Here is a 221909-nt window from a genome sequence, read left to right on the forward strand (position 1 = left end):
ATGAAATAAAAAAACTAAAGAAAATCTGTAGAATATTCAAGACTCCGACCTTTAGTGGATGGTAATGTCGCAATCAACTGATTGACCGATGGCTCATTATTGCCATTGTTGAACTGAGTAAAATCCTTTGCTGAGATCAACAATGGCAATAATGATCTAGCATAAGAAATACACAGCATGTTAGTTACAGAATATACCAAATATATTATAAAAAAGCAATTTGAAACTAAATGTGAAACAAACCTTGAATAACAGTGTATCTGCCCTATAATTTCTACAAAGAGCTGTAAAATATATGACCTGTTGAGGAACATTTTCAGGTCACCTGGAAGAGCAAATATACAGTTCACAGTTATAAGTGTGGTATTGAAGAGGAGAAGCTTAAACAAATACATAATTAAGCAAAAAATACAAATTAAATTAAAGATGAAAGATTTCAATGTCAATGCAATTTATCAGAATGAAAAAGAGAATACATCATTCTTCATCTGGTAGGATAAAACAGGTTAATTTGTCCAGTTTTCTTAATTTAGGGTTTTGCTGCCCAAGGCTTGATAGAAACATAATAAATGCTGAGGAATGATCAGTATGCTCAGTTCTAAATCCCAAAATTGAACAATTGTATATACAATATTCATAATTCATGATTTTCAGTTTTCAAAAAAGAAAGTTTTTTTTTCGACAAGACCCACGTTTATTCTGAGGTCAATTGGATAATTTTATTTAGCATCTTTTGCAGATGTTTCACCTTCATGATTCTTCTTCACACCTACCCAATACATTTCAAATTTCATCTTTCTCAAATAGAATGATCCCTTTGGCAGACCATTTCAATTTTACTCAAATGACCCCAAATACCGACGTGCTGCTTACTGTTGAAGATCCATTTCTTAGTAACTATGGCTTCAGAGATTATAGGCTGCACCATGGACAGAGTTGAATCAATAGTATTGATCAACAGCTCCCATTCCAGACCTGTTATGGTCCAATAATCCAAAAGGTAGAGGTACATTATTAGTTCATTTTGTTTTCAGCCGTATGTTATAAAATCAGATTCTTTTGTCACACGCCGTTCACATTCTCAAAATAAAACACAATAGATGTTTCAGTCAAAACAATCAATGAAATCTGCTTTGGCTGAGAGTCTGTTCTACTTTTGAATCACTGGTCATTACTACACTGTAGCTTCCACCATTTTCCAGACTTTAATAGGCCAATGGAGTTTTAGATTCACAATACAGGTAGACCGCATTGATTTTAGGTGTCTGGTATAGTGCAAGGCCAGCTCCGTTCTTCTCATCAGTCTTAAAGAGCACCTCAGAACTGAGCACAACTGACTGATACGGTACAGACTACTGTTTACAGAGTTCCTGAGGTCATGGTCATATGGAGTTCAGTGCCAGATAGTGATAGATGATCAGTACTACTTTGGTCTGGTGAATATCTATGATCTAACACAAACAGTCGTCTGTATAAATAGAGAAAAACAAATCATTTCACCAGGCACTTTTGTTTTGAATCATTGGTTCAGATCACGTATGCATTGCAGTACATCACATTATTCCAAACGGTCCGATTGAATTTCAAAGGTCTTCTGTCACTGCATTCACGTCATACTGCACAATATTGTCTAAATACTAAATTCTCTCATGGCCTTCTGATAACTATATGGCATTCACTAGTCAATAGTGAATGAGCGAATGACTCCGAGGTTCTGAACATAGTAATTTCATGAGTACCCAAAGTGCTACAAACAGCTACAAACAAAACAAATATAATACTAAATTATGTAGCAGCACGAAAACACTAATCATCTCAATCTATATAGGCAATTTTAAAAAGACGTGTTTTCAACAACTTCTTAAAACTGTCTAATGTGGGAGCATTTCTAACAGTAACAGGAAGTGCATTGAATAACCTAGGTGAGGCAACAGAGAAAGATCTCTCCCTGGTGGATTTTAATCTACGAGGCTGCCTAAGAGTAAAAGAATCAGCAGAAGTTAATGAGCAGGGACAGATATAAAAAGGAGCTATTCCACGCACAGCTTTTTAAGTAAAAAAAAAAGTGAGAAGCCAGTGCTATAAAGGATGTCTGTGATATGCTGACAAGATGGAGTATAAGTAAGAACATATGCTTCTGAATTCTTGATATACTGTAATGTAGCCATTTGATACAATTAGCAGATAGACCAACAAATAATGCAATACATTTATCAATCCTGGAAGTAACAATTGTGTGAATAAGCCTTGCAGCATCAGGCAGTGTGCGAGGAAAGGTCTAATTCAGGCAATGTTTCTAAGGTGATGGAATGCAGATTTTGTGTGAATCTAATGTCAGATGGGCATAGAAAAATCACACTAAGGAAACGATCATGAGTTGGTGGAACTATGGTATTACAGTATTGTCCATAATTAAAACTGTTACCTGTATAAATAGCCTCTGGTGTGGCAATGAGGAAAAATACTCTGTTTCTGAACCGTTCAATTTTAAAAAATGATGGGTCATCCATATTTTTATTTCCTGCACACTATCAGAAATAATTTTGAAGTAACATTGATATAGGTCTTAGAGCTGATATAGATCTGAGTATCATTAACATAAAAGTGGTTCTCCCAAGTCATAGTTCCTAACAGATCCCTGAGGAACACCATGACAGATCTGTCCAAGGTCCGATTTGTTGTTTCCCAACACAACAAACTGGGAACAATCAGTAAGGTAGGATTTCAACATACTATTGAAAATTTGAATATCAGAGAAATTTGTTATTTGATGCATCTAACTTATCACATCCAGGCTTTTTAAGGAAAAGTGTAGTAGCTGCAACCTTAAGGGCTTCTGGAACAATACCATTAGTAGGGAGGTGTTAACAATGAATGAGGGGACTTAAGACACTCGTTATGAACTATTGTTGGGATATATCCCTATAGGGTCAAGAGTAGTTGTGTTCATCACCATCACTAATTTCAAAATGAAATCAATAGTAGCTGTAACTGTAAATTAATAATAACTACATATTAATTTGGTAGAAAGTAAAAATTTTCTACGAGGAATAAAAAATGCCAATTTATGAGAGAATTGATACAAATTTAGTGACATAGGATTTACCCTGCTCATTTCAGGTTGGCACTAGACCAAATATTGCATTTTAATCATTATCTCAGGTAATTTGTCACAGTTAAATAAACATTTAAATAGATTAAATATTGCTATATCAAATATTTGCTGCTGACAATTTTTTTCACCCATAATAACATTTGGTAGAACTTGAGGGTGAATAAACTATGACTGAATTTTCTTTATTTTTGTTTTTGGCAACCTAACTCTTTAGTCAATGATTTGATTAAACGATGTTTATAGATTGCTAGACGTATTTATTACATTTTGTATCCAACCTGCTGGGTTTATCACTAGTCCAACTATAATCATAAATGAAGCAATCAAGCTAGAATAGACCTTAGTCAGGTTAAATAACGGCATGTCAATATTACTTGAATAAATATGTCTCTGAAAAACTTGAGGGGAATACAATTGAGGTATACTTTGGACATTACATTCTAATAGCATGCACTGTATGATGAAGGTCTGTATAAATACTAGTTTCAAATGCAAAAGTTTCAAAACGTTTTATGGAGTTTTTGTCCACTGAAAGTTTACATGTTACAGTTCATTTATTAATTCCTATACAGTTGATCTTGACCCATCTAATATGGTGAACACACAGATAAGGTTGTTCAGGTGTCTGATGATGATTTGGTGCACATTTTGAGTGATCATATGTAATGCACTTGATTTAACTTGTCAGCTCTTTAGTATAGAGATGGGTCAAGTAAGGGACATGTACAAATGTCCAGTTTTAGGGCTATTAGATTTGGGCTGATTTTCTGTGTCAGTTTACCAAGCCTTAATGTCCATCTGTTAACAGTCAACACAGATCCATGCTTGGATGCCAAACTTATGCCATAAAGCAGCCAAAAAAGTGAGTAACCACTTTGTCGTTAAATGCAATGCAATGACATCATCTGCACTCACTGTTGCTTATTAAAGCTGTAGGGGTTTGCTGAATTTTGGGGTTTGCTTATTTGTTGAATATTAAATATTGTTTGTCTGTTCTGCAGATGTTACAGTGGAGTGGAAATTGTAGTTAAATATATTTGCCCCATTAAATAAACTCTGTAATTACTCAGTCAATGAATGTTTAAGACTTTTCAGGACAGAGCTCACAATGCAGTTAGTAGCACATCCAGGACGTATATGATAATTTTCACATGTGATAATTAATTAATTAATTTTATAGCACTAACTGATTCTGTAAGTTATGTTGTATTTTCTATCCCAGTAGAGAAAGTTATTTACTTTCTTTATTCACATTTATGTAATCTTTTAAAACGTTTTTTATGCTTAAATTTCTTTCACACACCTAAGAGCCCATAGATAATAAGTGATATTTGCAATAGGACATATTCATAGAAATCAAACACTGAATACATTAAAGGTAGGATATTTCAGATTAGATCATAAAATAATTACACATGAAGAATTCTGCTTATTGGAACTGTCAAAGTGATTTAGGTGATTTACTGACTAGCCAATTGTGGTGAATATTTCTGCATGACGGCCGCAGAATATTTCCACAATATAAGTCAACCAGTGTCTTTTATGCCAGTTTCCTGTACCTTGTAACATTCTGTTCTCTCTATTCTCATATAAACAATTTCAGATCAAATCACTTTTTTTATGTCCATTTAATTACAAATCTGGTAAACTTGTCATGTAATGAGAGAATAATGTACATTCAGCTGGTGATTATTATAAAATAACCCACTGGGCCTTCAGCATTATACGAGACTGATCACTCTGTCAGGTTTATTTGGAGCTAATGACATGCTGAACTTTATCCCTTTATTTTTCAAAAGTCATTTAAACTTGAAATACACATACTGTAAATCTTGTCCACAAGAAGTGAATAAATAAGGTAGTTTATGATCTTTAATGCAGGATAAAACTTCTATAATTGACACAGTATTAGAATACAGTTTAGTGGATGGCCAAGAGTATGGGGATCTAGATTTCAATGGGAACATTAAGACTAATACTCTTAATGTATCAGATCGATGGAGAATCATGCAAAAACAGACATGCTGTGTCAGACATGATCAGATATTCAGCCAACCTAATGTTTTAGATGTGTGCTTTCTGCATACCTATCACTGCTTATCAGTAACAACTGTGAGATATATTATACTGACCATTTTGAGGGATGTAAACAATAACAATCTAACACAACGGTCCTAATGCATTTCCAGTTTTACACATTTAATTTCCATAACTTCTGAGAATCCCCTAAGCTCCAAGTGAGTCCTGCCCGGGTAACACTCACGTTAAATGACATGAACTATATAAAAATCATTCTCACATTTTAAATTATATTTATGCAGATATTTTTATGATTGGATTTTCTCTCTGGCAAAAGATGAATTAGACAATGTTGTCATTGAGTAAACTTTCATGCACATTGTGGTTGAAGTAGAGTGTAATGTTTTGGCAAGACATGATGCTAAACCAATTAGTCATGTTTTAATGATGTGTCGATCTGAGTTACAAGTAAATAGGGACATTTAAACTACACAACCAGTCACTATGTACAATGCCAATGACAACATTATCAAAATGTGACTTAGTCATTTCCTTTTACTGGTCCTGTATCTGTACAGAGCAGGAGATTATGTTGTTCATAACAGCAGCTTCAAAGAGAAGCATCTGTTAAATCTTACTGAAGTTGCTGTGCTCAAGCCCAGATGGTGGCTTGTCACCTTGGCAAAGCAGATGACCCACCCTCGTACGAAATCATCTAGGTGTTCATACCCCTCTTTATACACATTTACATTTTCATAACTCCAGGAGTCCAGGAAAGGATTATTAGGATGTTGATATCTCATTGCTGTCTGACAGAGATCAAACAGCTTAGCCTCTTTTTAATTATCTAACATTTTTCAAATCAAAATCTATAATTCATATCCTTTTCTCCTCTATTTTATTATCATTATAATGACATATGCTGACCTGATCATTGGTTTTGTAACAAACTTAAAAACACTGTCTCCATCTCAGCCTGTGTATGTAGAGGGTTAATAAAATAATAATAGAGGTGAGCTCCAAATGCATAATCGAGCATTGACATTGTTTTAACATAAATATCAACTAGAATAGCATACATTTATGTTCGTACTGTATTTGAATAATTATACCAATACTTTATAGTATCACACCCTACATAGCGAGCAAACAATATTTCTGGGTAAATAACAGGGAGTGAGAAGCAGACGGAGGCGGAGTGGGAGTTATTGCCACTCCAGGCAGCTGTGCAGCTTGTCTCCTCTTCCTCCGAGCAGTTCTACCCAGAGTCAGAAGTTTATGAAAACAGTGTATATTTCCCTCCATTGTCAAAATCTAACACCCGCGAAAACACAGATCGGTGTTTTACCGCATTGTTATTCAGATTAGCTCGCGCACTCTCCTATATTAAGTACAGGATTGTTCTCAGTTTAAAGCACATCTTACTGAATGTCTGAATGTCTAGTTTGGTGGTTATTGTGACCAGTGATTCTATAGTCTGCATTAAACAGACAAATAATCAGCAATTACCTTGTACTTAGCCCTACACTTTAAAAAAGGTATTGTGACAATATAGGGTATTTTAGCATCCATTTGAAGCCCTATATTTCAGTTTCAGACCCTGCAGCAGCAGGCCCCTCATCATGGCCAGGTGAAAGCAGTGACAGTGAGACAAGGTGAGCTTTTGGTGGAACTGCCTGTTTTAACACTTAGTAATTAGTAATTAAGTGTTAAGAGGAAATAAGCAAAATGGGTACATTGTTATTGTCCACATTTAAACTTTAAAGGGATAGTTCAACCTAAAATGAACATTCTGTCATAACTTACTCTCCCTCAAGTTGTTCCAAACCTGTATGATTTCCTTTCTTCTGCTAAACACAAAAGAAGATATTTTAAAGAAGGTTGGTAATTAAATAGTTGCTTGTCCCCTATGACTTCCATAGTACTATTTTTTTTCCTACTATGGAAGTTAATGGGGTCCATCAGTCGTTTGGTTACCGACTTATTAAAGTTCAGACCAAAGTTTTTTCTCATTTGGTATGGTCATTGTTCAGAACTGCTTTACAGTATATTTGATTTAGTCCATGTATGGATCTGCTAGACCTTTTGTCATCTCAGTAAGTAGTAGTACTTTTGAAAATAAAACAACAATATATTTATCAGAGTGTGGCTTATTTTGTTTACATTTTAAGTGTTTTTATGATAAAAATGCAATACCCCACCCATTGGTATCACTATGTTATTTGGTACGGGGGCACAGCAACATGGTTCGTACCCAGGGCCCAAAATTTGGTGCTACGCCCCTGGTTAGGGCTCTTACAGTGTAATACAATACGTTAAAAAAAATATGCTTACCTTGCAAAATTTTACCAAGAAGGGCTGACATGGAAGGGGTGATTTCTTTGTGTCTGACATATGTTAGAAGAAGGATTGTAACAAGTGCTGTTGATTGACACTCTGACATCTAGTGAATTTTTTTGGCATAACATACATCAACCAGATGGTAGAGATGGCTCAGTCAGCTTGAGTCAAGTTAGGTACTCCTCATAATAAAATATAGTGTCTCAAAATGTGCTCAACCATTTGGTCGAGCAGGCAGTTAAAGGGTTTTATGAAGGCAGGTTCTCTGGAAGTTGCATTATCTGTAGATCACATCCTCTGAAGGATGCATATAGGGACAGTGCATTCCAAACGGGATATATTGTCCTCTAAAGGGCCCTTCGGAATGTGAAGCAAGGGCAGATCTAGACAATGGAGCAGAGGTGGGCCTGGAGTGTGGAGCAATGGTGGGCCTGGTCTGTGGAGCAGAGATGGAGATGGACAATAGTGCAATTGCAGACAACCACTAGGGGGGAGCCAGAGGAGCAGGTGACCAAAGCGGAGCAGATGACCACCACAGGTCAGGAGGCCATGGCTCAGCAGAGACATGGACAGACCACCTGACCATGACAAAACTGGCAGACTAACCTTAAACAGTCTCAGTTGCAGTAACAGACAGGCAGAGAGTTCAGAGACGGCATCTTTATCTGTGGCAGGACGGGCAGAGGGTTTAGTGGGGGCCTCCTAGTTAATGACAGAGCAGATTTGGAGTTCAGAGACTGCCTCTTTAGCCATGACAAGACTATCAGGGGGTTAACATGTGACCACTGTGGTAAAAACAGGACAGGTAGGAAACTCAAAGGTTGGTGCCAACACAGGACTGAGCTCTATGGCTTGATCGGGCTCTGGAGTGAATAAAAGGACTTGAGCAGCCTCTAGAGTGGATTCATAGATTGGAGGGTAGTTTGCAGCCCATACAGCTGAATAGGCTCTGACTTGGTAGACATGACGTGCACTGGCTGTGGCTTGATTGACGTGACAAGAACAGGCTGTATCTTGGTAGGCATGGCATGAACAGGTTCTGGCTTGGAAGGCATGACGTGAGCGGACTCTGTAGTATCTGGCATAGTAGTTGAAGCCAGTGGCTTGGTGGTCATAGTGTGAATAAATCATGATATGATTATTTTGGCTTGGAAAAGCCCTGGCGTGGCAGCCATGACGTGATGTGAATTTGGCATGGCAGACATGATGGCTGAGAGCTGAGGGCATGCTAGATACTGGGAACTGCTGGGTTCCTCGTCCACAGCCCTTACCGAAAACGAGGAACCACCCACCAGAAGGGCATGGTCTGTGTATTCTGCCAGGGACCAGTGTATCTTTTCTTTCTGGAAGCCGTAAGCACATGGGTTCAGTTAATCCATTATGGAGAATATTTTTTAGAGAATTGTTATTAAATTCCACCAATTCAAATAGTCAATAGAAGTCCTGGACATGGCTGCATTTACACTACAAGTCTTAAAGGGATAGTTTACCAAAAAAAAAAAAAAAAAAAGACCATGATTTACTCACCCTCAGTGCAACCTAGGCATATGTGAGGGGGGACTTTTTTTTTTTCATGTGGTGATTTGAAACCCTTTGCACATTTAGAGAGGAAAAGAGAGCACGCTCTGTGATTCACTCACGCGGTTTGTGAAATTATGTGTCATGGAAAGTTTACAAATAACTAAAATACTGATGAAAAATGTACCTCACCTTCAGCATTCGAATTATTTTACCCACGCCAGACAGAGATTGAGATGGCGTCATGCCAAACCTCTCACAGCAGGCACATTGTCAGCTAGAGATCAGTTCATAGAGACCGCCAATCAAACCTCCCCATTATATTTGGCTTTAATGCTTTTTATTTTGTGCTGGCATTGCCTAACCCAACCTCAATCATGGCCCCGTCTTCATATGCAGCCCAATTTCAGTATGAGCCATGCAATTTTTCCTGGGTTGATGCCTCTCCCCATAAACCAATTAAGCGTGAAACCTCTTCCTTAAATTGTTAGAGGTATATTAGAATTATATCAACGATATAGCTGAATCTTTGAGGCACTTTGGTGCCAAGCTGAGAAGACCACTAGCTTCAGTTGGTACATGTGCACAGAGTTGGTCATATCTTTTTTTATTAATTTGTTACGCATGCAATCACTCACAAAATAACAGCTCATAATATCACTAGTTAATTCATAAGAATTGGCATTTGCTGTAGAGATGGAGGTCAGTGTTGTTAAATAACCAAATGGCAGGTCTAACTGTTGACCTTAATATGCTCCACTGCTTCAATTAAATTTATCCTATATGGTTGATGTGAATCTATTTAGTAGTTTTCAGGTATCTAATCAACAGACTTGATACAAGCCTTTATGATATACACATTTTTTTCCCTTTATCTACTCGCCTAAAATTTACTTTTAAAAGGCTTAGGATAAAGCTTAGGTTTAGCAGTGAAAATGTTTATTGCAAAAACTTGTTGAACCTAATCACAGAAATATTTTATTATTATATTCTAGTATCTGGCTCGTAAAATTCAGGATTACAGAAATTGTTGTAAATAATAAAGATAAGTTAATAAATTGTAGTAATGAATAAAATATAGAGACAAAAATTCCAATAGACAGAATTTGTGGGCCCTATTTTAACAATGTAAGCACCTAGTCTAAAGTGCATGGCGCAGGTGCACTCAGAGCGTGTCCAAATTCACTTTTGCTACTTTAACGATGGAAAAAACGGTTGGACGCATTCATTGATAAGTCTGTTTGTGGTGGCTCTTGATGCCTTGACCCCATCCTCAGTCCATTCCTTGTGAAGTTCACTCAAATTCTTAAATTGATTTTGCTTGACAGTCCTCATAAGGCTGCGGTTCTCTTGGTTGGTCTTTTTCTTCCACACTTTTTCCTTCCACTCAACTTTCTGTTAACATATTTGGATACAGCACTCTGTGAACAGCCAGTTTCTTTGGCAATGAATGTTTGTGTCTTACCCTCCTTGTGAAGGGTGTCAGTGCTTGTCTTTGGACAACTGTCAGATCAGAAGTCTTCTCCATGATTGTGTAGCCTAGTGAACCAAACTGAGAGACCATTTTGAAGACTCAGGAATCCTTTGCAGTTGTTTTGAGTTGATTGGCAGATTGCATGTCACCATATTCTAATTTGTTAAAATGTAAGCCAAAATCATCACAATTAAAAGAACCAAAGACTTAAACTTCAGTCTGTGTGCATTGAATTTATTTAATATACGAGTTTCACAATTTGAGTTGAATTACTGAAATAAATAAAGAACTTTTTCACAAGATTGTAATATATGTATTTGTATTGTATTGTATTGTATGTTGGTTCAGTGATGTTATTAATAACATGAGTTTAGATGCTACCATTTTAGGTTAATGTCCCCCACCCCCCAGTATTAATGTGTACATGCACCAAAATTTATTTTGAAGAAAACACAATACAAGGAATACAGTCTATGACTAAGAATGAGAATAATAATTATTACCAGTTTTCTCAATAGATTGTTTTGAGCAACTAAATCAACTAAGTCTAAAATTATAGAAAAAATTATGTTCAGACAGCTGTTACTAACAGTAATATTATGTACATTAATAATCCCAAGGGAGAGCTACCACAGAACTCATGTGTCTCTCTGCCTTCCTTGAAAACCAATTTTCAGCTCATTTCACTGCACTGACAAGAGAGTGCTGACGCTAAACTTTCATTTAGTCTCATCTCACAGACTCTTACCAGTCACCACTATCCACATCAGTTCCTTTCAGGCTGTGAATGATCTTGCACTGTTTTGTGTTTTGGTCCCATTGTTTATATATTCTATTCTATTCTATTCTATTCTATTCTATTCTATTCTATTCTATTCTATTCTATACTTCCATGGTAAACCAATACCAATGGTGCCCCCTATTGCTGAAAGTATAAGTACAAAAATAAACACGATCCCAGAATGGTAACAAAACATAATTATAAACAACCTAGATGATCAGTAGCACAGTTGTAAATTAAATTAAAATCGCTTGTACTAAATAACGCAGCGTGATTAAATATAGCAATAACCTCAGCTCAAAAACAAATGCAAACAGTGCATAATAATAATAATAATAATAATAATAATAATAATAATAACAACAACAACATACTTTGTGCTTAACTGTTTACCTTCTGGTGGTGATGTTTTCGATGTCCAGTAGTCCGGAGCTCAAAACCACACTGCACGTAGCCTGTAGTGCCCAGAGCACGATTCAACGCTGTGTCCATCCCCACGCGCGCTCTGACGCTTAAAAGCGCATCACCACTCCAGTCTCAATTCTCAGTTCTGCTTCTCTAGTGCTTGTGCGTTGTTCACTGACAGCGTTGTTCCGCTGAAGAGTGTGGAACCGACACCGACAGCTTCGCTTCGCACGGGAAACTTACTGAAACTATAAATTATGACACGCAGTAGGCTATGCCGGAGTTCGCGTTAAGAATAAATGGAAATCATTTGTAAACAATAATTCAGTTGGAAATTTAAGCAGTCGAAAGACTCCTTATGCCTGTCCGTGGAGGAACAGGCGAACAAGGAGGTGTTCGTTTTTTACCTGGGAACAGGTAATTGGCTACTACTACTGGGAAATTGGGTTAAAAAAAAAGGTAAGAAAGATTGTATTATTGTACAATTTTATGTTTGGCTACAATAGGTACTCTGTGTATTATTTGTTAAGATATTAAAAAAGGGTTAATGGCACAATGTGCAGTGTTGAGGCACAAATTACTGAGATACAGTACATAATAGCAGTTAAGGCATTTTACTATTAATAGACAACCTCTAGCCGCAGTTACGCGATTTAATATCTAAACATACTTTACTGAGAAATGTACATTCTCTGTGAGATGTAATATGAATTATGATTTTTCTGATACAAGCCTTTATATATATTTATAGGTATGTTTACATATTTTTATATGCATGTGTGTATTTATTATACATATTAACATCTGTGAGATTAGATGTTGTGTATTTATTTGTTAATAAAATCATATGTGATCATTTTATTAACCAATTTTTTTTTTCAAAATAATAATAATAATAATAATTTTGTATCACAAATGAACTCAGTACATCTTCATAGACACTCAAATAATTCAGATTACATTAAACCAGAGTCAAAGTCATCTAAGATGCATTTATTTGGCATGTCTACGCTATTATCATTTTTGAGTGATTAAGAAGGCAAACATGATTGCACAGTGTAGATAACTGCAAGCCACTTTATGAAAAGTAGGCTAATGGGGTGTTTTTTGTTTTGTCATTAATCATTTGCATACAGTATGCACAAATAACTACGCATCTGGAAGTGGGTGAGTTCAGTAGATAAACAGAATTGTTTAGTAGCAGTTGCAAGCGAGAGAGGTTGAAAGGAAAATAAGTAAAGACAATAAGAGAAAGAGAAGGCTTGATATTGACTGAGGAGAACAGTAGGTATAAAGCCCATCTCTCAACTCTATTCTATTATCCTCAGATCTGAAATGAATGAAACACAGGACCTGAACATTACACTTGTGGATGATGGTAACTGGACTTTTGTCAATGGCTCCAATGAATTCTTCTTACCTCAGAACAATGTGACATACGTTGGATATTACCTGCATCAGCCATCTGTAGCAGCGGTATTCATAGTTTCCTACCTGCTCATATTCCTGGTCTGCATGGTTGGAAATGGAGTAGTGTGTTTCATTGTGTTACGGAGCAAAAACATGCGCACCGTCACCAACCTTTTCATCCTCAACCTCGCCATCAGTGACCTTCTTGTTGGGATTTTCTGCATGCCTACAACTCTTCTTGACAACATTATTACAGGTCAGTGCAATGCCAGGAACCATATGTAATTATTTACATCATCTTTAATGTTACTTGTTCTAGCTAAGGTTTGTTTTTCACATTTTCTTGCATGCTTGAATTTTCAACTGACATTTAAAGTTCTCCTTAGGGCTGTGGCGACCAGAGAAGGCATCTATAATTGCCTGAAGTTAAGTCAACACTGAGTTCATGCTTTATCTGACAGTAGAGGATGCTGTTCACCTTTAGAATGGCATGGCTTAAAGATAGGAGCAATATGAAAAGCTAAGCATGGCGAGTCAATCCAGACTATAAAAATATTTTTGGTGCCATCAATTATGTGACCGTTTTCTGAAATATGCAATATGCTCTTAAATTTGACTCACATTTAATGATAGCCATAAGACTGATATAAATTATGCATGGTGTTATAAACAAGAGATATACAGATAAACTGGCTTCTTAATATGCAGTAGTCTGCTTATTCCGAACAGATTGTGGCATTTCTTTAATTCTGTCGACATGTATATCTTGCAGACGTGTTTATGGCTGGCACTGAGATAGATAGTCGGAGTGTAAATCTAAAACAAAATGGCATGGCATCTTGATTATGAGACCGTTGTTAGTTATACAAGATATATCCCTGCAAATGGCACATTTCTATCGTGAGTATGAATGTAACCTTAACAAGTTAATTAGCAGCTAATTGATAATACAAAATTATAAATTACATCCTAAAGTATACTCCTCTCATCGACTGTCACTACACTTTTTTTAAATATTACTTTCATGTGCAGTATGTATGAGTTTGAATGTACATGAATTTATTTAAGGTCACAAAATACTAAATAAAACACAAAATGAAAGGATCCCAAAGGTCATATACATGATGATACATGTAAAAACACATCTGCTATCTTTTCACTCACTTTCAAAAGTGTTGTCTACAAGAACTATAAAAATTTACAATGTATGTCTCATATTTATGCCATTGTGCATCCTGCAATTTTATGATAAACTATTTGTACTTGATGGATCATGGCTGGAGGCAGACATTGACAAACTCATACAAATCCTTTATTTATTAGAATTTTCATGTTACTGTCCGAACCAGATAATACAAGAGAAACTAAAAGAATTCTATGAAAGCACAGTCTTTGATTGGAACTCTCTGCTGAGTGCTATAGGATGTGTGTGTTTCCATAGACACAAAGTCATTGGCAAAATTAGAGTTCACACAACTTTAATGGCCTATAACAAGACAGATTAGAGTCACAACAATGGGTGCACTCAGTAGGGAGTAGTGTATATTGGTGGCTCCAATCATTGACAGAATCCAGAACATACAATTGCCTATGCTCTGTAAAATTGAAATACCAAAATTTACTGTAGCTTTTTACCTCGGTTTATATCAGAACTGTATTTACTATCCGGTTGTAGTAACACACTGTTAGGAAGATGCCTAGGATTGATCATTCGTATGGATGACAGTATGTAAGAAACAAATCATTTAAAGCTTCTCAAAATCAGTTTGGTTTTCATTGCCAGTCTTTTTACATTTTACATTTTTACAATGCCAGTTTCTTATTATATTTATTATTTTTTTGAGCCATGGTATGGATATGATTATTTTCAGTGACTATGGGCTATTGCAACTCAATTGAAAATTGGGCTATTGAAATAATTACTGGTTTTTTCTGTAACATATCTGTGTGAGATGGTTATTTACAGCGTGTGTCTTGTTGGTTGCTTTTAAGATGTTGAAAATAATGTCATACCTCAAGGCAGAGCATTTTAGATACCTGTTTACTTTGTAATAGATGCCTCTCCCAAGTGTAGACTGATAGTAATTCAATGTAAGGAACATTTTATGCACTTCCCATGGAATTAATCAGAGACTGAATTGAGTGAATTTAAGTGATTGTGAATATTTGTGTGAATAAGTCCTAGTAGGATGAAATGAAATATTTTAATTCTATCCAAAGTTCTGCATTCTTATTAAATGTTTAATTATTCAGAAACCATTTATTTGTTACAACTAAAGTGTTATTACTGTTTGTAAATTAATTAACACATGTCATGTTAAAGACCTTTTTTGATATTAATTAAACCCCTTGAAGAGATTGTTTTCACAGTTAATGGGTAAAAACAGCATTATTTATTTATTTATTTATTTATTTATTGTCTGTGAGAAAGCACTCATTAAGGTCAGTATTCAAATAAGTGTTTAAATAAGGTTGTTGAAAACATTTTATATTAGACATCCAAGGCCCGGAGGAAGCACCAGTCTGTCTTTTGTACCTCGGCTTCCTAATGGTTATTTATTTATTTAACAGGGGCAATACACTAGGCATTTGGGTGTATGCATTTGTATAAGAAAAATATTTACTTTCTAAACTTTAATCTCTAGCTTCAACTAACTGTCTTTTGTACATACACAAGAGAGTGGCATCCAGCAGATGACATACTGTAGGGTAATTTTCATTTTTTGATGAAATTTCCCTTTAAAGCTGCAGTAGGGAACTTGTGACGCTCTAGCGGTTAATAAACAGAACTGCTTACGTCTTGCGGAAGAACATCTTAGCCGGAACTACTTCTCTCTGTTTATGTCTATGAAGAATCACAAAGGTACTGGGTTACTCCGCCGCGGTACCCCCGAAGCAATCTAAAATAGTCCGAATATAAACACTTATTATAGGTGCACCCTAGTGATTCAGGACAAGCCAAAAACACGGTTTGGAAAATGGATTCATGGTGTACTCGCTTATTATATACATTTTTCTACATTTTGAACACAAACAAAGTAACGGACTGCAGCTCTGATTGGTTATTTTTTACCGGGAGCGATGGAGTTTCTGCAAATGGCAATAGGACCACTGGGAGGAGCCAGAGGAGATTGATTTTTTCACAGATTATCTGTCTCATATTCTACTGTCAGGACATAATGACAGGTTTAATAAATATGTAAAAAAATATTTTTTTACAAAAGTTCCCTACAGCACCTTTAAGTTGGACTATACATTTCAAAGTATATAATTTGTAAAAGTATGATAAGAGTTTTGACCTCATGTAGATGACCTCAAAGCTAACAGACTTGGACTAAAAGCTCAAAAACTAAATTTTTGAATTCATGAGCAGTTAAAAATGTCCATCGAATGTCAGTTCCTCTTCAAGCAGTCACTTTAGACATTACATCGAAATATGCATATTTGAGGGCAGCATGCATCCACTCATTCAGATTTTTACTTCGGAGCCGAACAGTTGCTGCTATATGTGCTACTCGTTTTCTCCAATCACCTCTCTTTTCTGGTAATTTCATGATTAATGGCTGCAAATCCCCTCTTGGCGCTTTGGTATAATAATAGCAGTTTCCCTAAAAGAGCTACACGGATGAACTTGTCTTTTTAAAAATGTCTCTTCTTCCATGCATTTCTGGATGCGGTTGTTTCCTGACACCATCTGATGGACATGATTGATGTTTAATATGTCTGGTCTTTAAGCATGCTAAGGCTCCATTCATGAATGGTGCATGCCCTCATTATTAGCTGCTTCCCAGCCTTGGACTTCTGGAGGGTTCGCCCACATCTCCCATCCAAGGCCTGTAAGATGATGTCAGCTTTGGCTACTAAGGCTTACAGTGTTGCTGGACAGGTGGCCACCACCTTGCATGCCATCCCATCGTGCAAGTCCACCAGGCCAAAGCACTAAAGGAGGGTAGTTCTGAGCTTGGGTTGATGCAGGAACTGTGCAAGGTGACTGACTTCGATCTACAGGTGATTAAATTCATGGTGCGGTCCCTCGCCCAGACCTTGGTGGTCCAGGAATGCCATCTCTGGCTCAACCTTTCTGAGATGAGGGATGCCAACAAGGCTTGCTTTCTTGATGTCCCCATCTCACAGGTTGGCCTCTTCGGTGACATTGTCGAGGAATTTACCCAGCAGTTCTTGAGGCCATAAAACACATCTTGCTCTGGCATGATACTTCAGACACCAAGCAGCTGTGGTGTGACTGGTGTGCTTCTCGTCGAGAAGACCCCCCAAGATGCACGATCGGTGTTGTGCTTTCTTCTCTGCAAAAGAGAATGGAGCGGAGGCTGTCCCCCTCCACCTTGAAAGTGTATGTGGCAGCTATCACAGCACATCACAATGCAGTGGAGGGCCTATCTCTTAAAACAGTGCTCCCAACGTGCTCACTTCAATCAAGAGGGTGGGGGATCTGCAGGGATTTTTCAGTTTGCGAAATATACCTTGAATTGAGACTGGCTGACTCTAAAGTTATCCTGAGACCCTGGCCTGGATGTGTGCCCAAAGTTCCCTGCAAGCACTGACCTTGGAGGAGGCAGACACAGCACTTATGCTGCTACTGTATGTCTTGTTCGTTCCCTCAGTGTTTATGTTGACCACACTCTGAGCTTTAGCAGTTCTTTGTCTGCTTGTCTACAAACAGATGTTGGCCCACTGGTTAATATATACCATCACCTTGGTGTACCAACCACAAGGTAAGCTGTGCCCTCTAGGAATGAGGACTCACTCCTTTCAGAATGTGGCCTCCTCCTGGGCGCTGGTGCTATAGTTCTGCCCTGTTAGTCAATCCATATGTGTATATGTTTAGATTAGATTAGATTCAACTTTATTGTCACTGCACATGTAGGTACAAGGCAACGAAATGCAGTTAGCATCTAACCAGAAGTGCAATAAGCAGTAAGTACAGAATAAAGGTCTATAATAGGTACAATAACTATACAGGTAAGAATTATGGACTTAATTTACAGATATTAAATACTATAAGCATGATATACAGATAGGTGTACTATGAACATACTATACAGATGGGCTATGTAAAAGTGTATGTACACTATAGGCAGAACTATGAACATAATTTACAGTATTGCAATGGACAGTAAAGTGCATAGAAAAAATATTTCAATGTGCAAATGGATTATACAGTGTTCCTGGATGAACAGGCAGTAGTGCAAGTAATAACAAGTTACTTTTTGCTTGTTGTGAGTAAATAAATAAATCTGAGTGTTGAAGAGGGGGAGGAGTCTATGTGTGGTGTTGAGGGGTGTCAGAGGGCAGAGTTCAGCAAGGAGACAGCTTTAGGGAAAAAGCTGTTCCTGAATCTTGTGGTCCTTGTCCGGAGGCTCCTGAAACGCCTCCCGGAGGGGAGGAGGTTAAACAGTTTGTGGTCAGGGTGAGAGGAGTCCTTGAGAATGCTGCGAGCTCGACGTAGACAGGGTTTCCTCTGGATGTCCTCAAGAGCAGGAAGTGGTATCCCTGTGATTCGTTGGGCAGTTTTCACCACCCTCTGCAGTGCCTTGCAGTCAGCCACTGAGCAGTTCCCATACCAGACTGTGATGCAACTGGTCAGGATGCTCTCAATCGCACACCGGTAAAAGTTCACCAGGATGGTTGAAGACAGCTGGTTCTTCTTCAGTGTCCTGAGGAAGAAAAGGCGCTGGTGAGCCTTTTTGACCAGGCTGGAGGTGTTTGTGGCCCAGGACAGTTCCTCCGAGATGGTGGTTCCCAGGAACTTGAAGCTGGAGACACGTTCAACAACCATCCCGTTAATGTGGATGGGGTCATGCGTGCTTCCTTTCTTCTTCCTGAAGTCCACAATGAGCTCCTTGGTCTTATTGGTGTTAAGGAGCAGGTTATTGTCAGCGCACCATGTGGCCAGGTGCTGTACCTCTTCCCTGTAGGCAGACTCATCGTTGTCACTGATGAGGCCAATCACCGTGGTGTCATCTGCAAACTTAATGATGGAGTTGGATCCATGCACAGGCTTGCAGTCGTGGGTGTAAAGGGAGTAGAGGAATGGGCTCAGCACACAGCCCTGTGGTACGCCAGTGTTAAGTGTGATGGTGGTGGAGTGGGTGTGGCCTGACCGAACATGCTGAGGCCTGTTGGTCAGAAAGTCCATAATCCAGTTGCAGAGGGAGGTGTTAATGTCCAGGTCTCCAAGTTTTGTGGTCAGCTTGGAGGGAATGACGGTGTTAAATGCTGAACTGAAGTCAACAAACAACATCCAACATATGTGTTGTTATGGTCAAGGTGTGTGAGTGCAGAGTGCAGCACTGTGCATACTGCATCCTCTGTGCTCCTATTTCTGCGGTAGGCAAATTGGTGTGGGTCCATTGTGGGTGGGAGGCAGTCTTTGAGATGTGCTAGGACCAGTCGCTCGAAGCACTTCATAATGATGGGTGTGTGTGCTACGGGGCGATAGTCATTGAGGTACGTTGGGGAGGAGTGTTTTGGTACTGGCACAATGGATGTGGACTTAAAACATGTAGGCACAGTTGCTTGGGTGAGGGACAGGTTAAAAATGTCTGTGAAGACCCCTGCAAGCTGCTCTGCACATGCCCTAAGCACACGTCGTGGAATGCCATCAGGGCCAGCAGCCTTGCGTGCGTTGATCCGGCTCAGTGCAGTGTGGACATCTGTGGAGGTGAGTTTGAGAGGTTGGTGGTCTGAAGAGGCTGAGATTTTGGTGGCCGTCTCAGTGCTGTCGCTGTTGAAGCGAGCATAAAAGTAATTTAGCTCGTTAAGGAAGGAGACGACCGTGACTGTTGGTGTGGAGTTGCTTGACTTGTAGTCACTGATGATCTGGATGCCCTGCCACATGCATCGGGGGTCAGAGTTGGAAAAGTGTTCCTCTACCTTCAGCTTGTAGCAGTACTTGGCCTTTTTGATGCCCCTTTTCAGGTTAGCCCTGGATTTACTGTAGGCCTGAACGTCGTCTGAACTGAAGGCGGTGTTGCGGGCTTTCAGCAGAAGTCGCACCTCCTTGTTCATCCATGGCTTCTGATTAGGGTATGTTGTTATCTGTTTTTCCTGTTGTTACACTGTCAATGGTGGAGTTGATGTGATCCAGTACAGAGGAGGTGTAGATATCAATGTCTGTGTGAGAAAAACAGGCAGCCTGTGAAGCAAACATACTCCAGTCAGTGTGTTGAAACCTGTCTTGAAGTAAAGAGTCAGCTCCAGTTGGCCACACTTTGATGGTCCTCACTGATGGCTTCACACGGTTGATGAGGGTTGAATACTTAGGGGTGAGAAACAAAGAAAGGTGATCAGACTGTCCGAGGTGGGGGAGGGGGCTCGCGATGTAAGCTCCATTAATGTTTGTATAAACATGATCCAAAGTTTTGTCTCCCCTGGTGTGGCAGGAAACATGCTGGTGAAATTTGGGGAGTACTGTTTTTAATTTGCAGTAATTAAAATCACCCGCAACAATAAAAGCAGCCTCCGGGTGAGCAGTCTGTTGTTTACTAATGGCTGCATGAAGTTCGTTCAAAGCAAGCTTGGCATTAGCATCCGGTGGAATATAGACTGCGGTTATTATGGTGGAAGTGAACTCCTGTGGCAGATAAAAAGGTCTACATTTAACCATGAGAAACTCTAGGTTAGCTGAGCAGTGTCTCCCAACAATGACAGTGTTCGTACACCAAGCTTTGTTGACATAAATGCACAATCCACCACCTCTTGTCTTGCCGGAGTCATCTGCCGTTCTATCTGCCCTGAGCGTGTAGCGTCCTGCTAGCTCAATAGCATTGGTGGGTACGTCGCTGTGTAGCCATGTTTCTGTGCAAACCATGACATTGCAGTCCAGAAGTCTCTTACTGTGGGTGATGCGGAGTCGTAACTCATCCATTTTGTTCACCAGTGACCGCACATTAGCGAGGAAAATGCTGGGTAAAGAGAGCCGGAGCGGTGTTAGCTTTAGCTTAGCTCTTAGACCTCCGCGCTTCCCCTGCCTTTGTTTACGATCTCGACGCCGCCTGCGAGCACTTCCGCCCGGCCGGCTAGAGTGCGAAGCCTCGGGTGTTCTAGTGATCTCAGGGATGAGTCGAAGATTGGTGATAAAACTGCTGGTAAAGTCCTCATCGATATCCAAAAGCTCCTGTCGGGTGTATGATGTTAAAGCAAAGCTGTTCAGTACGAACAGACCCGAGATGAGCAGGAATAAAACTGCAAAATTGCAAAAACTGGAGAGACGCTGAGCCTCGCGATGTGTTCACGCCGCCATCTTGGTCTATTATGTTACCTCCCTTCTGGCAGGATGTGGACTCCATAGCATCCTTCTCCACTCTAAATTAGGCTTGCTTCCCCAGTTTAAGTGAACTTGTAGTGGTTGTACCATCATCAACAGCACGAAGCACTCTTTCCCACTGTGAGTACAATAACGAACTCAAGGTTAAGGAATAGCAGCTGCAACCCTGCGCTGAGTACTGCTCATTCTGTCCCTGTCCGGTACGAAAGACTTGTAATGAGATGCTGCGTAGGTTACGATGTGAGGTGCCAGTTGTTAATTGGCATGCTTGAGCCTGCCAGCATTCGCATCACCAAAACTTGTGACATAGCTCAGTGTTTGTGGCACTTTTAATAGGGACACCATAATTCAGTATTAACGTAACATCGAAAGTGACTGACTGAAGGGGAATATCTCAGTTATGAACAGGTTTAGGTAAAGTTATTTTTTAAAGTAATGCATTACAATACTGCGTTACTCCCTAAAAAAGTAACTTATTAAGTTTCTTAGTTACTTTTTATGGAAAGTAATGCATTACGTTACTTTTGCGTTACTTTTTAAATATAAGCAGGGCTTGATTGTTTTCAATATAAGAAGTTATATTTATAGCAAATGTAAAAGCCCTTTAACACCAAAAAGTGTTATGAATAAATCTCAGGCTAAAGGAAAAGTAAATTTGTGTCTGTACAGTAGAACACAGAAGAAGAAGGTTCAACCCTCTTCAGCAATAAACAAACAAAAAACAATGAAGCACAATTGTTAGTTCATCTAAAGTCAATTTTGATTATTGGTATGGTTTAACTGGATCATCAAAGGTCAGCAGCAAAAACATTGGTTAATAAAATGGGTACATTAGATGCATTAGTAGATACATTTGAGTTATTTAACATATTTAATTGCAGGTTTGCGACTGTTTTATTTAATTTTGATGAAATCTGTTTTTTTTTTTTTTTTTTTTTTTGCCAGTGGGTTGAATTAAATCACATTCACATTTAGTCTAGAACTACATCATGTTCACACAGTGCACAACTGGCATTACTTTTTTGAAAACAACAAAATAACTTTACTAGTTACTTGAAAAAAGTAATCTGATTACATAACTCGCGTTACTTGTAATGTGTTACCCCAAACACTGGTTATGAATATAACCCTCTTTCCATGAAGGAGAGAACTGACACATTGTGTCTCGTGATTGGCATGCAGTCTCGGCTCCTAAGCACACATACCTGAATAAGTGGATGCATGCCACCCTCTTATATACCTGTGTGTATGGGGGAGTTACTCCTCACCCCACAGCGTAAGATTGTTAAGCCTTTCCCTAAGCCAGTTTACCTCCTCCAATCATACACAAAATACATTAAATCCCACCAGATGGTAAGTGACATAGCAACTGATCCACATACTATATACAAAGATTACACTTAGCATTGATTACACTTCAGCGACTTTTTGATTGGGTCTTAAAGGCAAAACTGAACTGCCATTCGGTATCATTAACCATAGTTTCCAGGAAAAAGTTAATTATAATCCTCAAAAGTCCATTTAAGTTTTAATTTTGTTAACTTGCAAAATACCATCCACTGGACATTAATTTTATCACATCAGCTGGTCAGGTGACTCAGTGTAAAATGCATGTCACTTGACATTCAACATAATGAACTACATCACTGTGAAATGCTAAGAAATTTCATATTTCATGGGACATCTTATAATTTAACAGACATTAATGTAATCTAATTAATGTGCATCTGCCTGTATAATTTAGCCAGAATCAACTGTCTTCTCCCCAGGTTGGCCATTTGGAAGCATGGTCTGCAAAATGAGTGGTATGGTCCAGGGCATATCAGTCTCAGCCTCCGTTTTCACCTTGGTTGCCATAGCTGTTGACAGGTAATGTCGTATTATCATCTTATCCCTCAACTCAGGAATTAAAGGGGTCATATGATGAAAGTTCAAATGTTCCTTTCTTTTTGCAGTGTTACAAGCTCTTGGTGCATAAAGAAGATCTGTAAAGTTGCAAAGACTAACGTTTCAAATCCAAAGAGATAATCTTTATCAAACAATTACTCTATTACTCTGCCACACCCCCACATGTCTACATCACTATGTGGAAATATTTGCATAATGCCATCCAAATGTTCACGCAAAGAAAGAAGGCGTGGTTTCAGTAACTGCAGTTAGTGTTGAAGGAGCTTTGTCATGGAGATGCTGTGTATATATATAGGCAAAAGCCCTTTATTTGGCCTAAGGAATCGTTAAGATTACTTAGAACAGAACAGCAGTGCATTTTATAGACAGACGTTTCGTGAACCTAGCAGAGGAGGTAATTCTGACTTTGCTATGACAATCTGGCACTTCTGAGTCAGCTACTGTATGTTTTGTTATTAGTTTAAATATTTGCTATTGGCTGTTCAAATGCGGAGTTTTGCGCATGAGAGAGAGAGAGACACTCATCTGTCTTAACCATCCATGGCTTGTGTACTACAAACAAATACAAGCTTCATCACTGTGTCTGTCACACCACTCTTCTCCTTCCGGGGCTCGAACTGATGGTAAAACTAAGCACATTATTAACTGTCTTTACATTTATTTTGAAAGATGAAGCTCGTGATTATGGAAAGACGCATAACATTTCTGACGAGTGCTTGCTATGTTTGGCCAATCACAATGTACTGGGTCAGTTTGCCATTCAGAGCAGACTGCGCTTGTTTATAGAAAACTATGCATTTGAAAGAGGCGGGGCATAGAGGACCTACTATGATGTACATTATTTGAAAAATAATGTGTTTTTTGAACATTAAAGCATGTCAACATATTCTGTTACACCAAAATACACAAAATAATGATCTTTAAAAAAACATTATATGGACTCTTTAATAAAAAAAGACCATATGACTGGCAATAGCAAATTCAAAAATAGTTTAGTACCATTTACACTTGAAATTTTTAATAAATGGTTATCAGCCTTTGTGACTCGAATGCCTCTCGTTATCTAACACAATGTTCCAGGTCCACCATATAAAGTTTATTTCTGGTATTTCCATGACCTTGGCCTTTCTGAAAGACAAGATCAATCTATTGAATATTTGATAGAAAATCTTTGTACTTTAAATTTGGGACATTTTACTTAGTATTTAAATTATTGTTGCACCGATCAAAGCTGATTCAGAATTCAGAATTTCTTTTTTTCTTTTTTTTGTAGCAAATTGGCTGATTGTTATACTGATATTGATTTTTAAACAAATGTATATATATTTAAAGGGCGGGTTTTAGTGAAGCACAGTGGAGCTTCTGGCCCTACAGTAGAAACGCAACTTTGAAGGTCTTCCTTCAAAACCGCCAGTAAAAGAGTCGCCAATAACGTGCGTCATCACTATGACACGGCATTAGATCTGACTTTTGTTCACACCATAGACAGTAAAAGAAATGGACACAGCAACCCCATTGGATTCAACGGAGACAAGTGAAGTCAATTAGAAGCACGTACTTCCTGGGGGTCGGCAATGTTGGGAAAGTTCACTTTCTACATGAACTAGTTCAAAGTTCAATTCACAAATATTAAAATGAACTAGTTCAGTTCATAGTTCAAACTACAAAATTTTGAACTAAGTTCACTAAGTTCCAAAAATAAACTAGTTCATAGTTCATTTTTTCCATATGTTGCTGCGAGCTATTATTTTTAAAAATGATTGCCACAGCCCATATAGAATCACAGACAGCAATTATTTGATCAGTTTTAACAATGAAGCTATGCGTCAGATTTCATCTTCATATCCAATTTTGAATCCTTATCCAACCAGGGTTTACATTAGCATAGAGGGGACAGCATTTCCCCATTGTTACTTTAATGCTTTGTCTCCCGTTCTCACCGACCTTGTCATAAACATCATACAATTATTTTAAATGATCTTACGCCTTCTTGCTACATGCTGCTGTTGATTCCATGCTTTTTTTTTTTCTTTTTTTTTGATGACGTGTCACGCATGCGGCGGACGGTGGTGCGACACTGGTGGTGTTGCCAGATTGGGTGTTTTTCCGCCACATATTAAGACCCGTTTACAGTGTGTTTTAGCCAGGTTTTCGCCTGGAAGGCTCTATATAAATCTGGCGCCCTATTGAACCAGAATGAACGAGTTGACAGTAACGTTCATCAGGCATTAATACAGCACGTTCAGTTCACGTTCGTCCAAAATATGAACGTGTTCAGGCACAACACTGGAATAATTTTGTCCCGTTATTTTATGGGCTCTCTATGGGCTTCTCCCTTGGCTTCATGCCTCCTAATCCCCCCGATTGCCTCATAGACAGTAAAAGATTCCCTGCGAGCTTCTCCTCCTGTCCATATGGTAATTTCTCTACTGTGCGACAGAGAATCGCAGGTTATGACACAATCGTTAGCCTATTTTTTTTACAAAAACTGCTTCTACGGGGCCACAACGTGAGATACAAGGCCTTTTATACATGTTCATGTTTCTTTAGAAATAATGAATGGACAAATGTAGTCTTTAAACACCTCAGATGTAAAGTTATTCACTGTCAAAATGACGCCAAAATGAATGGGAGTCAATGGAAAGAAGAAAATAACAGCCGTTATTTGAATGAATACATGACACACTGATAAACTCATACTATTTTCTTTTCGGGCTTCCTGCAGATTACCTTAATAATCATAATAAGCACGCACACTGTTTTTGCCGTGACTTTGACTGGCACTCAGCTTCACGTTTTTAATGCAGTGTGTTTTTGAACAGTTACTTTTAAAATAGCCTGTCTCAAGCTGCAGCAATATTTCATTCATTTTTATGCTGTGTTGCTATTGTGTCCACTCTTCTACTTGATTGTCGCGCTTCTTGGGGATGTCGTGGCCTAGTGGTTAGAGAGTTTGACTCCTAATCCTAAGGTTGTGGGTTTGAGTCTCGGGCCGGCAATACCAGGACTTAGGCCCTGGTATATTGCCTGCCCATGAGCAAGGCACTGAAGTCCCAACTGCTCCCCTGGTGCTGCAGCAAAAAATGGCTGCCCACTGCTCCAGGTGTGTGTGGATGGGTTAAATGCAGAGCACAAATGGTGTGTAAAACTTTTGGACGTATTTGAAAGATTCTATGCCGCAAACTTTAAATATTTCACATACTTTAGAAAATCCAGTATTTAGTTAATCCTGATAAGCACTGCTCGTCACAGTTGTAAACTTGACGGCTTTCTATTTTCGTGAGGGGTTTGGCGCCACAATATCTTTGTTTCCAGGTGGACACTTAAAGAATGCGACACACACAATTCTCACGGAAATCCTGTAGAATTCAACCAATCCAATAATGACTTTCAACGTTCCTGAAGTGTTTCCACTTTTGTGTCCCATATGCATCAGACATTTAGCCAACAGTCCGTGAGCGTGAAGTCTGAGGCTGAGACTACACACAGGCTAATCATGAACAATCATATTTACATTAACAGTCATCGCTGTCACTTCAGAAAACATGTGCACAACCATACTATGTATTATATGTAGCTGTTGTTGTAAAGCTTAAATATGACAGTTAATTTGAAATAACCCAATAAATTAATTAAATAATTCTTACTGTTTGGGATTTAAGAAAAGTCTGGAGCTGTCCTAAATTTAAGAAGTTATATATTATGATTCTTTTCAAAGATTCTTTTCAATAATTTTTATTCTTCTTAGGTTTTGTCTTAAGAACAATCTTAAAAAAAGATAAGAATATTTTTAAGATGAATTGTTGGGAATACAACATATTCATAACGTTTTTCTAAAGTTAAAAAATTTGAAGAAAACGGCAGTTAAGAAGAAATGTATTCTTAAGAATGTTTTATGAATCCAGCCCCTGCTCTTAGACAGCTGGACTTCCATACCCACCTGATGTTATCGTATATCAACATGGCATTGGGCCTTTGGGGGGAAGCAGTGAGATGAAAACAAACACTGTTAGATTGGGTGTGTGTGTTATATATCCTTGTAGTGCATCTGCTCCTGCTTAATACTACCAGATGGTGAATCAGGGTGTTATACTAACCATGATCTTCAATTACATTTTTACACATGAAATCACAATGAATGACATGTTAAGTAGTCAGCTGATGTCAAGTTTTTTACGCTCACTTTCGGTCTCGTAGGTTTTCTGTATGTGCAATTCAATCACTACAGCATAGGAAGTATCTGTAACTTGTATTTTGTTATGGCTATTAATATAGTGTGGATATCTATTCATAGACATTAAGGCATTATAACAACTTCATAGTACACTACAGGGATGTATTGGCTATAAATTGTCTCTATGTGTATGTGCCCAGAAGTGCATTTCACAGCGAAATCTCCAAAACACAACGGAATTGGTTCTATGCCGGCAAACAAATGTGTCAAAGTTTTTGCTACTTTTGACTCATGAGCTCCTCTTTAATAAAAACGATGCTATGTCTTTTTAAGTGATGTATGTGTTGAATGTGTTGAAGGAATTTTTGTTCTAATTATCTTAAAATTTGAATTTTAAATCCAAATATCGATATCTGATATATTTTTTAAACCCTTGAAGTTTCTATGGTGCACTAAATTATATATCAGCCCATGTCACGGTGCAGTTTCAAGTGTTATTTACATTTGTAACAGAAAAGAGTCGAACCAGACAAATTAAAGAGTCTATCAAAGCTGTGTTTGGAACACGAGCCGAATTCCTCAGGAAGTCATAAAACAATCTGTGCCACAAGACCCAAGCAAGATGACCAACCAACTTGTTAACACAACAGCTTTCAACATTAACACCACTAGAACAATTATTTACAATTTCAATTCGAAGAAGAGAAATTTGGTGTCAAACGTGTTGTTCGTAATAGAAATGCAACCCTGGACATAACATGTAAACCCATGAGAGTTAAACACTTCCATTGACTTCCCCTCACCTAGCAGAACCAGACTGAAATTCCTAAGGGGGGGGGGGGGACTTGTAATCTGGTCTTAACCGAACATCCCTATGTCAGATAATGACAAAGAAACTGTCTTATGTACTATATATGGACCAAAATTAACTCCAAAATGACTTCTAAATGAATATCATTCCATCGCTTAACTCCATATTTATTTATATGTAACCCACACATTCGACTATCATGTTATAATCACTGATTGTGCATGTCTTTTGATAACTATAGGATACATAGTCATGTCTAGTATTGATATAATCGAATCTGCTTGCTTGAATTAATTCAGACAATCATTTATTTGTCAAATATATCCTAACCTGGTTATAGGAATCATGTCCAAAATTAGACCCTGCAAGAGTGGGAAAATTCGGACCACATGCTTGGTAAGATAAACATATGATTTATGATACCTCCGAGCCAAGACGATATCTGATTGGTCAAGACAACATTTGAGGTGTGGCCAACAGGCCAGTTTAAATACTTAGAACACCATAAAATCTTGGCTTTTAGTCTCTAGCTGTGCTTCTGCTATTAGCCATGTCTGCTTTTAGTTGTTAGCTTTGCTTCTGCTACTAGTCATGCCTGCTCTTAGCTTTTAGCTTGTAGCTTTGCTACCTAGCTTTAGCTTTTAGCCATGCTGTTAGTCTTCACTGTTCTTTGAGCACGGTTCCAGCGTGCTTCAGTCTGCACGCCTGCTGCTACTTAGCCACGATGAGAAGGAACACAACCTAGTCTCGTCAAACTTTATTTCTTTTCTTTTCCGTTTGAGAGTTTCGTGTTCTGAGTTAAGTTTTGTAACGTCGAGCCTCTGACGCCTGACCTCAGGCGCCTGTTCAACTTCTACCAGACACACAACTTCATCTTCAGCCAACGTCCAACCATGGGCTTCCCAAGACGTCACTTCAGCGACTACTGAACTTCCAGCCAATCAGCGCCAACAAAGGGACACATTCAGGCAATGTAACCTCCAGACTGTGACCTTTACTGGTGTAACTAATATAATTTTAACCTCACTGAGGAACTCAATGCGAGGGCTAATTACGTGATTGATGGTTGTTCATGTCTATGCAATTTCACGTATTGCTGTAAACTTGGGATTCCATATTTCCATCCTCTTAAACTCATCTTTCCCTAAAATTCGATCTTCCTGCAACTTGTGTGAATGTTTGTGTGCGTGCGTTTATGTGTTAGATTCGTTTATATGTCTTAGATTTATCTAATAAAGCCTTATTCATATTGAAAAGAGAAGTATCTTGTGTTTTGTGCTTACAAGTTAATGTCTTAAACTGCCGATCTTGTTACTGTGCTAATTGATAGTGTTTTAACTATAGTTTGGATATTAATATCCAGCAGAGATTTGTAGTTAAACCGCTCGTTAAGTGAATTGCAGGGCATCTCAGTGATCAGCCGTGAAACAGTGATTCTGTTCAAATTCCCTTTAAATTATTAAATGATTCCCTTTGAGCTAAATTGACCTGTTTCCGTTACACATTAAAGGTAGATAGCCAGCCTTGTTGACATATAGGCTATGTAAACTAATTATGCCCACCAATGTCTGGTTGGCCACATAAAATTGAAAATGGCACACATTGTGTAACAGTTGTGGTGAAGTAAGGCGCACAGGATCAACTTTTTGACGTGATCGACCTGTTCGAGTTCGAGTTCGAGTTTGAATCTGATTTTTGCAGACTCACTCTTCTCCCTTTTACCATCACATATGATGTTAGAAAGAAATTTACTTTCAATGAAGAAAATATCTTAAAAGTGGAAATAATGTACATAATGAGTGTTTAATAATGAAGTATATTGGGTCTACAAAATATACAGTCTACAAAAATTTTGTAAAATGTCCAAAATGTGAATTTTGTAAGAACATTACCACTGGTATAAAGTCCTTATTAGCTTTAAGGTGTTTAATTGTGTTGCGGCTTGTTTCTGTTGTGGAGATTTTGTTGTGTTGTGCACTACTGGGCCACCTTTCTATCTCAGACATATTTATTACTGTGACGAGTTGGGCGGAGCCGAGAGCCGTGGGAACGGGGTGAGGCCAGTGGAGCGATTGGAAATGAGTGACACCTGCTCGACCCACTGGTCTCGAGTCCCACGTAGGAGGTGGAAGGATATAAAACAGGAGTGATTACAGTGAAGGATGAGAGAGGACCAGGCCTCTCTCGTTTTGCGTTTAGTGTGTTTTGTGTTTATTTTGATTATTAAACTTCATTTTGATTGTCTGCCAGTTCCCGCCTCCTTCTTCCCGATGATTATGAAGGTTTTATTGTTACATTGGTGCCGAAGCTTGGGAGAAGGAGGGACACGCTGCTGAAGATCCCTCGCTGCTGTGGTAAATCCGCTTTGCTATTGAGCAGGCGAGGAAGTGTGCCGCCATGGGCTGGAATGAGTTGCCGGGGACAGGTGAGCTCACTGCCGGCCGCCCGTGATGTGGAGGGGCAGCTGCAATCCGTAAGGGAGCGGAGGAGTCTGCGAGGGGGCCGGAGGGGTCTTCGCCAGGGGGCCGGAGCCTGCTGCCTCCATGAAGGATTACGGAGGAGCAGGGAACGGGGGACTCCTGCCGGCTGCCCAAAACCGGAGGAGCCGTCTCCATCCACCGGGCGGCGGAGGAGTGTCGTGCCATCCACCGAGGGGTGTCCAGTGCCACGGCCAGGCACCACAGAGGAGATCATCCAGCTGGTGGAGGGCCGAGCGGCAGTGCGTCTGGGAACGGGAAACTCTCCTCTCTCCCCTCTGTCGCTCCTCATCCTTCCATCTCCTTTTCTCTAGCCTCGTCAGTCCTACCCCCAGGTTCCCGCAGGTCACCGTGAGTGGTCCCCTCGGAGGGAGGGGGGTGGAGTAAAGCGCTGTCTCGTGGGTACCCCACGGCCTGTGAGGGACTATGTGACGAGTGGGGCGGGGCAGAGAGCTGTGGGAACGAGGTGAGGCCGGTGGAGTGATTGGAAATGAGCGACACCTGCTCGACCCACCGTCTCGAGTCCCACGGAGGAGGTGGAAGGATATAAAAAAGGAGCGACGACAGTGAAGGACGAGAGAGGACCAGGCCCGGGTTTTAGTTGTGTTAGCAGTTGTCCGTGAGGGTCTGCCACGGTGTTTTGTGTTTATTTTGATTATTAAACTTCATTTTGATTGTCTGCCGGTTCCCGCCTCCTTCTTCCCGATGATTATGAAGGTTTTATTGTTACAATTACTAACTGGTGTATATAATCAGTCATAAGGCAACCATTCTAGTCTGGTTTCATTTCCAACTTTTTTATTATTCGGACCTATGAAATGTAAAATTAACTGTAAGTCATCAGGAAACCTCAAAAATTTTTGTTTTACATGAAATTCAAGGCCAATTTGCATCACATGTAAAATGAAACTGTCCGAATCATGCATTAATTTATTTAAATGTTATAAAATTTGATTATTCATAACAAATCTGTTTTTTAACCAAACAGCACAAAATGCAGTCCTCTTGGAGTGTGTATGCGCACTATAAATCAGGGTGCATTATGGATATGAGTATGTAAGGATACTTAGTGGTTCAGGCTGTGGAATTGCTGGAGGACTAAAAAAAATGTTAACAGCAGGATGATACAAAACTGTACATTTGTTGTCTATTACCACCCACTGCAACTTATAACAACGAGGGATATAAGGGCAGTTAGAATAGCAAAATATGTCAGAGAGCGTTGCTATTGTGTGACTTATTGTATTGCAATAGGCAGCACTTCAATGCTAATGATGAATTGAGACTAGTTAGAACATAATTTATAACTGATATGGCTTAATAATAGTATTTCATTATGGTTACATTTGAATGGTTGAAGGATGTTTAATTAGTTGAATAGATGAAGGATGTTAAAACACAGTTTAATATACCCAACATAAAAAATGTTACCTAAGAGAGAGAGAGAGAGTGAGTGAGATAGAGAGTCAGAGAGAGCCCAGAAGAGGGTCCCATTAAAGAAAGAGAGATTGCCAGCCAAGAAAAGAGACAGAACAACAGTTACAATCTTCTTTTATCCCTTCCTTTACCATGTGACTAAAAACCAAATACAAGACATTCAAACTGAGCGATCAGCAAGTTACAGCTTTCCCCACCATGAAAAAGGTGGCCTGACATATATACATGATGGCCTACAGGGCTTGATCACAATCAGCACTTCTGTGCCTTCAGGAATTCCAAATGGCCTTTTTTTACTGAAGATAGTTTTGGGACAACAAATCAGAAGTCTTTGACCATTTTCAACCCTACAAGTACAGTTCAGTATACTGTATAGAGAAAGAAAGTGTCCACTAAAAATGCTAACAATAGGGAGCGCTTTCAGAAACAGCTTGCCCAAATACATTCTGAATGGCATAGAAAATGAATTATTGAATGCAACAGGTTTGTGAAGGGGAATGTATTATATGCTGCACATAAGGTATTCATTGAAAGTATTCCCACATATTGCTAGATGTGTTGAAAAGTGAACACTATGTGCTTACTTTTTATTTGCAGTGTCATTTGATTTGTATATTATCTAGCATTTATTTAAATAGGTTGGAAATATACAAGGGTACACAGAGGGCATTAAACTTTACATTGCACATAGATTTTTTTTAATTTGTTGTCTATTTTACAAATAATAACCATGAACTACAATCACAAGTTGCATAAAGCCTCATTTGTGCACCTCGAAGATTGCTGTAAATTTTCAGTTTTTTTTTTTAAATGCTGTCACTTTCAAGTGTGGTTTAAGCTTTTGTACATAAAGCTTCCACATCAATTACTCTACCCTGTTATATATATATTGATCTTTCAGTTTTGCAACAATAGATCTGTTCATTTTATGGAAGCACATTTTTATAGTGCAGTTTTCAATGAAGAAGGTCTCCTCTTCAAAGCATCACATTAGTATTTGTCCTTTGTTTGAAACGGCTTTAAGCTCTTTTTTTTATTTATTTATTCATTTATTTATTGTTGTGGTTACATCAGTTGTATTTGAGGACTATTAAGACTACAGGTTAAGCAAATATACTTTTTAGGGTGCCTGTTTCCACCACAGATTTTCTTTTAAAAGAAAACAATTATATCTTTACATCTCACAGTTCTGACTTTTCTCTGCTTATTCTGAGTTTATTTCACTTTTAAGGCCACTTCATTTGATTGATGAAAGGATCTGTCTGTATCACAAATAAGGTCAAAACTGTGAGATGTAAACTCAACTCTGAGAAAAAGTCAGAACCGCAGGTATGAAAACACTGTATTCAGAAACTGGCTTCCATAATGTTACTTAATATTGGGGCTGAGACAACTATAAATGGGTTATTGTAGCCAATCATACTAACAATGTAGAGTACAAACTGGGCTCTAGAAACCTTTTTCAGATCAAAATTACTTAAAAAGTACTAACAAGACATGTTGAGTTGACAGAACAGGGAATCTTTTGATATGCTGTCCCTCTTCATTCCAGATTTACTTTAATGAAGAAACACTGAAAACCCCTCAGTCCTTATTGTTTAGTGTGACTGCATGATAAGATGAAACATTGTGAGGAAACACTTGTTTTTTTTTATTATTATAAAACACTTCAAAATCACTACAAAGGTACCTCATGTTTGTTACATATCTGACACAACTGTTTCTCCAAAGAGCTGTTAAATGTTTAAACTTTTTGTCGTTGTCTTTTGCAGATTCAGATGTATCGTGTATCCCTTCAAACAAAAGCTGACAATATCAACAGCCACTTTCATTATTGTGATAATCTGGGTCCTGGCATTGTCCATCATGTGCCCCTCTGGCGTCATGCTTCAGGTGACTAAAGAGCAAACCATTCGCGTGTTCCTGGGAGATGGCAACCGAACGAGCCCATTCTACTGGTGCAGGGAAAACTGGCCTAACCAGGAGATGAGGAAGATCTACACCACCGTCCTGTTTGCCAACATTTACCTGGCTCCTCTGTCTCTCATAGTAATCATGTACGCAAGGATTGGGATCACTCTGTTTAAAACAGCCATGCCGGCAGGGGCCAAACCTGGCCATGATAACCGTCACTCAGTGTCGAAGAAAAAACAAAGAGTGATCAAAATGCTCCTCATCGTGGCTTTGCTCTTCATCTTGTCCTGGTTGCCTCTGTGGACACTAATGATGCTAACAGACTATGTTAAACTTACCGAACATCAGTACAGGCTTATTAACATCTACATTTACCCTTTTGCCCACTGGCTAGCCTTCTTCAACAGCAGTGTCAACCCAATAATCTACGGGTTCTTCAATGAGAACTTTCGGCGTGGGTTTCAGGCCGTGTTTAAGTTTGGCATGTGTCCTGTTGGCGGTCAGCATCGGACCTATTCTCATAGGGTGCAGGGCAATTCTGTGCAACCGGTGAACCCGCAACCCTCCACAGAGCCCATCTCTCTTAACAGTCTGGAGAACAACAGTTCGAGGAGGATGAACCACGTCAACGAGCAAGACTTAGTGATGGAAGATTTAGAGAAAGTGTCTGAATGTAGTATGGAAGGAGCTTCTCTTTAAAGGGCTTAATAGAGAGGAATGGTATGATAGCAGACTCATTATGTATCAAATTACAGACGATTATTTACTTACATTTTAAAAATGAGACTGTTAACATTATACATTTGTGTGTAAAATGGATTTAACTCATGTTTATTTTGAACAGACATCTGCTGCTGGGATGAATGTACTTGCTGACGCTGTCAGACACGATTGGGCAATTCTGACAATTTAACAACTGTAGTCTTGTAAATTTAACAATCTGTAAAGATAAGTTCAGTTGAAAAAAAATCCGTAAAATTATTGTAAATATATGTATATACACAGGAACATCTGGAGTTTTATGATACGTAGTTAGATGTATAAATTTTTATATGCACATGAAAGTATCAGAACTGCCATAATCCAAAATCATTCATTGTTTCTGGATTAAAGTCTGGGATTTTAGGCACAGCACTTACATCTTAATATTAACATTAAACATTCATACCTCATTTGTGACAGATCCGTGGAAAGGCTGGGATATATTTCAGTGGGAGGGTTTAATGGGACCATAATTGTTATCTTGTACCCAAACAGGGTAAAATGAGCCATGAAAGAGATTAGTCTGATTGTCTGCTGTTGGCGCAAATAGCAGAAAGTAAGTCATAGTTACTCACACTGGCCTTTCTGCCCTGTTGACTGACAGAGCTCTCAGATGAATAGTTTGACATATGAGACAGAGGTAGGCTTTGTATGGATTTGATATGGATTTCAGGAATATTTGATGCACGAGTCTGGATGTAGCACTGTGATTCACTTGCCAAAAGCTGATTTGTTCTTCAGGCATGCTTTCTCTTTAGGGTTGTCTGTGCCAAAAACATTGTCATTGTCACCTTATAGGTTTCCTGCCAGGTAGTTTTTAACTGCCCCATCCTTTAGCCTGCATTATTTTGTGACAGATTCACAAAATGGTTTTAAGTGACTGTTAAAGTTAGCCTGCAGTCACTTTAAAGAGGTCATGTCATGCCTTCTTAAATTATTTGATACTGCTCTCTGAGTTCCACTTACAATGTTATGAAGTTTTTACATAAAAAAAGAAAAAAAAAGTACTTGGCTATTTCCTGTCCTGTTTTGACCCCCTCATCAGAAGGCTCTGTTTGAATAGGTTTGGGCTGGTTGTAGACTCAGAAGTAAACACCCACAGCTATGATTGGTTAACAGTTGTGTATGTTTGACAGCTTACATCCTTCAGAGATGGACACTGCTGTGATTCAAGTTCAAAATGCATAAATACTATCAAACCATCTGTAATAACAGACAAAGCAACAGTGACCACATTATAAAACCAGTTACACTTGTGTGGTCCGACATTACTGTGTTTGGCACTGCATCGTCTTTTAGTTTCAGTCTTTCAGAAAATCCTGCATCAAACTGTGCTTTGTTTGTAAATGAATCCATGGTTAAATGAAGTGAACAAAGGACCATGTTCTTACTGACGTGGTCTGGATCTTCATTAAAAATATCATCAATTCTTTCTTAATGTTGGAATCAGTAGGAAGGCAATGCAAAGATTTTACACGACTTGGCACAGCACAGAGGTCTTGTTGACTTTGGAGCCATCTTTATCGTTTGATTTCTGTGTAGGCTAGTGTTGGCCTCTCTCGTCATTTAAATGTGCTTGAATTGGTGGGTTGGGCAAAACAGGCGCTGCAGTAGAAGCATGCATTGATCTTCTTTTGCAGAGGCAGTGTTTAACCATACTATAGTTCATAAATTGGCACATTCCACAAGTTTTAATTTTGGCAGATTGGTTTCAATATAAGCTGTTTTTAGACTAACGAGAAATTTCTAAAACTTACAGGATGTTTTTAATAGTACAATGACCTCTTATATGTGAAAATATCAAGGGAATTTCTCAGTTCATGACCCCTTTAAACTTAAGCATTAACTCTTTGGTGAGATCTTTCAGGTGGGTCAGCACAAGGTTTGGGAATGATTGTGTCTGTATGTCCTATTTTGTACTTTTTACTCCGTGTGATTCAGCTGAACATTTGTTGGTGTATTCATCAGTCTGAAATCAGAAAGTTCAGTTTCAATAAATCTTTTTGTTTACTTATTTATTTATTTTTATTATGATATATATATATTTTTAAATATCAAAAATCTTTTCAAACTGGTAAGCTGGTTCTGAAAGATTTAGTAAGCTCACTTTTTGCATCTATACATTACTGTATGTTACATTATTTATGTAACCTCATACATTTCTTTCCGTTTGTTTTTTAGTTTCATGAATGAATGTCTTACATTCACTGTGAATGTAAGTAGAAATGTTTTCTTTTCTCTCCCCAAACAGAGCAAACCATTTCCATGTACCAGAATATTTTAATTCAAACTGTGTGACAGGAGTTTGTTGGATTACATATTTGACCAGTGAAGATGGAAAACCAACATGCACAAGATTTTTTCTGTAGATTAATTCTATCAGCAATCAGAGCTGTGTTTTTGTGATTATCATAGCAGATGGGAGATGAGTAAGTTAATTCTTCCCTCTTCTTGACAGCAGACACTTCGTAAACCAGTGCAATCTAAACATGATTAAGCCAGCAGCACACTGACATCACTGTAAAGTAAGACTGACAATTGGCCAGGAGAAAATGTGTTAGAAACAGACAGAAGAAGAAGAAGAAGAAAAAAGCCTTTGATTACAAGGTGACTCTGACTTTATGGAAGTTCCAGGTGTGTCAAACCTTATTGTAGGATTTGTCAAGGACACAGTTTGTGGAGAAATATTTATTTTTATATATCTCTGTTTACTGAACATGAACAGTATATACTGTGGAATTGTTCATTTCTATAGTTCTAATGATGTATTAGCAAAAGCAATGCTATAAACCTTGTCAATATTTATGGCTTTGTGAATCTTGTTGTATTAGTGTTGACTACATGCTAACAGAGTACAGTTGTTTTTCTTTTAGAAACACCTTGCAACAAGAATAAATCAATCTGTGATCTGGATTATTTTATTTTTCTTCAAACTGCCTGGATATGGACTAAAAATGGTCCGTCCTTCAGAGTGCAGTTTATATTGTGGAGATACAGTGCCATCCTGCTTTAGTGTAGATTAATAAAGAAGCTACTGTAACTCAATTGCCTTTTTTTACACCATTGCTTCAGACACACCTTCATTGGTGCATTGTGTAAATACTGTAATGTATTTTATGCTTTTTGGGTCTGAGTCTATGGCGCGACACCAGATTATGTCACTGTTTCCTTTTGCCTGAATGGAAAAAAAATGATGCAATTTATTCTTATAGGTGCAAGAGAACTGCCACAAGCCTCCAGACTTTTTATGTCTTGTATACAGTATACATCATTACAATGAAAAGTGAGATCTGTCTGTTTAAATGGCCATGTGATTCATCATGGATCTATTCACACTGAACTTTCAGCTGTCTTTTCTGCTTTAATCAGTGAGGGAGTGTAAATCTGCTTTGGGTATTGTAATCAGGCACTGTCTGGCCCTGGGCCTGGCTCCAGCAGTACCTCTGACGTTGTTGGAAATAGGACAGTTCTGGCAATGATTCAACCTGCTGCGCTGGGGCGGATGATGATTTCATTTGGGTCAGTGCTGGGGAACTATTTAAATGTGATGTGTTAGTGATGTAGACGTGATGTGGTCACAACTCCGAGTACCACTGAGGCAAGACATTTGTCACAATCTGGTCACTCACCTTATCTCCATGTGTAAACTTTTTCATCATGCGCTAGACTCATAAAAGCTGTTAGCCAAAAATATGGCACTGTTAAAATGGACATCAATCATACAAACATTTGATTGTGGCAAAGATTTAAAACTGAGGAAAGTGAATAAATAAATTGAAATGACTGTGCTTATATAGTTATGTTTGTTTCCAGTGATCATTGTCATTTGTCAGAGTCCAAAGTTTGTGAGTTTCAGAATGATGTAATAATAATATAATGTGCTCAGGGTAATAAATCATTGTGAAAGGGCTTGAATACAAGTCTATTCTTCTTTTGCCTCTGTGTGTTGAGTATCAATGATGTGATGCTTTTTTATTTTCATTATGAACATGTTTTTAATTTCAAAAATTGTGCATTTTGGGAGCATAAAGTATAAATTTCAAGTTGATAGAACTGTTCTAATATAGCAGGAAAAAAGTCTCATTAAAAAGATGGACAAGAAAAACAAGCTGTTTGGCACAATCTTTCATTTCACTGCTTAAAAAAATCTGTCTTTCATTTCACCACTTAGAAGTGTTAAAATGTGAATAAATATAAATATGAACCTTTTCTCATCCAAATCAATCAAGTGGTAATCAGAAACATGCAGGGAATGAAAAATAGTTAAAAAGAAAATGATAGAGAAGATCAACAAGGAAATGTGATATTTTTTTATGAGGTAAAGTTAGTTGTCATTTCATGGGATCCATCCATCCATCTTTGCATCCTCCAAACTATCTAATGTAAGGTCATGTCATGGTTCGACTTCTCATATTTTAATTTATTAATCAATAATTCATCATTTTTGAAAATAATGAGTTATTTATTCACACACGTTCACTTACCCTAAACTTACCCCTCACACAAAACTTTCTGCATTTTTAGATTAAAAAAAATAAATAAATAAATAAACTGATTTATAAGCTTTTTCCCATGGGAACCAAAAAATTACTGGTATTATTATCCATTCTTTCCCATCATGTAGGGAATGCAGACACACACACATTTAAAGCTAACTAAAGGTGTACACATACTTGAGTATTTACAGCTAGTAGTGCTGTCAATTGATCAATTGTGATCGCATCCAAACTAAAGGTTTGTTTTTATTTCTCTGTACTGTGTATATTTATTATGTATATATAAGAATATGTTATATTTATATATAATATAAATTATATATATACAGAGGAGATCGAAATTAGAGAACAATCTATAAATACTTGATTTGTTTCTTGATTTGATCTTCATCACTCAAAATTTGAAGGAATATTAGCTGTGTAGGTATACCACTGTTCTACTAACATGTTTGACCAACCAATGCATTTCAACAAAAAACTTTATTTTGTGGAAAACACGAAAATTAGAGAACAGTAACCACTGTAGCATGAAAGAAGATTACAGCTAAAATCTTGGAGGATTACAGATGTCAGAATTTAGTGGGAAGTGTAAAGGGCGCTTGCTTTGAATAACATCTGTGGATGCAAGACATCACTATACAGTAGTTTCTCAGATCCTGGTCCACTCTTTCACAGTTCGGTAACTATAGTGGGTTTCTTAACCATAGCTTTCAGTTGTGTTTAGATCAGGACTCTGGCCCGGTCATTTTTATTATTTCAATCTTCTTAGCTTCAAGGAACTATTGCTTAACCTGTTTTGCAGTGTGAGTGGGAGTATTACCTTACATGAAAATTGCTGACTGACTGGGAGTAGCTTGCAGGGAAGGAACTGCACGTTGCTGCAGGAAGTCCTTCTGATAAACATTTGCATTCACCCTGCCATGTATCTGTATAAGAAGCTTAACTTCTGCTGCAGAAAACATCCCCAAACCATGACACTTTCTCCTCCACCTTTCACTGACTTTTACATATTGGGCTTTAGTCTTTCCCCAGTTTGACACTGAACATTGTCCCATCAGACTTGAATGAATTAGTGTTATTGTAAACTTGTAGTATTCTCCCCAATAACCCCTGAAATGCCCTTAATGTAACTGTCTGAATAAACATTAGAATTTATTATATGGTTCAAAGTAAATTAATGATTTTGGATTATCAGAGGAGCTTGCGTAATGTAAAGTGCGGCAGAGGAGGAGGTCAAGTTCTCATCTACTTTCTCACACACCTGATAAAGTTATTGCATTGGACACTTTGACCTTTTTAACTTTCATTGTCTGGGCAGTGAAACTTTTTATAACAGTTCGAACATTCTAAATATATTTTAAAATTATGTTCCACAGAACACTTTTTTTTTTTTGGTGCAATTTCCTAAAAGACGAAAAATTCCTTATTAAAGCGATTTCTGAGAGGCTAGCAGTAGCAAGATATAGCTTTGAAAGCATAAGGTTGCACCTTCCCTGCAGATCTCTTTCCAAAGCACCGCCTCCTCCAAAACACATGAATGCACTGAGGAGACTAGAGGCTAACCAGCAGCACAATGAGAGATGGTGTTGGTGGACAGTTGAATGCAACGCTCTCAGAATACCTCAAGTCATTCATCTGTGATAAAACATTATAGTTCAAAGAACATAATATTACAATAATAACACCTTCTACTCCTGCTTGTTCTGCAAAGTGTAATGGAACAAGCTGATGCCGTATCATGTCTTCGTGAACAGGGTGCATTGAGGTATGCAAATACAGTACATGCATTGACAGGAAGATCTCGGACAGAGGGATATGACTGGAAGAACATTTTATGGTACTACGTCTTCTATAGATGATATAAATTCATATCAATACATTTAGACCACTTAACTTAGTGATTGTTATTTGGATGTGAATGTACTTTCAACCAGCATAACAAAAAATGTTTTTATACCAAATCACCTGACCTACACTGTCTTTAACTGAAAATAAATAACAAAAAGTGGAAATATGTCTCTGAAGACAATAAATAAATAAATAAAAAGTGTGCCTATATAAAGCTAATCATGAATTAAAGGTATGACAAACTGTATCTAAACCAGTCCTTCCTCCATCATTGATAAATTACAGTGTGCCAGAGTTTGTCTAAAAGGCAATTATTTCACAGGGAGCTGCTGCTCATGTTTAAAAATGAATAATATGAAATATGGATGATCCATAGAGGATTGTCGTAGTAGTTACCGATCTAAGATGTGGCCATCATTCAGTAGAAGCTACAAGGAAAACTTGTTTTGAGTGATCTGTTTCTCTATGTTCTAACAGGTTGTTTACAATCATTAAAACGTTCAGGTAAAGGCCAGTGTCTTAGAGTCTTAGAAACTGACTTTAGGAACAATAGACTGTATTGGTTGCGACAAAGGTTGACAAAACTTCACACTAAGCTAATTAAACACTTACATGGTTTGTATACTGTACACACAATGCAAATTTAGGAAATTAGTCATAATGAGGCTATCATTGAAGAGGACAATTTAATAACTACAAAGAGAATTAGGCTGTCCACACTTTGATTATGCTAGTGTTTTTACACACTTAATTCTGTTTTCTATACAGCTTGAATAAAGGCTTTTGCTGTTTTCCATGAAGGCTGAACTGTAATGCCAGACTATGCAAACACGCATCATGTTGCAAGCACTTTAGTACACAAGTTCATTAGCAAACCAATGTAATATTTTTATCTAATAGCTTTAGCAAAACGGTGTCAGTCTTTGAACATTCTGATTTCAGAACGTATGTCCCACTAATTTTAACCCACAAAGGCCAATGCTGCTTTGTTCAATTTGCTTCTAATAATGCTTTAATTTGTTTTATATTAACCTCTCACTCACTATGAGATTAGAGCAAATCTGACAGAGGTTCATTTGACAGCTCTTATATAATGATCTGAGACTTACAGCAGTTGTTTCTCTCATAAATTAGATTTTTTTCATGAATCAATTCATACTGAACTGGAGAAGTAAATTAAGGCACTTGTGTGGTGATATTTTCCTCCTCCTCTTTAGCTCACTGTTGCAAATGTTCAATTATATTTGACTGAATCTGACTCAACAATATAACAATATAAATAAGTAGAACTGAATTATGAAGAACTCTGAAGCCTGTGAATTCAAGGAGAATCCAAGTTGTCAGTTAAGTATGTCGTAGATGGGGGATGGGGGTCTTAGACAACCTAGCTTCTGTCCCAGATGCCATGTCCGTTTGAAGCCTAATGAGCCATATGCTTGAAGAATACAAACAAACCATCAGAGTAGCTCAGGCTAACCTGGAAATATTGCATGCAGCTCACTAATTATAGGAAACTCTCAGTATATTGATACAGACAATATCCCAGTGAAAACAAAATTTGAACAGATAAAGTGCACAGCATCATTTGTGAACTACTGCTTATGTGAACTAACATTTTACCCTAAATAATTTTGATGTGGAATATATCCCAAATTATTTGTGCAATGGATACCTGAAATTAAGCTGTTTGTTCAAAAGAGGAATACAATTGTAAAGGTTGCACTTTATTTTACAGTACGTGTACTAACATGTAGTGTACTTACAGCGTATATATCTAAGAAAGTTCTGGGTAATACAAGGTAACTACATGAGGTAGGGTTAGGTTTAGGTGTAGGTTCAGGGTTAGTACCTAGTTATTACATAGTTATTGTAATTACTATAATAAGTACATAGTATGTACATGAGGAACAGGACTGTAAAATAAAGTGCTACCATTGTAAACTATCTTTCCTAAGCAGGAATCTGTTTACAAGCACCTCTAACATCATTTTATTTAAAAAATAAATTTGGAAATAGAAATGCAATTTGACTTAATTCTGCTGTGGTTTAGCCTGAAACTATTTTTGCTGGTGCAAGAAAAGCATTATTTACGTAAGCATTAAAGTAACAATCAATATTCTGTCTACAATGTGACTTAATTATTTTTTTATCTACTTTTCTTTACACAGGTATTGACAGTAATTCTTACACTCTGCCAACTATTACCTTACAGTAACAACAGAATCAGTAAACACAACAAAATCTAGAGCTCCAAGCGTAGAAGTCTTCAGTGATATTCTGATACTGTCATTATTTTGACTGTATGGGTATCAGTCTCTTGAGATCACCCTGCTTCCTCTTACTTAAAAAGCAAAAAAAACATGAGGAGTTTACCTCCACTTCAGTTAGGGAGAGTCAAAACTTGGTAGAGATAAGCAACTCACTGAAATGTATCAGAAACCTGCAGCCTCCTGCTGCTTTTAATCTTAAACACAAAGAAACCAGCACTCTTGATGGGGAGACAGAAAGACACTTCAATGACTCCTTCACAAGTAACGACAGAGACGAAACCTTTGTTAACCAGATCCCATAAGGTCCTGAACACTTGGCTTTTACAAAAATGACACACACTTCCATAGAAACTGATGGCTGAAAATTCAATTTCTGTGTGGTATACAGTATATACTGTACACAGTAGCATCATGTCAGCCCTCAAGTGCTAGAAGAAACCAGAAAAGATGGATTTAAAAAAAAATGTGACCGTCTTGACAGTCAAAGAGCTTGAAAGCAAGAATTATGTGGTAATTTTAATTAAATCAAATTGAAACTTTCTTGAAATCACAGTAACAACATCCCTTTTCAGAATTTTCTTTTCAGAAACCAGGAACATGATTTTCCTTTTAAAAACCTTCCAAAGATCTATTCTGCTCTGTCAGTTTCATTGTTGTCATTATTCTGGATCTCCATAATTTCCTTGGAATTGTATCTTCAAGAAGACGAAGGATCTGTCCGTGCATGTAACCATAAACTTGCAATAGGGACTGCAGGATATCAGAAAAACAGAAGTCAATCTAAGAAGCCCCAAAGGCTTGAAGAGAAGCAGTCCCATAATAACTGTAATCATGAGCCCAAATTCAGACAGTTCCTCTATTACAGTATACTGGTTCACAATGGTCATGACATTACAGATGCAGTATAAGGCAATCACAAAACTCAATAAAAAAAAATATATAGACAAAATCAGTGTCACAATTTATTTTTAAATGGTTGCAGGTCAGGAACATGCTCTTTCCTGGTCATCATAACAACAAATACCATCCAAGCATGACCAGAGGGTGAATTTATAACAAACTATAAATACACATAAGCAATAGTTTTCCAGGAGGAGAATAAAAAGGCTTTGTCAAAAGTGTTACATTTACAAGACAATTGGCAAACTATTTTACATCAGAAAGACCTACAAAGATCTATTTTGCATCTAAGATGTCCCTTGCAATATGAGCACAGAATATAATACAGCAAGGATCAGAATAAACACCTTTACAGTATCTCACTATAAGCCTGCAAATCTTTCAAACTGGTTAGATTCTGAGACTCACTCTGTGCTGCAGTCAGACCATCAGGCCACATTGATCAATCCAATAGTGAAATGGAAATTTCTTCACAAACACTCTGAAACTGGAAGGGTGTCATTTACTATCCACATACTGTGGACCAGTCAGCTTGTTTTGCTTGACAAAGTGCATGACTTCTGATTGCAGTCAAAACAGGTAGGCTTTAAAAAAAAAGTAGAGATTAAAAAAAAAAAAAAATCCCTGAAAATGAAAGATATCAAGGTGCAAGGTTTAAGGTGGGCCATGATAAATGAGACCTGAGCTTTCCATTTCAGTGGTGGCAGTTGATTAAACCTATTTTGTGGAATCTGCTTTTGGTCATTCATCCCTGTCTGTGATCTGTCTAGTGCTGCCTTACAAATTAAACAGAGCCCAAAGTACTCCAATAGACACCATATAGTGAAAAAATGTTGGGAAAGTGGTTAATCCTTAAAAATCATTTTCTACCTGAAAACCCTTAAAATTGCTTTCTTGATGTAATCTAACATATTGTAGTATGGTTGATTCAGTTGTTTTAACCAATATTTTTGATTCAAATATATTATCACAACATGAAAAGCATTTTCAGATTAATGGACAGAACATTTTCGGCATGCGGTGTAAACTCATTTGTTTTACATCATTGTTAAACTTTGATGAAAGCTAAATGCATTATTTATTTTACAGAATAAAACAAGAGTAATTCAAGCCATGTGTGGAAAGGAAAGGTTTAATTTATTTTTAGCATATCAGGCATATTAACTCTGGTTAAATGCTACCAAATTGGTTCGACAACAGATCAACACATCTGAGATGAAAACGTTCCAATACTTCACCCCATTTTAATTAAGTTGATCACAAAAAGTGTTTCATGATCACATTCATTAATTTTGTAGTGAAAAACATGTAAGCTCATATTGTATTTGCATTTGTCATCCAGTTTTCTTCCAAACAATAAACCAGTCTCATTAAAACTTCTGACCAATCAAATGCTGTCTAGAATCCAAAGATGAGATCGGTAGCTTGTTCACAGTTTAGTAGATCCTGTACAGTGAATGGTTTGAAGTGCAAAATGTACTGTAGTTGATAGGGAATGATTTTATAATTGAAACTGTTGTTGAAAGCTCAGCTAGATTAATAATACCGTATCTGATGCTCTGCATGGGAACTGGGGCCTAATCACAGGCAACCCATAAAAGTTAAGGCCCAATCCCAATTCTATTTTATACCCCTTCCCCTTGTCCCTTAAAACAGAGTGTCAAGGGGTAGGGGAGAAAATATTCCCCTGAGTATTGGGATACCACTACCATGACGTCACACGTCATCAGCATTCGTAGTCTAGCTTACAATACACACATATACAGGTGTGCTGGTGTGCATTAAAGCCTTTAATTATCGTTCTGTGTTAATGAGCTGCTTACTGACACACACACACATATCGTAAATCGTGAAGCTCACACATCCAAGAGAAAAAATAAACTTGTCAAAGCTGCCCCACAACTTTTATTAAATACAGTTTAAATACTGAATCGCTACATTATATTTTCAAGCAACGAGAGGATACAATCGCTGTTTTTAAGTAAATTCACTCTAAAAGGATAAACGCACAGACGCGAATACATGCAACTTCCATTTCTCTCTCTCTCTCTCTCTCCCTCTCTCTCTCTCGAATAGGAAATATTTGAGAAAATGGTTTAGCGATTTCTAATTATTGGGGGGGGATTAATCAATGTCTACGGCAGTTATCGCACTGATCAGACATGCTGTGGCACTATCATGCAGTTTGTAATGACATGACGTTAGCAAATATTAGCGATTTTTTTGCAAATAATTCTTTGAGTAACATGACCATGAACTCACAATTGAATGTAACATAAAACAAATGATTACTTTTCGTTAAAATCTTTATTTATGCAAAAAAAAAGCATGTTTCCAAGATAATTCATACCCCTTCATTTGAAGTGTGGTCCCGAAAAATCTTTGTTTGAAGGGCTATCTGGCCCTTCCCCTTACCCCTACTCCTCCAACCAAAAGAGAATCGAGACACCCCTCCTCCTCTACGTGAATGCGCGAAACGGAGGGGTGGGAGAAAGGGGAAGTGCTAAGGGGTAGAATTGGGATTAGGCCTTAGTGTCAGATCATATGTCACCATTCCCATCTTTGAATTGAGAGATCTGAACCAGCATGCTCTGTGGCTAAATTACCCAGAGGGGTGTTGCACTCCTGCCTGTCTTAAAAATAATTCAAACCTATGCCCTCTCAACTGCTAAAAAAACTTAACTTACTTACTGCATGGATAAATACATTTATTAATCTGTGTTAATTTCTGCACCAGTGTGCCTAACAAGAAATAGTTCTTGAATTAAATGGAAGTGTTTGAATTGTCACTGTGATTTATTGGTGAGACTACAAAGCTCTAATTAAGAAATACATTTGAGAACTTATTCTAAATGTTGGCACTTAACTTTCATTCTCTATGTCTGTTTTGGAGCTTTTGATGTTCTGGGGAAATCATTAAGTAGCAGCTCCCTTCTCACACACACCTGATCCATTTATACTGTACATATTGAGAAGCCAGACCGCTGTCAGGATTGGACCTGTTTTTTCATGTGTTTTTTGGTCTGTTACCTGTCCTTATTTAGTTTGATTATAATTAATTCCCTGCACCTGTCTGTTCTTTGTTAACCTACCTTTTTAAGCCCATGTCATTTCTGTTCAGTTTTGTCGAGTCTACCAGTTCCATACATGTATCTTCCTCCTGTTCTCCCTGTTGGATTTACTCCCGTGTTGGATTAATAAAGACTATTTTGATTATCCTCGGCTCCGTGTTCCTTCTGGCAGAGTAGCGTGACAACCACTAGATTGCACCCTGGACATAAAGGGCACCCCTGGCGCATGTCTCTGGACATAAATGGCAAAATTTCTGTCATCTTTTAATGATGTCTCATTCACTCATGTATGCTCTTGTGGCCATCATCTAAAATCTATAAATAAGCAGAGAATATTATAAAAAAACAGTAGTTGTGTATTTTGTTGCTGTTACACATTTAATAGTTGGCGGCAAAATGTGGCAAAATTGTAACACTCGTCTCCAAAGACAAATATGTAGAAAGGTCGAACGCAAATGGAGACGGGACAGGCTAAGTGTCTCCCTCCGCATGTTCAAAGACTCACTTACAGCATACCAGAACACTGCTAAATCAGCTAAAGCCGCATGCTTCTCAAACTTAATTGAATCGAATCACTCTAACCCTAAGGTCTTGTTTTCTGTCATTCATTCTGTTTTAAACCCATCTGCTAAATTGTCTGTTGCCTCAGATGCTCTATGTGAAGACTTCCAGAGATTTTTTTATTAACAAAATCACTACATTAAGGACCAGTATCTGCCCTAAATTAACTCTCCCCCATATTATGCCGCGTACCTCCTGTGTTTGGGAGGCTTTTGTTCCCATTAACCTCCTGACACTGAAGGATGTGAGCGCCAAGCTCAAACCTTCATTTTGCCCAAATGATATCATTCACCCGAGATTTTTTAAATTAATCACAAACACGGTGGGTCCAGGTATGGTATCCCTTATTAACCAGTGTCTAAGCACTGGCTCTGTTCCGGCCAATCTTAAAGTGGCTACGGTCACTCCTTTGCTCAAGAAGCCTTCACTGGTTCCTTCTGTTTTAAAAATTACCGGCCCATCTCTGTCCTACCTTTAATGTCCATGTTATTAGAGAAAATTGTGTTGGATAAGTTCCAACACTTTTTGTCAAATAACTGTATATGATGTCTTTCAATCTGGGTTTAGGACTGCCCACAGCACTGAGTCCGCTCTCCTGTGAGTGCTAAACGACATTTATCTCTCCACTGACTGTGGAGACACTGTGGTTCTAGTTCTCCTAGATCTGTCGGCGGCTTTTGACACCGTTGACCACCCTATTCTGTTAGCTAGACCGGAGATGTGGGTGGGCATAAAAGGCTCTGTCCTGTCATGGTTCCAGTCTTATCTTACTGACAGATAGTTTTTAGTAAAGATGGGAAACTTTTCCAGCTCCATGGCACCCCTGAGATGTGGTCTTCCACAGGGCTCTATTTTGGCTCCCTCTCTATTTTCTCTTTACATGCTAGCGCTGGGCACAATTTTTAGGAAACACTGTGTATCTTTTCACTTTTATGCAGACGACACCCAAATTTACATTCCAATCAAGTGCAATAATCCTGCAGCATTAAACTCTCTTCATCTATGCTTGGAGAAGGTGAAGACATGGCTTATGGGATTATTTTCCCGCCAAATGTATTGCAGTCACAGATCGAAAAATAATGAGCATAAATAAAATATTTTAAAACACGTGTAAAATAATAACGCACAAAACCGAAAAACAAATGCAATTTTTTAAAATAACAAACATCGCAGTCATGGATTACACAAATCTGAAACATGAATTCAACATTTTCCAAATCGCAAACAAAATCAGGTTTCCTGCTCATATATTATTTTTTTTGTGTGCTTGTGTTCTTTCCCCCTTTGCTCTTGTTTCCATGTTCTGTGCTTGCGTTTCTAAAAGTTGCAGTTTGAGTTTCATGTAAACCAGGGGAGGCTTCAGCGTCACCATTGGCCGCAAGTTCTAGATTGACAACTGCACCTCTAGCCAATCAGTTCAAGGGGGATTTGACGTCACTCCAATGCGACTCATGGCTGATGTGGCAGCATAGACAGTAAAAGAAATGGACACAGCGACCCCATTGGAACTCAACTGAGACAATTGAAGCCCATTTTTAGCGTTTTTTAGCACTTCCGTTTCTGACGCGCAGACTCAAACGAAGCTTGACGACGTCAGCAACCTGTCTGACAGATGTGAATGTTCTAGTAGCTGTGCATGAAAACTGCCATCGTTAATCTTGCAGAGACGGTGAGCTTGAGAGGGGAGTTCTTTGGCGTGAGTGAGCAGGAGTAAGTATTCTGATTAATTATTTTGTATAGTATTTTAAAATGTAACGCCAGTACGCCATATTAAGTTAATTGGCTGCAAGCTTCTCCTCCTGTCTGTACGGTAATGCGACAGAGAGTCGAGTGGTTGTGACGCAATCGTTAGCCTATTTTTTACAAAAACTGTTTATACGGTGCCATAATGTAACATAGAAGGTAATGGAGCCATTTATACATTGTCGTGTATCTTTAGAAATAAATAATGGACAAACGGAGTCTTTAAACGCCTCAAATGTAAAGTTATTCGCTGTCAAAGTGACGCCAAAATGAATGGGAGTCAATGGGAATGCTAACGCAAGTGAAGTTCTGCTACAAGATGGCAGCACGCAGCCGACTTATCCATCTCATTCTTCACACAGCAGCCACGAGTCGCATTGGAGTGACGTCAAATCCCCCTTGAACTGATTGGCTGGATGCGCAGCTGTCAATCTAGAACTTGCGGCCAATGTTGACGCTGAAGCCTCCCTGATTTACATGAAACTCAAACTGCAACTTTTAGAAACGCAAGCACAGAACGTGGAAACAAGAGCAAAGGGGAAAAGACCACAAGCACACAAAAAAATAACATATGAGCAGGAAACCTGATTTTGTTTGCGATTTGGAAAATGTTGAATTCACGTTTCAGATTTGTGTAATCCATGACTGCACTTTTGTAATTTTAAAAAATTGCATTTGTTTTTCGGTTTTGTGCATTATTATTTTACACATGTTTTTAAATATTTTATTTATGCACATTATTTTTCGATCTGTGACTGCAATACATTTGGCGGGAAAATAATCCCATAATGGCTAGCTCAAAATTTCCTATCCCTTAATGATGATAAGACCGAGGTCATTGTTTACAGCCCAAGTGAAAGGTCCCAGTGCACATGCCCAGACTTGGGGAGTCTATCTCCCTTTAAATCTACAGGAGTGCGGAACTTAGGTGTTCTTGTTGACCAGTCTTTAAAGTTTGATAAACACATCTCATCTGTAGTCAGTTCTGGTTTTCTACCAACTTCGCTTACTATCTAAAATCAAAGGCTTTCTCACTCCATTAACTCTGGAAATGGCGGTTCATGCTTTCATCACGTGTCGACTGGATTATTGCAACTCACTATATTGGGGTATATCAGATTCTCAAATCTCCCGTCTTCAGTTAGTCCAAAATGCTGCGGCCAGACTCATCCATAATTGTCGCAAATATGATCATATCTCTCCCATCCTCAGATCTTTACATTGGTTACCAGTCCGGCAGAGAATAGATTTCAAAATTCTTTTCTTTGTCTTCAAATCTTTACACAACCTAGCACCAGTTTATCTCTCTGAACTTATTCATCCGTACATTCCGTCCAGAAGTCTCAGATCCCACGACCAGGCGCTGCTGGTAGTCCCTCGTGTCAGACTTAAGCGTAGAGGGGAGCGTGCTTTTGCGGTGGCAGGGCCTTGTCTGTGGAACACCATGCCTCTAGAGATCAGAACTGCTCCCAACCTCTCTGTTTTTAAGTCTCTGATCAAAACGTATCTATTCTCGTTAGCATATTGATTACTTATCTTAGACTGTTTTTTATTATTTTACATTTGCTTCTTGATTTTATAATTAATCTTAGCTTAGTTGTTCTCTATGTGCTTATGTGTGATTTGCACTTTGGTCTGTCTAGCGGCTGTTTAAATGTGCTATATAAATAAATGAACTTGAACTTGAACTAGTTGCTATGCTTACTGTAGATTAATGCAAAAACTGCAATTAATGAGTTGTGGGAAATAAGTTAAAGGGTAACTTCACCCAATAATCAAAATGATGTCATTAATAGCTCACCCTCATGTCATTCCAAACTCGTGAGACCTCCATTCAACTTCGGAATACAGTTTAAGATATTTAAAAGAGAGCTCTCAGTTCCTCAATTGAAGCTGTGTGAACGGTATACTGTCCATGCCCAGAAAGGTAAGATAAACATCATCAAAGTAGTCCATGTGACATCAGAGGGTCAGTTAGAATTTTTTAAAGCGTTGAAAATACATTCTGATACAAAAATAACAAAAACTACGACTTTATTCAGCATTGTTTTCTCTTCCGGTCTGTTGTGAGATTTCAAAACACAAGCCATTTAGTGATATCTGGTTCGCAAACTAATCATTCGATGTAACCGGATGTTCTTGAACCAGTTCACCAAATAGAACGGAATCGTTTAAAACGGTTTGCGTCTCCAATAAGCTTTAATCCACAAATGACTTAAGCTGTCAAATTTTTTATGTGGCTGACACTCCCTCTCAGTTAAAACAAACCAATATCCCGGAGTAATTCATTTACTCAAACAGTACACTGACTGAACTGCTGTGAAGAGAGAACTGAAGATGAACACTGAGCCAAGCCAGATAATGAACGAAAGATTGACTCGTTCTCGTTCTCTTCATTTGCGAACCGGATATCACTAAATGGCATATGTTTTGAAATCTCACAACAGACCGGAAGAGAAGACAATGCTAAATAAAGTCGTAGTTTTTGTTGTTTTTGTATCAAAATGTATTTTTGATGCTTCAAAATATTCTAACTGACCCTCTGATGTCACATGGACTACTTTTGCCGCGTTTCCACCGAAATTGCCCGGGACATTTGTACCAGGAACTTTTTTTCCCAGGAACTTTTTCCCCCCAGACCTGTTGCTTTCTGCGTTTCCACCGCGGTGTAAAGTACCGGGAAGATTAGGCAAATAGACTGGTGCTGTAGGTCTGCGCGTGTTTCTCAATACAAAGTACGCTGATTTCGGATGTGCATGCTCGGTAGTTCAGACTTTGCACATTCGACTCGGGAGTGTGATGTCCGCGGCGACACGAATCCGGTAAATCTGCAAACAGCAGCGTGATAACTTCAGTCAGCGGACCATGGCTACTGTAATTTTTCTCTCTGTATATTTGCAATAAAATGAAATAGGATATCAAATACACTGCCTCCTTTCATTTTAATTTAAACATAACAGCTGCAGAAATGAACTTAGTTCAGGGATATGTGTATATGTATACAGCCATTACAATGAAACAAAATATTATATAAATTTGCCTTTTTTTATTTTCATTTTAACGCATAGATAAGTTGAATTCAGACCAAAGATAACCTGTTAGATTTACCCAAAATGAATTATATTTTATGTTCAACCACTAAAGAGAAATCAGAGCCAGCGGCACATATCAGAAGGTCTAGACGAGGTGAGGCTACTTCTCGGCGGATACATGAGGACTGAGCTCCTGCTGATCGCGTGGTGGTCACCGTCTCCGAGATCGGCGAAACATTTTTAAATAGGCGCTATCTTTATAAATAAACCACAGATTTGAGTTTTAAAAAACTACATTCTTATGATCCGAGTAAATGGTGGTTGAACTCAACCAATGCTGCGTGAACTCAACCAATCAACATGTTTAACGCCCAAGTCCTGCCCCCGAAAGTTCCGGAACTTTGAAAAAGTACCAACTCGCCAGCAGGGACTTTCTGAGGGGCATTTTTTTTACCCAGAACTTTATTTAGTTCCTGGTTCCTGCGGTGAAAACACACCGAGTACCAGGCCAAAGTCCCTAGTTCTTGGGTAAAGTTCCTGTGGTGAAAACGTGGCTTTTGATGATGTTTTTCTTACCTTTCTGGACATGGACAGTATACTGTACACACAGTTTCAATGGAGGGACTGAGAGCTCTCGGACTAAATCTAAAATATCTTAAACTGTGCTCCGAAGATGAATGGAGGTCTCACCGGTTTGGCACAACATGAGGGTTATTAATGACATAATTTTGATTATTGGGTGAACTAACACTTTAATGTAAGACACAAAAATGGCTATTTTTGCAAATAACTTTTTGAAAATCGTGATCTTGGTATCCATGGATTTCTTGGGTCATGCCAAATCTGTGGATGTCGATTTTTGTAATTTTGAAGCTCAGTCTTTGCCAGGTTGAAATGAGCTCTGTGCAGCTACCCTTGGATCATCTTGCTTGAAATGAAAGATAGAGCCATGTGTCATCAGCATAGCAATGGTAGGAGAACCCATGTGCCTGTATGGTGGAACCCAGTGAGGTTGTTTATATGGAGAAGAGGAGGGGTCCAAGAACTGATCCCTGAGGAACCCCAGTGACAAGTTGATGTGCTTTGGATACCTTCCGTCCCCAAGCCACCTTGAAAGGTAAGGAATCAGTAAGATAAGATTCAAACCAGTGAAGTGGAATCCCTGTGATGCCCAGTAATGAGAGGGAAGACAGAAGGATCTGATAATTTGGAATCCGCTTTTGCGATATGAAAGCGTTTTTTCAAAAATCGCTTAGTGCACTTGAAAGGTCAGTTCTAGCAAGTGCTGCAAAAAGAACAAGATCTAGTATTAAAACAGTTTAACTAGACTATACACAATCATCTGACCGTTTATGCTATTTGCCACCTGTGTGTATGCCTATTAAAAGCTGTTTTATGTTTGATAGGCTTTTGATACTCAAAAATGATTAATGCTTTTGGAGTCACTTCTCCCGTTTGTTATACAACAAATATACATATAGCCTACTAAACATGTAATATATAATAATAATGCAGCGTTTATGCTTAAATTGTATTTGCATAGTTTGTGAATCAGACCAACTGTTATGAAATATTTTATTTATTTTTAGCAAAAAATAATGTAACAAATGTTCTGTTGTCATAAAAATCTAATCAAAACAATTTTCTTTTGAAAGATATGCTCTTGTCCAAGTCCATTTTAGGTTGTAGCAGATGGGCACTCCATCACAGCAATTCACATCGTCCATTTATAAATTAAGGTACCCATAACCTTGTACGCTCTAGTAAAGGTGGTAACAACATGTCCTTGTGCTCAACAACTACACAACCTCAGATGGGGGAAGCAAAGATTGACACTTTAAGCAGGGCTCTTGGGACGCACAGTGGAAAAACAAACAGGGACTAAAATTAAATTAAGCCAACTCCAGTCTTACATTTCTAAATTCAAAGTTTACCTTTTTTGGGGATTTGTGGAACAAATAATGAATAAATTGCTTCATTTTTCTTTCTTTTTTAAACCCTCTCCGAGTTATGGGCCCTTACAGTGCAGGTGATTAAATGAAAGATGGAAAGAGAGCAGAATAATTGTAGTAAAACTGACACTGTTTTTACTCATTTCACATGCAAAGACATTAGCCAATAAAAACAGCATTTATCCACCTTTTTCCTCAAAGCGAGAGGACAGAATGTGCCACAACTTGGTTGTTAAATGCACACAAAAGAGATGAAGTGACACATCACTACTCCAGACTGAAGGGAATCCAAACGAGGCATGCAAACTAAAAAACTGATGGAGACAAGATAGAAACAAGTGGAACATAAACAAATATATAAAACAAAGCAAATCAGGTTAATTAACAAAACACACTTGAACAATGACATCAGCTCAGTTACCATGATAACTAAGGATTGGAAGGAACTAGAACACAATGAAAAGTGAACAGAAACAAACTAGAAGTCAATGAAAATAAAACTAGAAAAACTTGACAGAATATCCATTAAATTACAACCAACAAAAAACAGAACATTCATAATGGCTGTCTGGAGAGGTGGTGGGAGAGGAAGGCTGGATGGCTTTAACAAGACCGAAGAAAAACTAAATACATTTTGGCAAGATCAGGGAACACAGAACATTTTTCTCTTCACACGCACTAAAACAGTCCAATAAGTTTAGACGATACTCTAGTCAGTGGCGGGAGGGGCTTGCATCCATGCCCTTATATTCCACAAAGACGGCGATGGATGGTGACACTGGCTCACATCCCTAGTCAAACTCAATAAAGTATTTCGGCTCCGTAGCAATGGTTTGCGCCTTCCTACTTGGGCACAGGCTCATGAGTCATAGGAGTCAGAAGCTTCTTGTCTGCAGGGGGTCTCTGACGTGAAATTTATCGATCAGGGTGGTGAAGGGCTGTGCTCGGGGGCAGGAAACACAACATTTGCAAGGTAAGGCTGGATGGTGTGAATTTGGATCCACTCACCCACAGTGTGAAGCTGATGTAGTCCTTAAGGGTCACCCTGGGGCATGTCAAAGTGAATTTTGTCTTCCAGTTCACACCGAAATTCCTCCATCAGATAGATGTCATCATAGCTGGAATGGTGGCACGTGTTGAGGAACTCCTCCACGTAGTCTTCCAGACTTCTGAAAAATGGCTGAAGCTCCTTTTAACAAACTGTTGCCCCGTTTAATGGATGCAATTTACATTCATATTGAAGTTTCCAGAAGTCCACTGAAGTTCCAAAAGTCTTTAATAGTCCACACTGACTGGAATTATCATGGTCTAATCACTTATTGTGTATGTCTTTTTTCATAACTATTGAATAGTTTAAGGGTTAATATTTATGTTGGGTATTTATTAAAAATAAAAATCATGCTTTAATGTTTCTATCAATCAATGCTTTGTAAAATGTATCATATTATTGTTAAAGAAATTATGTCCAAAATTATACTCTGCAAGCAAAAATTCAGACCAAATGACTGATAAGATAACATTTGATTTATTAATTGGGAGGAGAAATAAACAAGACCCCGAGCAAAGACAATATCTAATTGGTTAAGACACCATTGTAGAGGTGTCCCACAGCCCAGTTTAAATACTCGCAACACCATCAAATTTTGCTTTTAGTTAACACTTTCAGCCATGCTTTTTGACATTACTTTCTGTGTTCTTTGAGTGCTATTCCAGTGTGCTTTGGCTTGCATGCCCGCTGCGACTTAGCCACAATGAGAAGAAACGCCACCTAGTCTCAAACTTTACTTTTATTCTTTTACTTTAGTTTCTTTTCTTTTCCATTGAGAGTTTTGTGTTTTGAGTTAAGTTTTGTAATGCTTCCGAGTCCAACCTTGAGGGCCGCCTAAAACAACAACCAGCCCACAACTCTGCATCTTCAGACAACTCCCGACCACGGGCTTCCGAAGATTTCACTTCAATGACTACTGAACTTCCAGCCAATCAGTAATCTAGAGAAACCCCCTTTTCTACAACAACAGAGGGAACCCCCTTTACACAGGCAACACAAGTAATTTACCTCCAGACTAAGAGCTGAACTGGTGCATCTAATATAATTTGAACCTCATTGAGGAACTCTGTGTGAGGGTCAATTAAGTGATTGATGGTTGTTCATGTCTATGCAATTTCCCACATTGCTATACACTTGGGATTTCATGTTTTCATTCTCTTTAACTCATTTTTTCCTTACTTTCTATCATTTTGCAATTTGTTTGAATGCATGTGTTTTTGTTAAATTACTTCTCACTGTTGACTTCCAATACTGCCTTAAAAAAAAACGAATCCATGTTAGGACATTCACACATTCTCCTGAGCTGAGTGCCACAGTGCCATATTAAAAAGGGTGTAGAAATCAGCTATGACAGCAGCAGAAGATAGCAGAACGGAAACAGGATGTGACATCTTGGTGACAGTAGCTGCTGCATAAGCTCTTGCCAAGCAATCAAGAGTTGCAAGAGAGCGTTTTTGCTTCTTTGAACATTTTCCTTTCTCATTCTTTGAGACTTGTATTTCTTTGTCCACAATACACACAACTACACAAAGGATTTTTCTCTTTGACAGGCACAGCCTCACAATTTCACACATACCCAAAAAGGGATAGAAGAATCACAGATCAAAGATGGAGGGAGAGAGGTGGGGGGGGGGGGGGGGCAGAGATAGTGAAAAGGAGAGGATGCCAGGTATTTCAGTTGCATGTGGCATTTATGACAGTTCTGTCTGTTCTTTCTGACAGGAAGTGTACTCCTACAGGCATCTGAGACAAATCTTTTAAATCTATTCTGGCCTCCCCTGTCAATGTTCCAGTTTACCTGAGTTTTAAGTATTTACTGTAGATTTCTGCATTTTACCTTTTTTCAATATAGCTGGGGAAAAATGCGTCCTAGACACTAAAACTAGTTGTTTTCTGCATTAATTACTTAGGGGACAGACATGCATTCATATTCCTTCTGTAATATGGGATTTTATAAAAATGTATATAATAATAAAAGAGTCAAAATAGCAACAGTGAGGGCAGTTTACTAAATGAGGAAACACTTTTAGGACATCCTTTTCATTCACAAATCTAGGTATAAAAACATACTATTAAACTAACCTATTAAACCCTAAACATTTGTAACACTTAAGATGCATGGCTATATTGGCTATATGGCTATATTGATCCACCAGTTAGACCATCTTCACCAAACCAGCATAATCAGAATCAGAATCAGAATCAGAATGAGCTTTATTGCCAGGTATGTTTACACATACGAGGAATTTGTTTTCGTGACAGAATAAGGATTTATACTGATTTTAGTCCCTAATCTTCCACTAAACCTAAACCTCACATAAATCTTTCTGCAGTTTAGAGGTTCATTTAGACTTTTAGTATGTTTATTAAGGCGTTTTAACTTGGGGGCTGTTGTCAGGTCTCCACAGTGGATTTCAGGTTGAACTATTATTGTGGGGACATTTTGTCATAGACATAGTGCACATACAGTATACACAGCATACAAACTTTCTAGGCTGGATATTTGGAATTAAATACTACAGTAGCTTACTATGCTGAGCTGTATACAGTATTTTTTAAAAAATTGTAAATAGAAATAACAATGAATGCAAAACAAAACGTTTCAAACCAGAGTACAATATAAGCACATTTTTGCGATTTGACCTCCCTGCATTTGTCACAATCTATAATAAATAGTTATTTACTGTAGCCGTTGTAATCCAAAATGTCTTTTAAAAATAACTTTGGCACTCCAATAAAACAGTGAGTTAAGCAAGAGGATAAAAAACCTTGGCTGATGTTACGCTTATTACACTGGAAATAGGAAATCAGTTACAGCACATTGCATAGGTCCTGTTAAGATGTTTCAGGGATCCAATAACAAATGGTCTACCATGAACGATCGTTTCCCTTTGGTATTAAAGTGTGTTTCAAATTGGTCTTGTGTTACCATATCTTTTTGGATTTATTCAAGACGCTCTCCTCTTATTTTGTCACATAGAATTTTCAAAACTCACAAGTTTTAAAGTGGTTTTACATAGTTTGTGCCTATTCAAGGACGGTTCATCAGGTAAGTCTATTAAGATTAGTCAATGACTTCAAAGCAGCAGAACTCTTACGACGCATGTAGTGATGTGATAATGGTTAATACTTCTATATTCTATATAAGCAAATCATCAACTCAGGAAACATGGTGACAACCCCAACAAAGAACACAATAAGCACTCATGGGCTTGGAGAGCAGGGCAACCTCAATCCTCCATGCTCTTTCTGCTATTTTTTACTAGAATCTAGCAAACATGCACCAATCAGGATGTGGACAGTGCATTCAGGTGGATGAGCACAGCTGATCATCATTAGCCTATCAAGCACAGACACACAGATAGAGAGGGAAAGAGAGAGAGAGAGAGAGCAAAAATAAAAATACCAACAACACTTTGTATCAATAATAGAGACAACAATAATATGCCAATAGATTCATATAATATTATGTGAATAAATGTATTTTGTTGCTTGTCTGGGAACTTGTCTCTTTCTATATAATTTGATCAACCTCCATTGTGCACTCACTCTGTTATTTACCAACAGCAATACACTGTTGCCCATTCTTGCATCACCAAACTTATGTACATTGTAATATTGATTTTGTAGCACCACAGTGGAAAAAAGAAACAGCACCAACTGTCCAGAATCGACACAACTTCCCAAAGAGAACCATGTTGGAAGAGTTTTCATTATATCCCATATTCTGATCAAATTCAATACTCTGCATAAAAAGCGCTGCACTTGAGAAGAACCAGATAAATAAATTAATTCATTCATTCATATATAATGCAGTATATGTATGTGTCATCTAATGTAGATTACATATGTGGCATAAGAATGAGTGAAAACACCTGTCACATGACAACTTTATATTACAGTTTCATTCAGAGATCCCCATGTCAATCCATTGTTCTCAATTCTCTCAGAACTCCTGTTTTTCTATGCAGTAATACCAAAATCTAGTTTTTATTCACAGTATGTATGTACAGTATATGTACTTAGTTTCAGATTACTTTCCATTACAGATGTGAGCACACTGGCAGAGCCTTTCATCTCATTTTCTTCAAGAAACTTCAACAGTTGGGACAGGGTGCAACAGAGCAGAGCCTTCTGAATTTGTCATGGAGTGTTTGTCTCTGGATGTTTAATTGGTGACCGTTCGGATCTAAAAGTACATGTTTATTGCATTCAAAAGAGCAGATTGAATTGAATCAATATTGATGGAAATGTGTTTTAAACTTGATAATAATATACAGAGAATAAAATGATTCAGGATCAAGTGACTGCCTCATTTTCTGTGTTTCACTTTTACTCCCCTGGTACTTATATAACACATCACACCCTGATTTTACGTTGTCTTTGGCTACGGCACTGGGATTCCATGCATTAAAATTACAAAAAGAAGCTGTTGAGAATTCAAGATTAAATTAAATTAAAAGAGACTGAAATGAAAAAAGGGAAAATGAGAAAGTGAATTTCATATTTGCTTCCATGTCTCCACTGATTTTTAGATGCATTTATTACTGCTGTACTGATTTAGTGCTGTCAAAATACAAAGCAGTAGACCTGTTTTTGATGAGCTGTACAGTTTGCCTTTCAGACATAACTTTGTGTTAAGGTTAATTTGTTAAATGCAAATTCTCTAGTTTTCTGATGTTGGATCAATATTTCCACTTAATATTTTTGCACGTATAGTATAAGCCATCCAAAGGCTTTTCTGCTTTTATATCAATGTACTCTCGTCTCATAAGGTGACATTTAGTCCAATCCGGCCGGTGACCTAAAAATGAGTTTCACAATTGGATTTAAATAATAATAATAACAAAAAAGGATTCTTCTATACACTATTAATAAAGGTGTGCAGAAGTAAAACTTTGCTCAAGTATCTGTGCTTATCTCTCAACTGCAGACACTCGACTCAGCATTCTGTCACCCTCGCTGAAGAACCATTATTAAATGAACTACAGCAGAAAGCACAACTGAATGAAATGCAGGTCCTGGTCAGTGAAGAAACTAGGATGCACAGAACGGCAAAGAGATTTGCATGCATTTGAAGAGCTATTTCATGTTCAAAACACATGTACACATAGGTATTTTACCTCGTTGTGAGAACACAGGAGAGCTTTTATAACAAAATCATCATGGACAGATTGTGTTTACCTTTTTATTGTAAGAGAACCCTACTCTACATAATTGATTACTGCAGAATATGAAATGAAAGATGGTTAGAAAACCAGAAACCCACCGAGTAACCCAGGTAAACTCAAATTTCGTAGCTTTTAAATCACTTAAACGTGTATTATATAGAGACAAGGAGAAGGACTGGTGACAATAATTCAATAATTTGCCAATAAAATATAGTGTACTGGAGAGATGCAAAAGAAGCCATTCAGGTTAGTTCTAACTTTGACCCCAGTATCAATACACAAACTTTTCACAAGTTTAGATTTTACTAGGCAATCGTGCTCACATTGTGAACACCCATCATTACAGAGATAATACAAACTTTGATTTAGTTTCCTGAGATGAGGGCTTTGCAGGAATCAGCCCAACACAAGAGGTGTTTATACATTAATTTTACTGAAAGTGATTGTTTCGAATCAGCAGCCTTGTGTAGGATGTTGGTGAATAATAGAAAAATCACTGAAAATATGTTTCACAACTATAGGCTAAAACATTTCTAGCAAGATATCATGTAAACATATTTGCCACTTCTTCAGCAGATAAAACATCAGTATGTGTTCTCAGAGCTCAGCAGGATATTGGATTCAGGGCTAAAGATAAAACATGGTGCTGTTAGTTTTTAATTTTGGGTGGGACAAATCTTGTCTTGCCAATTTTCCTCTATCTGAGCACAGCTATATTTCCAGGCAGCAGGTTAATAATACCTTACTGGTTAAGAAATGAATATATATACTTATACTGTGTCTGCTTGTGTTTTCACACATTCATAGAGAGAAGGCGCTACATTATGAAGCTAATACTGACAACACTTCTTATTAAGAGATATTTCATGCTGCAATTGACCAGAATCAGAATCAGAATGAGCTTTATTGCCAGGTATGTTTACACATATGAGGAATTTGTTTTCGTGACAGAGGCTCTGCAGTGCAACATAATGACAGCGACAGAACAAAAAACACATAATTAAAGAATAAAAAATACAAATAAGTAGGTAAGGAATGACAATATACAAATTGACATTTGTATGGCAGGTATATTACAAAAAGAAGTTATGTATGTAAAGTTATATTATCTGCAAAATTTAAGTGTACACTAAGTATGTGTGTTAGATAAATAAGTGTAAGCGTATATAAATATAATGTAGTGTGTTCCACAGTTATTATCAAGTGTTCATTAGATAAGTACAGTTCTTGAATAGAAGGGAGGGTTGGACCAATGATTCGCTCAGCAGTCTGGACTACCCTCTGTAGTCTTCTGAGGTCAGATTTAGAAGCTGAGCAACAGCAAACAGTTACTGTCATGGTTCATGAATGCATTATTCCTGCTCGTCTCATGTTGATGTTGTTATGCTGATTGTTTGATGTGGGCATACCGCTGACCATCAGTGTTTAGCTGCAGCTGCATGTCATTACCACAGCCTACTTAATGCCCTGCATTTTGTCTCTTGTTTGTCAGATTGTTGTTTCAGGTCCTCCGTGCTGCTTGTCTGTCTCCCTCCTGTTCAGCGGTTCAGTCTTGTGGTTTTGTTCCGGTTCCGTGTTTCGCTGTGGATTACATCATCATCTGGATCTTTCATCCTCCTTTACCAGCACACTCAATTTACAATCTCACCCTTCCTGTGCTGTCCATCGATGTCCCCGCGGCACCCGCCGTCAGCTGAAGCCTTACATATTATTTTCTGTCAATAAATTGTTACTTGCATTTTGCTTCCTGTCATCCATTCTTGACAGAACGATCTGACCAACAAGATGGAAGCAGCGAGTAACCCCTCTTCATCGCTGGAGGAATTTCTTAGCACCAGCATCTGTCGAATGGATTCCCAAGAGAAGAATCTCAACGACACTGGTCGTGCCTTACAGGCTTTGAGACATGAGACAGGTTTCCGATCGGGGCGTCGCTGGGTGGCCAGAAAGCTTGCGGACCTGCTACAGGGAGAGAGATCGGATTCTGACTTTTCCATCGAGTTCAGAACATTAGAGGCAGAGAAAACAAGAAAGTGCAGTGGGACATGTTCCTGCATAGGTTGGCTGACCGCTTCCAGAGAGAGATCTACACCCTGGATCTTCTGACATCTCTCAATGGACTTTCTGAGTTGGCTCTGAGAGTAGATGCGCGACTGTCCCAAGTAGAGTAGACGGACCCTACCCAGTCATATTCTTAGAGGAACTGCTGGTCCACAAATCAGCGGGGGAGATGCAGTCAGTACCATCTACGATCACGAGCCCATGCAGGTAGGGTGAGCTCCGGTTTCCCGGAAGAAGGAAAGGTGGCGATCCCAGAGCCTTTGCCTCTACTGCGGTGGAGCAGGCCCTTATGCTTACAACTGTCCGGTAAAAGGCCAAGCCCGATAGTAAGTATGAGGCTACTATTGGCCAGGATCTCCACTGAGAAGACCTCATCCACATCTATGCTCCTCCCGGTAAGACTGAGATGGTCAGCACACACCCACGACTGGCAAGCATTTCTGGACCCCGGGGCTGAAGGTAATTTCATGGACAATGCACTGCCGCACAAACTTCAGATTCCCCTCAAACCACTCACACACAGGATCACTGTACATGCCCTCAAAGGCCAAGAACTTCCTACCATTTCACTCACCACTGGAGAAATTAACCTCATCATGTCAGACAACCACTCTGAGATCATCTCCTTTTATATATTAGACTCACCTCTTGCAGCCACAGGTCTTGGACACCCCTGGCCCCTATATTTCTGATTCTATAGCTATAGGGTTCATCTGCCCTTCCTCTTCTCCAGCGGGGATGGGGTTCTTTTTGTGGGGAAGAAGGATGGATCTCTGCGACCTTTTTCGTATTGATTACCGGGGAATGAACCGCATCATGGTAAAGAATATTTATCCTTTACTGTTGATGTCTTCAGCTTTCAAGAGGTTGCAGGGAGTGTAAATCTTCACGAAATTGGATTTACTTAATGCTTATCATTTGGTCCGCATTAGGGAGGGGGCTCTATGGAAGACCGCTTTTAACACCCCCAGGGGGCACTTTGAATACTTGGTCATGCCTTTAGGTTTGTCCAACTCCCCAGCGGTCTTCCAGGCATTTGTCAACGATGTGCTGCAAGATATGGTCGATCAGTTCATATATGTTAACCTGGACATATTGATTTTTTCCCCTTCTCTCCAGGAACACGTGGAGCATGTCCGACGAGCGCTTCAGAGGTTGCTAGAGAATGGGGTTTTTGTCAAGGTGGAGAAATGCATTTTTTATGCACAGTCTGTTCCTTTTCTGGGTTACATCGTTTCGACTTAGGGAATGCATATGGATCCTGAGAAGGTTAAGGCTGTGGTAGATTGGCCAAGTCCAGATTCTTGTAAGGCCCTACAGAGGTTTCTGGGGTTCACTAACTTCTACCGGCATTTTATTTGCAACTTCAACCAAACAAGCCTCACCTCTTACCACCTTGACATCCATTTTGACCGTGGTCCAAATTACCCTCAGCCAAGGAGACAGCCTTGACCATCGTAGATCACGTCTTTCGCTTACATGGCCTTCCGACAGACGTGGTTTCCAACAGGGGACCCCAGTTTGCGTCCAAATTTTGACAAGAATTTTGTAGATTGCTGAGAGCAACTGTCAATCTGTCCTCGGGGTTTCATCCCCAGAGAAATGGTCAAACCGAGAGAGCCAACCAATATTTGGAAAGGGTGTTGCGATGTTTGGTCTCCAAGAATCCTGCCTCATGGAGCCAACAACGGTCAATGGTGGAGTATGCTCACAATACGTTAGCAGTGTCATTGATGGGCCTATATCCATTCGAGTGTAGTTTAGAATACCAGCCACCAATTTTTCCCAGTCTGGAATCCGAAGTTGCGGTCACCTCCATTCTCGCCTTTGTCCAGAGGTGTCACCGCACATGGACTGGAGCCCGCAAGACTCTACTCCAAGTGGGGGCATGCAAAAGGCTAAAGCCGATTGGAAACAGGCTAAAGCCGATCGCCACCAATCTAAACCTCCCATTTACGTCGTTGGTCAAAAAGTGTGGCTTTCTACCAAGAACATTCCTCTCCGCTTCCAATAAGCTTGCTCCCAAATTCATTGGCCCGTTCACTGTCACCAAGATCATTAGACCGGTGGCAGTCCACCTTTATCTTCCTCCAGCATACAGGAGAATTCATCCCCCATTTCATGTATCAACGATAAAGCCTGTGTTTCGTTCTCTTATTAATCCGCCTGCCCCAGTTTTGTTGCTGTCTCATGTCAGATGATCGTGTTTGATTACATGTGTTATTATCTGTTGTTTCTTTTTTTTTTCACTTGTGTTTTTTTGGGAAATTCTGTGCAGAAGATGTGTACTAGTGCCTTCTACCATATAATAATGAAAACAAGGATTCTATGAGTATATATCAAATGTATATAGAATTTTTGTAAGTACAAGTCAAGTATACTTAAATGTAATTTTAAGTATATTTCTGTAATGTAAATAAAATCAAATAAAATACATTTTGCAAAAACAATGATTTAGAGGTTGCTTTTGTACAAGTGGATTCTGCAGTATTTTACTCATACAGATTTTATTTAGAATATTTGTGACAAGTGGCGCAGGTGTCGCTCATTATCATTTACTGCACCAGCCTCGCTCTGCTTCCATGGCTCTCTGCCCCTCCGCACTCATCACAATGTCTGTTCATGAAAATGTGTGATCTTAGTGATCTTTAAATACCATTCAGAAAATAACGAATGTCCTGATGTTTGGTACATTAGTCTGAATGGGTCTTTAAAGAAATTAGAGCCTTTCATATACTGCAACAATTTTGAGTCTGCAGGTATGGTGAGTTTGAAACTGAATAGGCAGCCTAGATTATACTTTTATGTGAACATCATATACAGCACCAGGGAAGCACTCTCAAGCAATTTAATGTTGAAAATGTTTGGCCTAATAGAAATGATTGGCTTCAACTGAGTGTTACTATGTTAGCATCCACTGTGACAGAACAAAGAAAATTTCAATCAAGAGCAATTTCATTGCATTTAGTGTTGTATCAATTTTGTCAGCTATTTTTAAACTTAGTCTTAATCTTGTGTCAGATGTAACTTTTAGTTTTTATCATATTTAGTCAATGTCTCCTATTTTAGTTGAAGTAAACTTTTAGACTAAATGTCTGAGCATTTTAGTCAGTGGAAACTTAAACATTTTCATCTTACTGTATAATGTTAAAAAATATTTTAAAAAAATATAATTTTGCTTGATTTTAATGGCAGATTGCATAAGTAAAAAGCTGGGAAGAGTACGTATGTGTTTAACAGAAAAGCTCTGTTTGGGGGACTTGATATCTGGTAAAGTTTTAGTTTTTTTAACTACGTTTTAGTCTCATCTTTTTTTTCAACAATATTGCATGTTGATATAGTGTCATCGTTTTATGACCTTATTACTGTCAAATAAAAAAAAAAAACCTTGTTGATGAACATTTCTCATCACAGATTTCATTAATGTATTAACGCTAGCAAGGGTGCAAACCAAAAAAATTTTTGATTACATTACATTTGATTTTAGGATTAATATAATAACTTTATTTAGGATTTATTAAACATTGACCAACATTATTTTCAAGGATTTAAAACGGATTTTTTATTTTTATTTTTTACTGTTAAGAGTCTTGTAAGGGCTTAGTAGTGAAAAGGGGAAATATAAGTTCAACTTTAATGAAAAAATAAATAAATAAAAATAAAGCAAACCTAAAATATTACACTTAAGAGACAGTGTGGTATTTATTAATTTCTTTATTGCTATGTGCTCCCCAATACAACAAACAGCCTCAGTAGTGTACACTTCCATTACAACTAACAAAAGTACAAACTAAAACAAAAAGCAATGACTGTAAGCAGTTAGCAACAGAAAGTGTCTACGTATGCCAGAACAACAATTAACTCTTAAACAAATATGGAATAGTATGGATAAATACACTTTTATCCTTTATGTTGGGTGTCAGTCTGTGGCTTAGGGATTGTCAATTTAACTATCTCGCATTCTTTGGGTCTCCGAAAGCTTGTCGATTATATTTGCAACAATTTTTTTATTTAGCAGAAAGTGAACAAAGATTAAAATAATAATAATAATTTTGTGATTCACACAATGTTCACCTTAGCTTTCATCATCGAATGAATGATGTCCAAAGATAACTGCTACTGATCTGTATGCAGATATGACTTTTGTGTAATCCAGAGGATCTAAATCCACTATAATTTTGTCTCTTTTTTTTCAGTTAAAGCTACGAATTAACTGTAATAGCAGTTTTGTGCATGACTGGGGGATTTGCGGGTAAAGGACAAAATGAATCACTGTAAATGACAGCTTTGTTTCAGATTTTCTATACAATATTTCTATTCTAAAATGGCTGTGAAACAGCTTTCCCTTATTATAACATCTCAAAAACTGAGCATGTGTCTCATTTGAACTAAAAAGGCAGTTAAAGCAACAACAATAAGGTTATCCATACGTCTACTTTTGTTTCTGTGTTTACTTTTGAGAGCTACATTTACTACTTGATGGGAGTCCGTATTTATGGTCTGAAGTGACAGATAATGTGTCACATAAAACATGATGTTGAACTTTAAATCTTAATAAATACTCTAAAGTTCTCAATGGTATTTACAATCACTTTACAGTGGCACACAGGTGAACGTGTGTGTGCTGTTATGAACTCCACTGATAGACTAACTGGTTTCCTTGGGATTGCAGTCAGATGCATCGTGGTTGAGATATAATCCTTGATTATAAAAATAAATAGCTTGCCTTTCCCTCAAGTGAGATATCTTGTGCAGTGTCTCACAGTATAAGATCTCCAGAAAGTCCAGCTTTACTCCCCCAAATTCCAGCTCAAATTTCCAATTCATCTCACAATATATAAGATGGGTCTCCTACATCATGTTGAAGCTGCTTGGCATGATATTAACGTTCAGTGTGATCATAGGCTAGACAAACTTCTGTCTGCAAAAGTAAACTCGTAACACAGAAAAAAAGGGAAATCTAAGAGGCAAGTCTCAAAGAGAATCATGGGGAGATGAGGAGGAAAACAAAAAAACAGTCTCACAGTCTTTGAGAATTAATTTGGTCGATGACTTGCTGATTCATGAATGAAATACTTTTGGAATGAAAAGTAAATCTTGTTTGTTTCTGGGGCTCACACTTGTTTGGAATGTATATTCTTCAGTGCTGAACTCATGGCTGATAGCACATGATAGCACCTTATTATTATGGTGTTCTTAATATAAAAAGCACCAATAATGCTCCTGAATGTCTTATTCTCATTTTGTATAAAATAATACTGACATTTCCCATATACAGTATTTACAGGAACGTTCATAAATATGAATTGGCCAAACCTGGTAAAAATAAGACTTTAAAGATCGTGAAGTTGGATACAACTACAAGCGTTTCTTCATGAGCACCACTGGAGTCTCTTCGTGTACGCGCACCAAACCCCCATGGACCAGACTGCTGAGAGGATCATCAGAAGAACTTCCTTTGGCATGTTCCCCATCACAACAATGTGTGACTGACAAGTGTGTTTTAAACAACAAATACTGCTGGCGGGGGAATTGAGAACATTTGAAAGTGAACCAGCACTTTACTCTCTCTTGCTTGAGGAGGATGTGAAGGGAAAGATGAATGTTAAAGGTCTATGTCTACAACAAACTAATAAGAGGAAGAAAGAGACAAACTAGCCTTCATCTCTCCACCTCGGATGGTGCTGTCGGCCACTGACTCTCTTGGAAACTTTCCAGCTGCCATGATGCATCTTTAACCTTGTTCCACGAGCTATGAATCGTCATTGCAGGCAGATTCCTCGCACCGGGTTTGAGGCGCTTTTGAGTCTTGCTGTTCTCGGTATTGAGTTTGCGAGGCGGGGGAGAGGCGGTCTGCTTGGCAATTTGTCTTTGTGACGAGGATCCCCGCTGGTGCTGCTGCTGCTGAGGGACTTTCAGAGATCCGTTTACAGAGGCTGAGAGTGTCTCCAGAAGTTGGGAGGCTGAACTGAAGCGAAGTTCCTCCTCCGTCTTAGCAGCTTCGTGCAGAAGAGGAACAAAAGTGCCAGTTCGCTTACTGCAGGATTCGCAGCAGAGCTTGCTGTAACCTGGTATCGAGCAATAACGAGCCAGAACCTCCATCTGACAGAAAATGGACCTGTCTCCTCCGCAAGGCTCATCTGTCAGAGAAACAGAAGGCTTTTTTTACATTTTATTTCTCACACTTTTCCACATTTCAGATTTCTTGAATACTCAGGGTCTTTATGTCACCAATATTACCAAACACTGAAGAAACAATGTCCCTTTACATGCAGTAAAATAGGCTGTCCATGCACAACTATGACAGCATTTCACTTAATAATTTGGACCACAATGTGAGGTCACCCATTAGTTCTCCTTCATGCCATTCCAAATTAATATGACTTTCTCTCTTTTGTGTAACACAAAAGAAACATTTTCAACATTATCCTGGTCGATCTTTATATTACATCTGACATCACACTCCTCAGATGCCAAAAGCAAAACAAATGATGCTAATTTACACCCATGGTATGGTCTATCTCCATTTGGCTACCTCAAAATCCAATTTGGCCAGACAGTTCAACTTTTCTGAATCTCCTTTTGTTTTTGTTTTTTTGTAAAATATGCTGTTTTTATACAGTACATAATCTTTTTTAAAAGTTCTGTATTTGATTATCAAACAAAGAGTGCAGAATTGTAAATATTTCTGAAGCATTTCTTCATACATAGTAATATATTTCTTCATACATGGTTCTTCATATATATATATATATATATATATATATATATATATATATATATATATATATATATATATATATATATATATATATATAGTTCGACCCTATTGAACACCATTGTGTGTGTGTGAATGTTGTGCACACAACACCGTTCTTGTGATTTGTGCGTGAATATACTGAATTAAAAAACAACCAGCATTTACAGCAGTGATTTATTTATTGCTAAAAGCAACAAATGCAGAATAAACTGTAAGCTGTCAGGCAATCAATCACACAGTGTGACTAAACTTGTATTAGTATTCATAGATCCTGACCAGCTGTGTGACTATGAGAAAAGATTACCTTAAAATGTACATCTGAATGCAGTATTCCCTATTGTTTGCTTACCAGTTATTATCCCTTTTGACTACAGGTTTGGAGCGAAATGAGGGTGAGTAAATGTTGACAGAATTTTGGGGTAGACTATCCCTTTATTCTCCAGAATTACTGATAAATCAGTGGAGTAAACACTGTAGATTACATTGTGACACTTATGTGTGGCTCACTCGGATTTGGATCATTTCCTGATCCCCTCAGCTTTACTTTATTATTCTACTCTGCTTTCACTGTACCATTCAATACAAAAGAAAAAGCCCACAATAAATGCAAAAGTCTTGGGGTCTTTCAGTTAATGCAAGTCATAAAAATAGCCATTCCAGTTCAAGCTGGTTTAAGACGGTTGTCACCAGATGAACCACAATTTAGTTTTTTTCTTTTCCTATTGAAAAAATGCAAAATGCCTTGCTTTATACTGTACACAGCTGAAAAGTTAAGCAGTGTGCCATTTGTAAAGGGTTGGTGTTTTGTTAATCTTCCACTTCCACCAGATGCGGGTAAAGCTATTAAAAAGGAATTAGAGCAAGCATCATGCAAGCAGATATAAAGAAAGTGCTGTTCATAGTGATGTCTGCTGTGTTCTAACATACGATTTTTTTCTGAGCTGTAGGCACTACGCATCATGGCAGTAAAACATGTTGCATTAATCTCCAATGTTGGGGGTCATGAGTTACAAAGTAACAGATTACAGTAACTATATTACTTTTTTGGGTAACGAAGTAAAGTAACTCATTACACTAATAATATTGGTAACTTCAGTACTTTACTAGAATGTAGGAACGCGCTTTCCTGCGTTACACATGCCGTGTTTTTCTGTGTGTAAAGTTCTGGGCCGGGTTTCCCGATAACAATTGATCTTAGCCCTTAACCCTCAAAGACTGAGACAGCCGCCCGCGGCTCATTTGGAATATCTCATTTGGATATTCAGAGGCGCCGTAGTGTACTTGATTACGTCATGGCATTTTCACAACATTGATTCATCAGAAGAAACCAATGCTTTCATTCCTCTGAGCCAAACAGAAATGATTGTAGACACTTAGTCCCACCCCCGTGCCCAGATTGGTGCAAACTGTCCCATATTAAACCAATAAGTAGTCTTTTGAACTACCGCTTAACATATTGCTTTGGAAAATGAATGAAAACAAAGTGAAAGTAAAGTCTGTTGTGAACGCTTGAATACAAACACACAATAACACATTTGCATGAGAAAACTCTCAGAAAAAGCACAAAAAACACTCGACAGAGTACTTCAACGTAAAACAAATTAAAAACAAGGATGAAACAGTGGTAAATATCTGATAAAATTTATGTCTTGGGTCGCTAGGCGATGTCCCGGTAAAATTTCTGACACAGATTACAGCCAACGGATCGATCATTCATATTATGTCTATTACGTATACTAAGTAAATCATTATATAATTATATAGTTCATAAAGATAGTTGCACTATTTCTTTTTCTGTTGCACTCTTTTTCTGTTTAATATTTCTCACTCATTTTGTGTGTAGTTTTTGAATCATTTGCACTGTTTTTGCACTGTATGCTATATGCTGCATAGTTTGTGTTCATTGTTCATACTCAGATTTAAAATATATTTCTCAGAAGAAGAAAAAAGATGCAATTTATCTTTAAAAGAAAATCTAAATGAATGTTTTAAGCATTAATTTGATGCCCAGAAAAATGTAAAAACACAACAGAATTTCTGAGGGGAAAAAACATTTCATAAGGCTATTTTAAGAAGAAAAAAAATAAAATAAATGAAGGGTTCTTATGCATTTAAATAATTACTACTAAATGCTAAAAAATAAAACATATAGTGAAGAAAAAATAAAACATTTCATAGGGCCCTAAATGTCATTTTTGTTAAACTTTTAATAAATTGCTGTGAAAATGTGTAAGTGTTATGATTTAAATTAATTAGACATGCTTTTTGATGAATACATTTAAATTTAACCATTAAAGACGAGTTGAGAAAAAATAAAACAGAAAAAACTGAATCCAGAATTTATTTTTACGGAAAACGGTATTTGGAAAAAATTAAACGGATTTTATAGGGCCCTAAAAAAAGTAAAGTAATAAGTAGTGAAGTTACTTTCAAAATGCATTAACTAGTAAAGTAATCTCATTACAATTTACAGAAGTAACTAGTAACTAATTACATTTTTTGAGTAACTACCCCAACACTGTTAATAAGATAAATGTAAAATTTCTTGCTTATGAGATTCAGAAAAGCAACTGGTTTTGGGAAGATATTTTGAAAGAGAGTACATTATTCATGAATCAGAAACACTGCAAAAAACATGTTAATTTCCAGCTTGTAGGCATTATGTGATCTAATTAATAGCTTTCTCATACATGATGTGTGACTAAATAAAAACTCTCCACTGAGACAGGGTAAAACCTTCTCCAGAGAACAGTTGAGAAGTTCACAGACCACGAAAGCATTCTGGGAAACTGACTGTGGTCAAGAGCACCATGAATAATGTCATCAATGCAGATGCATTTGTGCACTTTACTATATTTTTAATTATCTTATTTTCTTTTTTAATGAACAACATGCACAGATCATACATTCAAGACTTTATAAAATCTCTTGAGTGCAGATTGTTGTCCCAATGTTGCTTTCTGTTCAAACCAATTCTTTGCTTTGGCTTTCATAATTTGCAATGGTGTATCTGCGTTATCTTACCATGGCAGGGTCCTGGCCTGCAGGTCTTTTGTAACTCAGGCTTCTCACCGGTGCATTGATCTCCACTGCGACATGTGACCAGACGTTGAGACACACCCTCTCCACAGGACACTGAGCACTGAGAGATAAGAAAGAAGTTGAGTCTACAAACTACAGAAAAAAAACATATGGCTTCTAACATCCAACACTGTGTCATACACTAGCACAAAGCAATTTGTTTATCCAGTACACAATCACAGTCAAACAGAAGATATTTGATGTTTACTGTAATTATGAGGAGCAGATTAAGACCAATGAGATTTCAAAGTAATTGGGGCTACAGAGAGTGACACTGCAGAAACAGAAACCATTTTATGAAGTTATTTTGCATCAGAGTCTGATAGCTTCTCCCTGTCCCTTATGTAAGAAAAGCTGCAACAATTAAGCACATGAAGTTTCAAACAAACATTTCTTTGAAGTGCACTTTGTCTTTTTGGAATTTTCAGTGTGAACACTATTTATACTACAAACTGGACATAAGGCACATACCAATTTGCATACTCATGCATTCTGTCCAGTTTGTGCGTTTACAGACGGCCAAATCAATGACTCATTGTTCACTGTCAGAGCTTGGTGTTGAATCAATACCACACAGACTGGTTCAATAGAGGATTACACTGACCTGCAGCGCACTTGCTTGAGCTCGATATCTCTGTATAATATTTAACATCTTCAGAAGTCTTCTGGCAATGAAACACTCAAAGCCTGGATTTTAGCTTCAAATTCTGACACAGCTAGATAATGAGGTTACTGTCATGACTCTCTTGGTGAATCAGAATCATTGACTTAAAATCAATGAAACTGTCAGGCCTTGCTTGGACATTGTCAGTGCAAGAGAATGCTTCTAATTTCAAGGTAAAAAGTACCAATTAATTTGTTTATTTTCTAGGCACTCCAAAAAAAAAAAAAAAAAAAAAAAAAAAAACTATAACAACAAAACAAGCAAACAAACAAAATCTTAGGATGTGTTAAACACAATCTTCAGATGAGATTTTTTTAGTTTCACAATGATTTTAAGCCCAATTACACTGAAAATTGCTTGCAGATAGTATCAGAATATAATTGAACCAATCTTCTCACTTTCCCAAATGCTACTCTCAAAAAGCTTGTCAGCTTTTGTATTCATAGCAACAAAACATCGTGTGACCTGAGAAAAAACATACCTCTGACCAGGCCCCGGTTCTCCATTGGGCAGGGCAGGGCACTCCGTTACATGGCCTCCTGATCTCAGGCTTTTCCCCGCTGCAGTACTTGCTGTGGATGGAGCGGTTTGTGCCTTCATGAAGGAACTGGACACAGCGCACGGTGCGGATTTGGTATCCCAAGCTCCCACAGGTTTTAGTACAATGTTCCCACTCTTCTGTGATCCATCTGTCAGAAGACAAATGAATCTGAATCTGCTATCTAAGATTTGATATATTGAATAGTTTTTTTTTCATATCCAAACCTCTACTTAGATTCATAGGAGGAAAACATCTTATACCACACATTTAAAGGGATAGTTCAAGGTAAAATTCAAATTATGTCATCATTTACGCACTCTCAAGTTGTTTCCAACCTGTATGCATTTGTAACAACTTGAGGGTGAGTAATAAATGACAGAATCCTTTTTAGGTCAATTGTCACTTTAAGCTTATCATTAGACAAATCATTATGACCAACTAATGCATTTATTCTTTTTGATTATTTTATTTAATTAATCTAGGCCTATTCTCTTCACAGTGATAATCTCTTTTTTTACAATACGAAAATTATAAACCATGTATTTGTAAAGTAATATATTATTACATGTGCTGACTACATTCAAAATGTTAATCATTCTGATTCTGAAATAAATTCTCTACAGTGTTCAATTATCCTTATCTGTTTGACTAGTGTTACCATTCACAGGTCGGTCCCATTTTTCAAGACTATAAAACTGCACACCACATTTCCTGCTTAAACAGCAGGAGATTCCATTCATTATTCCTTGACAGAGCAGCTGCTAACAAATCTGTGTAGGATAAAATGAATCTGGTCTGTTTAGCACTCAGAATGTGATCAGAGAATGTAAACGCTTGGCATGGTGAACTAAAAGTGGGATGCATCTGTTTACAAGCATTTTTTTAAATATCTTTTGCCTTCCATAGAATAGGAATAGCAGTCATGAAGGTTTGCAATGACCGTAAAAGATTCCATAACTCAAAATTGATTTTGGATTTGCTGCATTGAACACTTTCAGTTGGCTCAATTCAATTATGTGAAATGAAGGTCTTTTTAACATTGGCACTGCAGTTGAACTGAATTTGTCATTAATGTGGGGCATCAGCAGAGGCATCATCGACCTGTGTGAACAGGCATACAGTAATTAAACAGTGCAGCCTGTACTATTGCTCTTATGTAATTCACCTTGAACATACACTGGCATCTGCTTAAATATAACAGTTGATTTAAAATATTAAAATTAAGTTACATTAATCATAAAAATATTTTTTTTATGGCTTAATGCAAAATACTGCTCTTCTCGCTAGTATCCATTTGGTTTTAACTGTTACAAGCAGCATGCTTGATTGCAGTGAAGTGCTTAATACAATAAACAGCCACATGACATGGTCAGGAAGTCAATGCGTTACAAGCAGGTTAATGCCTTTTTTGGGTAAATAAATATGTGAGGAAGTCTACGGGTCATTCTTTAAAAGATGTGATTAGAAACTAAAGAACATGTGGCATGTACGTACCCTGGAAAGCGTCTCATTTTCCTGGATTAATTAACCATACTGGAGTGTTTAGTTTGGATTTAGGGTGCTTTTTGAAAAGCCTGGTTGTCTGCTGAATATAGTGGCTTAAATAGAAATATAACTGATAAGATGAAGTGAAGACTGTGCAGCCTTAAGAAAATTCTGTCATGTCCTCACCTTCCCATCTTCTGAAACCATTATGACATTCTATCTGTCATGGTGCACAAAAATATATTATTTTTTTTATATATATATAACAGGATGTCCATTCTGCACTTTTTCATACAGGTTTGGAACAACATGAGGGTGAGTAAATGATGAAGGATCTTTCATTTCTTTAAGTGAATTAACCATTTTTGCCTGTTGAAGACAATGCTGGGCAGAAATAGGTTTTCTTCCAAGCTTGTTAATAAAACAAGCCACCAAAACCTAAGCAGCAGAGTGAGGAGAATGTTGACTATGATACCAAGCTGTAGGCTGACCTGCAGAATAGATACAATCCCCAATGTTCATTAATTTTTTAGTTTTAGTTTTAATAGTAGTACATTTAATATTTAATAATAGTACATTTTACCATATTGAATTATTTTCCACAGATTTTCTGGCAAAAACAAAAAACAAAAACATATTAATAGGGAGGCGAGGGAAACTAAAATGTCCACCACCTGCAGAGTCTAAATTAAAACTAGGACAAGTGAATGCAGAGGGAATGGGAAAAGGGAAATGCAGGAAGAACTGCAGGCACAATCTCATCCTCTGCAGATGGGAAGGAGGAGGAGCCCTAGTGACAGATGGGAAGACAGAGGAAATATCAGAATTGAAATGGGAAGGAGTCACAGCAGCTGGCTCTCCAGCAACAGTTCAGTTTGAGGAAAATGAAATGATTTTGCAACAGATCCTGCAGTTAACCATTAACATTTATATATTTTTCATTTTTACCCCCCAAAAATATTCATTTGTGCACCTTTTCAAATCCTATTTATGATTTTTAGAAATATCGCTCTCACTTTCAAAAGTGTTAAGAGATATAATGAATAATAACGCCTCAATCTGCACAGAGTTTTCATTCCTGGGCCACATTAAAAGTATAATCTATGAGAAAGTCTAAAGCATAATCAAAATGATGTGACTTTCCTCTCAGCAGGAAATATGCAATGTGATGTGGGAGAGTAAACAACTGACTATCACATGTCAGAGGCTCTAATTCTAATCCCATTAAGTGTCCTTATTCTGCAGAGCTCTACAGTGCTAGTCACTCTGATGCTAGTTTATCAAAGGAAGTGATTACTCATTTGAAACATCTACAACAATATGTTCGTTCCTTTAGCATATCTAGCAGTCTCAAATATATGATTTATAAAGCTCAGCCAGCTGTTAATAGGTGGTGGCATCCACTTTATTCCCTCTTAATGAAAAGCTCCAGACACAGAGACTTGCACTCCAATAGAGAGTGAGTATATCTTGATAAAAACATATTTGCAGGAGATTAACTCCAATTTATGAGTAGACCTAGTGTCAGGGTCCTGTCACTTCAGTCTAGTTTATTTGTGGATTTGTGACACAGCCCTGAAACTCCTGTCATGTCTTGTTTTCGTGGGAGCGGGGGGCTTTGAGTGTGTTTGGTCTGAGCCTATGGCTTGTGCTCATTTTAATTTTTTTTTTCATTTGCAATTTTTCCATCCCTTCACCTAAAATAACATGACACCTATTCTACTCTCACAGACACTGTTTATACCCTTGACTGCTCAAGTGCTTAATTTAGATCTTATAAAGTGCATTTATAACAGTTGAGGAAATATGAAGATGAACCTAATTAATTTATTCATATCCATGCCTTTTGTGACATTACTACCAGCATATCTGCAAAACCTCAACTGTCCCAATCTCTTTTTAAAACAATGTGATGCCCAACACAACAAAAAGTGGATAGACTGCAAAATTCAGTGCAATATAAATGGCTATAAACAATACAAAAGCTCCCTTCAGTTTGAGTGTAATTCGTCTGGAAGACTAAACTAAGGTAACAATGTAATTTCCATTTACAAACACTTCACAGAAAGATTTTTCAAGCAGTGATATGACTATTAAACAGCTGGATCTTTTGTGAAAACAATAAGCCTATGAACAGCAGAAAGCGGAGAGCATTTAATCTTCTATGAAAGATGTGGCTATGGCTCATAAAAGCAGAATAACTGCTTGAGACAACACAAAAAAAAATTCAATGTGTTTTCTATTTCTTTTCTGAAATATGAGTACTGAGAAACTCTCAACACTATCAGGTGGAGAGGTAGTGGGATTGTGGTGTTGTGATAAAAATATAAAGGATTCACAACCTACAGTACTGTGCATATTTAAATAAAAAAGATGTGTTGAGATGATGTGCGCTCAGTGACTTGTGTAGGTTGATGCAGAAGGGTCTTAATAACTCTTATACAGTATATACATTCCATGTGTTAATCATAAAAGCCAGCCATGGACACATGTTGGATAAAAACAAAACAAAAACAACTACAATTATATTTTCTGGTTTTCTTTCAGAAAGATTGAAAGAAAGTCGTGAGGCTGTGGCTGAAGATTTCTTCTTTGCCTCTGACAAGAGAGATGAATGAAGCAAGAATACCCAAAGGTATAAAGCAATGAAAATCCAGCTCAGAGCTCTCACGGCTAGAATGGTGAAGCATGAGTGCTTATACATTATTTAGTGATGTTTAGATTGAGTTAAATGTGATGAAATAGGAAATCAGATTCTGTACCATGACAACCTATTCTACCTTCCATTTCAGTGAAAAAGACTTCAGTTATTGTGTGCTGTTAGAAACTGTTTCAATTTGACTTACTCTGGTTTTGTACAGTCCTGTAAGTTACACATTCGTCGAATAGGTTTGGGTTTCTTGGTGATGTCACAGTAGCCTTTGTGCACCATTTTGTTGTCACCTTTTTTACGACACCCATATTTGGTGTACTGGAATCCTAAAGATGAAATAAAACAAAAGAGCAAAAAGAACCATGATGCATAATGTTAATAGACTGGGCTGCCAGAATAAAAAAATCCACCCCAAGAAACTCATTAGACCCAGATGTTGTTTCTTGGGTGTCGCAATTATTATGTTAAAATTGTTAAATGTTAAAATTGTGACACTGTATACAGTAACATTGAACATTTGAATTATTGGACAATTGAATGCAATTGATACACTGATCAAATTGATTGTATTTATTGTTGCAAAATGTAAACTATATTATTGGCCAATAATAATCTGCTAAATGTGACAATGAGGCATGAAGATTTTAAGATATTATAAATATTAACATCATGATTTTCTGTAAAGCTGCATTGAAACAATGTGTACAATGAAAAGTTCAGTTCAAATAAATGTACATATTTGAGTAACCTAGAAGAGCTAAGAGATTGTTAGAGTTGAACGTTACCTCCAGCACAAGGTCTTGAACATTGGGACCAGCTCTTGAGTGCCCATTCATATGTGTCCTCCTGAATGACATTATTGTTGTTAAGGGGCACTGAATCTTCGTGGATGATGTATTTGTACATTAGTGTGGACCTCGTCTCGTTGTCTTTAGGTATAATCTAATGGAGATGAAAAACAATAGGACAAAAGTTTCAGAAATAAAGTGATATTTACAGGCATTTGATTATGTACGCAGGGATTTAGCATTTGTTCATGCATATGTAAGAGGATGCAAATTTATGTGTTGCCCTCTGTGTGAGATGACTCAGACGAGGATTTGTTTAATTAGGTTCGAAAATGAAACGAGCATGACAAGCCTAACTGCACACGCTTGTGGAGTCGTCTCAAGGACGACTAATTTTGCTTTAGTTTGTTACTGCTGTTGTAACTTACAATTTCATGCGAACTTCAGATATTCATATTCTAATAGTCATTCGTATTTCCCTAATACTTTAACCTGATATAAAATCAATATGCAAGTCAGAGATTAGCATTCAGAAGCCAGCACATGCAATTATAAACTTATTCGAAGCAATTTTTGCATTTTATGATGGTGTGAAAAAGATGGTAAACCCATTAAAATGATAAAATTCCTGCATTAATTTTGCATAAATTTGAGGTAACTAGTAGGTAGAGTGTAACTGAACACATGCTGTATCAGGCAGTGTATTTGGTGTACCGAATACAGTCTCATTTGTCATTGTAAATTGAAACAGCATTCATTTGAAAGACGCACTGGTCAGAAACAAATTTGTGTGTGTTTTAAGGTCACAAAGTCATTATTAAAAACACTGGCCTGTATAAATTAAAGACATTCAACACTGTTTTTGCCTTTGCCTAGGTTGTTAATTTCTCTGTAAGCAAGGCTTGAAACACATCTAAAGATCTCCTTGCATATTCTAAACTGGCTGATGTCAGTGTTCATGAATTCACCTTGCAGGGAACACAAATTATTTTCAGCAGAACCAAATGCTACATTCAAAAAATGACATCTGGTTAGAAATTTTTGTTTGTTTGTTTATTTTCAGTCTGAGAACCAGGATGGCTTGTGGCCATTAAAGAATTGATGAATTGTGGACTATAGTAATGTATTGTACAGGAAAATGTCAATGTGTCTATCCATGAGATTATGCTTTATGGAAAGTAGGTCATACCACACAAAAAGATCTTAAACAAGGGAATATTCAAGTGGAATTGCAAAGCTTAAGTAGAAGAACTGTTGTGCTTTGACAGGTCAAAGCCTTCAACTTAATCTAACTGAGTTGTTGTGGCATTTCATGCGAGACAGCTACAGTCAGTTATAAGATTGGCTTGAAGCAAGACTGTAAAAATGAAAATAACATCCTATTTCTAAATCCTAAAAAGTACATCATTGCTTTGTTTTGTTTTGTGTGTGTGTGTGTGTGTGTGTGTGTGTATTTCTGCAATGCTATATAAAATAACTACCAATCATATATTATTGTACATTCATATATCAAATTCAGACCAGTGGACATTACATCACCATTTAAAGTTTATCACAGACTTAGGACCTCTACAAAATATGTCATGATTAAGCTTGATTAAGAAAACTCTTTTCTCTGACCACTCTTCATAGCAAGCAATTTATAAAAGAAATGTATTTAATATCTCATTTGTTTCTCCTAGACTGATTGTGATTAAATGGAGAAATCTTGCATAAATCACCTGGCCTATGCTATTTACATTATTGTCTTAGCATATTATATTTATACATTTAATGTATACATTTTATCAGTTTAGCATTCCCTGGCAGTCGAACCGGTGACATTGACATTACTTGTGCCATGTTGTAGTGTCTTATCTGCAGGAATGATGACAGGTTGCATGATATCAATACAGTTCTGGGTAAAATTCAAGTTTGACTGTGCAACATGAACTGTCACGCATGTCAGATATTCATCAAATCTGTACACCTAAGCATGCTCATGCGCTAATATTGGAAAAGAAAGAAAGAAAAACAGTCACATTAGTAAAAAAAAAAAAAGCTAAATATTTATGATGCATATCCTTTTGACACTCTAGTATAACATCTTTAATATAAACATATACTGTATCATCAATTGATTCCTCTATGGGGGTAGAAATGTTGCAGATATAATAGATCCACAAATGTACAGAGATTTATAAAAAATGAAACATGTTGACAAAAAAATTTAATTAGATCCACAACTAAACCTCAGAGTTTTACACACATTAATTAAATTCACAAATAAATAAAATGGTTTGCAAATAAACATATTCACAAGTAAATTTTTACCTGCCATTTATGACTTGTGAATCGCGTTCTGTACATATGTAGATCACTGCACACATTTGTGGATCACTCGCTTTGCATTTGAAACAGTTCTAGCATCAAGAAGCTGAAAATCAACTGAATTTATGGACTCAGTCTATTGTCACGGTCTCCTCAAGCCAATCGTAGCATGTTCTCACTATAAATAATCACGTTTTGTTTAACATATAGGGTGGTCTCTTAATTAAGTTCTCAAATATATTCTTAAGAACATCTTATTTTTTTTCGTAAAAGAAGAAAATACCAGCCATTATCTGAATGAATACATGACGCACTGATAAACTCACAGTATTGTCTTTTTGCACTTCCTGCAGATTACCTTAATAATCATAATAAGCACACAACATTTTTTCATCATGACTTTGAATGGCGCCTAGCCTAACGTTTTTAATGCGGTGTGTTTTTGAACAGTTACTTTTAAAATAGCCTGTCTCAAGCTTCAGCGATATGTTTAATTCATTTTTGTGCTGTGTTTTTGCACTCTCATCTGAGTGAACGCTTCCGGTATGTGAGTCCACGCTTCTATAGCAAATGCGTCCCGCACATTCATATGCGCGGAATACTACCAAAGATTATTTCGTATTTATAAGCTAAAATTAAAAGCGTTCAATTAAAGCTCCCTATCTGACTAATTTTAGAGTTGCTGCTGAGTTTTGAAGTCAGTAAAAAGTAGCGTCACATATAGGCTTCTCATAACTGATCATGTTTACATTAACAGTCATCGCTGTCCCTTCAGAAAACTTGTGCACATCGCTAGTCCTACTATGTATTATATGTAACTGTTGTTATAATAAATAAAATGTAAAAAAATAATTTGAAATAACCCAATAAATTATTCTTACTGTTTGGGATTTAAGACAAGTCTGGGGCTGTCCTAAAATTAAAAAGCTATTTACAATGATTTCTTTAAGAAAATTATTTTCAAGAATTTGAATTTTTCTTAGGTTTTGTCTCAAGAACAATCTTAAGAAAAAAGATAAGAATATTTGGGAATACAAAATGTTATTTTTTATTTTTTCTAAAGTTAAGAAATAAGAAGAAAATGGCAGTTAAGAAGAAATTTCTGGTGTGCATGTAAACAATATGACTGAAAATCATGTCATCTTAGAGGGTGAATTACAATAGTGACAAAAAAAAAGTGTTGATGATTTCCATCGCCAAATGTAGGCGTGGCCAGTGATGCAAAAGGTTTAACTTTATGCAAAAGATTTAACTTTATGCAAACTAGCACATTCAGAGTAAGTTTGATTCATGTATTTGTACTGACTCACCTTGATATAATTTTCAACAGCAAGAAAATCGAATAGACCCTTTTCACATGATGTGTTTTAACAGCCACCAGCATTGTAAATCCTCCAAGGTTTTTGTATTTGCATTTTTTAAAAGATGTATGTACATTCATAACATAAATATATTTTGTATTACATTACCTTCGCATCAAAAAAAAAAAAAAAAGATAATGCTAACGCGAGACTGACGTTATCAGTCTCTCTCTATGTTTCATGAGTACACTATCGTGTGGTTTTTCTTTTGCTGTTTGAGCAAATGGGGATGAAAAATATATATTTGTGGTAGTCCCCCATTCACTGCTATAGAAGTTTACCAAACTAAGATGGCGTCTGCTTCTGAGAAACCCGGAAATGTGAAAAGGGTCCATGAGACCCCATTAAAGTCATTAAGTCTGAATGGGTCATTAGTGCTTCTTGTTATGTGGCTCTATATGTGGTATACTTGATTATAAATGGTCAATTGCAGCAATCTTATATGAACACCTCTTACAGATGTCAAAGACTGCAAATAGCAGCTTTTTTTTCTTCAGTCAGAAATGTCCAAGAGGGAAGTCTGCTGCTTTGAGTTTGATTGTGATGAACATGGAGGGAAAAATTACAGACATCAGCAGTGACTTTGGTGTATGGTGTATGCTGAGGCATGATGTGCAACACCGTACAGTATCCTGTACTGTTTGCGGGGGAGGTGTAAGGCTCTTTGCATAGCTTCATTTTTATATTTGCCAAGGCAAGTCATGATAACTGAGCCTTGCATTTTCATTAACATACTTATTCAAATGATGGACTGCTCAGCATAATCCAGAATAATTCCATAATTCCTTTTTAGCAATCAAAGAATGAAGACTGAATGTTTTAATACCAAAAGGAGAATGAAAAGCAACTATAGAAAAAAATGTAATAACATAAAGGTTGCTATGGCCAACCAAGCAATTTCCATCCCACTTAGTTCTAACGCAATTAATGTAATCAAAGGGAATATATATATGCTGCTGCACAACTGGCCTTTGACAAAGGAGTAAATCTATTTAATTTGATTCATGTTTTCATGTTGCACCCTAAATGCATATATATATATATATATATATATATATATATATATATATATATATATATATATATATATATATATATATATATATATATATATATATAATGTGAACGGAGGGAAGGTACATCTATTATTTCAAGGATATCTATAAACAACATCTAATAATATATTTTTTTATAATATTATATTTTCATGTTATGAAGAAAAACAACAAATGGCTTATAATAAAATAACATTATTTAACATTTAACTGTTAGACTAATTTGTCTAAATAGATACTAAAAAGTCAAAAAAACTCCCAATTTAGCAAATCGAGCAAACTAATTAGGAAATCGAGGGAACGCAATATTAATGGTGTGCACATTTTAGTACATTGAGGGAACGAATTAGTAAATCGTGTGCACAATTTAGCCTAATATTTTTTCCTGAATGTCATGTGCGGGGCTCTGTATAAGATTACTTTCTGTACATTTATTAAATCACTAGTGTTAATAATTTAAGTAATTCAATATCAACTTGAAGTGAATTCCAGATGACTGCAAAGGTATTTCAAATGTTAAAACGGGAAGTGAGATTCAACATCAAATATCCATTATAAGCTTAAATATAAGCCAATAAAATTAAAACTATTGGCCAATAATCAATATGGTGCCTTTATATCAAGGGTTGCTAATACTTAAATATATCACATGATCACATATCTCATTTAAGGCTACAGTTAGATTAGAGAAAGTTTTATTTACCAGAACAACAATTGCATCATGTAGTGGACCATCAGTGTGAAGAGTCTCGACATCATCTTCAATTAGGTAGTCCCACTCCACTCCCATCTCGATAAAGCACTGAGATATCGCATCTTCTCCCTTGCCATTGAGAATGTAATGCCCTGTTGCCTGGTTCTTGACAGCTGCAATTAGGGATTAATTACAACTCTTCAACAGTTCAGGAATAAGTTAACAGAATGATCTGAATCATCTTGTTCAATTAAGTCATCATATCAGCCACTGAATTAGACAATTAACTTTCAAAACAATGAGTGTTTTATTGAGCAGTTTCAATTTCTGAAAGCTTTACTGAATTATTCAGAAACATGATGTATATGCTTACAGTATATGCTGTTTAACAATATGGCAAGTGTATGGAGGAGGACAGTTTGACAATTTGACTGACATATTGCAAAAAATAAGTAGTGACACATTCTGGCTCAGAGCATGAGAGAAATTAAGTGGTCATTCGCTTGAATGTAAATGGTGATTACAAGAACAGCTGCGCAGAGTCGCAGATGTCAAGACAATCACCATTTCTGCAAGTCATCAAATGTCACTTGCAATTGTGCAAAAATAGATTAGGTTTCCAGAATACTAATTATGAAGAATATTGTCGCAATTTTTTTTTTATAATAATGAACATTAAGTGTTAGGCCAGATTTGATGCATGAAATCAAAGTTGACCTTTGATTTCCTACATGTTTAGCATGATGAGTTTGTGTTTATTGCCAACATATCTACTATATCTTAACCTTAAAAGGCTAATTCACCCAAGAATGAGAATTTCCTCTGTGGTACAAAAAAGAGAGAGAGTGAGAGAGAAAAAAAACAGTTCTGCATTACAAGCCATATCAGATTCTTATTATGGAACTCACATGTAAAATACATTACTTGAATCTAATTATAGTGTTGCTATGGTGTTTAGACCTGCGAAGGAATCTAATTATCGCAATCAGTTAAGTTAAATATATAGATAACTGCAATTTGCATGAATAAACTATAAAAAAAACCAAAGGAAAGTATTATTGAAACAGAATTACCTTTGGAAGACCTCTTGAAAGGTTAACTTGGGCAGTAAAGTCACTGTGAACATCTTATCTAACTTATTAAAAAAAGGTTAGGTTTAAAAGCTTAACTACAGAGGAGTAATATTCAAACTCCTGTATTCACAGAAAAGCACTTATAAAAAGGGGAATATTGTTGGAATAAAAGCATCTGGTTCGATTATGTGCATTAAAAAGTGATCATTTCTGTCTGTACTGAGTTTTCAAAATTAATAGAATGAAGACAATGGTCCAAAAAGGTTCATGTTTTGTTCTACAACATTATGTATGTTTCCTGTTTGAGCTATTTCATGTTGTGGAACAAAATGTGAAACACGATTCATTCCTAAATCAGCTATTCTAAAAATCCACCGTCAATTCCAAAATGAGCCCACGGCTTGAAAAGGCTTTCAGGTTTTAGGACAGTGGTTCACAATGCCACGGACAAATTGTGGTAGACCGCGGTTGTCTCTAAAATCTGTGAGTCTAATTCCGTCTAATGCACTTCCAGTCAAATGCACAAGCTCTTTTATATGAATACATTGATATGATGGTGTGTATTGGGTTGATATGGATTCACTGAGCATAGTTACCCAGAACAGGCACAGAATACATGAGCATGCATTTGATCTTCTTGCTGTTAAGCTTGAGATAGACAAGGACAGATATCACTTACCAAGAATTTGAGGAGAAGCCTCATGTTCTTGTATGATCACATGTCTAGCCCCAGGAGGAATGAGAAACATCTTTAGGTAACCTTTGCAATGGCGAAAAAGGGCAAAGGGAGAGACAGCAGAAGCAATTAGTTAGCTAAGAAGTTCTACTACGGCTTGATCTTTGCAGAGGTGGGCATCACTAGAAGGCATTTCTACAGGAGTACATTACTAAAGCTTTCAGATTTGAACAGTTGGAATACTGTAACTGTCCATCAAGCAGGGTCATGACAAGCCTATGGGACAAACCTCAAATCATGACAGAAGGTTCCTCATCCATTCATTTCATATATTCACACCCATGCGAATAGATGACAAATCCTTCAGAAGCTCCAATAACAATGTCCAGCGAAAAGTCAAGACCATGGACGATTGTTATGTAAAACTAATTGAGAAGGATGCTGAATGGAGGAGCTTTGAGTCAGCAACACATCACACAAGAACACAAAAACACCACTGATGCCTTCTCTACCGATGCCCGTTCCTCCGCAAAGTGTGATACCACTCACCCATCACATTTCTAGAATCCTCTGTTTCATTCAGAAACACATTGCGAGCTCCTTTCGGCAGCATGAAGGCTCCTCTTGTTTTCCCTTTAGGATAAGAAGGGTTCGTTACGTCATTTTGCCCAACACTCATTGTCATTGACATGTTAAATGTCTCTAAGCTAGGCATCTCTAGCAGCATGACGCCTGTCTGAGACACACGTGTGATGTGAAATGGTGGCCAGGAGTCGAATCGTTACAATGGAGGATCGAGCCACTTAAGGTAACGTCTGCTGGGACGCTTTATCATCGATTAATGTGGACAGGAAGGCATCGGCAGAAAATAAGCAGGAATAGAAAATGGGTTGTGAAAGGGAGATTAAAGAAGATGGACAGGAATACTGTGGGATGTTGGTGGGGAAGGAACGCTGTGTGTGTGTGAGGGAGAGAGACAAAGAGAGCATATTTATTTACTAATCCTATGAGATTTATGCTATTTATGCTATTGCTTTCATGCTATTTCCATATTTTTATATATTTATTATATTACAATGAAATATGGCCATTTTTTGACGAAGCTCTTCAGGACCTTTTTATTTAGAGAGATAGGTGACCAAAAATGAAAATCATTTAATGTCATTCCAAACCTTTTTGGAACCAAAAAAAAGGAGACATTCTGAAGAATGCAACAGACATATGCAAGCAGGTTTGGAATGACTTGAAGGTGTGTAAATTATTTACATTTTTAGATTAACTTCGGTTTGTTGTAAGGATTGTTTTCATTGGGCATTTAATCAAGCTGAGTTTGTACCACACATCAATTTTATGCCAAACCTTTAAGGAAGATTCTGAGTTAAATTTAACTTGATCTTATCTGTGGAATGCTGTCTGTCACAAGAGAAAATAATTATAATCTGTTCCTTTTTTTTAATACAAAAACAAAGGAAAACACTTGCACAGTAATGTACTTACATTTAAAATCTATAATGTGCAACACCACAAAAAATATTTAAAATCTAAAATATTATATCATTAAAATTAAAGTCACAGAATATATATACTGTATAATAGCATGAAACTACTATCATAGAACTTTTTCTGTGCTTCAAAGGTTGGAACAGTCAAATTTCACATCTACACAACAATATTAGTTCAAGGAAGAAACTGACCATAAAACGTGGTTATACATGGAATAAATTTCACACAGGAATTGTGTTGATAATGCAGAATCAAAGGTTGCCACCTCAAAAGGATGATTTAAACAGAACAATTTTAATGAATAATTCAAGTGCTTCAAGAAAAGTATGACCTTCGCATTTCTGCTTCTAAGCTATTCAATACCTTTACCCCTTGGGCAACCATTGTAAGTGCATTACTGCAAATTAGATTTTCCTTGAGTTTTCTAATCAAAGCCAGGGAATCAAAGTTATTTTCTGTTGTAACCATTAGCATTCTTCAAATGCTTCATTTAGATAAACTGCTGAATATTGCTTAAAAGCTACAAGCTAGAGTCAATGCAAAACACAGCAGTACTACAGCAGAGAAGTGTAGAATTAGACAATATAAGATACTTGCAGGTTGTGTTTTCCAACACAGGGATTTCTTTTTGGGATCTCTTGCTTAACTTTTTTCCTGTTAAAAAAGTGATTGATTGAAAAACAAGATAGAGTTAGAGAAAGGTCAAAATGCTGATTTAGTTCATGCAAACAACGTGTTAAATGTAGTAATGATATTAAGAAAGTACAGTGTAAGGAATTGTCATTAAAATTTGTGATATAAAGCATCACAAATTGTGTACAATCATCCATTATGACATACCGTATGACAAAGTCAGGAAACATCATGCAATTTCTGGTTAGAGCCAGAATGAAACATTCATTCATTGTCACAAGCAAATATAACACGTGACACCATGCTAATTAAAAGGTTTGCACATTATTTATAACACACGTGGAATCACATCTGAAAAGCCAGACTTATTATTATGTACATCAACTCAATTATGCCACATGCCATGTCTTAAAAATGCAACAAAACCAACACTGACACACAAACACAAATCCTTATTCCTAGACACAATTGTCCTGCCATCTGTGCAAGTGCTGTGCTTCATTATGCATTAGCATTAGTGTGTGTTAATGTAATTGTACAGGCTTGTATGCCACCTTGTTAATAAACAGCAGGCCATATGGACATATTTTGAGGATCTGTTGTGACTGTATGTCTATGTAAAAGTCAAATTAGGCAGTTCTGTAAATAACTGCAATGAAACAATGATACTTTATCCTAAGATCATGATTTGCATATTTATGCTACAATTATTTGATTCCTCAGTGGTGTTATGTATTTTTGGGTTCAGAAGAGGCATAGCTCTGAAGAACTGCATGTAGTATAGTTCCCAACTTTGCATCAAAAACAGCTACTGTATATGCTGCTCTTCCAGGGTCATTATAAAGATGTCAGCCCTATGCCCTTTGTGCATTGGGTTCCTCTCTAAACATGAGTGTAATACACCATTAAGTTAAACGAATAGGATTAATAGAGGGAAATTATTCCCTTTAATATATTTTCCATTTGGTTGTATTCTTACTGTATATGCTATTAAAACTACTACATGGATCATCAGCTAATTTAAAAAGGAAAAATTGGGGACAAAATAGCAAGAGGACTCGTGGGATACATATAAAAAATAATAATAAAATAAAAATAAAACTATAAAAGCCACCAGTGGCCCAAACATTCTGAACAAATGGGGAAGTGTTTAACTTTTCTAGTGACTGATCAGGCCAATACACAACCATTGCTTTAAGACAAGTTATCTTTATCAACATACATGCAAGTTGGAAGAACAAGCAAGAAAATGTTGATATGCATTGTGACAATATTGTGACAGGTTTTGTGCGGTTTCATGCAGGTATAAAGAAACAATTTCAGGAGTACTATAATTGTGCTGCAGGGATGGGCAGAGAAGCCATTATCAGTAAAAAAATAATAATCTTTAAGAAAAAAAGCCAGTACAGTCATATAACTCATTACACAGCTTCTGTTATGATTGCTAATGTTATTTGACAAGAAAGCATTTTAAAATCTTACATGTTAAGTATCTTAAATCAATTAAAATATACACAACAATCATTCTGGAAACAAGATGAACACTTTAACGCATATCTTCTATTTATACTGAAATCCTCTGGTTTAAATTGACAGTAAATCAGGTTGATAATTGGGCTGCAAGACGAGTTGCATATAAGTTGCATATAAGAATAATCTGAAAAGAGAGAGAGAGAGAGAGAGAGAGAGAGAGAGAGAGAGAGAGAGAGAGAGAGCGCAGTGGTGTGATATGAGAGATGTGAAAGAAACGCTGGCCTCAAATACACAGATGAGCAGTGTTATTCGCCGTTGCTAATGACGATGGTTGTTATCGGGCAATAACACACCATGGAATGCCGTGACTGGCCAATCAGAATTTATTCTTCCAGAGAGTCATGTATTAAATGTCTTTACTGTCACTTTTGCTCAATTTAATACATCCTCACAGAATAAACGCATTCCTTGTATATATTGATTTATTATTCTTTTTATTACTATATTTACGTCATTAAAGTGAGAATCAAAGAACAAGTGTGTCTGCAAGTTTTAATTGGTCATCTGAATGCATGATCAAATTATGATTCTACAGTCCCTGCAGACAAGGAAATATTTGTAACTGGAATTTGTGGCGCTTTAATTGAATACCTGTTTCCAGACACAGTGACAATGTGCCTAAACATCCTGAAATTATAATACTATAATTACAAATGTATTTTAAAAATGCTATCACAGTGGGGGAATCTATTTTTAGGCTAAATGCGGTCTGGTGCAAACCTCAAGCTCCCACTAGGGCTACACAACTAGCAAATATAATAAAACAAATAAACTGATGGTTGCTTAAGGAAACCAATTAGATGAAAACCATGCTTTCATCCCTGACTGCTGTTTGCTGAATAATAATGAAATCTATTGTGATTCCCTGGGTACAAAATGTCCTTTTTATTATGTTGTTTACTTCATATTGAATTTACTGCCAATGGTTCTTGCTTCTATGTCATTGTCACAAAGCGTCAATGACAGAGATCAGCTGATCTGCACTTAGCATGATAGGGTGAATGCCTGAATAATGGAAACCAGAACATATAATAGGAGTGAGAACAAAACCTAGATCCTCTCCTGCATGTCTTTGAAAACTCAGGAACAGAATTTAAAGAGAGACTATACGCAGTGTGTATGCAAAGTAGAAAGTCAAGATGGAACGGTAATGTGAGTCCTGAGGTAACTTTTGGAGTTCCTAAACACAATAAAATATATTTATTGTCTCTGTGCTTACAGGTGATCCTCCCTCGTCAAGTATCCCAGTGGTTCTTTGCTTGCCATTTCAATACATCAGTTTTGTGAAAACTGCATTTAATAGCATGTATATATTTGGCTTTCAGAATATAAGGGAAGTTGTGGCCTAGTGGTTAGAGAGTTTGACTCCTAACCCTAAGGTTGTGTGTTCGAGTCTCGGGCCAGCAATACCACGCCTGAGGTGCCCTTGAGCAAGGCACCGAACCCCCAACTGCTCCCTGGGCGACGCAGCATAAATGCTCTGGCTGTGTGTGTTCACAGTGTGTGCGTGTGTGCACTTTGGATGGGTTAAATGCAGAGCACGAATTCTGAGTATGGGTCACAATACTTGGCTGTAAGTCACTATAATCATATTGATTATGAACAGATCCTGTGCTATCTATGAAACATAATGGGCCCTACAATACACCCGGCGCAAGGCGCAGCGCAAGTGTGTTTGCTAGTTTCAGTCCGGAAGAAACTAATCAGAAAATATTTTGGATTTACATTTATATTTATTGCTCACCACTTATGATTGGATCTCCAATATGGATGTTAACAACAGACTAGTCTCGTGTAGCCAGACCTTCAGACTGACAGCAGAGGGAAGTTGTAAACACGACTGCTTTCTTCTAACATGAGGGGGTATCGATTCCATGCGGAACGTTAGCCAGCTTCATTCATACTTATTCAGGTTAGCAATGAATATATGCTATAAATGGAATATGCTACCTGCTAAGCTAAACAAAAGTACATTTATGACATCAGCTTTTCTATTTGTTAAGGTTCTTTACAACAGAAGTGAAGTATAGTGACAAATGATTGGAGTTCTCCAGATGTACGCAAAAACTCTAATTTGGCTGAATAGACTAAATGTAGATTGAGTGGGTATAATGGACATTTGAGTGTGGTAATTTATGTATAATATACAAAGGACAAGAATTGTACAGATGTTCTTTATTTGTGAATGTGTTTATCAAATAAATCTCTAAAACAGCTCCTTCAATCTGTGGTGTCAGAGTAGGAGTATCATGATAAAAATCAAAGTTCTAAATACAGAATCTGTATTTAACTGGTAGAAGATGTAGAGCAACGGGCCTAAAATATAGGACAAGTAGGGGCCTTGAGAGCCGCATGTAAAATGACACAACCCAATGTGTCGTACTACACTCAAAATTTCCTGAATGAACCACAACAATGAGAGACAGAGTAATAAATAAATTTAAAAACAAAGTGTGTGTGTCTCTCTGAAACATAAATGTATTATTAATATGATACAACCTCATATACTGTGACTTCCTTAAATACAGTACTATTACATTTTAAATCTCTGAATATCTATTATGAATGTGACTGAATTCCAGCTACATGTTCCTTTGATCTCTGTTGCTGTAAAACTTCTCTGATCTCAATCCCTGCAAATAAATGCACCAAGTATTTCCCGGATCAAATCCAAACCCTATCCTTAAGGATTTCATCACCTTTCCCAATCCTAACCTAATTTCATCTCCATTCTCTTTTTTTTAGCAAACTGCTTTTTTAGTTCTTCTAGCCATAATGCTAACTTTTGCCTGTGTACTATTTCATGCGATTAAGAAAATACATACATACCCACATAAAGTCTATGAAATATGCCAAAAGTCCTTTCATTTACATATAAGCTCATACAGTGTTGGACACAGTTTACAACTTTTAAATACATTTTGAAACAAAAGAGGTTTAAGGTATGAGTACTTAAAGTAGACTTGTGCTAACAAATAATTAAAGCATTTTCACATATCCTAGAATACTAAAATAATAATGCTTTTAATAAATCACACATCCTTAAAACTCTTAAAGACATCTGGAGTTTCTGAGATGCCATATCTAATATAATAAATCGTATATAAATAATAAATGTGTGAACATTTCAGCATTATCACTTTGCTCATTATTTCCCCCAAAGTAAAGTGAACTCCAGAAGTGTCCTGAGCCTAGAAGACTCTAAAACCTAATGACAGGTCTGCAGTATAGAATGAAGAACTGTCTGATGGACCAGGAAAGAGGAAAGTATCTTACCGGCTTTCTTGGGCACACGAGTGAAGGTTCCTTTCACAGTTCGGCAATGGGAGTTGTCACCCCCACACACACCACACTTATCCTCCACCTTACTGGAGCCAATTTCCCTGTCACAGCCCACTTTCTGAAGGTAAGGGAGAAAGGGAGAGGGGGGAAGGGGAATATGCAAGACACACTGAGAAAAGAGCCAAGAAGTACCATCAAAAATACTTCAAACGTTCATCTTTGAATATGTCTGCATCTGATATTATGAAACTATAGCTAATTTTAATAGTTTTTGAAGTATCTCCCATGTTGCTATTTTGGCCACTGAAGCATTATCAATATATAAGTGTCACCAAGAAGCAATTGTTTTTCTTTTTATTTAAATGTACAAAATGACATTTACAAATATGAGACACACTGCAGCAGTTTGCTAAACAAAACTTTTAATAGAAAGATAATAGATATTTGAAAATAAATCCTAAAGCGTCGGTGCACTAGCTGACACACTATCAATCATTTCCTCCCCAAAGCTAATCACTATTCAATGTCCATCCTATCTACAAAAATCAATGTACTTCTATCAGCCCCATCCAGAGAGATCCATTCTTCAAACAACAGTCAGTGTGAAGTAGCACTCATCCTGTACACAGTACTTTGTCAGATGCAGTTGCTCAGCGACAATCCACAGAGGCAACTCACAAATAACCGAAAATAACAAGGATGTACAGTGTGACAGATTTGCCTGAACTTGCAATTAAAATTAAAATTAAAAAAATTAAAATTTTTGCCTCTTCAGAAGTGTGTGAACATTTCTAAAATGGTCTTGCTTGGATTTTTGTGAACACACTGTGAGTACAGTGAGTCAGATGTGTACTTTAAGGTCAGACTAGGTAATGCCCCTCTACACTGCATGCTGGTGTATTTTACACCACAATTAGGCACAAAACTAAGCCTATCAGTACGCAGGGAAGATATTTTGTTTGCCCTGGGAGCATCTACTAAGTGCATCTGTCTAAGAAATGAATTCCTAAAAGCAAAGCCATAGCAACCAGATAAACTGACACTGATAAACCAACATTCAGAATTCAGACAAATCTGGAAATTATTTCTGTGCTGGTGGGGAAAATGGCCAGCCAATGGACTTAAAGATAAATATGTGTTGATGTGTATTTACTTTCATGGCAGCAGATCTTTCAAAGATATTTTTGTTTTAATCAGGTGGTTATGAGAATGTGAAGTTTTGTTGCACATCATTCTATTATTGAGTTCTTAATGAGAAAAATCCTAGTCATGCTAATATTAGTTTGTGCTAATACATTTTAATCAGTTCTACAGTAATATATGGAATGGAAAACATACAACTCGTAAATATTACCTGAAATACATTATGAAATTCAAATGCTTACCAAACAATCTCCACGCACACAGATGCTATACGGGTCTTTGTAAGAGCACCTTGTCCCATCATGCACCAGCTGTTTCATGTAAGCCACGTCACCTGTTTCTTTTGACTGGCAATAAAGATGACATCTTTTGTTGGCTGAAAATATAGAAAGACATGAAGAAATATTATTTAATAAGAAACACCACAAATTACAGCTGGACTCAGTTACAGTATGTGCCTTTTTTCTCCAGTAGCTTTATTCAAAGTGAGTTAGTGATAACATTCAACCAATAAAACTGGTATATAAACAAGCAGTAACACTTTAGATTAGGAAACACTATTCACTACTAACTATATGCTTATTAACATGCATATTACTAGAATATTAATGCTTTATTCTCCATGACCATATTCTAGATCCTTTAACCCTACTCCACACCCAAACTACATAACACATAACTACTATGACAAACTTACTATCAATATGCAGTTTATTGGAGTTTATTGAGGGGAAAACTCTTAGTTAATATGTGCTCAGCAATCTAAAGGGTCATAAACCCAAAAATAGCACTATAATATAATACTCAAGTAAATTTAAAATGAATGTGCTTTTGTAGGACTTAATCTCTAAGTTTTGAACTAATTAATTATTCATATGCATTAAAAATGACTTTAATGTAACCTTTGCAACACAGTTCTGACATCTGCCACCCGATTAAACTCTTGAACTTATTATAATAACTTTAAATGGTTTATATTACCATTAGAATAATTCCCTAAAATGTTTAGCATATGCTAATTAGGTTTCACATTGCAGCTACAGGAGTTGCTTCTCATGGGATCAAAGTAAAGAGAAAAATAGCACAAATGTTTAAAAGGAGAGTTTATGCAAAAATCTAAATTCTGGCATTATTTACACACCCTTATATTTATCCAGACCTTTTATGTTCCAGAGAAGAAAAATGAATACAATTTTGAAATGAAATGAGGGAGATTAAATGATGAAAGTATTTTCAGCACATAGCAATGGAATGCATTAAAATTAACATATAATGTGTGAATATTAACGTGCTAATGTAGACTACATTAGGAGACCTTGTGGAAGTGTTTGATCAAGTAGCTTAATAAATACTTATGAAGCATACCTACCCATTTTTATTCTGCGATAACAACCGGCTGGATGTACATTATCTCGCTTATAACAGGGCTACTTGCCACATAAGTATATAATTAGATACTAATTATTGATTTGAGTTGAAATATTTGAACGGAAAGCTTCTGTGAACACTGCAGTTGCGAGCAAGTGGCAAATTCAAACTAGATGGGATACGGTGCAGTCAAACCACTTATTACACAACATTTGATCACATAAATAATTAAGGTAATAAAAAACATTTAAGATGAAAATGTTTTAAAACCTTACCAGTGTAAGTTATCTCTTAATCCATTACAGTGTACAAAACAATCATAGCAAAATGACAAACACAACAACCTAGGAACTATCTGTTACAATATAAACATATTTCCTCAAATGACACTGCCTTAAAATCTGACAAACTCACCATCTGGGTGTTCGTAGGGAAGCCAGTGGTGTTTGGCATTCTGGTGTTCAAAGCGGGAATTGCGAAGTTGACATTGCTGAGCTCTGAAGTCCTCAAAGTGTTTGGGGCAATCATCTATGTTACACAGCTGGTACTCATAGTTGACCCCTGGACAGTCCTGACCTCCATTAGATGGACTAAGAGTTCAAACAAACATCCAAAAATTATTATTATTATTTTTCAATCTTGTATATTATCTATAAGTGTGAGCAGCTGCACAACTCAAATGCTGTTTAACGGGTCCTTAACAAACACTCCTCACAACTAGCACACTAATGCACTGGTATATATAAAAACGCTAAATTCCTAGCTCTCTTGCTTCCTTCATTTTCAAAGCATGCATGCTAATTAAGAAGCAACCATTCATTTGCTCAGCACAACAAAGCAATAAAATAAAAACACTGTCCATCTCGAAAATACAATTACACTTAAGATGGCAAAGATGGTAGCTACTCCAATTAAAAACACCCTGTGCAGATGTTTCTCAATAAAAGATATCTATGGATGTATACAGATAATCAGATGGTTTCATTCCTTTAATGAAATCTCTCTCATTATGAGAAAAATGAGCAGGCCCAATGCAGAGGTTTATGGTTTAAATATTATAGTTATCGGAATAATACTTATATAAAGCACAAATTGTCCTTCATATAACAAAAATGCAGAGATTGTGATTGACCTTTTGTATTATAGGCTAGAGTCAATAGCTATGTTTTCATCCAAAGATGCGAATGAAACTTATGCACAAAACAGGAATATCACAAAAAACATTTGCGAATAAAGCACCGTTTCCATCCAATGAGTCAAAGAGAACAAAATCGTCATGTCCTTATAAATTGCCACTAATATCTCTAAGAAAACAAGGAGAAGCCACTGAATATAATAATTTTCATATGTATTAATTTTCTTGGGCTTCAGAGAGAACAGACGTAAAACAATAAATGCAATCATTGCTTTTAGAGGTGGATGCTGCTGTTTTGTCATGTAAGACAGCAATTATTAAGAAATACTTAACAGACTTTCCTCAGGCATTTCAGAATGTTAAAAACAACATATACAGTCGATTCTGTGAACAAGATTGGTCCACTGGTTAGTCAAGTTATCCTGTCTCATAGCGCAAAGTCACAAGACTTTTTCCATACACATGGTGGAATTTATTCAGTAAATGTGTTTCCATCGTAGTTTTTGCACATTTTTTATTATTGGATAAAAGGTTTATCCTAATCAGTTGTGCGCATAAGTTTTTATGCGCATGTTTAGAATTTATGTGCATCTGGTTATTTTCATCCAGCGGTTTTTTATGTGATATCCAAAAATCCAAAAATTGGTGGATGGAAACATAGCTGATCCTGTTCAACCCTGCTGCCTGTATGCTTTATTTCTAGACAGTTATTTTAATTTAATCAAAACTGCAACCCTTCATATGATGACTGAATCTGATTATGGAAAGTACACTAGGGTGCCAGTGATCTTCATGAACATCTGACTGTGAGTACAGTAGATAGCATACACAGGGTTGTTGCACTGGCGGGTTCTGAAGCGGACACCCGTCCCACAGGAGCGAGAGCAGGAGCCATACTTGCTCCAGGCACTCCAGGCTCCATCTTGCTTCACTTGGTTGGCATTCTTCCACATGCAGTGACCTTTATAGCACCACTACAAGGGGAAGGAGTAAGACAGAATCAAATTGGGCATAACAGGACAAAAACGGTCCAGCAAAATGACACAAAATTACCTTTCCAGGTGCACATTCAGTCCCATCCAGTGGAGGCCCTTTTTTGGTCTTGCAGAAGTAGGGATTATCTGGATGACTGCACCACAGCTGCTTGCATGGATCAAATGTACGAAACTGAACAGAGACAAAAGTACCCATGGTTGGATGCTTGGCATTTTAAGAGAGAGAATTAAATGGCAAGACAAATATAGAACATTTTTGAATTTTCTTGGTTGAGCTACAATTCCACAAGAGATAAGCCCTGACAATCCTTTTGCTCTTAGGAACGTGCTTGAACTGAGATTCAATATATATATAAAAAATAAATAAAAAACAACTGAATTGATTTTGCCTCTTGAGGCTGCCAGTGACACTCTGGAGCTACTGCTAGGCACCAAGGAAATTAATCTGAGAACGGAAAAGAGACAAAAAAAAGCAATTTTTTCAGAAACCTCTGTTTACTGCAAATGACACATAAAAAATGCTCCTATTGCGATTGTGTCATCTGAGTCGAGTGAGATTACAAAACAAAACAAAATTTCAAAGATGTCCAGCCTGAAGGAACAAACAAATACACATTGAAATATACACTAACCATAAGTCACTGCGCACCACCTGACACTGTCTACACCAGACATGACCACTGTCGCATTGTGACGCAACAGCTTGAGGCGGTCTACACTGGAAAGCAAACTTTGCAAATCCATTTGTGATTTAGTCAAAAGACAGTATCAATAATTGTCACAGTGTGCCGCTCATGTCCAGTGTATATGGTTTAAGTATTTTGAACACAATAAATCAATTAAAGAGGATTCGAGGTTCAACACGATTATTTGTTGGTATAAAGCACATGAGAAAGAGAACATTACAGCTAGATTTTTATGACCATCGGTTACGATTAACTTAAATGTAAGGGCAACTGTAAAACAGTTAAACATCACTAAATGTAGGGGGTTGGATTATGAAAAATAAATGTGAATCGGAATGCAGCTAAAGTTAATATATTTTCAGAAATTACAACATTGTCCATTGGAGGCTGATACACACAGCTGGACTTCTGTTTACTACTTCTTTTCGTTGAACACAGCAGGAGTTTGCAGCACACACATTGCAATATGAACGACTGAAACGATTGAAAAAGAAAAAATACACAGAAATGTAAACTAATTATTAAAATAGCAGTCTGGAATACAAGACTGGGAGAGGGAACTAATAGCTGACAGCTGAAATACTAGGTATATCTCTGAGCTCTGTGCTTCATCAAAATAGTGCAGCTTATTTACAATGCCGTGTGGAGTAGGAAGGCTCAGACATACGGTTAATAAATTGACAGATGTGCCCAAGGGAGAAATGGCATATGTTGTAGGCATAAATAGGAAAGACTGTTTCTGTAAAATGGACTTTCATTTAAAGTCCCTAACAAGACCCCTGGCAAGCAGCCGGACTAAAGGATCTCAGTTGTCTTTAGCTCTGTCACTGGCTCAGGGCTTTATATCTTTTATGCACTGCACTCTGGGAGAGGACCAACAGGTTCAGACAGTTTCAGTTTCTTCTATTATGTTATTAAAGCTGGCATGAACTGCAAGTCATCCTATTCTCTAAATGCAAGTTAATGATTTGTTCTTGTGAATAATTCTTAAAAAAAACGTGTAATTCTAAATCATAATGTCATAACTCCAGTGAAATTACAGGCTTTTTTACTGTTAACGAACTTCTCAAATCATTTTTCCATAATCATAATAAGATGTATGTTAAAATACAGAAAAAAAATAGTTCTGTTTAATCACAACTTTAATGCATACAAATTAACAATATAGTTATAAATTAGTAATGAATTAGTAATTTTTCATCTCCATGTTGATCCAAACATGTCTGTCTTTCTTTTGTGGCTATTGTGTGATTTTCAATTAACAGAAACATAGTTTTTATGATTTTATAGCTTTTCATGATATAATTTTTTACATCCTTTACATTCGTCCAAGCTTGCAAATGCACATTAAAACACACACACACACACACTCACACACAAAAAATTCTGAATGTGATTATGAATGCATTTGTTTGTTTAGTGCTCTAATAAAAGTAAGTCAAACAGGTTTGAAACAACATGAAGGTGAAGAAAGAAACTGACAAAATTCTATGCATGTGCCAAAGGTAGCTCCTTGTTCGTAACAGATATGCTTATAACTACAAGTGCTCATTTTGTTAGCCATTTTTTATTTATTCTTAGTCTTAGTCTTTTAAATTAGTCTTAATCTTAGTCCTGGTTACAAGTGTACCTTTGTTAGTTAATATCATATTAAGTCAACCTTGTCTCGTGTTTGTTTAGTCAATATTTACTCTACTAAATGTCTGAGCATTTTAGTCTAGTTTTAGACAATTATATCTTATTGTCACATTTTTGTCAGGCTTTATAATAGTAATTAATTAGCGGTGACCCCGAATAGTCAACAAATCGATGCTCTGATTCAAGGAGCCTGATTCGACTACCGATCTAACAGTCGAATATTCGCGGGTGTTATTGATTATGGCATTTTGACTATATGGGGGAGCTCAAATGTCTGATTTCACATAGAACTACCAGTTTTCTCGCAATAAGTCAATATACAGCCTATTATGATAAAGCTGTAAGAATTTAAAAAAGAAAGAAGCTTCAAATTAATATTTTAAAGTGGGTGAATAAATCAAACCACCCCTTTAGATTTAGGTTTCATTTTCCATAATCCGTGATCGACAGAGGAGCATCTTGGAGGCAGGGATTAAAACTTAAGACTCAAACTGACACAGGCAGAGTCTTTTTCGAACAGGGAGGGTACAAGTGATTTCAAAATATTTCAGCCTGTGTATATACATCATGGATATATTATTTACCTGATATAAGATACATTTGGTTTATATATGGCAAGTGCTTCATTGTAGTACTAAGGTGATATATAAAAAAAGAAAAAAAAAGTAAACCTTAACCAAGCTAACCAAATCTCTTCAGTGCACAGCGCAAGCAGGTCAAACTACGATACAGAATATTAATAACTATGACTGGGACTGTTATATACATACTATTATAATGAGAAGACAATTATAATAACGTGTTTCTGCACATTGTTTCGCGAAGAAAAAAGGAGTTTGTGTTCAGAGCCCCGCAGATATGTTTATGTGCATTTGGGCCCTTTTTGCAAATAGCCTATAAGTCTTAATATTAACGTTATGATGAATAAATAACGAATGGTATTCTATATGAAAAACTTGCTATCAAATGTGTCACTCTACTGGTCATCTTCAGCACGCGCAGCTCAACACAGAGATGCAGAACATTAACTGCTAAGGTTTCAGGCTAACGTTATAATGAGAGCACTATTGTAAAAAAATAAATAAAAAAATTCATTGTTATGGTTTCGCCAACATTAAGTGTTAGCTATCAGTTAATCAAAACATAAAACATTATTTACCCAGTTTATATCTGCAAGGTGTTCGTTAAACGAACATTTTCCCTGTGTGTTAACATCAGTAATGTCAAATGTGTAAAAAAAAAAAAAAAAAAAAAAAAAAAAAAAAAAATTAACATCATAGTCAAATGTCTGACTTGACTCTTTGTTAATGTATTTTGCCCTGCCCCCAAACATATGATTCAACTATCATTCGAATATCGGCAAGATTTGAAAATTCCAATTCAACTATGAAAATCCTTAGTCGGGGACAGCCCTATAATTAATATAATTTTTTTTTAGAGAATTTTGAGACATTTATTTGTACATGTTATTTATTACAATACATTTTTTACAACATTTTAACCATAAAATACCTAATAATAATTGTAATATTTGCAAATTTCAGTAATGTTTCTCTACTTAAACAACAGCGGTGGAGTAAGTGCATTTATTCAGCAACCACAATAGCAAACAAAATAGCCGAAATCTAATGACAAAACACTGACTGGCTGCATGGTACTTTCATTTAAGCTGAAGATCTCAGATGGAGATCACCAAACTTCAGCAGTGTTTTCAGATCATCATCAGTGCTTCCGCAGTGAAGAACGAGAACATATGCATGGGTTGCCAGGTTGCAAAAAAATAAGCAAGAAAATGTATCCTTTTAACAGAGAAGCTCTGATTTGCGGATTTGAACTCTTGACTTCTGGCAACTGCATACTGAAAATGTAAAACATTTGGTAAAGTTAGTCTTGTCAATATTGTCAATGATACTGCACGTTGATAAAGTCACAGTCATCATTTTCTGACCTTATTGTCATCTCATCATCATCTCATCTTAGTCATGGGAAAAAGCTTGTCAACGTAAATTTTTTATCATACTTTGTGTTAATGAAATTAACACTAATAACTACACTGTCATGAAATAAATGATGAAAAAGATGAAAAAGTACCTCCTCAGAGAGATAATTAAAATGTCACTGAAGGGAGAGGCAACAGATAGTTCCTTACAAATATTATGTTTACAAGCCCATTACAAACTAATTGTTTCTATCGACACTGACAACCACGTTTTTCATGTCTTTGAAACACCGGGTTTAAAGCATGGTTAGTGGGTCATAGAACACTTCATGGGGATGTGAGTTTTTGCTGGGCTGTGGTGCACAGCTTGGCACAGATTGCTTAGGCATGACAGAGAGGCTGAGAGGAAGGATCACAGCATGCTGTTCTTGTTTACTAGAGTTACAACCTTTGATGACAGAACGCCAAACATCTTGCCATCTGCTGGTTCTCGGTGTCAGGCCATAAACCTGGTGTGAAGCTTTTTTCTTTGACGCTGTACATGTGATTGGGATTTGCAGCAACTATTCATTTCACACTTGAAACTGTTTAGAGCAGAGGGTTTGGGGGGTTAACAGCACATTAAAGAACAAATTCAGCTGTTATGAAGTAATTCAAAGGCCTGAAACTAATATTGAAATATTATAAAAGACACATTCATAAATTAAATTTGGCATAGAAATATTTTACAAATATCTGAAGCACTTCCTTGGACGGAGACCTCGACGAAGCATTTGTTCAAACACAAAAATACTAAAAGATTGGACTGTGGGTGACTGACATTAATCAGATCTGTCAAGGGAGAATAAAGCTATACTCACTGAAGTACAGATTTTGTATCCAACTCCAAAATCGAAGCGACACTGCTCATCCATGGAGTAATTGATGCCAGGAAGTTCAGGGAGCTGCGGCCAGTCATGTTTGAAGGGATCGTCCAGCAGGCAGTCATATGAACTGTGAAAAACAGCTGTTTAACTAAAACCAATTCATGTTTAATTTATTGTTTAATGTTTAATCAAGTAAATGTTTAATTTAATGTTTAATGGATGGCCCTATAAACTTTGTAAGCCACTTCTTAAGCTTAGCAGCGAAGGGTAAGCCTAAAGTGGACAGTACGGTGTAATGAAAAAGCAACTCATACTTTCTAGATGATTCAGATGATTCATATCATTAAAGTAAGCCAATACCGAACCCTCAAAGAACTGAATTAATCATCTTTCCTTAATATCCATGCAATAGATAATTTACATTAAATCTTTTAAATCCTGAAGTGCTGGGAGAAGCCAGAACATGCAAAGAAAGTGCTTTCAAATTTTTTAAACCACAAAGAGATTTTGAACTTATTAAGTCCCTTCAGAGATTTCCTTCTGCCACTGGCTAATTTAAGCTGAGGCCAGTGATGAGCTCAAGGATTTCCAGGAAAAGTCGACCCTTTTATTATCAGAAATAAATCGGTATCTTCAGCAGCACTGCTCTATGAGCACTGTTCAGGTTACAGGTGATGCAAGAGTTGAGATCTGAGTAAAAAACAGGAACACATATAGAATGTACTGGTAAATGCAGATGCACACCCCATTTTCTGAAAATGGATCGATTTGCTTTGTGGGAATGGAAAAATCATTCATTCCACACTGCTCAAAAGCTACAGAGAATAGTGACCACTTCAAACTCAATATACAATGCTGAAAAAGCTTTTTCTGTGCTAGAGAGCTACTCAATCATTTCTGTTGGCTGCAGTAAATTGCCAAGATTAATGGATAATTTGCATCCTATCAGCACTTGGCCAAGGTGGGATTAACCCTGAACATGGAACATATATGGCTGCATTTACAATTGGCATTAATATGCCGTGATTACCGTGATCATCTGCTTGATCGGATCATCAGTCAATCAGAACACGTCTACACTTGACAACATCGACTGACTTTTCTATCTGGATAACCGATCAGATCTGTCATTTCCACTCAATATTTAAATAAGTCTGCAGGGAATGGCCCAGTGCAAAGTCAACCTAAAGTGGTAGGTTTTCTTTTGAAAACCATTTTCAATCGGGGGACATTTAACAAATTAAAGATAAGTGTAGGAGTCTAATTAGCGTTCCACATGGGTGTTCTCTGTCTTTTTTTCTGACAGTTGACAGTGTTTTGCATGACGTCCACCTGCGAATGCAGACATGATGGCTGGATTGTGTTCACATTACACTGAGATCCGATCACAATGCGTCCTCGACTACCTTTTAGACCAGGACCCGGACACAGGTCGCACGTTAATGCCAAGTGTAAACGCAGCCTAAATAAATGTGAAAATCCTTAAAGGAGGGTACAATGGTGTTTTGTGTATTCAGAGTTGGTCACAGTGTTAAAGAGATGGATTCTCATGCTAAACATGGCCAAAGTAAAAAAAAAATAATCTTGAAAATATTACTTCCAGGTTGGTTTCGGCTGTTTTTTTTTTCGATTGTGGATCTAATGACGTAGACGAGAGTGGAACTCCTTATATGAGCATTACTCTCAGAAAAGCGCGCATTTTGACCAGAGGAGAGTGAGACTGCGCACATCAACGCGCTTCATCGGGAAATCGTCGGCAGCGTTGCATAGGATTTGTTTGAGAATGTCTCCAAATTAGTGTGTTTTTGGATGTGAGGGAAAGTTTACCGTGTTCAGCTTCCAAAAAAACCCAGCGTTACATGAACAGTGGATGCAGTTTGTTTTTCCGGGGCAACAACGGAGTGTAGCAAGTGCGTTTGTGTGTTCTCGTCATTTAAGTGACGGCACGCCTCCAGGAGCTCGGCTTTTTCTGGAGAGAATCGCAAAGCTGTATTTTTCTTTTATAAATATGATAAAACTAAAGACTTTTTGGAGATATGAGAAGGATGCAGTACTACTCTATAGGTACTCAAGATTAACATGAGATTAGGTGAAACTGTGTATGTTATGTACCCTTTAAGTGGCACTAGATATCTTCTGAACTGATTGAGTGAATCAATGAGGGTTAAAACGAATAAATTACCTCAAATTGAGAGGTTTATCAGAGAAACCCTTTACCTTCAGACCAATGGTATACAATCCTGGTACTGGGGACCCACCACTTTACATATTTTGCATTTCTCCCTTATTTAACACACCTGATTCAGATCGCCTGCTCATTAGGTGACAGCTGAATGAACTCAGCAGAGCATGTCAGGTAAGTCACAAATACAAAATGTCCTGAGTAGTGGGTCCCCAGGACCAGGACTGAAACCACTACTTTAGACTAGAATATAACATGCATACTGTAGGTGTCTTAGTCTCCTGACTGATAACACCATCTCATTAATTACCTTTTTTTTTTTTTTTTTTTTGATAATCTTTCTTAAAGGGTTAGTTGACCTAAACATTAAAATTCTGATTCTGATTCATAAGTTTTGTCCATATTATCAGGGGTGCACATGAGAGGTGAGCATGTGCGACCAAAAAAATAATAATAATTGCACTGTATAAATAAGTTGTTACTGTTAAAGTACAATGACCCTTTTATATCAACTAACTGAAATAACGTATAAGAGTTATATTCAAACTGAAAGCATATATATAGGCTTCTTTTACGCTCTTCACCTGGCAGTGCATATAGGTGGCCAACCAGAATGCCTACTACTGCCGTGTGTAGGCTACCGCTGCCGGAAGCCCATGGCATAAACTGCAAGTCAGTTGCATGTTAAAGTCAGTCAAGAAACTGCATTAATTTCTAAGTTAAAGCTGCAGTCGGTAACTTTTGGCGCTAAAATAGGCATACCTGTGAAGAGACACATTTTCACTTAAAATATGCACATAACTTCAAGGCCTTCTAGTTCCTAGAGGAAACCAAGAGAGGCATGAAAAGAGAGAAGTGTGAACTCACTGAATGTATCTCTTCAGCTCTTGCCCACTGCACATCGACCAGTGGTAGCGGTGGAAGGCTGCTTGCACCAGAGGGGCCATGACACTTCCCATGGCTGTCTCGTCACCGCAGCGGTTGCCCTGACCGTCATGCTCCATTCCCAGTCTACAGACAAGGCATGATTATGGTAAGCAGGAACATCAGAGTGCAGCAATGGCCAGAAGTAACATTTTCTACTCCAATTACCATAGCTAAATCTGCATAAGGGACGCACCTCCGACACCTCCCTAAAACTAAAATCTCACTTCTCATGTATATTAATCCTCAATGAATAAGCCTACAAAAAATTCTGATAAACAAACAAATATACTTACATATACACATACATACACATTTACACTACTGCTCAAAAGTCAGTAAGATTTTTTGCATGTTTTTGAAAGAAGTCACTTATGTTCACCAAGGCTATATTTATATTTAGTTTTCTATTTTCTAGCAGATTTTTTTAGCAGCCATTACTCCGGTCTTCAGTGTCCAACAATCCTTCAAAAAATTATTCTAATGTGCTACTTAATACTGTTTGTGGAAACCAGTTCAAAAGAACAGCATTTTTTAAATAGAAATATAGTGGAATATTATAAATACCTTTACTATCACTGATAATTGAATGCATCCTTTCTAAAAGTATTCATGCCTTTCAAATCTTACAGACCTCAACCTTTTGAACGGTAATGTATGGCACTCTGTATGTTGAAACATTTTTTGCATATCTGACAATGAAGTATTGCTAATTTAATGAGAAAATATATTCTTAAATCACAAATGTCAAACAGATGGAGAAGTCTGCATGGGGACTGGTATGAAAACAGAAAGGACAGAGGCTTAAGGTGGAATCAATTTTATGTGGCTGCCAACCAGAAAATCTCAGAGGCCCTGACATCTCGCATTAAATTAAATAAAATGTTATTTCAGTCTGTGATAATGCCAAACTGAATCAAGGACTATCAGTAGGAAAGTGGTTTGATGCAGCAGACTCAGAGTAATGAAAGTTTACCATTCTTTGTCATGTGCTCAATGAAAACTGGATAAAAGCATTTGAAAGAAAGAGATAAACAGATAGAGACAGAGATCTTTGAAATGGTAAAGTCCTGGACAATGGTTTCAAAATGGAGAAGAAGATAAGGAGGTTGACTCCATGACTAATCTCTGTGTAGGTGGTGAGTTTTTCTGAAACCCTTTTGAATGTTAGATGCCTACAGACTTTAAGCAACTGTTGTCAAAAGAGGAATTGAAACCCACAAAAGGGATCTTACAAGACCAAGGACTCTTAAACATGAGCTCAAAAATGAACACCAGGGATGTTTTGAACAACATGTTGATTAAGGAAGATGATAAAGTATTATCTATCAAATATCCTGACATAAGCATGTTCACTTGTATGAGACATTGACATTTTTGTGTCCAAAGTGTTACTCTGAAAACATGCATGTGCTCTAAATCAGTATCAAAATGATATATATATATATTTTTAATTAATTAAAATGAGAAACCACAAATAAAACACCAAATGTAGTGACAAAACACTTGACAAAACCTAACACCAATCTGAAATGGCTGAAAAGCACATCTTTGCGTTTAAAAACCTACACATGTCCTGTCTCATGGGCTACAACAAAGGCAGAAGAGAAGCCGTCTTCATGATTGAGGGTGCAGCTGCGGACAGGGTGGCACATCCCGGTGACAGGGGCATATCCTGAGAGTGAGTGAGTGACAGAGACAGACAGAGAGGATGAAAGAGTTACTAGGGTTTATTAATTCTGTCATAACTTGCCCATTGAGACAACATTCTGACAGCTTACTGCTTGGTGTAATTGTCATACTTTGAGCAGAGCGATGCTGACAACCCTGCAAAGGATTGTCCATCAGAATCAATCAAATAGGATTCTCTTTTTTGCTTTCTTTCACTTGCTTTAGTCTGTTCTCTAGAGTCATGGCATGTATTAGCCCTGCAAAGTCTGTGTGTGTGTGTGTGTGTGTAGCTGAAAATGTTTATGATTATCAATAATTGTGTGGAGGTGTTTTCCCTTTTCGATGAAACCAATAAACTGAAATATAAATATAAAATGAAAATGGAAATGGAAATTATTTAAAATGATTTAAAATCGAAATTTGTATTAGTATTACTGTCTTTACTGCCATTTTAAATGTCTTATTGCACATTTAGCATTTTTATTGTGTATGTACAATGCAAGACAGGGAACATATCAACATCGTAAAGCACACCACACTCACACTGACATACAAAAAAAGCTTTGATATTTTTTACTTTTTATTGTAATTAAATTTAATGGACAGCACTAAAATATTAACTATTTTGAGGAGGATACCATACATATCTCGTCTTTCTATTTAGTTTTCTTTTAAGTATTTAAAAGCAAACTTTGAAATATTCTCACAAAATCTAAGAAATACATTTCTTTCATTTATGTGTGTAAATGTGATATTTGCCCACCAAAATTACCACGTTCAGACAGAAAACAGGGGATTCAATTTATTCTTAAAATTGGGTATTTTCTAAAACTATGGGATAATTTTTTTTTTTTTTTTTCAGTTAAAGCTTTTTGTAAAAATCCACCTAAAATGTAGAGTTAAAGTCACAGCAGTAAAAACTGTGTTCAATGGTTCCAGGGTAAGAAGAAAAAAATTAAACTTCTTCTCTAAAATTGTCTTGTGGAGACCAACATGCTTAAGAATTCTGTAAATGAATGTTCTTATACTTTTCCCCCCAAATAATAATAATAATAATAATAATAATAATAATAATAATAATAATAATAATATTTGGATCAATTTAATCTTTGAATTCAATTATTAAATTTCTTAAAATACCTTTAGTACCTCCCAAACATTTAAATGGTACTGTAAATATAATAATACTCCCCATTATAAACAAAATATTAATCAACTTTAATATTCAGTGAAGATGATTAGACTACATTTTCTTTGATGGGGTGGTAAGGGACCTGGATAATGAGTCTAGAGGGGTGCTGGTCCCAAAAAGGTTGAGAACCTCAGCTATGTTTTGATCATGCTAATAATTTAGAGGCCTTAGCAATGTGCTTGAAACAGGATTATTAGCAGGTGAGTTAACCAGATGGAGTCTTTCATGCAAAGATATCTGTGTTTGCCAAAACAATATCACTTTCCATCTGTCATTACAGCACATTTCATTGTGTTGGACAAAAACAGACATTTTGTTTTAGTGTTATACAATAAGTGTGCAATTGATCTAACATACTGACAATCTGGCATGCAGTCAAGAACTGTAATTCACAGACGAGAGTCAATCAAGCATACACTTTAAATATATCAAATTCAGATAAAATGCAAATGAGTGACTTGAAAAGAAAAGTTCTCAGTTTTTAAAATGATATATTTTTTTTCCATGTTAAAATGGCATTTGTTGTACAAAGTGATGTGGATAATTGCGCTGGTTTTCACGTGTCTGTGTGGAGGGGGCGTACTGTCACATAAATATTAACATGAAACGCAATAACATTCACCATATTATATATTCCTCAAAAAAGTAAACACTGATGCTCTATGAATTTTGCTTTATTCATCAAAGCATTCCGATCAGTCAAACACAGAAATACTGGCTGAATTAAAGGCTTGAGTTCGTAACCTGTCCAACCAATCCACTTAGTAATGCAAATGGCACACAAATTATTTCACTGTTAAAGGAATAGCTCACTTACAAATGAAAACTTTGCCGTCATTTACTCACCCTTCTGTTGTTCCAAACTTGTACAACTTTATTCTGTGGAACATATTCTTCAGAACACTGAGAAAATACCCCACAATGTTTAATGTTCCACAGAAGAAAAAAAAATTCAAACCTGAAGTTCATTTTTGGATAAACTAACCCTAAAAGTCAAAATGATAAGTCATTATAATTCAAAGTTGGCAGCATTGATTGGATGCAAACAAAAATTCAGTGCTGTTTTCAGCGTAAAACTGTACATTGTGAATGATATCAGACAGGATGGACTTTGGCTGTGTTTGTACGCACCATGCACCGCTAAGAATGAAACAATCCTTTGATGCTAGCCTACAAAACTGTGACAGATGCTCGACTGAAGATCTCAGCTCTGAAGCTTCATTCATATCTGGTGTCAAAAAGCCAATATAGCACACTGGCTCTGAACAGCTCAGCCACTGAATGTGTTGCAGATAATTGAAGAGGCTAAAGTGCTCTTCATGGAAGTTTAACGGGGGCCATGAGTACAGATAGTGGCATGATAAGGGAAATGTCATAGTAGCAGTGACAGCATAAACACTTCATGCTGAGATCAGTGCTCTCCTCAGGAAAAGAGCGAGTTCTCCTGTCAGGTTGAATAGATGTTAAATGTGCACTGTGAACTTTGTGAGTGCTGAAGGAAATATGCTCTGAGAGGACTGCTGCTTCAGCAGCTGCCTTGAGCCTTGGACAACAAAATCCCTTTTTCCTACGTGCTTATGTAAGTGTGCTTTCATGTCTCTCTGCTTATCCTTTTCTAATGCTGTGAACCTCTTTACACATCCACAATCTGTCTAAAGCAGAGCTTGTACACCAACCAGCGTTCTGTCAGGTTGGTATTTCAGAGAGCACTGATGAGGTGCTGAAAGAATCCTGTGGAAATTGTGAGGGAGTAATAGCGAGAGAGAGAGAGAAAGACTGACCTTTTTCACAGAATGAACATATCTAAGATTTTCGATTTTGTGTGTGGAAATTATATTGGACAGAGCAAGTTTAAAATTCAGAGGCATGTCAAAAACCAAAAGGTCAAACCTTGCATGCCGGTGGGGCCGAAACCTTGCCGGGTCAAGAAGATGGCGTGGTCGTGATGCTCCGAGTGCTCTGTATCCTCTTTCTGTTGGATGACTGCCCAGCGGCACACATTTTCTAGGCTTCGCGAAGGGTTGCCACCCTCAATGAGACTGATGGACTAAGGAAAAGTTTAATTAGGGGACACTTTAAGCATTCATTAATCTATAAAACACCTTAAAATTACTCACATCGATCACTGGGAGTCTGTTTGTGTAATGTTTCTTTAGATAAACTCTTGTTTGCTAATAGTCAAGAGAGCTGAAACTCAATATTTTGCGTTTGTAAATAACAGTACAATAAACTAAAATGCAATTTTACGGGTTGATGATTTTTCCCTACACTTCAGCTATTAATCACATTATGTATGAATGTCTATCGCAGAGAACAAACTATGTTGCATTTATTTGGGCATTACAACACAGACATGAAATGAATTCTTTTGTATTATGAGTTTAGAAAATATGTATGTAGTTTTACTTTCAAATGCGAATGGAGAGAAGTTTTGATCCACTCATAATTGGACTAATATACAGCAAGTGGCCAGACTGCAGACAGTTGTTGTGCTCTTCCTCAAGCTAATTATTCCACATTTTTCAACTGTGGTGGCAACTGACCTGTGATGAAATTCGGGTGTGCTTTATGTCACATTAGCTCTAGTGGAAAGAAATTGTCCCATGTAACCTATTTAAGACTCTGGGCAAATTCTTTCCAGCAGTAATTTTTTGTATTAATTTATATTAAATTTTTTGGGTGACTACAGATGTTTTAAAAACAATTGGCGTGCTAGTAGACAACCTACAGTATATAACTGTCAAGTGTCGGCACTTCATTTCCATTTCTAAATGTTTACCTAGAAATGCACCTGGCAACATTTCAGGGTTATTATTCTTAACTATAGCCCAAAGTATGTACACATACACTAGAGTATACTTACAGTCAAACATGCCACCTTTCAAAAGTATACTTCATTTAATAGCATATACATAAAAAAACGAAGTATACTTTAGGCTTAAAACGTAAAAACATTGCTGCTACTTGAAATAGATAAATACAAAGAGAAAAAATATATATATAGCATCTTAATGACACTAAAACAACAGTGCAACATTAGTGACGGTGGATGAAATACAGGTAATTACCACAATCTACAAATAGGTTCGTACAGGAGATTTTATAAATATATATGTAACTACACTTAAGTGATCTCATTTAAACAAAAAAAAAAAAAACATATTGTAAAAGTTGCAGAGTATATTAATATGCAAGAGTATAAATTGTTATAAGTGCGACAGTCAATGGATTAACATGGGGTCAAAGAGAGTGCGGGAAATGGTCATGAAAAAAATAACAGTTTTATAAAGTCATTAAAAATATTTTTAGATTCATTTTGATAGAACTGTTTAATAGTAATTTACCTTAGCATATCCAAGCATGATCATCCTCACAAGCACAACATTAATGTGCACTCCTAATGATTCATCATGGTAGATCTCATTCACCTGCAAAAACATGATAAAACATTTTGTATCAGCTAAACTCCACATAATAAAACAACAAAACACTGATCCTGGCATAAAGGAGGAAAAAGGAAATAAGCTGCGTCATCCTCCACCTAGTTATCTATGACAGCAACTGATTTTATCAACTCCAGGGACTGCAGAAAACAAACAATGCGGCTTCATGCAACAGCATCGAGATAAAGAGAGCAGGAGGAAATGGGATCTCAGACCTGTAAGAGTGGCTTTCTGAGGCATAGAAGGTGTTTTTAGACAGGTCTTGGGGCTACGGCTGGCATGGAAAAGCCTATGAAAGGTTGGTAAATGAAAGGGGTCCAGTGTTGAGCTGGTCATACAGAGGCCTTTTAAAAAGTCAGATGTTTTTCCTTTCCCACCTAGTTAAGAGGCTGCTGTGTGGGGTGCTGCATTCACACTGAGGCACACTTTTTTTCTGGTTGAATATAGGGTGCAGTGCCGTACCCAGTGACTACATCATGGGATACAGGATACAGATGCTTCATCAAAATATAATAATAAAATGATAATAATTGAACATTTCGAAGTTCTGATGCAAACACCTCAAATTAGGACTGTTGTTCTCATGACATTGAGGCCAGCTGACCCACTTAAGCAGTTTCTAGCTTATAATTCTGTAAACAAAAAGGTCACGTTGTCCTGATGTTTTGCACATCAGTGAACAGACAGACACACAATGTTCAATTTGTACTGAGATCTCTTCTCTTGTTAAGAAAAAGCATGAACAATCAGAATGAGCATTATGTCCATGCATGCAGGAGAACTGCCATGGTCCCTTTGTTCTGCCATATTGCACTGGACAATTTTGATAATAATAATAATAATAATAATAATAATAATAATATACATTTATATTTTGATGTATGTATGTTCTTTTTGTACATTGCTGCTTTAAGTCCATAAACTCATCACTCAGAAGGCAAATATATTTTTAAGAATAAAACTAAAAAAAAAGAGAGAAGGGCCAAAGAATTAATAAACTATGCCTCAGCAGATCTTGTTAGTGTAGTAATTTGTTGTAGTCAGCAACAAAAATAAAATAAAATAAAAAGCGTACCCGTGCGAATGATTAAATCGTTCACTGGCATATGAACACAGACGCTCTAAATCAGCAGAGGACGGGAAGTCTCTTACCAACTGCCCCCTCTCTTCTTCCCAGCCATCTCATGCAATTAAAAAGAAGCTCTGTTTGATTCAGAAAATTGTCCTCTTCAGGCAACATTGCTTTAAATAAGCATACGAGGCACCTAATCACAGAAGTCTGCTTGTGTGAAGGTTGCATTTTTATACAGAGCTCATTACATTCTGAAAGCTCGAAACCACTCCAGTTTACTGAGGAAAAATCATTGTGCAATGCGCATACAGAAAAGAAAAAACTAAACAAATAAATATGTAAATAAATAAATTAAACCTCAGACCCATGCCAGTGGCTCTCTTAGGTTTAGAAGTTGTTTTTAGACAGGTCTTAGGGCTACAGATGGCATAAAAAAAAGTTAATTAGATAAATGTAAACGAACAAGTGAATAAATAACTCTGATATTAATTTATATATTGAATGAATCTATTTTGGGTCAAAGCTGCAGTTATATCCCTCTGTGGAGAGATAATGGACATCAAGGCAGAAATTTCAGAGGAATACTTACGTGTGAAAAAAGATGGCAATTGTACTATCGATGGGCCAATCATTTGTCAGAGTTTATTAAACTTTATAGTGTGCATCTCATTCAATGCACTGGTGAACAGAGCAGCAGGGACATCTACTGGAGGAAGGACTTCTGAAATTGAACCTTAGAGCCCATAGATTACATGCTGAATCCTTAAAACCTGATGAGTGATGTTATTATACACCGATTGCACAGAGCATGTGTGGTCATGTTTCAAAACTCTCCTCAGAACAGCGCCATTTACACAAGGAGTAATATGTCAGTCTTGTAGAGATTAACAAAGGAGATTCAATTTTGTTTCTTGTGCTAGCCTAAGAATGTGCTTTTCCTCCCAAAACAGAAAATGTCAGAGACACAATCACATCTGGACAGTTTCACCCCTCATGTGAGGTCAGTCTCTTTACCGAAACAGCTTATTGACATACTTGTGTATAAGCAAACACTGACTGCCGCCATCTACTTTCTGCAGGCTGGCAGAGAGGTATTTTGTCATCAGAAATCATCTTGAAATGAATTCCTCAAATAAGTAAGGACACTTAGGCACCACTCCCTTCCATTTACATGTCTGTCAGAAGACTTAATCAGGAGGAGAGTTAATAGGTTTCATGAGGAGGAAAATAATTGATTGCTCAAAAATAAAGAAGGCCTGATGGTCAGGTCTCATCAGTAGACAGTTCTGGGCCAGTTGAGGGGATTTAGGGGATTTAAGTCTAGGAATCTTCATGTTAAAAATTATTTTCTTGTAGTTTCAAAAATATTTAAAAATGTGTTTGTTTTTTTTAAAGCAAATAATATTGATGCTGCTGCTACTACTACAACTAATAATGAATATTATTCAAACTTATTAATATATTTGTTTATAAGTACTTATAAAGCACATGTTAATGCCTTATTCTAAATGAGCATATTTTAGATCCCTTAATCCTACCCCATACCTAAACTTACAACTACCTTACTAACTATTAATAAACAGAGTATTTATATATATATATATCTCAGGAGTTTATTGAGGAAAAATCCATAGTTAGTTAAAAAAGTGAGAATTGGTCAAATAAAGTGTGACTAATAAATCTAATATATATATAACAAGTCCTAAATCCTAAAGATGATGGGATACTCACAATATTCATCAGGGTGAGGAGATAGTTTTGCACATGCTCTTTCCCATGGAAACGGACAACAGTATCGTCTACACCAAGCAGCACCTCAATGTTGTAGTCATCATCACCAGCGTGTCTCAGTCTCCTGATTGTCTGGTTGACTTGTTTAGCAATATTGTCCAGCACTTTTGGTGCATCCAATTCAGGCTCTGCAAAGACAAAATTGTTAGTCTTAAGAGAGTGCCTTATCTTCGTTGTGTAAGCATTATCTTCATCATTGTGTAAGCATTATCTTCATCATTTGGCAACAACACCATACGAACAGAAAAAAAAGTAAAGTTTGTACAAGTTTTTTTTCACAGAGTGCAAGCGGATGCCAGCCAAGAACAACAGAAAGCAATCCACAAGGTCTCTTCATGTATCCAGCAGGCTATAAACCAATGCCTTTTTTTTTTATGTTGATGCTAAAATAAATATTTCAAACATCTTGCTCTCTGGCTGGCTCTGGTCTACAGTGTGGGGATTGTGAGGAACATTCCTCAGCTCCTGCATCCCGTCATGACACACGCATTCTTGTGTGGCCCAGCTCCCAGAAGAGTAAACACTGTCTCTAAAGTTCCACTTCAAAAAGCACAGGGCTTCCCCTCACACTCAGACGTGCTGTGTGTCCCTCGCAGGTTCCCTGGTCCACAGCGTCTCCATGCATGCCCTCATTCTCCTGAGGGGCTGTCTTTCAAAAATGGTAAAGTGAGGATCGCACACACATGGCAAACCTGCCTAACTCACTGGCCTCAATTCTAAAAATGACTTTTGATGGCAAATGAGACCATCCAGATCACCAGTGGAAATCTACCATGTCTAGACTACAAAACAGAGTTTCACTGCATCCAATAAAAGTCCACAATGTGTTGGTCAAATAATCCATCAAGTATTTCTAGGTTTTCACATTGGAAATGTGTATGTGTGTGTGTGTGTGTGTGTGTGTGTGTGTGTGTGTGTTTGTGTGTGCGTGTGTGTGCGTGTGCTTGTGTGTTTGGCTTCATTAACAGAAAATATATTTTGAAGAATGTTAACCAAAGTCTTGGAGCTCACTGACTTTCACTGGACAAAACGACATTTCTCAAAATATCTTATTTTATGTTCCACAGAAAGAAATAATAAGGAAAGAAAAAATTAAAAGATTTGATAACAAAAATAATTATTTAATTTCTGTGTAAATCATAACCCTCTTAATAACTCTATTCTAGTCAGGTTAGACCAGGCCTCACAAGGAAAACGGATTAATAAACGTACTGAAAATGTCTTATTAAATTTGTAAAATGCCAAACATTTTCAGGTTCAGGATTAAGGGACAGAAAATATCATTATCTCAGTATGATAACAACTTAAGTGAAAGGAAAGTCCGCTAGAGAAAAAAAAACAAATGTGTGTATTTGTGTTCACCTCAACTCAATCTCATTTCAATTCTTTGCTCTGCTGTGGAGGGGAAATTGAATGCATACATGGCATCTTTTAAAACGATGACACAAAGAAACATTTGGAGCGCCCTGAGCATTGGTTCAACTCTTTGGTTTAATATAATTACCACATGGCCTCATTATATTTCAGAGTGCTGAATATCACATCCATTCCTCTCCCAGAACAAAGGTCTAAATGGAAAACAGTAAGAGTTTACATAAAGGCATAATTTTGCCTGATAACATTTATAGTATTTTTAAACTAAAGATTGCACACACTGTCAAAATGAAAGCATTTGTGGGACAAAATAAACCAATTGAACTGACAGTACATGGCAACAAGAAATCCGCTTACTCTGACATTTTTTGATAAACAAATTGGGCATGCTAAAAAAACTAGAAATCCAATTACCCTTCTAAGCAAGGATATAAAAGACTTCAATGCAGTGAATCTCGACAGGAACAGTGTAACAGGATTTCTTTTTCTTTTTTTTCCTGTTCTTTCTTGGTTCAGAAAATAGGTCCCACTGCTCTCCTTAAAGAAAACGTGTGTTAGGATTAACGACCATGTCTTTGATGGGTGAAGGTGGTTTTCTTTCCCTGAAAGTATAAACAATTAGCAGGCAACAGCATGCTAATAACAAACAGCATCAGGATCAAAAGATGCTGCAGGAGGCATCTCCTCCATTTTCCCATGTGGCGCTCTTGGATAACACCACTAGCTGTGATCTAATGTGCTGGGAGCTACTTTATTAGGACATAAGCTGGTTCTTGTAAACGAGAGCAGCTGAGTTAGCAAGAGTCGCCCTCCTAAAGCTGGAGTACAACAGTGGGGGGCTTACTGTACAAGGGCTTCAAGAACACACTTGGCCTTATTGGAGGCTGCCAGGTTATCTTTAACTTTTGATTGTGACTTTAAATATGTTCTGGTGATGTTGATTAATTCTTACCTTTTTTCTGTTTGTTCAAAGGGTCTCTGTACATGAAAAAATGAGTTTATATCCATTATCCCCAAAAGCCATATTTCTCATTATACACACAAACACACACACACACACTACTGTTCGTACATTTAGGGTTGGTAATTACTCATTACTCATATATATACATACATGCAAACATACACACACACAAACACACACACACACACAATTTTTAGCAGTCATATTGCAGTCTTCAGTGTCATGTGACTCTTCAGAAATCATTCTAATATGCTGTGATACAAACGGTTTCAGATTTTTCAATGGGATTTTTCAGATTTTTCAATGGAAAGAATTCTTTTTTTTTTTTTTGCTTAGAATTTATAAATGCATTTACCGTACATGAAATAGAAATATTTTGTAACATTATAAATGTGTTTACTGTCACTTTTGATTATTTTAATGCATCCTTTCTGAATTAAAGTTTTACTTTCTTAGAAAAAAGAAAAGCTTGATGCTCTGCCATCTTTTAAAACTATCGGACGTTAGAGATCAAATATTTAAACCAAATGATGAAATTTTGGCCGAAATGTAAGTGATTCTTTCTAATTCTCTTTATTAACGCCGTAAAAAACAACAACCACACCATACTCTTATTTGCGCTATTTTACTAAGTAACCATAAAGTGATTCACATCACATCGTTTCAAATATCCGTGAAACTGACGACATTTGACAGCTTAATCTCACTGCTGTCTTAAAGAACAATATCCTTAAGAGGAGGGAGAGGATAACACTTTCCTGTCATGCTGATATATTGTTGTTTATGCTGTAAATATAATAGAAAAACAGTTGGTGTCAGTGGGTTCAGCTCTCAAAGGCTTCTGCCAGCCTTATAGAGCGCACCATGAAAGTGAAAACATTTATGTTTATAATTCATTCATGAGGATGAAAACCTCATATGGTGTGATATCCCCCACAGATACTGTCCATTAAACTTCAGTGACAGAAGGGAGCTTGAAGGATCCTGGTATGTGTCATATTTGAAGACTACACAGAGACACTGTGCCACTTCGATTGCCTGTTACGCTTTGTTTTCCAGCATGGAATGGCCAATGGGGGTGACCTCTTAACAACCCAGATGTAAACACCCCAGACACACATACACACATAAAAAACAAGAGAAACAGGCCACAACGTTCTTTGCCTCTCCAAAACAAAAACAGATGTGGCCACATTGACGAAAATGCAGCTAAGACCTAATATTAAGTCTTGAATAAATTAAACCAGGTGCAAACAAAAAGTAAAATCCCTGCTAGAAAGCAACATTAAAACATTACAGCTTAACATGATAAACATTAGTCCATAAAAAAAAAAAAAAACATAAACTCCAGAATAAACATTAATAACAGCACAAATGCACACCATTACTGCCTGTGGTTTTTGCTCATTTAAAGCAGAATAAATGCCAGAAGCTATATAAGTGGGGACATGAAAAGAAACTCACTGCATGATATATCCACATCAGTATCTCAAGTGGAATACATTCTTGGATGTTAACCCCAGTCATTAGGCATGATCTCTGTCAGCCCTTGAAGATTTCCCTCTTTTCTTTTATTTCTGTTAATAAATTACTCATGGAATAAAATATGCAGCGGTTATGACATCATTCTGTAGGCCAAGAATTCTAAATATTTTGTCAGTTTGCTGGTGTCTAATTCCAGCAAACCTTGCACAGACAGGAAAGAAGATGGTATTATGGAATGATAACAAAAGCCTGTCCTGTTTGACTGCCAGATGGCACAGCAAAGGAGTGATTCAATGGAATGGAGACCCATCGAGAAACTTCCTGACTCCAATGACACATTCAAATGATGTGAAAATGCTTTCACAAGGTTGTCCTGAACAAGACACACTTAAGAGCCAAGACTGGAGGATAATTATAACAATGGCTCATGGAATAAATGCATCAGCTATTACGACTTCATTTCTAAAGGGAATATGGAAAGAACAGTGCCGGAATCATTACTGAATTTAATTCATTTAAGAGGATAATTGTGTCAATTCACCATAACATAAGATGCAATATTCTCCTCTTGACTGGCTGATGCTGAACTTCAAAAAGAAAGGGTCACTGATGGAGAATTGGAGGGCTGCACATACCTCTCTCTGATGAAAAGGCCAAGCTTGGCAGAAGAATCTCGAGAGGTTTGAATTAAAGGGATCATATGATCCAATTTCAAATTTTCCTTTCTCTTTGGAGTGTTACAAGCTCTTGGTGCATAAAGAAGATCTGTGCAGTTGCAAAGACTACAGTCTCAAATCCAAAGAGATATTGGTTATAAAACTCTAAAAAATTAGTCATAACACGCCTTCCTGAAGCGGCTCGCTCTAACATGCCCCCACATATCTGTGTCAGTACGTGGGAAGATTTGCATAACGCCGCGCAGATGTTCATGCAAAGAAAGAAGGAATACCTTTTACTCTTGTTGTAGTATCGTTGTTGCTGCTGCCGCCATGTCATATAGATGTGTGTTTTACTGTGAGAGCGAAACTACTTTGTTTGGCCTTCCTAAAGAGGACGACATCTGCTTCATCATGCCTGGAGCTGATCCGTGCTGGTCGCTGAGGAAATACATCAACTTTGCACTGTGGATTGCAGCATCAGCTTTCACCGTGGACGAAGCGGCGTCCACCCTGGGGTCGTCGCATGTGGTTGCTGCAAGACCAAGGTACGCTCCTTCATATAATCCGCCTGCCTTGCATCGTTCTCAAGCCGCCCGCCTCTGCTCATTCAAGCTGGTCGCGGCTCATTCTAGACCGCGGCTCACTCTAGGCCTCCAGCCTCTGCTCACTCAAGGCTGTGTGTTTCATTGTGAAAGTGTGTGACGCTGTTCCGTTGAGAAAGCAAAACTACTTTGTTTTTGCCTTCCAAAAGAGAACATAACTAGAAATCATGTTTATATCACGTTTTATGTTTATGTTCCAGCCAGACTAGGCATTACAATATGTTAAGAGGCAAAACATTTCTGTCTCATGCTTGAAGCACTGGGCCAATCACAACGTGTTGGATAGCTGGCTAATCACAGCACCTTGCTTTTCAGAGAGATAAGCCTTGTGAAAATCGACGCGTTTCAGAAGGCAGGGCATAGAGGAGAAACAATAATGTACAGTATGTGTACCTTAAACCACATAAACACATTTCATTACACCAAATACACAAAATAATGTTCTTTTTAGCAGCATCATATGACCCCTTTAAATCTTGATGTGCACAGTGCTAAATGAAAGCAATGGCTGATATTCATGTGCTCATTTTTTTAAACTTTGCATTAGCCGTTTATCAGAATTCATTGTGTGGCTTTTAGTTTAGTAAATGTGATTAGCTCCTCAGCTGAGGAACCCATTTCCCATCATGCAGAGTTGAATTAAACATTAATATATCGTTACAAAAGGAGGCTTTAGCCAAGAATAACTGATGGAAGCACCTAATTCATTCTTTGAGTCAGTCATGGTACAAACCTGCAGGAAGAATTATGGAAATCAAAATACAAATTAATTTATTTTCTTCATTCTATATGATAACATCAACAGTTATTCGTTTATAGTTTCTGCTTCAGCTAAAGCCTTTAATAAAAAATAAATAAATAAATAAAATGCCACCGACAAGATCAGTGTTCTATCTTATTAAACTTAGGATATTCAAACCTATTCAAACAGTATATTTCTGAAGTTGGCAGTGACTTGCCCAAAGGCATGCTTCTATTACACTTGTTATAGACATACTTAAGGACATATTTATTATGTACGGCATATTCTGTTATGCAATAGAGGTGCTGTAACAGGCAATACTTGTCTCAAAGGGTTCTAAGTTTTCGCATCGGCCAGCAAGTTATGCTAGAAGCCCTGTTTCATCCGGCAATAGACCACAGTATTTTCATGACAACTTAATTATTTATAATTGGATATCCACTTGTATTCGGGTTAATTTATGACAGAAAAGGGCAGGAGTCTTTAGCAAGGGTTAATTATTGAAACTGGCTAGAGAATGTGTGAACAAGTGTGAACATCAAAAGTCCATTTGCTTATTTACGAAAAAGACTGAAATCCTAAAAAATAACTAAACTATACTGAAAATCTACCATGTAAATATTAAACTTGGCCAAATAACAAAACATTGCTTTCATCATCTACATTGCTAATATCCCTGATCAAGAAATTTTCAAGAGCATCATGATGAAATATCTTGCAATTGCACATAGACGGCTAAAGACTGCTAATCAGCTAAACTACAGTGTTTAAAGTTGACGCCACACATCTCCAAACAAATGCAAAAATCATCTCCTGTGGTTTTATATATGCCAATTAACACTCTAAGAACTTCCTACTCAGAATTGCTGGTGCAAATCTGACTAGCTTGTGTGTCTTCATATGTCAGAAGTGTTTTTTTTTTTTTTTTTTTACTGTCTTTATGTGGGCTGGGAAAGAGTCTAGTTTTCAATTTAGTCCAATGAAAAGTCACTTTAAAGCCTTTTTATTCCTGATGTGGAAAAATATTTATGTTGATGTCACTGACAGCACAATGGAACAGGAGGGGATTTTGGAATGGCTCTTCGAGGGATTTCATTACTCACAATTTAGCCTCTTGCGTTCGCTGCTTAAACACATAGCTTTACTTTGTTGACACATTATTTGTCAGAAATGCCAACTGTACTTGCTTGTGTAGCTTTCACTAAGTGAATTCAAGGTCTAAAAAGCATTGGAGACAACACGGGCAATACATTTTAGAACCTATAATAAAATGTCCCCTGCTATGCAGACTACTTGCCTTAAATACTAACATTATCTCATCCAGCCTGATGAAAAATCTGAAACTCCAAAAATTAAATTCGCTATACTGTGTTTGAATTTTGACTACAATATGTTCAACTGTAATTTATTTATTTATTTGTAAAGTGCCATTTATATTTACTTTGATTATTTTGACATTAAAGGGATAGGTCAGATAAATGAAAAATAATTTATTTACAAACTTTAAACATTTCTCGGTTTATTACAGCCCTCTAGTTCCTGCAGTAATGACGTCACTAAGACAGTTTTTTGACTAACCTCCGCCCTAAGGAATACACAAAAAAGGGGGCTTGGTCTTGTTGCGCTCCGACGGAGAAGAGGAAGAGTTGCGTTGCGTTTGCATGTGTTTGTCTCCATGTCATCGGAACGCTGTTATTTTCATCTCAGACAATCATCTTTGTTTGGCCTTCCCAGGGACACTGTACTTTGAGATAAATGGTTACAATTTATTTTTAACTCGGTTCCCGAAAATTATAATCCACATGTAAAACTATGTGCAGCACATTTTGCTGAGGACAGCTTCCTCAATCTCAATCAGTTTAATGCCGGATTCGCACAAAGATTATTCTTGAAAGATGGAGTAGTTCCCTCTTTGCCTGGAGAAGGCATTGTTTATGGACCACAACCGGTAAGTGTATTTTATTATTTAAGTTGGTGCGTTTAACAGTTTCTGTAACTTATTACACAAAGGGCAACACTGTTTAGCTTTGTTATCTAGATGGTAGCACTGTGCAAAAAATTGGATGCGATTTTCATGCACATCTTGTCAGTAAAGGCGTTCTGTGATTAGTACATAAGTATAATCACATGATAAGTACATCTCAAGCACGTGCGTTCAGATCAGGATTGCCAGGTTTTCAAAACAAATCCTGCCCACTTTCTTCTCAAAACTAGTCCAAAACTACCCCAATCGCGTTTCCCAGGAGGGCAGCGTGCGCTCAGCTGCTGTCGAATCACAACACAGGAACTGCTGGCACAATCAGAACTCGTTACGTTTTTCTGAAGGAGGGACTTTATAGAACAAGGAAGTCATCAGCCCATTTTTATGACAGTGAAAACAGTGGTATAAAGATGAGTGAATTGTGTGAAAAATACTGTTTTTTTACACACAAAACATGATCACGTTATATTGCACACTGTAAACACAATCAAAGCTTCAAAAAAATCAGAAAAACATGACCTTTAAGGATTACGGTTGACAATATATCTCAAATCTCAGTTAAGTCATCCTCAGATAACTCTCTTTATCTCAATATGTCGCTCTCACCTTTTATATTCGGCCTGACATTTTCTAACAACATAACCTTGCACACTGTGTCTAAGGGGCTGTTTTCATTTTCCACCGCTGTTTGTATTGAAGGCTCCCCCAATTCCTTCAAGCTCAGCATGCTCCGTTTCAAACATAAACAACCATTTCCATTCGCCAAATCTGGATCTACCCCTTGAGATGCTGTCAGGTCAGAGACAAAAGCTGAAAGTGCTACACTGCTTTCCAGGCCAAATCTGACAGGGATTCTTAGAGGAAGCATAGTCTCTTTCTCTCTTCCTTCGTTTTTGATCTAGCATGTTTAATTTGAAAGAGTAGCAACTGCAGCATGCTAATAGAAGCCTTACCCAGTGCGGTATGCTGAGGCTTTCACCCACTGTAATTGTTATTCACTTTGGTTAAACTCATCTCTCCAGAGGCTGGAGCCAATCTTTACAGCCAGTGACAAATCATCTGAGGAGTAAACTCAGTAAGCTGCAGCAGCCTGGTCTGCAATTTACCCTAAATGGGTTCATCAATGTTCTGATGTTGTCTGTTCCCCCAGACCTAATGACCTTTCAGATAGATGACTCAGTGGGCCTTATCATAAACCCAGCGCAATGTGGTGCAAGTGTTTTTGCTAGTTTCAGCCCGACACAGTTCTAATTTTCCCATCCTGCACAGCATTGTTTAATTTGTGTGCCCATGGCCATGATGGTCTAAAAAAGAAGTGTGTTCAGGCGCATTGTTGTAGTGTTATTATTTTGAGGAACTGAAAATAGATTGCACCATGAACAACTCAAAACTGGTCTAAAGTCTACACTTTTAAAGACCACGTTAGTAGAAAATGCATTTCTGGGTGGGTCCACAACGCGTGTTCACTTTGCTTATTGCACACAGAAAATTAAAGGATTACAGTGTAAAATAATATTATTGTGTAGGCTACATAAATATAAACATGTCATAATGGATAGTCATTGCGTGTATCAGAATTACTCTGATAAAATTAAAGGGGTCATATGATGCTTTTTTAAAGATCATTATTTTGTGTATTTGGTGTAACATAATATTTTGACATGCTTTAATGTTCAAAAACACATTATTTTTCAAATATTGTACATTATTGTAGGTCCTCTATGCCCCATCTCTCTCAAATGCATAGTTTTCTTCAAAGTCCCTCCTTCTGACAAGCGCAGTCTGCTCTGATTGGCCAACTGACCCCGTCCATCGTGATTGGCCAAACACCACAAGCACTCGTCGGAAATGTAAAACCCCTTTCCATAATCACGAGCTTCATCTTTCAAAATAAATGTAAAGACAGTTAACAATGTCCTTAGTTTTACCATCAGTTCAAGTTCATCAGTTCGCATTTGAACAGTCAATAGCAAATACTTAAACTAATAACAAAACATACTTATAAGTAGCTGATTCAGAAGAGCCAGATTGTCAAAGCAAAGTCAGAATTACCTCCTCTCCCAGGTTCACAAAACAGTTGTGCCTAAAATGTGTAGTTGTTCTGTTGTAAGTAATCTTAAAGATTCCTAAATGCATCTACTTTCGGAAAGGCCAAATGAAGTGCTTTTGCTTTCGCCTAGATACAGACAGCATCTCCCTGACATGGCTGTTTCAACACTAACTGCGGTAACTGAAACCACGCCTTTGCACATTTGAACGGCATTATGCAAATATTTCCACATAGTGATGAAGACGTTGTGGTGGTGTGTTTGAATGAGCTGTTTTTGGGGGGTGTGGCAGAGCCAAGAATATCTCTTTGGATTTGAAACTTTAGTCTTTGCAACTTTACAGATCTTCTTTATGCACCAAGAGCTTGTAACACTCCAAAGAGAAAGGGAAAATTGAAAAATCGCATCATATGACCCCTTTACCATTCCACGATTTAAATAGTGAATCCGCCATTGCACGAGCACAACTCACTCTTAAAGGGAATTGGAGATGAGACCCTGATTGGTTTATTGCATCTTATGCCCAAAAACACACCCATTACTCATTAAGAGAATGGGGGCAACACTTTTAGACCACGCTATGGGAGCGCCTGCGGCATGCGCTTTGGAACATATGCTTAGCTGGTTAAAATAGGGCCTTTTAAAATAGGGAGTCTTTGGAGGGAGACTGAACCTAGATGACGATGGCAATTTCTTATTTGTTATCGAGAGCGAGAACTCTGTGGCAAGTCTTTCATAATCTCACAGCTGTGCTTCACGTTGTCCCTGTGTCATTCAGAAGCCTTGCTGTCATCCATTACAGCCACAGCAGTGACAGCACAGACACATTAATAAAGCTAAGTGGTAACCATGTTAAGGAGATAATGGTTCCACCCGCTTTTAATACGGTCCTCAGCGTGCTGGAATTTATCTGCATGAAAGCAAAAATTATTAAGAGGCATTTTCTATTCAGTGGCCTTGGAGAAGTCTAACTATCATTCACACACAAAATTGTGTTTATATAACACAGCTCAGATAAGAAAGTGTCATTTAGGGTTTAATCATCCTGCCACTTAATAAATAAACTCAAGTTTTTCTTCTTTTTACACTGTCCACCTGAATCATTTCGACATTTTCACAGAGGTGTTTTGAAGTTGTTGCACTAATTGCATTGCTTATAAACCAAGATACCAAAGTATTGTTTAGCACAATACACTGATTAAGAATCTACCGCGTATACAGAGAATTTTGATTACTTAAATCCGGCTAAAGTCATACTCAAAGTAAACACAAATCAAATGAATGCATGTTGAGTATTCCTATTTTAGTTGCATTATTGAAGTGCAGTATAGACATGTACATGTTGATTTGAAAACTGATACTTTTGAATGTTAGTGTCACATTTACAGCTTAATATGAATGGGTTTTCTAAGTGTGTTGCACCTGTGAGGTAAAGAGTACCAGTATGAGTCATATAAAGTGAATCAACTTGAGTCTTAATTAATAATTAGGGTTGGGTATCATTTTATCAAATTTGATCAATTTCAATTACTTATTATGCTTATCGTTTCCAATTTGTATTCATTCCTAGTTTTGATTCCAATAAGATAAAAAAATCCAATGAAACATTTTTGTATATATTGGTTGCAAGATGTGAAAGAAGTCCGTTCTGGCCCCAAACTAACTTTTCTGCAGTGAAAATACACAGAACGATTCGAGAACGAACAAAGAACAAAACTGTGCACAAGTTATTTCCCTTCCTGTTCTGGAATTGTTTAAAATCACATAAAAATGTGAACACGGGAATTGCTAGATCGAAATGCATGTGTCTTATTAAATTCCCGGTTCTACAATGGAACCGGTTCTATAGATGAAACATTACACCTCTTCATTCAAGTGCTCGGTTCACACATGTGCATATCACCAGTTTATCAGTCTTCGGTCCAAGCTGGAACTGCTTCCTCAGTTCAGCTTACGGTTGGATTAACTAATACGTCATTTACAGAATTCACATAAAGCTAAATATTGTCAGGTTTTAAAAGTAGTACATAAGAAGTCACAATAGGTGCGATAATGGCAATAAGCTCCACTGGCCAAATAGAGAAGACTTTTCTAATCTTATCAGTAGCATGCTGTGATTATCTAAGCAACAGGAATGAGAGCGTAATCATCTCTGCCTATGGCATGTTTCCCACCTGGGACAATGGAACGCCACCACATCGTCATGGCAACGGGTGCAACCACACAAGCACTTGACTCCTTAGAAAGGACTGAATTGAAAGGAAATCTCAAAAGGTCACGACTGCACAAAGGGCTTGACTTCCCAGAGCTTCCCACTGTTCGAACGTGATTATAAAATTACTTCAACAAAAAAAAGTTGTTTGTGAATTGAAAGTGCTGTCAGTCATTCACATGCCCTGATGGTGGTTTGTAAAAAGGTTTGTGTGATCTGGTTGGGAAGATGCTGTTCAGCAATAATGGGGAGGCCCACCTACAAAGAATGACTTTCTGGCATGCTTTAGTATGCCGTACATTTCCAAAACGTGCTATGATGAATTTGAATAAATTTTAGCAAAATATAAAATGACTTTTCAAAACCTGGTAAAGAAATTCATCTGCCCCAATAAACCAAACATTTACATAGCTTTACTTCTCACTCAAAAGCTTGGGGGGAAATAATATGCATTTATTTGCTCAAATTATTTTTTCTTTTCCTGGGTTCAATTAAAAAAATAATATCTAGAAAAAAGTATCTACTCTCAAAAGCTTCAAAAAGAAAGAAAGAAAGAAATGTATCTCCAAAAAAAAGGACCAATGGACCAACATTTTAGATACTAATTCAATTTTACACTTCTCGATTGTAATTTTGATACCACAGCAAAAACTACAAGTCTAACAAATATAAAGTTAATCATTAAAGACAAGTGAATAGTCAGTAAATTAGAACAAGTGAACAAATTACAAGCAAATTACTATATGCGTGGTTACTTCCTGTTTAAGATAAGCTCAGTCATTTCCGATCAACTGTCAAAATCAGCTGTGCTATAAGGGCAGCACCCTCTGCTTGGATCTCTAAATACTACATTCACAATTTGAATGAAAGTTTTGTTTGTCTAAGAGGACCAAACGTCCATGTACTTTATATAGTTTCAGGAATTACAAACAAATTAACAAAGTGTATCTGCTAAATTGTGCCACGAGTCATTGCTCTGATTGACGGTGATAAATCAACGGACATAACAAAACATCTGATGAGCCAATGTCAAATAAAGAGCTGTGCATTAAGTGATTCAGACTAAATTCAGAGAAACAAAACTACAGCAGCAACAAGTCTGTTGGCTGAATATATTTAGCATCTTCAACAGTTAAATATAAAAGTTAAAAATGTAGTAGTACTGCAATACATGATATTTTGCCTCTGTAATGCAACTTTCGCCAGGGGAACTCTGCCAAAAACATTTATTTTACGTGTATTTTATCCTCTGCGATGTGAATGTTTGTTGTGAAATCCTGGCAACCCTGTCCATTGACAGTAAAATTAAAATGTGAATTTGTAATAAACTTGGAACTCAAGTTCAGGTAAATTCTTAATTGTTACTCTGATTAGTAAAATTAAAATGTATGACTCTGCAAATGCATTTAAATAATTTTCATAAAAATAACTGCAAACAGCAAATACATTTGTATTTTTATCGTAACTTTTTTTATGGTGCATGAAAGTCAGTTTTAACAATGAAAAGTAACATACAGACAGTGATGCATGTACAACAACATTTATGAAAACATTATATGTGAAGGTAAGTTATTGATTATCAAGAATAACATTATGATGTTGTTTACGAGATAGCATCGCTAAATAGCTATATATATATCTATCTATAGATATATATATATATATATATATATATATATATATATATATATATATATATATATATATATATATATATATATATATATATATAAAGTCTGAGTATATGGAATTGAAAGTCTGAATATATTCTATATATATTCAGACTTTCATTCCATATATATTCAGACATTTGGTTTATATATTCAGACTTTCATTCTACATATTCAGACTTCATATTATAAATATAATAATTTCCTGAATGGCTTGCCATAATATATATATATATATATATATATTTCTTTTTTTTATGACAATAAGGGTTGCTGACCCCTTCATTACAACGTTTACTTAATTAAATTTATCAATCAACAGCAACAATGGTTGAATAGATCCTATTCTGATTTCAAACACATCAAGAATTATTTACAACATCAGGCAGTGTAAAATCATAAGCCTGAGGTATTCACAGGAAATTGGACAAGGCTAGAATCAACAGATGCACACAAGACTTCAATAATCCAGTGGTACGTACCGATTGGCTGGTAATCCAATGAGATGTCTGAAGGCGCTTGCAATACTGCAGACCTGCGATACACCACATGAACTCTTCCCCTCTCCTCGTGTTCCTGTGTTCCTCGCTCCAGAGGCTCAATGAAGTACTCATCAGAATCAGTGCGAATCATACCAGCCTTGGGAGAACAAGAATAAAATGTCAGAAGTGAAGAGGAAGCTGAAGCCTGTCTTACCAAAGAGCTCTCTAGAGAAACAACTAGGACAGAAAGACAGATTTAACAGTGCAAATTAAATACAGTTTGTTTATTAACATAGGAGACTACTGTCATTACAACAGTAACAATAAATCTCACCGCTAAATGCAAGGCCCCTGACAAAACGCATCATATAGCTAGTCTTGTTGGAAGGGCAAATGCTATATTTATCACTAAACCCTCATTCCCTCATTTACTATTTTCTTTTCACCTAACATAATAGTAACAGTTACAACATCTGAAACAAGTACAGAACGCATGGATCACCTTCGAGCATTCCTTCTACTCAGTGTTAAGCAATACGTCATTCATTTTTCAACCTCATAAAAATTCCACTGAATTGTGCAAATAAACACAGTTCAGTGTGTGCCTTCACAACCAAAAATTTACTGGAAGCCCTGATATCTAATGTAAACACTAGAGAGAGTTCAATGTTTGATGCATCAGTGAATAATCAGGCATTGGAATCTCTTCTTTCTTCTCAGCCTCCTATTCGTTTCAAAATCAAAGGCATATTTTATTTAGAAATGCTTTCAGAATACAAAATGCATTACCACACATAGTTGTAAACAAATTTAGGTTTTCCTGCATAACTCAATAAAATAATTTGATTTATCCTTACCTGACTTTATATCACATAATTATTTAGGCTATTGTACAAAATTATTCAGAAATCAAGAAATTAAGGATAATTTGTACCTAAAAAAGAAAATTGAAAATTGAAGAATAGAAAATTACAATTTTATTATTGTTAAAAAATGTATTTCTTTTATATTATTTATATATATATATATATATATATATATATATATATATATATATATATATATATATATATATATAAAACAATGTTTAAAAAGCATAAAGGAGCACTTGAAGGAATTGTATTCATAATGTCAATTTGGACCCCACTGTATATTACTGCATTCTGTGTGTTTCAATTATTACAGAAAATTATCAAGAACTAATAAAGTGAAAGAAAATAGGAAAAGACTGTATGCAAGGGAAATTAAATGTTTTAATATTTTGAAAAAGGAAAACTAAAATATTATTCAAATTCAGCTTTTCTCTTAAATTGCTATAATCTTAGTGTAAGTAGAACCCAATTAACAAAAAGTTGCAAAATAGAAGGATTTTCACCATTAGTCTTCCTTTACCCCACTTTATATTATTGCATGAGTGTTTCAGCTTGTGCAACACATATGGGAGCATATTGCTAAGTCACTACAAATCTTACTGACATCACGCCAAACCATTTTGACATGCAATATGTGATCAAGCATGTGCATGTGCTCAGTTCTGTAGCGCAACTTCATCCATATGCTCAGCTGTGTATTCGTCTCCCTGCACGTGAGAGGGTGAGTGTTCGAATCTACAGTACTTCAAGTGTGTGTGCTTGGACCGACCTCTTTGCTCTTTTAAAACAGCCTCACAGTTTTACCTACAGCCCCAGAGCCGGCCTCCTGGACACAGAACAGCCTGTCAGAGGCAGTGCTATGGAATGTGCTGGAAGACTAGCGCTCTCTCTCTCTGTCCACTCTCTCTTACTCAAAACTTGGCCATTCCCTCTCAGTGCCATCCTGTGCACTCAAGAACACACAGTTTACCTTTCTACATGACTGTTACCTCCATCCATTTCCAATGAACTCTATGCCTCAATAGCCAGTTTCGGATTATAGGACTTTTTAAAGTGCAAGCAAAGTAGAGGCAGATTCCTAAAGCTGCACAAATGCAACATGTAAATCGCTCTGTAACAATAATACTAGTTATGTATTACAAAAATTAATTACCACTCTTGTTCAAACTGCCCAAGGCATGTAAATATACTGTGCAGTGCATGTGCTCAAGTACTGAATCAGTACCCACCAAACATACATGTTCCAAATAGGGATGTAACAATTAACCGTGAGCCGGTTGAAAATCAATTAAAATATGTGACGATTAAAATCGTTTGAGACGCTAAACAAATCACGATTTAATTAGGGGTAGGAGTTTATATGAATGTATGTCTGAGGGGAACTGCTATCTGTCTATAGAAAAGTTTGGATGGTATTATTTCTTTTCATCTTGCCATAATTGCAGCGCTGATTTGTTTACAGCCGAAACCAAGGAAACGCTTTGAGACCACCTGCTGGCAGAGAGTGAATCTGCATCTCATTCAGCTCGTCTGCTGCTTCTGTTTCATGCAGATATATTTTAAAATGCAGTAGTTGCGTGACTCTAATTTTATTTAAATTAGATAATTATTTAAATAATAACAGTTGAAGGGTTTTAATCAAAACCTCCTGAACTTTCACAGTGTTATCTGCCATATCTTGGAGTATTTGCTTCTTTTATATTGTTTAGAAACTTTTCACAATATATAGCAAACCTTCAAAACTTTGGAAACACCCTAGGCAAAGTGCACAATGTCAGCATAAATCCAGCATAAAACCTAATTTCTTGCCTTAAGCAACTTGCAATCATTAAGAACAACAATTAAACATAATAATGTCAATATATACATGCCAGACAGGCTCTTTTGACAGCTGTAATGACTGATTACTAGAATACATTGACTTAGGTTTCATTTTTGATTATTATTTGGTGACCTTTAGCTTTACTGATTGATTGTCAGTTAGGGTCAGTTAAGGTTAGTGCATAGCAGACCAATTAGATTGAATTAGTTTGAAGTTAGATTTTAGTATTTGCATGTTTTGCATTCACACAAATGCAGAAGCTTTGTACATGGTTAAACAGCAGTTGAGAAAATGTTATGTTATACTCCACTTTTATTAGGGAATTATTCCTGCAATAAATGTGTATTAATTCTCTTTTATTTTAGGTGATTCAAGTGCAAAGATACTTCCTTACAAACAGTCAAGTAGCATGTTGTCAGTGCAGTGACCTGCGGGTCTGCAGGGAAGAGTCATGGGTTTGGAGCTAGGCATGTAACGATTCACTCAAGTAACGATTCGATTCACGATTTTGATCTCACAATTCGATTCGATTCACTTTTTTCTTTTTAACAAAATGAGATTTAAGAAAAATTATAAATATGTCCTTTTATTATTGAATGGGCAAAATGCTGCATTTGTGAAATTGAAATAGAACAGTATAATAATATGCTAACATATTATTATTTGTAAGTCACTTTAGAAATCATCTGCTAAATAACAAAATTTAAATATAATGTAATTAAGCAAAATAATCTACTTCGTTACTTTGTTACTTTTAAATCATAGTTCGTTACTGAGTATGCCCACAATTTGAATTGATATTCACATTTTTGACAGCACTTCAGTAGCCAATAAAAATATCCGATCGTAAACGGACCAATAAAAGTGCTGATATCTGAACCGCTGCTGCGGGTGAAGAGCTGATCAGACAGTGAGGAAGCTCAGCGTCATTTATGGACTCAGAGCTTGGAGAAACAAACCACATGGTAGTGTTATCATAAATATCTATATTTTAATACTGATACTGAAATATCTGACACGGTTCCATTACTCATTTTCCACAGTATCTGAATACACACCAATACAAGCTGCATCTCTCTTTCCTCTTTTGGACAATCAACCATCTCCGGTCAATTACAGACTAAATGTCTGCGTCATCACTACATTTTGCAGTCATTACAGGTCAAAGCCATCTGATGTTCCATTTATCTACATTAACAGTCTTAACATACTGTATATGGCTCTGAAATCTTTGCTTGAGAAAATTCAGTGTGGTCATATTTTGAATACCTCAAACTGAATTGAGGTCAATTTTATAACTGTGTACTTTTTTTGAGTTCGAAATCAAATTTGAAATCAACCTTAACTGTGCTGTAAGTTACCCTATTTTAACGACACAAATACACAGAATGGGCAAATGTTTAAGATTGAGATTTTTGTAATGGTAATTTGGGGCATAATATTTATATATGTACATAAAAGCCTATGTAAAATGGATTCATCATATAAACTGAATGTGTCTTTTTAGAAGACTTGGATTAAATCAATTTCAATGCTTGAAATAATGAGTGCCTTGAAAAACAAAAACAAAAATAGCTACAGCTATATGGCACTATACAGTATGTGGTAGTTTTGCCAATGGTATTGAAAATGATTGTACATCATGAAATCAAAAATAACCCTACTAGCTTTTTTAGTGCACAGTACTAGTCTTGTAGCAAATAGTTGAACCGTGCAAGTCAATACACTGGGAAAACAATTGTCTGCTGTCGCTTCCGGCTCTGGAATGGTGTTCTTGCTCTGATGGAGTAAGTTTGATGGCTTGGCAGAATCCTCTTGTTAAGTAATGATGGAAGGACTGCTGTTTCCGGGTCCAAGCCTCTACTCATTTCACTTGAGAATTCTATCTCAGCAGCCATTTATTAATACTATTTCATTAATATTACGTATTTAAGCTAAGCGTAATTTGTTGTGCACACTACAGTCTCTGCGCTCACAGAGTCTCAGACACTAATATTTTAGATGAATCAGTTTGTTGTTTTTGGGGGGGCGTCTGGCAGAGCATAAGGTCCCAGTAGTGGTGAAGGATGATGTCAGACGTAACAAGCAGATATTCTTAATGGGGTCCTATTATGCTTTGTGCCAAGCTGGGGAGAAAGGTATTGTAATAATGTAAATTATGTGAAAAATAGCCAGAATGTGCAATAATAATAGATAATAATAGATTATATTTGTTTGTGCAGGGGCATTTCTTTTGTCCAATTAAGTGGCATTTTTGCCCGAAGTTTTTACAGAAAAAGTCATGTAACTAGTAATGTAACTAAATACTTTTGAAATAAATTATTCACAACAGTAACGTGATTACTTTTAAAATGAGTAATCAGTAATCATTAATTTGATTACATTTTTCAGAGTAACTTGCCCAACACTGTTTATTATTTTTGTGTGCCTGTTGTGACACTACTGTTGGACATTATGTGGTTCTGAATAAGTGTAAAAAATAAAGAAAAACACTCTTTATCACCAGTGTTTTATAGAAAGTAAGAAACCACTTGTCCTGTAGACCAAAATTGAATCTAAAGTCATCAAGTAGAAATAATTGTGATATATTTTGTATCTTTATAAATACATATTATGTTCGGTAAATGTTTTTTTTTTTTTCTTATGAACAATTAAGTGCCGCACAAAAAACACACAGTCCTCTACAATAAGGCTGGACACTGTGGTGGGGAAATATTACAGCCTATCAAATTCAACAAACTAATGCCATTCCCTATAACCCATTTTTTTCACCCAACAATCATTAAAACATTGAAATCATCTCTGATGTGATGGTGCCAATGAGAAACATGGAGGACACAGGGTGGCCAACACTACTGCTCCTTTAGCCACAGTGCTACACCATCCAATGAGCAGTTAGTTTTGTGGAGTGGACAATCACAGGTGGATGGACAGAACCTCCTGCCTTTACCTAAATAGCAGTCCTCGAAAGGGATCAAGAGTCCTGTGTTCCATCAGTTTAATATCCCCAGCATCAGCGCCCGCCAAGCAGACACAGCTATGGGCCAAGACAAACATATGGGATTCAGCTGAAGGGGTCCAGTTTTCTAAGACGGCACTCCAGTCTAAACTTCTTAAGGAGCTGGTCTGAACGTGCTTTATTTAAAAAAAAAGTACTGGCACTTTCAAAAAAGTGTGGATTCAGCCGACACACTGCTACCTTTCACCCGCCATGTTGTTTAAAGGTGTGTTTGGTTTAGAAATGTGTGTAAACCTTCGTCATCATTACCTGCCATTTTCATCCCTCCTTTAAAAGGAACTTTTACAAAGTTACACCAGTTCATTTATTTCAGAGGGAGAGGGGGGAAAAAATGAGAAAAATGCAAAAGTCATCTAACCCATAGAGGAAAAGAGGAATATCTGTATTTCTAGGAAGGAAAATAAATAAATAAACAGAGTGAAGCAAAATATTGCATGAGTACTCTGCACGAGGAAATTAACATAATAATCACATTTACAATGTACTTTTTAGTACTTTTTCTTATTTTCAATATCTAAAGCATGCTGGTCACTATACAGCATAATGGTATTGACGAACTTCTAGAAATTTTAATGGATAATATAGATCTTTAGCCTTTAAAAAAAAAAGAAAAAAGTTTGTATGTTACAGACATACAGTGAGCAAAGGTAAGTGGTTAAGAAAATCATCTGCAATACTGTTACAACCATTCAAACTATGAAGGAAGGGCAGGAAAAAAAGGAAGAAAACATAAAATAACCACGCACACCAGGTCAGCTCACTGTTCTTCAATTACTTTAGTGATGTACAAGCTGTATCTAGTCTGATAAAAATGTCTTACTTATATGTCCACTGACGCTGAAGAAATTAGCTCAATATCACTCAAAATGTGTGGAATAATGTGCAATAATTGTTTTCAACACAGTCAATAAAGTCTACATACTTTATATATGCGCCATTACAGTAAGAAAAATGCAAACCACATTTTCCAAAGCCTGATGTATAAACAAGGTATCAGTTTAGTACACTTTCATTATCCCAGCCACAACCTAATCACAATGAAAGGTGAAAACTGCATTTGACATTGGAAATCCTCTCCACTGTCATTCCAGCAATCCCCTGCATGAACCTGCCACTCCCATTGAGGATGAATTGAAAACGGCCACTTGATGCAAACTGCTTTTTTGGAGCAACAGTGTGCTTGATGTTTGCATGAATTTTCAAAGTTCCTGTATGTGGCAAAGCCCAAAGGAACTCAAAAAAAAAAAAGAAAAAGGAATAGTACAGTATGGGACGTCATTTAAAATTTGAAAAGACAAGAGAATCAAATCAAAATCATTCATTTTGTTTGTGCTGCTCTGAAAAAAAGCACCCATAGAAAACATATACCCACTACTTTGAGTGGAGGCAAGAGCTGAATGGCTAACTCTAAATAAAACCCAAGTGCTGCTGATGAACAGGGCCCAATGTCTAAAGCAATGACAACAGAAAATGTGGTTTTAAACTGGTCATGATTAAAAGTGTATAAATATATTATTATATCATTAAAACCAACCAAACGCATGCGGCTGAAGTTGCTAGTTTCTGGCCTCTTCTGAAGCAGGCCTAAAGAAATAAGTTGTCTACCTATGCATATCCTCCAACACCTCCCCTACCCTCCTCAACCTCAAACCATATACCAAAACAGCTCAGGGGTCAAGCCTCTGCAACAGGAAAGTCCTCGGCTGAATAAACAAAGTACATCAATAACTATTAGTGAATACAACTTTTGTGTAGGGGTGCACTTCTCAGGGGGAAGCAACTGGCTCGGTTTCTCTCTCAATCAAAGGCTACCTTTTTTTCTGGATAGGCTTACTCCCCAACATGCCTTCTTCTGTATAACTAAATCATATACAGCCGCTCTTCACAAACGCTTAACAAATCATACTGCAGATGGATAAAAGGCCTTTCTTTTTTAGAGAGGATGAGAGTCTTATTAAATGTAAAGTGGCAATTTGAGTCTAATCCAAAATATCGAAGCATCTGTATTAGTGTTGGGCAGGGTCGTATCTGGGGTTTACGGGGCCCCAGTGCAGGTTGTACCCGTGGGCCCTATGTGAAATTGTGTAAATAGCACAAATAAACAGAACATAGATATAAAAAAAGTTTTTTCAGGTTTGTAGATGTCATTTCAACATAATTTATGTATTTTTTGGTTCAAAAGCAAGAAGAGGCAAAACTCAATGTGGTTTTCAAGGGCTGTGAGATCTCAGAACACAGGGTGAGGGTGCTGAATTAAGCTCTTTCACTTCTTTTTGTGTTTGCATGTTAAATTGGCAAGGTGTATTTGTTTGTTGAGGCACAGGAGGACCCGAAGGATAACTCAGTTCGGTGTTCGCACATCGGATTTTTGCGTGATCACAGATCTCAGAGCGTGATTACTCTTTGACTTCTCGTGTCTTTTGCTCATATGCTTTAAAATCTCCTGAATGTTTACATTTGCAAGGCTTAAAAACACATGCAAATAATAAGCTTTTGCGATGATGTGCAGCGGTTGCCCATCAATTGTCCAGAGCTTATTTTTAGGCTGGTCTCTGGCAGTCGGTTGAAATCGTCGGGGGGCCCTCCACAGCCGTAGGCCCCTATAATCATCACCACCTTTCACCCCACTAGCGATGGCCCTGATGTTGGGCATATGCTCTATAATCATATTGTTCTATTGTAGAATGTGCAAATCGCCAAAAAAGTTATTATCATGTTAATTTATTTAATTATTTACTTTCTTAGTTTCATAGCCAGCCTAATGTTAGTGTAATCTATTAACTGCAAAGAATCTTTTAGTCAAGTGGATGTCATGTCATAAAATATTTTTAATATGACTGAATTTGTAGTAATTATAATAATTACTGAATTATTATGACAATTAAAATAAACATTGCAAATTATTATTAAATTATCAAAGAACACTGACACACTGACTTCAGTCTATCACAAGTTTATGGATTGCACACTAAACAGTCCTGTTATAATCAGTGGAGCTATCTTCACTGTATGATGAATAAATCTCTTATACTTACATCGCACATGCATCTGCACTTTGTCGTTTATGATAAGAGAATTCGCGAGAGAGCAGAACTCAGTCAGCGAGCGTACGCACTGAACAACAAAACTCGGTGTTTCAGCGATGACTCATCTAAACGCCAATGATTGGCTGTTGCATTCATAAGCTAAACAGACTTGTGTGTGGTTGGTCATAATGTGCAGCAATGTAAAAACGCATAAAAATTAAAAATAATGGAACAAATAAGCCCTAATATTATTTAGATAATAATACAAGCCTAATAATAATAATAATAATAATAATAATAATAATAATAATAATAATAATAATAACTGCCTTGATATCATCAAAGGCATCAGCCATAGGTGATTTCTCCGACTAACATCAATACATTATATTATTGTCTATTGGCACAACCCTAATCTGTATTCTCCAGCCGCTCTTTGATGCTTTAGATTGTGCCCTGAGTAATGGAAGTCTTGCCAGTAAAAACAAAGCCTTATGAAATATTTTAGGACTACTGCCAGTTAATTTGCACTTTAAAAACATTCTTTTTGGTGCAGTTTAAGTGCATTTAGAAATATAGAGGTTCATGGAAGGGGGGATTTAGTTTCTTTTACATGGCTAGAGACCTTTAGTCATAAAAACATGAGCAGAACTGAGGTAACAGTTAAAATAAGGACAGCCTGTTATGATCCAAATGTTACCTGATTTCAAGCTGAGATGCTGAAGTTGAAGTCACTCAGTTCAGCCAATATTTGGTGAAGAATGTTTGTGTTCCCAGATGAATGGTTTCTGAGTTTAAACTGGTGTTGGACTGAATATAAGCCTCACCTGAGTTTGCAAAGTTTGAACATAAGGAGTGAAGCTCAAGCTAATGCATCACTTTCCAATGAAAAGCAACAACTTCTTATAGTTCTGTTGTTTCAGAAAGCTAGTTCTACTCTCTCTCATTCAAAACACTTTCTCACACTTGATATAGCTGTCCAAATAGGACTTAAAAAGATTCATCCAACAATTAAAATTCTGTCATAATTTATTCATCCTTATGTCGTTCCAAACCTGTATAACTCTTTCTTCTTTGGAACATTCTTTTCCATTCAGTTTCACTGAACAGGGATTGAAGCTTTCAAGCTTCAGTGGTCATTAAAACATGATAAAAGCACCATAAAATGCCTCATATTTATTGTAAAATATGAACTCATTTTCACTTAAAATCTTGACACCCAACCTAATTCTCAAGAGATTTCATGAGAAAGGAAGCAATGTCGGATTTGTGAACAAAACATTATTTTGAGTAGAATCTGTCAAAACAAAATGATAAATTGATCCAATTCTCAATTTCAACTTGTTTACTCTGAACGGTTAACAGCTCTCTGGAGGGGAATGTTATCACTGAATGATGCTGATCTTTTTGTCACACAACACTTGAATTGCTTCAGATATGAGTCATTCAGTCCACTTTTATTGTAGGTCCTTCTTTTTGAAGCTTAAAAGCTTCAGTCCCAATTATTTTCAATGCTATGGAACAGGGGACCTGCACAGTCTTCAGAATCTTTTGTGTAACAAAAAAAGAAATAAAGTCAAAGAGGTTTGAAAAACATGAGGTAACCGTTTACCAGTTATGCATTAAATCAGCAAGGATATCTGTTGAGTCGTCTCTGTAAATGGGATACAGAATTCCATGTATGTGCATCCACAGAGTCTTCCACTATTCTTAGTCCACTTTTGCTGCAGCCATGTGAGGATAGAACGTTTTGTTTTAAGGTTATAAAGGCATATCACTTTGGCCAAAACATTCTGTTCTTCAATTCAATATTAAATTCTCATCCTCAGTAAATCTTTTTTGTTACTTTACAGATTGTCTCTAAACACTGGCGGTTACAGATGATGAGAGTCTGGAGCGTTAAGAACAAGGCACACTGAGTGATCCAGTGAGTAAAGTGTGTGGCACACACTGGTACGCCAGAGATGTCAGAGAGCAGAGATGTGTTTACTCTTAAAACAGCGTACACCTACTTGTGGCAGATCATGTCTCATACGGTCACTGATACTTCTGTTTGATGCAGGTTGTACTTCCACTGTGTCTGAACTTGACTAAAGAAATGACCATTACAGCACAGTCCTCCTCTCAACTGCAGCTCCACAGTACATCCTACATCCTAACCAGTCTCCTTCCCCCTTTACCACAACTGAATGTACAGCACCAAAGCAAAAGAAATCATTTGAAATAGGATTTACCACAAAATACAGTAATGGTAGGAAAACACTGTTCAATTGCCAAACAGGCTACACACAAACAGAGCATTCCAGTTCATGAACTAATGAGTTATTTTAAAGAATCACTTACAAACACAAAGATTCACAACTCCAGAGTTACTTGTTCGAATTAGTCTGCTATCATTCACTTAATGAACTCCGTGAAATCCATGTATCCATCTAAGCACTTACTGAATCAACATATGACAGACTATAACATCTAGTGAGAAAACATGTCTCATGAGCTACATAAACAAACAAGCAAACAGCTTGAGCAATGTCATCCAAATCATAAACGAATGACTCACATGAGGATCCTTTTAAGGAATAATACACAAAATATTTACAAATTAGTAACCTGTTTGAATCAGTTTGACAAATCCTTGACTGAATGAGTGAGCATGCATGTATACACACATACTCATCAAGGCTGCATTTATTTGATCTAATTTGATAATAAAAAATGAATATTGTGAAATATTATTACAATTTCAAATAACTGTGTTCAATTTTAATATACTTTTACTTGTAATTTATTCCTGTGAATTGTCAGCAGCTATTACTCCAGTCTTGAGAGTCACATGATGCTTCATTAATAATTCTAATATGCTGATTCGGTGCATAATAAACATGTCTTATTATAAATGTTGAAAACTGTTGTGATGCTTAATATTTTTGTTTAAAACTTTTTTTATTTTTTATTCTATTCAGCATTTATTTGAAGTAATGTTTTGAAACAAAACAATCATTCTCTCTTTTGATCAATTTAATGCTTTATTACTAAATAAAAGTATTATTTTTCTCAAAAATTTCTTATATTACTTTAATCTATTGTCATACTTAGAAACACAATAATTGTGTATAGTTGTGTGTTGTTTACTGCATTTTTTTTTTTTTATTCCTCTAGGTATTTAAATATAGCTCTAGATATTCATCCTATATGAGGGTGCCACTACATGCTCACTAGGTTTTGAAACAGAGCAATTCAGTTATTAGAGGAATTCAAGACATGATGGGGAAAAAAACAGAGAAGTTCAAAGTCATCTCAGCAGTGAAGTGGATCTGAGAAAGGCTGTGAATATGTAAGATTGTTAGTGGCAGTGTGGGCAGAAGAACACAGACTCCTCTGACCATTAATGTCATTATTCTCCTGACAAAGGTACGAAGGGGATGAAGTTCTGGCTCAGGGCCAGCCTCCTGTGTGAAGCTCAGCCAGGAGTTCAGTAACGCAGCCAGCTCTGATAATCAATGAGTGGGGAGCCTCATTCAGCGCCCTGGCCACAGAATACAGCAGTACGCATTAAAGAGGCCAAGCTATGAGTGACAGAGTTGTAGATTAACAGAGGATAATTCCTATTGCTTTGTGAAAAGGGTTGCAAAATTCCGGGAATTTTCCATACTGGAAACTTTCCATGGGAATCAACAGGAATTTATGGGAATAAACTGGAAAATTGCAGGAACTGGGGACTTAAATGTAGTTGTGAAAAATTCTTGCAGCATAATCTTGGTTAAAACAACTTGATTTAATACAATTTCAGTTTAATTTCTTACCTACACATTGCTCAGTAACTTGCACACTTACTGCAGGGCTATTGACGCCACACCCCCTACATGCACTGTGCTCTCCTCCACAACATGAACAAATCATTTCTTAAATCCTCCACACAAAATATCAAAATCTCCATCTTGGTATGAAGGCTATTTGTGTAAATTAAATGAATATTACATACAACTATTTTTTTTTTACTTTCTTGTGATGTGTAATACTGTGCAACTAAATTAATAGCACTGTAAAAACAAATACACTGACTGAACAAACCATAGACTGGAACAAACATTTAGGTGAGATAATAATAAATCAAAAGTTAAAACAAAAGTTTATTAAAACTAATAGTAAAGACTTATATAATAAAAAAAGGTTTCTATTTTCAATACACACTGTTCAGAAGTTTTCATCACAGATTGCATCCAAAAAATCCCAAAATGTCTTTTTTATGTATTAGTTTCTATGCACGTGAGCCTATGATCAATCAAAATGTTTATATTTATGTTTGTATATGATAGATTTATAAATGTTCCCAAAGTTCCAATAAATTTCCATTATTCCCCAAAATTCCTGTATATTCCCATAAATTGCTGATTAGTTTCAACCTTAGAATATTTGCAAAATTCCCCAGATGAAGTTTCCCATGGAAAGTTTCTGGAAAATTTTCTGAAATGTTCCGCCTCTTTGCAGCCCTACTTGTGAACGAGCCTGTCCTCCAACAAAAACGACCATATAGGTAGTTTGTGCAAGCACCTTATTACGACCTATATTACGTTTTAAAGTTAAGCGCCCTCTAGCGGGTGTAAAAATAATGACAGTATCGCATTGCGTCTGTCGTCATGAATTGACGTATAACGTCATTACCAATCAAAACGCATGTTTATTTAAATGCAATGTGTGGGCGTTTTACACCGATCTCACAGTATTTCCTACATATTTTACTACTGTAGGTGGCTTATTCGTTCGAATGACCACACCTAACCCCACCCTTAAACCTAACCCTCACAGAAATCATGCTAAATTATGACTTATTGAGTATATACATTTTCGTGCACATCCATTCCTGGGATCGAACCCACGATAGCATGATTACGTATCAAGGTATAACGCAATAATCTACTCACTGAGCTATACGGAACGCAAACCAGAGGGCAAATAAAAGAGTACAAAACATTAATATGAAAATGACCTTTTGCCTATAGGGGCGCAATTGTAGTATACGCTCTGATGGGTCGTATTTCAGCGATTTGGACAAACGACCTATACAAGCGTATTGGTTGGAGGACAGGTTGTTGTGAACACTCTGACTGCTCACCCTGTTTCAGTCCCTACTGAAAAGGGAACGGGCAATGATTTGGCTCCTTGATATTTCTACCAAAGTATTTGTGCTGACATTCCGAGACTTTGTTCAGTTGATAAGCAGAAACAGAACCGTTCGATTTTTGACACTTTCAGAGGAATGTTCACAGGCCTGAAACATGCCTGTATCATGTAATTGAGCCTCTCAATCCTCCTCCTCCTCCTCCTCCTCCTCCCCCATCTAAAATCATCCCTCCATCCCCCACAAGCTCTCAGCTCGGAGAGGAAATATCCTCTTCACAGGCTACATGTGAAGACTTCAAGATCCACCGTGGCTGTAATCAAGACCAGTGAAACATAACTTAACTCGGAGACTAACAATAGACTAACAAGACTAACAAACTCGGAGATAACAATCAAAGACTGTTTACATAAGCATTTGGTCCATTACTCAAGGAAGTAGCCGAGTTTAGGCAGAAAAAGGTCAATCTAAAGCCTTGTGGGTCTTGCATATATACACAGTAAAGGTTTAAAAGAATACACATTAACACTGATGTCATTCTAAGACAATTTATACATCCAGAGCTGAAGGAAAATACCTAAAGAAGTCACTTCAAATGGAATAGTTCAGCTTGTCTTAGTACAGAGTAACACAGGGGTTACCGGTTGCAATCAGTGCTGAATCTGTCTCACTATAACGTCTGGTAAGAAAACTGGTCTTTCTATTGGGATCCAAGCAAAAACTGACAACTGAATCAACTGAATCTGACTTTGACTAGTTAAGTCAAAAAGAATCACAAATTCAGAAATGATCCATTCTAATTAGCCTGACGAACAGCGTTGGGTGAGCTACTTGGAAAATGTAGTGATCTAAGCTAACAGTTCTTCATTAAATGAAGCTTCGCTACACTAAAGCTAAAGGCCCTGGGAAATGTAGCAAGCTAAGTTACAGCAAAATGGCAAAAGTAGTTTACTACAATTTCATTTTCATATTGAAGTCATATTTCATAAGTCAATGCTCTCTCGGTTATCAATAAAACTGCCAGTCAAGCAGCTGGACAGGGAAAATAGTAAAGTATAGTTGTTTATTCAACAACTGTTCCAAACCAATTTGGCAAAAAAAAAATCAGTATCATGTACAGGGCCAGATTTACCTCATATTGTGACAAAATAGATGGTTGCTGTCAGCCGGAAACCTCTTAAGTTGTTGGTATTGTGGCTTTTATACATTTATATAAATGGTAACACTTCACAAGGTTCATTAGTTAACATTAGTTAACTAGTGTAGTTACCATGAACTAAGAATGAACAATAATTCTGCAGAATTTATTAATGTTAATTTCATTTACTGAAGCACTATTAAAATCAAAAGCTGTGTTTGTTAAGTAAGGGATAATGTACATCCAGCCAGTTGTTCTCGCAGAATAAACAAGGTGATCAGGACTCTGATGTGAAGCAGAACTTTTGGTGAACTTTTAACCGCTTATTATATGACTAATTGCCACATAAGTAAATAATTTGACACAAAATATTGATTTGAGTTCAAATATATTAATGCAAAGCTTCCGTGAACACAGCAGTTGCGAGCAATCGGCAAGTTCAAACTAGATGGACATTTAAGGGAAACGGTGCCGTCAAACCAATTATTACACAACATATCAACACAAAATAATTAAGGCAATAAAATAATTAATGTTTTACAATTTTTTTAAAACCTTACCACTTTGTTAGTTCTCTTATAATCCATTAAAGTGTACAAAACAATCGTAGCAAAATGGCAGCAGCTGCGTTTGTAAGAAACGAGAGCGAGTCCGCGATACCAGGACGATATCGTTAAATAATTGTACACCATTTTGAACCATGTTTTAATAATTTATTAGCTAACAAACACAAAACTTTCACCAAGAAAAAAATAGTTCAAGCAAGAGTACAGAACCGACTGCTGTAACCCGAATAAGCCTGTGTTATCAGCTTTTACCGGTTGTTATCTTGGAATAACATACCTTGGAATGTCGCGACTGACGAATCAGAATCAAGTATTCTACAGAGCCGTGTAATAACATTAGTTAATGCACTGTGAACTTAAATGAACGACCAAAGAGCAACTCCATTTTCATTAACTAACATTAACAAAGATTAATAAATACTGTTATAAATGTATTGTTCATTGTATGCTCACATTAGTTAATACATTAGCTAACATTATTTAAATCTTATTGTGTGTTACCATATAGATGTATAGACCTACAAATAATATTAACAATTATATTGTTAATATTTCACCAAAATCAAGTTCAGATATGAAGCTTTTGAACAGCAATTTTTTTTCTGTCATTAACGCAACATCAAAGGCAGTATGGGCATTGCATTAACATTTTTATGAATTTGCAGGTTATAGAGTTTTCTGTCTGCTTATTTTTTATTTATTTTTTTGGACAAAGTATCATATTGTAAAAGATTCAACGCTTCGCACAAACTATTTGACTATGACTTGACAACAAATGCTAAGACACTTTTCTCTGCTCCTCAAATACAAAAAAAATAGCCTTTATAAATATAGTGTTTCTTGAGTAAAGAAAACACTGTACTTATTCAATAAACTGTTCTTTATTTACCTTGCAATTAAGAGATGCTCCAAACTGCGTGCTGCACTTCATTCATGAGAGAGGCAGGAGGAATACTGAGGTTTGACTGACAGTTTAAGGAACCAATGCAGTTACGAGGTTTAGTGGCAGTGGCGTAACTTTTACTGGTCCAGGATCAGTGATCCTTAGCTGTTATAGGCTATTTCCAATTTGAGCTCGAGCTTCATTATGCTTTGGATAAAGTAGCTTTTGTTGAAGCTACGGTGCTACTTGATCAAAAAAAAAAAAGAGCTTCACTACTGAAAAGCTATTTGACCACCACGCTACTGAAAAATGTTGTTAAGCTAGTAGCATCACTCCTTGTAGCGACGTTACTGCCCATCACTGCTGATGAATTTTTTTTCACTACAACTTAATTTTTTAAACTTTGTCCATGTTTAGCATGGGAATCCAACTCTTTAACCGTGTAAAAAACTCAGTATGCATGAAATAGCATTTCACCCCCCCTTTAATTAACATCTGACTTAGTAAAAATAACAGGTGAGAAAACACAACTTTCAATTGAGTTATTCCCACTGGTTACATGCATACAAACATACAGCACATAGTGAGAGTAGCCTGTCGACATTTATGAGCAATTATTATTTTTTAATCATTCAAAACAACTTTCAAGAGTAACTGGTTTAAAAAAATGATTTTTGCTGAGGTTATTAGAAGCATTTTTTTTTAATAACATTTATTTTTTTATCAGATTCAATCAAATTCTAAATTTCTATTTCAAAAGAATTTTGAGTATTTATTTATTTACATTTATTGTATCCTAAAAAAAAAGTCAAGAAATTTAAATAAAACAACCATGCAACCTTTCAGATAAATAGCTTCCTTTACATGGCTTTCTTTCTGACAGAGCACCAACTAGAGTTCTGTATTTTTTTGTTTTGTTTTGGTTAGTTTTTTCCTATGTAGGTCACTGGTCCATCTTAAAAGACAAATTGTAGAAAAGCTGACACATTCCACTTGATTCTACAGAGAAAGAGAGAGAGAGAGAGGGGTGTCCAAGTTTAGGCTCAGATAAATAAACCCCTGTACTAAATGGTTCCATGAATGACTAAATTAATCCCTTGATTGCAAAGAAACCTCTTTTCCCACTGAGTGCCTCATAAACACAGACATCACTACTTTGACCATGCTTGTCTCCATAAACTCTTTGGAAGACTATGCAAAATCGATTTCCCAGTTTGACCTCTCTTATTTATCGTTGAAGAGTAAAGCTCTCCTCTGATGTTCTCTGATGTTGGACAGGCCCTGTGGAGAGCAGCTTCATCCTATTTGTCAGCTTCCTGGGGTGACCCATAGTTCACTCAACTCTACTAGCATTCTAGACACTCGCCTTAATCTCACAGAGTCTTTTGTGAGAAAGTAGAAAGGCCAAAAGACATACAGTACAATGAACAGTTTCCCTGAATGGTCTAATTTGAAGACTGTCAGGTGAGTGGAAGAGTACTATCCTCTCCACAGCATGTGTTATAAAGAACTGAAAACTTTTCATTATTGCTCTAAGCAAGATTTTCAATTAATAACTTTAAGATCATTGCGCACACAAAACTATTGGATGGCTTCAGAGGGTTTGGAATGTAATAAATGACTCATCTGAACTGGCTTTATTTATATTTTACGTCACATTCTATAATTTATAAACAATGTTTAATGTAATCTTCTGCAAATCTCTAAATGAATGCTTAGTTGCTTACTGTACATTGTAATGTTGTAGTGCCTATATTAAATTGTAACAATTAAAACAATTTATTTTAGTGTTTATATAGTATATTTTATTAAGAGAAAAAAAAATAAACATTTTAATATCACTTAAAATGATTGCTGGCTTATATGTACTGGCTAGAATTTTAATATTGCTGCATTGCTAGTTTGGAGAGACAGGAGAGGGATAGTAGATTATGAAGTGAGGGGGTGAAGTGAGGGGGTGAGCTGTCCAATAAAAAAAAAGTCAAATATAAGCAAACTGCAAATTTGATGGTCATAGAAGCAGGTTCCCTGCAGGTTTGGAGATGTCAAGGGATGACTCACCACTCAATGTCAATGAGAATTTGCATAGAAGTTTAGAAACTGAACTGCACTGGCATTATGGAGTACAAAAATAGGCCAAGATAGCTTGTAAGCCAATTATATTAACAATATACAAAACCACTGCTTTGCAACATCATGTTTCTATTACATTTTGTAATTCGTCCCAGACCCTGCTTGTTAAGTTAATTTCAGGAAAGGAAAGGCTCCTGGTTCAAACATTGTTTGCTTGGCATTGAAAATGTTCAAGATGTGACTGAAACATTTGCCTTGTTTTTATTCATTAAATTGTTCATATTGGTTTCATTTCTCTTGTGACTGTTTGATGTTTGAGTGTGCAGACTTTTTTCAAGCTTTTCACCTTTAGGAAAGGAAACAACACTCACCAGCCCATCACAGTTGTTAATAGCGACAGAGGCTCCAGGAACATCCGTGATGTCCCCTATAAAAGTGCAGTCTGTTTTCAGCAACTCTCTTCTGAGTATTCTCTCCGAGTTGGTTCCATTCTCAGTCGCATTCCCAGTTATTTCAATCTCATCGTGCCATTCCACCATGGCTCCTGGAGCCACTAATCTTTGGTTGGGATGTAGTCGGAGGTGGAATTCCTTTCCAAAGACAGTGATGTTAAAGAACAGCCTGTCTACCGCTTGTGCTGACCCTTCCAAAATTTCCCGCTTCACACGCTGCTTGTGATTGGCCGAGAGAAGATGCGAGAGGTAGTGCCCCTCTGCGTCGGTACTGATGGGAGTAATGAGGCCATATTCTTTCAGACGGATCTTCAACAAGTCTGATAAAACAAAGAAAAAAGTAAAATTTCAATTAATTTTATTAAAAGATAAGTAGGAAAAAATACACATCTCATGTTACATGTAAAAACATGCTGGATTTCAAGGCCTGATGGATTTTTTTTTAAATGCTCTAATGGGTCTAAAAGGCTAAATAAATTTTATAATAAAAACACTGTGTGGTTATGAAGTCTACTGAATGGCTGTTTATAGCCATTAAGCTGCCGTTTACATTTCAATGCTTTTTTATTTTAATGCCTGGTCTTCCTCTTGACATATACTGATGGTTTGCATGGAGGTAAACATTTCAAATAGAAAAATGGGCCAGAGACATATAATAATATATCATCCAGAGACAAAAACTCTTTGCCTTGCAATTTATTATGGCAGTTTTGGCTATGCAAGATATAAATCGGTTTACCTCCCATGACTGCCTGTTTTAGGCCTTATACAAAAATAAAACAATACATTCAGCCATCAATTCAAATAGAACATTTTCAGGTCAGCTGTCTAATATTGAGGCTTCCTAGCATCTGTTTGACACTGCATAAAGAAGACGTAGCCCTTGAATTTTGTTTAATCGACTAAACATCCAAACAAGGACATTAAGAAGACATAAAAAGCTGTTCTTTCAAAACATTAAATGCTTTCCCTCTGCATATCACTCATCATGTTATAACATTTTGTTAAAAATGATACTACAATTTGTCATTTACTGCTACTAGATTCAATGAGTTTCAACATAGAGTCGGTTTTAGCACAATTTACTGCATCAGTAAATAAACTGAATGTGGTTGAAAAAGTGCAATGAGCTCATCACTGCAGGTTGTGATTTAACACCATTTTAATCTGCTTAAAAATGTAAGGGATCAATAATGAGTTTACACAGCGTACAATTACTGTCTTGAAGTTCTCCTACTGTTCATTAAAAGAGAGGGATAGAGAGAATGATTTCTTTAGCTAATTTATTATAGTCTAAGTGACTACCCATTATATCATCCTGTGCAATTTGCATGTTATTCCCAACTTTAGCAAACTGTTAAAGGTGTCTGTTCAAAGTTCTTTAGAGAATGATTTGCATCATCTATTAGAATATCCTTGGGGCTGTTTCTGTACTGACTGCTAAACAGTTCTGATTAATTTTCTCATTAAAATATTTGTCAGTAAACATTGAGAGAAGATGCAAATTATAACAGCTGAACCCCACACGACTTGGCAGAGTCTAAATAAAATATTAATGAAGCATCAAAAGTTTTAAAATTATTTTTTCACCTTAAAAAAGAAGTTTAAGAAACAAAAAGAGCACACAGATATCGGAAAGTCTGTATACTTTACCTTCTTTATCTATACCTTTACCAGCCTACAAGAAAAAAAGAGAACAGAGATAAAGAGACAATGCATAAAGTATGTGGTCAAAACATTTACAAAACACTGTTGGTATAATCAGTGAAACCATATGGGATGTAAAACTGTCATGAGAATATCCAAATTAGATTTTTTTGTGGCAAACCATTTTAACATGTAAATCTTTAAACAAATTAGTATCTTCTTTTGTTACTACTACTTAATTTTAATTCTTAGGACCAGTGGTAATGGAACAAGTAACTCATCAATTGTTATTGTGGTTCAGATATTATCTATTCACTTCCTATACTAGCTTTACTAGTATTAGGTGCCAGTACATTTTTATTACTAATAACCATCCAAATAGTTACTAGTGTCTATTTCACCTTTAATTATACTTATTAGAGATTTTAGTATTCCATTTCAACTTTTATTAGTAAAATTCTTATCTAAATATTTAAATAGTTACTAGTTGGTATGGCTACTTTATAGATTTTGTAAGGTTTAAAAAATTGTATTTAAGAAATACTACACAAACTGGAATAGTAACCAAAAGGTATGGCAGAATAAATTGCTCTGAATAGTCAATATTTTACGGTGGTGGAGAGAGCTCAAAGTGCTGCAACAGAAAACACAAGCAGATAGAAAAATCACCAGCAAATTAAGAAAACAGCACGTTTGACGGCAGGTGCTGCAAATGCTCACAACGCAAATAAATTAATTTTATTGGCAGCACGTTTGTTTGTGTTGTGAGTATTTGCAGTGTGTTTCTATTGGTTGTGTTGTTAGCATTTGCAGCTGTTATCAAATTGATAAAGTTGATTTCTGAATTTGCAGATGCTTTTTTCTGTCTGCAGTGCGTTTATTAATTTGGATGCATTCTAAGCATTTGCAGCGCATGTGTTTTTAAATTGTTTTCTTAATCTGCTGGGATTTCTATTTGCAGTGCATTGAGCCCTCTCAACCACCATAATATCTGGACCACAGAAACACAAATAATTATATATAGAAATAATATGCAATGTGTAATTAGTAAAGTAATAGTTACCAGAAGCAATGCAATAAATTAGTACCTGGACAAGTTACTACAGAATTTGTTAAAAGGAATAGATGTAAAACCAGCTTGCCATATTTCACGTGTTTTCTGCCATGCCAACTTTTTAATAGTATGACAGCTGGGAACACTCTCCTAAAATGCGCAAGTTTCTCTCTTGTATTTGTTTACTTTTCTTTAAATACTGTGCATAATACGAACAGGCAGAACAAACTCAACAGACTGGTATGCAAATTAATATAACCGGCTTCAATTTGAATCAATTGGATATGAATTCGATATGAAATCGTGTTCAAAGCGGGAGGACGACTGTCACACCTCACACATCTCCCGCGAGCTTTCACTTACAGACCACTTTCTATTCAGTTTTACCTGCATAAACAGTAAATCATTAACACTTACCAGATGAGCTGAAGTCAGACTTACTACAACTCCTACCACTAGTAACCTAAGTGACAGGACAACCATCACGAGTCGGGTTTCCTCTACTGAAAGACGAGAAACAGAAACTATAATCCAAATGGGATGTTTCAGCACGCGCCTGTCTTCTCTAAAACTGTCGCGCACTACTTATCTTCAAACAAGATACCTTAAATACTGCTTTAAAAGTAAGCCAATAAGAGTAGTTAATAGAGTTTAAAGTTGTACAACTTGGGTCAATGCGTCAGTTTGGTAAACTTATAGGAAAATCATCCCTCTGAAGAGTTGTGGTGGTTAAGTTGAGTTGAGCTGGCTGGACAGAGCCTTGTCTGAGCTCGAACCTGGCACTTCGCGCTTTCTAATAAACTACAGACCAGCCCCGACGCGTGACGTCACTGTCTTCCCTTTCCCAGGAAAGCACATGTTGGAGAAAAAAAAAAAAAGAAGAAAGTGAATATGCAAAGAAAACACATGGCGATGCTTTTCTGGAAAAGGGTGCTAGTCTGAAAATGGTAGTGAAGTCTATCAGAAGAGGTTTGAGATCCTCCTACACATGTAAAATCCATCGGCTCCTGTTACTTGGCAGGTAAATATAGTATAATAATATTGCATGGCATTACATGTCACTGGTTTTGATTTCCATGCCTTAAAGTTAACATTTATTTAGTGTTCATTATTATAGTTAGCCTACTTGACTTTTCCAGTGACTTGACCGGCTTTCATTAAAACAGATATAACAGCTCACTGTGCTTGAAAATTATGTTCCTGTTTTCCTCCCTTTCTGATGAGGAACAGAAGGGAGGAACAAAGCAGAGAATATAATCCTCTTCATCTAAGTCAACGTTTTGTTTAATGTCCTTCTACAAGGTCTTTATATCAACCAAATTGTCTATAAGACACAAATACTTGGAAATGCAAATAATTTCCCTATTTCAGATCATTACTGATGAATTGTCATTTTTTCATCTGCAGGGATGTGTCGTATGTGTGTACTTCTGAGAAAAGTAAGAAAGGAACTCCTGAGAACAGACAGATTTTATTACTGTTTGGAGGGTTGGCTCCGTTTCCAGTCCTGAGTGTAATAACAAACATAGCCTTTTTCTCAGTTTTCTTGACCCTTTTGAGGTTTGGTTCTGTATCACAAATTTATTTAGCACTTAATATATGTGTGTGTGTGTGTGTGTGTTTGCCAAATAACATTGGGCTACTTTAGTACGTGTCAAGCATTTACTTTATTTAAATAAGCCCATTTGATTTCTCATATCTAATTTTTTGGGGATTTTAACAGTAAAAGACTGTAAAAATGCTACAGTAAAAACCTGGTATTGTTTAACAGTAAGTAATTTTTTTTTTTTAAGTTAAGTTTTTTTTTTATTGAAATAACTATGTTTCTTCTTTGTTTTGTCTTATCAGTTGTGTGCATTAGGGTTCTATCTTACATCTAATGTTGTTAAATTCATGTTTATTGCATTGTTTCAGTATCATGTGTGTTACCATGATGGTGTTTAGTGTTTGTGTGAATGACACTGTGCACCTTCTATCTATATGTGTGTGTGTGTGTGTGTGTGTGTGTGTGTGTGTGTGTGTGTGTGTGTGTGTGTGTGTGTGTGTGTGTGTGTGTGTGTGTGTGTGTGTGTGTGTGTGTGTGTGTGTGTGTGTGTGTGTGTGTGTGTGTGTGTGTGTGTGTGTGTCACTTCTCAGCTTATGAAAAAGCTATTTGTGATGAGCTTTGAATGAATTAATAAATTAATGATGCAATTATATAGCACTTTATTGTGTATTGTTGGACACCCAAAACACTTTACATCATGTGGGGGGTATCTTCTCAACCAACAGCAGTGTGCAGCATCCACTTGGATGATGTGACGGCAGCCACAAGACAATGCTTTAAGAATTACATTGATTCAAAACAGATATTAGTACTTCAATATTCCGGTTTATTAACATTAATTTACAACAGTTAATGAAATATATATTTTTTTGAGTTATTGTGAATTTATGTTAAGTCTGTAAAATCTAAAATCTATGAAAGTTCTGGCAACGGACCCTGCTGGTATTTTACGGTAAATGTCACTTTTTTTTTTTTTTTTTTTTTTTTTTTACAGTGTACCAACTTGCAGTTTTTACCTTTGTTTCTTCTCTTCCACACTATTCCAGGTCTTCTTGATGCCTTTGAGGCCATGAGTCAGTTCAAATGCATTACAGGTGAGTTTTAAGCAGAGGTAATCTGATCACCTTCACATCTGTAGACCTCATGTTTTCCCTCATCCCTTTTTAGGCATGACCTGCACTGTCTGGGTTTGCTCCCGCACCATATCACTCGATAATAACCCACGTTCATTGTCTACTGTCTATAATAAAGCAGTTTCCATCTGGTGAGATGTATAGGAATGTTTTAGAAGCACATACCAATTTTCTTATTTTAAACTAAGAATTTAGCAGTATGTATAACTATATATAAATATAAAAGTATTTGTATTAACAATAAAATATTTGTGAAATGTTTGTACGTCTTGACTGAAATAACAATACATGCGACTCTCCTGTAGGAAACGTTTAAAGAATGTCAGAATTTCTCTCTCCCTGTGGCCCTAAACTCTGGCTCCTCTCCAAGTGTTACCGCTCTGCTGCTGAAATGGTATATGAAATGCCAGCTGTATTGTTATCGTTGATTAAAGAGGTGCTCAGAGGTCCTGAGAATCTGTCTGCACTCAGGTCCATGCACTATAAAGCTTTTATTGGAAGGTAAAATTGAATGTCAGCAACCCTTTTGTTTTGTGCCTCAGCTTTGATTCAGTAAAGTCAGACTCCGGCTGAGTAATGAGGTTGTAAAGTGGTCAATGAAACAATAAACTACTAGCGACTGTGCTGACATTAAGAACCATAATGTTCATGTAGGGCACTCCGTAGGTTTGATGCCTGTCACCTTTCCTAATGTTTTGCCTTTCAATCAAGCATTTCTCAAGATCGTTTTAAAACACAGTACACAAATGTGAAACGTTACCAAAAACTGTAAGCAATTAGTCATGCATTTTGTGGTTAATGCGAAATGAGGAATTGAGTCAGGAAAGACAATTTCCAGAAACAAGTCAAATGCTTTCTTTAAAAAAAAAAAAACTGTGACTCAGTGACCAGGCCTTCAGACCACACCTAACAGCAATTTGCAACGGACTGACCTTCCTGACATCACAAAAAGCATTCTGATGGCTATGAAGCAGGTATTTGAATGTCACACTGTCCACTTGCTGCCATCCTATCTTTGTTTTCAAACAAAATGTTAAGAGCACAATGGCAGCTGATGGCATGCCAAAGTCACAAAGTGCATCTAATTGGTGCTTTGACCTCCTGAGAGCTAAATGGTATGAATGGATTTGTCTATGCACATCTTTGAGTTAAAGAAAAGATACAGCAATAAAAAAAACTGCCCTGTCAAAGCTTTTCTCAAAGGGAAGGACAATACATTTTGACATTTTAACCCTTACTAGTCCTATTCCGAGGGCAAGACCATTTTAAGGCACCATTTATCCGTTTATAATCTGTACCATTGTACAAGATATATATAAAAAATGAAAATCAAAAAAGATTGTAACCATAAAACATAATTTCATTTTTATAACCCTAGGAAATAGTGAATTTTTATATTTTATAACCCTAGGAAATAGTGAATTTTTATACTTATGTCTGTATTATATATATTTTTTATACTTATGTCTGTATTATATATATATATATATATATATATATATATATATAATATGTGCAAATGTCAGTTTCGTCACCCTGGAATTAAAGGTTCAATCTGACATGTTTTGTCAAAATTGAGTTATTCATGTTTCATGTTATTCATTATTTGTGTGTGTGTCTGTGTGTGTGTGTGTGTGTGTGTGTGTGTGTGTGTGTGTGTGTGTGTGTGTGTGTGTGTGTGTGTGTGTGTTTATTTTGACAATATCATTTGAACTTTTTTTACGCCATTTAGGAAGGCTGCCCATATTCCAAGGAAGACAGGTATGACAGAAGGAACATTCCAGCTCAAGAGTGGCCTACGTTTAGGCCTGTTTATATGCATGCTTTGTGTTCAGTAAGCTACACAGTTTTCTATGCAGTCTTGAGAACTAAAAATTACAGATTATTGCAGAAAACAAATATTCCATAGCCAAACAAGGGAATTGATTGTTTACAAAGAGGGTTACAAAATTTCGCAGATTTCACTTTTTTATTTAGATCTATGTGTATCTGTGTGTTTGTATAGCATCATAAAAACTATGTTAATACATGTGTGTGTGTGAAAATAATCCTGTATATACACATATGCACACACACAGACACATACATACGTGTTAACATACTTTTTTATGATTCTTACAATGCAAAGCCATTCAGATAATCACTATTGATGTCATGCACTTGTACATTAAATTTTTCCATGGAAAGAAATAATAATTGATTAGTTAGTTTGGTTAATCAATTTGAAATCTTTTTTCACAAACATTATGTGAGCATAATTGCTCCCACAGCAGTGCTGCAGACCCCCTGCAGAAGACCTCTGATTTAGTCTATCATGTGATGTTTTGGCAAAGAAAACTCATAGAATCATAATCTCATGCTAATATGAGTGGAACTGACAATAAGAACAATATAAAATTTGGTTAATTGTTAATATGTTCCTGTGGCTCATTGGTAGAGGATTGTGTTAAAAGTGCAAAAGGTTGGCATACTGATTAAAAAAAATGTATACACTGAATGCACTGTAAGTTTATTTGGATAAAAGTAACTGATAAATGGAAAAATGTTCAGTTTGATTCCATCTACTGTAAATCACGTTTTAAACTCCAACATTTTAAAGATTTGGGATGGTGTTGTGATTCTGATTTAGGTTACATGTTTCATTAAAGTCAGGAATACATACAGTACAGGAAAAATAGTTCAAACTGCACACTAACAGAGTAAACCAAGAATGTTGTGCACTAGTTTGTGGTAAAAGTACACCGATAAAAGACAGATTTAGGATGGTTGACATGTACGAATGATGAATTTTATTTCAAAGTTTATTAGTAAACATTAACGAGCACATTATTTCACATTTCTAGCTATCTGAATATATATGAACTAATGCTCTGTTAAGCATTATAATGTATAATGTTTGTAAATTATTTATTAATGAAAGATATTATAAAGTGTTATAACATATAACATACTCTTACAAATGTTAAATTAGAAGATTTGAGGTGAGTTGCATGAAAATAGGAAAGTGTCCATTCTGCCTTTTGAAACAAAAGTTGGGGTGGTTTACTCTACTTTCCCACTTAAACACATGGCACTTCAGTCACTTGCCGCAGACGAGACAGACATGCTCTCCAACACCATCCCACCCTGTTGATGTTGGCATGAACATGCTGTCACAGAGCCTGAGCCCCACAGGAAAGTCCAATATTTAAACTTTTCACTGCAGGTTTGCTGCATTATGGCTAAGAGGGTCAGCTTTGTTGAAGGGTTGACAAGCAGACAGAGAAATTTCTGTGGCAGACTTTGCCACAGATCTGCCATTTGTTGTGAATGGGAGGGCATTTTTTTTTATAGATGTAGTGAAGAGTATGAGGTGCCCACTCAGGTTATGCAATACAACAGATCTTTCACTGGGGTGAGATGTGGAATATGGGTAAGTGGATTTCAGGTCAGCTAAATTCAGTTATGTGCTGCTTCACATGTCAAAAACTCATCCATTTTGTAATTATGATGTGTTTCATTGTTAAAAAAAGAAAAATAAATTTAAAGATATCTATAATGATAAATATATTAGCAACTACATCAACCCAAGGTTCTGTTTGTATACATGCCTAATGTTTTGTTCTTTTGTGTGTCCATTTTGTTTGAGCAAAAGGTTATGTTTGTGTTGTTATGATTTGTAAGCCGTCTAATACTTAGTGATGTATTGTCTTTAAAAATCAAAACATTTCAAATCAATTCAGGACAAGCAACAAGTCTACTGACAGATGAAGACAAAATGTGAGCCCTGCAGATTCATTTTAATTATTTTGATTCTAAACACTCTCTGCTGCCAGACATTTAATAACAGCCTGGCTACTGATGGAAAGATGTTTTGATCAATGACCATAAAACCATAAGAATTTTATAAAAGCACAAGCCTTGCTCTCAAACACACTTCTAACTCAAGTCATTAGTCAAAGTAGAGGAAAAAAGGAAATAAAAATGTAAGGGATATAACTGCAATCCTCTAAATTTGGCATACTGAGGATGCGCTGCCACCTCAAATTCACTGACACAAAGTAGTCACATAAAACATGACAGAAAATCCATACTTGCTGAACCTTTTCACAATATCAAATTGCTTCATGTCTTTTGTTTACAGTTGCAAAAATCGAAAAATAGAAACATATTGATTTCAGGTTAGTGTTGTCAGAGGACCTCAAAACACAAAATTCTTGTCAATAACTGACTAAAAAATCTATTACACCGTGTTTCACATTGATTTTGTAACCTCCAATTGCTTTTCGTCTTAAATACATGTGCAACAATTCTCGATCGCATGTTGCTAAATTATTCAAAATATATTTGGAAAATAACATAATACACTGTTCAAATAATGAGTATCACTACACTGTCTAGAAAATTTTAAATTTCCTTATTTAAGTTCTCTCAATAAATTATAGTCTATTACACAATGACAACTACAGCAATTAATAATTAACATGTACATTTTTATTTTCATATAGGTCATTCCATGTGGTGCAAAAATTTGTGGCATTCAATGGACTCCCCTCTTTCATTTGGAAGACCTCAACTTCACAGATGACCTGGCAATAATATCAGCCACACACACTCACGTTCAGGTAAAAACAGATGCTAAACAGACCAGCTTACACATAAACTAGCAAAAGAAGCTGGTCGTGCGTATCAATGCTCCCACTGAGGGAGTCAATCAAGGATGTGTATGACATCATTAGCACTGATAAGGAAGCCCAAAAAGACATCAAGGCCCGAATAAATAAAGCAAGAGGAGCTTTAAGCAGAATCTTGAAGTCTAAACAGCTAAGCTTTATAAAAAATATAGATGTTAAATAAGTGCTTCTGTATGGCTCTGATTGTTGGAGAAAAGTAAAAGAAGACATGAGCAAGGTAGATGCCTTCTATAACAGTTGCCTTAGAAAGATCTGCAACATCTACTGGCCCAATACAATTTCTAATGTCAACCTGTACAAAAAGACAATATCAAAGACCATATCTTGGGAGATCAAGATACGCTGATTAAGATGGCTCGGATATGTACTTAGAAAAGAAACTTTAAGTGGCTTTGCATTGGACACCACCTGGAAAGCGCAAACAAGCAAGGCCAAGAACAACATGGTGAAGGACAGGGGCGACGGAGCTGGAATGAACTGGGCTCTCATGGGGAGACAGACTCAGATGGAGAGAATGAGTTGCGGCCTTATTCTTATCATGGGATGAAGAGGATTAAATAAGCAAGTTATCAGGTTATATTCACAACAAGTTTATGCAAATATACAAAATATATTATATTATACAAAAAAAAACATTTAATGCAGAGCAAATGCCAAAAGATGTATAAAGAATGTGCATATACACTTGGGCTGGGATATGGTTATCGTGTTTGCACTGTTTCAAATGTTCTTGTTGAAAAAAAAACAAACACGTACATCAACATGATCGGGAAAAAGTCCAAAGTGTGTCCACCAAAGCATTTTTATCCTAGCTGCTAGCCTCATGACTTGCTGTCTGTCTTGGAAGTCACTATAGTGTTCAAACTACATAAATAAAACGCAACAGGAGGTCACACACTCCACGAGCTGAAAACAACTCTGAACTCATCAATTATGGCTGAAAACAACCAACAACTCAATCCAGTCCCAAACCATGTTTTGTCACAAAAACACACACAAGAAATTACACAAATGATGTGTAAAACAGGAGTTGCCTATGTGAAAATGGATGTTAGGAAGAAATGAGCACTGCCTGCTGTTTGCGTGATGATCTGTTCTGAAAAAGTTTGCTCTATTTCTTGTGTCCACACTTTTCTTCAAGCACTGTTGCTGCTGCTGTTTTTCTTCTGGTGACCTCAACCATTGCATTGCTTTGTCATTGGCTGTAGCTTGTCACGGCACCTGACACCACAGGATGTTGAGTCTGACTGGTCCAGATATTTAGCATGCTAGATATAAATGTCTGGCATTGGCGAGGTGTCAGCGAGCATCATTGAGTAATTCACACATAAAGATTGCTGAGTGCTGATCACTTGCTGGTTTGCCCCCAGTCACAGCCCAACATGTTCGGCGAGCTCATAGACTTGCGAATTGGACATAAATCGGGCTTAAAATCCTGTAGTGTGAGCTTGGCATAACTTGACACGAATCACGATATCTTAAAAACCTCTGCACTCACGTGTGAGATGCTGCCAAAGATGTGAAACACAAGTGCAATGGTCATATACCACGTCTTGCCTGTTTACGTAGAAAAACAATGGAAAAGTAAGTGCATTGGAAAGGAAAATGTGTCTAAATGTGTTCTGAGTGAATGGCCCCTTAGGCCATGGGTTAGTCTTCTCTGTTTGCTCAGGGGTACATCTGTGCCTACCCACTGTAGTAAATGTAGTGATGGGCGGCTGGCATTCGACTGGTCAATAATGACATTTCAGTGTTTGGATTGTATTCCTCATTTGTGATGAGAACTAGGTTTCACTTGACTAGTGTTGCTTTCGTCAACAAAAATTATGGGTAAACATCATCTTTAACTAACCTTTATCACGTGACGAAAACGAGACGCAACGTAAATGCAGGTCATGTGACGATGACTAAAAGTAAATGTATAATGCCATATTGTTGACGAATAAAAACAAGACTAAATGTGGTTTACAAAATGAAAATGACTATGCTAAAATATCTCTTCATTTTTGTTTACCAAAATAAGACGAAACGGAAAGTTATAACGTTATTTCATTTTGTTTACTCACGTTATTATTATTATTTTGCAGTATTTCTGTTTCCTGTGTCTCACTTCAGGGGCTGCACCAGGTCGCACTGGACATCACTTCCTCAAGCCCCACTCGCGGCATTATTATTAAGAAATACAACAAAGTTAAGTCTGACACAGAGAAAGGGACAAATGTGTGTACTTCTAACACCATGTTTTGTTGGTAAAATAAATATTGTAAATTCAAATCAGAGCATCTTCCATGTCTTAAATTGATGTATTCTTATAACAATACTTTAATAAGATTTTTAACCTTGTTTAAAATGGGTTTGGCTAAAAGAAAATTGTGGTTTTCGTCCATACTACTAGGTACTTATACAATATTGACTGGGTTAAATAGAACTGCGTTATTAAAAAGAGACTAAAATACAATTTAATAAGACTAAATGTCATCAGTTTTCCTTGACTAAAACTAGAAAAAAAATAGTCATAGATAATTTTGACTAAAATAAGCGTTTAAAGTAGTCCAAATTGAGTCTCCAGCAACACGTTACAAATGATAATACATTTTTTATATGTTTATGATAGGAACTTAAAAAAATATTTTAATGGATCATGATCTTTACTTAATATCCTAATGATTTTTGGCATAAAAGAAAAATCAATCATTTTGACCCATAAAATGTATTGATGGCTATTGTTAACAAATATACCCCAGTGACTTAAGACTGGTCCAGGGTCATGTAACAATACATTGTATGGGTCAAAATGATTGATTTTTCTTTTATGCCAAAAATCATTAGGATATTAAGTAAAGATCATGATCCATTAAGATATTTTTTTAAGTTCCTACCATAAACCTATAAAAAAATTTATTATCATTTGAAACGTGTTGCTAGAGACTCAATTTGGACAACTTTAAATGCAGTTTTCTCAATATTTAGATTTCTTTGCGCCCTTAGATGCCATATTTTCAAATAGTTGTAACTCGGCCAAAAATCATCCTATCTTAACAAACCAAATATCAATAGAAAGCTTTTAGCAAAAAGCTTTCAGAAGATGCATAAATCTCAATTAAAAAAAAATTTTTGACTGACTTTGTGGTGTAGGGTCACAATTATAAAATGTAAGCTTTGTTAGCCATGCCTTTGAGAAAAGGAAACAACTGGCAAAGACCATGTGTAACAATTTTTTTTATAGAATTACAAGCACCTCAACAGATTGCAATGACAATTCCCATATGTGATTAAAGTAAAAAAAGAGGAGCACAACACCACACTTCAAATAACTAAGTGACAATAAAAATCTATATCAAAATCAATAGTATAATTACAGCCAGCGAACAGCAGACCGTAAACATATATCAATAACCACATAATAATTCCTGCTGCAAAGCCTGCTGGGAAATCACTCACCTTTAACAAATCGGCAACATTGTTCAATAAGGAACTGTTTGTTCTGGAGACAAACTATCCTTACGAAAACGAAGTATACTTCAAGTTAATTTTATTAAGTATATTTCTGAGAAGTACCTAAAGTACATTTCAGAGGAGTACATAAAAAGTAGACTGAATGTATACGTTCGTATTTTTAGTTTAAAAGAATTGTACTAATAGTAAACTTGAATAAACCTATTTTTCGTAAGAGTATCTGTGACTCATAGCTTCTTAAGCTGGATAAAGTATAATTACTATTTTACAAATATAGCTACCAGCCATAAACAAGGATTATTCTGTCTCTTCAACTGCTGATATCAGCACTTGAAGATTCCTCCTACACCTCACACATTAAATATCCCTCCTAGATATATATATTAACACTATTTTATTCCTAGGAAATAAAATATATATATAAGAAATATATATATATATATTCTCAGTTGTAGAGGAAACACTTCTGATGAACAGAGAGGTTCATTATTGTTCAACCCACATTTCCCCAGACACTGTTATTGGTCTGATATCTCTGAAACACACATTGAATTTTTCTCATACAACAAGACTCCCTCGGAACAACATTTGTCGTCATGAGCATTGTAGTGAAACAGGGCATCTCGCCAGCCTCAGAGGTTAATCACAAATGGCCTTGATTATATGCTTTCATTTGTTTCAGTTGTTTGCACAGTAAAACAATGCTGAATTAAGTCAAAAGTCAAATGTAAACAGCCTGAACAACACTCTATTCTAACCGATGTCGTCGGAGATGTCATTAGGCAGATATTTATGTTCCCTCAGAGGTCACAGCTAAGTGAGCCAAATAATTGTGACAATGGTCCTTGAAAAGGAGCACAATTCAGATTGTGCTCCAGTGCATTGAGGCTAACGATCACTTGAGTTTTATCATCAACTGCTGATCAACACAACATAAAGGCTGTTCAAGCTAAGAAAAAATTAGTCATTCATATTAAATTTGCTTCACTGTGCATGATTACTTGAGTGCCAATATGGCCAACAGATGCGAAGATAAATTTCAATTTGAAAAATCCCACCCACCAATTTGTTTTCATCTAGTGATTTGTTTTTCCCAGTGAAATATCCACCAAATGCCTGAACACCCTGGCTATCTGAAAGAGTCTGCCCATTTATCTTATTTCTTGAAGAGTAAAAGCACACCAGTTACCACAGATGGAAATCTTTCAGCCTGAGATGGTTTGGAAATGCAATCCCCTTCCTGGATATTTCTGTAATTCTGTTCAGCAAAATTCAATGCCACATTACTGGTATATTTTATGTCTGCAGATGTGCAGTCTGCGTGTTTTAAGGGCCCCGCCATCACCACAACAGTGAGCTATCTGAATCTCTAATACACAAGGGATTTTTGAATCTGATTGACAGAAAAGACAGTTCCTAGAAAGTGCACTCTGTTTACAATAATGAGACAATACATTTCTGGTGGTTAGGAAGGAAGAAGCACACAGAAGGAAAATTACATCACTAGCTCCTGTCATCCTCAAGTAACTACATGCAGTCATTATATAGCCATGTACACTGAATTTGATTCTCATCCTGAAATACATTTTGTTCACACACTGATGATCATGTTTTCTTGTAGTGTAGTGTGCACAGAACAGAACTGTCATTAATAAGACAATTTTAAAAACACACAATAATACAGCAAAATTGCAGCCATAATTATGCAGGCAAAACATGACCTATGTCAATAGTGTAGCAATAAATGAAGCACAGCTCACACAGAAGTCTTCTGGTCAACACAGCAAATAGGCTGGACAAAATTAAACACATTGCAAAATCTTTGTGGAGAAACTTTTTATCCTCATGCAACATTTCCGAGCACCTGATTACTATTGAAATAACTGGATTTTGCCCTCTAAAATGTGACTGTCAGTGACTATTGCTGCTATCCATTTACACCCATTGTCTGCAAAATGCCCAAGGAAGCTCAGCTTATGGACCCTTTTCACATTTCAATGGTCAGCATCATAAATCAGCCAAAGGTTTCTGTATTTTTTTTAAAACGTTTATAACATTTATAACACTATACTTTGTATTATATTACCTTAGCATCAAAAAAAAAAAAAAAAATTGTGTTGGCACAGTCCTCAGCCCCAGTGCACTGCCACATTGTCTGGTCTACAGTTTGCATTGCATAAATACTTTTCTATGTTTACTTGCCCCTAGATGCTCCTTCACTCCAGCGCTCAAGTTCCTCCAATGCACCGTTGGACCACCTGCAAGGGACAGTCTTCAATTACCCAGAGCTAAGAGACCTGCATACCTTTATTTCCTCAAATGACTCACCCTTAGACTGCTGCTTCTCATCCTTCTGCCCGTTTGTCAATAAACCTGTTGTTGTGAGAACTTCCTTTTGCAGTTTCAATCATTGAATTTTGCTAGTGAATCCTGTATTCCATACACGTGAAATGGGTAGTCATACCTAACTAGTTAGGAATGTGTTTACCAGCAAAATGTAAAATAATTTTATATATAGTCTTGCCAGTGTATGAAAGAAGCACTTAGGAAATATTATAAAATATATAATCATTTTTGTTATCCGTGTTGTATGATCTGAGGTGGTTTGACAAATGGATGGATGGATTAGGAGTGTGTGTAAATAAGAATGAATTAAAATTTCTATTCTTCGGTTGTAAACTACTCTGTGTGTTCAGGAAAGTCTTTTCAGATAAAAAAAATAAAAAAATTAAAAGGAAGGGAGAGGAGGTGAAAAAAGAAAAAGTGAACTAGAACAAAACAAACGAACATCAGACAGATAGAGAGAATGAGATGGAGCTAACATAACATATTCACTCAGCCTCCATACAATAAAACCACCTGCTGGGGCTGTTGCTTTTAATCCGCCCCCTCTTTCAGAGCTAAATCCCTCTGCAGCACATCAAGCAGTGGGCCGACTCCTGCTGTGGCACCCCTCCACATGCCATACTTCAACATTACCCAACGTGAACTTCCAGGACTGTCTGCAATCAGCCATGTCAGCACAGCTGCCCCAAAAAGAAACCCACACTGATTTCAGCTTAAATGAAGTTACTATATATACTGTACACCTAAGGCACGCTTGTAAATGTCCTACTGGTACTGCATTAAACAACAAAACATTAAACTTTCAATTTTAAAGAAAAACATGGTAGCTTTGGTATAGGTTTAAAAGAAAGTGTTCAAAATGAAACAGTATTTGGACACTTTCTGTTTGTCAAATGTTAGTGGAACATGTTTATAAGTCAAGGTTCCTCACATCTTGTCCTGGAGGGCCAGAGTTTAGCTTCAACCCTGATCAAACTCACCTAGCTGTGAATATGTAGTGATCCTGAAGACACTGATGGGCATGTTCAGGTGTGTTTGATTAGGGTTACAGCTAAGCTCTGCAGTAAAGTGGATCTTGTGGGCCAGATTTGAGGATCTCTGTCATAGGTAGTCCACAGGTTCAAATGTATCTGATTGTTAAGTTGTGTTGTATCAAATACTGTTTCTGGGTCCAAGTCTCTACACTGTTTAGAGTGTGAATACAATCTCAGCAGCTGTTTATAACCACCGCTCATTTATAGCACAGCTAAACTTTTAAAAACTCTACACTACACTACTATTTTAAAAAGTCAGAAAATATTCATTACTGTCTGGCCAACTGAGATTTTGGTATGGAGATAAAGGTTAGGATCTTTTTATTTATTTATTTATTGGAAAACACTACAGCACACCGTGAACATATATTATAGCATGTTGTTTGCTTTTAATATGGACTAGAGCATTCGTGCCTAAAAAAGGTGCAGCTTGACATCAGACTACTTAACATCCATATGAATCAATTATAAATTGTCTGCTAAATGCATATATGTAGATATATTAGTCTTGCCATTTATATATCCTGAGATTCTAGAAGTGCTAGCAGGTCATTCCTTACCTTAATTGTTTTGTTTTTTTTGCTCTATGAAAGCTGCTGTTAACAGGGAAACAGTGATATATTTTATATTTAAGTCAAACTGCACAAGAGTTTCAGGTTCAGATGACAGCTTTCACATTTATTCAGATGAACCAGGTTTGTTGTAATTGAACCAAACCTGCCAAGTGTAAGCACACCCTAAATGTGAAATGTTCTTTTTTGGATTGGACCAAAAGAACCAAGAGAACTTAACTACAAATGTGAACACACCCTTGTAGACCTAAAAAAAGAAAAAAAATTACAATTAAGAGCTCTTGCATCCTAACAATCACATGAGATGAAACATGCTATTTTCCAGAGCAGGACCACTGATATGCGGTTCTCACAAGCGCTCCAAATAAGACACTTCAAGCGTTTCTTTGTATGGCAGCCTGTGATGGTTTATCCAGTATCTTCATCCTCTATTTTGGTACAGAGGCATCTGAATAAATCACCTGGCTTCAGACACATGGGAGAGTAAAAGAGGCAGTAGATTTTGTCAGGTCCCCTAGTGTGGTTTCATGTCATTCAAATGTGTGAATGTTCCTGCATGAATGATTTTGAGATTTCTTTACTCTTTTCTTTTTTTCTTTTAACTCTCTCTATTTGAGATGCTATTGAGCAGAGCTATAACTATCTGAGAGATCAGTATTTAAACAAATTAGAGACACCAGAGCCAGATAAAACCTAATCATGGAATAAATTACACTACAGATTCCTCTATAGATCACCTTTTAATCTTGGCTTTGCTTTACTCTGCCTCTGGTTAAAAAGTCGATAAAGTTCATTCAGTACAAGTGCGGCATTTCATGGATGTATGATGGAAATTTCACTAACTACAGTTTTGATCATGCTCACCAGAGGTGGCAATGCTTCAGTTAAGTTCCATAAATGCTAGTCCAGCGGTCAGATTATGGTGAAGCTGATATATATACAATAATTTCATTCATTTCAGCAGGAGGGGATGGGGAGGCTTTCTCAGTCATGCAGTTAACCAATCACGAACTCTGGAATGCCAGAGGGATCAATGCATTCTCTCGGGGCCCTTTTAAGTGACGCATTTTGGGCATTCATAGGCTTGAGGTCTTAAATGTGATATAAAGTGTGATTAGCAGCAGAACTTCTAATAACAGGGAGCACCTGGTCCTTTTATTCAGTCATATATGACTAATTCTTACGCAGTTCTGCGCAAGATTGTTTGAAAAACGGCCTCGGTTATCACCACATCGGGCACTTGGATGATAGGAAAAGAGCTCACAAAGGCTACAGAGGAATAGCAGGGATTGCATTGGCACCTGACTATTTCCAGCTGACATCTCTAGTACAGAGAAAAGGATTACTGTCCAATTTATCTCTTTCTTCTGAGGCTTACTGCTATCTAAACAGCTTGCCACTTCAAAGTGCAAGACAAACAGAGCAGAAATGGACTGTGTACTCTCGGACAGAATCAGCTTAGCAGAACTCCATTTAAATGGTTGGGGTGCTGAAAGAAAATGTGTTTTTGATCTCTCAGAAAAAAAAAAAAAACAGTGGTAAAGCTACAAAGGACCTCTGCCTCTCATATGAGGTAACACACTTAAGATGGGGCATGCTTTAAAGGTGGAGTGTGTTATTTCTGGTGTGAGTGAACTGAAGTATGTACAATTGACTAGATGTGTGTTTGTGAAGTAAGTGCAACATCCTCAATTACATTAAATTAAAATTAAATTAAATTGAAATTAAATTAATGCATTAATGCTTTTATCCAAAGCAACTTACAGTGCATTCAGGCTATCTTTCAGGCTAAGCAATCTTTACCTATCATGTGTTCCCGCGGAATCGAAACCCCCGACCTTGCACTTGATAACACAATGCTCTACCAATTGAGCTACAGGAACACTAAATTACATATAAATGAACTGAAAAATTGGAGTGATAGCATCCTAACAGCCAAGTATTTCATCAAACTTTTATTTACTGAACCCTTTTATTTATACAAAATTTAATACAAATTTTTGCATATTAGTCTGTTATGCTCATCAAGTCTGGATTTATTTGATCAAAACGATTTTTTTTATTTTATTTTTTATTTTTTATCTAAGGTCATTTTTTTTTTTTTTTTTTTTGGCTGAAGATGTTGTTGTAATTATTATTGTAATTATTATTATTATATTATGTATGTATGTATGTATACATATATATATGTACATATACATACATACATACATACATACCTCCACAGTCACCGGACCTGAACCCAATCGAGATGGTTTAGGAGTGAGCTGGACCGCAGACAGAAAGCAAAAGGGCCAACAAGTGCTAAGCATCTCTCGGGGAACTCCTTCAAGACTGTTGGGAGATCATTTCAGGTGACTACCTCTTGAAGCTCATCAAGAGAATGCCAAGAGTGTGCAAAGCAGTAATCAAAGCAAAAGGTGGCTACTTTGAAGAACCTACAATATGACATATTTTCAGTTGTTTCACACTTTTTTGTTATGTATATAATTCCATATATAATTCCACATGTGTTAATTCATAGTTTTGATGCCTTCAGTGTGAATCTACAATTTTCATAGTCATGAAAATAAAGAAAACTTTTTTTTTTAAATTACATAACAGCCCAAGCATACCTTTATACATATGGAATACTGAACCAAACAAATTTGTAAAGGGAAAAAATGTAAACAATAAACAACTCCGTAGTGGATTCTAAGTGATCAAGAGCTTAGGATGTTCCAATTCAGCCCATTCTAAGGGTTCCACCAGAAGTGGGTACTCATGCAACATAATCAATGACGTAAATCCTAGTAAACGAGATGGAGGGAAGTTAGCAAGTGAAGGGCATAAAAATAGTGAACCTTAATAATCCAGCATAATAATCAATAACTTTTTTGCCGTACTATTGGTGCAGCAAGTGCAATGATATTACACAGTGCCTGAAAATAGGCTTATTGAAAGTTACCTAGCTGGGTAAGGCAGCAAAGTTCCTTGATTATTACGCCAGAATGAGAATATAGTACCTCGCCATATCGGCCTAGAAAAACGCAACTTTTTATTTTCCGTCGGTCTTGTACACAATGTAACTACAGAAGAGTCAAGTTTAAAATAGGAAAAAACATTGAAACTCTTCATTTTTTAGCAAGATGCTAACGGTCTAATCAGATTCAGATCTATGCTAAGCTAAGCTATTTAACTATTTAACTCTAGGGGAGATGGAAAATAAACCTATTTTAAAAAAAAGTGGAGAGTTCTTTTAAGTGGAATGCACTCTACCTGGACACCGGCCCTGCCCCATTCCTATAAAGCAAAGGCAGTTATATACACTATCATTAAAAATGTTTGATAAGTCTGTTAATGTTTTTCCTTCTTATTGTTGAAAAGTTTTTTTTTTTTTGTGGAAATCTAAATACTTTTTTAATGCTTCTATAATGCATGAAACTTTAAAAGAACAGCATTTATGAGAAATAGAAATCGTTTGTAACATTATAAATGTCTTTACTCTCTTTTGATAACTGTAATGCTTAAAAAATTATTACTGAGCTCAAACTTTTGAGTGGTATTTTTACTGTACAAGTAAAATATGAAGTGTGAAATATAGATGACACATTCTGAACTGTAAAGTAAATGTCTAAAATTGTTAAATATATTTAATGAATATCTTAGGATGACATTAAAAGGGTAGCTCTTTTAGAAATTGTTGTCTTTTATGTTCCACAGATGAAAGAAGGTCATTCAGTTTTGGAACTACTTGAAAGTGAATAAATTATGATTTTTTTTTTCTTTTCTCTGACGGCCAAGCACCTCCTTGATGGCTGTTTAAATTGCCTGACCTAAATGTTACAGGTTTGCTTGCATGTATGAGTATTTGAAGAGTCCGGTCTCATTATTATTGTGCCCTTGAGCAAGGTACTAAATCTCAGTAATTTCCCCTTGTGGACTGTCCCAGCAATTACTGTAAGTTTAGTGGATTTACATAAACAGCACCTGCAAAGTGGAAAATTAATCATCTCTAATGACTCCTATGGAAATTAAGCTTCTATTTTAATAAAGCAGAGTATGAAGCCATACTCTTAAAACATCATACAGGAATTTTGCAGATGTCCCTACTGTACCACAACATGACTGGTACACAAGGATTTAATTTGCATGTCTGTTAGTAGAGGAGCATTTCAAACATGGAAATACAGTATATCAGTCAAGTCACAATAATTTCATAAAGACAATCAGTATACCATTACAATATAAAAAGAAACAGAACAACAAGCAATGGTTCATCATTGTTGATGTTTACTTTTGGCAATGAGCTACAACCACAAAGAGAGTATGCAAGGAGAGTAAATATTATGACAAGATTATGAACAGAGTACATTTTAAAGCAATAACAATCAATTAAAAAAAGAATAATACATATTTCTACCAATACAGTATAAGAGCAAAGAATCGTTTTTTTAAAAACCATCCAATTCTTTAATAACACTGTTGTTGTTTTTGAAATGCAAATAGAAAAATATCAATAGATGAAAAAAGGTAGCCAATCTGAGCTGGTTTATAGTCTGACATAATACGCTGGAAAATACTGGTTGTTTTATTGGCATGAGCTTTGAAAAATTCAAATACTGAGACACTCCACTGTAAATATATATATATATATATATATATATATATATATATATATATATATATATTTTCTACTTTTAAAGAAAGTAAAGCAAATTACACTGCAACCGAATCTGCATTTGTCCTTTGAACAAGCAGCAATCAGACTACGGAGTATAAAACCAGTGAATGAAAGACACCAAAGAGGCAAAAAGAGAAACTGCCACATCTATGGATATGATAGAAAGCTTGTCAAATTCTTATTTCAAATACCACTGAAATGGTACAGGACTGATCGGCTCTCCGATCTCAAATTCATTTGTAATCTCTGCTGGCTTTTGTGCTGCATGCAATACAATACAGAAGTCACTAGAACATATGACCTAATCTAGATGATACAAAATGCTCATGTGATGACACTTTAAGTAACACCTGAAAACGTTTTGATATGCTTTGTAAATTTGAAACAAATGGTTTAATCAAGGTGTAATTTTTTTTTAAAGGTCTTAATAGCTTATAAATGATGTTCTTTGATGCAAATCAAATTTATATTGTTTAAACACTTGCATAAATGTAAATTATTTACAAGCATACAGAAATCATCTCTAAGATACCCCACTGCGCAAAGGGAAATTTCAGAATAACTGTAAGCTATTAAAGGTGCAAAATGTGAGGATGTTTCACATCCTCACAAACAAACAAAAAAGAGAGGAGAAATGCACAGGACAAAGTGTTTAAACATACAATAAAATAAAACAAAAAGAAAGAGAGAGAAAAATAACTATAATTCTTTTAGAAAGCCTTAAGTAAAGCACAGAATAATTGAGCTGGGTGAGGGAAGAGAATAAAAGAAGAAAATGCTGATGATCAGCTCATCTCCTCCTCACTCATCGTCGCTGTGGCTCCCCTCTGACTGCTCCTGAAAACAAACACACAACCATATTACACACACGTGCAGAGCACAGGGCGCCCCGCGGCAGAGCTTCAGTGACCTCCGTCATGCACACACCACACCGGACTGACTGATGGTCTGCAGAGGCTCATTATTCCTGCACTGAGCTGGTTACTGAATGCACCTCCTTATATTTGGTTAATGGGACAATCTAACACTGACTCATGGACCTTGCTTACACAGCTCTGACATATTCACACTGACTTTATATGAGGATTGATATTCAGTCATGAAGCAATTACACAATGGAAAGAAAGTGTATGCGAAAGTGAGAGAAACAGAGACTTACATTTTCCTCTTGAACTGCAGCAGATGGGATAAAGAGAGTGGAATTAAAACAGTTTAAGAGCACAGTTTATCCTTTTTCTGTTAAATGATTCCCTCTGGGAGCTGCATAACATCTCAAACAGCTCTTAGAAGAATCAATAACTCTCTCTGTTCAGTTTTTAGAGGCTGTCTGTGGGCTACATTGAGTGGCAGCACCTCTTCGCAGTTAGCCATCCCATAAGCACTCAAGCAAAGCCTGTTTTTGTGTGTGTGTGTGTGTGTGAGTGTGTGTGTTTTATGGTGATAACATGCTCCTCAAGCATGTTCAGTCAAAATGTCAATGTATGCACCTGAGGTTTTGATTCCTATAATCTAATGAAGGTAAATGTCAACCTGCTGAACAGACTGTATCAATGACAGGCCTAAGTGATGAGAGGAATGGTGGACTTACGTTCTCCTCCTGATCTTCCTCGCTGTCATCATCACTGACCACGGGCTTGGCCTTTCCACGACTTGGTCTCTTCTTGCCTTTGTCCTGACTTCTCTCTTCCCGTTTACTCAGCCTTATTTTCACCTTCACTGACTTAGCTTAAGAAAGAAAAAGAAAAATTTCATAAAATTAACAACTCTACACTGAAAAAGAGATCTAAATACAAATTAGCTTATAGAAATAGTCATTATAACAGAATAACACTATGACAACCCATATTGTTTCAAATTCCACTCACATCTTATAAAAGGCCATCCTTTCAAATAGCACCCACTTCCTTCTTGTTCTCTAAATACTTTGCTGTTAACCTGTTTGCTTGATCAAATGTACACTGGATACTAAACATTAAAGGCCTCATTGAATGCTTAGTGTTTTGTGGACTTAAGGTCAACAACATGCCAGTGTACTCGATCAAAAAATTACAGAATTCACTTTTACTAGATATACATGTCTAAAATGTAATCTTCTATTTTAATCCTGCACTGATTTTTGTCCAATCATATGCTGTCGATTGAGAATGTCCCTCCCACCAATACCACCTGCGATTGACTAGCAAGTAGAAAATCATGTTCATCTACCGTATGTGATGCCTAGAGGTGCTCCGATCACGATCGGCCGATCATTAATGCGCATCTCGTCAGTAAAGCCGGTTTTCTAATCAGCGGTTAATTCCATCAGGTGCGTGATTTCACATAGAGCAGCTGTTACTACACAGAGCCGTTGTTAATAGAGAAGATGCGCAAATCACGTTAATTTTCAGCGTTTATTGGCCCATCTTCTCAGTTAACAACGGCTCTGTGTAGTAACAGCTGCTCTATGTGAAATCACGCACCTGATGGAATTAACCGCTGATTAGAAAACCGGCTTTACTGACGAGATGCGCATTAATGATCGGCCGATCGTGATCGGAGCACCCCTAGTGATGCCTTCAGCCACCTTTCTACTATCTCTGACATTTGCATAAAATTGTCGCATTTTATCCCCTACTTGCATGGAACTTCAAACTGGCCATTAAGCAACTATTACACTCACTTACTCAAGTTAAAATGAAAGAAAAATTAATGTAGAATTATATCTGCACAAAACAAATGACCGCCAAAAAATAAAAAAAGAACAAACATATATATTCATAACCACTTATTTTACAAAAAAGAATGTTTAAAGATGAATGTTTTAAAGCAAAAACATTAATAATTCTCACCTCAGTGTTTTCAATTAAAATGCATCACATTTGGTCTGGTGGACGCTTTTGTTCTAGTTGCAAAAGGTTAAATATTTCAATGCTCAAATCAGTTCTGATCGGAACTCTGCAGCCCTTTCAATGGAAATTATTGACTTCAGAGATAATGAAAAGGCGGCTTTATGACTATAAAAAAAATGGTTTAGGCTTTTGGATTTGGATTTGAATTATTAATGTTTTGTGCCTCCCAAACAAAACAAAGAAAACTGCGCTTCTCAAGCAATTTAAGAGATATGTTGAGCCTTAGTTATCAGTAATCAGTATCCTTTGTTAATAAGAAAAATCGTACATTCTTCCTCCGATTCCTCGTCGTCATCTTCATCATCATCATCATCATCATCATTGCTGTCATCATCGCTTTCCTCACTAGCAAGCTTTTGTCTTGCACTCTTGAATACTGACTGAAGAACAATGGAGTCCTCATAGATCTACAAAAACCAAAGGGTGAATCAAAAGTAATAATAAACAAATAAAACAGGAACAAATTCATAAATCTTCAACGCCAGTAATCTGCATGTCAATACATATCTGAACATTTTTTTAAAAGCTGGAAAGGTGAAGTGAAAATATTAATGAACACATAACCTATGAGCAGCACTGCTTTCAAATAAAAAGTGTTGCCAAGAACTTTTTAAAGCGACAGGATAAAAATGGTATTATATTTTTGCAGAGGTCTGGACTCCATCAACAGATTGTGCTCATTTCAGAAAACCTGAAATATTGATTTCAAACACACAGACAAAATCTGGTCAGTAATCCAGTAATCCTCTAAAAAATACACAATCCAAAAGCCACCATGAAAGTACTGCACGAAGAGATCGGCATGCAAATTATGTAAAGATATAAATATAATGTGCATTTCTTATACAGCTTTAATTTAATTACATGTGTGCATGGGCAGTAATACACTTCAGACAAATCCAAATATTATAGTGCATGATGTTCAAAGTGATCAGTGTCTATTCAAGTCTTTGTACAGTAATGGCATGCCTACTGTCTGCTCATATGACAGGGATCATATAATATAATCATGAACATATAATCACTGCAAAATCATGGTGTAGTGCTACTATTCAATTCATACATAAGACAGTAATGGAAAGTGTTCAATCCATTTATTCACTCACCTGAGAGCCCTCTAGATTATAAGTCTGAGCGTTGTGACAAAGAAGCATGACGTCTTTCTCCAGATCGCTCACACTCCTGTACTTGTGGCTGCGCACACGCTCCTGCAAGAACAAGAACATTTCTAACACCGAAACATCCTTCCCCTGTAGGGGTCAACTTTAACAACTCAGGAAAATGCCAGTTAAGAGATGCTTCAGATAATGAGAGAAACAAACATTATCAAATGAACACATAAGGCAAGTACAGCGACCCTTTATAAGGACAAAAACATCAGTTTATCTTATCTTGCATCAAAAAAACAACTCTGTAATGCAGGGTAATCCCATTATCACCCAGTGTGCCAGTTCTGTTCGTACGCTGATGTCACAGCAGAACATATAATGTGTGATGTTCAGACGTGTGCAGGCTTACGGGTTACATTAAAATAAAAGATGTACAGTAACTCGCTTACCTTGATCTTTTTGAAGTCCACTGGCTTCCTTATCAGTTCATAGTATTCAGGGAGCTCTTTCCTGGAGGGCAGCTGCACAAAGACCTCGCTGAGCTGACGGCCTGATCTGTGATCACAAGCAGAGATTGAGGGTTATCCTGACTTCCTCTGACTGCACACAGAGATAAACTCTGGTGGAATAATGCCCAGCTGCTTTACATTATCTTCAGATTGGTGCTTTACTGACCATTGACCCTCAAGCTCGCCCCAAGCCAACCGGAGACAACACAAGTCTAAATCCACGGCAACAGGAATTGGTATAAAGGCCTGGAGAAGCAATATTTCTTCAGACATACTGGTGACGAAGTACTTTTTTTTTACCTCACAGGATCCTGACATCTGGCCCATATCTGTCTGTAACAGATGCTCTAAGTATTCATGACACAGCGCAGATGATTCATTACACATCCAGTGATTAAATCAAGGCTCAAATTGGTGCAATTATAGTGTGTCGACCTTCATACTCAACTCAATTTATAGTTTTTGCTGCAGATGCACATTTAGTGTAAGCCTCAGGGTTCACACTGACTGCAGCACAATGTTAAACAGATTTCAACTAAGCGCGAACTCATAGCATTTAGCTTAGTAGAACATTTCAAAACTGCCGTCTCAGCCTGTTATGACATTATTATGACGACATAAAGCAACAACAACAAAACTAGCTAAATTAATTGGAAAACAATCTACTTATAAGACTATTTAAAAATAAGGTGCATAGTTTTTTAATATGATATTTCTTCTCCTATCTTGGCTTAATACACAAGGAGAACTACAAGCAAGACATATGTAGGGTGGGATGCACCAATATTAAAATCCAACACAGATAATATGTATTAAAATGAAAATTTACTTAAGATGTCGATTTGAAGAAAGGATTTTAAGAAATTGAGCATTACAATGGATCCTGTGCAGTGAATGGGTGCCGTCAGCATGAGAGTCCAAACAGCTCCTAAAAGCATTGCAATAATCCAGTTACAACTCCTGTCCAACAGGTAACAGCTTAAAAAGGTGTGTGTTTGCAAGAAACATATCCATCATTAAGCATTTTAACTTAAAACTCTCACTCCTGACCAAAATATGACTCTCTCATTATAAAAACGCTCAATGCTCTGTTGTCCTCTCACATCAAAACCATATTGACATATTTGTTTCTAATGATATGTTTCTATTCCAGTTTATTTTTGAAATAGAAACATTTAAACCATGAATGCCATAGCTTCTTCTCGTGACAGATTTATTCAAACATACATAAAATATAAATAATAGGCTTCAAATAATGCTTCAATACATTTTACTATCAGCTTGAAAACGGAGTAGATCAACACTGGTTTATGAAAATGAAAGAATCGATATTTTAACTATATCTTTTCTATTTTTCAACCCAGCTCTAATGATTTGAAGTTAAAAAGATCTTAATGGATTTGTTAATTGCTAACACACAGCTTTTCACTTTACAAGATGTTCATTGATGGATTCACTGGAGTTTATTAACTGTTTGGACTATTCTAATGGCACTCATTCACTGCAGAGGATCTATAGATGAGCAAGTGGTGTGATGCAAAATTTCTCCAAATCTGTTCCAATTAAGAAACAAACTCATCTACATTTTGGATGGCCTGATGTTGAGTACATTTCAAGATAATTTTTCCTTTTGGGTGAAATATTCCTTTAACTATTTTAAAGTTTGAGGGGTACTATCTGCTGACCATTGGCCTGAACTCTCCGTTCAGAAAACCTGTTTGAAAACATTCATTGCTGCGCTAGTGACAGAAATTACTTCACTTAATAAATTCACTTCAACTTCAACTAAATTTCAACTAAAATTCCAGCTGAAAACATTTTATCCTCTCTTATTTGTGATTAGTCATGAGAGTGTGGTACTCTCTGAGACTGGGTTTCTTGTCACTTAAAGAGAAATGCAGCAGTGCTCAGTTTTCACATTATGTGATTCATCAATTTCCACATTGTCATAAATTTGAAATAATAGCAGAGGCTGTCTGTTTCTGAGATGTTTAAACACTACCTAACTGACATTTCTAGATGTCTTGGTTTTAAATATGGGCTAGATTAGAGAGATTTGTCTATCATGTAAAATTACTGCCATGTTCAGACAGCAAAATTATTATTCCACAACTGATATGTGCTGTTAACCAGGACGTTGTCATGAGGACCACCAAGAGAGTCACCCAGCATGTCAATCTGATGAATTAACTTAAATTTGAGGCATTGGAGCGTAATTGGGTGACACGTCAAGCAATGAGTTTTTTTTCCTGACAAGAGAAGCTCATACAATTCCAAATCCTCCAAAATCAAACCATTGTAAAATTCTCAGATGGGCATGACAGACAACATATCATTACCCAAAATCAATGCATTATGAGAGTGATGTTCCGCCAACTACAGATAAGAACACTGATTAATCAACAAAAACATTTAATTGAATTAAGCTTATTAATTGCCAATGAATCATTTTCAAATTGCAAATGTGTTCAGTTAATCATCTGAGCAGTGAGGGAGAACTAGATGGAGCTGCAACAGTAAATTGCCCAACATGTCACATCCCTGACACAGGTGCGCACCCAGGCATACCAGAAATTATTCACACACCCTTGGCTTGTAAAAACCTGGACCCACGTACTCAGGCATAGGGCATTTCACTGTAAACAATGTTTATTGTTGGAAATACTGTGAAAGTGTGATCAAGTCCAACAATGACCAATGACCATACATCAGCTTCACTGACAGGGTCAGATGTATTATGTCTATGCTAACTGGGAGAACATGACATACTGAGACTAATGTAATTGTAAACTAATACTATGTACTGTATGCTAAAATAAAACACTATGTTGTAATTTGAAGGTTATCCTTACTCTATCCCCATTCCCACACCCTTAAAAATCATATAAAAAGGGGCATGTATTATCATTATTACTGCAATAATAAATTTTCACATGCATATTTTTTAAATACTGAAATTAAATATAAAATTTGTTCTATAAAAAGCTATAAAATAATTGCACTACAAAAGATTTAGATTTCAAATAAATGCTGTTCTTGAACTTTTTATTTCTTAAAAAAACCCTGCAAAAAAAGTATCACGGTTTCCACAAAAATTTTAAAGGGGTCCTATTATGCTCTTTTACAATGTCTTGAATTTGTTTTGAATTATATTATTTCTAATATAATAGACTGTAAATAATACATATTTGATATGCCAAAATACTGTTTTTACTGTATTTTGATTTATTAAATGCAGCCTTTGTGAGCATAAGAGACTTATGGTACATACAAAAAAAAGTTAACTTAAAATACCATAAATACCATACCATAAAAACACCACAACTTTCTCAAGTATATTTATCTAAATTTGTCATTTAAAAATAGCTTAGTTGATATCCTATTTTATATTTTGTATGCGCATTTTGCATTTGTAATGTTCACAATTAATCTATTGTTAATCTGAAATGACAATCAGTTACTGTATGGACATTCTTCCAAACTGGAGTACCTTAATTTTCAATGGTTAACGGTTATGTTCAGTGAATAAAAGAACTGAAAGGGCCAATTTAACTGTAAAACACCATGCAGCATTTTTTTAAACCGCTTCCATTAGATGTGCCACCTGCAACAATACAGTAGACGAGGAATGGACTGCCACTATGAGCTATTTGTGGAAGTTTAACAGCACTTACGCATCTCTGTAATTGATGACAGTATCAACGATGGCATTCATCTGTTTCGTCAGTTTGGGTGGGTTTGGGGAAAGCTTCTCTGCCGGAGGACGTCCTCTTCTTTTCTTGGCCTTGTCTCCTTCCTCACGCCTCAGGTCTTTGTCCACGTGTCTCCTACGCTTGCGCCTCTTCAGCCGTATTTCCTCTTCGATTTCCTCCAGGTTGCCATCCTCTATAGCCTGCCAGAGGTCAAGTTCAACAGTAAGGGTCATGATGGGTAGTTATAATGTGAAGATACATTTTCAAGGGAAATTATGGCATGAAAGGTAAAGGTACAAAGATACAATTGTTAATTGGTAGACTATATTCACTGTGTACTGGCAATTTGCACTCAGATCTACGTGGTGATACAATCTACATTTCATCTGCCAAAGAAAATTTGGCCAGGCATGTACGCCATTTGGGACTGAAGTCTTTTCATCTAAATCTTCTAAATCAAGTGCTGAATCAAATACATGCCAAATAGAAAAATTCCATTGGTGTGATTCCACCAATGCAAATTTCACTGATTATGCTACTATGTATAACAGTTAATATTTGATTTTGACTAACTCCCCGAAGCCAGCCATCAAAGCCATGTTCATTAGCATAAACTACATCTAGAAGTAAAAGAAACTACTGACTACAGAGAAACTGACTATGGGCCCAAATTATAGAGCCATTTGGACTTTCATATGATTGAGATCAGTATTTGTACGTAACTGATCTTAATTAAATCCATCTGTCTGGCATCTCCTCTCCATCCTGCTCTTCCTTTTGTTACACAGATGGATATAGAGGGATTCTCTCATCTTTCAGTTTCCTCTGAACACACATTTGGCATGAATATTTACACAGAATGAGTCATTTGCCTTCAGTGAATGCACTGTACTGTATGGTTCATTGCATTTGTGCTATCGGGTTTGGTCTAACACCTGCCCCATTGTAAAGCAGAACTAAACAAGTGATCCTGCTGGGTTCGTCTGCACAGTGGGATTTTAAAACCTCAAAATAGGCACAAAAACTTGTAATTTCACTACCAAATGAGTGAGACTTCATCGAAACTAAGAACTATGCAGTGAATCCAACAACTTCCAGAGCAAAACACATATACCTGTCTTTATGTTTGGCTAAGATTTTTACGATTTTCTCTTCTGAAAAAGCTCAAAAGTTGGTTAAAAAAAGTTGGTTATCGTAAAGCGGCAGGCTTGATCCTCAGTGCAAAGTCAATCAACACACCTGTTATGCAGCTGAGCCAGAGCCCTCACTTGAGCATAATACGAATGCACAGAGCCAGAAATGAACAATGAGCAAACAGACTTTCAGCTTTTGAAATCAAAACTCATATATGAAAACACATTAATGTGAGAGTTTCAGTGGTGCAGTTATGATTTTAATTCTCTACCAAGATGTTATGAAAGAGGGCCCAGGCCTATATCCTACCCAAAAGAGCATGTTTTGAAAGAACACCAAATTAAATCAATAACTAAACTAATCTTGAGTTTGTATTTGTCATTGCAAGAAAATTCAGAAAGTTAATGTCCCGTTTTAACAAGCATATGCCTTCATCCACTTTCAAGTCAGTTAGATTTAAGGGGACATGTGATGGTCATTTTCCACAAGTTGGTATGATGCTTTGGGGTGTTCACGAAATGTCTGTAACATACTTTAGTAAATATTCTTGATTTGTAATGTGATACAACAGCCTTTTCATCTTGTCGACAACCGCGACAGTCTCTTCCGTGGGGTTTGTCAACACAAGACACGTGAAAATATCCATAGCTCAGAGGAAGTCTTATTCAAATAGCTTAGCTAGCTATCTACATAGCAACATACAGCAGATTGACACAGCTCGCTGGATGACTGTTTCAGACTCAGACAGCTCATGGCAAACTGGCTGCATGTTTTCTTTCAGCTTTTCTGAGCTGGCAGACATCGCAGAAACCTAACTAAATGCACAAAAAAAAAAGGTCTCATTTAAGTTTACTTCACATTTAACCCATTGTATCATACCATTCAAAATGTTGTGGTCTATACGTTTTTATTTTATATTATAATTTTGTTTTAATTCATACTTTTATTCAGCTAAACGTATTTATCTGATTGACTGAAAGGGACAATAAAGACATTTATAACATTATAAAAGATGTATATTTCAGATAAATGCTGTTCTTTTGAACTTTCTATTCATAGAAACATGGGAAAAAAATATTGCGGTTTCCACACACACACAAAACAGTTTTCAACATTTATAATAATAAGAAATGTTTCTTGAGCATTAAATCAGCATATAAGAATGATTTCTAAAGGATCATGTGACACTGACGACTGGCGTAATGACAGCATTGCCATAAAAGGAATATATTTTGTAATATATTAAACATTTTGTAATATATTAATATAGAAAACAGTTCTGATTATATTTAAACATTGAAAAAATCTTACTTCAAACTTCTGAGTGGAAGTGTACATAAATGTATGCTGTTCACGTTTATGTAATAAATAAAAAAAAAAAAAAAAAAAAAAAAACATTATGTATGCTTTTTTGCACCACATCAATTTTGTGCATTATCCATCAGGTCAGAGCAGGGGGTACACATCATCCTTTTAAAGGCTGTTTCCAGAGCACTCAAATGATGCATCCCGTGGCTGAGATCCTGGGTTCAAATGTTGGCTGTCTGCAGGGACGCCTCTGGCTGGGTTTTAGTAACACTGAGCCAATAATGATAACCTCTCTTCCATCGCCTCAACCGTTGTCATGGTGAGGTCGCACCTGTGGGCACCAAACTAATCTGAGGGAAAAAAGAGCTCAGCAGCACCTGTGAAAGACTTCAGTGTCATCCACTGTGCGGCTATGATCTATGGCTTATCAAAACAATACAGAGAAATAATCATACATTCGATCAAAAATAAGCTAAAACCATATTAATGTGAAAAAGCATTATAATTTAATGTAAATTATAAATATTCATATTTCAGCAGCCATAACACATGATCCTTAACACAATTCTTCAGAAATATATTGATGTAGTGCTCAAGAAACATTTCATATTATTACCAATATTTAAAACAATCGTGCTGCTCAATATTTTTGAAACTACGATTCATTTAGTTTTTCAGGATTCTTGATGAATAGAAAGTAACATTTTTAAAGTCTTTACTGTCATTTTTGATCAACTGAATGTGTTCTTGCTAAATAAAGTATTAATCTTTAAAAATATATATATGGCAACTTAGGTATAAGTCAGAGGAGGTTGGGGTAACTAATAAAAAGGGTCCACCAGGCCTTGTGCGGTTTACATGGATCTCATCTTCCTTTTCTTTCTTCTATCTTTTTTTTCTTGGATTATCGAATGGTTGCTGTTCTGGAAGTATGACCATCTATCTCGTGTTTTCGTGACCACTTTGAACTGAACTGTTCCAAATCTTGCTGCTAAATGTTTTTTTTTAGACAGGGAAGTCTTTATATACTGTATATGAAGCTGAATATTGCACAATGCATCACATGAAACTCACTCAAAATGCTTAATGTTTCTAAAGTTTTTTGGTAGGCATAACGGTTCATGTTTTCCCTGTATGTGGGCAAGAACAAGACATAAAGAACAGTGAAATCGCTCAAAGCAACATGCACTTCTCCTTTGACTTGCCCACACTTGGTTACAGTGTCCCACAGGAGAAGGATTGCATGAGCTCCAATTTGTTTATTCCCATTAGCAGTTGCACCACAGTGTTTATTATCACAAAGTTATCTTTTCTAAAGTTTGTTGAGTCACTGGAGATGCCCACAAGATGTCTTAATCTTGCCTCAAGTGGCCAATTCACACTGAAAACGAATGACTTGGTTGTCAGTGTGAATGATCTCTCTTCAGCAGCTGAAGCAACATGGGAGACCGACCTCTCTTGAAACACACACACACATGTAACCCCATTTAGATGTTATATTGCACAACGCAAGAACAGATTTTAGGTTGAAGTCAGATGGAAAATGGCCTGAGTATTTATTTCCCCTAGACTGCCACGTATTCTCTCACACCTCACAACAGACTTCATTTCCCCAACACAGCTGACTGTTTGTCAAACTCTGTGCAGTCAAGCTACAAAATCAATTTGTTGAGTCATTGAGCTGTGTCGATGGGGAGATGCTCTGTCATAATTTCCTGTGTAAGAGCAATTTTGGAGAATGACTTCAAGCACAAGTTACAAAAGAAACCATTTTAGGTGTATGGAGACTATCATGCACTCACACTTTCATGGTGCATTTTACTAAAAAAAAAAAAAAAAAAAAAAACCTAGTGAGGCACGAAATAAGATTACTTTCGAAGTCCAAATCGCCTGTCAAGCCGTGATAAAAGCAGGGTGGGTCAGAGAGCTTTAATCAGATTAAAAAGTGGTCTTTTTCCACCTCATAAAAACTCACAGACCCCATACTGTTGCTCTGAAAGATCTGATTTCCTTGTGTCAAACTTCCTTCCTCTTTCAGTACACTTTTACTCCTCACTGGCTCTCTGTTTACCAGGAACTGGCTCCACATATAATTACCTCCCTTGCTGCTTTACACCTTCAGCCTCTGTGCTCAAATACAGTTTTGCTGTTGTTACCTTCCAGCCAAGCCCCGCAGCAGACGGACCCTCACCGAAATACAACCGCAGTGCCCTATGGAACACTCATTATAGACCGGCACAATCCACTGGGTAGCTTTGAAATTGTTTAGGAGGACTGTGCAGAGACCGTTTTATGTAAGAAAATGACAGAGGAAAAAGCTTGTTAGAGAGGAGGACAGTCAATTTGTGTCTGGATGGAAAACTAGAAAATGAGCTATTTGGGTTTGGGGGTTTCAGTGTGATGCAGCTGGGTCAATTGATTGAGTTGAATTGTCACACAGAGAAGAGAGCTGTATTTGTTTTGGCTGTTGTGTTGTTAACGTCGTCTTATCAATCAATTTGTGGTGAAGATATGTTTTGAAATAACATTTCAACCCATTTCCAACCCACTTGATACTTTAGAATTACAGAATCTAACAAGACGCCAGCTCATTAAAAACTAGCAGAGGAAACGTGTGTAATGCTGTTATGTGGTGTTCAATCATTATAAGTAGTGATATTTTTTTTGTTTCATAAGATGTACTTGTTAATTTTTCAAAACTCAATTTCCTTTTTGTGATTTGATTTTGACTGGTTCTTTCTCCAGTGATATCAAACCTCCAAGAATAACCTATTTGATTTTAATAATCAAGTGTTGTAACCGGTCGCTCCATGATTCTCAACACACTGTGACTGAAGCTGTAGCCTCAGTCAGCACATACTGACTCCACCCTGATTCTTACAGACCTGTAAACTGAAATTTGATTCATATTCAAACGATCAAATCATACAATGAAGCCAGTCCCTTGTGAAACTGATCACTATATACACACACACACACGCACACACACACATATCTAGGCCCAGGCAAAATATCACTCCTATTGGTAACTGAGAGGGTTATCAAATTAATCAAAATATTTAATAAATGAACATGCAAGGGAAAGGGGATTTTCAGATTTTTATAATTGATGGCTGTTCCAATCCTGCGGAAATCTGCTGAGCTTTAAGCAGATTACTGAAATGACAATGTAAATATTGCATAGCCCTGCTTATGACACTCACATTAATTAGATATTAATGGCTCTACAATTGTATGATCACTGTGAACACTTCGTGAATTATGGCTTCTTGAGATCAAGTTAGTACTTTTCATCTTAAATTTTCTGAAGTTCGATCAGTACTAGTGAAAACTAAAATGATTAAAAATTTTATTCACTACTTAAATATTAAATGAAAAACTTGAAAAAATGAAAATTGAAAATTTTAAATGTTGTTTTGGCAATTTACAGAATTCAATAAGTTGAATTACTAAAATTATATACCAAATCAAAAAAAAAAAAAAAGAAAAAAAAAAAAGGTAATTCAAAATATTAAATGGACACTATTATAGTGTATAAATAAAACTACAAAACTGGGCAGCACTAAACCTGAAGTGAAGTCACTTGACAAATTGAACGTGAAAATTTGGAAATATTCATAATGAGCAGTCATCACTGTGCATCTTCATTCAGCTTAAAAAAAGACCATTAGAAAGAGTGGAAGACTACCTGTTGCTACGGTAACAAGAGCTCTCAACATGTGGATGGTAGTATGTTTATGTCATATGTCATTCTACATGTTTGTCATGGACTAAAATATAATGAACTAAATATAACGCAAACAGCATACCCTCAGCCACTGCTTTTCTGTCAGTGTGTCGCTGTAGTCGACATCTCTGCGGTGACGGGATCCACGGCCGAAAATCTTTTCCTCCTCCTCTTCACAGGTAAGCCGCTCCACCTCAGCATCATCCTTCAGGATCCATGATGGCAACTCATCCTCCTCCATTAGCCGCGGTTTACGCTTAGGGTTGCGTGCATCCTCTCGACGACGGTCTAAATCCATGCGCTAAAAGAGCCATTAATGGATTACGTAAGTTTGAAAGTAATGGATACGTTTCCTGTTTCTAGCTGTAAATGGATTTTAAACACACGACAACAATTACTGTAACTCACCATACAAGGGACTATCTGTGCAAGTAACACATTTTGTGTAATTTCAGTCTTACCATGAAAAACTCAAATTCGTCCTCATTTCGAGCAATCATTTGATTGAGGGTTTCATCATCTGGAACTTCATCTTCCTCCTGGAACCACAAACATATGCCAACAAAAACAATTAGGACACAATCAGGATTTTGCAAGTACCGATAACTAGCATTTTCATATATGGCAAAGTGGATTTTTAAATTAACCCTGTATGGGTGCCTTAGACATTTTGCTTGTTCGTATCATAATTGCGACATGACACCTAAGAACCACATGACACCTAAGAAATGCTTTGCTCTGTTCCTTAAATAATTCAGCTCAATTTTACTGCTAGTCTCCCCAAATTGCATGCCTTTCCCTTAGCCTTTGTCACAATCAAAATCAATAGAGAAACAGACTTTGGTCTCAGCTGAATTGCATTTTCTTATGGGTCAATGCGTAATTTATGTCAGCGATAAACTGTAATTTGATGAACAAACTGCAGTGACATTATAACAAGACAGGCAATGAATGATGTGCTGAGACAAGGAAAAAAATCAATTAAACTACAAACGACCATTTTATTATTTGCAATTGTGTACCAATATGTAATGCTTATATATAACAATGGTCACAATTTTTGAAGCAGTATATAGGTATAAAGGTTTTTTTTGTTTTGTGGTTGTAGTGGGTAAATGTATAGCAACCTTCTATAATATGATGTTTTTAATAGCTTAGACTGTCATTTAAAGTTTAAACCAATAAAATAGAGGCAGAATCACAAAAATCATCACAGGGTACCTGCAGGTATCACCTCTTCCAATTTAAAACTTTATAATACCACTTTCAAAGCATTTTCAAATAGTTTTAAGACCTGCACATCACTTCCATCAGGTTCTATGGGAACACAAGAAATCAGATATATGAATTAAAAAAAAAGCTACCATTTTGACATTTCTGGCTTTAAATAAACTACTGTATAACAGGGTAAATGTCCACAGAGGTATATAGGTCACAATAGCAAGGAATGTTTTTTTTTTTTTTTTAAATATTGTCAGTGAAAGGAGGAAATAATATATATATATATATATATATATATATATATATATATATATATATATATATATATATATATATATATGAAGAGTTCAAATGCAAAAGCCTCTAAGTGCCGTATGAAATTCTAAAATGAGCATTTTTATCAGGCTCCTATAATAATGTTCAGTTATTTCACAAATAACTGGCATAGAAAAGGACCTATACATTACCATTAAAGCAAAATTGCTGAACCTTAACACAGGAGCCTGATAAAAATGCAAATTTTAAATGAAATGTTCAGAGGGCACTTTGCTTTTGCATCTGAACTCTTCATAAGCATAAGGATTATGGCGGTCAGAAGAGACAGTGATATTTGTCTGGAATTTAACACACACACAAACACATATGTGTATGTATACAGTGTTTTGTCACTACCACAGCATTGTTACACTGCTCCAGGATGTTGCCTTTTAGCCATGTTTCAAAGAAGAAAAAAAACACACAACAATCCCTTGTCTCACGCTGTGTAAACCGACTGAGTGGAATTAACTCCAGTTTATTTTCCAGAGAGCGAATATTTGAGAGCATGTGTGATGGAATCACTGGTCTAGCAGCCTAGCTTGTGTGCCTCCACGCTTGCCGAGTTTCTAACCCCTCTCACATCCCCGGTGTAGCCGTATTGTGCGGTTTGTAAAATACATTTTGAAAAGATACCCAAACATACTTCAACATGAGGATGAAAGACATTTTTGGGATTTTCTATCCATTTGATTCTTTTCATTTTGAATAGTTTTTAGGTTTGGTAACACCTTACAATCTCCACATTATTTAAAAATAAGAACCTTTCATCATTATACTACACAGATCTTTTATAAAAAAATAAAAAAATAAAAAAATAAATAAATAAATATATATATATATATATATATATATATATATATATATATATATATATATATATATATATATATATATATATATATATATATATATATATATATATAAAAATTCAATAGGGGAAGAAACTTTGAGGCTGCCTGCAATTCGATCAATGAAAACCCCTTCATAGAAGACAAGACTCGGCCAAGTTGAAATGCATCTAGTTGTTCAAGCCACATACATAAATTTTACTGCTCCCAAAGAGGCGTCAGAGTACAGAAGTTTGAAAGAGTGAGAATCACGGATGGAGAAACTGTGAAACTCGAACACTAATTGGCATGTGGGCTGATGAGAACATTCCAATCACTGCTTGGTATTTGCATCATCTCGTAAATGAACTGTTTTATTTGCATATTTATATTTGTAGAAATAGATAGGATTTATATCCATTCTGCAAAAACCAATTTATCTGGAAAAGTGTAACTTGAATGCACAATGCCAACTGGATATTAATGCTTTCATTCTGGGTAATAAAACAGTTAAAAAGGCACCTTTTGTTTTTGGCCCTTTTTCCAGTGATTTTCACCTCAGCGCATCACTAGATACAATTAGCTAGTCTAATTCATTCTGAGGGAAACTTTACTGCCATCTGTGCCTGTTAAAGTGACTCACCTCATTCTGTTCCTCGTGCTCCAGAATAGCCTGCAGGAAGGCTCTGCGCTCATGACTGGACGACTTCTGATCAAACATGCCTGCCTGAATGACTTTCTGATCAACGTTCAGTTTATACTTGGCCGCCGCTAAAATCTTCTCCTCCACACTGTTCACAGTACACAGACGCAATACGCGTACTTCGTTCTGCTGGCCGATACGATGGGCTCGATCCTGGGCCTGCAAGTCCTGGTGAATGAAACCGGAGTTGTGTGTGATTAACAGTTACAGCAATTATAATCAAAGTGAGTGAATGCTATTAGGAAAAGGCACAGTGCACTCTTTCTGACTTGTTGGTGTCAAATTGTCTTGTGCTTTATGTAGAGGCGGATGGAGGAGTAATTTTAACATTTTCTGCTGAAAATGCTTGGGGAAAAGTCTCAAAATATAAAAAATATATAAATTAATAATTTACATTTACATGATGCTTTTATGCAAAGCAACTTGCAGTGTATTCAAGCTATACATTCTTTTTTCCCCCAGTGTGTGTGTTCCCTGGGAATTGAACCCACAACCTTATGCGCTGCTAACACAATGTTCTACCACTGAGACACAGGAACATAATAAATAATATTATTTATTAATAAATAATAACCAATGTATACATACATTTTAAACTTTACTTTAAAATCTATACTTATCCGTGTTGTTTTGGAAAAACTATTTTTAACAGCCTTTTGCTTATTATATTGCATGTGGCTTTTGACTCATATTACCTGAGAGAAAACGTAATATTTCTACTTTTAAAAACTATTTTTTCTCCCAACATCCAGAACTATTAAAAACAGTAATATAATATGTGTAGAAGTCTGATCTAGAGATGACAGATCACTGCCAAACTTTTAACAAGCCATACGACCGTCTAGTTCCTCTCTAGTCTCAGCAGTGATTCACACAAACCTGGTGGGGGTTCCAGTCGCTGTCAAAGATCACAACGGTGTCTGCAGCTTGCAAGTTGAGGCCCAGACCTCCTGCCCTGGTGCTCAGCAGGAAGACGAAATACTGTGAGCCTTCTTCATTGAATTTCTTTAAAAGCATTGCACGATCCTCAGACTTCGTAGATCCTGGGGGACAGCAGCAAACGTGTGTTAATGAAAGAGAAAGGGCTGTCTATTAGTGTGATCACATTCATTTAAAAAAGTGGTGGGCTATCAATTGGAAATCTCTTTAGGAATTGAGTTCCTAAAGGGCAGGAAAATATTAAAGAAGGCATGCGCTGATTACTGACCATCCAGACGCAGATAGAGGAAGTTACGATAGGCAAAATAATCCTCCATGATGGTCATGAGGGTGGTCATCTGACAGAACAGAAGCACTCTGTGATTGGTGGCCTTCAGCTTGGGCAGGATGCGGTCCAGTAATTCAAACTTGCCAGAGGCGCGGTACAGGTCAGGGCTAGGTCACAAGAAACAAAGCATCTCTAAAATGTCAACACCTCCATCATGGTGCACCTAAACTGTCTGGATCATCTAGTGCAGGGGGCATGCTGTGTGTTTAATGACCCATATTTAACATGAATTAACACATTATCAATTGAATTAACACATCATCAATTTAATCAACACATCATCAATTTGATCCACACTCACCCGTTGATAATGCCATTTGGATATCCCAAGTGCTCAGCAAAAGATTCCTGAACAGATGCAAAGTAGACACGTTCAGTACATCTGATGCCATACAAGTAGAAATATACCATGGTACTGTTAATTTCTTTATTTTGATTATTGACAAATGTTTTAAGGACCAACTCCATAACTATAAAGTAGTTTAAGGTTTTGAAGAAGATATTTTCATACAAAAATGTATCCATACAAAAAAAACTCAGTGAGGTCAAGTTATTTTTGGGTGAACCTTTATGGCCACGTCCACATAAATCCAGATATATCTGACAACAGCGTTTTCATTTCGAAGGGCTCTCTGTCCACACAAGTGTTTTTGAGCATTTTCGAAAAGTTCAACTCATTCAGCTCATCCTCACTGACACATCTGAAAATGCCTAAGGCTATGTCCACACGAAGCCAGAGTGGTATACAAATGAACATGGAACAATACATTTATTAATCTGTGTTAATGTTAATTAATAAAAAGTATATCGTTCAGTTTGTTCAAGTTTTTGTTTCCATTACATGACATAGCGGTGTCTGACTAGGGGCGAGACGTGGGGTGATGATGTTATCGTTTCAGAAAATATACGGATTCGCTGTCCAGATACGCCGGATCTGTGTAACGAAACATCTATAAGATATAAAATGTATGCATATACAGTGAAACGCGTCTATGTGTGGACAAGGCCTCAATCACATTGCTGCAAATTCAGAAAATGCCATAAAAGCTCACTGAGATGATACCAAGAGACCAGATATAATAAAGTTCTCTCACTTCACTCCTGGCACAACCATTCTATTACTGTAATTTTCAAATACCTTCATTTATTCAATTCACACTACAATGCAAAAACGGTGGTTTTAAACACATCCACTTCGACTTTTGCTGGACAAAACTCAGTGTGGACGATTGAGGCCAAAACAAAATTGATCCAGATTAATGTGGACATAGCCTTAAGGCGGTCGCACACCGGACGAGAAGCGCTGCATCGCGTCGCGCCACATGTAGGACAACTCGAGGTATCGCACACCGAAAGAGCATATTCTATATGCGCGAGCTCAATTTCGCAGCAAGATGGGAGAGTTTTAACTTCATCTATTATTATTATTTTAAATATATGATTTTAATTGATAAAAGCTGAGTTTTGAACATTAATTAATGAAAAGAATCTGTGTTATAATAAGTCTGTTATTGTTTTGTTGTATCTGTTGTCTAGGCAACTGTGCAGCCTGACTGAAAATGTAACCAAACACTTTGTAATATTTTATTTCAATGAAACAAATGTACTGTATTTTAGTTTCAGTTTCAGTTTATAACATCTGGGTTTTTTAATATAAAGCTATGCAGATGGCGCTCTGTGGCGCAGCAGAAATTTGAACAGCATTCTGAGTCGTAGCTGGGCGCCGTGGACAGACGCCGAATGGCGCCACCGGTGTGTGTACACTCACTGAGAATAATGTGTTCGAATTTTAAAGACGTGGCGCGACGCGACGCGACGCTGCGCTTCTCGTCCGGTGTGCGACCCCCTTAAGTGTCATATATTTTAACTCATGTATTAGTGTACTGAGACACTGTTGCGATACCTCAATGTGCTGGAACATGTAGGGGTGGTTACAGATCTTCTTCAGCTGCATTATGGTGTTCATTAAGGTCTTGGCTCCTCCTTTACCCTGTGGATGAAACACGTCAAGGTATAAATTACTGATGCTCTGCTCCAATCCCTACAGCAGTGTAAAAGTTGAGTTAACAGCCTCTCTTCATACCTTCTTGTCTTTCTCCGAGCCGTCAGTGAGCAGGATGCCTTTGCCCTGCATGTGCCTGTACAGAACCTTCTGGATGGCTGACATGTCACATTTGATGACATACTCAACCTGTGAAACAATCGATCAACATTAACTGAACCACATCACATAGAGACTTCACTCAAACATTGTTTTGAAGATGTGTTTGCAATTTTAGAGGAATTGGACAATTCTGTTCTTTTCTTCTTGTTTTTTTTTTCTTCTTGTTTTATTTATATATATTTTTTTTGTTCATTTTTTTGTAAATAAAGACAAATTTGGTTAAGTATTTCTTGTAAAAAAAAATAAAAAAAATACAAAAATACAAAAAAAACAAGTAAAGAATTTAATGAGAATAATTTATAGAGAATACAAAAATGCATTTCTTAAAATAAAAATACGGAGTACTACATCAGTAAAGATTTTAACTACCATCAGAAAATATTCTTACTGTTTAGCCCTCATTAGTGACTATATAGTACATTCTCTCTACAATGTATATCTAGTTTTCATAAACAAAGGCTAATAAAAACTGTTTTAAGAAGGTGACAGAGTAGCTACTTACCTTCTCAGGTAACTGAGACTCCACCTCTTTCTTCAGTCTGCGCAGAAGGAAAGGACGTAACACCTTATGCAAGCGACGAATGATAAGGATGGTCTCTTCTTCATTCAGATCCACCTTACAAACATCAATGCAATCCATAACAGAGAGAAACCTCATTAAGCCACAGTGTAACGTATATGAAATAGCCAGGTAGGCATACTGTAAATCCACAAGGGTGAAATATAATTATATACCCTCTCTCCTGTCATTGCAAATGGAGCATTGAACCACTGCTCAAAGGTGCTGCAGCTTTTGAAGATGGTGGGCAACAGGAAGTTGAGCAGGGCCCAGAGCTCGGGTAGTTTGTTCTGCAGAGGGGTTCCAGTGAGTAACAGCCTCCTGGGAGCGACGTAGTGGGTGTTCAACACCTGTGTGAGCTTGCAGTGATGGTTCTTCATGCGGTGACCCTCATCCACAATCATATATTTCCAGCGAATCTGGGAATTACAAAGGAATCAACAATTAGAGCATAAAGGAGCTGATTTTTCTGTAAAGGTGCTTTGCATTGGCAGATCATGGACTTAAGTCCCAGGGAATGAATCAATTCCCAAAATATACACTATTATTTAAAAGTTTGGGGTCTGTAAGATTATTTTTAGAAATAAATAAATACTTTTAGCATTACTTTTAACAAGCACTTAACTGATCAAAAGGGACAGTGACTGCACACAATATTTGTATTTGTGATAAATGCTGTTCTTTTGAACTTTCTAGTCATAAAAGGATCCTGAAAAAAGCATCACAGACCCCTCTTCAATATTAAGCAGAAAACACAGGGGTTTCAACACAAGAAATCTAGCAGCTAATCAGCATATTGGAATGTTTATATGTGACACTGAAGACTGGAGTAATGGATGCTGAAAACTCAGCTTTGCCATCACAGGAATAAATTGCATTATAAAAAGACTTTTTTCAACAACATTTAAATATCTTACCAACCCCAAATTTTTGAACATAACTTTAGATTTAGAGTGCACTGTAAAGTTACTTTAGACAAAAGCAAGCGTGTGTGTTTTACCTTGGCGAGAATGTGCTTGTCTTTGATGATGTACTCGTAGGTGGTTATAAGGACATTAAACTTCCCACTGCGGAGCTGCGGCACAAAAGACCTCCGCATTGATGGTGTGCCCTTAGACAGATTAACACAAAACCATTATTACCTCTGGATCTGATTGTATTACTTCTATGCTTTATTACATCATCAAATTATATTGTCCACATTAACAAAACAGTGATCATAAAAATCAATGACTACCTTGTAGGCAATTTTCACAATACTTGGTGCCCACTTGTCCAGCTCATAAACCCAGTTAGACAAAGTCCTGTAAAAAAAAAAAAGGAATGAAAATCAATACTGTCATTTTTTATACTAGAGGCCACTGATATGGAATACATGTTTTACCGCTAAAATAAGGTCATATCTCATAATGATGGATCTGAGGTGGTTTGAGGACATATCTGGCACAAATAAATCACAATAACTTAAGCTAAAATAATGCTGACAGCCATTTTCACCGCGGCTTGAGACATCTCTGTCTCTGGGACATCAGTGCTAAAGCAGCCTAAATGCATGCTAGTGAGAAAATAAGACACCTCTATCTATACAAATAATGATACACATGTTCTACTACAAGACAATCCACTTAATTCAATCTCCAACCAATCAACCCTGCATGATCAATATGATGACTGTTTAGTCTCCATATGGCCATATACGCAACATCACGAATCACTATCATGAACCAGTATGGCATTTTCAATCATTAGAGACTAATTGTACTGTGTGTAACAGTGTTTAGCTAATTAATGAAGCCATTGTGTTGCAAATCCTCTTATGCAGCTCACCTCATTACACCTCTTATCACATTATTCACAGCTTGTTTGCTGGACTTACGAGAGGGGTACGATGATGAGGTACGGCCCGTTGAGCCTCTTGAGCTCCATCAGATAAGTGATAAGTGCAATAGTCTGAATGGTCTTCCCCAGTCCCATCTCATCGGCCAGAATACCATTCAGGTTGTTGTTGTACAAAGACACCATCCATTCCAGACCCTGGATCTGAACAAAAAGACTTGCGTTATACAGTGTGTATATATAATATACAATCATCAGGAACAAACAATCAAGTAGACGCATGACACACAGATTCTGTTCATTGAACAACATGGGACAAAAGAACCAATTGGTGTTTCACGGGCACAGAGTGAGATCAAAGCATGAATCCTAGTGCCAACTTATTTCTTTCAAAGGATAAACAGTCTCCCTGAAGTTTTCTTTAAAACACCTCAGCAATCAGGCGCAGAAGAAAAGAAAATCAGAAGAGGCCTGTTTTCTCCCCTTGAAATCCATTCCTGCCCAAAGGGGATAACAGATTCAATTCAAACCACTCAATTTTTGATATTTCCCCTCTGTGTGATTTAAACCTACACAGCTCTCTTCAGAGAAAATGGATTCAGAGTATAATGTATCTTAGGAGGTGTCTATACAGAGTCTGGTTTAACTGTTGCTTTACCTGGTAATGTTTGAGAGTCCCATTGACCAGTAGGGTGGACTGTTTCTCCACCCTCTCTATGACCGCGTGGGCCACTCCATAGTAAGACTGGGAGCTGGTCTCTCCTGCCTGAACACTGTACTCATCGTCCACATCCTGTTTAGCAGACCTACAACACAGGGTGCAAAATTAAATGGGACGGTTCACCCAAAAATGAAGAGTCTATCATAATTTACTCACCCTCATGATGTTCTAAACCCTAAAGAAACTCTTAAAAAACTGAAGCTGTTTAATATCCACTAATTTTTGCCCGTCCATTAATAGTTCAAGCACCAAAAATATTCACACAGCACAGCACCATATTTGATGTGCATCTAACATAACTATTTGAAGCATCAAAAAGTTTTGGTTGCGTGGACTTTAAAGGGATCAACAAAAATTATTAAAGAATATTAAAATAGCATTTGTGTTCTGAAGATAAAAAAAGGAAATCTAATGAGTGAAAAATGACATGAGTGGTGTACTTTCACTTTAACTTACTGTATTACTACACGGGCAAGCGGCAGCTGAATTGCGAATTTTATGAAAATTATTTATTTTTGTCTATTATACTTGCAACAAGTGAGGTAAAACCGAACATTTAGCTAAAATGTTTTGTCTAATATGTAAAAATAAATGATAAATAAAATGCTGATAAAATGCATAGAATGCAGTTTAATATTGGATTTCTAGTGCTTCCTGAATTCATTCATGTAAAGGACTGAACTGGAAACAATCCATAGAGATTACTGGCAATGGAGACATGATCTACAACTCCACCAATGGGCCAGCTTGAAATGACACATGTCTTGTGGTTCTACAGAAAACACCAAAACAAAGCAGAAAATACATGCAGACTAGGAGATCAGAGGCTGTGCTGACAGGTAACAATACACAAGTAGGCTCAGTTTGTATTAAGACATGTCCATCAGCCTGATCCAATGACACAGTGCAGAAGGAAACTATGGATTTATGTTGTGAAATCTGATGTGTTGTTGTGTTGCTATCACCATTCAGTTCAAGGCTGAACGTGTTGTGCATTCAGACATTCTCTCCTGCACAGCAATGTGGTAATGGGTGGCTATTTCAGTTCCTTCATCTTCCTGAAAGCTTGAACCAAGTCTGCCCATTCTCCTCCGACCTCTCTCGATGACAAGTACTTTTCTCCCACTGAACTGTCCACTCACTGGGTGCTTTTTAGTTTTCACACAACTCTGTTGTGTGTGAAAGTCCCAGGAGATCAGCAGTTCCCGAGACACTGTAACACCATCTGGCACCCACAATCACTTCACGGTCTAAGAGTAAATGTGTAGCTAACGAAGTGCCCATTGAGGGCATTTTAGAGGAAAACTTCAGCTTAGTCAAAAAAATTCAGTCTAAGTGCTGCTGTCATTAAAGCAAATTTAATGCAAATACTGAAATATATACTGTATTTTCATGTTTCGCTGAAATTGTTAAACTGATAATAAAAAAGTGCAAAGAAAATAAAAATCTATAAAATTGCAAAATAGAAGCATTTTCACAAGTGGTCTTTTGAACCCCACTGTTGTCTAGCATAGTGCAAACTCCAGCAGAGGCAGATGCTGACAGATGAATGAAAAAAAGAAGAACACAGAACAACTATCAACACCCAAATTATGCTTTCTCACTTTTCCTGCACTCCAGCTCAACAGGGCATTTTTTGCTTTGAAGTAAGAACAGGCAACATACTCTATAATGTGCTTGGCTGCAGTTTCAGATACTTCATCACTGTTGGGATCAATGACTTTCTTTTCTTCTGATTCAGCTCTGGAGACCACATCTTCATCGTCCTAAAAGGGAGTATAAGAGGATTATGCTCATTTAATGCACAGTGATTGCCCGACTTACACAATATAAGATCATACATTAAAACAAAATGGAGTTACTAAGGCAGATACTGAAAGGCTTCTGGGAGATGCTTTATGGACGCAGAGAAAAGGATAATAATGTGAGTTTCTGTACTTCTGTATGACTCACTCCACAACAAGGAGCCGTCGATGCTTAATGAGCAGAAATAAGAGGACACTCACCTCCTCTTCAAATTCCGAGCCACTCTCTTCACTGTCTGACCGTGGAGCAACTTCATATCTGTTTTAAAGGGCATAATGCACTAGTAAACACTCGAAGCCTCGGAAGGATTTATTGACAACACAAGCTTAAAAAGATGCCTGTTATCAGAGCTTTTGCCCCTATAGTTAAATTAAAATATGCTAGGATATTTTAAAGGATACAAAGCTGTAGTCTCTGTTGGATAGGTCATTTTCATTTCAAGAAGACATATATATATATATAGATATAGATATATCTTTATCTATATCTATATCTATATCTATATATATATATATATATATATATATATATATATATATATAATTATTTCTTTTGCAATTAATATTAATGTAGTGAATATGTTTTTGCTAGGTTGACAGTTTTGTAGTATGCAATTTTAAAATGATATTTTATGTCCCGGTATTTTTTTATTTGGTGAGTAGCAGAATAGCATCTTCATTCAGTTACCAAAATTTCAGTGCATCCCTTTCCTTCAGTGCATTTCAGTTCTCATCACTCACTGCTGTAAACACATGGCTCACACAGCTTCACAGCTCAATGCGAGCGATAACCAAGAAATGTTTTCAATTTACAGACGCACAGAGGATGCGATGTAAAAACAGCTTACCCAGGGTTCATCTCGAGCCATGCCTCTAACTGACTGGACTTGGGGGCATCTGTCCCCTGTAGCACTTTCCCCGTCTCTGTCTGAATGACTTTGACTGGCAGCTCACTCATCTGACTGGTCTCATCTATGAGCTGCACGAATAAATAAACATAAATGCAAGCTTGCTGTGACAGACTGTGTTAGATTAGGTTGGACAGAGTGAGTTTACCAGAGGGACACACATTGGTCAGTTATCAACATTTCTGCTTTCATTTTCAAAGCAATTTACTTACCTCTCCATCAGGCCCGATGGCTCCCATTCCTTCAGCATCCCCAGCTTCCTTCTAAGGGTTAAACATGAAAGAAAGAAGTAAGCATTGAGTGTTTGACGATTGTAGACTTCACTGATTGAATTTGAGATTTATGCAAACCATAGTGAGATAAACTGTTAGCAACTGAACTAAATAAAGCATGTCTAAAGTACATGTATAGTTTACTATCAAACTTGAGCATGAGTGATGTTATGGTTTATTTTCCATAGTCTTGTCGCCTCACACCTTTTTCTTCTTTCTCTTCCTCTTTTTCTCCTTGGCAGCCTGAGCAGCCTTGTGCTCATACACAAGCTCAGTCAGGTTGGCCACGTATTCATCTGTCTGTTGAAGAAGGTAGGCCAGACGCTTGTCCTTCTTTTGATCAATTAGCTTCCTGTAACCTTCTTCATCCTCAGCCTTGGGAAAACAGATGGAGAGGCTGTGAGAATCTTTCAGGAACATCTCTTCTCTAAGAGCTTTAAAAGGATTCTGCTTTTGTCTCCTCCATATGTAAATGTTTAGTCAGTAAATATATAAAAGTTTTATATATGATGCTGGAGACAGTGCATCTTACCATCAGTCTCCTCATCCTCTCTTTCTCGATTCTTTCCGTCTCCTTCTTCTGCTCTCTCTCGGTGTTGGTGTGCCATGTGGCGATGGCTTTAGACAGCTTTTGGATTTTTCCAGAGATGGACCTGTGATATTCCTTGAAATCTTTAGCATGCTGCAGAATGCTGTTGAGATACTCCTACAACAAGAAACAGACAACACAGAATGAATCAAAGAGCAAAGTCAAGAGTTTGGGGTCAGTAAGATTGAATGTTTTTAAATAAAGTCTCTTATGCTTACCAAGACTGTATTTACAGTATTTAATAAAAAAAAAATAGATAATATTGTAATATATATATATATATATATTTATTTTTAATTTTTTTCAAACTCTGCCTTTATATATAGATTCATAAAACAAATAAACAATGTGCTGCAGTATCACACACAGTCAGGAAGAGCACTTTCCTGTGCTTTTAGTCTCTGTAGATGTTGATAAGACCCTATTTAAAAACGCATCTACATCAGTCAGTCAATATAACAGCACATGAATTGTGTATATGAGCATTTTTGCTGTGGGAGTTTGTCTAGTATTTTTGTCGGCATAGTGAGTTTGTTTATTCCATTGAATTATATAAAATAAAAATAAATAAGAATTCAATTACATTAAACTTCGTACACTGATCATTCATTGATCACCTGGTGTTTCTGTCTGCGCTTCCTTTCCTGCTCGATCTTCTGCTGCTTCTCTAGTTTCTCGGTCATGCGTGCCTCTCTCAGCGTCTGTCTCTTGCTGCGCTTGTAGGCTTTGGAGTTCAGGGCCGTCTCTAGAGTTGTGTCTCGGCGCATGCAGGCAACGACATCTAGCCTCAGCTGAATAAGAAAAAAATCAATCATAGTCATCTGTAGCAAAATACATTAGGCTAATGAGCTTCATCAAATGATAATCATATTCTGATGCATTTCACACACATTTTGTTTATAACTGTTGGTAAATACAGCAGAACAAGGCTGTGAATGGTGAGGAGACCGTATGCTATGAATACAACAAGGGCTCCCTCTAATGGTGAGTTCCACCGCACAGCGTAACGCAAGGGTCACACATTTGGCAGTGCATAAGGTTACAGCTTTCACACTTCATGTGGTTGCAGTCCGAGTGTGTCCAAGGAGCCATGCATCTACAGCAGTGCGGCCATTGTTCCGCACCGAGTCTATCTTTGCTGAATTAAAGTGACAGCACATTGTTCACAATAAAATTGAACATGGATTGACAAGAAAATGTTGTAATTACACCATAAATGCATATAATTAAAGTGTACTGTGCATCACAGGTAACACCTATGGCTTTATGGCTAGATTTAAAGCAAAGAAAATAGCACTTTTAGACAGAACCAAGGCAATAATAGATGGCACTCGTGGAGGTTGGAAAACAAAGTTCTTTATGAATCGTGGATTGCATTCTTATAAAGATTAAATGCAAAAGAAAAGCCAAGAAAGCTGTTTCTATCGGTGGTACGTTTTAATTTAGAATGTTAGTGATACCGTAAGAAAAGTAATTTAAATATTTTGTCATTTGCTTGAGTAAAAACATACTGAATAATGTGTCGCGTATATTGTGTAAACGTGAATACGGTCAAAGATCGTATAACTGCAGTGTGTAAAAAGACAATCACAAAGCTGATAAAGCCATTTTAGCAACAATGTTAGGATTTGAATAAACGTTGGATTTCAAAAAAGAAAAAATCCTGTGTTTGTGGCCACGGATGAGTAGCAGACTGCAAATGCCCATGTGAAAGCACAATGAGTCCGTGCTGCTTCTGCAGCGCATATGAACCACACATGGACTGCATACGCACTGCAGACGGAGTATGTGTGTGAACCTGGCGTGAATAAAACATTCATATCAACTTTGGACAGCACAACAATGCACATTATGTGAATAAGACAACGCTCAATGTAACCTGCATATCAAAAATAAGCATGTGCAATTTTTACTTGGCTCATTGTAAATGATTTCATTTATTTTAAAGCAATGGCAATGCGTGATTTTCAATAGAAGTGTCTCTCAATTTATGACTGTAATAAATGACTGGAAATATGCTTTTATGAAAACTTTATAAATTATGTACACCAGCCAAAATGAAAATAATTCATTATTAATTTCTTTTTGGTTAAATGATGCATAAAAGTGTCAATGGTTTTAAACACTTTTATACCGTTTTCAAGGAACGTTCTAATTCAGTTAATCTAAAAATGTCATGTGGTGTAACCATCAGTAAAAAGTAATAACATATTTTCTTGAATACACGATTAAAATAAGTTTTAAAATAGATTTTTTTTAACAAATTACATAAAAAATCATTTCATAAATATTATTAAGAGTTGCAACACATGACATTAATAAGCAGGGGAGAAGATTAAAGTTCAGTCTAAATAAATATTACTTGAGGTTTACTTTTCAACAATTATTTTTCATTAAAATTTTAATACAGAAATTATAAAACATGACCAACACTGAAAAGGTGTACTCACTTTTTTCATAATTAGAAAATACAATGTCTTAACCCCACCTGCCGCTGGAAGTTGAGCAGTCTTAAGGCCTTCAGCTCCACAGTAGCTTTAGTCCGCAGATCAGGTGGCAGTGACCCTGGCAGATTCTCCAGCTCCTGAATTCTGTGAGCAATCCTGGCCTGAAGACTTTGAACACAAATGAGAAATACATGTGTTTTTTTTTATTATTATTATTTTTTTTTTTAAGAACAAGAAAGTACGTTTTAAAAATTAAAGCAAAAACTGTCGATCAAGCACAGATCACAAGATTATTGCTGGAATAGAGATGGTAAACTTTTTAGGCAATAACAATTTTGAATAACTTCAGAATTCTCTATAAATCACTTGCAAGATCTGACCTTTCATTTGGTAAAAAACAGACGGTAATAAAAGTATGTCTTTGTGACCTCAGGGTACATCAAACAATCAACTTCTTGAGTTTCAGACAATGCAAGCCAGTGCAATCAACCAAGTTCTGAGGAACGTTCAGAAACCTCCTCATCCTCCTCTAATGAACATTCATTACAGCTCACAAGCACTCCCCCTTCCCCAATCAATAACAATAGTTCTGCTGATATTTTAGAGACAGAAGAGCACTGGAAGGTAGGTTGTTTTGTTTAAATCCATACCCAAATTTGAATGTCTCACCACCCAAAAGCTAGTCTGATTCCTTACAATGTAATGTTGTTCTGAACCACAGTTCGCAACATACTATACATCTTGAGTATCACAATAACTTTTTTCCCCATCACCTCTGCCAAGAAACAGTGCTTGAATATCATAGTTAATTACTGAGAATTTATTACATTTGTATTTCAGCAAGTAAATATAAGCAGTTAATTTTCGGGTAAGGTTCCCTTGGTATGCATCCACATTTGGAAGGCCTCTTGTATAATGTACAAACACTGAAGTCTGAAGACTTGCCTTTTTAATTGGAGAGTTAAAGTCGGGGGACAAACAAATTGTAAGTGCACCTCGGGAAACGTTACAAATAAAAATAATAAAAAAATCATGACCTTCAGGCCAGTGCAGATTTATTAGTGTAGATTCAGTTGAATATAATTATTCGTTACATACCGGTATTCCCTCTCTTGCAAGAGTTCGACAGGGTCCAGACCCTGAGGCTTCTGAATTGGTGTGATGCGATTCTGTTTCTGCTGAAGCTGGATGATGAGGGAGGGCTGGCCTGGTCCTGGTGGGGGCTGAGGTTGGGGTTGGGAGGTGAGGGAGGTGCTGGGCACAGCTTGTGTGCCAGTGGGGGCCAGCGGGGGGGCTGGAGAGGGTCTGCCGCTGGGAGCTGGGACCGACAACTTCTGTTGAGCACTGGGGGTCTCTGAGCCTTGACCTGAAAATGAAGGAGATGCTCTTTGTGAACGTTTTGTGAGATTTATCAGAATGTCATGTCTGTCAAAGAAATGTCTCTGAATGCAAAAATAGAACGCATTAAGCTTTCAGTCATCCATAATGCTGTTGTCAATACAATCCACATAATGTGCTATTATGAAACAAAAGTAATCTCATTTATATTTCTCATCAATATTTCATGTTGTCCTTAGGATTTTAGATCATACTCAAAAGCTGCTGTTCAAAGCACAGTGTGAACTGATGGTCACCTCTGAACTGAAAAATCTTTACAAGGACTCATATGACCTGCTTCAAGCCAAGTTCAATGCCTTTAAAGAAACTTCATAAAGTGCATGCAGTCCTTAAACGGGAACATAAACACAAGAAATTATACAAGAGCATGTTCAGAAGAAAATTCAAGTTTCTGGATTACTGGCTGGATCCAATCAATCAGTTGACCTGCCATGACGAGGGCATTCAATGTCCCTAGAAAATAATGCAGTGAAAATGTAAATTGACCTGAGGTGGCGCATACTATTATCTTCCACAAGTACAGCCAATAAGCAGCACATCAGAATTAAACCAAACCTGAAAATAAAAATGAACAATGATCTTTAATTTTAACTTCAGTGGCTTTTCCAAGCAGATCTAGCAATCAGTGAAAAAATGTACTGTCATTTTGAAACAATATTTATTAGCGAGGGGATTTAACCTCTGTAAGGTTGCCTCTTGGCATTTGTTTAAAACTCATTTTCAAAGTTTAACTCATACGGAGCCTTTTGACCATGTTTATGTGCACAAAAATGTTATATATAAATATGAATTTGCTCAAACTTCAGCAGTATCTGGAGCGAACAGAAAACAACACTGCATTACAAACAAACATATAAATTCATTTTATACAGATACAGTATACAGATGGATAAAAAGAAATGCAAAAGTCTCATTTTCAGACATTCTGGTCGACATAAATAATAAATGTGCGTGTATTGTACATTTACAGAAATATTCCCATAGCATGTAAATGTCTTTTTCAGACTTAACCAGAATATGTACCCTTGAATTTGATGACACACTGCACAAAAACTTCTGGGACTGGAAGACATTGTTTGAAATTTTGTTTCTGTCGACCCGAAATATGTCTAGTGTTGGTTGAGTCAGCACATGTTAACAGGCCCCTCAGCAATCACCAGTGTTGTTATTGTAAACATAAACCATTTTCATTAATTAAAATAAATCTGAAATAAAATATAAATATTAGATGAAAATGTAAAATTGACAGTTTGGCCTGCCACGCTGGGATAGGCTCCAGCATCTCCATGGCCCTACAGAGCATAGGTTTGGAGAATAGAAAGATAGAGGGCGAAAAAAACAAAAACTAAACTAAAATTAGAAATGTTGCCTTGGCAGCTAACTGAAAGTACAAAAATAGAAAAGCTGAAGTACTTCAATTACTGAAACTAAATCTGAAATAAAAATAAAACTTAATATTTAAAAAAAAACTATTAAAAATAGCAAAAGAACACAACTCAATTATTAAAACAAACTATATTGAAATAAAACCTAATTCAATATATTCCCAAGTACTAAAATAGTATATAAATAATTCTACAATTATTCAGTTGAATGAGATAATATGCATTTTGCTTCACTGTGCCATTAGGTGGAATGTAGAGATGCAACTGCTTAAGAATAAATACATCTCACACTCACCTTCAGGCCATGGTTTTGGCCCAGAGCTTTGGGTATGAGTCTGCATTGCTGGAGAGGGACACGGGCCCGTAGCAGGCCCTCCGTGAGTCATTGGCATACCTAGCGAAACAGCACAAGATTGAATAATAATTAAGAAAATGGCCATAAAAGTATTCCTTACATGGTGACAGATTTTGTATGGAATATTATCAGCTGCAATCAGCCTTAAAGCATCATAAAAATACAAATACAAGAGAAAATGGCATAACTGTAACTTGGACTGCACAAGGACTTGACCATGACTATAATCACCTAGAGGTCTGTTGTAGGGGCCAGTGTTGACGGGCTGCTGCTGCTGCATGGTGGGGAGGCTCCTCTTGCCCTGCACTGCTAACTGCAGATTCTCAGGCAGAGGCTGACCCCGGCCCAGGATCTTGTACGCCAGGATCTGAGCCCTGAGTTGCTGTAGCTGAACTGGGCTGAAGGCAGACTGACCCCTGGCTTGCTGTCCCATCCCCTGTGGATCCATGGGCATCATGGGTGACTGACCCTGAGACATCTGCGGTGGGGTCGGCCCTCCTCCTGACATAGGGCTAGGCACATGCTCTGGCACCTGGCCTATCGGCGAGGGATGGGGGGACATGTAGCCTACGAAGCACAAGCAGAAAAGATTCATAAAGTTCACTGATGTCAAAGGTGTCTTTTAAAAGTGCACTCCTTTATTGATCACTGCCACACAGAGAATTATTTTATTTATTTATTGTTATTCATTATTATTATTATTCTGTCTGTCTTTTGTCTTTTTTTTTCTTTTTGTAGAATAAATCAGTTTCAGTAGGAATCCGCATGCTTGGGAGTTCTGCGTAAGGATGAAAAAGATTTCACTCAGGTTCAAGTTGGCCATGCACATTTACCACATCTATCAACAGAAAGCTGCTTGGTTTGAGAGTCACTTCTGTGTGAGCTATTCTTCATGCATATCTACGTGATTGACAATGGTTTCTTTGCTTTTTTCCCCACTTAATTGTGCTGAAATTTAATTAACCATTGACCTCATCTTTACACAGGATGTGAAAGCTGTGCCTTGTGTCAACAGTTTAAGGCTGTCTAAACTAGACACGACCGTTTCAAAACCATTTGTACTTTGTGTAAGTAAGTGATAAGTAGAACATCAGTTTACTGTTGTGCATTTGTCGTGTCGCACCAGATCCAGTGTAGACAGTGTCACTGATTATAACGGGTTCTCTTCTCTTTTGTCACAAACCTTTAATTATGAACATTAAAAGATACATTTACGACTGCAAAAGGTACAGATCAGAGAATAGGCTGAGTGATGAGAGTAGAGTACAAATTATCTTAGCTATTCGCATGTGAGGATAATTAGTGTAATAAAGACAGCCCCAAAGATAAGTGCACAAAAAATAAATAAATAAACAAACACTGTCAGATAATCGCCTTCATTATGATACCTCTGAGGCCATTGTAGACTTACCTCCTTCAATGGAGAAGAACAAGAGCCTCTTTTGGTGAACTGAACCTCAGTTATTGTTAAAATTATAACCGCTGAGTGCTTTGTTATTATATTATAGCCTATATGTAATTATACCTTGAGTGTGTTGATCCATAGGGCTCTGTGGAGGACCCATGCCACTGTGCAGGGATCTCATGCTCACCCCCTTCATTTGTCCATAGTGCATATCATCTCCCATCCCCTTCTCATGCATTCCCTCCATAGGCTGAACAGAGGCAGGAGATTAGTCATATATGCTCTTAGCATACTGCAACTTCAAACTGTTTGAAAATGAACCTTCAACAGGGCTTTTTAATTTATTTATATGCATTTTTTTTCAGTGTTCACATCTACTGGACAACTATTATCTATTTTAATATAATCAATCCCAAAAACCATCCTCTACCTTATGCATTGGGTGCATGTCCTGTGAATAGTCTGCAGCCCCTTGTCCCTGCATAGCATGTGGGACACTTGGGGGCCCTGGACTGGGGCCCATCATGCTGTGTACAGAGCCAGGAGATGGGCCGGGTCCAGGGCTGGGCCCTAGGATGGGCCCCGGAGACAGGCCAGCACCTGGTGAAGGACCAGCATGGGGTATCCCAACCGGTGGTTCGTTGGGGGTGGACATCTATCGACTGAGAATCTGTGGGAAGGAGGGACAAAAGCTTCAACCTACTGTTACTGATAAGAGTCTCACTATTGTGCAAAATACCAAACATTGTTTGACATCCCAAACGACTATGTTTTCGATTTGCTAGATAAAATATAAAGCAAAATAATAAAAGTTAATTATATCTAAAGTCAGATATATTTTATGAAAAAGCCACTACAAATTACAAACCCGATTCCAAAAAATGTTGGCCACTGTAAAAATTGTGAATAAAATCAGAATGTAATGATGTGGAAGTTTCAAATGTCAATATTTTATTCAGAATACAACATAGATGACATAAATGTATAGACTGATAAAACATATCATTTTAAGGGGAAAAAATATGTTGATTTAAAATTTTATGGCATCAACACATATCAAAAAACTTGGGACAAGGCCATGTTTACCACTGTGTGGCATCCCCTCTTCTTTTTATAACAGTCTGCAAACGTCTGTTGCTCAAGTTTAGGAATAGGAATGTTGTCTCATTCTTGTCTAATACAGGCTTCTATTTGCTCAACTGTCTTATGTCTTCTTTGTTGCATCTTCCTCTTTATGATGAGCAAAATGTTTTCTATGGGTGAAAGATCTGGACTGAAGGCTGGCCATTTCAGTACCCGGATCCTTCTTCTACGCAGCCATGATGTTTTAATTGATGCAGTATGTGGTCTGGCATTGTTATGTTGGAAAATGCAAGTTCTTCCCTGAAAGAGACGACGTCTGGATGAGAGCAAATGTTGTTCTAGAACTTGGATATATCTTTCAGCTTTGATGGTGCCTTTCCAGATGTGTAAGCTGCCCATATACGCACTCATGCAACCCCATACCATCAGAGATGAGGGCTTCTGAACTGAGCACTGATAACAACTTGGGTTATCTTTGTCCTCTTTAGTCTGAATGACATGGCGTCCCAGTTTTCCAAAAAGTACTTCAAATTTTGATTTGTCTGACCACAGAACAGTTTTACACTTTGCCACAGTCCATTTTAAATGAGCCTTGGTCCACAGAAAATGTCGGCTGCGCTTCTGGATCATGTTTAGATATGGCTTCTTTTTTGAACTATAGAGTTTAAGCTGGCAACGGCAAATGGCACAGTGCATTGTGTTCAATAACAATGTTTTCTGGAAGTATTCCAGAACCCATGTTGTGATTTCCATTACAGTAGCATTCATGTGATGTGGTGCCATCTAAGGGCCCGAAGATCACAGGCATCCAGTATGGTTTTCTGCCCTTGACCCTTACGCACAGAGATTGTTCCAGATTATCTGGATCTTTGGATGATATTATGCTCTATAGATGATGATAACTTCAAACTCTTTGCAATTTTTCTCTAAGAAACTCCTTTCTGATATTGCTCCACTATTTTTCGCCGCAGCGAATTCCGGGGGAATTGGTGATCCTCTGCCCATCTTGACTTCTGAGAGACACTGCCACTCTGGGAGGCTCTTTTTATACCCAATCATGTTGCCAATTGACCTAATAAGTTGTGAATTGGTCCTCCAGCTGTTCCTTATATGTACATTTAACTTTTTCAGCCTCTTATTGCTACCTGTCCCAACTTTTTTGCAATGTGTAGCTCTGATGAAAATGAAATCCAAAATGAGCCGACATTTGGCATGACATCTAAATGTCTCACTTTCAACATTTGATATATTATCTTTATTCTGTTGTGAATAAAATATAAGTTTATAAGATTTGTAAATTATTCCATTCCTTTTTTACTCACAATTTGTAAAGTGTCCCCACTTTTTTGGAATTGGGTTTGTATATTATATTAATATATATTTCTATATTATATAAATAATTAAATTATATAATAATGTGGCAAACTGCAACATTGTTTTTTAAAGCTATAGTTAGGCTAACTATGTACATTTATCTTTTATAATAAAAAAGCAGTAAGCCAAGAGAGGCCGTGCATAACAGTCTTGTGTCTTATTGCATGATTATATATAAATAACCTTAAACCAAGTTCTAAAATAATTCTATATCATAATAAGGAAATATATCCTGTATTACGATATTTCAGGAACCACATCTTTCAGTAATGAACATCTTTATCCTGCCCTGGCAAACAGCATTTTAACGTTTCCTGAATTCTGCATGTTTTCCACGTCTGTGGTAACCCTTATAGTTATTATGAAGTAGTACCAAGAGGAATTTTTTTTTTTTAATAAGTTATATTTATATCTTGATTTTACTTTATTATTGTTATCACTGATGACGATAGTTACAATAATAATAATAATAAACTCGCCCGCACACATAATCATACATAATTAAACAACTTACATTCGTTTTCTAACATTACTTTATTGTTAAATTCCTTTATTATTGTTGCAGGTATTGCTGGTATTTAGAAAAAGAAGGACACTCGCCTGCTAGAAGAAACAGAGAGGCCTGAAATAGAGTTGATTAAAATGCACGCAAGCTCTTAAGTGTTATTTGCATAACAATGAGCCGCGCTGATCTGTGACACGCCCACCAGAGCAGCGCTTCTGGAAACCAGCATGATCACAAGACGCCAACGATGATGGTAAGGGGTAAAAAAATAAACAAATAAATAAATAAATAAGATGAACGCTTTTATCATGTGAAGGCATGTTAACAATTTCTTACACACGCTATTAAAAAGTACAGTAATCATTCATATCTATGATTGATTTAAGTTAATTCAGACAAAACTCCAAACGGAGAAACTAGGAATAAACAATTAATCCATTGTGAAATGCACAAATGCGCTCGGGCAGGCCTATGCTTACTGTCCAAAGCAGAATGATGAAAACTTTAGAAAGCAACCAATAATTAGGAGTGGTCAACGTCACCAGTAATATTAGAAGAAACCCGCTTATTTAAAAATAGAATAATTGCAATGAATCAGTAAATGCACATATAGCTCGGCGCAGGGGTGTAATTAGGAGAGAGCTGCTCGGATCGGATCATGGCTTCCTCGACCTGCTGTCATGACTGTCTCCTCACGCCATTACTGTTTCCTGAAATCTCAAACTTTATGGGACCTTTTCACCACAGCGCACTACTAATGCACATTTATAACATCCTATCACTTTCCAAGCATTACAAACAGTTTTGCTTTATAAGAGGAACAGTTTATCCTACTGCATTTACGTTGTCAAAGTTAAAAATCAAGCAAGCGGTAAAGCCCCCCCGTCTCCTATAATTTAGCAGCAGCTCGCTAACCGCCTGTACAGTTATGTTAGCATGCTAGCCCGCGACATTTTATCAGCAAACATGCTAAAACAAAATGCTGCCCTCTGACATATATACATCTGTATAAATGTCCAAGCGAAGAGTATTAAACTCAATTACCTTCTGCGAGGTAAATAACACAATAAAAGGTCTAGCACATTATTTCAGCTTCAGAAATATGACTGCCATATGTTGGTCCCCTCCCCCTCTGTTTTGCTGACAAGTTGAAGTTCGCGTTTTTTAGTGTTTTGACATTTCTGATTCGTTGAGAGCGCACGAAATACAGTCGTCTCTGTCGTGTGATTGGCTGGGGAACACATCGATCACCTCGTGGTATGTTTAGAGGCGGGCCTTTCAAGCACACTTTCGCTTCTGAGCACCGAAGGTGCTGGAACTACAGACATCTATGGCTGGAACCGTCGCCTGTCCGCTGGGGCGTTTGGGGACACTAGCTCCAAAATGATCACGTTTCCACAAACTCACAGGATTGTCTGTGTTGTATTCACGGCCCGTGAGCACCCATATTTATCTGAGACGACTTGAACAGTTTTTAGTTTTGTTACTACTGAAAAAGTGACTCCATGCATTGCATTAGGTTGCATAAGCGAGTTGTTGCTTGCTAAACAATGCATTTTATTTGCTCTGTAAAACAAGTGCGATACATGAAAATGTAACTCGAACTTTAAATAAAAAAAATAATAATTAAGTAATTGTTGGACAGAAAATGTACTCCCCGTGAAATAAAAACTTTTCTGCTTCTGATTGGTTCATACACTTGGGAGGCCGTGTCTGATTGGTTTTATCATATTAAAGCCCACCCCACACGTAATCATAGAGCGATACCTACTTGACTTTCAGCGTCAAAAGCTTCTTAATTAGAAGGACTACTATTCCAATGTGACCATATTTTTGCATTACATATGGGAAATGATTGTTTAACAAAAAGGCTAAACGAATCTCTCATGATTAAACTAATCTCCCATGTTTATACATTTCTAAGTTTCAAAAGAAATTAATATTTGTTGGTCAAAATGGTTTCTTTTGGACGTTTCTTTTTAATTTATTTTGTATTTCCTTTTTACTGTTTAAGAATTTTCTGGGAAAAGCCTATAATAGAGTGTTTAACGTGTAGGTTTGTGTAACTAGTAGATTTTTTGGTGTAAGGAAAAGTGTGATAAAACTGTAGTTTTATGATGTAACCACACGAGGGAGTTAGTGCTTAAGAATTCAATTCATGCACATATAGCTACGAGTCGATAGTTTTCAGATTTTCTGATCATGTTTAAAAATAGTAACAGTGCTATCACAAAGCTGATGTCATCTTAACTGAAATGATAAATATCAATCTACATTTACAATCATGTTCTTGCCATTTTTTTTCCCTTAAGCATATTGAAATACAACGCATTGGTTGTACAGGTATGAGAGAAGTCAAGAACAGATTAAACCACATATGTCTTTAAACAAAGTACAGGAGTGCTTGAGAGATGAAGGTTAAACCACAAAGCTCTAAAAACAACAGTATCAGTGCTGTCATTGTATTACTATACTGCTGTTTAGCAAAACAAGAGGGCTTATTACATATGTTTTCTTAAAATTTTCATACATTTCTTTCCCCCTGCAGAACCATTGTTCTGATTGGTTAAGCCAATATAGGCAATTTGCTAATAAAAAAAAAATGTCTGACTGGCCCTCAGTTGTACCTGAGGGACTTATGCAAATCAGTTTGCACTCTATTGTTCTGAATGAAATAGTTTGTATGGATTTATTGGTAGGGTTAAAAAAGCTTTTAATACTAAGTGAGTGAGCTACGTAGTTAGTTGTTACTGCTGAAGGTTGAATGTTTCAGGTATAGAAAGTAGTAGAAAGTTGGTTTAATTTTATTATGTCACATACATTGTTTCGTTGAAAAAAAGCTGATTGTATCTTGTTTGTTATGATGAAATCAGCATTGTAATCTAGATTCCTTCACATTTATACAAAGTCGAGATTAACCTGATTTACAGTATTAAAATTAAATTAAAATTCTTTGTTCCTTCTTAAATTATACAGTTAAAATGTACTGAAATGATACGTTTGTCTTGACGTGTATTTACAAATTGTAACAGCAGTCCTGACAAAATGTAATTTGGGTTGCAGTGTAACCTTATCGCCCATCAGCTTTCTCTGACACCTGGCTGATGCTATCAGGTGAGATAGGCAAGCTGTTGATTGTGACCTGTTGGAATGACAGATTGTATTCTTGTGGTTGTTTCTCTTATCAAGTCAATTCCAACCGCACGGTTAAACAAATGACTTTTTGTCACACAGGTGGAGATTTTATGTTCACTGCGCACAAAATGAAACAACCAAGGCATAATTGAGTCTTGTCCAAATGTTTTAAAAATGTACTGCAGATAATAAACAGATATTTGACTGTATTTGCAACCACCTTTTAATATAAGATATAAATAACCACAAAATGAATGCAAAATCACAAAGAATTCAAGATGTCATCTGGAGTTTGTAATGTTTGTATGGAAATAACATTGTAACAATGTATTCGTATACTTGGCAAAGCAATTAAGCACATAACGTTGACTTTGAGCTGTTAATATTGTTCCATTTTCTCAATTCGCAATAGGCAGATATGTCATATCAACTCTTGGTGGACTGCAAAGCACAAACTAAAGGTTGTATTTGAATAGCCTTTGGACAGGTAAACAAAGTATATGGTTTTGGCTATGTCTCTGCTTCCTTTCCCCAGTAATCCTTTATTTTCTTGCCATTTTCCAAAAAGGATGTGTGCAAGGATCCTGAATGTAAATTCATCCAAATAAAGCTTCCAAATAACCTGAATGGTTAGTGCCTCCACTTCAGATTCACTGGTCAGGAAAGACCAGACCAGCGTTCATTTGACATGGAAAATGACAATGGACAGTGGTTTCAAAATCAATTTGCCTTAAAACCATTACCTCCTCCGTCGGCCCACCAGGAAACTCGCCCACTGTCCAAATTAGGGCATGCGTAGTCGCCTAACCTGTACTCATCCTGTAGTCAGGTGATCAGTCTCTATACATATTTGAATTAGTCAAATATGTTAAATGACACTTAGCATCTTAACGCCAAGTGATTAAATCTCAAATATGCCTTTCAACTACCAGCTCAAATGAGCACAACAGTATAAACACATATAGGCTTTTAGCTTTATGGAAATTGGCCTTATAATAACAATCCCATGCACATCACAATAGGCCCAAGTGTTTTGACAAATGTAATGTACTCACAAAAAGACAATTTTAGCTCTTGCGGGCGTCGTATGAACACATTGGTTATTACAGTCGTCACGGCAGTATCGGCATTCACCACGCTCTGTATTTGCACAGTGGCCACAGCTAAATATATATCATAGATTGGAGTGGCTTTCATGGGCTGCTTTGGCTAATTGCCTGTGTTTTCCAGGTGTGACCCAACCAAAGGCACGTTATATTTAGTTTTACATGTGACATCTGTTTCGGGGGCCTGTTTGTTTTGTACGTGGTGCTGTTGGTATTCTGAGCGTCCCAGGTGGATAACTTTCCTTATTAACCCTTTCGTATTTAAATAAAGCCACGCGGCAAAGGGGTCTGTCGTGAGCCATTACACTTTTGAATTTTGTGTTATTGACACCCAATATGCCTAAAACAAATATCAGTTTGTGGAGGATACTTAAAAGTTTGAATATACTCGTGTCATGTTTCAATGCACGACACTCACTGGAGCCCGGCTCTATTGTTTTTCAGTCGCGGACTAATGAATTGGAGTTATTTTTATCGCACACTATATGTCTGTTCTTGTGAAAATAAAGCATCCAGCGATACAAATGAACCTGTCAAGCACCTCTAAATCTGACTTCTTCGATCTAAGCAGTGTCCGTTTTGTCCATCCATGGCAATAAACGGTTTCTTAAAGATCCCTCTTGGCCAGTTGGCTACATCCTTCTCTTTTTATCTTGCACGCTCTGACCAGTGTTTATTTGCTCCTCTGTCATCCCATTGAAAGTTTATCTCAGCCAGATTGATCCACAGGTGTGGGACACCTTCCATCACTTGACCCTTTAATTTCACCGCCGCGATACTCGATTTGCAAACCTTGGGATTTTTAACAGGCTCTTGGGACCAGCATCTGATAAAGAGCAGCGCTGGAAATCTTTTTCCAAGATGGTGTGGGATTCCAGAGGGGTCAGGAGACAGGCTGGGGGAAGGAAGCGCTGTCAGTGAGGCCTCTTTGTAGTTGCCTTTGTTGCAGGTGTTCTGCCACTCACTATTATCCTCTGCTGTCTATTCATCATCTTTACCTGCGTGACATCTGCTAAACGAAGACACATTACTATCAAGGAAGAGACTCTGCAATAAAAATACAAAGAATCTACAAAATTAGGTCCATGATTTCTTGTATCGTTTCTCACTGTGGCCCACAAAAGTCTCTGTGTTTTTAAACCCTATAATGGATGTCAATGGTCACCAAAACTCTTCGGTAACCAACATTGTTCAAAATATTTTATATATTTAAAAGCAGGGTTACAAAAAGTAACTAACTGGTCACCAAAATAGTTGAAATAGTAATGACTTGTCGTATGATATGATATGATATGATATGATATGATACGATATGATACAATATATACTTCATTGTCCCTTTAGGGAAATTTTTCTTGGGCTAAATGTATGCTGCATTTTCAAATCACACAATAAATACATAGCTAAATAACATATGTGTCACATAAACAATGCTATACTGGGAAGTAGAACATGTAGACGGGTATATCAGGCTTCATATTGCACAACTGAAAGACCACTATTATTGCGCAAGTAGTTGCTTCATAAACCAGAAAAAAACAGTTATAAATAACAATAACTAGCAATACATAAAAATAAATAGTATAAAACAATAAATAGTGATTGACAGTGATTTTAAATCTATATAGTCGCCATTTTAAAGTGGTAATTTCTTGCAAACTGTGATGTCTGTTTTTCGAAAAAATAACCGTGAACTGTTTTTTTTAAGTTATTTATAAAGAATCATGAATAATTTTCGAACTCTGGTTTGAATGAAACTTGTGGACAAAAAAAAACTATTCTAATATTTAACAAAAATTGGTTGCTGTTTAACAGAGCGAGGTTCGGTTGATGTGTTGAATCTCTATTGTAACGCAGTCTTTGACTAACAGTAAAGCTATGACGTGGGTTACATTTTGAAACCACAATATTTTTTAAACACACATATATATTCTTGAAAAATTTATATTTATATAGCACAACTATAACCAGGATCACTACAGTGGTGATTTCAAATAAGAAGTACGTTTTTTTAATATAATTTGTCAACTAAAATGTCTTTTGGCTCCTCACTCATAAGTTTGTGACTTCCTAGTCAGTTCTTTAGTCTTGAGTCCTGAAATTAGTGTGCTGTCTTACTTCAGATCCCAATGAGCTTGGCAATTTAGGTTCACAATGTGTTTTTAACTTGTCACACTGAATACTTTTAACTCCTGAGGGATGATGTCAGCAAAATACCTGACTACCACCAACAACCAACAGGCATCTGGGAGTAGTTAGGGCTACTTTATTCTCGCACCCTTAGTGTCAAGTGTGTGTGTGTGTGTGAGAGAGAGAGAGAGAGAGAGAGAGAGAGGATTAAATTGTTAGCGCACACACTGTAGAAATTAAACAAATCTGTGTAATATCTTGATATCTTGAACATCTGCACTGTCCATACATACACAAGCATAAGAACACAAGCAATTGCACATCCTGGCCGGCCCTCTAAGGACTTCTGCTGGATTAAGATATTGTTTTCAGAGAGTAAGACAGCACAGGACCGGTCAGTGTCTTTGGCTGTTCTGAACCATGTAATGAATACAGGCCGTAGAGGAGGAGTTTTGTGCATTAGCTAGTCATATCAGTGGAGATCTCAGGTTTTCAAAACACTTTAGGATGACATGAAGCCTGTGGTATGTGAGAAACAGTTTTGGCCTGACTTTCTATAATAATTTGTCAGTCTCATATTCTCAGGGGCCAAACGCTGACGGCCATAAAGAAGCCTATTGAATCATCAAGATACCAAATGCATGGCAGTAAAAGACAATTAATAAAGGATTGCACTCTGGTAACAAGTAAACCAAAACCACTCTAAAGAAGGCAGATCTGCTGTGTCACTGACAACTTGAACTAGTCGGGCTTTTGCATGCCACATACAGTAAACAGTGACCTTTTCCCTCTTTCATGCTATGCCTGAGTACACAGGTGCTGCGCTCATTGGTATGCAACAGGCTTATCTGACAGGCATGCTTTGTCAGACGCATGTGATTTGATACAATGTCTCTGGGCTTAGTTCGTTTTAGCAGTAATGACAGATTAGTCCCACGTAATTGCCTCTCAATTGACTGTAGACATAACAGTGCTTGTCTTTTTCTGACAGAAGCTCAGATGCCATGTGAAGGCGCAGTGAATAAGTTAAGTGTTTACCCCTCTAAACTCACGGTTCAGGTATTCTGCTCAGCTTTGTTGAGCTGCCACTGGCAGAACGACAGCTTCCCCATCTGTAATTAATTTCTGATTCCTATGTACATAGACATCATTTTGCACGTCCTTGCCCTCTCACGTTAGCATTCAGAAGGCAAATCTTTGTTTTCATTTTTCAGCACTGGAAACACAATGAAGGTTTTTTTTTGCTGTGTAGGACAGGTGTGTATGTAACTTTTTCACCTTGTTTTTTGCTCGTGATGACTTGTTGCAGGAAGAGAAGTCATCAGGTGAATGGCATTTGACATAAGGCCTTGGCAAACACTCACCTGAAACAACTAGTATATGTTAGGGCCTTTTTTTTAAATCCGATTCATTCAGGATAAAGTTCAGCATGAGCCTTGATGGCGCTTTTCATTCAGTTACAAACTAAATGTCATGCATATTAAACATTTTGTGTCCATTTCAATCATTAAGAGGTGTCAAATAAAACGAACATGTACTATGAATGTTTTGCTTTGATTTCCATTGAGTTATGAGAATGTTATTTCCCAATGACAAAGTGACCTTTGATTAGTCTCTTCTTTAAAAAGAAAAATGCTTAGCTGTTATTCATTCGGTGGAGTCAGACCTTTTCTGTAATCGGTTCACAATGTTATTTCCCGCTGTCTGTCATTTTTTTGTCGATAAATCAAACACTTGAATGCTCCAAATCTATGAGATGAACAGGGGCAGCTGCCCTTCAATGGAAACTAGAGGTAAAATGTGACACCTGGTTTCAATGAAACAAGTGGTACGGTCTCCAACTTCTGCAAAATAATAAAAACGTTCTGGCACGAAAGGTAATCATATACTCTTCACCGTAAATGCATGGGAGATTCTGACAGGGTTTAGGCATGGTTAGCTGTGGATAGCTCTGTTAGAAAAAAAAACCTCAGGTTTACTAAGGGCCAACGCATTAGCAAGTAAAAAAAACAATTGCAGCTGACATTCTATCATATATGTGACATACAATACAATTCATTTAATTTAAGAAATGGAGATGGGTTTTATTTGTAGACATATTATAAAAATCATGGCTGAGCACATTTTCGAGTCGGATTGGCTCAAGCATAATATTTGTAACAACTAGCACTGGATTGGCGATTTTGGCTATTTATAGTGTTAAGTGCTGGTATTCAGTTCGTTGTGATTTTTAAAACAAAATATAAAAAGAGAATTATGTGCTAACTAGTGGCAACTTGTCCACCCTTCACAAGAGAGGAGTGTTTCTATACGGTTGATACAACAACGCCCACTTCAAACAAATTTGGCATATGACTGATATGAGTGATTGTGTTTCTCAATGGAAGGTGTTGCAAAGTTAATACTCTCTCTACCACATTCTGCTGATTGACAGACTTGGATAGAGTTCACATTCTGTGCTTCATTTGTTGACCTAAATGCAAGCTGTGGGTGCACCTGTGCAGTTTATCATTAGTGTTTATCTACTGAATCTGAAATATGTTTGTCCGTGGTTGATTGCTTAAAGAATAATATAATGGGTTGGTTTGAATGTTTGTAGATTTGAAATTCTTTGAGGCTTTTTTTTTTTTTTTTTACTGTTTTATTGATACTTACTCCCGCATACACTGTAAAAATTATTTTTAAAATTGTAAATAACACATTATTATAATATAATATATAATATTATGTTACATAATAGTGTAAACGGTTAGCGATTGACTCATTTCTCTGATCTACATAACTGTATAAAGTGGTAAGCTGCAAGGTATTACCTTAACTTTTTTTTCTCCCTAATTTAACATTTAGTTTTGTTGGTATAAATTATTTTATTTTGGTTTATTCAGAGATGTTAATATTTTCACTTTAAAAAACCCTGTTAATTTAGATCATATATTTTAATAATGCATAGTGTGTTGCATTATGTTGCAATATTATACTTTACAGTAAGTGGTAAGTGCTTGTTTATCAATGGCATGAATAGATATATCAGAATATAAATCTTATAACTGTGACAATAAACAGAAATAGTTTTAGAAATTATTTAAAAATAAATTCTGGCGCAGTGGTTGAGCATTGCGTTAGCAGCGCAAAAAGGTTGTGGGTTCAATTCCCAGGGAACACACATACTGATAAAAAAATAAATGTATAGTCTGAATGCACTGTAAGTCGCTTAAGCCTCTGCTAAATGTAAATGTACTAATAAATAGCCAATATGCATGCTAATAAGCAATGAGTTAATAGTGAAATTTGGTCCAAAAAAAAAAAAGTGTTACCAAAAATGTCAGTATTACCTAAATCAGTATTGTTATAAAATGTTGTATTATTATCAGATATCATCTGTATTAATATGAGTTTATTTCCGTGTAGTATTTTAATGGTCTGTTATAATTGTAAACTGTACAACCTTTTTGTGCAATGGTTGACCTAATGTATAGGTTAGGTTCAAATCCATGAATTCACAAACCGAACACAGTGCACCCCCATCCTTCTCAAGCTGATTATCTTTTCCTCTCCTTTTACCAAGCAGCAACATCGCCTCACAGCAAGATCTCATGTGTCCAAACTCCAAACTGTCCTTATGAGCTTTTCTCTTGCTTTCAATGGCCGTGGCGCTCTACAAGTCTCAACTTCACCTGGTAAGTGTGCACAAACACAGAGAAACTTCCCCTGATTTTCTGATAACAACAGATCTGCTCTCCACAGATGTCTGATACAAAGTTTAGGCTGTCAAGATCATTAATCATACTGGCCCCGTCACACACATTACTTTTATTTCTCATTCATCACAATTTATTACAGGCAACAAATGCAGGATTGCGCTGACTTGTTGTTTCCCAGTCACTGATCCAAATAACTCATCTACAATGTTTTGTTACACTTTATTTTAAGGTGTCCTCGTTACAGTGTAGTTATGCAAAGAAGTATTGAGTAATACTGAATAACAACATGCACTTACTGTAGGCTTAGGGTTTGGTTTAGGGTTAGTTATTTTATTTGTAACTATGCAATAGTGCAGTATGCTATCTACCAAAAGTTTGGAAACATTACTATTTTTTATGTTTTGAAAGAAGTTTCTTCTGTTCATCAAGCCTGCATTTATTTGATCAAAAATGCAGAAAAAAACAGTATTATTGTGAAATATTATTACAACTTAAAATAAAAGTTTTCTATTTGAATATACTTTAAAAAGATAATTTATTCCTGTGATGCAAAGCTGAATTTTCAGCATCATTACTCCAGCCTTCAGTGTCACATGTAACATCCAGTCGATCACATGATCATTTAGAAATCATTCTAATATTCTGATTTATTATGAGTGTTGGAAACAGTTCTGCTGTCTAATATATTTGATGAATAAAAGGTTAAAAAGAACTGCATTTATTCAAAATAAAATATAAAAAAATTCTAATAATATATATTATAATAATATCACTTTTTTATCAGTATAAAGTATTTTATAAAAGTACTGATTTAATTTTTTTTTAAAAGAAAGAAAAAAGACTACTGACCCCAAATTGCTGACCAGTAGTGTATATTGTTATTACAAAATATTTATATTTTTAAAACATAGCTTCTTCTTTTTTTTTTTTTTTTACTTTTTATTCAACAAAGTATCCTAAAAAAGTATCACATGTTCTGAAAAAATATTAAGCAGCAGAACTGCTTGCAACTTTGATAATAAATCATTATATTAGAATGATTTCTAAAGGATCATGTGATAATGATCCTAAAAATTCAGCTTTGTATCACAGAAATAAATGATCATTTAAAGTATAACACATTTAAAAACAATTATTTTAAATTGTAATAATATATCACAATATTACATTTTTCTGTATTTTTGATCAAATAAATGCAGGCTTGATGAGCAGAAGAAACCTATACAGAAGAATATATATATATATATATATATATATATATATATATATATATATATATATATATATATATATATATATTGTGTGTGTGTGTGTGTGTGTGTGTGTGCACATTTTTGAGTGGTCTTTTATTGTGGCCAGCCTAAGGCACACCTGTGCAATAATCATGCTGTCTAATCAGCATCTTGATATACCACACCTGTGAGGTGAATGGATTATCTCGGCAATGGAGAAGTGCTCACTAACACAGATTTAGACAGATTTGTCAACAATATTTGAGAAAAATGGGCCTTTTCTGTACATAGAAAAAGTCTTAGACCTTTGAGTTCAGCTCATGAAAAATCGGGGCAAAAACAAAAGTGTTGCGTTTATAATTTTGTTCAGTGTAAAACTGCTAAGAATTGACAGTCTCAAGAGAAACATTGAGCATTAACACAGTGCTGAAAACGGATGAATGAACGAGTGATCTGGAATGTTTGGGGATCTAATACGAGTCAATGCAAGTCCCCCAAGAAATCACAATCCACTCATGGAAATGAAGGAACCCAATCCAAGGGTGCCATTTTTTCTAAACAGTGATCAAGTTCTATCAAATATCAGCACGGTTCTTAAGTGCTTTTCTGATGAAAGGTCTCCCGTCTTGATCCTCCTCATATAAACTTGTGAAATAGGATCTTTCGAGTACTTGGGTAACAATTAAACTCTTGTAAGGTAACCATTAGACAACTCCAACACACGCTGAAGCCTATTTACCTAACTTTTTTTTTTTTGCCCCTCAAGCATCATTCACAAGGTTTCACTGACAGCTACATTCACTGGAATTTGTGGCAGTTGATCCAGTAACATAACAGTACTTCTTTTAACAAAGCAATGTCTAAACAAATGTCTTTAAATGGAGTGGTTAGGTAACCCAGGCAGGCGTCATTCGTTCCTAGGGCAGCAATTACTCCCCGTAGACTTTGCTAATCCTGAAATATGGACCTGTGACTAATGTTGGAATTTAGCAAGAAATCAGCTCTTGTTTCACGAGGCTTTATTGGAATAAAGCGTGATGCAGTTCCTGTGAAGAATGGGCCCAGGCAAAGTAACTGGGCTGGGCCTCTGCCTCCTTGTCTTTCACTATCACTTTAGTGCAAGTGCTGATTGGAAGTGTCACAGAAGCATGTTACAAGCCTTTTCAGCTCATTGCCAAAGAGATAAGTTGTCAAGCTTTTTTTATAGATATTTCTTAACTGATACAATGACAGTGCTGTAATTCTACAGAATGTGACCCTTTGAAAAGTGCAAACATAGGCAGACCTACAACATCACAGTAAAGGCTTTGAAGAAAACAGTCATTTTTCCTGAAATAACTGACATGACGTGTATCCTACTGTTTTGGTTGCCATTTAGCAGGAATTGTTCACCCAAAGTGCCTGGAAGCTTTGCCTTTCCTTCAAGGACACAAAGATTACTATTACATAGAACGGGATATTATATTCGATTACTGTCACATTATTGACAACTCCCTTTGGAAGTGAACAAATGTATTTTTTAAATAACGCAGTTACTGTAGTAGAATTTTTGTATCATTTATTTGGTAACACTTTACAATAAGGTTCAGTTAGTTAATGTATTAAGTAACATGGACAATTTATTTATTTTTATTTAATTATTTATCGGTAATTGGCTTGATTTGTAAACCAAATCCATGTTTTTCAGAAGAACTTAAGAATTTGAATTAGAATTGTATAGGTAAACGTAATTCTTTTATTTTATTTTTAAATTAACAGTTGCTCAGTTGCTAGTGGGAAAAACGTCTGGATTATGTTCCAGTACATCAGGTTCATTTTATGCTTAATATTTACTGTTTATTTTTTGTTTCCTGCAACTACCAGTGGAGTAAAAATACATTTCTCAGAAAGGTGTTAAGACACCTTGACCTTGTATTTACACATTCCTTGAAAAAAGGCTTAATAGCTGAACAATGAACTGAACAGCTAAGCAGTGTTTGTTGGTAAATACTGATTTCTGATTAAATAAAATGTACCTCTTAAAAAGGTCTGTTACATAAACAAGGGCTGCCTGTATTTGTATAGACAAACTTTATAATCTTGTTTCAAAGATAAACTGTAACCGATGACAAAACAACACATTACATGTAAGATGATTCCAGTGCTGCAGTGCTCTCATTTGTAGGAGGTTTTCCACTAGTCATCAGTTATGTCAGAATTATAGAAATATGATACAGTATATCAAAAAATATAGTATACTAGAAATAATTCCTTGTAGCCATATTCAATTTATTTACATACTGGGTGTATACACAGTTATATATTTAGTCTATTGGTTTTATTGAGAAAAAATATATATTTGGAGAATAAAATAATTTGTCTAGTTAAAACAGACACACACACACACACAGACAGAGAGAGAGAGAGAGAGAGAGACACTGCAACTTTAATTCATTATTTCTCTTGCATGCATGTCATTTGACTAAACTCATATAAGTATATTTCAACCAAAAATGAATGCCACAAAATATACCTCAGCACAGCTTGATATCATTTGGCCTTTTATAGACCATTTCAAGCCCCAATATGAACTCCAGGAAGAATTAATAATTCTCCAGAGTCTGAACTTCTGTTGAGGAAAGAGAATACGTTCTATCATTCCCAAAGTACTTTAGCATATGT

The 221909-nt window shown here is 36.7% G+C and overlaps 3 protein-coding genes across 4 annotated transcripts; 1 reads left to right on the plus strand and 2 right to left on the minus strand.

Moving 5' to 3' along the window:
* The first annotated feature begins 11842 nt into the window (after window positions 1-11842).
* On the plus strand, window positions 11843-38816 carry LOC127999790 (neuropeptide FF receptor 2-like). Its single transcript, XM_052592211.1, has 4 exons — window positions 11843-12111; window positions 12981-13318; window positions 23119-23218; window positions 33929-38816. Exons 2-4 carry the CDS (start codon window positions 12988-12990, stop codon window positions 34767-34769), a joined length of 1272 nt encoding a protein of 423 aa, XP_052448171.1. The 5' UTR covers window positions 11843-12111; window positions 12981-12987; the 3' UTR covers window positions 34770-38816.
* Window positions 38817-66681: 27865 nt separating this feature from the next.
* LOC127999806 (A disintegrin and metalloproteinase with thrombospondin motifs 3) lies at window positions 66682-151788 on the minus strand. Its single transcript, XM_052592212.1, has 22 exons — window positions 151430-151788; window positions 149965-149989; window positions 148231-148631; window positions 129342-129498; window positions 115063-115250; window positions 112161-112244; window positions 110707-110863; window positions 107523-107628; window positions 105897-106040; window positions 102842-102974; window positions 97777-97890; window positions 97552-97697; window positions 96003-96178; window positions 94463-94596; window positions 93072-93195; window positions 86130-86210; window positions 84387-84550; window positions 78955-79111; window positions 78363-78495; window positions 73972-74179; window positions 72770-72887; window positions 66682-69125 (listed from the first exon to the last, which is right to left on the minus strand). The coding sequence occupies exons 1-22, from the start codon at window positions 151493-151495 to the stop codon at window positions 68647-68649; spliced, it is 3495 nt and encodes a 1164-aa protein (XP_052448172.1). The 5' UTR covers window positions 151496-151788; the 3' UTR covers window positions 66682-68646.
* An 18234-nt stretch (window positions 151789-170022) lies between these two features.
* LOC127999822 (probable global transcription activator SNF2L2) lies at window positions 170023-209102 on the minus strand. 2 transcript variants are annotated; one of them, XM_052592215.1, is made up of 35 exons: window positions 208989-209095; window positions 208040-208159; window positions 205413-205652; window positions 205103-205232; window positions 203809-204144; window positions 203518-203616; window positions 201538-201805; window positions 200481-200607; window positions 198610-198783; window positions 197936-198109; window positions 197608-197778; window positions 197344-197394; window positions 197072-197202; window positions 196425-196482; window positions 196084-196184; window positions 194356-194503; window positions 193738-193901; window positions 193099-193165; window positions 192862-192972; window positions 192038-192280; window positions 191805-191918; window positions 191222-191329; window positions 191042-191128; window positions 189440-189486; window positions 189079-189245; window positions 188751-188914; window positions 187812-188039; window positions 185264-185341; window positions 184885-185103; window positions 178616-178833; window positions 174882-174987; window positions 174430-174531; window positions 173592-173730; window positions 172024-172160; window positions 170023-171272 (listed from the first exon to the last, which is right to left on the minus strand). In XM_052592215.1, exons 3-35 carry the CDS (start codon window positions 205635-205637, stop codon window positions 171237-171239), a joined length of 4728 nt encoding a protein of 1575 aa, XP_052448175.1. In that variant the 5' UTR covers window positions 205638-205652; window positions 208040-208159; window positions 208989-209095; the 3' UTR covers window positions 170023-171236. The 2 variants fall into 2 exon arrangements, with proteins under 2 accessions (XP_052448175.1, XP_052448173.1); XM_052592213.1 differs by lacking the exon at window positions 208040-208159 and having other exon boundaries at window positions 208989-209102.
* Between the last annotated feature and the right edge of the window lie 12807 nt (window positions 209103-221909).

Source organism: Carassius gibelio, chromosome A5, assembly GCF_023724105.1.
Source record: "Carassius gibelio isolate Cgi1373 ecotype wild population from Czech Republic chromosome A5, carGib1.2-hapl.c, whole genome shotgun sequence".
NCBI classification, from domain to species: domain Eukaryota; kingdom Metazoa; phylum Chordata; class Actinopteri; order Cypriniformes; family Cyprinidae; genus Carassius; species Carassius gibelio.

Bases quoted from the DNA above. Each gene is read 5' to 3' on its own strand.
- LOC127999790 (XM_052592211.1), top strand. From the start codon at position 12,988: ATGAATGAAACACAGGACCTGAACATTACACTTGTGGATGATGGTAAC. The intron at 13,319-23,118 runs GTCAGTGCAATG...TCTTCTCCCCAG, and splicing joins TCTTGACAACATTATTACAG to GTTGGCCATTTGGAAGCATG. The intron at 23,219-33,928 runs GTAATGTCGTAT...TGTCTTTTGCAG, and splicing joins GTTGCCATAGCTGTTGACAG to ATTCAGATGTATCGTGTATC.
- LOC127999806 (XM_052592212.1), bottom strand. From the start codon at position 151,495: ATGGTTGTCCTGTCACTTAGGTTACTAGTGGTAGGAGTTGTAGTAAGT. The intron at 129,499-148,230 runs GTGAGTGTTGTT...TGTTCTCCCAAG, and splicing joins TTAACAACTGTGATGGGCTG to GCTGGTATGATTCGCACTGA. The intron at 74,180-78,362 runs GTAAGTCAAATT...GTCTTCTGACAG, and splicing joins CAGGACTGTACAAAACCAGA to ATGGATCACAGAAGAGTGGG.
- LOC127999822 (XM_052592213.1), bottom strand. From the start codon at position 205,637: ATGTCCACCCCCAACGAACCACCGGTTGGGATACCCCATGCTGGTCCT. The intron at 198,784-200,480 runs GTGGGGTTAAGA...TTTCTTATTCAG, and splicing joins TGCTCAACTTCCAGCGGCAG to CTGAGGCTAGATGTCGTTGC. The intron at 198,110-198,609 runs GTGATCAATGAA...TTCTTGTTGTAG, and splicing joins AGCGCAGACAGAAACACCAG to GAGTATCTCAACAGCATTCT.